The sequence below is a fragment of the Talpa europaea genome, assembly GCF_964194135.1.
Source record: "Talpa europaea genome assembly, chromosome: 5".
In the NCBI taxonomy this organism is placed as follows: domain Eukaryota; kingdom Metazoa; phylum Chordata; class Mammalia; order Eulipotyphla; family Talpidae; genus Talpa; species Talpa europaea.
This window is the reverse complement of record NC_140071.1, coordinates 143,668,889-143,931,388: the sequence shown is the minus strand read 5'-3', so window position 1 is coordinate 143,931,388 and position 262,500 is coordinate 143,668,889. Positions and strand designations below refer to the sequence as shown.

General features: G+C 65.3%; 17 protein-coding genes across 20 annotated transcripts in view; 6 read left to right on the top strand and 11 right to left on the bottom strand.

Annotated features, from left to right (window-relative positions):
- Window positions 1-31,978: 31,978 nt before the first annotated feature.
- Window positions 31,979-47,948, top strand: PIGG (phosphatidylinositol glycan anchor biosynthesis class G (EMM blood group); the record flags this gene model as incomplete). Its single annotated transcript, XM_084233058.1, has 13 exons — window positions 31,979-32,250; window positions 32,961-33,166; window positions 36,356-36,565; window positions 37,696-37,884; window positions 38,443-38,584; window positions 40,922-41,134; window positions 41,941-42,158; window positions 42,315-42,596; window positions 43,533-43,945; window positions 44,469-44,660; window positions 45,806-46,094; window positions 46,176-46,339; window positions 47,708-47,948. Exons 1-13 carry the CDS (start codon window positions 32,097-32,099, stop codon window positions 47,946-47,948), a joined length of 2,913 nt encoding a protein of 970 aa, XP_084089184.1. The 5' UTR covers window positions 31,979-32,096.
- Window positions 47,949-57,014: 9,066 nt separating this feature from the next.
- Window positions 57,015-58,121, bottom strand: TMEM271 (transmembrane protein 271; the record flags this gene model as incomplete). The annotated part of the gene is made up of 1 exon (XM_084233057.1): window positions 57,015-58,121. One exon carries the CDS (start codon window positions 58,119-58,121, stop codon window positions 57,015-57,017), a length of 1,107 nt encoding a protein of 368 aa, XP_084089183.1.
- Window positions 58,122-71,752: 13,631 nt separating this feature from the next.
- ATP5ME (ATP synthase membrane subunit e) lies at window positions 71,753-72,830 on the bottom strand. The gene is made up of 4 exons (XM_084234056.1): window positions 72,764-72,830; window positions 72,413-72,467; window positions 72,027-72,125; window positions 71,753-71,828 (listed from the first exon to the last, which is right to left on the bottom strand). Exons 1-4 carry the CDS (start codon window positions 72,797-72,799, stop codon window positions 71,803-71,805), a joined length of 216 nt encoding a protein of 71 aa, XP_084090182.1. The 5' UTR covers window positions 72,800-72,830; the 3' UTR covers window positions 71,753-71,802.
- Window positions 72,831-76,755: 3,925 nt separating this feature from the next.
- On the bottom strand, window positions 76,756-81,982 carry SLC49A3 (solute carrier family 49 member 3; the record flags this gene model as incomplete). The annotated part of the gene is made up of 10 exons (XM_084233056.1): window positions 76,756-76,925; window positions 77,269-77,378; window positions 77,452-77,609; window positions 77,765-77,917; window positions 78,254-78,370; window positions 78,450-78,587; window positions 79,011-79,087; window positions 79,166-79,379; window positions 79,542-79,700; window positions 81,860-81,982. 10 exons carry the CDS (start codon window positions 81,980-81,982, stop codon window positions 76,756-76,758), a joined length of 1,419 nt encoding a protein of 472 aa, XP_084089182.1.
- Window positions 81,983-90,799: 8,817 nt separating this feature from the next.
- On the top strand, window positions 90,800-101,885 carry PCGF3 (polycomb group ring finger 3; the record flags this gene model as incomplete). The annotated part of the gene is made up of 8 exons (XM_084232906.1): window positions 90,800-90,908; window positions 91,583-91,679; window positions 92,112-92,167; window positions 95,231-95,341; window positions 95,848-95,936; window positions 97,999-98,136; window positions 101,629-101,709; window positions 101,838-101,885. The coding sequence occupies 8 exons, from the start codon at window positions 90,800-90,802 to the stop codon at window positions 101,883-101,885; spliced, it is 729 nt and encodes a 242-aa protein (XP_084089032.1).
- A 5,491-nt stretch (window positions 101,886-107,376) lies between these two features.
- CPLX1 (complexin 1) lies at window positions 107,377-114,723 on the bottom strand. The gene is made up of 3 exons (XM_084233658.1): window positions 114,636-114,723; window positions 109,735-109,910; window positions 107,377-108,784 (listed from the first exon to the last, which is right to left on the bottom strand). Exons 1-3 carry the CDS (start codon window positions 114,664-114,666, stop codon window positions 108,587-108,589), a joined length of 405 nt encoding a protein of 134 aa, XP_084089784.1. The 5' UTR covers window positions 114,667-114,723; the 3' UTR covers window positions 107,377-108,586.
- Window positions 114,724-119,658: 4,935 nt separating this feature from the next.
- On the bottom strand, window positions 119,659-139,959 carry GAK (cyclin G associated kinase; the record flags this gene model as incomplete). 2 transcript variants are annotated; one of them, XM_084233390.1, is made up of 28 exons in its annotated part: window positions 119,659-119,966; window positions 120,064-120,240; window positions 120,617-120,765; window positions 120,939-121,166; window positions 123,077-123,223; window positions 123,742-123,834; window positions 123,983-124,153; window positions 124,369-124,857; window positions 125,029-125,175; window positions 125,430-125,623; window positions 126,518-126,597; window positions 126,672-126,789; window positions 126,943-127,137; window positions 127,476-127,609; window positions 128,139-128,261; window positions 128,419-128,567; window positions 128,842-128,891; window positions 129,416-129,539; window positions 130,067-130,133; window positions 130,530-130,642; window positions 130,775-130,910; window positions 131,680-131,769; window positions 132,428-132,553; window positions 133,030-133,172; window positions 133,865-133,979; window positions 134,639-134,698; window positions 135,084-135,145; window positions 139,815-139,959. In XM_084233390.1, the coding sequence occupies 28 exons, from the start codon at window positions 139,957-139,959 to the stop codon at window positions 119,865-119,867; spliced, it is 3,927 nt and encodes a 1,308-aa protein (XP_084089516.1). In that variant the 3' UTR covers window positions 119,659-119,864. The 2 variants fall into 2 exon arrangements, with proteins under 2 accessions (XP_084089516.1, XP_084089517.1); XM_084233391.1 differs by having other exon boundaries at window positions 123,077-123,193.
- Window positions 139,960-149,567: 9,608 nt separating this feature from the next.
- Window positions 149,568-155,056, top strand: TMEM175 (transmembrane protein 175; the record flags this gene model as incomplete). Its single annotated transcript, XM_084234120.1, has 8 exons — window positions 149,568-149,626; window positions 150,611-150,662; window positions 150,812-150,847; window positions 151,198-151,281; window positions 151,448-151,612; window positions 153,478-153,556; window positions 153,643-153,778; window positions 154,399-155,056. Exons 1-8 carry the CDS (start codon window positions 149,583-149,585, stop codon window positions 155,054-155,056), a joined length of 1,254 nt encoding a protein of 417 aa, XP_084090246.1. The 5' UTR covers window positions 149,568-149,582.
- Window positions 155,057-155,824: 768 nt separating this feature from the next.
- Window positions 155,825-163,434, bottom strand: DGKQ (diacylglycerol kinase theta; the record flags this gene model as incomplete). Its single annotated transcript, XM_084233055.1, has 23 exons — window positions 155,825-155,926; window positions 156,066-156,218; window positions 156,287-156,398; window positions 156,470-156,616; window positions 156,756-156,856; window positions 157,213-157,391; window positions 157,473-157,621; window positions 157,707-157,858; window positions 158,130-158,245; window positions 158,606-158,644; window positions 158,845-158,995; window positions 159,217-159,278; window positions 159,359-159,413; window positions 159,498-159,588; window positions 159,657-159,880; window positions 159,956-160,056; window positions 160,141-160,206; window positions 160,601-160,751; window positions 160,881-161,015; window positions 161,117-161,202; window positions 161,483-161,582; window positions 161,726-161,805; window positions 163,152-163,434. 23 exons carry the CDS (start codon window positions 163,432-163,434, stop codon window positions 155,825-155,827), a joined length of 2,835 nt encoding a protein of 944 aa, XP_084089181.1.
- A 3,475-nt stretch (window positions 163,435-166,909) lies between these two features.
- Window positions 166,910-177,922, top strand: IDUA (alpha-L-iduronidase; the record flags this gene model as incomplete). The annotated part of the gene is made up of 13 exons (XM_084233512.1): window positions 166,910-167,064; window positions 167,477-167,617; window positions 174,323-174,408; window positions 174,713-174,820; window positions 175,066-175,161; window positions 175,244-175,446; window positions 175,520-175,699; window positions 175,782-175,998; window positions 176,249-176,461; window positions 176,837-176,958; window positions 177,051-177,340; window positions 177,535-177,635; window positions 177,725-177,922. 13 exons carry the CDS (start codon window positions 166,910-166,912, stop codon window positions 177,835-177,837), a joined length of 2,025 nt encoding a protein of 674 aa, XP_084089638.1. The 3' UTR covers window positions 177,838-177,922.
- Window positions 167,961-170,503, bottom strand: SLC26A1 (solute carrier family 26 member 1; the record flags this gene model as incomplete). The annotated part of the gene is made up of 3 exons (XM_084233873.1): window positions 167,961-167,973; window positions 168,028-169,514; window positions 169,913-170,503. The coding sequence occupies 3 exons, from the start codon at window positions 170,501-170,503 to the stop codon at window positions 167,961-167,963; spliced, it is 2,091 nt and encodes a 696-aa protein (XP_084089999.1).
- A 3,806-nt stretch (window positions 177,923-181,728) lies between the features above and the next one.
- On the top strand, window positions 181,729-190,309 carry FGFRL1 (fibroblast growth factor receptor like 1; the record flags this gene model as incomplete). Of its 2 annotated transcripts, XM_084233388.1 has the most annotated exons (6): window positions 181,729-181,807; window positions 187,163-187,435; window positions 188,496-188,576; window positions 188,658-188,939; window positions 189,414-189,767; window positions 189,855-190,309. In XM_084233388.1, the coding sequence occupies 6 exons, from the start codon at window positions 181,729-181,731 to the stop codon at window positions 190,307-190,309; spliced, it is 1,524 nt and encodes a 507-aa protein (XP_084089514.1). The 2 variants fall into 2 exon arrangements, with proteins under 2 accessions (XP_084089514.1, XP_084089515.1); XM_084233389.1 differs by lacking the exon at window positions 187,163-187,435.
- A 13,400-nt stretch (window positions 190,310-203,709) lies between these two features.
- On the bottom strand, window positions 203,710-209,485 carry RNF212 (ring finger protein 212; the record flags this gene model as incomplete). The annotated part of the gene is made up of 10 exons (XM_084233053.1): window positions 203,710-203,971; window positions 204,157-204,220; window positions 204,773-204,818; window positions 205,032-205,092; window positions 205,161-205,213; window positions 205,492-205,550; window positions 205,677-205,733; window positions 207,209-207,283; window positions 207,682-207,743; window positions 209,377-209,485. The coding sequence occupies 10 exons, from the start codon at window positions 209,483-209,485 to the stop codon at window positions 203,820-203,822; spliced, it is 738 nt and encodes a 245-aa protein (XP_084089179.1). The 3' UTR covers window positions 203,710-203,819.
- A 628-nt stretch (window positions 209,486-210,113) lies between these two features.
- Window positions 210,114-217,612, bottom strand: LOC311171046 (transmembrane emp24 domain-containing protein 11-like; the record flags this gene model as incomplete). Its single annotated transcript, XM_084233601.1, has 5 exons — window positions 210,114-210,281; window positions 210,442-210,588; window positions 211,154-211,279; window positions 213,649-213,749; window positions 217,492-217,612. The coding sequence occupies 5 exons, from the start codon at window positions 217,610-217,612 to the stop codon at window positions 210,132-210,134; spliced, it is 645 nt and encodes a 214-aa protein (XP_084089727.1). The 3' UTR covers window positions 210,114-210,131.
- Window positions 217,613-224,756: 7,144 nt separating this feature from the next.
- SPON2 (spondin 2) lies at window positions 224,757-226,671 on the bottom strand (the record flags this gene model as incomplete). The annotated part of the gene is made up of 5 exons (XM_084233052.1): window positions 224,757-224,994; window positions 225,224-225,401; window positions 225,630-225,821; window positions 225,896-226,119; window positions 226,473-226,671. The coding sequence occupies 5 exons, from the start codon at window positions 226,669-226,671 to the stop codon at window positions 224,810-224,812; spliced, it is 978 nt and encodes a 325-aa protein (XP_084089178.1). The 3' UTR covers window positions 224,757-224,809.
- A 10,478-nt stretch (window positions 226,672-237,149) lies between these two features.
- CTBP1 (C-terminal binding protein 1) lies at window positions 237,150-250,680 on the bottom strand (the record flags this gene model as incomplete). 2 transcript variants are annotated; one of them, XM_084234054.1, is made up of 9 exons in its annotated part: window positions 237,150-237,336; window positions 237,428-237,545; window positions 237,912-238,039; window positions 238,270-238,400; window positions 239,025-239,239; window positions 239,811-240,017; window positions 240,555-240,699; window positions 245,686-245,840; window positions 250,641-250,680. In XM_084234054.1, the coding sequence occupies 9 exons, from the start codon at window positions 250,678-250,680 to the stop codon at window positions 237,150-237,152; spliced, it is 1,326 nt and encodes a 441-aa protein (XP_084090180.1). The 2 variants fall into 2 exon arrangements, with proteins under 2 accessions (XP_084090180.1, XP_084090181.1); XM_084234055.1 differs by having other exon boundaries at window positions 237,150-237,333.
- A 5,706-nt stretch (window positions 250,681-256,386) lies between these two features.
- Window positions 256,387-262,500, top strand: part of UVSSA (UV stimulated scaffold protein A) — a gene marked incomplete at both ends in the record, with an annotated part of 17,216 nt that continues 11,102 nt past the window's right edge. The window contains 3 exons of the mRNA XM_084233051.1: window positions 256,387-256,504; window positions 256,749-256,857; window positions 261,846-262,394. Coding sequence (XP_084089177.1) covers window positions 256,387-256,504; window positions 256,749-256,857; window positions 261,846-262,394 — 776 coding nt within the window. The remainder of the gene's footprint in view (window positions 256,505-256,748; window positions 256,858-261,845; window positions 262,395-262,500) is intronic.

Here is a 262,500-nt window from a genome sequence, read left to right as displayed (position 1 = left end):
CAATCAGTTTGTACCCTATTCCAGTTGCTACTGACACCACCGAGAATGTCTTGATGATAGAATATGCAGGATTGGAGGAAGGTACTTCTGTATCCTTGTAGCATCCCAAGCAAGTGAGGAAGGAGAAGACACATGGGGCCTAATTTCTGGAGACCCGCTCCTGCTGAATGTCGTGTCAGGAGTCCCTGAAAGGAGAGGCTGGCGTCGATGAAAACTTGGGGGGCTGAGGGGAAGTGGAGTGAGGTAGACACAGACACTCTCTCTGGTGCAAGTATCTCCTGCTGAGGGTCTCAGCGGGTCTTTATTTATACAGTCAGGCAAGCGGTGAGATTACATCAACATAAGCATCGAAGCAGAACAAAGACAATCATTACATACTTTCTCATGAATGTACAGAGACTCCCTTGGTCTCACACCAAAAGGGCATTTCTTTGGTTACCTTAAAAAACATGAGGGACAATTAGTTTTCTTAGTACAGCTCATTTTCTAACATGATCAATTATTTCAGACAGCACAACATTTGGTGACAATCATTCTATTAAACTTTCCTAGTTTCAGAGTGGGCATGAAAGCCCTAGTCTATATTCTATTACTGAAATCAACCTATCTCCTTAGCACTCGATTAACTTGGATAATTTATCAATTACTTCAAAGTGGCCTAAAGAAACTCATCAAATCTATGTTAGTTCTACTGAAGTCTAACTCTTAACTATAAATACCTAACCTCCACACAGCCTGCGAACTACTGACCCTTTGCATACACCAGGAAATGTACTGCTGCCGCAAACACATACCCCCTGGGTTAGGCTACGGTTTCCAAGCACAGCTGGTTCAGGGCAGCTTGTTCTCCATAATTCTCGGTGCCAAAACATTTCTTTCCTGACTATACCTTTAGCATTTTTTACTTTCTTTATTAATGATTCAAGCGGAAGAACAATAAACCAATTAGCGTCTAGGTCCGAATTAGGTTTTTACTTCTGCATTAACCAAGAACAAACAGGAGAGCATTAGCAGGTGTTGCATTGGAGACTGCCTAGTTCAGATCTTCTGGGAAGTGCAGGAACTCCTCTCTTCTCGGGAGTCTCCCCCAATGCCCAGACCTTGTCAAAGGACAGCATGGGTAGCGCAGCCTGCCGCGCCTAATGAAAAAAAAAATTGTGTTTAGTCAGCATAATCTGGAGACAGCCTGCGCAAACAGCAGGAAGAGCAACTGGCAGGACTAGGAAGTGTCATGGAAGTGGCCACCTCAGGGGAGAGGCATCAGCACTGCCCACCTGATCTATTGAGTAGATGGAGAATCAAGGTACACGCTCACCTTCACATCATAGTAAAGAGTTTCTGCATGGTAGGCAAGTACACTTCAAAAAGATTTCATTGAGAGAGTAAATAATATGATTATGAGATGCTATTTTGATAGGAAAAGGGCTAGGCAGCTACAGCTCCAAAGCTGCCTCATGCTTACAGCTCTGTGATTCCAAGGTGTAAGAGGAACACAGCTGAAGGGCTGTTCCTTGGCAACCTGACCTGGTCTGCTGCTCACCAAACATCAACTCAGACACTCACCTCAGTTTTCTTTGGGGTTCTGAGTTCTACACAGGAAGGCATATAAGACAAGACACTGGCTTCTCAGTGCCCTTTTGTTCATGAGCACATTGGCTGCAGCAGTTTTGGCAGCATGGGGTGTAAGCCACAACCTTCTTCATCCCTAACGAGTGATACAAAATCGCAAGGTTTCATTCATAGATATTTAAGTGAACTGTACACGATGGCCACTCGTTTTAACCCTTGATTATCTCCCTGTAATCTTAACTAAGGTACCTTCTACATATTCATTAATATCTGTGGTTCACATAAGATCACATAAGACTTATTCATTTCAGCAGAAACACCCACATACCCTGCTAAAAGAAAAGACTGTCTTCCCGGAACATGAGCATAGCATTGGTATGTTAGGGATACTCAGACCTCAGCCTGCTTCGTTCATATAAAAATTCTTGATACAAAAACTATCTTTAAATCGTAAAGATTCTTCTTTTTTAAAAAAAAGATTTATTTAGGGAACTCTCCTGGTGGTGCAGGCAGTTGAGTGCCACGCTGTGAAGCTGTCCGTGGCCTCTGCAGCTCCGGTTCTATCCCGGCCGGCCAGCAAGGGTCCCACATGGTGCTACAGACCTCGCCTGTCACACCCGCTGCTCCCTTCAGCAGTGTATTTCCTCAGTCTGCCTGTTCTGTTCCCTGCTCTGTCTCTGGTGAATCCTCTCACCCTCCCACGCATCTGGCCTGTACCCCGGATCTTGTATAAATAAATAAATAAATAAATAAATCTTTTAAAAAATATTTATTTATACAAGAACTGGGGTACAGTCAGAGGCACGGGAGGATGAGAGAATTCACCAGAGACAGAGCGGGAGGCAGAACAGGCAGATGAATCAAAGACACTGCTGAGGGGAGCAGCAGACTATGAGGCTCTCCGCAGCCACTGCAGCACGAGTTCGATTCCCCCTGCCTGCCAGGGAGTGGCCCATATGAGGCTGCAACTTCTCCTGCCTCGCCCGCTGCTCCCCTCAGCAGTGTCTTTCAGTTGGTGTGCCTGTTCTGTTCCCTGCTCTGTCTCAGGTGGGTCCTCTCACCCCCCGCACATCTGGACTGTGCCCAAGTTCTTGTATGCATAAATGAGTAAGGACTTTAAAAAATACACACCCTCCCATGCTGACATAACTGCTGAAAAAATAGTTATGTACAGACATCATCATTAAATTGAAGTCCACTTATCCAGATGTGTATACTTTATTAAAACCCAAAGGATCATTCCCAGAAGTGTCTATAAAGGCACACCCCATCCTGCTTGCTTTGCTTTATCAGATACTGCTTTTCACAGATTGAAGGTATGTGGCAACCTGGACTGGGGCAAGTCCAGCAGCGCTATTTTCCCAAAAGTATATGCTCACCTCATGTCTCGGTGATATCTAATTAGGGTATTTTCTCATTAGACAAAATACTATTGCACACTTAATAGACTACACTATAGAGCAAACAATATTTATTCACACCAGGAAACCAACAAAAAAGTAGTGACTTGATTTATGTAATATTAGGTTTGTTGTGGTATTCGGGATTTGAACCAACAATATCTTCAAGGTGTGCCTTACCACCTTTTATTTGGTGCAGTGTAAGTACACCTATTAAAGCAAAGAAATTTATTTTGCTAAGGCTGCTGTTTGCAGCTGGCCCTATGCCCACTATGGCAAACCTACTAAAGATGGGAGGCGATCACAGCCTGTGCTTGGATAGAGAAACGCTTGTCACAAAATGCTTAAGAACATGTATCACTATGAAATAGACCTATTTTCAACTCCACGGAATTTTTTTGTATTTAGTTTATATCCAAAGGACAATTTAAAATTGAAGGTAAGGGCCTCCCCGGTGGCGCAGCGGTTGAGCGCTGGGCTGCGAAGCTGCCCGAAGCCTCTGCAGCACCGGTTCGATCCACGGCCACCGGCAAGGGTCCCACATGGCACGCAGACCTCTCCTGCCGCGCCCACTGCTCCCCTCAGCAGTGTACTTCGTCAGTCTGCCTGTTCTGTTCCCCGCTCTGGCTCTGGGGAATTCTCTCACCCTCCGGCATTTCTGACTGTACCCAGTGCTTGTATAAATAAATAAATAAATCTTTAAAAAAATAATAAAAATAAAAGTGAAAGTAAGTAAAGGACAGTGCACAGACAGCAGCTGGCAGAAAGAGCTGCAAACACAAAATGTTTGTGAAAAGAAACACCTGCACAGTCACAGGCAGGCAGGAGAGCTGCCTCGATCTCCAGGGCATTTTTTAAGTAGGACATACATCTTTACACTCAACTTTACATTCGGTCCATTGTAATGACAAAAATAATCAAAATCATTTCAGAGAATGGATGTGTGCTCTTCAATACTGAAAGAGAATTACTAAGAGCGATATGCAAGAATCTAAACTTTAGAACTATGTAAATAACCTTTTTTAAATCTAATCACAAAATGACACAAGTTCACTGAGAAAATTGTCAACAGAAAAAACCTGAATAACAAAACAATCACCACGGATACCAACATCCTGAGGACAGTAGTCACTGCTTCTAGTACATTTCCCACTTATATAGATGAGATAGATCTAAACATTAACAATTAAAGGGGGGTCTTATCCTGAATAATACCGCAGGCACTGCTGAGGCATCACTTTCTTATCAATTGTTCTAGATGTGCAGGAATTCCCTCTGGTAGGTACAGCATAGCAGCTAAGCCTGCTGTATGGGAATAATTACAGAAAAGTCTATTTTGAAATGCAGTGTCTTATAAGCAGCAATCACTTTTGGGATTAGAGCTAGTTCTAAAACTATTAAGTAAATTATGTGCAACATTAAAGACAGCATCTGCATGTAACACAATGACACATTAAACTTTTGTTTTAACCTGAGGCTCCTTCCTTATGAAGGAGGAAACCCAACATCCATGGAGCTGCTCTGAGGATGGACAGGGTCACCCACACTCCTCCCCTCCCCCTGGCCTTGAGGGGTTTACAGTTTAGCCTCATTTGACAATCTCCGACTCGGACAAAAATATGGAGTCCAAAATCCCTGATCTTTCTCCATATTTGTATGATCTTAACACCAGTTCCTTGTCTCTTTTGGACCTTAGGATTTTCAACTACAGAGTAGGAATAATTTCTCTATAGTGTCATCAATGAGTTCACATAACTTAACTAATGAACTTGTTGCACAGGGTCAGGTAATGTCCAGCAGGTTCTCAACAAACATCAATTTCTTTCTCCTACCCTGAAGAGTTCAAAGCAAGCATAAAAGGTTTTACAATGGAGGAGCTAATATCAGTTCAACAGATTCAAAATATTAAAAAGTAAGTAGATTATCCACAAAATGTCCACTTCCCAGGTGAATGAGTGATGGTGGCTTATTCACTCTCTAAAATAGGAGGGATCCTCTTAGTGCCAGGTATCAGTAGAGAAAAGATCTCAAGAGCTTAGGAAAGGGCCCTTCAGTGTCTCAGATGATTCCCCATAGAGAAACTTTCTGACCCCATTGGTGATAGCACCCAGTTGACCCTGCTGTGGGAATCTCGGGTGTGTCCTTTAGTGATACAGAGATGGTCACAGGTTTCAATACACTGAATTGGTGAATACAAACCCATTTTTGAAAACCAAACATTGTAGCCAGAGTGTGGCAGCCATGTGGCTCTTGGTCATTCAAGGCTCAGGAAAGTCTGGATTCTATTCAAGGAACCTAAAGTTGCCTTCTGAGGCAGTTTCCAGGTGTCAAAGTTCCCTCTTCCAGGCTCTAAATGGACACATCGGCTGCACAACAGTAAGTGATGCCTCAGCCCTCAGATGTGGGCCCAGGACCAACATGGGCAGCCTCTCAGACCCCATGAGATATGCAGAGCCCCAGGCACCATGCAGCCCACTGGATCAGAAACTGCATCCCGGGGAGACTGGGACACGACACTGCCCTCATGCCTGCTATATCTGGGGAAGGGAAGGGGATGTCAGCCCCAGAAAAGTTTACAATACGTTCCCCAAATTATAAGTCTACAGAAATAAAACACACATCAATGGAACACAGTGGAGAACCCAGAAAACCCACCCAAGGGGTTGATCAGTGTAGCAGGGAGGAGCCAGGAGCAAACACGGGGGACACACTTTCATTCAGGGGTGCTGGGCACTCACGGGGTCACACTCAGGAATGACCTGACACCCATGTTCCTCCAAGACACAAAATGACCCAAGTAGAGCTCTCCACATCCAGCCTGCCCAGCCCTGGGTCCCCTGATTCACCGCTCTGCAGTCAGCCACGGGCAGGGAGCTGTCCTCACCTTCCCCTCGCTTTGGGGAGGTTCCTGAAGAAACCAGGTTCCCCTAGGCAAGAACTTCACCCTGAGTCCCAGGAAGCAAGTGCCAAGGCGAGCCCGGCCGCTGAAGAGGCAGGAGCGACGCATAGGCGAGGGGCTGCAGGGGCGGGGAGCAGCAGCAGGTGCGTGGGGTGGGGCTGCAGGTGGTTGCAGCAGGGCTGCAGGGGCGGGGAGCAGGGCTGCAGGTGCAGGGGTGGGGAGCGGCAGCGGGCGCGTGGGGTGGGGCTGCAGGTGGTTGCAGGAGGGCTGCAGGAAGGGTGAGCAGATCTGTGGGTGCGGGTGCACAGGGTGGGGATGTGGGGCAGAGGCCAGCGGAAAAGCCCCGGGGTGCTCACGGGCCGCGCCCGCCCGTCCTGCTGCGGCTGAAGTTTAGAAAATCAAACCGAAATGCAGGCGAATATCCCACATCTCTGAAAATACTAACCCAAAATTTCCACAAGTCATTAAAACAGCAAATCGTGTCCATGTGCTTTAAAGACATGGTCAGGAACACTGACCCGCAACCACAGAGGGCCCCCCAAACCGGCTGCGCACCCCACAGTGAGAGAGGGGCCGCCCGCCCCGGCGCCGCCCACCCCAGCGCCTCCTCAGGATTCCCCGCGAGGCCGCACTTCCCCGCCTCGCCACCAGGCGGCGCGCGCTCCCCTCACGCCTGCGCGCTGCCCCCGGGGCTTCTCCTTCCTCGGCCCGCGGACCCGCTCCGCCGGGACAGGCGTTCCTGGCTTCCCTCTCTGCCACTTCCGCCCCCACCTCCGATCCGCGTCACTGCGTAGGGGCGTGACGTCAACACGCAGGGGGCGGGGCAAGGCCGAGGAAGGAGAGGTTCGCGGGGGAAACTAGGGGCAGAGCAGCGGCGTGCTCCGCCTGGTGGCGCGGAGGGGCGGTGCAGCCGAGGCGGGGTAATGGCGGGCGGAGGCTCCAGGGCCAGAGGGAGGTGCAGGCGGGGCCAGAGCCGAGGCCAAGGGGCGGGTCTGCCAGGCGAGGGGGAGATGCTGCTGCGGAGAGTGGGGGGGGCGCGCAGAGGGGGAGCAAGAAGCGGGAGTGTGTTCCGGTGTGACGTCAGATGGGAGACACAATGACTTGGAGGCAAGAACCCACTGAAATCGGGATTCTCGCTCTTTCAGAGAAGAGAACAAATTGGCATCACCCTTCTGCTGGGGGAACTTTGAATTTAGATACCAGAATTTGGAATATTATCTATATGTGTATGTATTAAAAGAAATCGTCATTCAATAGTAATTCCCAATAGTAATTGGGAAATGACCTAAGGGAATGATTTTGTCAGGGGGAAAGGATGTTCTGAGCTAATCCCATACAGGCTTTGTGGACTCCACCCCACTCCAGACCAAAGCCATCAAGACATTGGGAAAGAGAAATCCCGTCACCACCAAAGGGAAGGTGGCTGGGATCTGAGGGTGGAGTTAAGTAGCCAGGTTTGGTATAAAAACCAAACACGTGGGCCTTGGGGGGGGGCTCGCTCTCTTGCTCGCCTGCTGGCTTCATGGCTCCTGGCTTGTGGCCAGCTCTCAGAGTGCCATTTGGGATTCCAGATCCGCGGACCGGGTAGGATGCATTTAAACTTTGTCTCCTGGGCCTCCCCAGTGGTGCAGCGGTTGAGCGCTGGGTTGCGAAGCTGCCCGCGACCTCTGCGGCGCCGGTTCGATCCCCGGCTGCTCCCCGGCCACCGGAGGAGGGTCCCGCATGGCACACAGACCTCTCCTGCCGCCCGCTGCTCCCCTCAGCAGTGTACTTCGGTCCTTCTGCCTGCTCTGCTCCCCGCTCTGGCCCTGGTGAATTCTCTCACCCTCCCGCACTTTTGACTGTACCCAGTGCATGTATAAACAAAAAACAAACAAACAAATAAATAAAACATGCCTCTATAAAAATAAATAAATAAAAATTTAAAAAAACAACTTTGTCTCCCACTTTTCTCTCTGACTGTACATTTCCTCATTTGCCCTTCCCTTGTAAATAAACCTTTTATTAACCTTTCATATGTGCCTGCAGTAGAGTATCGGTAAGTCCTTTTAAGCGTGTGGGTGAGGACCCACAGTCAGGCAACCCGTTTTGTATCCGGGCTGCCCTGTAACAGTTTGAACACAAATAAAAATCTTTGTTTGTAAAATGCTAACCAGCATTTTCTTATACTAACAAATACTTGGGAACACTCTAAATCAAAACTCCAGGAATCACTAAAATATATTACACTATATACATAAAGCAAATGTAGAAATTAGGTACAATAATTCTGAATAGTTTTCAGTAACTTGAAATATATGTATGTTATAATGTTAAATAAGGGAAGAAAAATATAAAATTGTAGGCATAGTGTTGTTTCATATATAAAATAAACATGATTTATTCAAATCTTAAATACCAGACAAAATTAAAATAGTGTGTTAAGTATGCATTTATTGATATACACTTAGGTGATGCATTGTCATGAAGGGCAAGGAAAATAATCATAATGACAGAAACACATTCGTGCTTAATTAGTGAGGAAGATTATGATATAGTGTGGTTGTACATTTCCTCACTCAGCTAATGCGAGTTCATTTTGTAATTCTACAATTTCACGTTTATAGTCTCTGCCCATACACATGGGTCCTATAGTTCACAGTTCAAAATACTGAAAATTATGAGGAAAAAAGTAAGCTAACTCACAAAATTATCTCTTTTAAAAAGATTTATTTATTAATGCATACAAATGCTGGGGTGTAGGCCAAAGGAACATTGTGTGAGAGGACTCACCAGACACAGAGTGGGGAGTACAACAGGTATATCCACTGAAATCCACTGCTGAGGGGAGCAGCAGGAAGACAGAAGAGGTCTGCTCTGCCTTGGGAGTCAACTCCCTGGCTGGGGATCAAACTCAGGTCACAGTGTTTGGCAATAGCTTGACAGCGCTGAGACTTTAACCCCTGTACCACCAGGGAAGCACTAAAAGTATTTCTCTTTTTTTTTTTTATAGAGGCATGTTTTTATTTATTTATTTGTTTGTTTGTTTGTTTGTTTGTTTGTTTGTTTGTTTTGTTTATACATGCACTGGGTACAGTCAGAAGTGCAGGAGGGTGAGAGAATTCACCAGAGCCAGAGCGGGGAACAGAACAGGCAGAAGGACCGAAGTACACTGCTGAGGGGAGCAGTGGGCAGCAGGAGAGGTCTGTGCACCATGCGGGACCCTCCTCCGGTGGCCGGGGAGCAGCCAGGGATCGAACCGGCGCCGCAGAGGCCGCGGGCAGCTTCGCAACCCAACGCTCAACCGCTGCGCCACTGGGGAGGCCCAGGATTTCTCTTTTGATGAAAAATCACAATTCACTGTTCCTCATTGTATTTTATTCTAATGTTCAGATTTTCCACAATGTACACAACTCCTTTTCAGTTTCAGAACCAGCCAACCAAAGCTAATAAAAAAATTAGTGCAATCAGTGGTTCAATTAGCCCCCTGTTTCTTGGCAGGTGAAAAGTAACCATAGAATATTTTTTAAAACCAGTCTTAAGAATTCTGTTGTGGTGGGCCTCCCTGGTGGTGCAAGGGGTTAGGACGCAGCCTGTGGAGCTGTCTACAGCCACTGCAGCACAAGTTCAATCCCCATCCAGGGAGCTACCCACGTGGCACAGCAGACCTCTCCTGGTTCCCCACTGCTCCCCGCAGCAGTGTATTTCAGTCAATCTGCCTGTTCTGTTCCCCACTCTGTCTCTGGTGAATCCTCTCACCCCCCACACACACACACACTACTGGCCTGTACCCCAGTTCTTGTATGCATAAATAAATAAAGCTTTAAAAAAAGCATTCTGTTGTGGTTATGTAGCAGGGTGGTACCCAGGAAAGGGGGAGTTACAGGTCTTGCCTCACCCAAGGGAGGGTGGAGCTGAGCAGGGAGGACAAAACCTGGACAGGAGACTGGAGAAGGAAGGAAGCAGTGTGGAGAGCAAGATGGAGACCTGGAGGAGACACATGGAGCAAGGAGACATGTGAAGAAACTGTGCTTGCCTTTTTGTCGTTGACTGGGTGAAACAGATGTGGGTGAGAGACCCGTGGGGAGGTGACAATGGCGGTTTTTGTCTTGATTTTGATTTTGTTCTTTTCCTCCCAGACTTGTCTGGCTATCTGACCCTTTCCTATGGGTCCCCCTGGAAGGTGCTTTGTGGCAGCTTTTGGGCCTTGCTCTGGGCCAATCCCATTTGGCTGGACTTTTGCCCAGAGGGGATGGGTAACTTTGGGTGATTAATTTAGAAATTATATTCTTTGTCTTTTCTGTATTGTTTACTAATTGTATTAAAGTTCCTTTCCATTAAAAGTGTTATGTTTTGTCTTGATGTGGCAGATGGCAGAACCTATTTAGAGCAGGCAGATTTGGGGGTTCTGGGGTGCCCCTCTCCCTGCCCTGTAACAGTTATAAAAAATTTAAGGGTGAAAATATGGCATTCCTGATAGTAAAGCAGGGGTGGACAGAGCAGCTGCATGTCAGTTAATGTCAAGCTCACCTCGTTTTTGTTTGTGTTTTGTTTTCTGTTTTATTACTGAGGGGTGATGGATTATTGGAATAGAAAAATTTAGAAAGGAAGATACTGTAAGGACAATTTATAAATCTTTATTAACCCAACTATGGAAGGTTCCAGCAATCTAATGTGGGGTCAGAAAAGATGATCAGCCAGAGGTGGGAGCAGAGAGGATTATCAAACTTAGAAGACCAATCCATTCTGACACCAAGGCAATAATTTCCACAATAATTCCATCAAGGGACCTTATGAAAGAACGCCCCTTACCCTGGCAAAATGCAGCTTTTTTTCTTTCAGAAGCCTGTGTCTATGCAGACGTCTCTCTTTGCTGTTCTCTTTTCCTCAATAAACTTGATGCGTGCTAATGAAAAGGAACATTACTCAATTATTTGTCAGAGGGATCCAAGAAGCACCCCTATATGAGCCCTATCACCTGAATTCCACCAAGGGGTTTTCAATTTTTAGTTTGAACTGAGGCTCCTACTCATTTGTTGGTCCAAATGAACACATTTTACCCTTTTTCAATTTTTAAAATATTTATTGTGCTTAGTCAATAAGCTTCATATAGTTATAGGTAAAAATAAAAAAACGGTGAAAATAATAAGGCACTAATTCAAAGTTCAGACCCTTCCAGCTTTCGATACAAGATGTCTGGGGCCTCTCTCATGGCGCAAGGGGGTAAGTCTCAGCACTATCAAGCTACTGGCAGCCACTGTGGCATGAGTTCCATGCCCAGCCTGGGAGCTGGCCCACATGGTGCAGTAGACCTCTCCATTCTTGCCCACTGCTAACCTCAGCAGAGTATCTCTGCATCTCTGGCCTACAACCCCATCTTGTATGCATAAATAAATAAAAATTTTACAAAATAAACAAGTACAAGAGGCCTGAGACTTGTACAAAATTATGGGAAGAAAAAGACAAAATTTTGAATGGAGCAATGACATTTCATAAAACAAAATTTGAAATAACTAATAAAACCTTCCTGTGACTAGTTCATTGCCTTTAGAAAAAGAAATATAGAACATAATAGAATGAAATTCCTGTGTTTCAAGTCAACTTGTCACAGATCAATATAAATCTAGTGTCCTACTGTAACAGGGTGGTCCCCAGGAAAGGGGGAATTTCCAGGTTTCCTGTCCTACCCAAAGGAGGGTGGAGCTGAGCAGGGAGTAAAGAAGCTGCACAGGAGACTGAGGAAAGAAGGAAGCAGGATGGAGCCAGAAGACCTGGAGGAGGCACAGGGAGCTGAGAGACACATGAAGAAACTGTGTTTGCCTTTTGGTGGTGGACTGATTGACACATAAGTGGGTGAGACCCATGGGGTGGTGACAATGGCAGTTTTTGTCTTAATTTTGATTTTGCTCTTTTCCTCCCAGATGTGTCTGGTTGTTTCTGATACTTTTCTGTGGGTCCCCACTGGAAGATGCTTTAGACTTGTGGCAGCTTTAGGGCCATGCTCTAGGCCAATCCTGCTTGGACCCACAAGGGAATGGGTAACTTTGGGTGCTTGATTTAGAAACTATAATCTTTGTCTCTCCTGTATTGTTTACTAATTGTATTAAAGTTCCTTTTCATTAAAGTCTCATATGTTTTGTGTTGATGTGGTGGATGGCAGAACATATTTAGAGCAAGCAGGTTTGCAGGGTCTGGGGTGCCCCTCTCCCTGGAAGGTAACACTACCAAACAGAACACTTTCATTTTCTGTCTCATCCTAGAACTGAAAACCTGATTATTTCAGTGGAGGTTCCATAATAGACAAGAAATACGGTGATATCAAAATTTATATTGATTCATCTGTGGTAGTTCAACAGTGAGCCTACTTCTGGGTAAGCTTGCAAACTATACAAGGTCAGAAGCATCATAAATGAAGAGGGTGCAAAGGCTCAAGGAAAAGAAAGAAAAAACACTGGGGGGCCTCCCCAGTGGCTCAGCGGTTGAGCGCTGGGCTGCGAACCTGCCTGCAGCCTCTGCAGCACCGGTTCGATCCCCGGCCACCGGCGAGGGTCCCACATGGCGCGCAGACCTCTCCTGCCATGCCCGCTGCTCCCCTGAGCAGGGTATTTTGTCCGTCTGCCCGTTCTGTTCCCTGCTCTGGCTCTGGTGAATCCTCTCACCCTCCCGCGCTTCTGACTGTACTCAGTGCTTGCACAAATAAATAAATAAATCTTTAAAAAAAAAAAAAACACTGGGAATAGCAAGAGTCATATGAGGAACCAAAGAATTCCAACAATATTTAAATCCCATTTCTTAAAAAGGGAATTTTATTTTTTGCTAAAAAGCTACCCTATCAATGAATTTTGTCAACTGTCAATGACAGTAAGTCACTAACACATAGCAGACGACTATTGGAATCTCTATCCGTGACTTTTATTGTTTTTGACAGGGTGACTTTCAAAGTGGCAATGATAGCAACAAATGTTGTAGTCTCAACCCATTTGAGCAATGTTGAAATGGAATTGTGTACCGACCCACAAAATAGACATCCTCATCAACATTTCCACCCAAGACGTAAAGACACTCGAGTCTTCCCCATTTATCTTAGAATTTTTAGATTGTCACCATCTTTGGAGGAAAAATGGGCTATTTACCTGTATCTCACTTTGAATTTCCACACCATTATGATGCAGCAAGATCATCGGGTGGGTGTCGCCACCATGAGTCCTGTCCTCCTTTGTTAGGGCTCTCCTAAGACTCGGAGTGAAGTCCCGACCTGGGCCATGGGCGTGTGAAGGTCTGATCGCTGTTGTGCTTTGAGCGCTCTGAGCAGAGGACTCAATGGAACAAGGTAAAAATGCACCACGGTCCACCCAGGAGCTCGCCCTGCAGCCATGTCCACCACACCATGGGTCCCGCTGGAGCTGGTCGCTGCCTGTGACGGAAGCTGCACAGACTCTCTGGGCACCTTCATCCTCCCCATAGCCAAAAGCTCCACCCTGGGGGTGCAATAACCACACCATCTCCTCATTGGCCACAAGGGATTAGCGCCTGCCTGGCCATGTCATTCCAGGCATCGAGGCCCCTGACAGTTGAGAGAGAGGTGGGTAGGGCTGCTCCAGCACTTCCCCCCACCCCAGAAGATGCCAGGTCTGTGCTTCCACCTACACTGAGTAAGAAGAGAGAGGAGCTGACTGGCAGGGGCACCAAGACTACCCCCTCTGCTGAAATGGAAGGTTCTAGGCTCAGGCAGGTCCAGGGGGTGTAGGTTTTTCTTTTTGTGGCTCCAATACCTAAGCCACAGTTTTCTCATCTGTACAAAGGAAAGTATCTCCTCAACTCTAGAGGTGAACACGACCCCTTCACCTGTTGTTGCCAAGTGCCCACTGTCTGCTAGATGCCTAGGACACGAGCTGAGCTGAGCCCACAGCTCAGGACACCCACGAGCAACCGAGGACACAGGGAACTTCAACAGACACAGAAGAATTCTGAACGGAAGTTTGAGATGCCACAATCTTCCCTGGAAGGGGCACCTGACACACTCCTGGCCAAAGGGGCATCATGCAGGGCTCCTACAGAATGACCCTTGAAGTGGAATCGGTCAGGTGAATGGGGTGGGGAAGAGAGAAGGAGGTTGTTAGAGAGGGGCCACCGGCCTGAGACAACAGGAGCAGATGGCAAGACTCTCGTAAGCTTGTCTGGAGGCTTGGACTTCAGCCTGAGTGAGGACATGGGAGTCACTGACGAGCTCTTTTTTTTTTTTTAAGATTTTATTTATTTATTTATACCAGCACTGGGTACAGTCAGAAGTGCAGGAGGGCGAGAGAATTCACCAGAGCCAGAGCCGGGAGCAGAGCAGGCAGAAGGACGGAAATACACTGCTGAGGGGAGCAGCGGGCGGCAGGAGAGGTCTGTCGCCATGTGGGACCCTCCTCCGGTGGCCGGGGAGCAGCTGGGGATCAAACTGGTGCTGCAGAGGCTGCGGGCAGCTTCACAACCCAGCACTCAACCGCTGTGCCACCAGGGAGTCCCACTGAAAAGCTCTTTGAGGCTGTAAATAAATGACGTGACCGACAGGTTTTCTTGTGAGGGCAGCGAGGACCGAGGGAAGGACTGCAGACATCCCTTGGGAAACATTCTGTTCCTCCCTTTCCTTTCCCCAGCCAGGTAAAGATAGGGGGACGTGAACCATCCCGCCCAGGACAGCAGCGACGTGCCCTTGCTCTCCAGGTAAATTCAGACCCCAGGCCCAGCTTCAGAAAGGACCATCCAAGGATGAGTGGGTCTGGCCCTGCCTTGTCCAGCAGCAGGTGATCAGCCCACAATCAAGGATTGTGGATTTTACGGACACATGTGACCAGAGACGTGGTTCTGTCTTTATTATCAACTTCATGTTTTCCAGTTTCACGTTTTGAATTTCCTGACTTAATTCCTGTCCTTGTTTCCTTTATAAAGCACACTGGCGCTATCCTGCAATTAAGTCACTTGAGTGCAACGTTTTCTCAGGTGGCACCATGAAGTAGATGACAAAAGGACGATCTTACTTAGCATTCTCACTCAGCAGAGAGGCGGAAGAATATCCTAATATTACACTATCAATAACTTGTCATCTATTATATGATAAAACACCTTTGCCTTTCAATCTGAAATATTCCTTCTTCATCTCTAGAGAACAGACCTACTTTTTCTTTTTAGAAATTATAAAAAAATAGGAACTCTTCTGCACTGTTGGTGGGAGTGCAAACTGGTCCAACCACTGTGGAAAGCTGTGTGGAGATTTCTGGACCTACTAAACATAGAGCTTCCATATGACCCAGCAATTCCACTCCTAGGTATTTACCCAAAGGACACAGAAACATCAATTCCAAAGAACACCTGCACCCCTATGTTTATAGCAGCACTGTTTACAATAGCTAAGCTTTGGAAACAACCCAAATGCCCAAAAATAGATGACTGGATCAAGAAGATGTGGTACATATATACCATGGAATATTACTCAGCATTCAAAAAAGATAAACACATGCAATTTGCTGCAACATGGATGGCGCTGGAAGGGATCATGCTCAGCGAAATAAGCCAAAAAGAAAAAGAAAAATACCGGATGGTCTCACTCATAGCAGGAATCTAGAAAACTTAAATAAGGGACCAGGAAAATGAATAACTATAAGAAAGTGAAAATCAAAATCAACAAAAAACTATGAACCAGAGACACTTTTAGGGGGGCGGGGGCGGGAGGGGAGGGATTGGGGTCAGAATGGGGGGCTGCAATTGTATGGGGAATATAACAATAAAATTTATAAAAAAAAAAAAATAAAATCAGATACCACTCTCATCTGAAAAAAAAAAAAAAAAAAAAAAAATAGGGCCTCCTCTGGTGGCGCAGTGGTTGAGCGCCAGGCTACAAAGCTACCCGCAGCCTCTGCAGCACTGGTTTGATCCCCAGCCACTGGCGAGGGTCCCACATGGCACGACAGACCTCTCCTGTCTTGCCCGCTGCTCCCCTCAGCAGTGTATTTTCGTCAGTCTGCCTGTTCTGTTCCCCACTCTGGCTCTGGTGAATTCTCTCACCCTCCTGGGCTTCTGACTGTACCCAGTGCTTGTATAAATAAATAAATAAATCTTTTTTTTAAAAATAAAGAAAAGAAATTATAGAAAATAACACCTACATTTTTTATTAAAACTCTGTTTTATGAATGTTCCATAATTGGAACATTCCACCTAGGTGGGACTTCCTATTTTTTATGCAATTGGCAGATTCAATGCAATTCCAATAATAATTACAATGGTGTTCTTCAATGAAATGGAGCCAATACTGTTCAAATTCATATGGGATCACAAAACCTCTAGTAGTGAACATTCTTCTGACTAAAAGGGGGGAAGAATGGAGGTATTACACTCACATACATCAAACAATACTGTTAGGGGGAGAGGATGTCCTGAGAAAACTCCATACAGGTTTTGTGGACTCCACCCCCACTCCAGACCAAAGCCATCAAGATACTGGGAATGACAAATCCCACCATCACCAGAGGGAGGATTCCTGGGACCTGAGGGTGGAGTTAAGCAGCCAGGTTTGGTATAAAGCCAGACATGTGGGCCTTGGCTCTCTCTCTCTTAGCCTCCAGCTCTTGGCTTTTCACCAGCTCTCAGCGTGCCATTGGGATTCCAGGTCAATGGAACTGGTAGGACACATTCACGAATTTTCTCCCTCTTTTTGTAAATAAACCTTTTATTAACCTTGTGTGTGTGCCTGCAGTTGAGTATTAATAAGTCCATTTTAAGCATGCAGGTGAGGAACCACAGGCGACCCATTTCATGTTAGGGTTGCCCTGTAACAATACTACAAAGCTATTATAATAAAAACACTATTGGAACAAAAACAGACACAGAGACCAATGGAATCTAATTTAAAGCCCAGAAATAAAACCACACTTCTATGACACAGGAGCAAGGAATATACGTTGGAACAAGAATAGCCTCTTCAATAAATGCTGCAGGAAAACTGGATTGCAACATGCAAAATAATAAAACTAGACCACTATCTCACACCATGCACAAACCAACTCAAGTGGATGAAAGACTTGAATGTGAAACCTGGCATCATTGACTATATAGAAGGCAACATAGGCAAATACTCAATGACACAATCCTCAGAAACATCTTTGAGGATTCTTCTCCAGAAGCAAGGAAAACAAAGGAGAATGTAAACAGTTGGGGACACATAAACCTAAAAATTTTCAGAACAGCAAGAGACAGTGATCAAAACAAAGAGACACCCTGCTGAACGGGAGAAAATATTTGCAAATCATATGACATATAAGGGACTGATATGAAAGATTTACAAAGAGCTTACACAACTCAAAATAAACAAACAACCCAGTCCAAAAAAAGGGGCAGAAGTCAAAAGACACTTCTCCAAAGAAGAAATGCAAATGACCAACAGGCACAGAAAAAAGGTTCAGAATCACTAGTATCAAGGAAATGCAAATCAAAACCATATAGATGCCACCTCACTCCAGCAAGAATGCTCTACATTAAAAAAAAAAAGCAGGAAACAACAAATGCTGAAGAAGCTGTGGAGAAAAAGGAGACTCCTACACTGCTGGTGGGAAGGCAAACTGGTCCAGCCACTATGGGCAGCTGTGTGGAGCTTCCTCAGAACACTGAAAACGGATCTACATATGATCCAGCAATTCCACTCCTAGGAATCTACAAAAAAAAAAAAAAAAAAAAAAAAAAAAAAACAGGAGACCTGAAGTCCTATGTTTATTGCAGCACGATATGGAACAATGCAACAATGCAACAAAACAGATGAATGGATCAAAATGTTGTGGTATAAATACACAATGGAATATTACTCAGCAGTCAAAAAAGACAAACCCATGCCACTTGTGGCAATATGGATGAAGCTGGAAGGAATTATGCTAGCCACAATAAGGCAGGAGAAAGAAATATCAGATGGTTTCACTTATATGCATAATATAGAGAAACTGAACAAAATGTAAATAAAAAGACAACCCTCGCAGGCTGACCAAGAGCTGAGGCATCCAGCGGGGGGTGGGGAGGGGGATCAACATGGGGAGGGAAGAGAACAAGGGATATGGTGACGGGTCATGGCTGCTATGGTGTGGGAGCACTATGGGGACCACCCCTGAGGGGAGAAACCAATAACTAAACAAAAATGAACAAGGATGTAAGAAAAGAAGGGAAAAAAAGAGATGGGCTTTAAGGACAGGGAAGACCCTAAAACAATATAAATAAATAAATGCACCTAAAGGGGGGTCTCATCCTGAACAATACTGCAGCCACTGCTGGGACATCCCTTCTTCACCAATTGTTCTAGATATCCAGGAATTTTTTCCTGATAGGTGCAGTAATTAAGGCTGCTGTATGGGAATAATTCCCAATGCGTCATTTCTCCTCAGATACTTCTCCTCAACACTCCTTAGTACAGTATTTCTTCTCAGATTTTTCTCCTCAGAGACCTGTATTCTCCTCAGAATCTGTTTCCTGGGATGTCAATTCTCCTCAGATATTTCTCCACAACACACCTCACTACAGTATTTCTCCTCAGATTTTTCTCCCCAGAAGCCTGTCTTCTCCTCAGAATCTGCTTGCCAAGGTGTCATTTCTCGTCAGATATTCCTCCTCAACACCCCTTACTGCAGTATTTCTCCTCAGATTTTCTCCTCAGAGGCCTGTCAGAATCTGTTTCCCAACATGTCATATCTCCTCAGATAATTCTCCTCAACACTCCTTTGTACAGTATTTCTCCTCAGTTTTTTCTCCTCAGAGGCCTGTCTTCTCCTCAGAATCTATATCCCAGGGTGTCATTTCTCATCAGATATTCCTAGTTCATTGCCTTTGCAAAAAGAAATATAGAACACAATAGAATGAAAATCCTGTATTCCAAGTCAACTGTCACAGATCAATATAAATCTAGTGTCCTGCCAAACAGAACACATTCGTTTTCTGTCTCATCCTAGAAATGAAAACCTGATTATTTCAGCAGAGGTTCCATCATTGACAGGAAAGATGGTGGTGTCAAAATTTATATAGATTCTTTTGTGGTAGTTCAACAGTGGTTTTATTTCTGCATAAACTTGTAAACCGTACAAGGTCAGAAGTTTCATAAATCAAAAGGGTGCTAAGCCTCAAGGAAAAGGAAGAAAAAAAATAATAGGGCCTCCCCGGTGGCACAGCGGTTGAGCGCTGGGTTGTGAAGCTGCCCGCAGCCTCTGCAGCACTGGTTCGATCCCCGGCCGCTCCCCGGCCACCGGAGGAGGGTCCCACATGGCGCGCAGACCTCTCCTGCCACCCGCTGCTCCCCTCAGCAGTGTACTTCGGTCCTTCTGCCTGCTCTGCTCCCCGCTCTGGCTCTTGTGAATTCTCTCACCCTCCCGCGCTTCTGACTGGACCCAGTGCATGTATAAACAAAACAAACAAACAAATAATAAATAAATAAATAAAACATGCCTCTATAAAAAAAAAGGCAGATCCTTTATTGCAAAAAAAATAATAAGAATAAGAATAGCAAGAGGCATTCCAGGAACGAAAGAATGCCAACAATATTTAACTCCCATTTTTAAAAAAGGGGATTTTATTTTTGACTAAAAAGGTACCCTTGAAATGAATTTGTCCACTGTCAATGAAAGGAAGCGACTGACACAGAGCAGACAGGTATTGCCATGTCTATCCGTGACCTTTATTGTTTCTGACACAGTGACTTTCAAGGCAGCAACAATGGCAACAGATGTTCTAGTCTCAACCCATTTGAGCAATGTTGAAATGGAATTGCACACAGGCCCCACAAAATGGACATCCTCACCCACATTTCCACCCCAGACGTGAGGACACTCGAGCCTTCCCCATTCATCTTACAATTTTTACATTGTCACCATCTTCGGAGGAAACGTGGGCTATTTACCTGTAGCTCACTTTGAATTTCCACACCGTCGTGATGCAGTGGGACCATCGGGTGGGTGTCGCCACTGTGAGTCCCGTCCTCTCCCATCCAGGCTCCCGTAAGACTTGGAGTGAAGTCCTGGCCTGGGCCTGCGGGATGGGGGGTGGACAGTTAAGGGGGAGTGGGGCCAGCAGGGTTGGGGGCAGGAACCTGGTCCTGCAGGACCCAGCAGGGAAGCACCCTCTGTGCTTCCATCTGGGCAGAAGGGGAGCCCAGAGGGAGGGGAGAGTGAGCAGCATCTCCTGTGGGCGGCTGATGGCAGAGTGGGGGGCACCGGCTGGGAGGACCCCGGGGAGGGAGGGCTGGATGTGGAAAACCGCCAGGCGCTGGCAGGTTGCGTTGTGGGCACGGAGGAGCACAGAGGTCCGGGTTCACTCCTGAGCAGCCCACTGGGTCAGAACCGCACTGTGGAGGGGGCCAGGAGACCCACCGGCGCGTGAAGCTGTGCTCTGAGCGCTCTGAGCGGAGGACCCAATGGAACAAGGTAACAATGCACCGCGCTCCACCCCGGAGCTCGCCCTGCAGCTGTGGCCACCACACCCGGGTCCCGCTGGAGCTGGTCGCCACCTGGGACAGAAGCTGCACAGACTCTCTGAGTCCCTGCACCCTCCCTGTGGCCGGAAGCCCCGCCCTGGGGGTGCGACAACCGCACCCTCTCCTCACTGCCCACGAGGGATGAGCGCCCGCCTGGCAGCGTCATTCCAGGAGGCCCCTGACTGCTGAGAGAGAGGCAGGTGGGGCTGCCCCAGCACCTCCCCCCAGCAGGCGCCAGGGCCACGCCTCTGCCTGCACCAAGTAGGGGAGAGAGAGGAGCAGACAGGCCAGAGCCCAGAGACCACCCGCTCTGACAAAATGGAAGGTTCTATGCTCATCAGGCAGGCCCGGGGGCAGGGAAGATAGTTTTTTCCTCTAATACCTGAGCCTCCGTTTCCTTATCTGTACAAAGGAAAGTATCCCCTCGACTAGCGAGGCAGACACCACCCCTTCACCTGTTGTTGCTGAGCGCCCACTGTCTGCTGGATGAGGACACGGGCTGAGCCGAGCCCACAGCTCAGAGCACCCTCAGGAGCAATCGGGGACACAGAGAACCTCAACAGACCCACAAGAATTGAGACAGGGAACTTGAGACACCACAGCCTTCCTGGAAGGGACACCTGACACGATCCTGGCCGAGGGGGCGACCAGCAGGGCTGCTGCGGAATGACCCTTGACACGGACTCGGTCAGGTGAATGGGGAAGCTGGAGAGAAGGAGGTTGTCAGAGAGGGGCCGCGGGCCTGAGACAGCAGGAGCAGATGGCAAGACTCTCATAAGCTTGTCTGGAGGCTTGGACTTTAGCCTGAGCGCAGACAGTGGGAGCCACTGAAGAGATTTTTGAGGCTGTAAATAAATGACGTGACAAACAGGTTGTCTCTGAGGGCAGCAAGGACCGAGGGAAAGTCGGGAAACATCTGGTTCCTCCCTTTCCTCTCCCCAGGGAGGCAAAGATAGGAGGACGTGACCCAACCCGCCCAAGACAACAGCGACGTGCCCTTGTTCGCCAGGTACAAAGTCAGACCCCAGGCCCAGCTTCAGAAAGGACCATCCATGGATCAGTGGGTCTGGCCCTGCCTTGTCCAGTGGCGGGTGACCAGCCCGCAATTGAGGATTGTGGATTTTACAGACACACGTGACCAGAGACATGGTTCTAACTTCATTATCCACTTCATGTTTTCCAGTTTCACGTTTTGAATTTCCTGACTTAATTCCTCTCCTTGATTCCTTTATAAAGCGTGCAAGTAAGTCACTTGAGTGCAACATTTTCTCTGGTGGCACCATAAAGCAGATGACAAAGGGATGATCTTACTGAGCGTTCCATCAGCAGAAAGGTGGAAGAATATCCTAATATTATACGATCAATAAATGGTCATCTATTCTATGATAAAATGCCATTGCCTTTCAATCTGAAATATTCCTTCTTCATCTGGAGAACAGACATACTTTGTCTTTTTAGAATTTATAGAAAATAACACCTACGTTTGTTATTAACACTCTGTTTGATGAATGTTCCATAATTGGGAAAAAGTAACATACCTAGATGGGACTCCCTATTTGTATACAATTTACAGATTCAGTGCCATTTCAATGAAACTTTAAATGGTGATCTTCAACAAAGTGGAACCAATACTGTCCAAATTCATATGGAATCACAAAACCTCAAGTAGCGAAAGTTCTCCTGACTAAAAGAGAGGAATCATGGAGGCCTGACACTCCCAGACAGCTGACAACACGACAAAGCTATTCTCATAAAAACTGTGTTGGGACAAAACCAGACACAGAGACCAATGGAATCAAATTTAAGCCCAGAAATAAAACCACCCATATATGGTGAACTAACCTATGACAGAGGAGCAAAGAATATACATTGGAAAAAGTAGCCTCTTCCATAAACGATGCTGGGGAAACTGGATTGCAACATGCAAAAGAATGGAACTAGAGCACGACCTCACACCACACACAAACCAACTCCAGTGGATGAAAGACTTACATGTGAAACCTGGCACCATAGAATACACAGAACAGAACATAGGCCAACACTCAATGACACGATCCTCAGAAATGTCTTTGAGGAGTCATCTCCAGAAGCAAGGAAACCGGGGAGAATGTAGATAGATGGGGCTACAGCAAGCAACAGTCATCAACACAGAGACACCCACTGCATGAGGGAAAATATCGGCACACCACACCACATAACAGCTGAGGGACTGATATCAAAGATCTACAAAGAGCTTACATGACTCAACAAAAACAAACAACCCAGTCAAAAAAAATGCCAGAAGTAAAAAGACACTTTACCAAAGAAGAAATGCAAATGGCCGGCAGGCACAGAAAAGATGTTCAGCATCACTGATATCAGGGAAATGCAAATCAAAACCACAATGAGCTGCCACCTCACTCCACTGAGAAGGCTCCACATTTAAAAAGAGAAACTGGAAACAACAAATGCTGGAGAAGTGGCGGAGAAAAAGGAGCCTCTGGCACCGCTGGTGGGCGCGCAAACTGGTCCAGCCACTATGGGCAGCTGTGTGGAGGGTCCTCAGAACACTGAAAATGGGTCTACACAGGATCCGGCGTTCCACTCCTAGGAATCCACCAAAGGAACAAAAAAAAAAAAAAAAAAAAAAAAACAGGAAACCCGAACTGCTGTGTTCATTGCAGCCCTATTTATAACAGCCGTGACATGGAAACAACTCATGCCAGAAAACAGATGAATGGATCAAAACGTTGTGGTACAGTTACACCCTGGAATATTGCTCAGCAATCAAAAAAGACATTCATGCCACTGGTGGCGATAGAGATGGAGCTGCAAGGGATGATGCTAGCCACAATAAGGCAGGAGAAAGATAAATATCACGTGGTTTCACTTACATGCGGAAAATAGAGAAACTGAACAAAAGGTAGAGAAAAAGACAACCCTAGCAGGCTGACCAAGACCTGAGGCACCCAGCGGGGAGGGGGAGGGAGGGGGGTGAACAGAGGGGAGGGAAGAGCTCAAGGGATTATGGTGATGGGGCACGGGGGCTATTTTGGTGGGAGCACTATGGGGACCACCCCTGAGGGGAGAAACAAATAACTAAAAAAATGAACAACGATGCAAGAAAAGAAAAAAAGAGAGAGATGGTCTTTAAGGACAGGGAAGACCCTAAGACAATATAAATAAATAAATGCTCTAAAGGGGGTCTCACCTGAGCACTGCTGGAGGCATTGCTGAGGCATCCCCTCATCCTTTGTTCTAGATCTCAAGGAATTGTCTCTGGCCTGTGCAGCAAGCCTGCTGTGTGTGAATAATTAGAAAAATGCTATTTTATTTTTAAAGATTTATTTATTTATACAAGAACCGGGGTACAGGCCAGAGGTGCGGGGGTAAGAGGAGTCACCAGAGACAGAGTGGGGAGCAGAACTGGCGGATGGATTGAAATCCAGGGCTGAGGGGGGCAGTGGGGAGACGGGAGGTCTGCTGCCCCCTGAGGGCTGCTCCTGACCCGCGGGGGTGGACCCGTCCTGCAGGGGCTGGCCAGAGCTGGGGATCTCCATCTGTACCCCCCTGCCCCCCAGGAAGCCCATGAATATGACCTGAAATGGTCCCCAGTTCTCACCCGGAAGCTGAGCACGATCTGAGCTATAGGAGAGATGGTGCCGCCATGGGGATCACGATGGCGAGACCTCGCTCAGGGCCGCGACCTCCTGCCCCAGGACGGTGCGGGGTCTCCTGACCCCAGCTCCCCCTGCCCAGGCAGCAGCTGCCGGCCCCGTCCCGGTGCTGCCCCCGGCCAGAGCCTCTCCACCCGCCGGCCCTAAGCAGAGGCAGCACCGCTCAAGGCCCCACCCCGCCTGGAACCCTGAATATCCAGTTGCTGCATTCCCAGGACTACCCAACCCTCTGAGCACGCCCTGGACCTGGCCACACTCGCTGGGGGCTAGAGGGTCACCTGCACCCTCTGCTGGCACTAACAACCCCAGAAGTAGCCTGGGCGGAGGGGCGAGGTCACTTGTCAGGGAGGCTACCCCAATCTAGCCACAGGCAGACAGTGACGGCGCCCACAGCCAGGAAATGCAAATAGGCACCCCCCCCACCCCGGTCACCTCAACGCGCGCAAGCCCTGGACAACCCACATCCCTGCCCCAGCCTACCTGAGAAACCCCAGGCTCAGCTCCCAGGTGAGCCAGGCCCCACTGTGAGGGTGCAAAAGTGACAATTTCAGAACCGTGGGTGGGGGCCGCCAGAAACCCCCTACACCCTCTACTCCCTGTTTTCTCAGTATGTGCTTCACAACGAGTGCAAGCCCTGGACAACCCGCATCCCTGATGGGGAAAAGCCCGCAACACTCCTTACTGCAGTATTTCTCGTCAGATTTTTCTCCACAGAGGCCTGTCTTCTCGCCAGAATCTGCTTCCAAGGGTGTCACTTCTCAGATATTTCTCCTCAACACTCCTTACTACAGTATTTGCCCTCAGATTTTCTCTTCAGAGGCCTGTCTTCTCAGAACCTGCTTCCCAACGGGTAATTTCTCCTCAGATATTTCTCCTCAACACTCCTTACTGCAGTATTTCTCCTCAGATTTTCTCCTCAGAGGCCTGTCTTCTCCTCAGAATCTGCTTCCCAAAGTGTCATTTATTGTCAGATACCTCCTCTACACTCCTAACTACAGTATTTCTCCTCAGAGGTTTGTCTTCTCAGTATTTGCTTCACAACGTGTCATTACTCCTTAGACACTTCTCCTCAGTAATCCTTACTGCAGTATTTCTCCTCAGATTTTTCTCCACTAGGCCTGTCCTCTCCTCAGAATCTGCTTCCAAGGGTGTCATTTCTCCTCAGATATTTCTCCTCAACACTCCTTACTACAGTATTTCTCTTCAGATTTTTTCTGCAGAGGCCTGTCTTCTCCTCAGAATCTGCTTCCCAATGTGTCATTTCTCCTCAGATATTTCTCCTCAACACTCCTTACTGCAGTATTTCTCCTCAGATTTTTCTCCTCAGTGGCCTGTCTTCTCCTCAGAATCTGCTTCCCAGGGGGTCATTTCTCCTCAGATATTCCTCCTCAACACTCCTTACTGCAGTATTTCTCCTCATTATTTTCTCCTCAGAGGCCTGTCCTCTCCTCAGAATCTGCTTCCAAGGGGGTCATTTCTCCTCAGATATTTCTCCTCAACACTCCTTACTACAGTATTTCTCTTCAGATTTTCTACTCAGAGGCCTGTCTTCTCCTCAGAATCTGCTTCCCAGGGGGTCATTTCTCCTCAGATATTCCTCCTCAACACTCCTTACTGCAGTATTTCTCCTCATTATTTTCTCCTCAGAGGCCTGTCTTCTCCTCAGTTTGTGCTTCCCAATGTGTCATTTCTCCTCAGATATTTCTCCTCAACAGTCCCTACTGCAGTATTTCTCCTCAGATTTTCTCGACAGAGGCCTGTCTTCTCCTCAGAATGTGCATCCCAACGTGTCATTTCTCCTCAGATATTCCTCCTCTACAAGAATTATGACACTATTTCTCTTCACTTTTTTCTCCTCGGAGGCCTATCTTCTCCTCAGAATCTGCTTCACAGGGGGTCATTTCTCCTCAGATATTTCTCCTCAACAGTCCTTACTGCAGTATTTCTCCTCACTTTTTTCTCCTCAGAGGCCTGTCTTCTCCTCAGAATCTGCATCCCAGGGGGTCATTTCTCCTCAGATATTTCTCAACAGTCCTTACTGCAGTATTTCTCCTCACTTTTTTCTCCTCAGAGGCCTGTCTTCTCCTCAGAATCTGCATCCCAGGGGGTCATTTCTCCTCAGATATTTATCCTCAACACTCCTTACTGCAGTATTTCTCCTCACTTTTTTCTCCTCAGAGGCCTGTCTTCTCCTCAGAATCTGCTTCCCAACGTGTCATTTCTCCTCAGATATTCCTCCTCAACACTCCTTACTGCAGTATTTCTCCTCAGATTTTCTCCTCAGAGGCCTGCCTTCTCTTCAGAATCTGCTTTCCAACATGTCATTTATTGGTTCGATTCCTGGCTAGCCAGGGAGGAACCCACATGGCGTGCAGACCTCACCTGCCATGCCCACTGCTCCCCTCAGCAGTGCTTTCACCAGTCTGCTTGTTCTGCTCCCCGTTTTGTTTCTGGTGAATTCTCTCACCCTCCCACACCTCTGACTGTACCCCAGTTCTTGTATAAATAAATAAATCTTTTAAAATAAAAAGATTTACCCCTTATGGGCCTTCCTAGTGGTGTAAGAGTTTAAGATGCAACCTATAAAGCTATCCACAACCACTTCAGCACAAGTTCCATCCCTGGCCAGGGAGCTAACCACATGCCACAGCAGATCCCTCCTGTCTCCCCGCCGCTCCCCTGAGCAGTGTATTTCACTCTGCCTGCTCTGTTCCCCACTCTGTCTCCCGTGAATCCTCACCCCCCCACACCTCTGGCCTGTACCCCAGTTCTTGTATGCGTAAGTAAATAAATATTTTAAAAAATAAAAGAATTACCCCATATGCCAGTTTGTGGATCAGGAAACGACAGGGAACTAAACAGTAGTACGGACTCACTCAAACAGGACCGACAGGAACCAGCTCATCTAGGCACGATTATTCTTCCCCAGATAAGGCAACATGCAGCTCTAGCATCATGTCCTTTATTGCCTGGATACATTTCCTGCCCATCATCTCTTTGCTCTCTTCCTAAGAGAGAGGGGTTTTATTTCTGCCACTGCTCTGTTACCTCATTTTCCAGATCTGTCTGTTCCCTCTTATCTATACTTTGTCTTTCTCTTTCACTAGGTTATAGACACCCCCCCTCTTTTTCTCTAAGCCTTTTTTTTTTTTTACCATAACCTATCCCTTTGGCCCTTCATCCCTCCCTGCTCCCTCTTAACCTCAAAAACCTGCTTTGGGTTATCAATGTTCACAGCTTTTTAATTATTTCACTTCATCAGTATATCCACTTTGATTCCCTATTTTACACATATAAGTAACATTGCCCAATATTTGTCTTTATATTTCTGACTTGCTCTATTTCACCTAATTCTCTCAAGCTCCTTCCATTTTACCATAAAGGACACTCCTCTCGGGCCTCCCCGCTGGCGCAGCGGTTGAGCGCTGGGTTGTGAAGCTGCCCGCAGCCTCTACGGCACCGGTTCGATCCCCGGCTGCTCCCCGGCCACCGGAGGAGGGTCCCACATGGCGCGCAGACCTCTCCTGCCGCCCGCTGCTCCCCTCAGCAGTGTCCTTCGGTCCTTCTGCCTGCTCTGCTCCCCGCTCTGGCTCTGGTGAATCCTCTCACCCTCCCACGCTTCTGACTGTACCCAGTGCTTGTATAAATAAATAAATAAATAAAAATTAATCTTAAAAAAAAAATCCATTTAAAAAAAAAAGGACACTCCTCTCTCCTCACACCTGAGGAGTGTTCTGTGTGCTCTCTTTTTTTTTTTTAAAGATTGATTGATTGATTGATTGATTGATTGATTGATTGATACAAGAACTGGGGAACAGGCCAAATGCAAAGGAGGATGAGAGGATTCACCAGAGACAGAGCGGAGAACAGAACAGGCAGACTGACAAAATACACTAGGGCTGAGGGGAGCAGCAGGCACGACAGGAGAGGTCTGCCGCACCACGTGGGACCCTCGCTTACCGGCCAGGATTGAACCGGCGCCGCAGAGGCTGTGAACAGCTTCACAGCACGGCCCTCAACTGCCTGTGCCACCAGGGGAGGCCCCATGTGCTCTTTAAGGCTTTACCCTCCTTCACAGACCTTGTTGATTGTCCAGGTAGTCTGCCCATGTACTCTCCTTTCCTCCACTTTCATGGAGAAATCTGAGAGAAAGTGGAAGGCAAAGAGACTTAAGACATGGGGTTCGGCCCTGGATTCATTACCCACATAAGCCCTTTCTTTTACCTTTAGAATTCAGACGCCTTCATTATTTACAAGGGTTGTTGAGGTGTTGACTAAAGTCATCCATGTGAGAACACATCACGAGCCCTGGATGACTAACGAAATGCACCTTGTCTTTTCATGTGACTCTCGCATTGCAGGGAATGTCCAGAGCTGCAGTAAGTAGTGAATCTAGTTTGAAGGAAATGTCAGGAACAGCCGCTTTGCTGAACACCAGTGGCTCAGAGCAGGCCCAGAGACCAGAGAACCTTCCTAAAGAGGCAAGTACTTCTGGACAGCACTCTAGACAAAAATGGGGTAAGAGAAAAGAATTGGGGTTTCATCCTCTGAGTCCTGTAGGAAGGTTAAGAATGAACTAGCTGTGTGGAGTGGACTTTGGATGTGCCCGGGCACATTCCCCCACAGCGGGAATGACAAACTCGAAAGTCAAAAGGTCAAAGAAAGGCCCAAACCTTTGCTTACAAGGATAAGGCAGAAGAACATTTCAAAGGCCTTTTCCAACTTGCCAACAGGCCAAAAGTGGAGCTCTAAGGAGCATGAGAGAGTGACGGAGAGAGAGCCAAGCCCAGGCCAGAGAGAGAATCCAAAGGACACAGGCAAATTATTCACTGGGGTAGGATTGTCAATAACTACAACAGGCGAGTATGGAGGGAGTGGGCATCCATGAGCAGTCACACCTCAGCACACACCAGAAGATACACACAGGGGAGAAGCCCTGTGTCTGCAGGGAGTGTGGGCGAGGTTTCGGCCGTAAGTCATACCTAATCACACACCAGAGGACACACAGGGGAGAGGCCCTGTGTCTACCAGGGTGAGTCGGTCATTTCCTGTGAATCACTTCTCAGCAGCCACAGAGGACAAAAGTAGCCGCCACTCATTCTGCACTTCCCCTGGGGTTGGGGATGGGGGGCTTCAAAGGAAATCTACTGACCGGAACACTCTCAAGAGCCTATTGGGTTCAGAAACCATCTGAACCACCCTCCACTCTCAAGACAAGAGATGAGGACAAACAGGTACCTGAGTGGCCTGGCGGTCAGCGCCTTCCATGGTTGTGTCTGATTTGTCTTGTTGCCTTTGCTCGAGTAAATTCTGTCTCCATACAAAGCTGACCCAGGTCACTTACCTCATTGGTCCTTGAAGGCAGAGGGGATTGGGCAGGCCACGCAGAACTCACTCTCACCCAGGCTCCACACAAGCGCAACCTCTGCAAGGTGTCTATCTGGAATCAGACTAAGCAGGTAACTGGAGAATCGGCTGCTGGGCCCAGGGAGAGCAATCCAGGGCTGAGGCTCCCGGGGAGGGAAGTCCCTGTCCAGAGGGAAGTGGGGCCTTTTCTCTTGAAAGAGCCCTTGCCTCTGCGGACACCCTGCTCCCTCCCTCTGGAGCTCAGGGCCTCTCCAGCTCCTGCCTCTGCAGCCTGGGGTGAAGCCCTGGTGTGTGGTGTGCTGTGCCTCCCTCCTGCCCCTCAGGGTCCGCATTGTGGGGCTCCGCACATGGACTCTGGACCCAGGCCAGAGGGGGTGCAAGGACTCACCAGAGACTGACGGGGTGGGGACATGGGTGGCGCCGGCCGGGAGGGACCCGGGAGATGGAGCCCACGCCCTGGGGAGCCCCTGGAAAGGCCCGGGTAGGCGATGAGTGTGCAACAGGGAAAAGGGGAGACCAGTGTTCCCCAGCCCAGCCCCGAGGTCCCCGGCCCCTCGGGGTGGCGCCCAGGCTAGGCCGTCAGCCAGGCAGCATCTGTGCAGCCGGAGCACGGCCTCCTGCTGGGCACGAAGCCCAGCAGAGGCCCTGCCACATGCCCCGCGCCCCGGCCTCCTGCCTCACAGCCAGCCTGACAGTCATGCTGCAAGACACTGGAAGGGCTGGGGGCGAGCGTCTCCAGGGCGACGAAACTTCCACAAAGACGTCCTGGCCTTTCCTTTCAGGAGAGACACGTTGGCTCCCGGGTGCCTCACAGTAAGGAACCAAAGGAGACCTGACCGTTCGGTGCGTGTGCAGAGATGACCTTGTGTATTTTTAAAGACTTATTTATTTATGCATCCAAGAACCGGGGTGCAGGCCAGAGGTGCGGGGTGAGGGGAATCACCACAGACAGAGCGGGGAGCAGAACTGGTGGATGGACTGAAATCCAGGGCTGAGAGGGCAGCGGGGCGACGGGGAGGTCTGCTGCGCCCTGAGGGCTGCTCCTGGCCCTGCAGGGGCTGGCCAGAGCTGGGGGTCGCCATGTGTACCCCCCTGCCCTCCAGGAAGCCCATGAACATGACCTGAAATGGTCCTCAGTTCTCATGGGAAGCTGAGCACGACCTGAGCTGCAGGAGAGACGGCGCGGCCATTCCGGTCACGATGGAGAGACGGAGCTCAGGGCAGCGTCCTCCTGCCCCCGGGACGGTGCGGGGGCTCCTGACCCCCAGCTCCCCCCCCAGCTCCCCCCCCTTCCCCCCGCGCCGCCCCGCCAGGGCTCGGCAGAGGCGCCGCTCAAGGCCCCGCCCGGCGCGACCCTGAGACGCCAGGGGGCCCCAAGCGGAGCGGGGCGCGCGCACCCCGCCCGGACCCCGGATCTCCAGCTGCTGCATCCCCAGGACTCCCGACCCCCCCTCACCCCTGGCCCTGGCCACACTCGCCCGCCCTCGCCCGAGAGCAGGAAGGCGTGTGCGGACTCGAGGCCCCCACCCACCCCCGTGCGCCCGCAGCCCAGCCGTGTCCCTGCGGGGGCTGGGGGAGGGCGCGGCCGGACCGCGGAGCCCACGCGCCGGGACCCCGTGTCCCCAGAGGACGCCGGCGGGGGAGCCGAGTCCGGCGCGGCGCCTCCACGCCCCGCGCCTCGCCCCGCGCAGCGCGAGCCCCAGGGGCCCGGGGACAGCGCCGGGCGGAGCCGGGAAGCGCCGCGGCCCGGGGGCGGCAACGCACACGGACGGGCCAGGAGCGCCGCGGGGGGCCAGGTCCCGCAGGGCGAACCCCACTGCTGACCCCGGCCGAAATCCCAAGCCCCGAACCCCAGGGGTGCTCCTGACGCCCCTTATGTTTCTCGTCAGAGTCTCCCCCACCGACACTTGCGCGTGCTTTCCCCGGGGCGCTCCATCCTCAGCAGCGCCCTCTCCAGGGGCGCCTGGGGCGTCGTCGGCTTCAGCGGGTCCCAGAGACGCGCGGGGCTCCAGGGGCCCCTGCTGGTGGGCGGGCCGCGGGCTCTGATTGACGGGGCCGGTGGGCGGGCCGCGGGCTCTGATTGACGGGGCCGGTGGGCGGGCCGCGGACTCTGATTGACGGGGCCGGTGGGCGGGCCGCGGGCTCTGATTGACGGGGCCGGTGGGCGGGCCGCGGGCTCTGATTGACGGGGCCGGTGGGCGGGCCGCGGACTCTGATTGACGGGGCTGGTGGGCGGGCCGCGGGGCTCTGATTGACGGGGCCGGTGGGCGGGCCGTGGGTCTCTGATTGACGGAGCCGGTGGGCGGGCCGCGGGCTCTGATTGACGGGGCTGGTGGGCGGGCCGCGGGGCTCTGATTGATGGGGCTGGTGGGTGGGCCGCGGAGCTATGATTGACGGGGCTCGGGGGCGGGCCACGGGGCTGATTGACGGAGCTCGCGGGGCGGGCCACGGTGCTAATTGACGGGCCGCGCGGAGGCGGGCCGCTCGGGGCGCGCTGGTTGAGGCGTGGCCTCGCGCGTGGGGTCGGGCCCTCAGAGGGGCGCGCAGGAAGTTGCGTCACTGCAGCACCAGGCCCGCCCCGCAGTGCCCGCCCTCGCGCCCGCGCTTCCGGCGCGCGGCGGAAGTGGCGACGCGGGGCCCGGGGCTCCCGCACCTTTCCGCGCCGGAGGCGGCTCTGCGCGCAGCTCCGCAGCCGGAAAGGCTCGGGTCGGGGCCGGGGTTCGGACCCGACCTGGCGGGCGAGCGCGATGCGGCTGGGCTCCGGGACCTTCGCCGCCGGCCTCGTGGTGATCGAGGTGCTCGGGGTCGCGCTGTTCCTTCGGGGCTTCTTCCCGGCCCCCGTTCGTTCCGCGCCCAGGACCGAGCAGCAAGCGGCGCCCCCGGTGCCCGAGCCCGCGGCCGGTACGGACCCTCCCCCGGGGCCTCTTCTTCCGCCCTGGTGTTGCCCTCTTCTTCCCTCGCGGCCTTTTTCCGTGTCTCCTGCAACCCTGTGGTAACTGCCGCCACCTGCCCCGCTTCCTCCCGGCCCGGCCTGCTTCTGCTGCCGCAGCGCCTCACCCCGCCGCACCCTGCCTTTCCTGACCAGACCTCGCTTCCCTCTGTTCGGGCACCTGTTTTGCTCAGTATCGCACTTCAGATGAGATTTCTGACCCCTCCTGGCTTTTCCTTTCCCTGCTACTAAGGCTTCCCTGCATAGAACCCTTGGTTCCCTGCATAGAACCCGTTCTGGATCTCAACCGGGCAGTACCAGCGTGTAAGCAAGTCATCCGTGCTGGTCTGTCTCCTCCTTGCAACACTGGGCTTTAGGTCAGGTTCCTGACCTAAAGGGGGGTCCTGCCAGGACCCTCAGTAGGGACTGCCCTGTCCAATACTCCCCACCATGCTAAGGGCAAGTCACTACTTAGCCCTGGGCTCCCAGAGTTCACCCACAGCTCCCCCTTCCCACATCCAGCATTGCTTATCTAGACCAAGCCTTTTTCATTGCATTCAGATATGAACATATGGAAGGTACTGAAGAAAGTAACAGAAACTAGATAGTAAGGTGCTAGATAAAGAATAAAGTTTCAAAATAAGTTGAATGTTCTATTTACTTTTTCTTTTCAAACGCTTAGGAGCAACTTCCAACTGGACCAAGCTCCCACCACCTCTCTTCAGTAAAGTTGTTATTATGCTGATAGATGCCTTGAGGGATGACTTTGTGTTTGGTTCGAAGGGCATGAAATATATGCCCTACACAACTTATGTCATGGAGAAAAGGGAGTCTTACAGTTTTGTGGCTGAAGCAAAACCACCTACAGTTACTATGCCTCGAATCAAGGTAAACAGTTTGACTTGATATTTTATAAATGTTCTGGCCCATTTGAAGATTTAGAGGGGCTCTCTAGTCTTTTACTCGGGGTATCAGTTTTAACAAAGTGGAAATTGGTTTGGTGCCGTCAACGTGGCTGGGCAAATAGAGTGCAAAAGAGGCCCCACAGATAGTGCAGAGCTGAGACGCATGGTTTATGCCCCCCATCAGATAGCCACAGCTCATTCTCTGTGGGAAACATAAAGGATTTAGAGCTGAATCACCCAGGAGATACCATCCTCCTTGCTAATGTGCTGTCTTCTTTAATCATTATGGGTCATTCACAATCCTGGAAGGATGATCTGGTTCAATCTTTTGACTTTATAGATGAGAAAAACTCAGATAAGCTTAACATTTTGTCCAGCATTATGGTATACATATCACCAAACCAGTACAATCTATCCTTGACAGTTGCCTCTACTTCTTCTAAAGGCTCTCGCATGTCCAGCATCATAAGAGTGACTGAAGTGCACCGTACTTTATCCAAGAACTGTAGTAAAGAAAAAAATTAAAGCTTTATTGATTGGGTCAACAACAGTTTATTGAGCAACTACTCTATGCTGACACTGATATTACACAGTTGGAGAATGTGTGTTGCCCCCGTGAACATACACATGAGCATGCAGTGACAGTGTTCTTGAGAAAGAATCAGAGACAACACTCAGTGCTAGCTGGGCAGACAGTTCAGACCAGGAATCGCAGAAGCCTGTCCAAGGGCCACCCATCTCTAGCCCATTTGTTTCATTTCATAAAACCAGTGTTTTTCATTTTCTTTTCAATCTTTGATAGGGTCTTGCTCCTCATTCCCCAACAGGGAGGAACTGGAACAGGAAAGCCGTGGCTGGAGTTGGGCCTACACAGCTCTGAATGGCTGGATTGGGTAGAGTTGGCTGCGTGTGCCTCAGGCCCTGTTTCCTGTCAGAGGAGGGCCTTAGTTAGGCTTCAGGTATTGAGAGGATTATCACAAAGTGCTGATCTTAATATTTCAAGAGTAATGTTCCTAGAAATATTTTTTGTATTGTTAAGATCCTCAAATAGCTTGTTTCTAAAATTACGTCACTGATTCTTGAGTTCCTCTCCTTCCCATGGGAAAGTCACGGTCTTGATGACTTGATGAGGGAGTACGTGTTAGCGTACGCACTTTCACACAGGCTTGCGAGCTGGGCCCCCCTCTCTTCTGCACATCCCAGATGGAGAAGCGGTGGCAGCCATAGAGCATCAGAAGCTGAATGTGACCCTGTGGGCTAGTGTTGTGCATGATCCTGCAGAATGGGGTGAGCAGGTCACATCTGCTTTCCATCATCTATGCACAGCCCTCCTTTGTGCCTAGAAGGCAAAACTCTGTTCCTCCCAAGGCCTCAGCAGCTACAGGAATGCCTCCAAGGAGGAGATGGACTTGAGACCTCACTTAGGACTCCAGGACTCCCAGCAGCTGCCTCTCCCTAGGATGGAGAGGTCACCGAGTCCCTGCTGTGGAAACTGTTAGTGGGAACCCTAGATGGGGAGGGGAGGATGAAAAGATATGACTGCACAGAAACAAAGCTCTTACCAACAGCTGGATTACAGATGGCAAGCTCAAGAGGCCATATGTGCGTACGAGGTATGCAGCTGTGCCAGTGAAGAGACCCACTCCAGAGCAGACACTCCACAGCAACTAGGCGAGAGCCCTGCAAAGAGAAGCTGAGATGGCCAGTAAACATGAGAAGATTCTTTACTCATAGCCAGAGCAAGGGAAACACAGAATCTGAGAGTCAGTTTTGTCCATAACACTGTGCACGCTTAGAGGTTAGTGATTACCTGCCCGCCACGAGAAACAAGGTGTGATGACGGGGCTGGGCTGGCCTCCACACAGCCCAGTGCAGTGTCTGCAACCTCTGCTGGCCTCCAGCCTGTCCTCACTGACTTCTAGCCCAGACCCCCGTCCAAACAAAGGAGGCCATGCCGCTCCTCCACGTGGCTCCCTTTGGACCCACACTCTGCCTCGAGGCTGAGGCTGCCCCAATATCCCTGCCCCTCACCCACTCACCTCCCCTCACCCTGTGTCACCCACACAGGCCACAGCACAGCTTCCCCACTCCTCTGGCTCGCTGGCTTCCCCACAGCTCGCTCACCCACCTGGATGGTGCATTAATTTTCAGGCCTCAGCTCAAGTGGATTGTCATAGAAAGCCTTTTATTTATTTATTTATTTTTTTGTAGAGGCATGTTTTATTTATTTTGTTTTGTTCGTTTGTTTGTTTTGTTTATACAAGCACTGGGTACAGTCAGAAGCGCGGGAGGGCAAGAGAATTCACCAGAGCCAGAGCGGGGAGCAGAGCAGGCAGAAGGACCGAAGTACACTGCTGAGGGGAGCAGCGGGCGGCAGGAGAGGTCTGTTGCCATGTGGGACCCCCCTCCGGTGGCCGGGGAGCAGCCGGGGATCGAACCAGTGCCGCAGAGGCCGCGGGCAGCTTCGCAACCCAACGCTCAACCGCTGCGCCACCGGGGAGGCCCAGAAAGCCTTTTAAAACAAATGGTCTTGCTTAGAAACACTACATCAGACACTGGAGTGCTTCGTAGCTGCTGAAGGTGCAAAACGTGAAGTAGCGCTGTGGTTTCTAGAGAAAAAGTTTGATGTTATTCATTGAAAACAAGAATACTGCTGCACTATGAGTGTTGTCACTTGGTAAAGACGCGCATCTTTGCCTGTTCGTGCTGGTCGGCATGCAGAGAGCAACTTGCAGGTGTTCACAGAAGCCCTCCTTTAGGGAGCGGAACTTGGGGCCAGAGGCGCCACACAAGCAAGCTGACTCCCCAGGGACACCCCTAAGCACAGCGCCAGCTCTGCCATCTGTAGTGTATGCTGAGCTATGTTGTCCATACCCAGCTGTGTGGTGCCTGAGGGCTCCACTGCGTGGTGTTACTTTCAGGCTGGTCTTCCTAGGGCCCTGGTCAGCCCAGCTCAGGGGCAGCGTGTTGGTCACACGAATATTGTGAGGTGCCTGCCCCAGCAGGGGCCCTGTGTGGCCTGGCCAAACCCTTTGCCTGCAGGGAAGTCTGCCTTCTGCCCTCCCCGCCTCCATTTGAGCAGGGCCTCCAGGCGTGCTGGAGGAGCAGGCTGTGGCACCCGCTGTAAGCGGCCCTGTCCTGGGCTGGCGTCTGACCTGAGCTCCTCCTGCAGGCCCTGATGACCGGGAGCCTTCCTGGCTTCATCGACATTGTCAGGAATCTCAATTCCCCTGCGCTACTGGAAGACAGCGTCATCGGACAGGCGGCAGCAGCTGGGAAAAGAATCATCTTCTACGGAGATGAAACGTGGGTGAAGCTATTTCCAAAGCATTTTGTGGAATACGACGGAACAACTTCATTTTTTGTGTCGGATTACACAGAGGTCAGCTTTTGAAATCTGCGGTGCCAGATAACAGCCTGGCCTCCCCCAGCCCCCTCCCCCAAAGTGGGACGTGTCATCTTGTGTGTGGCTTGTACTGATGTCTTGGGAGTAGCGTAGCGAGGAGGTGAAACCACTCGCCTCATGGCCATTACAGCCAGAGATGCAGCCCTGACGCAGGGGTGAAGCCTGGGTCGGCAGGGCGCCTGGGAGCAGGTCTAGAAAGGTTCCCTGGGGGGCGTTGAAGCTGAGTTTGGGTGGCAAATGGCATGTCCCGAGTTGGCAGGAAGGGCAGGCCAGCAGCAACTGCAGGAGGCAGAGCCCCAGGCCTGGCCCTGGTAGGGTGGCCGGGGGTGGGGGGCAAGGCCCCAGACCTGGCCTGGGTAGGGCGGCTGGGGGACAGCCTGTGAGCTGGGCAACCTGGCCCCGGGCCCCTTGTCGCATGCTGGGGTGCCGTTTCCAACCAGGAATGGCGCACATCACCCTCCCCAGTTAGGATGTCGACCCTGGGGTAGAGGCACGCGGGACCTGAGCTTGGCGTCAGGAGGGACACTCGCCCCACTCACCTTCTGTCATGCCATATCGGGACCCTTGCAGGAGTCGTCTGGTCGCCACTCAGCAGTGACTGACCTCCCCCTCTGGGCACTCAAGGCAGTTCTCTGTGTAGAGATTACTGGGAGGGAGGTGGCCCCTACCGGGTCAGGGCTGACGAGGCCACTGGATTTCAGGGGCTGCTTGACACTAGTGACTGAGGCCTGTGGGAGGCGTGGCATCTGGAGCCTCACTACCCTGCTGGTGACTGGCACGCAAGACTGCCCAGCCCTCATGGCCGGGACCACTGGGCGTGTTTCACCCAGCCACCCCGAGCTCAACAGGCCCAGCAGTGGTCCACAGACCACGTCGGGCCCCCAGCTCACTGGGCCCTCTGGGCCACGTGCTCTGCCGTGACCCACACAAGATGCTGTGTTAGCGGGTGCCATCGAATGCTGACATTTAACTTCTTTTCAAACTTGGAAGAGTTGCATTACTTGAAATAAACCCCCCAGTTTTTAAACAACACCATCTCTTTTTCTTGGGGGCTGAAAATGAAGGGAAGTAGGGGAAGCTCTTCACACGTACCTCCCCCCTGAAAGGTGGATGACAACGTGACACGGCACCTTGACGGCGTGCTGGGGAGGCGGGACTGGGACGTGCTGATCCTGCACTACCTCGGGCTGGACCACATTGGCCATGTGTTTGGGCCCAGCAGCCCCCTGGTCGGGCGCAAGCTCCGAGAGATGGACAGCGTCCTGATGAAGGTCCACACCGCATTGCTGTCGGAGGTGAGGCCAAGGCACTGGAGGGCCAGGTGCCGGCGTGGACTCCTGGGGTGAGCTCGGGTGGCCTAGGTGCCTACACGTCGCCCCACCACCCGCCACCCTTGCTGCAGGAGGCCGGCCGTTTGCCAGGGCAGTCGCCGTGGGCACTGGTGCAACGCGGTCTTCCAGCAGCCCCCAGCGTGGCCTCCCCGTCCACCCTGCTGGCTCCCAAGTGCTGGCTCCCAAGTGGCCTGGCTCCCCAGGCCCAGTGCTCAGCACTTCTGGTGGGCTCCGGGTGGCAAGGATGTGCGCGTACGTCTGTGTCACTGTTCCCACCGGCATGTGGCACTTACCCTCTGGTGGGGCTCCAGAGCCCGAGTGCACACCTGGCACCGAAGGGCGCAGGGGGCCAGGAGTCGGGCCGCATGCCTTGGGGCCGAGCGTGGTCCTGGGCGTGGGGCGGGGCAGGGGCAGCGGGTGCTGTGCTAGAAACAGGATTCATTTAAAAAGAGCTGCTGTTTATAAAGCAAGGCTGGAGTCTAGTCGTTTCCTTAGCAGGACCGTGTGTTCTCGGTCTGACAGGAGAAGGAGACCCTTTCACCCACCTTGCTGGTCTTGTGTGGTGATCACGGCATGTCAGAGACGGGCAGCCACGGGGCCTCCTCCCGGGAAGAAGTGAACACCCCGCTGGTCCTGGTCAGCTCCTCGTTTGCGAGGAAACCCGGTGAGCATGTGGGCCCCTGTAACCTTTCAAACCCGTGTCTGTCTTGTAGTCCAATGATCATTTTTAAAAGCCCTTTTTTGGAAGGCCTGTAAATTGAAATATTCTGAGCAACATGAGAATGAGACTCAGTGGGGCAAGAGGCAAGTGGGATTGGAAACTTACATTTCTCACCCTGAGTGTCAGAACATTCTGTGCGAGTGTCACTGCCTGGATGCCTGGCGCTCAGGCCGCGTGACCCGCCAGAAGTGAACGCTCACGTTTTAGAAACTAAAGGGCAGCATCCACGGGCCCAGGCCTGTTGGCACGTCCTGTGGTCCCTGTCAGCCTCAGGCCTGTCGTGGGCCGAGGCGCTGCGGGACGGGTGAGTCTTCTGCAGAGCTGAGGGCTGGTCGGGGAAGAATCTCCACCTCTTCCCTGCTGGCCCTTACAGCCCGTCCTCTGGCGCGTCCCACTTCCTACGGCTGACATTGTGTAAGCGACTGTGACCTTCTGGGCTCCGTCCTGGGTGCCTACCCTCCCGCCACCCTGTGCAAACCAGTGTTTGCCGTGGCTTTGCCCGAGGAAGCCACGTGCTAGCCCCGCCAGTCCCTCCATTCCCCCATGCGTCCTCTTCTCCCACCCTTCCGTTCACCTGGCCCATCCGTGCTCACTTGTGCCCACCCATCCATCCACCCCTATCTTTCATTCCTCCAGCTAATGGAGAGGTGTGTGGGCATTCGTGACCATCCAGGCACCCCTTGGCACACGGACAGCTCTCGCCTCCGAGCGACCACTAAGCCAGGGCTGTATTAGGGCACCAGGGCCGCCGTCACACTGAGGAGGGACTAGCCGCCTCCTCCCTCAGGCTCTGACTACGCCTCAAGACCAGAAGGGTCAGGGCAGCTCAGATGCCTGCCCCCAGCACGCGCTCCTGCCCCAGGCCTGCCGCTGCAAGCCGCTCTGCTCTGCGTCCGTGCCAGGCCCTGGGTCCTGCCTCACGCCCCCTCTCATCACCTCACGCAGCCCCGCGCTCATCAGCAGTTGACCCGCTCGCCTGCCTTGGCGCCTGGGGCCCCTCGAGGCGTGGCACATGAGCTGACCTCTGGCCATCACCACGGTGCCTTGGTGGCACGAGCATCTGTGCCTGCCCCTGGGGCCTGTGCCCACCAGCTGGCGGGGTCTCACATCTGGACATGTGTGGCGAGTGCACTGGGCACAGCCCGTGCTGACCCATACCTGGCTCTGTGTCGCTGCTTTCCTGACCAGTTAAGAGAAGGGACATTTCGGTGCTGCCTTTTGAAAGAACGTAAATACTCCTGAGGACGCTCTGCTTTTGCTGAAGGATCCGAACAACCCCGAAGTCGGCCTGGGCACCCTGCTGCCCCCCGTGGCCCTGGCAGGCAGGTACCCACAGAGCTTCATCTGTGCTCAAACCTAGGCCATATGCGCTCTGCCTCACAGGGGAGGTCACCTGGCCACGCACTGTCAGGCAGCTGCTTCCTCCACGGGCCCTCCAAGCCCGTGACTCGCCCGCCTTCGGCCCCCGTGGCTCCTGGTGCGAGCACAGCTGTGTCTCGGGCTGGGCTGCCTGCACCCTGTGCATCTGCTCAGGGCCAGCACGGGATACCTGCTGTGCTCAGACCTCAGAGACCCCGCGGGTCCGCTGGCCCTACTGCTCAGGCCTGACCCTGTGCCCAGGGCCTTCTGCAGCCGAGCGGCCCCACTGGCTTCTTTCCACCCTTCTTCTTGTCCCACCCCCGACAAGTGTCTTGTTTTCTGAGATCGTCATCAGGCATCGACATCAGGCCTTTCGCAAGAAGCTGACATTTATTACGCTTCAGTCACACTTTCTGTGCAGGTTGCTCATAGTTTGTGGTGGAAACTGGACACCTCAGAGGACACATCGTGGCAACTCCGCACACAGCCCCCTCCAGATCTGTCTGCCGCGCACTTGTTTGTGGCATGACTCGGCTGCTGGTCTCTGGGATCTGGCCCCACGACGGGAAGTCCCTGCCGTCACACGCTGGGCACAGCCACCCTGTGGCCTGTCCCTTCCCAGGCCACCCACTGACCGGGGCTGCTTCATGAGCCAGCTGCGAAGCGCCACAGTAGCCGCCCTTCCCACAGGCTTGAGGGGAGGTGCCTCTCGGTCTGGCCTCGTCATGTTTGGGGCCTCCGCAGGGTGTTTAGAAGCTGGTTGAAGGCCCCTCAAATCCGCACCATCGAGGGAGGCATATGCTCCACAGACAGGCCCACGCTGGTGGCGTGGAGTGGCCTGGGGCGCACGTGGTATTGAAGGGCAGGCCGGGGGCAGCTCGGACCTTTCTCCGGGCCAGGGCTGACTGTTTCCCCTCCTAGGAGATGTCAGGCGACCAGAGCACGCTCAGCAGACGGACCTGGCCGCAACACTGGCTGTGGGGCTAGGAGTGCCGATCCCGGAGAGCAGCGTGGGCCGCCTGCTGCTCCCCGTGGTAGAGGGGAGGCCCCTGCGGGAGCAGCTGAGGCTCCTGCACCTGAACGCAGCGCAGCTCAGCAGGCTGCTGCGGGAGAACGTGCCCTCCCACCAGAAAGGTAGGTGCCTCAGCCTGGTCCGCACTCCGGGTGAAGCTGGGTGAGAGCAGGCCCAACTGCACCCGGCGAGCCTCACCCACGGAGCATGGCACTGTGGGCCGGCTGCTGCCCTCGCACGGGTGCTGTGGATCGGTACGGTCACAGTCGCGCAGTCGCTAGATAAATGCTGTGGCAGGAATGTTAAGGCATAGCGCCCGCCCTCGGGAAGCCCCAGGGGGTCAGGTGGCCTTGGGCCCACGGGGCTGGGTGCAGGTGGGGCCAGGGGCACGGCAGCAGGACAGGGTGGGCAGCAGCGCAGGGGCGTGGTGGGCGGTGGGTGGAGGCTGAGGGCCTCTGGGTGGGGCCCTCCTCCCGGCCAAGCTCCACGGGGCTGACAAACGCCGGTTCTGAGCCAGGGCTTTTTGACCTGCACCATCAAGGCTCGGCCACCCATGGGTGGGGCTGCCCTGCACTGAGGTGCAGCTGCCTCACTCAGGGCTGGCCAGACCCAGCGGTGCAGCCCATGGATGGTTCTGGGTGCCTTTGAAGGGGGTGCCCGCAGGATTTGCTGCTATCGGTGTTGGAGGGATGAGCTAGGGTGTCCCGGGTTCACGCCTCAGAAAGAATGAAGAGCCCCTGGGGAAGGTGGCCGGAGCAGCAGGCCTGCAGGGAGGTGCTCATGGGGCAGCGCTGGTGAGGGGGCTCTGGACCCGCAGCGTAGGGGTGCAGCTGTGACCGTGACCAAGGGTCTCCTCTGAGGACAGCCCAGTGCATGCCCGAACTCCAGGGCTCTGGGCCCCAAGCATGTCCCCTCTGCTCCCCCGCAGAGCCTGGGTTTGAACAGTTTAAGATGTCGGAAAGGCTGCACGGGAGCTGGGTCCAGCTGTACCTGGAGGGCGGCAGCACAGAAGTCCTCCTCGGCCTGGGAGCCAAGGTCCGCCGGCAGTACCTGGGTGCCCTGAAGACCATGAGCATGTCCCTGAGCAGACAGGTGGCCCAGTACGATGTCTATTCCATGGCAGTGGGCACAGTCGTGGTCCTAGAGGTACGGGTGCGCGTCAGAGCTCCTGCCCCACCCTCTGGGGGCTGAGGCCACATGGCCTCGGCAGCAGTGCTGGGCACGTGCCCTGCTGCCCCGGTCTCCACCCTCCGGCTAGCGGGGGTGGGCAGCCCACGGTCCGACGCACTGCTGGTCCTGCAGGTGCTGGCGCTGCTGCTACTCAGCACGCCCTGGGCGCTGGGCCGTGAGGCTGAGCTGGAAGTGCCCCTGTCATCCCCGGCCTTCTCGCTGCTCTTCTATCTGGTGTTCCTGGTCCTCCTGGCCATCCACGTTGTCGTGTGCACCTCTGCTGAGGGCACCTGCTACCTCTGCAGCCTCCCGTGGCTGGCAGCGGGAGGCGTAATGCTGCTGGCCTCAGCCCTGTTCTGTGCAGCAGCGTCCGCCCTCGCCAAGGCCTTGGCATCTGTGCAGCGTCCGGCTCAGGTGAGTCCATCATCGTCTCTTCCACTGAGCTGCCATGCATCCAACGGCGGCCCGACTGGGCGTCCCCGTGCCAGCGTGCACTGGGTCCTGGCTACAGCCAGGCAGGGCTGTCTGCCCTGGCCCCCGCGCTCCTGAGTGCCCATGACATGGGGCAGGACAGCTGCTGGCCGAGGGCAGGCCGGCTCTAGAGGGGCAGGCACGTGGGAGCAGCCCCCCTTGGGAGAGGTACTTGAGCTGCTGCCCGGGGAAGAGCCACTCCTTACGGACCCCAGGACCGTCCTCGGATTCTCAGGGGGTGCGCAGCACCAGTGGCCTCCACTGTCTTTCATCAGCTGGTGGGTGGCAAGGTCACACCCCCAGGGCCGCAGTGCATCCTCCCAACTCCCGGGCCGAGCGGCTGGCCTGCCTGGTGACACTTCCCTCGGGCTCTGGGGCCTCGCCGGCTTACCACCTCTAGCTGTGCTGGCTGCCCGCGGCAAGGCCCACACCGTCGCCAGGTAACAGCCGTTGAGTCCCCATTGAGGGTTTATCCAGGTCAGTGTTTTAGGGACGGTACTATGGTACCACCTTGGTCGTTTCTATGGAAGTGTCCGTTTTGGTGGAAACTTCCTGGACTTCTGGAAAGTTCAAAGTCAGGTACCTGAAGTGCTTTGCTTTCAGCCACAGGAGGGGTTGTGCCAGCCAATGGCCCTGCTCCCTGAGGGCAGCTGCCAGAGCACAGGCGGGTCCCCATCCTGGCTCTGTCACTCAGCTCGGGATGTGGGATGGGCCGCTCACTATCTTCAAGCCCCAGGGCCCCCACAGAGGCATGGGTGCTGGTGAGGGGCAGGGTTCGGTCACAGTCCCCAATGTTCTATGAGCAGAACTTGATGTCCGTGCAGGAAACTACCTGCGGCATCTGGGCCATGCCCTCGCTAACGTGCTTCCCTCTCACAGAACAACCCAGCTCGCTGGGCCTCCAGCTGGTCGGAGGTGGACCTGCTGATCCTGCTGGGCACTGCGGGCCACGCCCTGAGCCTGGGCGCCAGCAGCTTTGTTGAGGAGGAGCACCAGACCTGGTACTTCCTGGTCAGCACTCTATGCCTGGCACTGTGTCACGAAGTCTGCAGGAACTGCTTCCTGGGCAACCCCCAGGAGCCGCAGGAGGAGCCAGCAGGCAGGGGCCCGGGGCCGCTGGACCAGGCACCAAGAAGCCCCTCCCCCACCTCAGCATTGCTCAAGAGCCGTGCACAGTGGCGGGTGCTGGCGGGCCCCTGGGCTGTCCTGGCCTGCTGCCGGCTGCTGCGGGCCCTCAACCGGACGGGTGTGCAGTGGGCCCACCGGCCCGGCCTGGGGCACTGGCTCGCCAGGTAAGACCGCGTGCAAGCAGGGCAGCAGCCTCACGCCAGACAACATGAGAGGGCGTTGAGAGGTGGGCTGGCCGAGCGACTCTGTGCTGTTGCCAGGTCACGTGATTGTACCCACGAGCCTGAAGTGACACTGGCAGGAGGCCTGGCCGGCAGAGAGGGGCCCATGACGTGCCACTTGGGCAGCACTCAGCCTCCCTGGGCCTCCCGCGAGATCATCCCAAGTCAGGGCGAAGGCAGCTCCGTGAGGGGTGCTGGGTGTGCCCCATGCCCGGCTCGCCTGGGGCTGGGAGAGGGAGCTGCGCAGCGGTGAGGATGGCAACTCGTGTGCTGCCGCCCTGGCACAGGCCAGTGCCGGCCGCCTGTGGAAGGACGAGCAATGGGCCGACAGCCGTGCATCATGCCTCGTTTTTCTTTGCTGGAATGCAGAAAAACAAATTTTTCTTCTGTTTTCGCTGGCAGGAACATCGGCTGCTCTTAGCGCAGTCCTCAGCGGCCACCTGTCCTAACACCTTTCTCGTTGCAGCTCCGAGCACAAAGCCGCACTCTCTGCCCTGTGCGCCCTCTCCCTGGCCGGGATCTTCGCCCTGGCTCACCAGAGGTGCTCCCGGGTCTCGAGGGTGGCCTTGGCCCTCGGCCTGCTGGGTGTCTACTGCTACAGGGCAGCCGTCGGGAGCGTCCTGTTCCCATGGCAAACAGGCAACAGAGCCATTTCCAAGTAAGTGGATGCAGCCACGAGAACAGGCCTTGACGGCCGCCTTCACACCTTGGGGTGCGACAGGAGTGTGGTTTGTGGGCGGTGGCAGCGCGGGCAGTTCTGGGAGTTGGGGTGCCCATGCACCAGCACCAGCGCCGCTGCCTTCTCTGGTGGAAGACAAGTAGCTTGGGGGCGAGGTTGTTGAGCTCAGTTTTAAGAACAGTGAGTGCTGGTTTTGCCAAGAGGTCACGGGCGAGGACAGGTGGGGATGGTGCTTCTGGGGTAGAGGCCACAGGCCAAGAAGCCCATCTCCAGCATGGCCTGGGAGAGGGGCTGGGCCAGGCCAGGCTGCAGAGTTCGGGTTCTGTGCTCGTTCACGCCGAATGAAAGACAGAAACGTGTGGACACAGGGTAGGGGGGTGTTCTCAGCCGCTCACACGGGTTGTAGTCCCTGTGCCCCTCTAATGCGGGAGCACAGCCAGTGACATCCTTCCCGACTTACCCTGTGGGTGCAGACCTGGGGGTGGGGGTGACCAGGGTTTCAGGGAAGCAGAGTCTGGAGCAGGCCTGGGGGGCCTCGGGGGAGCAGGGCCTTTGGCCAGCCTTAGGGGAGCAGGCGCTCCTCCTCAACAAAGCAGGCCTGGGGGTCCTCAAGGGAACAGGGCCTCAGGCTGGCCTCTGGGGAGCCTCAGGGAGCAGGGCCTGGGGGGAGGGCAGGGCCTAGGGCGGGCAGGGTCTCAGGGCTGGCTTCTGGAAGCAGGGCCTCTGGGGGGCAGGGTTTCTGGGGGGGGCAGGACTTCTGGGGGGGCAAGACTTCTGGGGGGGCAGGGCCTCTGGGGGCAGGGCCTCGGGGAGCAGGGCCTGGGGGGTGCAGGGCCTCGGGGGAGCAGGCCCGCGGGGGGGGGGCGGGGGGGGGGCGTCCCACACACGTTGTCCTTGGCATCGCTCTGCGCTCAGCTCTCCGGGGCCGCGGAGTGTCCGTCTGCGGAGCTCGCGGGAGCGTCCCCGCGGGCCGTGCTGCGTCAGCGGGGCGCGGGAGGAGCCGCCCCCGTCTCGTCTCGGCGCTTCCCGGAGAGTGGGGCGAGGCGAGGGAGGCTCCAGGGGCCGAGCCCGCCCGCGAGCCCGCGGTTGGCCGCTGCGCCGCCTCAGCCCTGCCTTGCTCCTAGGGGCGTCGCGGAGGCGCGCGCCGTGTTCGTGGCGGTCCTCGGCCTCCTGGCGGCCGGCGCCAGGGACGTGCTCGGGGCCCGCGGGCCGGCGGCCGGGCTGCGCGAGCTGCACGGCGGGCTGGTGCTCCTGGCCGCGCTGCTCCTGCGGCCGCACAACCTCCCGGTGCTGCTGGGCTGCCTCCTGGTGCAGAGGCTCATGGCCGCCTGCGTGTGGAGGCCCCTGCGGCCCGGCGCCGCCGCGGTCGCGGCCATGCACCACTGGTTCGGCCAGGCCTTCTTCTTCTTCCAGGTGGGTGCGCGCGGCGGGCGGGCGGGCGGGGGCGGGCCGGGGCCGCGGCCGCCTGCCCTGGGTCAGCGCGCTCTGTTCCAGGGCAACTCCAACAGCGTCGCCTCCGTGGACGTCTCCGCGGGCTGCGTGGGCCTGGACGGCTACGCGCAGGTCCCGGCCGCGCTCCTGACGGCCTTCGCCACCTACGCGGGCCCGGTGCTGTGGGCCAGCCACCTGGCGAGCTTCCTGGCGTCGGAAGCCAGCAGGTGAGGCCCCGCCGTCCGCCCGCGCGAAGGCTCGCGCCGCGGAGTGGCGCCTCCCCAGACCCGGTGTGGGCCCGGGAGCCCCGTCCAGCCCCGCGCGGGGCAGCGGTCTCTGCGGGCCTCCCTGCTCGGGCAGCGGCCTCGGGGTGCCCGGAGCACCGGAAGGCAAACCCCCTTGGCCCTCCCCTCGAAGCGGGTGGGGCTTCTTTCTCTGGGCCATCTCGGGAGGCCGGCTCTCGGCTCTAGGGTCCCGGCCGGAGGGTGGGGTGCTCGGACAGCCCCCCCAGCCCACCTGCCCTTGTGTGGGGCCCACCCCTCCTATTTGGTGCTTCTCCACTATTTGCACGCCAGCTCCCAGCATGTGATTTTCAAATAAAAACGATCAAAAATTTTGGGGTGTATTTTTCAAGGCCATTTTAGATTGGGGGGGGCATTGCAGAGCAGCAGAGTGAGGGGCACATGCCCTAAAGCTGTGTCTCCAGCCCTCCATGCCTGTTAGACATGGAGACCCCTGCCCCCCACAATTGACCAGATCCAGACTCCCTGGCGAGACTGCGGTCACCAGGGATGTCTCTGGGGAACACCCAGAGGCTGTTCACTCACTTCCTGTTGTTTCTTTTTTTTTTTTTTTTTTTTTTTTAAGATTTATTTATTGGGCCTTCCTGGTGGTGCAAGGGGTTAAGCACCACACTATGAAGCAAACCGCAGCCTCTGCAGCACGAGTTCGATTCCCGGCCAGCCGCGGAGAAACCCACATGGCACAGCAGACCTCTTCTGTCTGGCGAGCTGCTCCCCTTAGCAGTGTACTTTGGTCAATCTGCCTGTTCTGTTCCCCACTCTATCTCTGGTGAATCTTCTCTCACCCCTCACCTCTCTGGCCTGTGCCCCAGCTCTTGTATGCATAAATAAATAAATCTTTAAAAAATAAATAAATATAAAGATTTATGTATTTGTACAAGAGCTGGCGTACAGGCCAGAGGCACGGGAGGGTGAGAGAATCCACCAGAGACAGAGCAGGGAGCAGAACAGGCAGACGGACTGAAATACACTGCTGAGGGGAGCAGCAGGCGACAGGGGAGGTCTGCCATACCATGTGGGAATCTCCCTGACTGGCCGGAAATCGAGCTGGCGACTCGGAGGCTGCGGACAGCCTTGCAGTGCTGCAGTTAACTCGCTGCGCCACCGGGGAGGCCCCCTGGTCTGTTTCTTTTTCTGCCTCTGCCCCTGGCTCCATCTGGAGAAGGGCCCTCAGGCCAATAACTGAAAATGAGTGTGCGGAAGAGGGGGACCCTTGCTCCCGCAGCAGCTGCGGGGCCACCTCGAGCAGATGGGGGTCGCACGAGACTTAACATGTCCCCTTTCTCTTGACAGCAGCTCGGCCCTGAGCCATGCCTGCTTCTGCTATGCACTGGTCTGCTCCCTCCCGGTTTCCGCGTACATCGTCCTGGTGACGTCACTGCGCTACCACCTGTTTATATGGAGTGTGTTTTCTCCGAAACTTCTCTACGAGGGGACACGCCTTCTCGTCACCGCCGCGGTCTGCGTGCTCTTCACAGTTGTGCACCGGAACCACCCAGGTCCCAGACAGAGCTGCTCCAGTCAGGGAAAGTAGATCTCCAGGGCCCACTGTCATTCTGTAGACTTGGCTACCAGATGCTCTTTAAGTGCAAGATCATCTGTAAAATGCGAATCTTACAAAGTTGGTGAAGAACCTCAATTTCTGTGACTGCTGTCCTTGAATCTAAATAGCAAGTGGTTTAATGAAAGAACAGTTTAAGATACTTCGTTTCAATTTGAATTATAGTGCCCTGTTGACAATCAGTCCAGGAACTTCTGAGCTTCTAGTTTCTGGAGAAGTCCGGTGTTTAAATGGGTGAATGAGGGCTCCAGGCCCTGTCCTGTTGTGGGATCCCTGTGGGGGCCTTACCTGCACAGGGAAGGCTCAATGCATTTGGAATCCAGGAGAGCCCAGAAACCACCCGGCCCTGCGGAGCTGCCATCTGTGCGAGCTACACCTGTCGGCACTTTTCAGTGTTAGAAACTGAAACTGAGACATCCCAAACAATGTGTTCGAGATATGCAAACACATTGCATGTTTATAAATCTTATTTTAGAAAAATTGCGGTATTTTCCAAATACAGGAGAGTGGCATTGCTTTTATAAGTTTCCTTAATTCCAACTTAACTGAGGATAGTTGGGTTCTGCATCCAGCTTGTGTGTGGTTGAAGTAGAGGCAAGTAGTTGGAAAGGGAGGGGTATTTTAATGTTCTTTTTCTGATCATTGTGGATGTTCTTTCTAGACGCTGTACTAACATTCGACAAATGACGGTTTCTTAAAGGTCAGTTGGAGAAGTGCGTCAGTGTCAAAAGTGGTGTACCTGAGTGGGAGCGTGGGGCCCGGGGCCTTCCTAGCTTCACAGTGTGCGGGTTGGTGAGGGGATAGCCTTGGGGAAGCTGGGTGAACAGTACATGACTCTTTGTACTGCTTTTATAGCTTCTTGTGAGATTTAAACTTTTTAAAATAAAATTTATTTTAAACAATAGAAGCTTAGTTGCAGTATGGAATGTGGAACTGAATTGATCAACTTTTTTTTAAACATCTATTTATGCATACAAGAACTGGGGTGCAGGCCAGAGGTGTGGGGGGAAGGATTCCCCAGAGACAAAGATTCCCCTGGCCGGGGATCGAACTCGTGCCACAGTGGCTGGTGATCACTTCATAGTGCTGCATTTTAACCCCTTGTGTCATCAAGGAGGCCCACCTGTGTGGACCTTTTACCCGGGTGTGATTTGTGACATCTACATTGTTGTTTGGAGATGACTGTTTGTTGAGTTATGTGGAGCTTCCACATGCGGGCACAGCTTATTTGATACCAAGAGTCAGTTGTTGTATTGCCAAATGTCTTATTAGAATACTCTTCAAATACTGGACATTCACAGTGGCAGGTGCAAGTTTTCCCAAATTCTTCAACTTTACATGTTGAAAACTGAAATTTTGTGATTGACAGAAAAATTCTGAGTATTCTTTCTTTAAACAGTCTCATTTTGTTCATTTGCAAGGAAATACCTGCCACACGCCCAAATCTGAGAGGCCTGTCTGTAATTCCTTCAGCTGAAAATGGCTCCATGACACGGGGCTGCTTAGGCCCTGCGGTGTGTCCTGGACACAGCCTTAGGGCCATGTGCACCCACAGCACACTGGGTATTGCAGGTGGAAGTTTCATGGAATCGATCATCGTCCTTGCCTTTCCAAGGATGCCTCTCCCTTGGCAGGTGTGCAGGCACACTCAGGCATAGAACATCTGGAAACCCCACCTGAGAACACACAGCTGGTCAGCATCCTGGGCCATCTGCTCAGGCAGGACCAGGCTCTGCTATAACACCATCTGCCATGGCAACGGGTGTGGGATGGACTCATGTGCTACAGAGATGGTGCAGGCATCAGGTGGAAGCAGAGTTATGTCCCCAGCCCCAGCAGAATATAAGCTGAGCCCAATGGGGGAGAAGGGGCTGTGCGCAAGTGATACTGTGGCAGGTGGGAAAACTCAGGGACACCTCAGATCTGCTGAGAGGCTTCAGGCATTCCTCCTTAGCCACACCCCACTGTCCTGCACGTGAGTATGGAAGGCCACCCTTTGTCTCTGGTAATACTTGTCTTAAAGTCTATTTAGCCTGATACTAATACTGCCTCCCCAACAGCCTTAGGATTATTGTTTCCATATATCTTTTTCCAGCCTTTCAGCTTCAACTTACCATGTCTGTATATAAAGTATGACTCTTATAAATTCACAATTTGAATTTTATCCTTGACAATCCCTGTCTTTTAATTGGAACATTTAGCCAGTTTGCATTTATTGTAATTATTGATAGTGTTCGTTTCAGAGGGGCCATTCTTCTGTTTGCATCATTTTTATTTTTAATCATTGTTCTGGTTTTCCTTGTCTTTTTTGGATTAATATAATAGTTTCTGTATTCCATTTTATCTTCACTGGCGTTTTTTAATTAACCAGCATCTTTTAGTAGTTTTGGATGAACAGAAATTCAGTGCAAGATTACAGAGTTCTCACGTACACTCACACTCACAGGCTCCTCTGTCAACTTTGGGTTGGTGTGGTACGCTTGTTTTAATTGATGACTGTGTATTGTTACACTATTGCTAGCTGAAGTCCATAGTCTATATTAGGGTTCACACTTTGAATAACTGAATATTCTCTTGGTTGTAGAAATGTATAATGTCATGTACCTACCATAGTGGTATAATTTTACTGTCCGAAATTTTCCCTTTGCTCTGAACATTCATCCCTTCCTTACTGAACCCCAACCACTGACCTTTATAGTCTTTATAATTTTGCCTTTTCCAGAAAAGCTGGAATCAGTCACAAAACAGCCACAAAAGCCCTTTCAGGCTAGCTTCTCGCACTTAGTCACATGCATTTAAGGGTCCTCCACATGTTTCACGGCCTGCGAGCCCCTTTCTTTTCAGTGCTGGGTCGCTACTCACCTGCTGACAGACATCTTGGTTTCCTCCAATATGTACACATGAAATTGCTACAAACACCATTGGCCAGTGTTGCCTAGCGTCATTTCAGCCTCTGCTCGCCCAGCAGGCCCTGGACACGGTGCAGAAAACAGAGCTTGAGAGGAGCAAAGGGAGTCCTGGGTGCTGGCTGTGCAGAGGCCCACAGAGCCCTATCGGGGGCATAAGGGCTCAGGATGCAAAAAATCCTGGGTCACTTGGCACATCTGTCAAAAACTGGGGTGACTGGGCCACCAATGCGTGAAAAGGAGCCAGTTGTTAGTCTTAAGGAAAATGAGAGAGAAAATGAAGTTCTGGAAGAGTCTGATGCTTGTGATCATAATAGACTAGAATATAGGACAGGCAGATCAGCTGCAGACTTTACTAGGGAGGTGATGAGAAGAGGTGGATGTAGGATTGAGGGTGCAGGAAAACCAGGCCCAACCTCAAAGGTGAGAAATCAGAAACCAAATCCAAAAAGAAAGGCCTTGATGGCAGTGTCAGTCCCCACACATGGAGAAAAGCCAGAGAAGACCGTGTCTCGTGGCTGGCAGTGCAGAGCAGGAGGGTAGAGCTAGCGCAACAGCAGGCCCGGTTTTGGAGCCAGGTACATTACTAGCATGATTAACAATCGGTCATGATAGTGGATAAGCAGGAGGACATTGATATAATTTACCACTTAGGTCGTGCCTAAAAATAAGCCCTCAGCCAAATCAGAGTAATGGAACCTTCCTTGATGTAATTGAATGGTCCCTAAAGAGACCCTCACAGCCAGCCACACGCGGTGGCTTAAGCCAGGGGTCAGGTGAGGCCTGCCTCCCACTTTCCCCAAGCGTGTACATGACCCGTGACCCAGCAGTGAGACGCCCGAGGCCAAGACCACGCAGAGAGGTCTTGAGGAAAAAAGAAAGCAGCTCATTAGTCATAGATGATACTAGAAATACACAAGTTATTGACCGAAGAGAAGTGTTTGCAATGTTTCTGGGTTATACACTCCACATACCAGGTCGGTAAGAGTCTTCAACCCAGTAGAAAGCAAACAGGAAATGCAGTTAACAGGCACAAAAACTAAAAGCAAATCGGAAAATCCAGCAAAATCGCACACAGCTTTGACAGAGAAAAGTATTAACCTTTATTGAAAAAGCAGGAAAGACCTAAATAAGCGAGAGATGGGCCTGTGCAGGGCCCTGGATCCCTGCAGCCCGCGGGGCCCCAAGCACTGCCCAGCCTGGCCTCGTCCACAGTGTGCATGGACACTGCTCATGTGGCATCTCGGAGAAGAACAATGGCAAGGTGTGGATCAGCAGAAGGAAATGGTGTAACTCTGCAATGCCAGCAGATGCGGGAGGTGATGTCAAACAGTTAAAAGACTTGAGGGCCTCCCCAGTGGCGCAGCAGGTTGAGCGCAGTGCTGTGAAGCTGTCCGCAGCCTCTGCAGCACGGGTTCGATTCTCAGCCGACCAGGGAGGTTCCCACATGGCGCGGCACACCTCTCCTGTCTCCCCGCTGCTCCCCTCAAACAGTGCATTTCAGTCGGTCTGCCTGTTCTGCTCCCCGCGCTGTCTCTGGTGATTTCTCTCGCCCTCCCGCGCCTCTGGCCTGTACCCCAGCTCTTGTATAAAAATAAATAAATCTTTAAAAAAATTAAAAAAAAATAGACTTGATAAAGGCACTGACGTAATTAGCTGACATGCTGACAAGACAAATGAGCTGCCCATAAAAACGGGGCAGAGTGAGGAGGGGCTGGTGGGAGCTGACAGCAGGGGTACAGGGCCTAAAGCCCCAGTGCAAGAGAAACTGGGAAACATCTCAAAACATATGGATAGGGAGGATTTGTTTACAAGAAACAGAAAATAAGCCCTAAAAGAACAGCCTAATAGTTGTGATCCACCTTCTAGCAGACCCAGGTGGCCATGCAGTCCCGGGTGCTGCGGGCATAGGCGTGTTCAGTGGGCAGCAGGGACAGCGGATGCTCTAGGCTGGAGATTCCAGCACAGGAGACACAGACACCGGTGTAAAGGCCTCGTCATGTGGACAGGACGAGCAGGAGGTACCCATCAGCCCGGGAGGAGGGCGGGTGTTGGGGACCGTGGGGGGCAGGGCTCGGCAAGTAGCCCTGGCAGAGCTGAAATGTGCCGATGACCCCTGGCCTGCGTGAGGGCCTAGGGGGGACAGGTGCTACCTGCAGCACTGATTCCGAGGGGGAGGGGAGATGAACGGGGGTACTCAGCAGGGGGGCGGGGGCCGGGGCCAGGTGGCCAGGGCGAAGCCACGGAATCGGTCAGCAGATGAGTCAGATTTGTGGAGGCCCCACGAGGAGGGCCCAGGCTGAGTGTGAGAGCGGCGTGTTGCACAAGGTTAAATGTACGTGATGCCACTCACAGCTTTAAAAGGTGCCAGTGGGCAGGCCAGAAGCTCATGCTCGAGGTGCACACACAGGCGCCAGCCAGGCCCAGCCCTCCCAGAGCAGCCTGAGGCCAAGCTCACAGACCTGGCGGAGAGGAGGGACTCGGTGCCAGTCAGGCTCGCCATGCAGCTCGGCGGGAGGCTGGCCAAGTGCTCACAAGTAGCTGCTGCTGCGGCTCTGGATTCCAGGATCCTGCATTAAAGCTTCCGCTTTCTCTGGGCCTCCACCTGCCGGCTCTGTTCAGGCCCGGAGCACCGAGGCCCAGAGGGCTCGCCCGGCTCCGCTCTGCCTGGTTGGCCCGGGACCCCCATGCTGCTCTGCGCTGGGCCCCCGTGTCCCTGAGTGTGCTCAGGAGCCACCCTGAGTTAGGTGGGATCTAAACCCAGTGAGAGGGCCCTTGCCAGGGACAGGGAGGCCATGCAGAGGCAGGCACAGGGGCACACAGCAGAGGGCCTGGCCAAGTAGGTTGGCCGGGGGCCACAACAGGGCCAGAGGGGCAGCAGTGGCCTGCTGCAGCTTCCACAGGAACTAGCCCGACCAGCATGTGGGTCCAGAGCAGGCCAGTTTCGGTGCTTCGTTATAGCCACTACAGGGAACTAACATAAGTTCCTAAAGCTTCCAGGCCCCTGAGGTGGTCCAGGCATGGGAGGTAGTCCAGGTGCCGGAGAGGGTCCAGGCCCCTGAGATGTGTGGGTCAAGGACAAAGGAGGGGCTGGGCCTCCAGGTGTGCCCAGCTGGGCCAGAGCCAGCCTGTCCACCGGCCTCCTGGGGTGCCCTGCTGGGGACGTCCTCCACACCCACCCGCCTGGGGAGGGAGGAGGCCACGGGGCTCCAGGAAGGGCCACCTCCAGGGTCTCGTGCTTTAGCAGCAGTCACAGCCGCGCAGCAGGCTCCCGTGGGTGCTGGGCGAGGCAGCAAAAGCCAGGCTGGGTGGGGCCCACACGGAGCAGCCCCTCTGGACCCGTGTTAACAAGGGGTGGGCGCTGGGAGCTCCTGCAGGCGGTGGCATAGGGCACCTCCCCCACCCCGTCCCCAGTGGTTTTCTTTTCCCTTCTGTGGGGTCTTGCTCTGTGGACACTTGTGTCCAGAGGAGTTTCGCTCAGCCACAGTCGCGGAGCTGGTGGGCCCAGAACCCCAGGCCGAGCTGCCGCCCCGCATGAGCACCTCGCGCCTTCACACCCGCGCTCTAAGGCTCTGCCGCTTGCTGATTTTCTTTCATGACTTGGTGGCACGGCAGTTCTCAAAGCGTGGCCTCGGGGCGGGGGGGGGTGGTGGCTGCGGTGCCCACACTGGCCTTGCTCAGGCTGGGCAGGACAGAGGGGCCGGAGAGTGGCGCCGGCTGAGCCGTGGGGTGCAACCCTGGGGGTGCAGCCGGAAGCCCCAGAGGCCGTGCGCACAGGTGACCTGCAAGCGGCGGGTCGGTCCTGTGTGCGGTGTGCACACATACCCTTGTGGGGGGCGGGGTGGGGGGGCAGGTGCACGCAGTGCATAGGGGCCGGGCTGCGGCCAGAGCTGTCCCCACAGGAGCCAGCTTCGCACAGCACGGCCGGGCCTTTAGTTACGTGGCCATTTGACTGTGTTTCAATCAGAAAGTCAGCGGTGAGGCTTAGGTTTGGGTTGCAGGGGAAGAGTTCCCAGCATGAAAAGGCAGGTGAACCTAGATGAGACCCCGGAAGCACCCGCGACCTGACCCGGAGGAAGGGGCTCTTCCTCTGCTCACTCCTGAGAAGGGAACATTTATGTCCAAAATAAAGAACATTGATGTCCAAGTCATGGGAATGCGGATGCGGGTTGGTGTGACCTCGGCCTCCACTCATGGGAACAACCCTTGGCCCAGCCTGTCACACCAAGAGTGGGTTTTGCTTCTGAGAATCAGAATTTTCCAAGAACCGGAAGGAAATTTCCAAGAGCCGGCATTAGTTTCCAAACAACAAGCACTAACTTTGTGTTTCCAGAGAGTAGGATAAAGACAAGCGGGGCCAGCCCCAGGGGGCACCGGTGACCGCTGCTGCACCAGCCTGATCCTGGGGGTCCAGTGTGGGGGTGCTGGGACTGTGCTTCCTGCAGTAAATTTCACAAAAAGAAGCCTTGGCACCTCGGGCCACATCACCCTCCACACCCTCCCGGCAGGGGCGCCGGGTCCCCACTCTGCCGCTATCCCCACGCCCCGCCCCGCCCTGCGCCCCCTGCGCCAGCCTGAGGCTGAGAGGACTCTGGCTTCACTCGCACTGTGAGACTCCAGGTGTCCAGCATCATGGCCGCACAAGCCCCACAAAAGCCTTCCAGAGCCCTCGGGCCTCCCCTACTGCCCGGCGGGGCCTCCCCTCCGAGGGGGGACACAGGGAGCCCCAGGAGCCTGGTGGCGCCCTGGTGGTTTGACTTAGGGAGACGAGGAAGATCCTTAAAGGTCGTTTCTGCCGCCACTTGTATTTTCTGCTCAGGGCGCCCATGACCTGGAGTGGAGGCAGAGGCGGCAGGTCAGGCCGGCTGAGGCCTCGATTTGGCTGACTCAGAGGCACACACTGGGCCATCCTGAGGAGGCTCCTGCAGAGCCAGTGGCGCCCTCAGGAGGACTCGCGGCTGCCGCGGAAGAGGGTGCCGCCACTTGGATCCCACCCTGGTTTCATCAGTGTTGTCCAAGCATCGTGGGAGGCTGGCCACCTCCGCGGGTGGCCAGGGGTGGACCAGGGCTGCCTCCCTCTGGCCTCTGCAGCCGGGCGGGGCCCAGTCGCCGGGCTGGCATCTCGGGGGATGCCGCCTCTGGTCAAGGGCACCTGGGGCCTGCTCCTCCGCCCACCCCCCTGCCGGCAAAGCGGGCAGTCCTGGGGGAGCCCTGGGCAGGCCGCCTCCTGGGCAGGGCAGGGCAGCGGGCGCCAGCAGGCCAGGGCTCACGCACTCATGAGACAGCCCCCCCCACCAGACACCGCCTGCCAGGCCCGCCAGGCCCCCCAGCCCCGCAGACTGAACGGAGCCCCTGCTGTGCATGCGCCTCCACACGCGTGTCCTGGCCCCCAGCACGGGCTGCCGGCGATGCAGGCTGAGGGGCATATTTTAAGCCAAATGCTAGTGTGGAAAATTACCAGATTAATGAGTTGATCAGCGGGAGAGATCTCCGCCACAGTTTCGATTTTTCAAAACAGGACTGGACTGTTCAGAGGCAGTAACAAGGGAGGAGAGCTCGCCGGGCCCAGCCGCCCTGGACACGCCGGCCTGGTCAGCAGGCACGCCGCCCGCCCTGCGCCGCCTGCCGCGGGACGAACGTCTCCAACAACACAGCAACTGATTTAATAAAGGAGCGCGCTGATGTTAAATCGCAATAAATTTACCAAACATGTTCACTGCTTAGCGAGAGCTTCACAGTAAGAAAGGACGACAGAGCAGGCACGTCCGTGTACAAAGGGTCGCTCTTCCCCGACGGGCGGCGGCTGCGTCCTCTGTCCGCTCTGCGGGCCCTGGGCCGGCTCCCCCGGGGACCTGCCGGCACCCCGGGACCGGGCTCGCCAAGGAGGCCTGCGGTGCGGGCCAGCCAGCCCCCAACATTTATTGTAAACTTGAAAACGGAATCCGGATGCGGACAGACACGGGCGACACGCGCGACCGCCCAGACACACGGGCGCGGCCGCCGCGGGGGGGCCGGTCTGCGGCGGGGTGTCCTGCGGGGCGGGGCCCCCGCGCGGCCCGCGGGGCCCGCATCCCGCCTTGCAGCGGCGCCGGGCGCGGGCGCGGGCGCGGGGCGCGGGGCGGCGGCGGCCGGCTCAGCGGGCCCGGCCCAGCTCCCAGGGGCGCGCCGCGTCGCAGGGCGGCCGGCAGCAGTAGGGGTAGGAGGCGTCGAGGTCGGGGTCCGAGGGCGCGTACCCCGGCAGCTCCACCGACGGGTGCCCGCCGCAGCACACCTCCACGCCCGCCTCGTCGCGCGCGCGGGAGACGCCCACGCTGATGTAGGAGACGGCGTGGCGCGCCGCGAAGCCCGCGCAGTCCCCGGGGGCGGCGAAGTCCGACTCCTCCGGCGACAGGATGGAAGCCTCGCTCGGCCGCGGCTGCAGCCGCCGGCCCCGCCGGCCGCGCCGGCCCCGCCGCGCCCTGGAGCCCGGCGGCTGCGCGCGGAGCCCCGCGCCGCCGCGGGGCCGCGCCAGGCTCCGGTCCCCGCGCCGCCGGCCGCGCCGCCCGCGCCGGCCCTGCGACGCCCGGTAGTTCTTGACGAGCAGCAGGCTGAGCAGGCCCAGCAGGCACTCGAGCGAGTTGAAGACGGTGGAGAGCACCAGGCCGCGCTGGTAGTCCTTCAGCTGCCGGCACTTGGCGGCCGTGGCGCTGTCCAGGGCGCTGCGCGCGCGCGGCGCGCCGGGGGCCGCGCCGGGGCCCGCGGGGCCGGGGCCCGCGGCGGGCGCGCGCGGGGGCAGGCAGTAGTGGGAGTACTTGCGCTCCACGAGGGACACGGTGTCGCCGTCGATCACGGCGCCCGCGAAGGCGCTGAGGACGCCGAGCATGAAGACCAGCACGCCGAGCAGGAGCAGGTTCTGGCTGCCGGCCGGCCCCGGGGGCCCGGCCGCGGCCCCCGGCTCGCCCGGCGCGGCCTCCGGAGCTCCCGCCGGCGCCGCGGGCGCCCCGAGCCCCGGGCCCGGCCCCGCGAGGGGCGCGTCCCGGGGCCCGCAGCAGAGCAGGGCGGCGCCGAGCAGCGAGAGGCCGGCGGCCAGCAGCAGCCCCGAGTAGAAGGCGCCCGCGGCCGCCCCGAGCCGGAACGGCTCCCCGCGCAGCTCCGAGCCCAGCGAGAAGCACTTGAGGCCGACGGCGGCGGCGCTGAGCGCGCAGGCGAGCAGGAGGCAGGAGGAGAGCGCGGCGCAGGCCCCGCGGACGCTCCACTTCATCCTCCGCGCCCGAGCCGGCCCGCGCCCCGCGCGCCCGCCGCCGCCCGCCGCCGCCCCCTCGCCCGCGCCTCCTCCCGGCGCCGCGCGGCCGGCCCGCCGGCCTCCTCCTCATCCTCCCGCGTCCTCCCGGACCCGCGCCGCGGCCGCCGGGGCCCGCATCCTCCGCCGCCCGCGCCGCGGCCCGCGCCGGGACCGCTGCGGCGCCGAGGACCGCAGGGCGCGCGCCCCCTCCCCAGCGCCGGCGCCCCTCCCCGGACGCCGCGCGCCCCCACCCGCGCGCCCGGCCTGGCGCCGCCCCCTCCCGCCCCCGCGGCCGCCGGACGCCCCTCGGCCGCGCGTCGCCCGGTCCCCGGAGGGCGGCCTGGCCGCCGCCGGACGCTCGGGCCCGACCCCCAGCCCCACCCCGCACCGCCCGCCTCCGGCGCCCCGACTCTGCGCTCCCGCGCCGCGGCGCCGGGCCCTCCCGCCCCGCCCCGCCCGCCCGCGGCGGCCGGGAAGTTAACTCGGGGTGCGGGGCGGGCGGGGGCCGGGGCCGGGCGGGGGCGCGGGCGGGGGCGGTGTGAGAGCGCCGGAAGGGAGAGGGGGTCTGGGGGAGGCGGGCGCGTGCGGGGCGCGGGGCGCGGGGCGCGGGGCGGGCGGGCGGCCGAGCTGGAGGCGCAGCCCCGGGCGGAGGGGACCTCGCAGGGGTCTCCTGCGGCCTCCGCCCGAGGGCCCTTCTGGGGGCGCGGGCGTTCCCGGCGCCCAGGGAGTTAACGCGTCACGAGGCGGCTCGCGGCCGGCGCGGCGGGGGCGGGGCGGGGCGGGGGCGCAGGCTGCTCCCCGGCGGCGGGCCCCGGAGGGGTGAGAGGGAGGCGCGGGGGCGGCGGCAGCCCCCCCCCCCGGCCTCCCCGGCGCCCCCGAGGGCCGCCGCCCCGCAGCACGTCTCCCGCGCGCGGCCCCGGCGGCAGCGGCGGGCGGAGCGCGCGGGTCTCGGCGGCCGGTCGCCGCGTTAAGTAACTTCGCCGCGCGGGGCCCGGGGCGCGCGGGGGAGGGCGAGAGCGCGAGCCCCGCCCGGAGCCCAGCCTCGACCCCTGAAGGGCGCGGACCCCGCGAGCGCCCGCACCGCACGCCGGGCGCGGGGCCCGCCCCCCCTGCGCGCCGCCGCCCGCGGTGCCGCCCGCGCGGGAGCGCCGGGGGCGCGGGCGCACGGCGAGCGCGTGGCTGTATTTTTAGCAGGGGCGCAGATTTTAGAACAGCAGCTGCGCCTCCCGCCGACCGCTCCGGCGCGGCGACGTGCCCGGAAAGCGGGGCCGGGGCCTCTCGCGCCCGGCGCAGGTGCCCGAGCGGCGCGGACCAGGCGTGTGAGCGCCCACGCGCGAGCGGCGCGGCTCCGGCGATCTCCCGTTGCCAGGGCGACGAGGTTCGCAGCGCCTCCTGGAGAAGGACGGGGCGCGTCTGCGCTCCCCATTGACTCGGCTTTCGGGAGGAGGGGACTGCCCTGGGCCCGCTCCCCTTGGGGCCGGAGGGGTCCACGCCCTCGGGGGCCGAGGCGGCGGCTGGGCGGGCGCGCTGGGCAGATGCGGGGCGCCGGCCCCCCTCTCCTGGCTCCTCGCCCCCCACCAGACGCCCACGCCCACCTCCCTGCGCCTTGCACCCGCCTCTCCCTGTTGCAGGGAGAGTGCCCGCGCCTGTGCGCCCCGCACTGCTCCCTCACCTGGTGTGAGCTGCACCAGGGAGATGGGCTGTGGGAGGTGGGGTGCGGGGTGTTAGTGGGGTAGGAGGTGCGGTGCAGGGAGGCAGGGAGTTCAGGAATCTGGGTCTGGGTATATGGGGGTTCAGGAAGGGGGAACAGGGAAGCAGAGAGGTGCAGGGAGGGGTGCAGAAAACTGGCGTGCAAAGATGGGGGTGCAGGGTGGTGTGGGCACAAGCCTGAGTGTGGATCTCGTGCAGCCAGGATCCTGACTGTCCCTGAAAGCTCCTGTGAGGGCAGGGGCTCCTGTCCTCGGGTATGCAGGGGCTGAAAAGGGGCACTGCCAGCGGAAGGGGTTGCTGAGGGCTTGGCGGTCAGAAGCCAGAGGCTGCTGGGTGAGGGCACTGCACAGGGAGGCCTGCAGCAGAAAAGGGGTCCGTGTGAGTGGGGTAAGGAGGGTGGGGGACAGAGGACGTGAGTTCTGCTCTACTCTGTGCACCCCACTGCCTTCCTGCTCCCCACTAACTCCCTGCCCCCAATCCTGGCAGAGGGACCCGTAATAGGCAAGATCTCCCTGTGGTCCAAAAGCCCCCCATGGGGAGTCCAGGGCCTTGTCCAACCTACCTTCCCCCCAGACAGCTGCAGGGACCCCATGGGTGTGCGTGAGCCAGCAGAAGCCGCCCTGGGCCCGCTGCCCCATGGCAGCATCTAAGTCAGCCCGTTTCAGCCCCCTGGAAGGTCAGAACCAGAACTGGACCAGTTGGCACAGGCCAGGCTGGCGGAAAGGCACCTCCTGGCAGGTGGGGAGGGCTCCCAGGAGGAGCAGGGGGAGGGGGGACCTTAGCAGAGGAGGGAACATGGAGGGCCCAGCAGGATCTAAGCTGGGATGAAGAGTGACTGGCAGGGCCTTCCCAGAGGGCCCTGAGCTGGAGCCTGGAGCCTGGAGGCCCACGCGAGAAGTCGCAGAAGGGCAGGTTTTAGGGGGAGCACTGCCTCGTGCAACTGCGTTGTAGCCTCCGCAGAAATGAGGGGCCCAGCCCCTAACCCCACCCCACCCCACCCCACCCCCAGCACTGCCTGGGGCCCTGCAGAGTCAGCTGGTCCCTGAGTGAGGCCACAGCCTGCGGGAGTGGCCCCTGCATGCCAGGGTGGGACTCGGGCAGCGCACACACTTCCAAGGCGACTGAGGCGATCTAGCAGAACCCTCCCCAACCTGCCTACCCGCCAGGCTCCAGGGGCAGCCCGGGCAGCTGGGGCAGCACTTCCCCACCACCTCTCCTGGTTCCTTGGCCTGGCCAGAGGGAGCTCCCCCCAACAAGCAAATTGCTATCTAGAGTGGCTGCAACCTTCTGCATCCCCAAGACAGGTTACTCCCCCTAAAACCCGCCCCTCTGCGACTTCCCGTGTGGGCCTCCAGGTTCCAGGCTCCAGGCTCCAGCTCAGGGCCCTCTGGGAAGGCCCTGCCAGTCACTCTTCACTCCAGCTTAGAAAATTTGAGTTCTCTTTGTGTAACTGAGTTGTAAGCATTTTTATACATTCTATTTTTTTTTAAGATTTATTTATTTATTTATACAAGCACTGGGTACAGTCAGAAGCACAGGAGGGTGAGAGGATTCACCAGAGCCAGAGCGGGGAGCAGAGCAGGCAGAAGGACCGAAGGACACTGCTGAGGGGAGCAGCGGCCGGCAGGAGAGGTCTGCGCGCCATGCGGGACCCTCCTCCGCTGGCCGGGGAGCAGCCGGGGATCGAACCGGCACTGCAGAGGCTGCGGGCAGCTTTGCAGCCCAGCGCTCAACCGCTGCGCCACCGGGGAGGCCCTATACATTCTATTTTTTTTTAAGATTTATTTATTTATACAAGAACTTGGGTACAGGCCAGAGATGCGGGAGGGTGAGAGAATTCACCAGAGACAGAGTGGGGGACAGAACAGACAGAAGGACTGAGGGGAGCAGCGGGCGAGTCAGGAGGGGTCTGCTGCATCATGCGGAATCTTCCTGGCCGGCTGGGAATTGAACCCACACTGCAGAGGCTGCGGACAGCTTCACAGCGCTGCGCTCAACCCGCTGCTCCACGAGGGAGGCCTTTTATACATTCTAGATAGAGGTTCTCTATCAGATAGAAGTTTTGAAAATACATTTCCCCGTCTTTAAGTGTAGTTTTCATTTTCTTACCAGTATCTTTTAAAAAGAACTTTTTAACTTTGATGGAATCCAGTTTATTATTCTTTTCTTTTATGGCTTTTGTGTCCTATCTCAGAAACAATGCCCTACACCAAGGTCAATAATACTTTCTTCTGTATTTTTACAGTTTTATAGTTTTTGTCCTTATACAAGCATGTGTAATACACCTGGAATCACTCCTGTGGCTTTTATTTCTGAGTGTGATGCCCGACTGTTCCAGCACCATTTGCTGACAATACCAGTGTGTCCCATGAACATCTTTGGCACTTTCATTGAAAATCAGCTTTCTATAGAAACATCTATGGCTTAGAGAACTATCACTTTCTACCCAGATGGCTCATCAAGATTTCGATTGGGACCGTGCTGAGCCTACACAGTGATGTGGGCGTAGTGGGCATTTCACCATGCTGGGTCTTCTGACCCAGGAACATCTGACTCTACACACATTGAGGTCTTCGTTCATTCTTTTTTAAGATTTATTTATTTATTTATACAAGCACTGGGTACAGTCAGAAGCGCGGGAGGGTGAGAGAATTCACCAGAGCCAGAGCGGGGAGCAGAGCAGGCAGAAGGACCGAAGGACACTGCTGAGGGGAGCAGCGGGCGGCAGGAGAGGTCTGCGCGCCATGCGGGACCCTCCTCCGCTGGCCGGGGAGCAGCCGGGGATCGAACCGGCACTGCAGAGGCTGCGGGCAGCTTTGCAGCCCAGCGCTCTACTGCTGCGCCACCGGGGAGGCCCTCTTCTTTCATTCTTATCGCTATTTTACAATTTTTAGTAGATAGGTCGTACAGAAACTATTAAATTCACCTATCAGTATTTGGTACGTTTAATGCCGTCGTATTACTTTAATACTTCATTGTCCAGTGGTTTGTTATGAGCACACACGACACCAGTGATTCTTGAAGTCCTCTATCCAGCGACCTTGCTTGCTCCACCCAACGGTCATAGCAGCTGATTCCGTGGATTCCGTGTGAGGTTATGCGCAGACGGCCCATTGCAGGCAAACAGAGCAGTTTTGTTGCTTCCTTTCCCCCCGGCTCAGGCCGGACTGAGCCTATGCTGAGATCTGTCTGTGCCTGAGCGTGCACCCCTGCACTCACATGCGAGTTCGCGGACACATGCCAGTGGGCTGTACACGCATGTGCACGCATACAGAGCTGCTACACACACGCCTGCATGCACGCACGCCTCCCCACACGCACACAGCTGTAATCCAGGCTTCCTAACACAGCAGACGCCCTAACAAGCTGCCCCGCGTGGCCTGGGCACAGGCCCTCAGCGCATGGCCCCTGCCGCCATCCAGACACGTGCTATGTGGATGGGACCTAAAGAGTGAGGCCCATAGACCCCTGCCCTGCCTCTCATCTGAGCACCAAAGAGAGGGTCCAGCAGCAGGACAGGGGCGCCTGTGGGCAGGAGTGGGCTCAGGCTCGGGCACCAAGCTCAGGGACTGATTCTCAGGGCCAAGCCCGTCCCCGACAGGTGGGACCCCCAGCGCTTCTCCCAGCGAGCAGCAGGGTCCGAGCAGAAGCTGCCATCAGCCTCTCCACACCTGGGTGGGTGTAGGGAGCATGTAAATTGTAAACATCACCTATTGGATACCAGCTTTTCGCAGACGCAGACGGCGCGTAGCCGACGCTGGTAGATTATGATGTAATGGAAACAGATATTCTTATTGGACACCAGCTGTCCGAGGACATTGGGCACCAGCTGTCCGAGGATGAGTGAAAGTGAATATTTTTTGTTTTGATAAGTTGGAGTAAAGAAAATATTTTGGTGAAAGTAAAATACAAATATCTATGTATATATTATTGGATGCAAATATGTTATTGAAATAATGTTGAGAAAAATAAATGATGTAACCTAGCTCAGGGAAAGTATCTAAACCGAGCGATTGCAAAACACTTCGGCTCAGGGTGAGCTCAAGGTCAGCCCATTACTGCGCGACTGAGAGGTGCCTTGCCCCTTCAAGATCCACTGGAGAAAACCCAGAACGTTGTTCAGGGGCTGCGGCCGCCGGGCGTCCCTGCGGAGCCGAGACCAGATTCCACCCATCGAGTTCAACCACGGACGACTGCCGAACCACGGACGACGCTTCCCCGGCGGCTAAGAGTGACGTTGCGGTAAGCGATCGCTCGAGGGACACAGCGATAGGGTAGTGCTGGACATGGTGTGTACGACTTGTGTGAATAAAGCATATTGAAAGGCACCATCTATGGTCAGAGTATTATTGGCAGCGCCTACCCTGAGGGAGCCCACCAAGGTGGTCTGCTTCCCTGCGAGCGACAGTGGCACCACCTTCCTCCTACACCCACCTGGGGAAGGGGCCACAGGGCGCACCATGGGGCCCCTCCTTGGGGCTGGGCTTCTCCCCAGTCCTCCCAACGCACCCGAACCCGGGTCTGGGTGCCCCGTCGTCCACTCTGTGTCCTCAGGCGGCCCACACGGGCCGTGGGACGGGACGGGCCATGGCGTCTATGTCCCCTCTGGGCTCAGGTGTGCAGGCGCCCCAGCGAGAGCCATGCGGCACCAGACCCCCGGCCCTGCCCCGGGCAGCCCCCACGACCCGGTCCTTCCTGGGCTGATTCTCCCAGGGAGACAGGAGCCAGCTACAAGGCAAGGGGCAGGCCAGGCAGGGCAGCTGGGACCTCTGGGCCTCGTAATCCTGCTAAGAGGGGCTTTGCTGAGGCCAGTGCAAGTGAGGCCCAAGCACGGCTCCCGGAGGTGCCATGAGCTTCGATGAGGAGGAGGTACAGGCGTTCCTGGACCAGACCCCTGCTTTGCCAACCAGTACTTTGGGAAGCGGTGGGACCCCGGGAGTCTGGCGGGCGCCTGCGAGGCGGAGGCCCTGCGGGACTGCGCCAGCTTCCGGGAGCTGTGCCAGATGAAGGAGGGCGCGGAGCTGCTGGTGCTGGTGCGGGAGCTGCATGGAGAGAGTGGCCTGGGGGCTCCTGCGGCGGCGCCTGGGCTCCCTCCTGCGGGCTGACTGCTGAAGCCTCTTCCTGCTGTGCCAGCGCAACGGGGTGGCCAAGCTGGCCACCCCAGCCCTCCACCCCCGCTCCTCGGTGTGCAGCCTGGCAGCGCCCTAGAGGACTGCCTGGTGCCCCTTGACGCTGAGATCGTCTTCCCGCTGGACATCGGGGTCGTGGGCCACGTGGCTCAGACCAAGAAAATGGCAAACATCCAGGACATGGCTGAGGGTGGGTTCTGGGGCTCCCCTGCGCGGGTTGGCCGCAGCAGGTGTGGGGGGCTCAGGGCACAGCCCTGCTGGAGAGGGGGCTGGAGGGTGCCTGGGACAGACTCTACTGTGCCCTGGCCCCCACACCTGGAGGACGGCCCAGAGCAGGGCCCAGGGGCCCCAGAGCCCCAAGCCTGAAACTCCACGAGACCCTGCTGGCCACTCCATGGATGGATTTGGGGGTTCAGGGGATGCAACAGGGGGCCTGGGGCTGGTCCGGCAGGACATTGGCGAGGAGCAGCACATGGAGTGGGACGATTCGGGAGTCCTAGAAGAACAGGGGGTGCCCACGACACTGCTGCTGTGGGGAGGGGCTCAGGATAGGTGGGTGGGGGAGTTTGAGGTGCCTGCTGCCCGGTGTGAGAGATGGGCCAGGTGGGCGTGGGGGCCTCGAGAAGGAGCAGGGAGAGGAGGCCCCGTTGGGAGGTGGCTGCTGCCTCCCTCCCCCTGCTCCCCCGCAGCCCTCCCACCCCCCCACACACACACCAGGGTCCAGAAGAGGGGCTGGCCTGGGAGTGGCCTGCGGGGCTAGTCTGGATGGATCTGCCTCTTCCACTCCCATGAAGGAGCCCAGAGGGCGAGCAGCTCAGCCCCGTGGCCCTGCCTGGGACCAGCAATCCTCTTAAACTAATCTGCTCCCAACGCGGCTGTGGGCGACCTGAATGCGGTCACCTGCAGGGTTAATGCCACACTCCCTCCGTTTTAAGTGGGTCGTCCGCTCCACCATGCAGCCGGCAGCGGGCTCCGCTCATGGGCCATGTGAGGGCGGAGCACGGAGCCCGGGGCGCACCATGTGTGGGTTTGTGGTCAGGCCCTCCCATGCGGCAGAGGGCCCAGACTGCAGGTGCTCCCCAACCACTGCTGCCCTAAGAGCCCCCAATCCTAGGGCGAGGAGCTGGGGAGGGTCAGGGGTGGGGGTAGAACCACCCCATCCGCCCAAAGGCCGTAGGCCCCAAGTGCCGGCCACAAGGCTCCTGTGACCCTGGGGGTTCTAGACGTGGTGGAGGCAGCTGGGTATGAGCCAGAGGACACAGGGCAGGCAGGAGGAGGCTCCAGGGCCAGAGGGGTGGGAGGCAGCCAGGTCTGGGCGGTCACAGGGTCTGGAGGCTGGGTAGCTCTGAGGGCCGCAGGCGACTGGGCCAGAGGGAAAACCCAGTCCCACAGGGCGCAGCCTGGGGTCAGGCCTGGCAGGTCCACCCTTCCCACTGCAGAGAGGCTGGACTTGGCTCTGGGAGGTGGTAAGGAAGAGACTGCTGGGCAGACAGAGCCCGCCCTCCCACCCCTCCTGCCCCGCCGACTCTGGCCGGTTCAGCTCCAGGCAGAGGCTGCCCTTGACCTTTCCCAGCTTCTCCACCTTGTGCCAGGCTATGCTGGGGTGGCTGGTGGGGAGGGCCAGGTGTGCCTCACCGTGGTCACAGGTGGGGGCCCACAAGCCCCAGGCACCGGCCGACAGCGCGTCCTGGTGAGCTGCCAGCTCCCACGCCCAGGCCAGGCCCTGGGCTCAGCACTGGCCGGCAGCGACCCCCACCCCGCCCCACTGGCCCTGCACTGCCCTCACTTCAGTCACTTCGTAGACGAGCTGACCCGGTTTATGACGAGGAGCATCCTGGCCTCATCCATCATGAATGGCAAAGACGTCACAGCTGTGGTCATGGCCAGGAACAAGATGGACGGCTGTCCACGGCGCCACGGGTGGGGGGTGAGGCCCGTGGGGTGGAGAGATGGGCCTGTGTGCGCAGACCGGCGGGCTGAATAGCTGCTACACTGACCTGGAGGCCACGGCCATGATGACGGCCGGCCTGGCCACGACCTGGACTGCCGCGGCGCCAGCAGCCCGGACCCGAAGAAGGAGGTGCCAGGCTCAAGGAAACCGCCCAGATTGCAGAGCCCCTTAGCCAAGCGCTGCGGTGCCTCCATTCTGGAGCAACACCACCTGGAGCTCGGGAAGCTCCTGCTCTCCAGAAGGTGTGTGCCGGCTCCTTGGCGCGGGCCTCCCCGCCCACTGGCCCTAGCCTGCCTGCATGCTCATGCTGGAGGCGGACACCGGCCGACCGGGCGTTCTGACCTGCAGGTTCCCACAGGACGGGAGGCAAGGGAGGGGAGTGGGGTAGGGCTGCTGCCTATCCCCTTCAAGCCAGTGCCTGAGGCTCCCCGCCCCGCCTCGCCTGGTAGGGGAGAGGGCTGGGGCCGAGGGGCAGGGCGGTCCAGGGCAGAGCTGCAGAGGGACCAGGGTGGACCCTAGGGTGGGGAGGGGCGAGGGCTTGGGGGGCGCCGGTGACCTGAGACCCTCCGGCAGAGCCTGAACATCTACCAGTACCTGAGCCGGCAGCAGCACGAGCACGTGACTCACCTCATGGGCGTCGCCATCCTCGCCACCCACCTGGCGCTGAACTTCAAGTGGGCACCAGCCGAGGGACCGAGGCCCCGTGGGGTCCGGCCGGGGCAGGGTCCAGGGCTGGGGGGCAGAGCACGTCCCTCAGCGCCCCGCAGGCCAGGGTCTCGGGAGGGGCGGGTGGGCTTGGGGACGAGGAGGACTCAGGGGCACGGCCCTGCGTGCAGCGGGGGTCCACCGCTCCCCTTGTCTTGGGGCTCAGGAAAAGGACTCTGTTCCAGAAGATCGTGGACGAGTCCAAGAGCTACCAGGACAGGAAGAGCTGGGTGGAGCACCTATCCCTGGACACCACGTGCAAGGAGACAGTTCACGTGAGCGCGGGTGCCAACCTCGTGCAGGGGGCGCCCAGAGGCCCCACAAGAGATGGAGGCCCCGGATGCTCAGGAACAGCCGGGCGCGTGGCCTATGGCTTCCTGGGTGCCTGTTTTCGGGCAGATGGCGTGGGTCGGGATCCTCAGCCTGCCGCCTGGCCAGCGTTTCACTCACTTTCTCCACCGTGATGTTCAGGCCCACCCATCCCCCAGGCACTGCCGATCCGGCGGGAAACACGTATAAATCAGGGCACTGCTAGCCCCCCAAACCCTGTTAGCCCTTAGTCTGTGGCTGGGGGCAGGACAGAAGGGCGAGGGGATGGCTGAGCTCCAACTGCCCGCAGGGCCATGATGATGGCTGCCTGTGACCTCTCCGCCATCATCAAGCCCTGGGAGGTCCAGAGCAAGGTGAGGCGCGCCCAGGCCTGCCGTGCGGAGAGCCGAGATGGGGCCAGACCCACTGGCGGCAGGCGGCACCTCAGCCACTGCCCTGCACTGGCCCAGCCAGGGCACCCGTGGGTGGTGCCCGTGGTCCCAGGAGGGAGGACCCAGACAGTTTGGGGTGGAAAAGGTCAGGGGCAGGGCCTCCCCACAGCAGGACAGCCCTGGATGGGCACCGACAGCCTCTCGCTGCCTGCAGATTGCTCTGCTGGTGGCAGCCGAGTTCTGGGAACAGGGTGACCTGGAGAGGACCGTGCTGGACCAGCAGCCCCATTGTGAGTGCAGCCCAGACGCACACCTGCAGACCTCCGAGGCCTCCATCCTGGCTTGGTGCGAGGGGGTAGACCCTGGCCCTAAGTCTCCATGGGTGTGGGCCTAGCCAGCAGGGGTCAGGAGCCAGCAGTGCCGGCCGCCACCTGGCCCCAGCCTATGGTGCTGCGTCAGGGCCTGCGGCCATCGGGGTACCATGGGATGGCGCGAGCCCTGGTTCTCTGCTCCCCACAGCCAATGATGGACCGGAACAAGGCGGCTGAGCTCCCCAGGCTGCAGGTCAGCTTCATCGACTTCTTGTGCACATTTGTGTACAAGGCGACTGCTGATGGGGCCGCTGTGAGGTCAGTGAGCGCCCAACCCTGCCCTGGCCTTGTCCTCACATTTGTACTTAAACCCGGAACCCGCGGTCCATCCGGGGCAGTCTCCATCCACTCGATGACCACGCGTCCTCGTGACCTCCTCCCCGATTGTCCTCCCACTGGCCTCAAGTTCCCACTCAAACGTGCCCCTCCCTGTGCCATTTCCTTGGCCCCTCCCTGAGCCAGCAGGGCCCCCCCAAACTCCACCCGGGGCGGGGGGGAGAAGGGGTGCACACCACAGCCTGGCAAGAAGCAGGTGGTGGGAGTGGGAAGCTGTCCCAGCAGCCAGAGGCAGCAGGAGGCGTGGCGCCCAACCTCCCGCTCCCTTTCAGTTTTCCTGCTTCCACGAGGAGCTCCAGCCCTTGTTCGACCGGCTGCAGAACAGGATAGAGTGGAAAGCCCTGGCTGACCAGCACGAGAGAGCAAAGGCCTTGGAGGAAGAGAGGGCAGCGGCCAAGAAAAGTCCGGGCCCCACTCTAGCATCACCACAACTCTGGAGTGGGGGTGGCACTTGGCCAACCCCCAAGTCAGCGTGTGTGAAGGGACAGAGTTAAATGTGGAGATAGAGCAGGTTTCCAGCAGTCGCCAGACTGGAGCTGGCCCTCATTGGCGGGGGCTGCCCAATGCCTGCTGTCCTGCCTGCCCAACCCCTGCCCTTCCCCAAGAACAGACCAGTCAAGTGCCGGTGGTCTCTTGGCAAAGTCCAGCTTAAGTGTCGCGACCAGCTCTTCTGCTCCAGTCAAGCAGCAGCCCCCTACCTCAGCCCCCCTCCATATGCCCACACCTCCTAAGACAGACCAGGAACACAGGATAACTGGGGACGGGCAAAGGGTCCAGGACAGGCGTTCCTTCTCCAGTCCAACCAATGTGGGGAGGTGGATCCTCCAGGAGGCTAGAGCACCCCAATTCAGAATTCCGGGCAGTGTTTTCTGTGCCAGCACCTCTGTGGTGGGGTGTCACTCAGTGCCCCGCACAGGGAAGGGCCAGGTGTGTCCAGGAGGCTGCTGGGAAAGGCGCCAGCGGGCTGGCAGTGACACCCCAGCACGGGGTAGCTGGGCTGCTCTCAGCCTCATCTCCTCTTGCAGCAGACGCAGAAATCTGCAAAGGCGGCCTCGCACCCATGTCTCCAACCTGCTACGTCCTGTGAGCTGGCACTGGCTGGGGCTACCCAGCCCTCACTCCCAGGCCTCTCACCTTTTGGCCCAGGAGCTAAGACTCCTGAGAAATGGACAGGAGGGGGCCTCCCTAGTGGCACAAAGGTTGGGACGCAACCTGTGAAGCTGTCCGCAGCCCACATGGCGTGGCAGACCTCGCCTGTTTCACCCGCTGCTCCCCTCAGCAGTGTATTTCAGTCCGTCTGCCTGTTCTGTTCCCCGCTCTGGCTCTGGGGAGTCCTCTCACCGCCCTGCCTCCGCATCTCTGGTCTGTACCCCAGCTCTTTTATAAATGGATCTTTGAAAAAAAAAGGATTAGGGTCAAAATAAGGGGGGGGGGGTGCAATTGTATAGGGAATATAACCAAAATGAAAATACATACGTTGTGCATAAATAAAAAATGATGTAAGAATTATACAAAATAAAATACTAAAAAAAAAAAAAAAAACGATGCGAGAGGATCTTAAGTATCCTAAAATTTTTTTTAAAAAAAGATTTATTTATTTACTTATACAATAACCAAGGTACAGGCAGGATGCATGGGAGGGTGAGAGGATTCACCAGAGACAGCGTGGGGAACAGAACAGGCAAACTGACGAAGTACACTGCTAAGGGGAGCAGTGGGTGGCAGGAGAGGTCTGCGCGCCATGTGGGACCCTCACCTGCCGGGGATCGAAGCGGCACTGCTGAGGCTGCAAGCAGCTTCGCAACCCAGCGCTCAACCGCTGTGCCACCAGGGAGGCCTGCCCCTGAAATCTTTTATAAGGGTTGCTTCTATAAACTAAAGCTGCTGACCACAACGAAAGTGCTAGCTGGACTCCTCCGGGTCCTTGCAAAGGGCCTGAGAACCACCTTGGCCGGACACGGGTACAGAACATCAGGTGGGCGCTGGCCCGCACCATGAAGACAAGCTGCTTATCTTATGGGGTGGGAATTCTAGTGGGGCAGCTTCAGTGACCCATTAAGAAGCTGCCAGAGGCCCCAGCCCTGCAAAGAGCATCGGCAAGGCTGGCGTGACCCGTCCGTAGTCGCCGTGCATGCCCCCACAGCTGTCTCCCTGCAGCAGCCACAGGCTACTAGACAGGGCTTCCAGGTCAGAGACCCAGTGCGCCCCGGGATCCCCAGACTGGGGGATCCACTAGTCCCCATGTCAGTCCCCTGGAGAATACGTGGCCGAGGTTTCTCCAGGTCACCAGAGGGACTTAGCACCAGCTGTCCACTCCAGTCTGGACCCCACCAACCTCGAGCGGAACTGAGGGGCAAGGCCACTGAGGGACCCCAGGGATGAACCTATGTTGTTCCAGCACAAGCTCCCCAGCAGCTTTTCCTTTCCCCGACACTGGGGACAAACTCACTTTACAAGTGATATCGGGAAGGTGTAGCACAGCCCCCAGCACCCCCATACGGCACCTCTGCCTGGCCCTCAAAGGGCTGCAACCCTCCCAGGGGCTGGCCAGACCACAGCCTCTGCAGCACCCTATGGGACACCCCGAAGGACAGGGGTAGGGTTTTTGGGCTTGGGGGCTGCATCCTGGTTCTGGGATGGGACTGCCCTGAAGCCCCCCCCCACCCCCCACCCAGCTGAAGCACCAGAATCTAGAAGCAACAGCAGAGCAGAGTCACCACACAGAACTTTATTCAGTCCCGGCTGGCGCAGGCAGGCTCACTTCAGGATGCTGTCATCTCGGGCTGCAGGTCAGGAGGAAACACCGTCACCCACGCCAGGCCCTCAGAAAGCCCACTGTGGTTTCCAGACCCCAAGTGGCCCCTGCATCCACTGCGCACCCAGGCAGCGGCCTCGCCAGGCACTGCGGTCACCAGGTGGCTGCCTGCCCGACCCACCGGGGGACCTCTCAGCTGCCCCCGCCTCCAGGATGCCGCACCCACCTTCCGCCAGCTCCCTCTCGATGCGCTTCAGCTCATCCTGCTTCTTTTTCTCCTCAGCCGCCACCCTCCTCTCCTCCTCTGCCCGGGGTTTCAGATAACCTGTGGAGGAAGCAGGGTGCGCACTGGGGAGGGCCCTCACCCCCCTCGCAAGGTGGGGCGGCAGCCACGGGGCTTGTCTGCAGGCAGGTTTGTCTCAGCGGCCGGGCCTGACCTCCCCGTCCAGAGCCTCCCGAGGACGGCCACAGGCTTCCTGGCTCAGACCTCGGTGGTCCCCGCCCGCCTGGAGCCCCCCGCCCGCTTCCTGCTCCTGCGCCGGACTCGGGGCGCAGCGAGGCTGCCCGGACCCTAACGCGCGGGACAAGGGCGCGCCCGGCGCCGTCACTTACTGTAGCGCTTGGCTCCGTAGGCCACGCCGAGGAACAGGGCGGAGTAGCGGCCGAGCTGCGGGGAAAGGCGGTCAGAGGGCGGGAGGGCGCGGGGCTGCTCGAGGGGCCCGCCGGCTCGGGGCGCATGGGGGTCGGGGCATGCGAGGCGAGGGTCCGCGGGGTCCGGGCTGGTCGGGGCCCCGCGGGGTCGGGAATGGTCGGGGTCGGGGCATGCGGGGCGGGGGTCCGCCGGGTCCGGGCTGGTCGGGGCCCGAGGGGTCGGGAATGGTCGGGGGCGGGGGTCCGCGGGGTCAGGGGTCCGCGACATCGGGGTTCCGCGGGGCCTGCCAGCGGCCGCGAAGCCAGGTTCACCTTGATAAGCGGAGAGACCTGCACCGGCGGCACCATCTTGTCCGTGACCTTCGCACCGGAAGCACAACCCCGGGCGCCGGGGCCGCGCAGGAGCCGAAATCCCTGGAGACGCCCTGGCGTGCGCGGCGTGCGCATGCGCGCTCGAAGGAGCGGGCGCGGCGGGGCGCCCCCTGGCGGCTTCCGGGGGCGCGCTCCCGCTCGGGTGACGTCACTAGGCGGGCGCGCACCGGAGCGCCTCGCAACAGACTGCGCCTGCGCGCGGCCGGGGGACGCGGAGGCGGGCGGCGGGCGCGGGCGACCCTCGAGGTTTTCCGGCCGGGCCGGGCCGGGCCGGGCCCAAATCCAGGCTACGCGTCACGTGCGTCCACCCACTGCGGTGCCAGCGGGCGGGCGGGGCGCAGAGCCGGGCCATCTGGACCCGAGGGGGCGCTTCCCGCGGCCCGGTCCTAGGCAACCTCCAGGAAACGCCCGCGCGTTGCTTCAACCAGGTCTTGCTCGGTTGGGGAAGGCACCAGCACCCACGCCCTGCCGGGGCCAGCTGCCCACCCGCCGGTCAGCCCGGGAGCGCCCTGCGTGGGGCGCAGGCCTTGGGGAGAGAATTCGGGTCTGGGTAATAAGTATGGGCTGAGGCAGGTCCCCGCGAACCCAGGCCCCTCCAGTGGCGAGGTGACCGTCGCCAGTCCCTCTGGACTGAGGCCAGCATGGTGGCCTCTGCACCCGCTTCCTATGGGCGCTGACTTGGGTGTACCCCCCAGGCCCAGCGCCCAGCAGAGCTAAACCTCCCTTATTCCAAGAGCCCCTTTGGAGGAGGGGCCGGGGTCTCTGGGAAGACGCTGCAGGAGAGCTGACCCATTGACCCCTGGCTCCTGCCTCAGGACCCTGCAGTACAGAGGCCCACCTCCCAGCCCCTGGGACCACTGCACCCAGACCATGCCCTGCTCCACACTCTGCTGCCCTAGCCCCCTTCGGAGCTTCAGTTCCCCCAGGCCAGTCCATGCCAGCCCTGTGTGCCCGTGGCTGGGCTGGTGGCCAGACAGCTGACACAGCTGCTGTGGCATCCTGGGGGAGGGAGAAGGCCTGGCGGGAAGCCACCAGGGAAAGCTCCCTGAGTTCAAAAGCTTGGGTCCCACTAGGGTCCCCACTGGCTGTGGGGCCCACCTGTCCTTACCCTCCACCTGCTTCCAAAGAAAGCTGAGCTAGAATCTGCAGACCAGAGTGCAGCTGCTCCCCGCTGGGTAATTGCCCAGGGAACCCAGGGGTGGGGAGCCCCTCTTGCTCCCAGAGGCAGCTGCAAGTACACTCAAAAAGCCCCCCCACCGCACCTCACAGGCCAGGGGACAGCCTCCGGTGATTTTAGGATAAAATCCAGCCCCTGGATTTTAGGATAAACCAGACTCCTCAGCAACTCTTATTTGCAGAGGCAAAAATCAGTGTCTCTAGGGGGCCTCCCCTGGGGCACAGGGGTTAAGTCTCAGCACTATCAAGCTACAGCCAGCCACTACAGGAGGAGTTAGATCCCTGGCCAGGGAGCTGACTCACAGGGTACAGCAGACTTTTCCTGTCTCCCCACTGCTCCCCTCAGCAGTGTGTTTCAGTGGCTCTGCCTGTTCTGTTCCCAACTCTGTCTCTGGCGAATCCTTTCACCCCCCACACCTCTGGCCTGCACCCCAGCTCTTGTATGCATAAATAAATAAATTTGAAAAATGGATAAATAAATATCCTCAGGGCCCGAGATGGAGCCCAAGTGGTGGCAGGAGGGGCTGCCATCTCCCATCAGGGTGGGGGCAGACACCCAAGGAGGCATACCCCACCATCACCCTGAAGACCCCTGAAGTCGGTGGAAACCCACCTTGGCCTGGGGCCCTTCCTGGGTGCTGGGAGGGTTCTTGCCTGGCTCAGGAGTGCTGCACCTGTGGGCCGTGCTGTCAGCCCTGGCGCACAGCGACCCCTCCCAGGGGCCCTCCTGCCCTGCCTGCACCGGCACCTTCGTGCACAGGTCCCACCTGCCTGGTCTTGAGGGCCGTGCTCCCCACTCCTGCCGCCCGGTGGGAGCTCCAGGTGTCACGCCCAGTCACCCAGCTGGGCGCCCATCGGGAAGCCTGCATCCCCCAGCAGCACCCCCAGGCTGCCCAGACGTTTGATGGCCACACTCGCTGGCTGCCAGCTGATGGTGAGCTGGCCCGGGATCTCCGGCAGCACCCGTCACTCCCCAACCAGGGTGCACGCCTGGGGGCAGGGCACCTAAGCTCCCACCTGTAGCCGATGGGGGGGACAAATGTGCCAACAGGGGAAGCTCCAGATCGCGGCCACACGTACAGCCCCCCAAGTGTTGCCACCCACCCCGATGTAGACCCTGGGGGCACCAAGGGTCATAGGGTGACACGCCCAGCCCCGGCTGTGTCTGGCCCCCACAGGCTGCCTGGATCACCCTCCGGTCAGACATGTTGCTCCCCTGCCCCATGTGCCCAGCCTTGCGGATGGGCAGGGTGGCCAGGGCCAAAGGTGGGGGTCCAGCCACATAGGGCGGTCCAGGAACTCAGGTAGTCCCCTGGACCACCCGCCTCCGTCCTGGCAGATCTGGGGAGGCCCCTCACTCGGGCCCCCAAAGCCCCAGCCCTGGCACAGAGAGCCGTCCCGGACGCATGGAGGGGCAGGGATCCAGTTGGGGCAGCCAGGTGTGCCTGTGAGGCGGGGCCCTGCTGGCAGGAGAAGGGGGCCTTGAGAGTCCCACCAGCGGCCAGGGCGGTCTGCAGTCGTCTGGTCCCCAGGGGCCGGAGCCCATCCTTACAGGGAGTGGCCGCCAGTGTCTAAGCTGCCCTAAGGGCAGGCAGGAGCTTCAGACAGGAGACCTGACAGGGAAGGGCAGAGCCCACCTCATCGGCTCACCCGGGCATGCTGAGCGCAGGCAGTAGACATGCGTGTGGTGTGTGTGCACGGCGCGTGGTGCATGTGCATGTCCCGAGGGTGTCTGTCACACAAGCAGAGTTTGTGTCCACAAGTACGTGTGTGCTGGGGAGTGGGTGATGTGCCCACCCAGCTGCCCTGTGCCAGGCCGGGGTCCTGGCTTCCCTGGTGCGCTTGCAGGGACAGCTGCCACACTGCACTGCCCGGGTGTGTCTCATCTCAGGCCAGGAGAAGACCAAGGACAGGCCGGCCAGCTTCCCAGGACTCGCCCCGAGCCAGGCTTCGCCTGTGCGGTAAGTGGGTAGGACGGGCCCAGGGGCACCTCCTGACTGGCCCCTCTTCACCTCAGCATCAAGCAGCCGCTCGTGCCAGGCCTACAAGAGGGTGGCGGCCCCAGGATGAGGGTGTGCTGCCCTGCAGGCTGCAGGACCCCCGGGGTGGTTGGGGTGTCTGAGCTCACCTGGCTCGCTGGCTGCCCCTCCCCCAACATAGAAACAAGACCAGGCCTGACACGGTGAAATCCAGACATCTGGCATAAAAACGTAGTTTTTCAAGCGTCACTTCCTAAAACGCCCTTGGGGCCCCTTCCCACACACCAGGGCCTGACCCCCTGACGGACTCGCAGGCTGACCGAACGTCGATGCTGCTGCCACCTGGGCTGCGGGGCCTGAGCTACGCGGCACCCACGGGGGGTGGGGTAAGGCACCTGCCAGGAGCAGGGGCGTCCCCCGCCAGCTGTCAGGGCAGAGAGTGGCCTACACCTGCGTGTGGTGTCTGGTGGGACCGAAGGTCTTCAGTGGGGCTCTCCCTCCGCTTTCCCTGCAGCCCAGCTGGCCCATGCTCCCCACCCGCCCAGCACCCAGGCCAGGGTGTGGCCTCTGGTCAGCAGAGGCTCGGAGAAGCTCCAGGAAGGGCCCCTTCAAGCAGGCAGCCCCACCCACTCCTGGCTCAGGACTCCACGTCCAGGACCCAGCTCCCTCGGCCATGCCCCTCAGCCAGGCCGGCAGCCCCACCGCCCAACACCAGAGGCTGGGGAGGGAGGGAGGAAAGAGAAGCTGCTGCAGGAGAGGGCAGCGTCCACGCAGGGCTCAGGGGGTGGTGTCCAGGCCGGCCGTGTGGTCTGTGGGCGCTGGGCACTCCTCCTGGACGGAGGAGCCGGCGCTGGCCTCAGCCTGCAGGCGCCGGTAGGGCGTGTGAAAGAAGAGCACCAAGAGGCAGGTGAAGAGGGTACAGAGGCCGGCCAGCAGCAGCATGGATGCTGGGGAGACAGGGCAGCACTGGCCCCGGCTTCCCCTCTCAGGCCCAGTGGCCACGGAACCCAAGAACCCAGCTGACTCCACCCACCATCACCGCAGTGACCCCAGAAACAGGCCCTGCTCCAGCTCCGGGAACCACGAGCCCTGGCCGCCAGCCCCTCGCCAGGCACAGAAGGCTCACCCCGCCACTGACCTCAGGAGGGGAGCCCAGTGTGCTGGCTGGGGCCGGCCGGCTGCCCGCGCCCTGCTCTGGCTCTACCCGGGTGTCCCGGCCGCCCACCCAGGACAGTGAAGGGGCAGGACAGGGCCTGTGGGGGAGGCCCGGCCAGCATCCAGGGCACTCACTGCTCCAGTCCAGCGGGTCCTGGCCGCCCTGACAGGTGGAGAAGGACGGCTCCTCGCGACGCACAGCCAGAGTGGACAGCAGGACCATGATGAGCACGCCCTCGGCCTGCCTGGACAGCCATGGACCCTCAGCCCCACCGGCCCAGGGCAGGGCGGTGGGGAGAGCCGGGGCCACACACTCACCCCAGAACGAAGATCAGGCCGGCGGCTGCACCCTCCCCCACCGGGAAGGAGCACTCCACGGCCAGCTCCATGGCCACCGGGAACACGGAGAAGCCGAAGCAGCCCAGCAGCGAGCAGATGGCCGCCAGTGCCAGGGTCTGCCCCTGCAGCTGGGACACCTGCAGAGCCATGCACCGGCCAGCGTCAGGGGGTGCGCCAGACCCCAGCCTGCAGGGCCTTGCCCTGGGGCAGGCCGGGAACAGGGCCGGGAGCCCCAGGGGCCTCCCCAGAGGACAGTCTCAACCTGCAGGGAGGTCCCAGTGCTGGGGCTCACCAGAGCAAAGGCCACACAGACCAGAGATGTCAGACAGAGGCCGATCTTGACAGCTCCCGTGAAATGCTTGGTCCGGTCCACGTACAGGCTGAGAGTCAGAGCCCCCAGCACCCCAAATGCAATGAAGAGCGCCCCACAGAGTCCTGAGAACTCCTGGAAGAGGGCCAGCGGTGCCTGTCACGGCCGGCAGCGCCTCCTGAGGACGCCGGCAGGACACCACGGGACTCTGCACTGGCGGGTCCGCCCCTGCCCCGGTGTGTGCACACCCCGCAAAGGTGAGCCAAACGCTGGGCGCAGCTGGGCTCCTGCCGGAGGGCAGAGGGCTCTGGAGGCCACGGGGGCTCCCCTCTGACCCAGGAGACTGCCAGTTGGCCGGCCTGAGGGGGTGCGGGGAGCATGGGCAGGAGCCCCTCCCACCCCCTGTGCCTGGCGCTGCGCCGCGCCCACCCGTCCAGTCCTGTCCACAGCGCTGGGTGGGGCCGCACTCACGTTGGAGTAGCCGCTGGCGCACAGCACCTGCTCCAGCAGGGCCGAGAAGGTGGAGAAGATGCCGATGCCGCCCCCGAAGCACACGGCCAGGAGCACATAGGCCTTGTTCCTGGCGAGCTGGGTGGAAGACGCACTGGACAGGCCGCTCCCACAGCCCCCGCCCCCACCCCCTCACCCACCGGCCCCACGCACCCACCAGCTTCAGCCCACCGAGGACGTCTCTGGAGGCGGAGCTGCCAGCACCGGCTGAGGGCGGGCTGGGGGGTGCACTCTCCCGGAGGCACAGGGTGGCCAGTAGGCAGGCCAGGCCGGCAGGGCCCACGTAGACACCCAGCTGAGGGCGAGAGCACAGCTGGGCGGGCCACACGGGCCTGCCTCCTGCTGTGCCCCAGAGTCCCTCCCGCCAGCCCCTGGGGGGATCACCCTCAGGCAACCCAGCAGAGGAGCCAGAGCTGGGCCCTCCAGCGCGGGACTCACCGAGCAGCGACCTGCCACCGGCAACCTGCCAACCCCCAGAACTGCCCACCCCCGCAGTGCCCACCCCCCCACCAGGGCCGTCCCCAGGCCAAGCTGGATGCTGGGAGGGGATGCTGGGAGGGGCCGCTCACATCCCAGAAGCCTGGGTGGCCCCACATAGCTGGTGGGCTGAGCCCATGCAGCCCACCACACAGACCACAACAAGCCCCCCCCCCACAGGCCCCCCCCACACATGTGTACGCCACACACATCTCCCGTGCACACCTCAGCAGCCTCTCACCATTAGGGGGACGTCCCCCTCCTTCTTGACCAAGGCAGGAGACAGCAGGTTGGCCACCAGGATGCCCAGGGGATTTGCTGGGTGGACAGACAAAGGCCGGCATCAGGAAGCACAGCCAGACCTGCCCCCAGAGCCTGCCCGCCCCCTGCACTCACCCATGGAGGCGGCCCCGTTGGCAGAGGCCCGTTGGTGCTCCGGGAACCACACGGCAGCCAGCTTGGCTGGAGTGAAGACGACCAGGGTCTGGGCCAGGGCGCAGAGGCCCTGCCCACCCACGAGGAAGGCGAATGCATTCTGGGTCCGGGAGAGCAAGCAGGGCAGGGCGCGCAGCAGGCTCCCCACGAGGTTCAGCCAGGCGCCCAGGGTGGTCTGCGGGGGCAGAGTGAGCAGGAGCACCAGCCCCCCCAAACACCCTGTCCCTGTCCCTGCCCCCGGCCAGCAGTGGGGCCCTAGTCTGGGAGGATGCCAGGCTCCCACCCTCGGTGGGGACCCTGCCCATCCCAGAGGGGCCTGGGTTAGGGTCTGACTCACCGCGCAGCGGAGCCCGACGGTGTCCACCACCCAGATGGCCGCCACGCCGGCGGGGATGGACACCACGAGGTAGACCAGCGAGAGCCAGTTGACCTGCTCAGCAGAGAGGCGGAAGTGCAGGGCGACGGCGTCGGCCACAGGGGCGAAGCTGAGCCACAGCTGTGGACACAGGCCTGGTCAGCCCTGGGACAGTGCTGCGGACACAGCGCCTGCCACCTGGCTTGGGCCAGCCCCGTGAGAGTGTCCAGCAGCCCCTGGGGCTGGGCCCGCGAGGGTGCAGCGCAGTCCAGGCTGCATGCCAGCCGGTGTCCCTGAGGTGGACAGAGGCCAGGGCCTGGCCGGGGCCTGCAGGACCATGAGCCTGCAGGCCGGGCCTCCGCGGAGTGGGCCCAAGGGCTGTCCACAGGAGTGCAGGGGGCTGTGTGGGCAGGCCTGAAGGACGAGCCCTGCACTGGACAGGTCAGTGCTGGGGCAGGGCAGCAGGGGCGGGAGGGGCCCGCAGTTCCCGGTGTGGGCAGGGCACTGAGGGTCTGAGGGCAGCTGCCCGCACACTGGCCCCAGCCAGGCCACTGGCTGCCTCCTTGGCCCCAGGGCTACCTCCCTCCAACACAGCGCAGGCCGCCTCTCGAAAAGGCGCATGAGAGCACATGGGCTGGGCCGGGGCAGCGGAGGCCAGTGCTCACTCTGCGGCCCGCAGGTCAGATGCCCCCAGAGGCTGGCGTTTGCTCTGTCAGCCCTTGTGGATGGAGCAGAGTCAGCTGGATGTGGCTTCTCGAGGGTGTCCACCAAACCCACCCATTCTCAAACTGCTGGAAGCAGATCAGGGCGGGTGAGACCCCTCCCTGCACCCTCAGGCAGCCGCAGCCAAACCCAGTCCACTTCCCAGGGGCCAAACAGGGCCCTGGGCCAACCACAGCACCGAGGAAGTCCCTGTGCAGCCCAGGGCAGGGCGTGAAGGAGGGATGGCTCCCAGGATGGCCTGGCATCGGGGGTGGCTCCTGACCGCTGGGGCCTTGTCTGCCTCAACGGTCCACACCTGCCTGACCCAACCCTGCTTGCAAGCCAGCTTCCTGCTGTCCCTGTCCCTGGTATCACCTGAGCATATGCCACGGATGGCTCTCTGGCTGCCCAGGCACGGGGGCAGTGGCAGTGCCAGGGCGGTAAGAAGCAGGACCAGGGCCAGGAGCCTGCCCCTTGCGCAAGTGGCACTCCCGGGCAGGTGTGGGAAGTCACCCCACGCCCTGCCCCGTGCCGTGCAAGGATGGGGGTGGCCCGCCCAGGGCTGGGGGCAGGTTCACTGCTGAGACCTGCTTGAGGGCCAGGGAAAGAGCCCACGCCTCTGGGCAGAGCCACGGAAATTGGGGATGAGATCGGGGGACACTCCAGTTGGGGGGCTGAGACCCATTCTCACTGGCGGCTGCCCTGGTCTTGGGGCCCAGCTGCATACCTGTCCGGGGCTGCGAGGTGAGCACAGCTGAGTCCTGCTGGCAGCCCAGACAGCCAGGCAACCAAGGGGTCACTGTGCACCCCAACTGAGCATCATGGGGGGATGGGGTAGAGGTGCTGGTGAGGGAGGCCTCCTGTTGAACCTCGCAAGGGAATCAGAAAGCCGGGGGAGCTGCTCTGGGGGTGCAGGGGTTAAGTCTTAACACTATCAAGCTATTGCCACCTTGGCCTGAGTCCTAGCCCCACCAGGGAGCTGCCCATGTGGTACAGCCGACCTCTCCTGTCTCCCCGCAGCTCCCCTCAGCAGTGGGTTTCAGTGCATCCACCTGTTCTGCTCCCCGCTCTGTCTCTGGTGAATCCTCTCACCCCTACACCTCTGGCCTGTACCCCAGTTCTTGTATGCACAAATGAATCAATCTTTAAATAAATAAATAAAATTAAAATAATGAAAGCCAGAACACAGGCAGCCAGGGCTGCAGGGGGAAGTTGGGGGAAGAGGGCAGGAGCCAGATCCCCAAGGCCAGGCCCCAGGGGGGTCCCCTAGGGAGCAGACCTCTCAGTGACCGTCACTGAGGCCGCCTAGGCTGGCTGTTGCAGGGGGTCCTTTCCAAGCCTCTGCAAGTCACTGGAAGGGGGTCTCCCTCCCCAGGCCTCTGCACCTGTGCGGTCTTAGAGCCTGGGTCACCACGCCCCCCCAGAAGCCCCACTGTCCTCCCAAGGTCCACAGGGGCCAGAGCCCAAGCACCTCCTGGATACTGGAAGCTCCTGAGACACAGACCCTACAGGGAGGGCGGGTCAGGAGCTGCAGCACAGGCTTGACGGCGCCCCTTTCCCCCACCCCCACCCCGCGCCCCCGCCCCCGCGGGCCGCACCATGGCGTTGGAGCAGCTGAGCAGGCTGACCACCAGCAGGAGGACCCAGCGGCGCGCGTAGACGCGGTGGCCGGGCGGCGCTCCCGGGACGGGGGGCGCCCGCGGGTCCCCGGGCAGCGCCATCGCCGGCCGCGCGAACGGCAGGGGCTGCACTGCCCGCGGGGCGCAGGGGCCGCCCCCTCCGAGGGCGCGGACGCGGGGTGAAGGGAGCCTCCTGGGCGGCCCTCGGACCGACCAGGACTGGCGGGTCGGCCCGGCGCCCGCCGGAAGCCGCCCCGGGGGAGGTCCCGTCCCTGAAAGGGGTGTGGAAAGGCCCCCGCCGCCCTGGCACCCAATCCCGACGTCCCGGCGAGGCCAGCCTGGAAGACCCGCGGCGCCGCCCGCCCGCCTGGAAGGGGAGGGGCCGGCCGCGCGCCCCGCCCCTCCCGCGGCTTCCAGGGCAGGCTTCGCGCTGGGCGCCTGGCTAAGTTCCTGCCGGCCCGGGTTTGGAGCCAGCAGGCGGCTGCGGAGGGCCGGGGGCCCGGCCGCCACCATGGCCGTCTGCGGCCACACGCCTGCGGACCGCAGCAGACACAGCAGCATGGCCAGGGGTTCAGGGGAATTTAAGTGCTTGGCGACAGCTTAGCCAAGCACAGCTTGTGTGGGCAGAAACTGCTCGACGGGACTGAAAGGCCCAGCAGAGACCAAACCGGTGGACACTCCATGTCCATGGCCAGACGCTTCCTCATAGCAAAGACGGCTACCTGCAGACTGGCCGCCGTCACCGGAGTCCCGGCCAGGGCTTGTGTGGACACGGGCTGGATGTTCTGCAAAACGCCACCCAACAAAGGGCCAGCGTCCACGCCAGCAAGGGGCCTGGACGCCAGAGCGGGTGGCAGAAGGGCACGGCCCATCAGAAAATGGTCAGAGAGCACAAGGCGGCCATCCCGTACAGAGCCACACAATGGCGAGTCATGTTGGACGGCTTCTTCCACCCCAGGCCAGCTGTGACCTCACGGGCGTGTACCTCCAGCCAGCCATGACTTTGTAGGCTAGCAGCCCAGCCGGGGGCCAGCCCAGGGCTGGGCAGGGCATTAGGGCCTCAGTGCCGGGAGGGTGCACAGGCCAAGGCCACTTCACACCACAGCCTGGCATAGTCTCAGAGCCCACAGGTGATGCCCATAACAGCCGCTGCCCCACTGCATCCATCCCAAAGGAAGGGAACACACTCAAGCTAAAGTCTGTACCCCATGTGCACACAGACCAGGCGTGATGCCCAAGCGGCCACCCAGCACCCATGTGGAGGGGGGCCTCCGGGTCAGGACAGGAGCGCAGAGAGCTCAGTTCCAGGAACGCATTCTCTCTGGTCCCGTGCAAACATCATTTCGAAAAGATGAAGGCTTTGGAATGGAGAATAGGTCTGCCATTGGTAATTGGGGCGCGGGGGAGCAGAGGGAGGTGGCTGCGTGTGGGTGGCAGGCAGGTCTTGCAGGGGTGGCCCCTGTGTCTGACTGTGGTCATGGATATGCAGGGCCACACCTGACACTGGGTGACATGTGTGCCTGTGCAGAGATGCACGCGCACACACAGATGCACATGCACAAACAGATGCACGCACACACAGAGATGCATGCGCGCGTACACACTGCCTGTGGGGCGGCCCAGAGGTGGGGCTGGGCCCAGCCAGCACTGCACCCTGACAGTGTGTGTGGTTTGGTGAGATGCTGTCTTTGGAGAAATGGGCCAATTGTTCAAGACCATCTGTATTGACTCCTACGGGTGCATGTGAATCTGTAATTCAGATAAATTCATGCTTTAAAAACCACATAGCATGGGCCTCCCTGGTGGTGCAGCGGTTGAGCGCTGGGCTGCAAAGCAGCCCGCAGCCTCTGTAGCGCCAGTTCAATCCTCAGCCACCGGCAGGGGTCCTGTGTGGCAGGCAGACCTCTCCTGCCGTGCCCGCTGCTCCCCTCAGCAGTGTATTTCATTAGTCTGCCTGTTCTGTTCCCCGCTCTGGCTCTGTTGAATTCTCTCAACCTCCCGTGCTTCTGACTGTACCCAGTGTTTGTATAAATAAATAAATAAATCTTAGAAAAAACAAAAACAAAAACAAAAAACCCGCAAAGCATGGAAAGCACCTTCATTGGGAAAAAGCTCCCACGTGCAGTGAGAGGTTCATTTAAGGCTTGGACAAGCACCTTCAGGACAAGCACCTGAGCCGCTGAGCTCCGAGGTCAGTGGGGAGGCCTTGGGCACCAAGCCCAGGCCCAGGACGTCCTTATTGGCCACACGCGGAGCTGCCCGGCATCTCACTTGTGCGAATCGCCTTCAAGGCTGTCAGCAACACAGCACACACAATTCTGGCTATGTCTGGCACTCCACTTCCTCACCGCCTCCCGAGGGGTCTCCCCTAAACAGCCGTCCTCCAGATCAGACACCCACTTTGTGGGGGCTGCAGCAAGGCAATGCTGCCTGAGCCAGCCTGACCAGTCCCCCAGGGAGGAGACCGGCACAGTTGCCCTCACCTGGCCTGGTGGCTGTTGGGTGGCCCACGTCCCCCAAGCACACCTGGGCAGGTGCCCTCAGGACCTGCCTGCTTGCAGAGGGGCTCCTTCCCTCAGGTGTCCGCCCTGCCCACCAGCACCATGCTGGCCAGTGCTGCAGAGCAGAAGGGGCGCGGCACCCCACCAGGCCCGGCAGGCTGGGCCCAGGGCTTAGGACATGCTCCCTACAGGAGGGGAGCTGCGTCTGTCTACAGCACAGGTGGAGGCGACAAGCATCTGGTGCGACTGGTCCTCCCGGAGCACTCCGGCCCCTCCGGGTGCTGGGGCTCAGTCAGCAGGTTCAGCAGGTGGGTGGAGCAGCCGCAGGCGCCGGCCACAGGTGTGCAGGTGCCCTGGCGGGCACGGGGGCAGGGTCCTGCCCGCGGTGTGGGACAGTGTCCAGTGTCTGTGTATGCGGTGTGGGACGAGTCTGTCCTCGCGGACACGGAGGCGAACGGCTTCCTGATTTTCCTGTTTGTATGGTATTTATCTCAAACAAAAGCGACCAGCTTTCCAACAGCGAAACAGGTCTGTTAGGAAATAAACAGGAGCGACAGGTGGAGGGCGCCCGGTGCCCGGCGGAGAGCACGTCCCAGGAGCCCCGCCGGCCCCACAACCCGCCCGCGCCGGCCTGGCCGCCCGGCTCCCGCCGGCCCCCTTCCCGCCCAGCCCTGCCTGCTGGACACCTGCAGCCGCGGCTGCCCCAGCGCGGCCACCTGGCCTCCCCGGGTCCCTGCGCTCTTGGACGGTCCCCGCGGGGGTGCCAGGCTCGCCACCCCGCCCACCTCCCCGGTTCCTGGAGGCCGCGCCTCTGGAGGCCCGGCCGCCCAGGCCTCAGGCAGGCCGCGGGGGGCTCCGCCCGCGCCGGAGGAGGTCGCGGCTTCAGGAGGCCAGCGGCGCGCGGGGAGCCCCGGCTCCCGCAGACCCGGGGTCCAGGCTCCCGCGGGCCCCGCCTTCCCGGCCTTCCCGGCCTTCAGGGGGCCTCGCGCGCCGCTGGGCCCCTCGGCAGAGCCCGGCCCGGCGCCCACAGCGCCCAGGCCCCCTGCTGGGCCCGCCCCTCACCCCGCCGGCGCCCGCGCCGCTCCCGCCCCCGCCCCTGCGCGCTCTGACCACGCCCCGGCCCGCCCGCCCCGCCCCCGGCCCGCCCGCCCCGCCCCCGGCCCCGGCCCCGCCCCCGGCCCGCCCGCCCCTGGCCTTCCCCCTGCCCCGCCCCCGGCCGCCCGCCCCGCCCCCGGCCGCCCGCCCCGCCCCGCCCCGCCCCGCCCCGCCCCGCCCCGGCCGCCCGCCCCGCCCCGCCCCGGCCGCCCGCCCCGCCCCCGCCCCGGCGGCGAGGTGGGAGCGGGTCGCGCAGCGCGCATGCTCCTAGCGCGGCGCCCCCGACTCGCCGCTCGGCTGCGCTCGGGCATTTCCGCCTCTTTGTTTTAAACTCCGGACGGGTTTTTTTCTCCGGCTCGTGGGGGGGACCCGGCGGAGCGGCGCCCCCTCCCCCTCCCGGCGCGGCCCCCGCGTGCGCCCCGCTCGCCGCAGCCCACACGGCAGGTCAGTGCGTCCGCGCCCGCCGCGGCCCGCCGCGCCCGCTCCCGGCCGGGCCTCGGCCCCGCGCCCGCCGGCGCCCGCACCCCCGCGCCGGGCCGGCCGGCCGACCGACCGACCGACCGACCGACCGACCGACCGACCGACCGACCGACCGGGGCCGCGGAGCCCGGGCCGCCACCGGGACAGCCGGCGCCCGGCAGTCGGGACCTGGGCCGGGCCGGGAGTCGGGACCCGCGGAGGCCGGGCCGGGAGCTGGGCCGAGGGAGGCCGGGCCGGGGAGTCGGGACCCGCGGAGGCCGGGCCGGGAGCTGGGCCGAGGGAGGCCGGGCCGGGAGTCGGGACCCGCGGAGGCCGGGCCGGGAGCTGGGCCGAGGGACACTGGGAGGGGAGGGTCGGGCCCTGGGCCGGGCCCTGGGGAGGATGGGAGGCGGGAGTCGGGACCTGGGCAGGGTGGGGAGGCCGCGTCGGTGAGTCAGGACCCGGGGAGTCCGGGAGGGGGAGTCTGGGCCAAGGGGGGCCAGGACGGGAGGGTCGGGACCTGGGCCAGGACCTGGGGAGGCCGGGATGGGGGCGCCGGCCCTGGGGAGGTCGGGACCCTGGCTGGGACCAGGGAGTCTGGGCAAAGGGAGATCGGACCCGGGGTCAGGGCTGGGGAGGCTGGGACCCTGGGCCCTTGGCAGCCTGGGGAGTCAGGCCGGGGAGGCTGGGGCCCTCCACTGGCAGCGGGGGAGGCTGCGTCCCTCAGCCAGGACTGGGGAGTCAGGACCCAGGTTGCCAGGACTCTTGGGGAGGCTGGGACCCTCTGTGACAGGACCTGGGGACTCTGGGCAGGTAGGACCAGGGCAGCTGGACACAGAGTGGGCCCTGAGGTGCGCCAGGCCCCAGGACCCAACTCAGGATTAGCCCAGTAAGGAGACCTGGGACCCCAGAGTGGCCCCAGAGCAGCGGGTTCTGGAGCAGCCTTGGGAGCACTCCTGGGCCCCCAGACAGCGCCCACCTCAGGACCCCGGAACTGCTAGAGGAAGTCTCATGGGGCCAGGGCAACCAGGACCCCGGACTAGAGCTGGGGGTCAGGCTGCTATGGCTGGACTAGGGAAGCTAGACTCAAGGGGAGACTGGCACTCCCCAGAAGCCACTGGGGTCACCTGGACCCAGCAAGTGGCCTGCCAGGGGTGCTGGGGCCCAAGGTAGGCCCCCAGGGGTTGGGCCCTGCGGCAGGACCCCGAGGTGCCCTGAATCCGCCCAGTTGCTCAGCTGGGTCTCGCTGGAATGTGTGGCCCACGTGTCCCGGGTGGGCCCACAGGTAGCAGCCCCCACCCCCTGCGGCTCTGTCCTCAGGCATCAGGCCAGCGCCACCAGCCCCTTGAGCAGGTGCTGCGGACTGGCGCCCTGGCTGCCAGGCTGACTGCCCATCACGTGGTGTCCAGCCCCAGGCCCGGCCTGCGCCTCGGCCACTGTCACCGCCTCCTTCCGTGGCGTGGGCACAGGCCGCCTCATCCCGAGCTCGAGGTGTTGCGGCAGCCAGGAGGCTGGGGCGGCCCAGTGCTGGGAGCGGGAGCAGGCAGGAGCACTCTGGGGTGCGTGTGGGGTCCTGCCCCGGGCCAGGAGAGTGTGGCAGGATCTGGGGGTGCTTCCACTGGGGCCCTGGGGTGTGCTTCTCCCTGGAGGACAGGCAGGTGGCCTTGGAGCCCTGTTGACTCTCAGATATCAGCTGGTGGCACAAGCTGGCTGTGGAGGAGGCCACTGGGGCTCCCTGCTGGGCTGCGGTCACTCCTGGATGCTTAGGAGAAAGCCTTCCCCCCACCCCCTCCCTATCCCCACCCCCCTCCCCCGGCCGGGCCTGGGTGCAGGGCTGAGTCCCGCCTTTGAGAGGCTCTTGCTGTCATGCATCGCCCAGGACCTCCCTGCCTCACAGCCACCGTTTCCCACGTGCTTCTCAGCCTGCGCCTCGCTCCTTAAGGAGCTTAACCTGCCCCGTGGCGGCGCGGAAGATGCCCGTGCCTTGCCTCCAGGCTGTGGGGTCTGGGCCAGTGCCGGCTCTCAGAGGCTAGGGTGCCAGTGCCCGTGCGTGGAGTCTGGGCAGTGCTGGGGCCTCTGCCCCATGGCCCAGGGGCGAGAGGGGACGGGGGCGCACGGGGAGCAGGCAGTGGCCCCCCACCCCTACTGAGTGACACTCCTCGCCCCCACCAGTTTTGCTGCAGCCGTTGTGAATGGTCCGGGATGTCCCGGGTCCTGGCTCATTTCTGTTTGATTTCATTAGTTTTGTTTTTAAAAAAGCGCTCGCTGTGCGGTTCCCAGTCGCCTCATCCTGGCCCTGGTGGAGCCCGGCACCTGCGTCTGCCTGAGCTGGAGGGGCCGTGCGGGCGCCTGCACCAGCACTGGCTGTGGCCGGCCTCTTCTCTTTGGCCCGGGTCGTGCATCCGAGGTGGCCTGCGTGGGTGTCTGCCCAGGGCCTCGCCATGTGGACACTGGGCCCAGCCATGCGTGTGCGAGCGTGGCTGCCTCTGGGACGACCGGCGCGCCCGGCTAGGTGGGTCAGGCAGAGGTCCCGTTGGGCCAAGGGTGACCCTGCTGCCTGTGTGCTGGGTTCAGTCCCGAGCAGTGGCGGCCTCGCTTTCCCTTGGTGCTGCGGGGCTGTCCAGGGGCATCCTTGGTCCCTTCTGGGCCTGGGCTGCTGGCTGCAGTGGCTCTCGGCAGAGCTCAGCTCCCGCTCCTCTTTCTGCCGTCCCTGTCCTGGGGCTTCTCTTCCTGGAGACGCGTCTGTCTTGCGTGAGTATCTAGCCTTGCGGCCAGCGCCTCGGTCTCAGGTCACCAGTCGTCCTCTCAGAGCCACAGCCTGGCCCCCGTTGCCCGGAGGGGCTGTGGGAGCCTGTCCTTGGCCCGGTGGTCACGGCCCCACAGCTGAGCCCCGTGCACTGCCTGCTGTAGGGGCCAGGGCACCTGCCTGCCTCTCCCTGTATGGGGCGCAAACCCCTGGAACCCCCCCCGGGGCCCACCCTGTTTTCTTCCCTCCCTCTGTTTTTTGGAAAAGGCAGGTTGAGAGTCAAGTCCTAGAACTGTAGGACGGGGAAAGGGTGGGCGGCCAGGCTGCCCTCAGACTGGGATCGGGCCATGTCTGGCTGTCTCAGGGTCTCCCTCCTGAAGCTCCCAGTCGCCCACAGTGGAAACCCCAGAGCCTCTGGGCCTTCCCCCCTTACCGCTGCCTCTTGTGTGCTGGGCCTGCCTGCCACTGCCCTCACCTGAGCTGACTCACCTGAGCACCCTCATCTGAGGTGTTTTCCTGGGCAGAGCCTGGAGGGCTCTCCTGGCCCCGGCAGGTGCCTGCGTGGTGGTGCCCACCCTGCTGGACGCCGCCCCACCCTGCTGCGAGCACTCCCCTCTGGGACGGGCATCCGCATGGGTCACAGAAAGCGAGTGATTCTGTCCAGCTTAACCTCCAGTTCGCTGCTCGCTGTTACCTCCAGTTCGCTGCTCGCTGTTCTATGACGCCCCATCCTCTCACATGTCACCTTAGAGCCCCCCTCCTTGGGGGCCGGCACAGACCTGCCTTTGGGGCCCAGAGCCTGCCGCGCCCGCGTCCTGAGGCTGGCCCAGGGGACACGGGTGACACTCCTTCCTTGTCTCCACAGAGTCCAAGATGTAGCCGCGTGGCCGCTGCCCTATCCAGGAAACGCGGAGGCCGCCCGGCTCCTGGCTCCGCGGGCCGGCGCTGCACCCGCTCCTGTACCACACCCGCTCCCACTGCTCCCGCCGCTGCTGCTCCCACACCCGGCCTGCGGGGTCACCGTGCGCGCATTTCTGTGCTGGAGGATGGCCGTGGGGCCCGGGCCAGAGAGGTGCTCGCCCGCGGAGCCCACGCGCCTGAGCGAGCCCGCCCGCAGCAGCCGCCCTGGGACTGGGGCCTGAGGTCCATGCCGGCGCCGACGCGGGGTCAGCAGACGTCTGGAGGAGGTGAGGCACAGGGCCCCGCTTGGTCCCCGTGTGGCAGCTGAGCCTCACTGCTCTCCTGTGCTCGTGAGACGGTGCAGGCACGGCTGGGCGACTGTCGCCCCGACGCCTCCGCTGGGTGGTCAGCAGCCGAGGGCCTTCCCTGGCCGGGCTGCCACAGTGACCTGTTGGGGTCTCCTGCAGCATGGTTTCGGGGTGCTCTGGCCACACTGTCTTTCGAGCTGCATCTTTGTTGCCAGGGGCTTGTCACCGCCGAGTTCCCACTCTGCCGCCCTTGGTCCCCAGCCCGGGGGGCTCCGGCTGCCTGGGCCCTGCGCCCTGCTGCCCGGCCTTGGCGGGCGCCCTCTGGGTTCTGCATTTAAGTGCTGGTGACCCTATCTGTTCTCTTTGCAGCTTTTTAATTTTTAAAGATTGATTTACTTAAGAGCTGGGGTACAGGGCAGAGGCATGGGAGGGTGAGAGGATTCACCAGAAACAGCGGGGAACAGAACAGGCAGATGGACCAAAAGCACTGCTGAGGGGAGCAGCGGGGAGACAGGAGAGGTCTGTTGCGCCATGTGGGCATCTCCCTGGCCGGCCGGGAATTGACTCGCACTGCAGAGGCTGCAGGCAGCTTCACAGCCCTGCGATCAACCGCCTACGCCACCAGGAAGGCCGTGACCCTGTCTTTGAGCCTGTCTGGCATCAGGCTGGTCTCTGGACACCAGGTTGCGGTGCCCGGGCCTGCGGCCACGTGTCCAGCGTCCTTCTGCCCCCAGAGCAACTGAGCTGTGTACGGCGCAGCACCCAACCTTCCAGCCTCGCGCCCCTGACCACACCAGCTGCCCACCCCGTCCCAGGCAGGAGAGGGCGGGTGCCTCCTGGGGCTGCCGCGGGTCACCTGGGGCGTTGCAGGTCTTGATCCTCATGTGTTTTGTTCTTACAGAAGCCAAAGATGTTGACCAGAAAGATTAAACTCTGGGACATAAACGCCCATATCACCTGCCGCCTCTGCAGCGGGTACCTCATTGACGCCACCACGGTGACCGAGTGTCTGCACACGTGTGCGTGCCGGGGCCAGGGCGGGTGGGTGGGGCGGGGGCCGGGGTGTCCATCTGGGGCACCCGTGTCCCCTACATAGTCTGAAACATGCCTTTGACCGTTCCTAGCCCTGTGCTCTCATTCTGAGGCTTTTTTCTTCGCCCCCCCAAAAAACTCTTAATTCTGGCAGGAAGCAGACGTAGGAACTGGGCTAAAGATTGTGGGATAAGCTGGAAGTTATGTCAAATGAGAAGTGCCAGGGGTGGCTCCAGCAGAGAGGAGGCATCACTTAAGGGGGCTGGGCTTGGGGAACCCCACGGCCAGGGGGAGCCCCAGCAGGAGCCCTATGGCCGGGCCCTGTTGCTGGGGCAGGGTGCAGCCCCAGGTGAGCCCCGTGCTTGCGGTTTGGCTCCAGCAACCACGGCGTCTCTGGGGCACAGCCTGGCCCTGGTGAGGGGTCGGGTGTCTGCCCTGCGGGAGGTTCTTGACTCGCGTCTTTCATTTTAGAGATAAGGTATCGGCTAGAGTTGATAGACTTCGTGTAAAGTAACGGCTGTGCGTGCCGTGGTCTCGGTGGGCGTAGTTCTGTGTCTTTTTTGTTGTATTCCATCCAACTTGGTAGCACAGAGAAAGCCTTGATCTGGGTGGCCGGAGGGGCGCCGCGCCCAGGCTGGCCCTCTGCCTCTCTCCCACACAGTCTGCCGCAGCTGCCTGGTCAAGTACCTGGAGGAGAACAACACCTGCCCCACCTGCAGGATCGTCATCCACCAGAGCCACCCACTGCAGTACATCGGGTGAGCCCCCGCCCCGGCCTCCTGTCCCCGCCTGCCCCCCACGGGTGTGGCTCTAGGGTCAGCGCTGCATGCGGCGTTCAGATGCCACCGACTTGGGCCATGTGGCCTTGACATCTTCACAGATGGCGCTTGAGAAATAAAATTGACTTAAAAGTTAAGAAAGCTTAAAAAATTCTTATTCTCGAAGGAAATGTATCTTAAACATACTCGTAATTTATCATTTGAAAAGTCGAACCTGAAGTCTCTGGGCCCCGGGCTTTGGGACCTTTCAGAAGCCGCCCCCAGACCTGGGAGGGCCTGGCTGCAGGGCCTTGCTCTGCCTCCCTGAGAGGGGGAGCACAGCGGGGGCTCCCGGCACCAGCTCCTGCCACATCCCTCACGGGGCGAGGAGATCAGCCCAGCAGCCTCTCCTGACCCCCATCCTTCTCACAGCCATGACAGGACCATGCAGGACATTGTTTACAAGCTGGTTCCAGGCCTCCAGGAAGGTGAGTGTCCCCCACGGCTGGGGCTGCCCAGGCGGGGTGTCTGCAGACCTGATGCCCACTGAGAGTGGGGCATGGGTGCCAACAGGCTGCCCCTAGGCCCAGAGACGGCCGCTGCCTGTGCATGGCGCTGGGAACAGGCGCGAGGGCTCCGCCTGTTAGCCCCTAGCGAGGACTTGGGCCGCTCAAGCCCTGTCACTGCCCAGAGTTGCTGCACCTCCCCAGAGTGACGGCGGTTCGGGCCCCGTCTGCGTCCACAGGGACAGACCAAGAACGGACATGCTATGCACGTTCCCCGTCAGACGCGCTGCGGGGGCCTCAGACATGCCAGAGCAGCAGGTCGGGCCCTGGACTGCGCGGTGCCTCCTCTGTCACCGGGGCTGCTCAGGTGCTGCGCTGGCCCGAGCCCTGGGGGCGAAGCTGGCTAGGGCCTCAGGGCCCCACAGCCACTGGCCGACAGCCCTCCAGCCCGTGAGGAGGGGCTTCCTGGGGGAGCCGGCTCTGGTCTGTGTTGGGTCCCTTCTCGTTACTGCCGAGGCCTGTCTCCTCCGTCCTCGCCCTCCCCAGTGCCCCCCACATGATGCCCCCCCTTTGCGCAATATTCCTCGGCCCAGACACCCCGTCTTCTGTAGAAGGGGCGCAGCCCACCCCGTCGCCAGTGGCCTCTAGTGGCTGTCCTTGCTGCGCAGACTCGCCACACCGCTGAGGGAGGGGCTGCGCTGCAGCCGTGGAGCGTGGGACCAGTGGACGCCATGGCCTGCCCCTTGGTCAGCCGGCAGTTCTGGGTCTTGTTGGGGCTGGAGGCTTCTGCTCGCTCTGGGCCATGCCCGTGCAGCAGTCAGCCCTGGGCGTCCTGCATGGGTTGCGTCGTTGCTCCGGCTTTGGACTAGGGCAAGGTCATGGTGCTTCTGCATGAGGAGAAGCACCTTTAGCCCCTGTCGAGCCCTGAGAGGCTTTGGCATTGACTTTGTCCGGGAGCAGAAGACGCGTCCGCTGTGCCCCGCCGGCGCCCAGCACACACTGCCGGCACCTGCCCAGGCCCTTGCCTGGGTCCTTGGGTGGCTCCGCCCGGGGGGGTGCGTGAGGGAGAGCTCCTGTATGTCAAGGAGTGCACCCCTCGGCTTTTGGGCAGGGGTGCCTCTCCCTGCCCAGGCCGAGGCCTGCCAGAGCACTGTTCCCTGGGGATGGACGCCTGTAGCCCGCCTCCATGCAGACGCCTGTGGGCTACGACCCTTTTCCCTGACTCAGTGTCCACACACCAAGAAACAACCACAGGGTTCCCAGAGGCAGGACACAGCTGCGAGACCTTGAGGCCCGAACCGGCCCAGGCTCCCCCAGCCGTGGTGCCCAGGTGGGGCTGGGAAGGCCCAGAAAGAGCAGGAGGTAATGGCAGGAGTGGCTCCGGGTGGCTGGCAGGCGGGGGGGGGCGGGTGGGGGGTGTGGGGGTGTGGGGAGGAGAGGGTAGAAGGGCAGACCTCTGCCCAGAGCAGAACATCCAGTATTGGGGACCCCAATGCATGTGCCCTACAGGCAGCAGCCCAGGGAGGAGAGAGCAGGGAGGGGGAGCTGGAGGCACAGTGACTGAGTGCAGCCCCCGCAGAGCCTTCCCGGGCTGGGTGCACTCAGGCTGAGCAGTCGGGCGGCCGAGGGCGATGCTGGGGAAGCCAGAGAGGGGCCCACCCGGCTGAGCACTGAAGGCTCCCGTGCCAGGGCCTCTTCCTGCTCCTGTGGGGGACACGTGGACAGGCAGGGGGAGGGGGTTGCCAGAGGCCCAGCCTGGGGGACCACACCGAGGGCGGGTGCTGGGCAGGAAGGAGGGGGGCACTGTGGGGGGAGCACAGGGCCAGACTATCTCCCTGCCCACCTGCTCCTTCCCCTGGACCAGCTTGTTCAGAACAGCAGTGGGATCTGTTGTCTGCAGGGTCCCTGGGTGTTGCCCCTGAAAGCCCCTGGAAGTGGTTTCTCCTGTCTTGCAAAGGCTGTGGACTCTCCCCTGTGTCACTTGACTCCACACCCTGGGGTCACTGCCTGCCCCACCCCGGCTCTGCTGTGCCCTGCCTTTGGGCAGGGCCCCCTGCTCTCCCTGGTTCGGGGCAGGGCGCCCATGTGGGCAACCCTGCCCTCTGACTTCTCCACTTGTCAGTGTGGAGAAGGTCGTGGGGGTCACTGTGCAGGGGCTTTTGTAAGCCTCTCCCACTGCCCTGGCCACCCTGGCCCCGTTGGTGCTGCTCCTGGGGGATCGTATCCCGGCCCTAAAGCTGCACAGTGTCTCGGTGCTGTGGCCTGCACCCTCAGCCTGGGCAAGACTGCCCTGTGGGTACCTGGTTTCTGCTGCCGCGGGGCCTGGTCCCAGGTCCTGTCCACTCCCTGCGGACCCCCAGGGCCACTGCCCCGTCTCGGGTGCACCCGGCCCTGAGCATGCTGGCCTGGCCCTGGCATCCATGTGCTGCTGCCGCCGTTTCCATGGCTATTTGGGGGGCAACTCAGCGGGGTGCTGGAGATGCAAGGGCAGAGGCCTGCAGGGAGCTGGGTCCCAGAGCCACTGCTGGCACTTTGGGGGCGTCCCTGTGCCCTCAACGCGCCTTTCCTTGCAAATCCACAGCCTCCGGACCCCTGGTCTGGTGGGTGCTCTGCCACCCTGGGCCTCACGTTCTCTCTTCTGGCTGCCCACGCACCCTCCAGGCTGAGCCCGAGCGGCTGTTCTACCGGCCGAGCTCCCATGTGTCACTTGCCTGTGCGCCCCCGCCCCCATGCGCCCCTTACCTTATGTACCCCTCCCGCCCTCACCCCGTGCGGGTCCCCCTGGGCCCCTGAGATTCGGCAAGCTGTGGTGACACGGGCACCGGGCGCTCTGCCCACCCAGGCCCAGCTCTGAGCGGCAGTTATGGGGGCTGCACTTGGTGGCAGGCCAGTGGGTGTCGTCCCTGCACGTGGGGGTGGCGGCCAGCTGCCCGGCTCTTGTGGCCCTGGGGGGTGAAGGGCAGGCCAGGGTGGGGGCACCACGCTGGGTGGAGGGCGCGGGGTTGGCGGGCGGGGCTGCAGAGTCAGGCCGCGTTGCTCTCGCAGCGGAGATGAGGAAGCAGCGGGAATTCTACCACCAGCTGGGCCTGGAGGTGCCTGGGGACGTCAAAGGGGACATCGGCTCTGCCAAACAGCACCTTGACTCCCACCGGAACGGTGAGTGGCGGGCTTGGGCCCACAGGGCCCCGGGGGGCAAGGGCGGGCGCAGGCCCCAGGACACACCTTGGGGCCCCTTCCCTCCGTCCTGCGGCTTCGCTGCAGAAGGGCAGACGGCCACAGCTCTGGGGGGACTCGTGCTGTTTCCAAGTCTGCATTTCCCAGGACTCACGCCGCTCATTCGCACGTGCTGCCCTGGGGGAGGCGAAACGTGAGAGACGTCCCCGCCACGCGCGGCCTCGTGGCCTCCACTACTGGGGGCTTGACTGCTCGGCAGCCTGGCCGAGGGGGCACAGGGGCCAGGCCAGTGCCCAGTGTGGGGGAGTGGGGGCGTTGGGTGCTGGCCAGTGCTTGGCAGGGGTGCTGCTGCCTAGGCAGCTGTCTGGCTCTTAGGTCTCCACGGCACATGCGCACCCGGGGAGCACCTTTAGCATTCCAAGTGTCACGCAGGGTGTAGAGAATGATGTCAGGCCCTTGACTTGGTGACGTGGCGCTTCTGCCTGCAGGTGAAACCAAAGCAGATGACAGCGCGAACAAGGAGGCGGCAGAGGAGAAGCAGGAGGAGGACAACGATTACCACCGCAGCGACGAGCAGGTGGGCTGGCAGTGCTCGGTCCTGTCCTCCACTCACCGCCCCAGCACCCCCACCTCACGTTCCCAAACTGCTGCCGTGGCCCGTGGCCCCGAGGTGCACCTTCCCCACCCGTCCCCCCAAGCCAGGCAGCGGTGGCGTCTGGACAGGGCCCGGCTGTAGGCAGCCATGTAGTGGTGACCAGCCGCGTGGCATTGGCTGTGTCGTCAGAAGTGGAAGCGAGCGGAGCCCTTCGGCCCTGGCCAGAGCCCCTTCACCTGAATCCCAGAACACAACAGTCTCCAGGGGTGGTGGACAGACGGCCGGCTTCAGCTTCAGAAACAAGAAAATGCCCAGATGCCTCTTGGAACATTCTGAAACAGGCAGTCAGTAGGGCAGGAGGCCAGATGGGGGGATAGAACGGCTGCCTACCTGCCTGGGCCCTGGGACGAGAGCCGCCAGAAAGCCCCAAAGGCCAAAAATGCAAGGCAAGGGCTGTAGCAATACAACACAGCACCCGTAGGGGCCTGTGGCTGCAGCCAGGCAAGGGATAGGCCCCAGCAGGGGACAGGGCAGTATGTAGGTCTCACCCGCTAGCAACGGCAAGAGGCCTTGGGCTCCAGGAACAACCACTGCGGGGTTTATACCTCACCTGGATGGTGTCAGGGAGGGTCGCCACCAGCCACCAGGAGTCTGGGGAGCAGTGGCCAGTGCGATGGGCACCACTGGCCCCCAGAGGCAGGTCAGAGACCCAGGGTCACAGCTCCTGGGAATTGTCGGGTGACTCCGGCAACAACAGCCCTTAAAGATGCCGGGCTGGGACCTTGTCAGGATGGAGAGGCAGGATGGAGGCCCGTCCCCACAAGGGTCTTAGGTCCTCTCCCTCCGGGGGGTTGGCGACTGCATGGGTCTTTCTTCTTTGGAGAGGGGAACAGAGTTCCGCCCTCTTCCTTTCTTTGGAGACGGGAACTCTGCTCCCTCTGGCCCTGGCTTCTAGCCTTCAGGGAGCCCCACCCACAAGTCTGATTGGACCATTTTCCAATTCTGTGGCTGCTTGGACCATTTAGCACCAATGAGCTCACAGTTCGCACCTGACTGGTCCATTCCATGATCCAGGCAGCCCACAGTTGCATAAAAGGGCTCAGAGGAGCACCTGCCTCAACAGATTTGTGGAGTGGGGAGACACCAGCACCGGTGGTGCTGCTGCCGCCGGTTCCAAAAGTGGTTCCGCAGCTCCGAGGCCCGGCTCCTGAGTCTCTGCAGGCAGAGTCCTGGCGTGGGCGGGCGTTCCCCATTGCTTTTGAACTTCCGACCTGGGGGCTCATTTTTGCCTTTTCTTTTTATCCAAACGTGCTTAAGGTGCATCGGTCAGGGCCAGCCAACGGCTTCCACCAGTCAGTGCCCGAACTCTGCCCGTGGCCCCCAGGGCCCTGTGGCCAGAGCCTTTGCTCCCCCTTTGGCACTTCGCCAGCATCGCTGTCTCTTGCGCATGCAGGAGCTGCTTTTGGGGGTTGGAGCACATGTGGGTCTGTGCTGGGGCTGGCCCGCGGGCCCCGCGTCTGACCCCAGGTGTGGTGTGGTGTGGTGTGCGGTTGGCTCGGCCTCTGCTCGCTGGGGCGGTGGGTATCCCAGCCCTTGGGCCTCGTGGCTCCAGAACCCGGGCCTGTGCCTGCCGCTCCTCAGGCAGGTGGCTGGGGGCCTTCGCCTCCGCAGGGTCCTGCGCCCCGCCCTTGCTCGCGGCTCCCCCAGCGCCACCCTCTTCCAGAGCCGGTGTCTTGCTGTGTCCTGTGGGAGGCGTGGCCCACAGGGCGGGTGTCTGCTACCATGGTGCCCCGGGGCCCGACCCGGCCGCACACAGTGGGCACGGGAGAGGAGCCGCCAGAGCCACTCGGGTCAGTCACATGCCCCTTCAAAGAAACAAACACGTTTTAAAATAACGTGTGTAAAATTGGCTCAAAAAATTGTTTCCCATGTTGAGGTCAAAGCAGGTTTCTCACCCCAAAAGCGCCAAGGCGCTCAGACTCGCGGGCCGGCAGGTCTCCGGGCGCCTGAGGCCGCGCCGCCCGCTGACGCGCGCCGCCCCCAGGTGAGCATCTGCCTGGAGTGCAACAGCAGCAAGCTGCGGGGGCTCAAGCGCAAGTGGATCCGCTGCTCCGCCCAGGCCACCGTTTTGCACCTCAAGAAGTTCATCGCCAAGAAGCTGAACCTGGCCTCCTTCAACGAGGTGAGCTGGCTGCGGTCCTTCCCGCCATGGGGGCGCTTGGGAAGTTCTTGGGGGTGTTGTGTTTTTTTTGTTTGTTTGTTTTTGGTTTTTTTGGGTTTTTTTTTGACAACTCTGGTCAGAAATTCTTTTTTTTTTTTTTTTTTAAAGATTATTTATTTATACGAGCACTGGGTACAGTCAGAAGCGCGGGAGGGTGAGAGTATCCACCAGAGCCAGAGCCGGGAGCAGAACAGACAGACTGACGAAATACACTGCTGAGGGGAGCAGCGGGCGGCAGGAGGGGTCTTTCGCACCATGTGGGACCCTTACCCTGTGGCCGGGGATTGAACTGGTGCTGCAGAGGCTGCAGGCAGCTTCGCAGCCCAGTGCTCAACCACTGCGCCACCAGGGGAGGCCCTGGTTGGAAATTCTTTATCAGAAAAATCTCGGTTTGTTTTGACTCTCCAAATATCGCGCCAGGAGGTGACAGTGCGGCTGACGGAAGCCCCCGCCCTTGCACTGTGGCCCCCCCACCTCCCCCGCAGCAGTGGACTAAGGGAGAGGTATGGAGGCCACGGGGCAGGCCATCGCGGAGGCTCTCTGGGAGACAGGCAGGGGGTGGAGGGGCCGAGACAGGCGTGCAAGCTGCAGGTACGTCAGGGCAGCAGTCTCCCCAGGCACCTGGCACACGCCAGCCCCGGCCCTGGAGAGAGAATCTCTGGACTCCTCATGGGGCACAGGCGGTGGGACCTGAGACCCCCGGAGGGCAGAGGCAGAGGCTGCAGCACGGGGCAAGGACTGCCTGGACACAGGACAGATGGCCCTGGACACAGGATGGACGGATGAGCTTGAACATCTAACCCGGGTGGTATCTTGCACCCTCAGTATTGGAGCCCTGAGCTGCTGCTCGCAGCAGGATATGCGAGGGCAGCCTTGTTGCTGCTCGCTCGGGCGTGGGACAGCTTAGATGTCCCTCGACGACGGCTAGGCCCAGAGGTGTGGTCCCCACATACACCCCAGGGAACTACGTTGCTCTAGGGAAGGGTGAAATGCAGCTGTAGTCAGCAGATGGGGGGATTTGAGAGAATTATGTGCAGCAGAGTCAGTCAGAATGATAAAAACATGCTGGACTATAACACGGGCATTTTGATGACGTAAAACACTCATAAAATGAAGCCAGTGGACATCAGTAAACACCCTGAGGGCACTGATATGCTGGGGATGTAGAGATGAAAATTAACATACCCCTCAAACCCAAAATAACCCTCAAGAAAGTGAAAGAATTTGATTGGCAGCAAAAAGCAAGAGAAAAACAAGCTGTGAGAGGGGGCTCAGGAAGGAACTGCTGGGCGGGGGGCTGGTGCTTGCTCTGCAGGACCTGCGGGAATAGCTGACCAGTATGGGGCCAGGGCATGGCCAGGCTTCTCGTCCAGCGGGCACCCAGAGCATGGGCAGCGCAGCTAGACAGCAAGGGCCAGTCAGCCAGGGGCTCAGGACCCCGCAGCCGTGGGCAGACCCACAGCAGAATAAAGGAGGAGCAGCAGCCTCCCGTGGCACGCCAAGTCAGGGCCCACCATTCAGGAAGCCTCTGCCAGACGCTGCCGAATTTACCTTTTTCTCAAGAGCACACGGAACAGTCTCAAAGACAGATCATATGTTGGGACAAATCAAGTGTCAGTAAATTTATGAATATTAAAATGCCAAGTATTTTTATCTGATTGAAATGCTATTACCCTAGAAATGAACCACAAAAAGAAAACTGGACAAACCTCAGACACATGGAGATTAAAATGCTTGCTTCTCAGAAATCTCTGGTCAACAAGGGAAATAAAGCAAACGCAATACTAGGTCATGAAGGGAAAGGGAAACGCAAGTTTTCAGACGCGTGTGAGGGAGCAGGAGCGGCACAGGACAGCCGAGAACGACCCCCAGTACCTTGGAAAAGGACAAAGCCAAGGTCAATAGAAGGAAACGGAAAATCAGTGAGACCAGAAAGCGGGAAGACAATGTAGAGGATGGAGGACACCAAGAGTTGTGTTTCTAAAAACACAAATTGAGAAAACTTCAGGCTCACAAAGGAGAGAATGAGTAGGATCAGGATCAGAAGACGGGGACATCAGTGGGTCCCACAGAACCCCAGAGGACATCCCAGACCACGGGTGAGCCCTGCCCACCTGGCTGGCCAGGGACATCAATCAAATAAACCCTGACCAGCCCAGGACCAGATGGCTTCCAGGTGGGCCCTGCCAAGCCTTCGGCGGGGTGCCTAGGCCTGCGGGGCTCCCTGGGTGGCGCTTTCGGGAAAGCGGGGGCTGCCGGCCTCACCCAGGAGGGGACGTCACGGAACAGGCTGCAGCCAAACGCTGGTGAGCACAGGCACAGGACTCCACAACAGAACACCACACAGCAGCCCGCGGCCTGCGCAGAAGAGCAAGGGAGGTTCGGCATCCGGCTGGGTTGGAAGCACCGAGGCGCGGGAGCACAGAAACCCCGTTGGGAGGTGCTGCTTTATTGAGGGAGACTCAGCCGTGGGCACGGCCTCGGCCTGGCAGCAGGGGCCGAAAGCCTTCTAGGCTCAGGGACTGGGCAGGGCCCTTGGGCCCACAGCTGTGAGACTCGGGGCCGGATGTCCCAGCCATGGCAGTCGGGCAGTAGTGAGAGCCAGGAAGGGTCTAACGGAAGGAGACTGCGTCGGCCGCGCAGGTGTCTGGTTGCGGTGTGGCGCACCACGTGCGTGCTGCAGGACGCAGACTCCCTAAGGTCTCGGGACAGATGCAGAAACCTCGTGGACTCTGCCAGAAATCTATTGCAAAGAAAGAATTTGAGCAGTGAGGTGGCAGCTGCAAAATTCTGTCTGTTCCTGTGACACGTGACCCCACGAGGAGAGGCAGGGAAGCGATTCCGTTCACAGCAGGGTGGTTCGGGCCCAGGGACAAAGCCCAAGGAGGTGGGCGTCTGGACAGCGAGGGCTGTCCCAGCGCAGTGCAGGGGGTGGAGGCGCAGCGCCGGCCAGGAGAGGTCACCTGGACTGGAGCTGCGAGGACTGGCCACGGGGAGGACTGACCGGCCGCGCGCTGCAGACCCTGGAGCACTGGAGAGGCCGGCGGCACAGCGAGGAGGCCGCAGGTGTGAAGCACCAAGGTGTTGAGACGCGGGAGTGAGGCGCCGAAGTGGAGTGCAGGCGGGGGTTGCCGTCCCGGAGTGCAGGAACCCGGTGCAGCGGGGCGGGCGGTTGAGGCCCTCGAGGGATGCGCCGGGGGCGCCTCAGCGCTGCAGGCCCGAGGGTGGGAGCCGACCGGGCGCAGCGGAGGGGGCGGCGGCTTGGGCCGGCCCGGCGGGGCCGTTGGGGGGTGCATCCGAGCAGGCCTGGCCGGCTGGGCCCCAAGCTCAGCATGGGGCTGGACACTGCGCTAGACGGGGCTCCCGGCGGCCTCGCGTGCGCGCGCGGGCGGGAAGGGGCCGCGGGAGCCCGGGCCGGGCACGCCGGGCCTGACCGAAGCCCCTGTCCGCCAGCTGGACATCCTGTGCAACGAGGAGATCCTGGGCAAGGACCACACGCTCAAGTTCGTGGTGGTCACGAGGTGGAGGTTCAAGGTGAGGTGCGGCGGCTCCGGGATCCGCGGTACCCGCTCTTGGCGGGTGGAGGGGCAGGGAGGGGGCCGGAGTGGGGGGGAGGGGGCATCTGGCCACCCGTGCACCTGCTGAGCCGCGCGCGCCTGCAGAAGGCGCCGCTACTGCTGCACTACAGGCCCAAGATGGACTTGCTGTGAGCACGTCGGCTGGCCCCGGCCTCGGCCTGCGAGGACCGCGTGTCTGAGGAGAACATTCGCGATTCACCCGCGGCGCCCACGCGGACTCGGCGCCAGCGCTGGAGACAGGAGCCGCCGCGGACGCCCCGCTGTGCCTGGGCCCTGGGGCCGTGCTGCCGGGGAAGCAGGGCCTGGGCGCCCGGGACGCTTGCACGCCCGTTGAGTCCTTCTAAGTTACTGAGAACAGCCCGCGGCGGTGAGTGTTGCCTTTAGACCCCGCAGACCGGGCAGGAGCCGGGCCTGGCACAGCCTGCGGGCTCAGCTGCACGCCAGCCGGGCCTGGTCTCCACGCTGGGAGCGCGCGAGACAACAGGCCCGGCCAGCAGGGTGGCCCCGGCCCAGGGCAGAGGGCCCTGTGCACTGCAGGTGCAGAACCCTGCACCCCCGTGTCTGACGTCTCCCTCCACCCTCGCTTTGCTCAGAAGCGAGAGGGTGGCGGCCACGTTGGGCCTTTCCCGTGAAGGTGCCCTCGGATGGGGCTGAGCCACGGTGTGGACCAGGCAGGCCCCAAGTGCCCGGAGTCACCCAGGGATGGAGGCCCGGTCCCAGGCCATGGCTGATGGGCGGGACAGCATGCCGCTCACCCGCCTCCAGGCTGCCCCCTCCTCCCAAATGCTCACATTTTGGTGGAATCAGAGGGAAAACCAGCCCCACCCAGGTCTGTGCTCCGTCAGAACAAGCCCGGCAGGTATGGCACTGGCAGGAGGGCCTGGCTCAGGCCGCCTGTCTGCCGTCCCTCCGAGTGAGGCGCGGAGCTGGCCGGCATGTGCAGCAGCCAGGGGCGCCGGCCGCAGGGGTCCATGCAGCAGGGCAGGCCTTTGGGGTGTAACAAGGCTTTGCTAGAAACGGGTCTGAACCGTTCCTGCTCAAAGCCCGCGGACTCCCGGTGCCGCCCAAGCCTGCTGTACGCCTGCGGGGCCACGGGCAGACACGGGAGCAAACATTACCTGTCTACCTCAAACGCACGGGCCACCACAGGCCCTCTCTGCGGCCCGAGTCTGTCGGCGCGTCGGTGCCTGTGGGGGGGATAGGGTGCAGCCGGCGGGCGTCCGGACCAGGCGCGGCGTCGCGGTCACTTGGACCGCGTGGTGCTAAGCCGACATGGGCCAGGGCCTGGCTGCCGTGGGCGGAGCTCAGCGCAGAAGTTCCTATTTTTCTAAGACTCCGTCGTCAGACGGGCGCCCGCCCGGCCCGACCAGCCTTACGGCCAGCAGCTACGCGTCCAGCCTGCCCAGCCCGGCCAGCCTTCACTTACCATCGAGGGGCTGACGTGTGTTTTCCTGGCGTGGGAGCAGGGCCAGGCCTGACCAGCCTGCAGAGTCTGGGCCTGTGTCTCCAGCACGGACCCGCTGCCCCGTGGTCTCTCTGGGCACCGTTTTCATGAAAATGGAAATTCAGATAGAATATATAATATTGAATTTAAGATTTGGGGGGGTTAAAAAACTTTATAAGATTATTTATTCTATTTTAAGCTTCTACCATGTTCCCGGCCGGTGGCTGGGCTGGCACCATCACAGGCGAGAGGGGCCGTGGGGCCCGCAGGCGTCTCCGCTTGCCCGGCCAAGTCTGCAGGGGCCCGTGGTCAGGCTGGGCTACGGCCTTCGCCCGCTGCCGGAGCAACGGGGCGCACCTGCAGCTTCTGGTTTTGCTTTCCTGGGCAGTTGTGAGGCGGTGGCTGCCGGGCTGTGGATGCGCCTGCGGCAGCACCTGAACACACGTGCTGGCAGGGCGGGCGGGTGCCCCCGGCGCGGAGTCGTGCGTCAAGCCCCGGAGTGAGCGTCCGGGCAAGGGGCTGGTGTCTGCGTTGTACGTTGATGTCTGATGTGCGCTCAAAACGCAAAATAAACCCAGTGCAGGTGGCTACATCCCAGACGCCGGTTTGTCTATTTCCTCAGGAAGCACGCGCCCCCGGCACGTGTGCCCTTAGCGTGGTAAGCCCGTGTGTCTGCCTGGAACGTGTAGGTCAGAGCCCAGCACCCAAAGCACACCTGCCCCGCGGCGCTGGTCCCCCGCTCCCTGCCCTGCACGGCAGGCCCCTGGCGAGCGGCCGTGGCTGTGCCGGGCGTTTACACTTCGTGCTTTGTGTTGGTGTGTACTTTTGTACCATTGGTGGCTGGTTTTTGTCTAAACTATTTTTTTGAAAATTGCTTAAATGTTTTGATTTCATAATGGTGGAGCTTGTACTCGGTGTTTTGCCAATTATATGCTTGTAAGAAAAGCAAAAGACAGACGTCGCTGGAATTCTTCCAGGTGCTGCCACAGCTGCCCGGGTCTCACTACCCGCGAGAGCCTCAGCCTGACCTGCTGCCCCGGGTGGACAGCACCGCCAGCAGTGGTGTGGCTGCTGCACACATTCCCACACATGAGCTCCCACCTGCACACTCCCACATGCTTGCACACACGCCCCCACATGCATATTCACACACACACACACACAGACAGAGGCGCCACCCACTGTGCCGTTCCTCAGAGGCTCCTGCCACGGAGGGCTCGTTCCCCGGGGAGCCAGGACACCGCCCCCCAGAGCACCCAGAGGGGCTGCCCTGGTTGCCCCCGCCCTGTACCAGCCACCCACCCCCCCAGGACCAGCAGTGCGTGGCACACAGACCCCAACTGCAATTCTCGGGGCTGCACCCGAACAGACTTGTTCTGCTGGGAGATGGGCGGCTCCATCTGAGCCCTGGGTCAGCTCAGGTGAGAGAGGCCACCGGCCCCGCCCACCCGGCCCTCGCGAGTCCTGACCTGCCTGGACACTGGAGGTCAGGCCGGGCATGGCAGCCTGGTCTCCGTGGGAGTGAACAGGTCACTGCAAGGACTGGACCGGGCTCTTGCAGGGACAGCCGTGTCAGCCTAAAGCCCCTGCACACAGCCTGCCCAGCCAAGCTTGCCCCCCAGCACTGTGGGCAGCTGAGCCCACACACGTCCTCCCATGTTACAGTTGCTGGCCGGCATCCCGGGCCGGCATCACCGGGGGTTAAAATCTCCCCTTTGCGAAGTAAGATTCTCGGATCAGCCACGCCCTGAGCTCTGCCCACTAGACCCACCTCGCTGTCCCTGGACTGCGGCCGACAGGGAAGATCTGGGAGCTTTCTGAAAGGACTGGCCCCTCCCAGTCCCCATGGCCAGGAGGGACCCGCGGGGCCGGTTCCCTGCCCGCCACCAGACTGCAAAGGGCCCTGAGAGCCTGCCCCAGCCCAGGCCCCTCACCTCTGTCACCAGACCCTGGCCCGAGGAGCCCTCAGCCCCCACCCCTGCTCGCTCCCGCATGCCCAGCATTCTCCAGGGAGCCTGCGTGGGCCCCGCTTCCCTGCCCGCCCCGGACGCCCCGGGCAGACCCGCAGTTGGTAGGAACCGCCACCACGAGGGTGATGGACGCCGCCGCCACCAAGAAGACCGAGGCCCAGGCCCCTCAGCCCTCCCCCTTGGGGCACAGCAGGGCGAGGCTGCCTCCTCGAAACTGCTGCCTCGCCTGTTTGGAAAAGCGCCTCCTGTGGGGCTCTGTTTCCTCTGGGCGCGCTTGCCCGGCGAGCCCAGGCCCGGGGCCACGGGTCTTCTCGGAGGAGGCTCTGGGCCCTGCAGACAGTGGCCGCCCCCCAGCCTGAGTGCCTGCGGCCCTGCTCCGATGCTGGGCACCCCTCTGCACCTCGTCTGCACGGTGACCCCCTGGGCTGAGAAGCCCGCCCACGAGGTGGAGCCCCCCTTGTGCAGAGCCCGGAGCGTCTTACTCGGGGCAGAAACGAGTCACTGTCTTTAATGGACAGTTAAATGAAGCCTCCAGCTGCGTTTCCAGTTTTCAGGCCCCGTTGGCTCCCGGAACCCTGGGGCGAGGGCTGGGCTGCTGTGGCCCTGCAGCAGCCGGCGCCCCTGTCAGGAGCCCGCAGTGGGCGCAGCACCTCTGCACGTGGGCAGGCCCCTGGCCGCTGCCCCTGGGACCCCTGCCGCCCCCAGCCAGGCCGTGCGCGCCTCCGCGGCCAGTGCCCCATGACATGCCAGGGCCCGCTCCTCCCTGAGCAGCACAAGGGCCTGCGTGGAGCATCCCTGGTCTCAGGGCGGCGTCCCAGCCTGCCTCAGCTGTCTACCTGCCCAGACCACGGGACTGTGGGGAGAGGCTGGTCCATGCGCAGTCGTTCAGGGCGAGCAGAGCGGCGGAAACAAACCTGAGACAACACGCGCCGCTATCCTGCTCAGACGGCCGAGGGCCGGCAGCCCAGAGCCCTGGCAGGACCCCCTCAGGCAGCCGGGGTCAAGACAACTGACCACCACCAGAGGCGGCGGGAGGGCAAGGCTGGGGGCTGATGCTGCCTGCCTGACCTCAGGGCTAAAGCCGGCGCCAGGTGGGGCCGCAGAGGCAGCTGGGAAAGACGGGCTGGGGCGCCGGAGCAGCGGGTGAGAGACCTGGCTCGGACACAGTCCCCTCGAACGGGGTCAGAGGCCCACGCATGAAAAGCAGAGTTTCTAGAAGGTAACAGCAGCCTGCCTGGTGAGGGGTGGCGGCTCAGACACACCCGGGAAGGTGACTGGGGTTTATTACTGGGGGAGACCTGGGGATGCAGCGGCCCCACCTGGGCTTGTCCTGTGGTGACCTGGGCGGGGGGCAGGGAGCGCACCATGGGGGGAATGGGCCTGGGGGCTGAGGAGGGGCACAGGCCCTGGGGCACAGCCTCAAACGTGGCGATTGGCTCAGCGGTAGGGCCTTGAAGGACATCCCGCCCGGCCCATCCTGGGCCCCCCAGTCCATCCCCGCTGCAGCACCGCCCCGAGTCCAGCCAGCTTCTGCTGCCCCCCACCCAAACCTCCTCCAGCCCAGTCGGACCCCCCCACCCTGTGCCCAACCACCTTCATGGCTGCGAGAGGCCTGCCCCCAAGCCCTCCTCCCGGCCTCCCCAGACTGAATGGCTGTGGGATGGGCCTGAACTCTGCGCCTTTGCCCATTTGTCCTGGCAGCGTGAGCCGTGCAGGCACTGGGGGCGGCCAGCAGCCGGGCAGGCCCGCCAGGGCGCGGAGGACGTGCAGGACTGCCCTGCGGGAGTGTGCTCTGCTTTCAGAAGCCACAGTGGTGCCAATACTGGTGGGGGCAAGCGCCGTGGACGGCCGATTGCCCCAGGTGCTTGGCACCAGGCCCCTTCGGCCAAGCTAGTGGGACCCTGCCAGGCCGCAGCCAGGTCCGCGGGGCAGAGGCCTCTGTAGGGCTCCGAGGAGAGCCGCCCCATGGGCCCCAAGGGCTGCCCCCGGAGTGGCCCGCCTGGCGTGCGCAGGTTTGGGCCAGGCGCAGGGGCAGCGGGTCTGGCCTGGCCGGCGGCCTTGGGAAAACAGGGCAGGGGCTGAATGTGGGTCAGGACGGAGTTGGGGCGGGCAGCTGCCCCAGCGGGGGCGGGGCAAGTGAGGGGCCCTCCCTCCAGCCCTGCGCCCCCAGCGGGCCCCGCAGTGAAGACACCGGGTGAAACCACTGGTTTTATTGGCTGTGATTCCAGGGGGAGACGCACGCGGTGGCCCCCGACATGCAGGGGGGGCATGGGCCAAGGACAGACGGACAGAGACAGCCACAGCGACGCTGAGCTGGGCGGCAGGCGCCCGAGGCGGGTGGGGGGCAGCCGGAGCTGCGGGCGCGCGGGGCGCGGGCAGGCATGCTCCGCGCGGGGACGGCGTATTGCAGGCTAATCGTATGGCTTCTCTGCAGAGCAGGGGCCGCGCCCTGGCCCGCGACACATGGGTACAATGAGGGGTGGACAGGGGCTTTCTGTCCAGCTAAAACCCGAGAATACAGAAGACCTCATTTACCTGAGATTCAACATATCAGGACACAAATGAGCCAGATGGAGGAAGCAGGGGTGCAGAGGCCCAGGGGCGTCCCTCAAGCTGGCCTGGGCTCCCCCACGACACCAACCCTGCCTCCAGGGCCCCTGTGGGCCTCTGGCTCCCTGCACTGGAGCCGGGTCTCTGGCGGCTCAGGCCTCCCCAGCTCTTGTGAAAGGTGTGGGTGTTTAGGGGTGAGGGTAGGCACCCCCAGAGCAGCCTCAGGTGGGGGAGGACAGGAGGTGCCGACCAGGGGGAGCGGGCTGGGCCCACACTCAGGAGCAGGGCTGGGTGGGGCTGTGACAGGGTGTCTCAGACGCCCAGCCTATTGCTTGTGTCCCCGGCATCCCCCCCACCTGAGCCCCCAGGGAGTAGTGCTGCGGGAAGACCTGGCAGGGCCGGGGGAGGGGCAGCCGGCGCCCTGGAAGCCTTGATGGCCACGGAGGAGCTTGGGGGTCCAGGCTGGCCCGGAGGGGGCGCCAGGCACCAGCTGCTGCCACTCCCAGCCCCCATCCCAGCCCCCCACTATGGCTGTGCTCCTGGGCTCGGCGGCGCAGCGCCCACCGCGCAGGGCCGCACCAGGGGTGGTCGAGGGGCTGGCCCTTGGGTGGCCCTGGCCTCAGACGCTGCTGGGTGGGCGGTGAGCGCGGGAGCAGTAAGGGGCGTCCCGGGCTGTGGGGGGGGTCCGGTTAAAGCAGCAGGTGGGGGGTCCCCGCCTCCAGCAGGAGCACAGCGCGACAGCGGGGGAGGGGAGGGGCTCCCGAGACTGGGGGGGGGCACCTAGGGCTATGGCTTATATTAGGGTGACCCTGCGCTGACATCCCTTGGGGCCTGGGGTGCGGGGAGGGCGAGGGGGGCCCGCACGGGCGTTACTTCTTGAACATGTCCTGCAGCGGCCCGGGCAGGAACTTGATGACCGTGTCCAGGATGCTCTCGTCCTCCTCCTCCGGCTCGTCCCCGCAGCCCGGCGGGATGGCCTTCTTGGGCCGGGTCAGGCTGCCCTCTGAGTCGGCCTCCATGGCGGCCTGGGCCTCCGCCTCGCGCTCCTCCTTCTTCTTGATGCCGTACTGAGGGGCGGGGCGGGGCGGGTCAGGGCAGCGCCCCCCAGGCCCCTTGAGGCAGCCCCGCCCGCGCAGGGGGGACCCTGAGAGCTGGGGCACGAGTGGGCCTGGCATGACTTTAGGAATGGGGGGAGCAGGGGGCGCGGAGCACGGCCAGGCCTGCGCGCAGGGGGGCAGGCCCAGGTCACCCCTGTTGCGCGCAGGAGCAAACCCCGCACTGCAGCAGCGGATCCCCTGGTGGCCCTTGCTGCTGCCCCCCACGCACCCCCTGCCACATCCTAGAGCCCCCCCCGGCCGAGCACTGCTCCCGAACCTCGGGGGTGTGGTCGGAGAAGGGGCGCCGCCTGCGCAACAGGAGGCGGTTGCCTGGGCATGTCCCGCTGGAAGAGACGGCAGGAACGTGGGTGTCCTGCGGACCTCGCGGGGTGCACCACCCGAGGAGGGGGCGCAGCGGGGCAGGTGCCGGGCACTGCGCTCCCCGCGCCCGGCCACCAGGGGGCGCGCCGCGCCCGCCCACAGCGCGGCCGGCACCCCACAACCCTGGGCCCCGGGGTCGCTCCTCCCCTTGCGTGCTCGGCGCCGGGGCCCGGGCAGCCCGGCACCGTCTGCTGGGCCGGGAGGTCCTCAGAGGGGGCAGGACGAAATAATGGCGGCCGCAGTGACCCCCCGCGCGGCCCCGTCCTGCAGGGCAGCTGTGGGGACACCACGACCCCGCCCTGCCTGCACCCCTACTGACCCGCCCGGCGGACTCGGGGACCCCGGGGCGCGGGCCGGCTGCGCCGCCCGCCGGCCTCGAGGGCTGGGCTCGCGGGCCCACAGCCTCGGCGTCCCCGGGGGGTGCGGGAGGGACCCCTGTGCGCCCCCACCCAAGGCTCCGCCGGAAGCCTGCGCCGGGGGCCGCGCCTCGCCGAGGAGCCCGGGGCGGGCCTCCCGCCGGCCCCGCGCCGCCCGCGCACCTTGTCGCGGATGCCCTGGCGCATGGCCTCGCGCTCCGCCTCCATCTTGGCGTACTTGGCCTTGCGCTCCTCCTCCTCCTGCCGCAGGGCCTCCTGGCGCTCCTCCTCCTTCTTGGCGGCGTCGGGGTCCTTCTCCTCGTCGCCCCCCAGCATCTTGCCCATGTCCTTGGTGGCCCCTGCGCGCCACAGGGGCGGGTCAGCGCGCGCCCGGCCCGGCTGCGCCTTCGCCCGTCGGGGCGCCCCGGCGCCGCGCGGGTTGGGGGCCGCGTCCGGGGCAGAGGCCGCGCCCCGCCCGCCGCCGGCCGCTGGGGGGCTCGGCGGCGCCCGCGGCCACCCGCAAGGGCCCCGGGGCGCGGCGCGCAGGCCAGACTCGACCCCGCGCTGCCGGCTCCGCGAAGGCTGCGCCCTGGCTCGGCGGACGCGCCCCGCGGCCCGGCGCCCCGGCGGGCGGGCGGCCGGTGGAGAGAGGCCGGTGCCGGGGGCGCCCCCGACAGTCCGCGACGGCCCCCGCGGGCAGGTGCTGGTGCGGCCGCCGGGCGGGCGCTCCGCGGGGTCCCGGTGCGTCTTCCCAGGGGCCTCCGGGCCTGGCGCCCCCCGGACCCCCCCCCGCCCCCCCGGGCCCCGCCGGCCCAAGGCCCGCGCTGAAGCCTCGCCTGGGGCGTCTGCGAAGCGTCTGTCAACCGCGGAAAATGCGCTTACCCCGCACCCCTGGGTGCCCGCCCCGCCCCTTGGGTGCCCGCTCCGCCCCCTGGGTGCCCGCCCCGCACCCCTAGGTGCCCGCCCCGCCCCTGGGTGCCCGCCCCGCCCCTGGGTGCCCGCCCCGCCCCCTGGATGCCCGCCCCGCCCCTTGGGTGCCCCGCCCCGCCCCTGGGTGCCCGCCCCGCCCCCTGGGTGCCCCGCCCCGCCCCTGGGTGCCCCGCCCCCTGGGTGCCCGCCCCCTGGGTGCCCCGCCCCATCGCTCCCGGGGCGCCCCGCCCCCGCCCCGCCTGACCCCCGCCGGGTCAGCCCTGTGAGCTCCTCTTGAGCTGATAGTTTCTCGGACTTTCCTTGATTTTGATGATCTTGAAAGTCTTGGTACTTTTTAGGAATTTTGCGTGTCTCTCAGTTAGGATCGTCCGGTGTTTTTCTCCTTAGACTGAGGTGGTGGGTTTTGGGGAGGAAGGCCAGAGGCCGCTGACGGACACTGGGGTGCTGACCTTGGCCACCGGCCAGCCCAGCCGCCCAGTCTCATTGGGGTTGCGGGCCACTGGCCACGCGCCTTCTCAGGGTCCAGCCCCGGCCACACCCGGGGAAGAGACGCTCCCCCGGGGCGCCCCGTCTCAAGCAAGTAGGAGCCAGAGGCCCTGGCCCATGGGGCACCCAGAGTAGCCGCCAGCCACCCGCAGCCCAGCAGGCCGCACACCTGCCCGCCAGCCCCCAGGACGGCACCTGCGCCTCCCGCCTCACCACGCCGCGCCCGGCGAGCCAGCCCCAGCACCAGGCACAGAGGGTCAGTCTGGGTGGACCACGCGTGCCAGCCGCGGGCGGGAATGGGCCGGCCTCCTTGCCATGCCAGGGACCCCCAGCGTCCCCCAAGCACCCCTGAGCGTCCTGCCACAGGGCTGCCAGGGGCGGGTTCTTGGCACACGCCCAGCCTGGTGCTGACCCGCCAGCCGGCCTGGGTCCCAGCACAGGGCCGGGGACACAGCACAGAGACGGAGTGGCCCAAAGCCGTCCCGGAGAAAGCGTGGCCGCGCAGGCCGCAGCTGTCCCACTCCTGTTAGGGATAAACATGGCAGACGCCACAGGCGGTCCATGCACCAGGCCGGGCCAGGCCGCGGGCAGGCACTCAGAGGCTACGCCCAGACGGGCGCTGCCCCTGTGCGCTCCGGCCGCCAGGAAGGCAAGGCCAGCGGCTCCCGGCCCGCGGCCACAGCCTGTGGACCAGGGCGCGTGCGGCAGGGCCAGCTTTCCAGAGAGAAGGTCGTTCCTCTGAACCGGGCCCCGGGCCCCCAGGACACGTGGGGCGGCGTCTCCGCCGAGCCCAACGCGGTGAGTGCACGCGCCGTCCAGCTCCACTCACTGAGGCCCCTGGGCAAAGCGGGCCGCAGCCTGGGGAGGCTGAGCCGTGGGGGTACCTTGCCCTTGGGGCTTAGGTCAGGGCCTCGAGCACCTGAGAGTCAAGACCCTGTGGGGTGAGCCAGGCACATCCCGCAGGCCCTGGGGCGTGTGCCCGCTGACCGCACACCTGCCTGCAACACCTGCGAGGGCAGCTCCGCGAGACCAGGTGTGTCTCCCGCACAGCAGAGGCTGGTTCTCAGCTCCGCCCCCATGCCGGCCCACTGGCCGTGAGGACAGGCTGAGCGCAGGGCGCAGAGGACGGCAGCGCCCAGGACGGGCTGCCTCCAGCCCCGCCTGGAGCCCTTGTCAAAGGCTCCTTCCCCAGCGCCACCCGGATCCGCCTCCCCGAAGCCTAGCTCAGTCCTCGCCGTCAGAGAAGCTGCCGTGCATGTCGGCATCCCAGAGGGCAGGGCTGGTGGCACCTGCACGCCTGGAGCCCCCAGCACCGGGGAGAGAGCCAGCTGGCCCCAAGAAGACCGGGCAGGATGCCCTCAGGCCCAGCTGGCGAGGACAGGGTGCCTGGCCTCACCCCGGGGGCACTACTGTGGGAGGGCATGGGGCTGGAGCAGACCATCAGGCCGCTGCCCTGGCCGAGGCCCGCGGAGGAGAGGAGCAAAGGAGGGCTGGGCAGAGGCCGACACGCCTGGGCCAGGAGGACACAGGAGCCGTGGGTGGCCTGGGGCTCCCTGACAGCCGGGGCACCCGCCTGGCGGGAGACAGCCCAGCCTTGCCACCGTCCTGCAGAGCTCTGTTGGGGACGCTGCCCCTTCTCCAGGACGACTCACACCTGGGCAGGACCCAACCCGCTGACCCTCAGGGGCCCATCGGCCCTGGAGTCCCACACCCCGGCTGTCCCCCAGACCTGCGGGCCTCGGGGCAGTGGCTGTGCAGCCCAGGTCTCGCCGTGCCCAGGGACAGCACAGCCGCCTGGGGATGGCCTCCCAGCCCCCGGCCCAGGATGAGGTCGCTGCCCACTTGGATCTCAGACCCCAGGATCCCTCAGGGTGAGACTGGGCCTGGGAGAGGCCCCTGGGGAGGCCAGTTCTCCCTGGACTCTTGGCTGCTTCCGAGCCTGCCCGCCCCTGCTGCCCTGGGCTTTTGCAGGGGCCTGTCCATTTGCGCCTGTGACCCACCCCCCAGCACCGCCTGCAGGGCCGCATCTGTGCAGGGACCTGCCCCCCGAGGTGTGGAGGGCCGGCCGTGAACCCAGCTGTTGAGGCGAAATGGCCACGGTGTCCTGATCGGCCTCTGAGCGTCCACACCCAGCTGGTGACCCGCAGGCCAGACGCTGGCGCTGTGCAGACACAGCCCTGCCACCCACATTTCCTGCCTTGGGAGACAGGTTTTCAGATTATGCCCTTGAGGCCGAGCCGCAGGCCTGAGCCAGCGCCCGGCCCAGCAGCTCAAGGCCGCTCTGCAGCAGCCGCGCCGGCCAGGTCACTCCAGGCAGGGGGCGCTGGCGGAACAGTCGGGGGTCCATGCCTGTCGAGGCCTTGGGGACGCTGGGCTGTGAGAAGCAGCCGACACGTTCCGCCTGCCCCTTCCTCTGTGGTCCAAGAAACCGCCGGGGCCAGGGCCCGCGCAGGGGGCAGGGTGGGGGGCGGGGGCAGCGAGGAGCCGTCAGGCCCAGACCAGCACAGGGGCCCGGCCCTGGCCACACTCTCCGGAGCCCACAGTGGACAGGGCCCGGCGGGGGTCCAGGGACCCGCTGCCTGCCTGCCTGCCTGCCTGCCTGCCTGTGAGGCTCGGGACTCCTGGGTCTGGAAGCGCTGCCCCAGCAAGGTCTGCCTGAGAAGCGAGCGCCAGCCGCCAGGATCAAACGGGGCGCAAGGCTCAGGTGGCCGGCGGGAGGGAAGGGGCCCAGGCCCTGCTGTCCGGCGGGTGCGCGTGTGGGACGCGGCTCCGGGCTCCTGGCCGTGAGCGCTTCGGCCGTTTGTTGCTGCGGTTTCTCTGTCCTCGTCTCCGCCTCCGCGCCTGCCCCCAGCGCCCTCACTGGCTCCCCCTCCCCTGCCCCTCGGGTCCCTTGGCCCCCGGTCACCCGTGCTCCCTGCAGTGCTTCTGCTCTGGGCGTCTCCCGCCTCCTGGCTGGGCCTGCCCCCACCTCGCTCTGGGCTAGCCCCAGCTGCGCCCCAGCCCCCGGCCCCTCCCTGGGCTCTGGGGTGTCTCAGGTTTCCCCCGGGGCGTCCTCTGTCACCACCCTGTCCACCCCCGCACGGGCCCGGGGGCGCTGTGGCGCTGCAGGAGAAACTCCGGGTGACGGGGAACAAAGGAAGCCAGACTGGCAATTACCCAGCTAATTTCAGCCGTGTAGACAGCCAAATCCGCGCTGCGCTCTGTTGAGAGCTGCTCCGCGGCTGGAATTAGCGCGGGACTGACGACTGCAGAGGCTGGCTGGGCGCAGGCCAGGGTGCAGCCTGAGGAGCTCCCGGGACGGAGCCCTAAGCCCTGCTGGGCGGGACGGTCTGTGCCGGGCCACCCCTCAGCCTGGCCCGGCGGGCAGGAGTGCGGCAGGCTGGGTCCCAGCGCCCACACACACGTGCACTGGCACGCCCTGGCCCGGCCTCTGTGGGGCCTCTGGCTGCTCGTCCCGCCCCGCCCGCCAGCCCCCGTCAGCTCTGTCCCCTGCCCGCTCCCCTGGGGTGGCCTCGGCAGCCCACAGCTCTGCCCTTGGGGAGCCGCCGGCCAGGATGGGCCGGGGTGCCTGGGGCGCCCCTCAGGCCAAGTGGGGGTGTGACTGCCCGGCCTGGACCCCACCTCAGAGTCGCGGCTGGTCCGTCACCCTCGGGCCCGGCCCCGCCTACCTCCCAGGGCCTGCTTCATCACGAACTCCATGGCGAAGGCCTCGGCTCCTCAGCGGCGGTGGCTCCACGTGCGGCGTGTGGCTCCCTGCTGGGGACAGAGAGGTGGCCTCAGGCCGGGCCCGCCTCCCCCCACCCCCGCGCGGGCCGGGGGCAGCCACTGGCACACACCGGAGGCAGGACGGGACTCTGCAAGGGGGCGCCCCTCCCTGGCCAGGACGAGCCGACCCCACTGGCGCAGAGGGAGCCGCAGCGAGGCCTCCTGTCCCCGGCTCCGGGGCACGTCCAGGCTGCGTCCCGGCTGCGTCCAGGCTGCGTCTGCGGGGCCTCGCCTCTGGGGGGTGCGGCCCGGAGGAGCGGCCCTGGGGAGCGGGGCAGGCTCAGGGGCATTTGAAGGTGACTCCCTCTCCTTGCCTCCCTGGTGGGAGGCAGGGGCTGGGCCCACCTGAGGGGTGGGCGGGCCTGAGTGGGTCCCCCTCAGGGGAGATGACTTTGGCTGCTGGTGGAGGAGCCTGGAGACCACCCAGGGGAACCCCAGCCCCCCCGGCCCGCCCCCCCCACCATTGGCACGGAAGAGAAGACGCGGGATCACAGCACTTGGGAAACAAGCAGAAGTGGGGTGCAAAGCGCCCCCCTGGCATCTGCATGGGGCTCGGGGTCCGGGCTGCTGGGCCTGGGCGCAAAGCACCCCCCTCCCTGGGCATGGGGCTCGCGGTCCAGGCGGCGGGGCTCCGGCGGGCGCCCTTGCTGGAGTCGCACTGCAGCGGCCCCCCCTCCCCGCACCCCCCCCCCCGCCCGCGGGTCCCTCGCGGCAGGGCAGCGGCCGGGCCGGCTCCGGGGTTCCCCGCAGAGCCCTGGGGGGCGCCCCCGCCGCACAGCCGGGTCTCCTCCGAACTTCTCCCCGGCTCGGCGGGCCGCGGCGCCGGCTCTGGGCTGGGGGCAGCGGGCGGCCGGCGGTGGCCTCGGCGGGCGGGGCCGGGGCGGGCCGGGCCGGGCCGGGCCGGGCGGCACCGCGCCGTGGACAGCGCCCGGGTTACCTGCGGCGGGGGCGGCTCAGCGGCGGGGCGCGCGCGGGCCGGCCGGGTCCATGTGCGGCTGCGGCGGCTGAAGGGCGGCGAGGAGGGCGCGTCACGCGAGGCTCCCGCCCCCCGCGTCCCGGCGTGACGAGCGGCCGGGGGAGGGGCGCGCCGGGGCGGGGCCGCGCGGGGCGGGCGCGGGGCGGGCGCGGGGCGGGCGCGGGGGGGCGGGACCCCGCGGCCCCGGGCCCCCGCCCGCCGGCGCCCCCGCGCCCCTCGGCGCCGCGCGCGCCTCCCGGGGCAGCGCAGCGCGGTCGCCGCGGTGGGGGCGCCCCTCGAGGGCGGGCGCGAAGGTCGCTGCGGCGGAGCCGGCCCGCCCGCCGCCGGCCTCCGGGGCTCCCCGCCTGCGGAGGAAGCCGCTCTGCGGGGAGAGCGGGGCGCCCGGGGTCCGCAGCGCACGCTGGGGGGGCCTGGCAGGGGCTGGGCTCGCGGGGGCAGGGGGGGCCTCGCCGGCGGGCGCGCGCATCCCTGGGGCCAGCGCGGAGACTTGGCACGCGCCCCCCTGCTGACCGTCAGGGTCGAGGGCCAAGCGGAGGGGGCCCGAGCTGGAGCTGCCTCTGCCCCGGCTCCTGCTGCTCCTGCCTGGCCTGGCCAGCACCCCACCCGGTACTCGGCCGACTCGGGACTGAGCCCTGGCCACTCCCCCCACCTCCGTGGCGCCTCCCCCCAGCTCCCACTCGGTGCCCATCTCTGGTGAGCTGTGCAGGGACCCCCGAGAGGAGTGAGGGGAGGATGAGGGCAGCGGAGGGGCAGGAGCAGGGCATCCCCAGGGAGGCCCGCAGCCGTGGACGCATGTCCCAGGATGCACGGGCCCTCCTGGGATGCCGGGGCTTGGGGGCTGGCCCCAGCACCGTCCACTCCTGCTGACTGCTCCTGCCACCTGAACGGTGGCCAGTCCGAGGGACAGCAGGGCCACCCTTGTCTGTAGGCCTCTGGCAGGTGTGCAGGCAGATGAGGATCGTCACCTGTTTCCAGGTGTCTGAGGCTCCAGTCTGGCCTGCTCACCCCGGTGTGGAGGGGAGAGGCCTGGGCCTGGAGAGAGGTCACTCCCAGGGGGCAGCTCACAGCTGGTCTCCTGCCAGCAATCCCACAAGGCAGCAGAGGTGACCCCAGCCAAGCCCAGAGCAGGCTTCACAACCACGGCCAAAGCTGCCCTCACAGGGACCTGCAATGAGACGCTGTGACCCCTGGGCCAGGTGGATGCCACTCACGGGGAGCCGGGCTGGTCAGGCAAGGGCAGGCCCGCATGGAGGGCCAGCCTGGGCACTGAGCAGTTCCTGGCTCGCCGGACATTGTGTCCTCGTCTTAGTCCTCCCTGCCTGTGGGTCACCGCCTCTCTCTGCCTCCCCGCCCTTGCAGCGGCCCCTCAGCCCCAGGTCAGAGTGGCCCGAGCCACGGCCGGGAAGGTGGGCAGCTGGCGCTGAGGCCTGTGCCCAGACTGCAGCTGGTCCTGGCAAGCAGCCTCCAGAGGCACCTCGGTAGGATGCAGCCGGCAGGGCGGAGGGCTGGTGGCCACAAAGACCCAGGAAGCCTCGGGGAGGGCGGGCTTGTCTCCGGGGCGGGTGCTGGAGGAGCGTGTGTTTAGCCGGGATGAGCCCTGCAGTGGGACCTGGACAGCGGGCAGGACGGGGGGGGGGGGCTGGGGAGCAGGCGTGGGTGGTAGAGCCCTGCCCAGGGGTCACCTGGATAGAGGGGGCTCTGGGCACACCGGGTCAGCCCCAGCTTCAGAGGCCCCATAGGAACCGGACACGCGGCATGACCCAGCCCGGGCGCCGCCGCTGTGCAGCTCCTTGTGACTTGAAAGGTGCTAACACAGGGGCGGCCAAGTGAGGTGGGAAATCTGCGAGGCCAGAGCGGGCAGGAGCCGTTGGGCGAGCACCTCGCTGAGGCCGTGGCAAGGAAGTCCGGGCCTGGCCAGTGACGGGAGGCGGGCCTGGGACTCATCCCGGGGCAGGAACAAGGATGCTGCCCGCGGGGGTCTGCTTGCCCCTCAGAGCCCCGCCCAGTCCCAGGGCACACGGGCCCTGCCCAGTCACCCCCCAGCCACTGCCCACCCTGGCACTCCTCACCCGGGCCAGCCCCTCCTGCGGTCTCCTGCTTCACCTCGCTCACACAGGGGCCCGGCGGGGCTGGGGACTGAGCCCCGAGGGCGGCCCCTTTCCCGCTTGCTGGGGTCTGGTGCGCAGGGTCGGGGCAGTGTGAGGGCCGAGGGAGCACCCCTAGGCACTGGGGCAGAAATAGCGGCCACCCTGAAAAGAGCCCCCTCCTCCTGGCTGGGGCAGCGGCCGCGAGGCTGGGGCTCTCCCTGTGGCCCTGGGTCACGGGCAGGGTGAGCCCCGAAAACGACGGCTGGCCAGGGCAGGGGCGCTGGGGGCCCCGGTCTGGGGACCAGGGCCCGGGCCTCTGCTGGGGTCTGGTGCTCACACACCGGGGCCCATGGGGGCTCTGGGTCCTGACTCCATGTAGGACCCCCGGGCCCCTGCACTCCCCTCCTCGGGTCGCGGCCCCCAGAGATCTGCCCACCTGCCAGGAAGCCCCACGGCCCCCAGTGGCCCTTCAGAGGGCACCGCTCAACCAGAACCGCAAGGAGGCCGCTTCGCAGCCAACCCCGGCGAGCTGCAGAGACCGGGCGGGGGCGGGGCGGGCACACACCCAAAGCTCCTTGCTGTGGCGGGGGAGGGGGGCAGGGAGGGGGGCGCGCCAGGACTCGGGCCGGGAGGGCCACACTCAGCTGCTGAGCAGACTCTGGCCCCGCCCACAGGCTGACAGGGGCATCCTGACAAAACCACATTCGGAGTCCAAAGGAGCCTTGACCCCCCCCCGAGGCCCCCTCCCCTCCCTGGTGGGGTCCTGCTGAGGACTGCCCCGTGGGTGGGGCCTGCAGCCAGGAGGGGCTGCTGGGGGTCTCACCCCAGCCCCCCCAGCTCTTGTGTCCGAGGCTTCAGGAAGAGGGCCCAGATCAGCGGCCTCACCCCACAGAGGCACTGCCCGGCGGCACGAGCAGTCCAGCCCCAAGAGGCGGTCCACAGCAGGCGAGGAAGGATGGGAGGCTCCGCGGTGCTGGGGCTGCCCTGGGCGGTGGGGCAGAGCCCCAGACGGGGTCCCGAGGGCTGGGGGCCAGGGCAGAGGCTGTGCCCGGCTGGCTGCCCACCCTGGCTGGGCCAGATCCAGACCCACGTTGACAAGACAATCTCTGTACCTATTTAGGTCGCTCATTATTTTTTAAAAGCTCTAAAAGCTAAAAATAGTGGCCATGCTGACAAGCTGGTCTCACCTCCGGAGGGCAGCTCGGGGCGTGGGGCCCAGGGCTGTGTCTGCTACTGCCCGGGAGGGTGGGCTGGGCAGGGCCGAGGACGCAGCAGTGCTGGGCGACAGGCTCCGTGGGCCGCAGGGGCACTCCCTCGGGTCCAGGCGGCTGGCACCCGCTCCCCCCAACTCCCCTTGCTTCCTGCACAAGCAGAAGGGGTCTTTGCCGGGGAGCTGGGCTGCCTGCACAGCGGCTCACAGGCAGCGTGGCCCCGCGCTCACCCTGGGCTCAGCACCCACTACCGGGGGGTGCCAGCTCTGGCCCGCGGTGGGGCGGGGTCAGGCCAAGGGCCTCAGGTCTGCACGCGCGCCGGGCGTGCAGGGAAGCCAGGGTCACCGCCGCCGCACCGCCTCGCGCCTGAGGGCTCGTTCAGAGCACGGGCTGCGGGCACCTGGGCCGGGCTGCGGACAAGGGCTGCCTTTTGGACGGAGTGGCCGGCGCCCAGGGGTCAAGGCGCTGCCCTCCCACGAGAAGGGGCGGGGCCCTGGAGGACGGTGTGCGGGGAGACGGCGTCATCAGAAAATAGTTTAATTCTGTACAGGCGTCACCAGGCTGATTAACACGGGGGACAGACGGTCGCGACGGGGCTGGAGAAGGGACGGGGGCAGCGCGCTCGACCTGAGGCCACGCCCCGGGCGGAGGGAGCCGCGCTGCCCACCAGGGGCGCGAACAACACTTTTCCTTTGGAACCAAGAAAGACAAACGCGGAGGCTTTGGAATGCTTTCTCTGCTCGCGCCTGGAATGGCGTTTGCTCCAGACCCACCCCGCGGGTGGGGGGGTGGGGGCGGGGGTCGCCTGCCAGGCGGCCACCTGCGGCCGGCCAGCCGGCCAGCTCTACCCCACGGCGCTCAGAAGAGGGGCCGGGAGCCCTGGCTCTCGAACTCCGCCCAGGCCTCGCTGAGCTCCATGAAGATCATCCTGGCCTGCTGCTCGTAGGGCTGCCCGGCGGCCTGCGGGGGTGGGGGGAGGGCGGGCGTTGGGGCTGCTCTCCTGGCCCCGCCTGTGGCCCCGCCTCCGCCCCAGCCCCGGCCCCGGCCTGCGCCCCACCTTGTCGGGGTGCACCACCAGCACGGCGCGGCGGTACTGCTTCTTCACCTGCGCGGGCGTCACCAGGTCGGCCATGCCCACGGGCGTCCAGCGGCTCTCGCCGTCCCACAGCACGGTGTGCAGCGTGGACAGCAGGGCGCGCAGGTTCCTCTCCTTGCCCTCGGTCCAGTCCAGGAGCTGAGGGCACAAGGGCACTGAGAGCCAACCCCGCAGCCCTCACCGCTCCCTGGGTGCCGCCAGGAGAGACCAGGGGGCTGGCGCCACAGCCCGGGTCTGGCAGGACAGGCAGCGGGTGCCCCAGCCACCCCGCACACCGCGTCTCGCGACGGCTGGACGGCAGCCGGCTGCCGCCCTGCTCTCTGGACGGACGCGGAGGGCCCAAGGGCCGGGCCGGCTCTCAGGCGGGTGGCCAGGCCAGCATGGGTGACCAGCCAGGCCGTCAAGCTGTCCCGTGGGCTCCATCCAGGGAGACCGCAGGTAACTGGCCCGAGGGGAACCAAGCCCCCCCCAGGGCAGGCCCAGGCACTGGCTGAGCCCCCACGCGCCCACCCACCTTCAGCTTGAGCGGGTCCGTGTCCCTCGCCTGGCCCTGCCTCCGCATCTCAGCCATGGTCCTCGGGCCCCTCTTGTCAGACTTGGAGGAGAAGCCCTGGTCGGACAGCAGGTCCTCGAAGTCGCTCTCGGACACTCTGGGCTTCTGGGCTGGGAGAGAGCAGGGCTGTGGGCGCGGGAGCTGCCCTGGGGCGGGGCGCGGGAGCTGTGCGCTGAGGGGCCAGGCCCAGGGACGGGGACGCAGCCGTTCACTGAGGGGCTCCCGTCCGGGCCCAGTGAGCACGTGTGGAGCCCCTCACCCCCGAGAAAGGCGGAGGACTCACCGAAGCTGGGGGCGCGGACCCCCCTCTCCTCTCGGCCCCCGATCACACTGAAGGTAGCAGCGTAGTTAGGCCGTGGCTGTGCGCAGGCTTTGGGGGGTGGCTTGGGCTGGGGGGGCCGCAGGGGGCCCTGGCCTGGGGGTTGACCCATCTGCCAGGAGCCACCACCCTTGGCGGGGGGTGTTGCCTTGGGAACGAAGCCCCCAGGAGCAAATCGAGCAGCCGGTGAGCCTGGGGAGGGCGGAGGGCAGCAGTGTTGGTGCCAGCGAGGCCACTAAGTCCTTCTGCAGACCGGACACCGGGCCCGGGAGCCTGGGTTCGGCCCCCACCCCAAGCAGGGCTGCTTCTGGGGCGCAGAGGCCAAGCCTGGCCTCCTCGGGACCCCGGGGCCTGGCGAGTCTCCACAGGGCACAGGCATGGCATGGCGGCGCCTCTCGCCAAAGGGACACCGGCTCGCCTGCCTGCTTTCTACTGTGCTGACTCGTTTCCGAACATTCTGGGAACGGACTGACTGGGGGGGTGGCCTCCGGGGCGCTCTGTGCCAGGACTCAGGGCGCCACCGGGGGCACCAGCTCCCCGCCAAGCCCATGCTTCCGAGACGCCCTCTCTCGGCAGGACCGTCTCCGCGCTGACAGCACTGCTACCGGCAGCCCTGACGCAGCTCCTGTCCCCGCCCTGGACCCGGGGCCCTCTGGCTGCCCATGCCCTGGCCCCGCCAGCACCTCACCAGCAGCTACCCCAGCCCTGGACCTCGGCCTGCATCCCCCAGTGTGGCCAGTCCTGCCACTGGCTCTGCAGGTCTTCGTGGACTCCTGCGGCAACTTGATCGCTTCTGTCCTGCTCCTGCTGGTCCCCTGCCTTCACGGGGGCCGCTCTCCCGCACCTGGAGGTCGGCTGGGGGGCTCCAGGTGCCTGGTAAGGAGCTAACGGCTAGCGTGCACCACAACGGGCATCCATGCTGGCCACACACTGCGTCCCCCTCCCCGCCACTCTGGCCCAGGGGCCTGTGTGCGTCCATGAAGCGCCGCCTCGGCCAGCTCCAACGTCTGCTGTGGTGGGAGGTGGGCCTCACGGGTCAGAACTGCGGTGGCCGCGGCTTCTGTTCTGGTCGGAGGCGGCGTGGCGCTGCCTGAATGCACTCACGAGCCGGGAAAGTGCTCCAAGGAAACCCGGGGACCTGCAGTCCCTCCGGGCACCTCATGATGGGCTCAGGGGTCGCAGCCCTGGGGCGTCCAGCCACCCTAGCTGCCGGCCTCTTGCTCGCGTCTGCAGCAGAGACTTGTCCTTTCCCCTTCCCTGAAAACCGAGCTTCTCCTTGATGCTTCTGTTGTGCTGACCTGAGGCTGTTTCCTGTGGTTCTGTGGTTATTCTGCTTTCCTGGCCCTTCGTCCCCCCATGCCCCGGCTGCCGAGCCGTGCAGAGAGTGGGCCGTCCCCGTCCCCGGAGGCTGGTCAGCCCCGACCTCACACCGCAGCTGCCGCATACACGCCGCTGTGACTTCTCTCCACGTCCAGCAGCCTCGGTCTCGGGTCCTACCGGGGCGTGCAGAGCAGTGGGCCCTGTTTGGGCCCGGAAGGTGCGGATGCCACCGCCGTCTGAGAGCAGAAAGGACCGGCAAGCCAGTCCTGGGCCTCCATACCACGAGGGAGTGCAGCGGGAGCACCGGGGCCAGGCACTGTCCTGACCACGACAGGCCATGCGAAGCAGAGCCCAGATGAGGGAGGCCACAGCCCTGCGTTGCAGGAAAGCCCCAGTGCCACCCCCAGCCAGGCAGTGCCAGACCTGGCCTCCAGCCCGGGACCCAGGCCCTCCACCGGAGACCGCCGCTGAGCCAAGCACAGCAGGGAAAGGCCGGCCTGGGCAGGGTGGTAGATGGAGAGCTGGGGAGGCCAGTTGCAGCCACGTGCCCGCTGCCAACCCAGCCCCACATGAAGCCCTTGGGCCCCCAACCCTGTTCCAGGCGGCCCAGCTGCAGCTCTGCCCACGGGCCCCAGCCTGCTGCCAGGTGCGGCGGTGAGGACAGAGGGGCACTTCCTGACAGCTGGGTAGGGAGGCGAAGCCAGCCTCGGGTTCAGGGAGTAGCCACTTCCCTCCCAACTAGCCGACCTGGCTCTGCGCACCCCAAGTGGCCCACATGATACCTGGGAGGCCGGAGCTGAGGTCCCCGAGGTCCGAGAATGGGTCCAGGCTCTGGGACTTGGTCCGGCCAGCCGGGGGGGCGGGAGGGCCCGGCTGGCCTCCAGGAGTGGATGAGGGGCCTGGACAGGGCGGAGGCGTGAGCACGAGGTCTCAGCATGACCCCACAGTGCCCTCCTCGCTCTGCGGACCAGGCTCGGGGTCACCCAGCATGAGCCAGGCCCTGCAGCAGGTGGCACAGGGCCCGTGGGCACTGAGCAGCCATCACCATGACAGGCACTCGTGATGCTTCCTGGCGGGGAAGATGGCCGGGCGGAGAGCAGTGATCCAGAAAGCCTCGGCCACCAGAGACAACGTCTGAAGTCACGCTTGTGCATAACGAGACTGTACAAGTCAGAGCAGCCAATGGCTGTCACCCCACAAAAGTCCGAGTTTTCCCCCCAACCCTGGGACTTGGCTCATGCAGGTGCTGACGCCGGCAGCTGAGCTCTAGGGCCGGGCGGGCGAGAGCCTCTTGGGGCCAGCACAGGCCCTGGAGACAGGATGGACCGGGAGGCTCCCCCAGATGGTGCCTGGGTGGGCCTGGCTGCGACCCTGCTGGGGCAGGAAGCACCCGCCAGAGCCTGGGGGCTCAGAATGGGGGGACAGGGGCTCCGGCTGCGAGGTGTACCTGTGGGGGTGGGGGCCCAGCCGTCCCAGCCGCCCAGCAGGTCTGGGTGGCTGGTGGAGGCTGTCATCCTGCTGGGCTCTGCCGGCAGATCCCCTGCGAGAAGGTGGGAAGAAGGCGCTGCTGGGGTGTCCCTGTGGGCTGGGCATGGCCCCACCTGCGGGGCTCCCTGCTCGCTGTGCCTGGCGGGGAGCCCACCAGGGCAAGGACCCATCTGCAGTCAGGCGCCCCCAGCACCCCTTACCCAGGTGCAGGAGGGCGCTGCTGGCAGGGGGCGGGGCGCTGTGCGTGGCGGGGAAGGCCGACGGTGGGGCGGCCGCAGAGTCCGGGTTCAGAAACTCGCCGAAGAGGTCGGGCTTGGAGCCAGGCTGGGGGTCTGGGTCAGACGACAGCAGGAGAGCGTCGAAGGGCTCGGCTGGGGAGATGCAGGGCGGCTTCGTGGGCTGCTTCCCGGGGCCCTCGTGACCCCAAAGGAGGCGCCAGGTGAGACAGTGCCCATTGGGTGAAGCCACAGGGACCTTCCCCAGAGCCTGCGGCCTTCTGAGCTGGGGAGGGGGCACATGAGGCCGGGATGGGCATTGGCCACTCCCCCACCCCCCGAAGCCCTCAGGACCAGCCTTCATCACTCACCCATGGGCAGGGAGGGGCCGCTGGCTGCGGCAGGCCCTTCCTGGAGGGTGCTCCTGGCACCCAGGGGTGGGGCTGAGCTTGTGAAGAGCAGGGGTGCCTCCCCGCCCAGCAGGTCGCAGGGGGAGCTCTCTGGGGCCACCGTCGGGGCCTCCAGGAGGCAGCTGAGCAGGTCGGCGTTGCTGGTGGGTGCGCCATGTGCCTGCGTTAGGGGTGCCGGCTGGGCCTCCGAGTGCAACCCCAGCAGGTCCACGCCCTCCTCCTGCAGGGGGCACTCCCGTGGGGCAGCTGGCGTGTCCACGTCCAGGATGGTGCCCCTCTCTGGGGCCCAGGCCCCAGGGCCCGGCGTGTCCTCATCCGCTGCAGCGTCCCTGCTGCTGCCCGAAGTGGCTGCATCCTCGTCCGAGGGCTCGGCCTCGGCTCCGCACTCAGCTGCAGTGGGCGGGCCCCCTGCGTGGACGGGGCCATTGGGGCCCACCGCGGGCGCCTCCTCTGGAAGAGCAGAGGCCGGGAGATTCTGAGCGTGGGCTGGGCTCCCCCCGCCAGGTGGACAGGAGTAGGGGCCGGCGCTGGGACGGGCCCCAGAGGAGGCACCCGGCTGGGCCTCAGGGACCGCAAACGGAGGGCAGAGCAGCGAGGGCCCGGCGCAGGGCAGACCCCTACCATGCCAGTCCAGGGAGCGAAGGAAGTGGCCGGAGTCCGGGCCACTGCTCGACGGCGAGTCTGACTCTGTGGCCTCAGCATCCGGAGACCCCGCCGCAGCGTCGTACTGGGCGCTGGAGCCCGGCTGCCGGGGCAGCTCCGGCTTCCCTGAGGGAGCGGAGAACTCAGCCACGGTGGACACTGTGACAATGCCGAGAGGCACCAGGCTGTGGTGCGACCCGACCCAACACAACACCCAGGGACAAGGCCTGGGCAGAGCTCGGTGGCTGTGCAGCCTCACCCCCCACCCCGCCCCCCCCCCAGCACAGGAGCGCTCGGGGCGCCCTGGGGGTGTGCCCAGGGGTGGGGGCGGAGGGCGCTGGCCTGGGCCGCGCAGCTGCATCCAGACACAAGGCTCTCACCGAATTTGGCCAGGACATCCTGCTGCTCCTCCCGGCTGGAGAACAGGATCTTGGGGTTGAGGCCCCGCATGCTCGCGCGTTCCCAAGGCGGGGGCTCCCGGCCGGGCCGGTCCCTGGGCCCCACCTCTACCTCCAGGTTCACCTGGAACAGGTCCGGGTACTTTTCCTGGATGTCGCAGGCGTCCAGGTCGTACCTGCAGGGCAGGCGCAGTCAGGAGGCACCAGGCTGCCGGCCTGCAGACCGCCACGGGCACCGGCCGCGACAAGGGCATGTGGCCCAGGACCGCAAGACCACCCGAGCCACGGGCCGGACTGAGGGCAGAGGCGCTGCTGTCCACCTGCCATCCACACGCCTGCGCAGACCACAGCCATGAACGAGGGCTGGGGAGGGCCACGAAGACGCGGCCGTCGGCGGTCACTGCCGCTTTGGAGGTCTGCTCTGGGCTAGGGACCGTGGGTGCCGGCAGGGGTGGGAGCAGGGCCAGGCGCGCAGGCCAGCTGGGGGCGCCACCACTCTCGCCGGGGGCAGTAGAGGGCAGCCTGAGGAACCTGGCTCCGCCAGGGGGCCACGGTGCTTCTGGTGCTGCGGGCGCCCAGAGGTGGCGGCGGCTGAGCCTACTCGGCCTGGGAGGAGCAGCCAGCGCAGATGGCCGGGGCCTCCAGAAGGCAGGAGCAGGGGCTCCAGGGGGCAACCATGCGCAGACGAACCTGCAGGCTGGGCTTGGGCAGCAGCAGCAGGGCCTCCCACCCGCCTCGTGGGCCTCCAGGGCCAGCCTGGCCCCACTGGTGAGGGCACAATGAGGGTCTGTGAGTGGGCGGCCCTGCAGCCTGCCTGCAGGAGGGAGGGTCCAGCCAGCAGGGCTCCAGACAGGCCTCGGGTCACGCCAGTCCTGCCCACAGACATGGGGCATCCCCTGGCACGGGGGCCTCTGGGCCTTTTGGTCAATGCCCCGCCTTGCAGGGTGTCCTGAATGCCTGGGGTGGCCGCTAGTCCCCAGAGGGAGGAGGTGCCTCGCCCCCGGCCTGAGACGTGTCTGGCGCGGCACCTGCTCCAGGCAGGGGCCGGACCGGCAGCACCGCCCACGTACTTGGCAAAGCGCACAGTGGTGGCATTGCGGGGCACGAAGCCCGTGTGGAACTGGATCTGGAACATCTTCATGGAGGCCACCTACAGGGAGAGGTGTGCTGAGGCACTGGGCCTCTGGAAGCCCAGTCCCGCCGCCCAGGGCCTGGGGCACCCACCTTGGCCTGCAGCCGCCCTCCCAGCGTGGAGCGGGCGTGGTAGATGACCAGCAGCACGTCCCCCTGCACCGTGACGCCCAGGGGGATGACGGCCTTGCCGTCCTCGACTTTAAAGTCCCTGAACAGAAGGAAGAGGAACTGTCAGCTCAGCCAAAGCCATGGTCGCACAGCACCCCAGTCCGTGCCCACGGCCTGGCCACCCACCGTCCAGCAGCACGGCGCAGCCAAAAGGGCAGCGCTGCAGCCCAGGGCCAGCCAGCCAGCCGCTTACCGCATCTTGTCGTACTCCTGGGACGTGGTGGCCACGCGCTCGTCCCCCACGTAGACTTCGCAGAAGGGCCGGCAGCCGCCCCGCTGCTTGCTGAATAGCGGCACGGGGGCCAGCACCACAGCCCGCACCAACAGGGGCTTGCAGTGGGGCGTGATGGGCTCCTCGGCCACCATGTCGCACACGTACTCGATGTACCTGCGGGACGGCGTGGCCCATCAGGTGGGAGGGCTTTGGCTCCAGGCGACCTCCTCAGTCGGCAACCCAAAGCCCACCTCAGGCCCCAGCTCGGGGGCCGTGCAGAGGCAGGTCCCACAGCAACAGTCAGCACCTGCCCTCTAGGTGCCTGGTGGGGACACTGCTGCTCACCACAGGCGCCCCAGCCCTGCCTCCCTCCAGGCATCAGCGCCGGCTGGTCCCAGACACGCCCACCCAGGACCCCCGCCGAGCCCACTGAGAGGCTTCCAGCAGCTCCCGCCACTCTGGAAGGGCAGACGCAGGGCAAGGGCCTGCCCAGGGATGCCCCGTCCCCGTACCTCTTGTGGGACGGCCAGATGCCCGGTGGGCAGCGCTTCATGCTGAACATGTACACGGCGGCCTCGGCGGTGCTGAAGAGCCGGCAGAAGCACAGGAAGGCACACACGGCCACGGCGGAGGCCGCTCGCCCGTCCTACGGCAGGCACAAGCACTCAGCTCGCGCCGCCGCTCCAGGGCAGACCCACCCAGCACCCAGGGTTGGCCCCGGGGACCCTGGCTGTGGGCAGCGGGGAGGGGTCTGGGCCAGCTGCGTGGAGGAAGGCTGAGAGGCCTCAAACGGGGCTGGCAGGATGGGCCTGGTTGCAGCCTTGGGGAGCAGACAGCTGCCACATGGGGCCCCATGGGCCCAGAGAGGCCAGAGCCCCATGCAGAGCAGGGCACGGGCAGCAGTGCCCAGGGGCTTGGGAGCAGCCACCTGACAGGGTCCAAGGCCCTGCCCACGTCCGAGGCCCCGCAGCGCTCACGTCAGCATCAACCCTCCAGCCCGCCTGCACCTGGGCCCGTAGCCCTGCCCACCGTCCTGAGCAGCCTGGGCGTCCGGCGGGGATTGGTTGGGGGGAGGGGGCGTTTGCTCACCATTCCTGCCCAGCTTGCCCATGGGGGAGGCCTCACTTAACACACAGCACACCCCCAGACCACACCCCCAGCTGCGCGCCCCTCACCGTGCAGTGCACCACACAGATGTTCCTGGGGTCCTGCCGCAGCCACGCGTGCATGCTCCTGCAGACGCCGTATAGGCTGTGGAGGTGGGGGGCCCGCCTGGCCGCCCAGCCGCACTCGGACACCTGTGGGCACATGCTCAGCTGGGCCTGGGCAGCGGGAGGCCCTGACAGGCCCCTGGTTACAGCCTCCCATGGTAGCGGCCGGTCCTGCCCAGCCGGGTGGCAGCCCTGAGCTGGGGGTGGACCCATCCCTGCACCTGTGAGCCCTGCGGTTGCTCACCCGACTGTGGAACCTGGAGGCCCGGTAGGTGCGGGGGCATAGGTTGTAGACAGCGTAGTGGCCGGCATGCCTGGCGTCCAGGAAGAGGCGCACGTCCTCAATGTTGTTCCTGATAGCCGACTCCACACCCTCCGCAGGGAAGGACATCACTGTGGAGAGCGCCGCTCAGCCGCCGAGTGGGACTGGGCCCGCCCCTGGCATGTCCTGGGGTGTGGTGCCTGAGCACGCGGATGTGGCCCAGGGCTCTGCTGGAAGGCCTAAGGCGCCCTCTCCCGGCCCAGAGCTCAGGAAAGGCGCAGACCAGAGAAGACCAGGTGGAGGACAATGGCACTGCCAACGGGGGTCTACAGGGGCGCCGGACAAGGGTCTGACCCCAGAGAGGCGGGGCCGAGGGGCACAGCCGAGAGACGGGGGTCGACATACCTGCAATCCTGGACGTGATGTAGGAGATGTCCAGGTCCCCCTTGGCATAGCTGGAACAAGGGTTGTGGGGTCACGCGGGAGCAGCTGGGTCGGCAGCGGGGAGCAAGGCCATACCTCCACAGGAGCGCAGAGGACGCACCACACGCTGGGGGACATGGCCCACACGCCCCACCCCTGCTCGGCCCCCTTCCAGAAGCGTCACGGCCGCTTTGCCGGGAGAAGGGACAGAACAAGCCCTTCCACTCGAAGCACCAGCGACCAGGCGACCCCCCATGTCCCCCAGAGGGTGCAGGCCAATGCCCGCAGAGTGCGCAGAGCTGGTACGAGGGCCTTCACTGGGCCAGGCGCGCTCAGGCTGAGCAGTCAGGCGGTCGAGGACCACCCTGGGGGAGACAGACAGGAGCCCACCCAGCCAGGGCCTCTTCCTGCACAGGCCGTGCTGGCCGTGGGAGGCCACAGAGAACCCTGGACACACGGCAGGGCCCGGGAGCTCCCCGGCTGTGGGGGCAGCACCTGGGAAGAGCCCAGGACATTTGTGCTCCGCCGAGGACACCTGCCCGCACCCTGGACTCACTTGGCCACGGACTGGATGACCTTGGAGGAGGTGTCCTTGAGGTTGGTAAAGAGGCGCTCGGTGCCCCCCCGCAGAATGTCCAGCAGCCCGCTGTACGGCTGGTCGTACTCGGCGACCACTAGGCCTGCAAGCAGACAAGGCCTCAGTGCAGTGACCTCAGGGTCAGGCCCAAGCGGGCTGCGGTGAGCACCTGCCTGCCTAGCCCTGGGGCGCAGGGGCACCCTGAGGTCCTGGCCAGCATAGACCTGACCTTGCCGGCCTGGACCATCCCTCAAGGCAGGGTCTGGCACCCTCAACGAGCCCTGCCCCCGCCCGTCCCACCCAGTCAGAGGCGTGTGGGGAGCCGGTAGAGGCAGAGGAACATGTGGCAGCGAGGGGCGGACACAAGGTGGGCGGCTGCTGCGCAGAGCTGGGGGAGGTGTGGTGAGGTCCCCAGCAGAAGTGCAGAGCGAGGCAGGCTCAGCACAGACACGCCCTAACACACTGGCGCACCGGCCCCTGGGCACCTTGGCTGCTGGCCACAGCCTCCTGGCACCCCCCCACTTCCCCGAGACCCCGCCCAGCTGCTGCCCTCTACGTCATGCCCCGCTGCCACACGGGTGCCTGAGAGGCTGGGTTGGGCCAGCAGATGGGGGCTCCCCACGGTCTCACCTCCACTGTAGCCGCTGCTGGCCGGGCCCCCGGGAGTGTTTCCGTAGCCGCCGTTCTGCTCCAGGAGCTGGAAGGGTTCAGAGCAGGGTCCAAGGTGAGCCCCTGGGCCCCCACCCCCGCCACTCTGTGCACACACGTCCCACGTCCGGCCCTGCCCTACCTCCCAGGCTCTGCCCTTTTCTGTTGCCGAGGTATCGTCAGATGCTGACCGAGGCTGCAGCACCCAGGAGCCACTTGACTCAGAAAGGTGCGAGCCACAGGGGGCTTTGGTATACGGCCGGCCAGAACGCTGGCTCCCCACGAGCCCCCTGCCCCCGGGGGCATGCTCCTTGGCTCCCGGCCCCCACCTCCCTCGGGGGGCCCTCCCAGCTAGGCGCTGGGGTGGGGGCAATGACCCACCCGGGCCTTCCCACCGTGGCGAGTGCATCTCTTGCCGGGGCCGCGTGGGCAGCCGGGGACCCACCTCGGTGATGGGCGCCCGAGGGTTGACATCGCGGGCTGCAGCGATCTCCTGCAGCTGACTGACCATCTCCGAGATGGACAGCCGCTCCTCGGGGTTGACCTTCAGGGTGGCGCCTGTGGTGGGGAGCAGCAGAGTGACTTGCAGGCAGGGCAGGGTGCGGCAGGGGCGTGGCGTGGTATGGTGTGGGCTGGCCGGGGTCAGGATCCAGGTGGGGCAGGGTTGGGGTCTGCGCCGGGCAGACTCACGGATGAGGCCGTGGAAGACGGTGTAGCGCGTGTCATCGGCGGGGATGGCGTACTTCCCGTTGACGATGCGCAGCCGCGCGCCGTCCCCGAAGGGGTGCTGCCGGAAGCACAGCAGGTAGAGGATGCAGCCCAGGGCCTGTGGGACAGTGTGGGTGAGGCACGCTCTGCGGCAAAGCCGCATGGGTGGGAGGGGCCGGCACAGGGCTACGGCGTAGCTCGGGACAGACACGGCGGTGTCAAGTCAAGGCCTGGCCCAGGAAGGGGACTCACGAGGGGAGCCAGGGGCCAGCCAGAGTTGCTCTCGGTCACCGCCTCAGGGGCGCCTGACTGCCCGCTTGCGGGCCCTAGAGGCCGCCCTGGCCTCGCCAGCGCCAGACAGGGGAACACACCGCTTGTCCAGGGCCTGGGCTTGGTGCCTAGGGCATGGGGTAGCCGGTGCATGTGGCACCCCCGTCCTGAGGGACACTCCGGGGCTTCAGCTGTACTGCCCTCGCCTGTCACCCCTGCTAAACAAGGGGTGCGGCCAGGCCCAGCCCCATGCAGGATGCCTTCCTCTGAGGGACGCAGCCTGGACGGAAGGAGGGTCAGCAGGTCAGGCCCAGGCTCTGGCCCCCAGGTTGGCATGACACCACGGCCCGAGAGGCCGTGTCTGCTACAGGGTCCTGGCTCCGGAGGCCAGGCCTCCTGAGGAGACTGAGTGGCGACCTGCCACCCTGACCACCTGCAGTGCCTCTGCCGACTAGTCCCGACCCAGCCTCAGTGCCTGTCCCCAAGCAACCCCACGTGGCAGCAGAGAAATGGAGGACAAACAGGACAGGAAGCCGCCACCACGGGCCCACAACTCCCAGCTGCACACGGCCGCCTGGCCAGTGCCCCCCAGTGTGGGCCAGGGAGACAGGGCTCACCCAGATGTCCTGCTTCTCCCCGATGGGGAGGTTGGAGTACAAATCCACGATCTCGGGCGTCCTGTACATGGGCGTGGTGTTGCGGGTGATCTGAAAGAAGCAGCCGCTGTGGGGGGCTGGCTCCTGCCGGCGCTGCCGCCTTCGAGTCACAGTTTAGAGCATCTCAGCTCTCCTTCCTGAAGGGCCGTCGGTGTCCACCCGTGTCTACCCTGTCCCCAGTCGCCTGTGGCCTCTGAAATGCCCGCCGCCTCCGGGTGCCTGTCTCAGCGTGAGGCGGCGGCCTCCCCGGAAGAGGCAGGGGCTGCTTGTGCTAAGTAGGCCTGGTAGGGGCGGTGCTGCTCCAGAGGCCCCTGTGTGTGCAGAGGCCTCCAAGCGCTCTCTCAGGCTGGAGAAACACCCAAGCCCACTCGCCCAGGGCGGGGTCCACTTTCAGGTGAAAGCACCCGGAGACCCGGGTACAGGGAGGCCTGGGGGTGCAGCCAGGGCTGGTCAGCCGCCAGCCAGGAGGCGGCAGGGTGGGACCTGACCTCCCAGCACCGGGAAGGGCAGACGCCCCAGGGCGATGGGCTCTGGGCCGAGCGCGGCACCTGGAAAGCACTGGGCCACGGTGGGGGGTGACCTCAGGCTTCTGCCGGCAGCAGCCTCTTCAGGGAAGGGCCCTCGAGGAGAACAGGCCAGGGCCAGACCGCCTCAGCACAGACCAGGGAGGATGCGCAGGGAGCAGGCCCTGGGTCGCTGCAGGCCTCACCTCCTCCTCCACCAGCGCGCGCTTCTGGGCGCTCCAGCTGTAGTCGGGGTAGTGCGAGATGGTGGTGGCGCTGCCAAAGTCACACAGCTTGATGGTCCCCTGCTTACTGAGCAGCAGGTTCTCAACCTGCGGGAAATCAGGACCTGTCCTGGGGGGCAGGGGAGGGCCCCAGGGGCCCTGGCTCAGGCCCTCCTCAGACCAAGAAGCCACAGTAGTGCAGGTTCCTGGCCCACACCGTCAGAATGGGAGCCTCAGGAGAGGCACGCCCACGGTCAGTCACACCCGGTGAGCAGGACCCACGTGCCCTTTAAATCTCTGGTCAGCCGAGCAAGCACCCAGGAGAAATCCACTGAGACACAAAGGGCTGCTCAAGAGGACCTGCAGGCAACCCAGGCCGCGCTTTAGGGCCCACACGAGGGCACAGCTACAGCCTCGCTGCCCCTGTGGAGCCTGGGGTCTGGCCTAGCAGTAGTAGGCAAGCGTCGGGGTTGATGCGGCCTGGCCAGGTGTGGGCGGGGCCGGGGCTGTGGCCGTCGGCCCGGCAAGGGGGAGGGGCATGTGAGGGGGGCTGGGCAGTTGTGGGCGGCACCCAGCGGGCACACCTTGAGGTCGCGGTGGATGATGGGCGGCTTCTGCTTGTGCATGTGCTGCACGGCCCTGCAGGTCTGGTAGAAGATCTTCAGGATCGCGTCGCACGAGAGCGGGCCTTTGGATTCGTTTTTCTTTAAAAATTCCACCAGCTGCCCTAAAAGAGACAATCAAATTCCTACTACACGGTGCTAGAGAAGGAGCAGATAAAGCGCAAGCAGGAACCCAGGACGGGGCGGTACCAGGGAGGGGTGGGGTCCCAAGGGCCCCTCCAGAGGGCCTCCTTTTGGCAGCCCGCAGACCGGGTGCCTCTGTCCTCCCTACTCTAGGGCCCTGCGTCATCCATGCTGTGCCAGTCCAGCAACTGGCCCGCTGCTTGGAGGCCACCCCCAAGGTCACGCAGACCTTGGAACCAACCCCACAGACTCTGAAACCACCTTCCCAGAGGCAGAGATGCGCCTGGGGCGCCCTCAGCAACAGAGCGCAAGTCCCACTGCCCGGAGGCCGGGACTGGAGGCCGCCACAGCCCACAGGCATGTCAGAGATCCCTGTCGGGGGCTGTGACCAAGCTGCTCAATGGCTCTTGGAAAGAGCCGCGTGGCCAGGAGAGGGGCTGGCCCGGCAGGTGCCCGCGAGCCCCGGCCACACAGCAGCAGGGCTCCGACAACGGTGCAGCCCTGAGTGTTGGTACTCACTTGGCCAGGCCCAGAAGGGCGGCACAGACACCCCAGGCCACATCTCTCAGGCAAGCCCACCTCTGTGGCCTCGCCGACCCTCCAGTGCTCATGGGAGGGCCCCCCTGGGGCTCACATCTGGGCGGGGTGGGAGTGGGGCCCGGTGCGGGGCTACCTCTGCAGAGCTCCGTGAGCAGCAGGAACTCAGCCTGTCCCGTATCCGATTCCTCCTTTCCTATCGACGCTGCAGAGCAAAACTGGACAATGTTGGGATGGCCAGAAAGTTTTTTCTGCAGGGCCTCGTTAAAGGAGAATTCATGGCGCTGCATGTCCAGAGCCAGACGCCTGTGTGACATGGTCACGGCGCCAAGGTGCCGGCTGCGTCGAGCTGCCCACAACCAGAGCCGGGCAGACAGGAGAGGGGGAGTAGTTGAGGGCAAGGACCACCACCCCGCTGGCCACAGTGGAGCAGGAGGCGGGCTGCGGGTGGCCCAGAGGGACCATGAGGAGGGAGAGTGCCCGGGCCGGGTGAACAGCAGACGTGCAGCCGGGCCTCCTGCGCGGTAAAGCCGCCTGACAGCAGCGGGCATGTGGAACGAGCAGGGAAGCCCCGGGCCCCATCTAGGCGTGCACGCACACATGCCGCAGAGAGCTGCCGGTCGCAGGTGTGGCCCTGAGGTACCTGCTGGGCTGGTCGCGACAGCCAACCCTGCTCCCGGCCACCAGGCACTGCGGGCCGGGCCGAAGGTCACAGGGGGGCTGGCGGGGCACGAGACTGGTGGGGAAGATCGAAGCCTGCGCTCGAGCGGAAGCAGCCATGCCAGCAGCATGGGGCAGACGGGGAAGGGAGCCCCGCAGCCCAGGGCAGCGACCGCAGCCCACTTGCATTACGGGCCTGGTGGCGGCTGCAGCCCTGGCAGATGGTGCAGGCCAGCCTAGAAAAGGATACCATGAAGCAGACCTCCTGGATGATGGCCCTATTCTGCTCCTCTTCGTTGGACAGCAGTCTCTGCAGCGGGAAGTGACACACACCAGAGTGAGCCCCATCTGCTCCCTGCCTTGCACCCGGGGGCCTAGGGCACACCAGCCGCCTGCTCGCGTCCGCTGGGCCGTGGGCCACAGACGTGGAAAGCGGTCTGTGGAACGCAGAGTGGCTAAAACAAAATGGCCGCCACTCTCCAGCAGGAAGGTGTAAAGTGCAACAGACTTAAAGCTGAGAGCGGGCGCGAGCCAGGGGCATGGAGCAGCGAGGAATACCCGCCAGCCAGCAGGCCCCCCTCACAGATGTCACCCTGGGGCTCCTGGAGGCACTGTTGGGCTGGCCAGCACCAGCCCCAACAGGGCAGAGGGCAGCTCAGCTCAGTGCCTCCTGGGCCCGGCAGCCGCCGTGTTACCTTCAGTGCGTACTCTCGGCCGCTGCCCAGGTCTTGCGCCTCGTAGACAAAGGCAAACCCACCTGAAACAAGAACACACACGTCATATCGGTGCCAGTGTCCAGCACGTTGGGCTTTAAAACATCTTTACTAAATACAAATTGGGTCGTGGCTCCCAGTTTGTTCCCCACAAAATTAACAACCCCAACTTATCCCACAATGCCTTCCAAAGACCCTGCTCCAAAGGCGAAAAGAGAGAAACATGAGAGCAGAGATAACTGTCAAAGTAGAAGAAAGAAAACCAAGGTCAGTTCGCTGGAAAGGGACGAAACGGACAGTTGCAGCGCAGTGGACAGAGGCCGGCCCAGCCAGGGGCTCCCATCGGGACGAACCAGGCTGCTCCAATACCAGAAAGCCACGTGACTGAGGGTCTGCGTGGTGAGCGCCTTTTAGCTTTTTGAGCGGAAAACTGCGTCACGCCAAGAAAAGCAAACGACTCAGCGACTTCCCTGCGGGTGGCGTCTGTGCCGCCCAGAGGTGGGCTGGGGCCAGGCGTGTTCCCGGCCCAGCAGCCCAGTCAAGCCAGAGCGCTGCGAATGCCGCCTGGATCATGAGGGGCAGTGCTTTCCCCTGCAGAGGGCATGGCTTCCAGTGTGGGGACCCCAGGACCTCACCCCGAGGCACAGAACTGGACAGCAACGCTGTGCTTTGCACCCCAGGCTGCGATGGAGACAGGCATGGGAGCGTTGGCTTCGGGGCTCGCGGTCCACGCTGAGGGCAAGTTGATGGCCAGCGCCAAGGGCTGCACCCCCGACCAGGGGCTCCTGCCCAGAGGCTAAGGGAGCCTGAGGGCCAGGAGCAGGCTACGGGGGCCACGCCTGAGGACACGCCCAAAGCAGAGCCGAGCAGGCACCCGGGAAGCACTCGGTGCCATCCTGCTGCCGCCACACCTGGTCCCGCAAGACCCATGGCCCCTGTGCTGGCCGATGCTTGTGACCGGGAGGAGGGGCCGGCACTCTGGGTGTTTGGTGACCACGAGACGTCACGGCTGCCCGGCAAGGACTGCAGCGCTGCCACGCGCACCCCAGAGGAGCAAAGGCCCCGCCCATGCTCGCCACTGCTGCGCCCACACGCCGCGGACGGGCACGTCGCTCAGCGGCCTCGGCAGAGGGCAGGCACGTGTCCTCCCTGGACCCCGGGGACCAAGGAGACGGCCCACGTGCTCCAGTCCTGGAGGCCCGCTGATGGGGCGCCTGGGCTCGCTCTGACGGTCGGTGTATTTTGAATGATTTTAACAGTCTGGGGTGAAACAAGATGTTTAAAAAAGTGATGTTCATTTATCTGGGAGCAGTGAGCACGCAGCACGTGTCCTGCGCGCCTTCTACTCTCCTGCAGTTTTGAAACTGCCCACAACCAAGAGAGAAGACGGACCTCCAAGCTCGTCCCCGGGGCAGCGACCGCGGCGCTGAGGTCCTGGCCGGGGGGGGGGGGGGGGGGGGGGGGGGGGGGGGTGCGCGCGCCCTCGCACGGGGTGGGGGGCAGGGACACCCCTCCACGGCGACAGAGCTGGGTGGGGGCGGCCGCTCGGAGGGAAGGCGCTGTTGGCCAGCATGGGAGGGGCCCGACGCCCACGGGCAAGGGGCCGCGCCAGACGCTGGAAGCCGCAGCACGCGCCGAGCTGGGCGTAGAGCCGCTTCGGGGCCCGCGCACTGGACCAATGGGGGCTACCGGCTGGCCGGTGAACGGGCCAATCCGCCCCAGGATTGAAAATGGCCCAATCCGACTTGTGGGCGGGGTGCCCCACAGAGGACACAAGCCAGGGTCTGCGGCGGGGGATAGACAGGGCCAGCCTGGAAGGGAGGACGGGCCGGCCGCAAGGACGAAGGGGAGACTCCTGGGAGACTCCGCCCCGGCTCTTGGCAGGGGCGGCCTCGCACTCTGACGTCGCCTGAAGGGAGCCCAGGTCCCAGTGTCGCCGGACAACTCCCAGGAGCTGTGACCCTGGGTCTCTGACCCGCCTCTGGGGCTAGTGGTGCCCATCACACTGGCCAGTGCTGCCCAGACTCCTGGTGGCCGGTGGCGACCCTCCCTGACGCGCTCTGGGAGAGGCGGCCCCGCTGTGGCCGCGTGAGCTCTTGTCTCCCTGTGTGACGAGCTACCGGTGGCTGGACCCGCGGCCCGAGAGCTCCGGCCCAGGGTTGTGTGCGTGGTGAGACCCTCGAGAGTGGCCCGTCCTCTGCGGCAGTGTCCTTTGGCAGGCTATAGCCCTTGGTTTGGTTTTTGATTTCTGGGGTTTTCTGGCGGCTCTCTGGTCTCAACCTGGGCAGGGGTGGCCGTTCCGTCCTTCCGTCCAGCCTCCTGCCTTGTTACCCTGTGCCCCCCCTTGCACAGGGACGTGAGAAGTACACAGATGGAGAGTCACGCAACGTCTGGCAAACCTGGGAGACAAATTCTCCCGGTCCAGAGGCAGGCAGGGTTCTTGGACTTGACAGCAAAAACATGAATCGCATGAGGAAAAACAGACGAAGCCGTGAAAACTGAAAATACTGACTCTTCAAAGGACAGCTGCCGCCTGAGCGCGCCCCCAGCCCACACCCTGCAAGGACACGCCACGGCAGGCTGGCTGAGCAGGTACCGGCGGCAGGTGCGCAATTCATCAGGCTTCGGTGGAACACGAGTTAGGCAGCACCCAGAGGAGGGGGCCAGACACGCTCCGCGGCACACGCCTGGTGGCCCCTGAGCCCTGCAGACAGGAGCCTGCAGTTCTGCCACCTCCCACAAGTCCAGCCCGAGGCCCGCGCCCCGCCCAACACGGCACCAGCCAGGGGGTGGCAGTGGGTGGGGCCGTGCCCTCACAGTGCCTTGCACCAGCACAAACCTCAGAAAGCACAGGAATTCTCAGCAGGAAGTCCGCCAGGTCTCGATAGCATGCTCGGGGCAAAGAGCCGCTAACCAAAGCTATACCCGACACCTAGCCAGGTACACAGCAGCCACCGGACAGACTCACTCCCTCCCTTGAAGTGCTCCCCAGGTACCGCCCTGAGTGACCAGCCCGGAGAGGTGGACCCGAGCACAGGGAGGAAAGGACGCAGCAGCCGACCACCTGGGCGCCCCACCCGAAGGCAGGCCACGGCATGGCAGCAGGCGAAACCAGGGGCATCTGTGCCGACACCGGGACCTGCTTTAGAACAACTCAGAACAGACTTTGAAAAGGCCAGAGGGGCGCCTGCTCCCTACTCCTGCCCACAGCCCATCTGATGTTACAGGCCCAAGTAGCCCAGGAGACCAAAGTCTTTTCCCTAAATCATTTAACAGCAAGAACGTATCAACTGTGACCTCACCGCAGCACCAGCTAACAAAGCTAACGTGGCTACTTAGGGCTGAACATCCCCCATGGTGCTAACACCCTTCCACTCACTCACAGGACGAGCACTTACTGCGAGCATTTCCCAAGCCCTCTCAGCACCCCACGGCATGCGGGCCAGGACCCACTGCCCTAAAACCTGAAGAACCCTGATGCGGTGCAGGGCCCTGGCGAGGTCGCTATCTTGTGTGAGATACTTCAGGCAGGTCTCTTCCCTATTCTGCTGCATAAAGAGGCCTCCCGACCTGGCCCCAAGGGAGGATCATCCCACCATCCCAGCGGTGGTCAAGTGTCGGGGTTGCCCATCATGGGCATGAAGGTGCAGGCCTCGGGCCCCACCTCCCTCCTGCACCTGCAGCTGACTGGGGCGCACTCTTGCCCCCCTCCAACAGCGTGGTTCCCTGGGGCCCTCTAACTACCCCTCCTGCCCCACAATCTCCCCACCCTGCAGGGTGCCACAGCCATCAGAGGCTGAGTCTTTTTTCAAGTTCCACAAGACAAAAAACCACACGCTGCCCCAAATTCCTTTAATGACAAGGACACGAGGAAGGTCAGCCGGTTTCCTGCCTCAGATTGAACACCAGCAGTGGCAGGGTGGCCTTTGAGCTGCCATGGCCTGCTGAGGGCCTGGCCTCCCGCCCTCTGGCCAGCGCTGGTGCAAGGGAAAATGGTTCTGTTCAGGCACCAATGCCGACGACAGTTAGCTGTAAGTGTCACTGCCAACACAGCCTGACAGCCCCGCGGGGACACAGGACAAAGTGCAAAGGAAACACAGAAGAGAATGGAGATGGGCTGCTCTGAGGCAGAGGCAGCCTCTGCCGGAAGAGAGAGGGCATCAAGGAAGCTGGAACTGGCAGCAGAACAAGCTGGCACCACTTCTGGAACCGGTCAAACTGCAATGGTCCCGCGGGTCCCAGCTGTGGGCTCTGCTTGGCGCGACTTCCGCGGAATGGCCGAAGAGGCGGCGCGCCGGGCCAGGCCGGTGGACAGCAGGAAGCAGGGCCCGGGAATCGCCGTGCGCCCCCGAGCCCAGGTGGGCAGGGCCCGGCCGCCCAGGGCGGCACTGTGCCCGCTCCCTGCTCCCCGGAACGCGGGGACCGGAGGGGCAGCCGCGTCCCGCCCACAACACACCTGCAGGACGCGACTTCCCCGCGGCCGCACCAGCTGCCGCGACGACCCGCCCCGGCCGCGGTCGGCCAGGAAGTGCCGGCCCGGGCGCCGGCCTCGCCCTCCGCGGTCACCGGGCCGGCCCCCGCCGCCCCGCGCCCGCCACCCCCGCCGCCCGGCCCCGCGCCGCCCCCGCGGCCGGCGCCCCGCGCAGCTCCCGCCCCCGCGGCCCCCCGCGGCCCCCCGCGCCCCCCCGCGCCCCGCGCGGACCCAGGCCTCACCCTCGGCCAGGACCCGCCGCACCCGCAGCCGCAGCTCGCCCAGCTCCACCGTCTGCCCCACGAAGTCGGTCTGGTCGCGGCCGGCAGCGCCGCCCAGGGAGCCCGGGCCCGCCAGGAAGTCGAGCGCCGACTGCAGCAGCGACATGGCGGCGGCGGGCGCGGGGCGGCCGGCCCGGGTCCAGCTGCGTCCGGGTCCGCTCAGCAACCGCCGGCCCCGAGCCGCCCCATCTTCCGCCCCGGCGCGTGACGTCCGCGGGGCGCGCCGCGACCCGGAAGAGTCGCGCGCTTCACTTCCGCCGCGCCGGGCGCCCGGGCCGGCGCGGGACTGCGCGTGCGCGGCGCCCCTTCCGCTCGCGGGGCCCGAGACGCCGGCGGCGCGGAGGTGGGGGCGTGGCTTCCTCGCGGCTTCCGTAGGCAGCGGGCCCGGCCGCGCGCACCGGAGCCGCGGCGCCGCCTCAGGTAAGACGCCGCCCGCCGCCGCCCCGCGGTCGCCTCGGGGAGGAGGCGGGGCACGGCTGCGTCCGCGCGGCCCCGCCGGCCGCCCTCGGGCCCCGGCTGCGCGGAGGGCGGCCGCCCCGCGGGGCCCGCCGGGCAAGCGCGGTGAAGGCGCCCGGGGGCCGTCGGGGCCGGGCCGCCGGCGGCGGGAGGGCGGCGGGAGGCGCCCGGAGGCCGGAGCTGCTCGGCGCCCGAGGGCAGGAGCCCGGGGGCCGCCGGGGCTCGGCCGCCCCTGCGGGGGCCCGCGGCCTGGGGCGCCGGCGGCCGCTGGACCGGGGGCGCTCCCGCCCGGGCGGCCCGCGAGAGGGCGGCGCCGCGGTGGGCGCTGCGGGGACGCCGTCCTCGCCACCCCGGTCTCCCCACACCACACAGCGGTCCTGGGTTCTCGTGCGCGTTTCTCTGTCTGAGACGGGAGTTGTCCCAGGTCTGCTCCCCTCACGCAGACTTCTTTGCGAAGAGTGTCGCCAGAGACGGGGCTCCCGTGGCGCGGGGGTCAGCGCGGGCGGGCCAGCGGCGGCCCCTAGGCCCGGGAGTGGCCCACCGGGCGGGCGCGGCGACTCTCCTGTCTCCCCGCCGCCCTCCGTCTGCCTGTTCTGCTCCCCGCTTCGTCCCCGGGGAGACCTCTCACCCCCACATAAGCTCTTGTGTGCATACGTAAATAAATCTTTTTTTGAAAAAAGAACATTACCTGAAACGAAGGGGATCATTTCATAGCGATGATGGGATCGCGTCATCCAGAGACTTGACTGCCCTAAACAGTTCTGCGCCTCTAGTAAAGCTGTACAACACGTGAAACAAAAACTAATAGAAGTGCAAGGGGAGACAGACAAGTCCACAGTCGCAGTCGGGGATGTCAGTACTCCTTTCCCAACAAGGGACAAGAAAGTACACAAAATCACCAAAGATAAGTAACGTGTGAAAACCACTATCAGCCCACTGGACCTAAGGCATGTTTACAGAGCACGCAGCACAGTAACAACAGAACACACATCTTCAAGTATTTAAAGAACATTTATCAAGATAGAGCATATTCTGGATTCTGAGCCAAGTATGTTCTCTGACCACGATGAGATGAAGTTAGAAGTTAATAAAAGATAACCTAGAAAGTCAATTATTAAGAAAGCAAATGACTCACTTTCAGTTACCCATGGGTCAAAGGGAAATCAAGTTTAAAGTGAAGGAAAATGGAAATGCAGTATTTCAAAAATTGTGGAACATGACTAAGCACTCCTAGAAGTCTCAAATCAATCACCTTAGCTTTCATCTTAAGAACTTAGAAAAATAAGATTAGGTGAAATGCTAAGTAGGTGTAAAAAGGAAATAAGAAGGGCTTCCCCAGTGGCGCAGCGGTTGAGTGCTGGGTTGCGAAGCTGCCCGCGGCCTCTGCGGCGCTGGTTCGATCCCCGGCTGCTCCCCGGCCACCGGAGGAGGGTCCCACATGGCGCGCAGACCTCTCCTGCCGCCCGCTGCTCCCCTCAGCAGTGTCCTTCGGTCCTTCTGCCTGCTCTGCCTCCCGCTCTGGCTCTGGTGAATCCTCTCACCCTCCCGCGCTTCTGACTGTACCCAGTGCATGTATAAACAAACAAAACAAACAAACAAATAAATAAATAAAAACATGCCTCTATTAAAAAAAAAAAAAGAAATAAGAAATATCAGAATGGTAGTCAATAAAATAGGTAACAAGGGCCTCCCCGGTGGCGCAGCGGTTGAGCGCTGGGTTGCGAAGCTGCCCGCGGCCTCTGCGGCGCCGGTTCGATCCCCGGCTGCTCCCGGGCCACCGGAGGAGGGTCCCGCATGGCGCGCAGACCTCTCCTGCCGCCCGCTGCTCCCCTCAGCAGTGTACTTCGGTCCTTCTGCCTGCTCTGCTCTCCGCTCTGGCTCTGGTGAATTCTCTCACCCTCCCGCGCTTCTGACTGTACCCAGTGCTTGTATAAGTAAATAAATAAATCTTTAAAAAATAATAATAATAAAATAAAATAGGTAACAAAAGTAGAATCATTAAAACCAAAAGCTGATTCTTTGATTTCAATAATAGAATCTTGGCCAGATTGAACAACAACCAAAAAAAGTATTCACAGTATCACAGATGAGAGCAATGGCATCACTGTTAAAAAAAGAAAAAAGGTGAATATGATCAACTTTGTGCCAGTAAATTCAACAACTTAGACTAAACAGATTTCTCAAGAGATACTATACAGCTCACTAAAGAAGACATAGACAACCTGAACTTCCCTGTGTTTTATAAAGCAGTGGGTTTGTAGTTATCAGCTTTCCCCCAAAGAAAACTTCGGGTTTGGGGCCTCCCTGGTGGCGCAGATGATTGAGTGCAGTGCTGTGAAGCTGTCTGCAGCCTCTGCAGTGCCATTCGATCTCTGCGGGCCTTGGAGCAACTCTCCTGGCCAGCAGACCTCTCCTGTCTCACCTGCTGCTCCCCTCAGCAGTGTCTTCAGTCTGTCTGCTTGTTCTGCTGCCGTTCTGTCTCTGGTGAATCTTCTCACCCTTCCGCACGTGTGGCCTGTACCCCAGCTCTTGTATAAATAAATCTTTTTTTAAAGATTTATTATTTATACAAGCACTGGGCACAGTCAGAAGCGCGGGAGGGTGAGAGGATTCACCAGAGCCAGAGGGGAGAGCAGAACAGGCAGAAGGACGAAATACACTGCTGAGGGGAGCAGCGGGCGGCAGGAGAGGTCTGCGCGCCATGTGGGACCCTCGCCAGCGGCCGTGCATCAAACCGGCGCTGCAGAGGCTGTGGGCAGCTTTGCAACCCAGTGCTCAACTGCTGTGCCACCGGGGAGACCCTAAATAAATAAATCTTAAAAAAAAATTTTTTTTTAAAGCATATAGATCGAGAAGTAGTAAGTAAAATTATTTGAAAATGACATCATCTGTATTAGAGTACCCAACGTTGGCTTTGTTGACTTTATAAGTCAGATACTCCTTTTTAGGCTGGAAAGGTGCTGCATGATAGGATGAGCAGCACCCCTACTTCTACCCCCTGGATACCTACAATACACTCCAGTTGTCACAACTAAAAATGTCTTTAGATATTGCCAAATATCTGCCGAGGGACAAAAATCTTTCTCATCTGAGAGCCTCCATTCTTTGTGGGAAACCAAATGGAGTTTCCAAAAACTAGCTACCAAAACTAGTTGTAGAAAATACGATTATGTGCCCAAAAAAGTGTTTATATGTAACAACAAATATCAAAAGCAAAATGACAAAAAAAATTTTTTTCAGGAACAAATAGTAAAATGGGGATAAATTATAAAAAGCTCCTTTTAACAAAGATGGCATTGAAAGTAAAGAAGGAAGCCCCTGAGGACTTTGGCTTCAGCATTGGAAGCACCTCCCAACACGAGCCAAAGCAAAATCTTTGAAGGCTAAGAAAGCTGCTGGAAGGCATCCACAGCCACCAGAAAAAAATACATCCACACTTCACCCACCTTTCGGAGGCCTAAGTTACTGTGACTCCAAAGGCAACCCAGATATCCTAGGAAGAGTGCTCCTAGGAGAAGCAAGGTTGGCCACTGTACCATCACCACGTTCTCCCCATCACTGAGTCAGCCGTGAAGAAGACAGAAGACAACAACGCGCTTGTGTTCGCTGTGAATGTCAAGGCAACAAGCACCAGATCACACAGGCTGTGAAGAAGCTCTGACATCAACATAGACAAGGTCATTGGTCTGATCACGTTTGATGGAGAGAAGGCATATGTGCCCCTGACTGGTGCTTTGGATGCTGCCAACATTCCAATTATAATTTAGAATATATGTGTACAGGTATACATATATGCATGTATAGATTATATAAAATAGGCAGACTATGCGTATATATAAAGCGTGCTCTGAGTATGATTTTTTTTTTTTTTACCACAAAAGAGAATGCACAAGGGCCTCCATGGTGGCGCAGGCAGTTGAGCACTACACTGTGAAGCTGGCCACGGCCTCTGCAGTGCGGGTTCGATCGCGGCCTGCCAGCGAGGGTCCCACATGGCGCAGCAGACCTCTCCTGTCTGGCCCGCTGCTCCCCTCACAGTGTATTTCAGTCAGTCTCCCTGTTCTGTTCCCTGCTCTGTCTCTGGTGAATCCTCTCACCCTCCTGCGCCTCTGGCCTGTACCCCGGTTCTTGTATAAATAAATAAATCTTTAAAAAAAAAAAGGGGGGGCGTGCACAAAACTTATACACTGAAAAAATTTTAAGGCGTTATTTAGAGAAATTAAAGTCCTTAATAAATGCAGATATATTCCACATTCATAAATTGGGGGATTTAGTATTGGTAACATAGTAATTCTATAGGGCCTCCCCCGTTGAGCGCAGTGCTGTGAAGCTGTCCACAGCCTCTGCAGCACAAGTTCGATTCCTGGCCGCCCAGGGAGATTCCCACATGGCGCGGCAGACCTCTCCTGCCTTGCCTGCTGCTCCCCTCAGCAGTGTATTTCAGTCAGTCTGCCTGTTCTGCTCCCCGCTCTGTCTTTGGTGAATTCTCTCACCCTCCCATGCCTCTGGCCTATACCCAGTTTCAATTCTCTAACTTCACCTGTAGATACAGTGCAGTTCTGATAAAAATCCCAACAGACTTTTTTGTAAAAATTTACAGCTCTGATTCTGAAATTCATTTGGAATCACAAAACCGTACAGCCAAGAGAAAAATCTATGAGTTGTTTTTCACATAATAACAAAGCATAATTCATAAAAGTCTAGATAAACTGGACTTCACCAAAACCAAGAACTTCAAAATACATTGTTGAAGATGTCCTTCATTAGGTGAATGAGTAACTAGTACCTCCATAAAAAGGAGTATCATTCAGTGATAAAAAGAAATGTGCTATCTAGCCCCAGAAAGGGGCTTTCTAGCCCCAGAAAGGCATGGAGGACCCTCAAAAATACATATCTAAATGAGATAGACCAGTCTAAAAGGCTAAATACTGTATGATTCCGACTTTGACTTTCTGGAAAAGGGAAATTATGGTGACCAATTCTGGGTGAGGGAAGGAAGGATGAATAAGGGGGAACACAGGAGATATTTAGGCCTGTGAAGGTAACCCTCTATGATATAGTAATGGTGAAAACCAGTCATCACACGTTTGTCAAAACCTGTAGAAGCATTCAGCACAGAGAAGGGCCCAAAGTAAACTCTAAGCTGGAGTTGGTGATGTGTCAATATGGGCCCATCTCAAATGTGCCACTAATGCAAGATTTTTTTTTTTTATTTAAAGCAGGGTTGTTTTTCTCTTTTTTATTTATACAAGAACTGGGGTACAGGCCAGATGCGTGGGAGGGTGAGAGGATTCACCAGAGCCAGAGCGGGGAACAGAACAGGCAGACTGACGAAATACACTGCTGAGGGGAGCAGTGGGCCAGACAGGCAAGATCTGCTCGCCATGTGGGTTGCTCCGAGGCCGGTGGGAATCGAACCGTTACTGCAGGGGCTGCGGACAGCTTCACAGCGCTGCGCTCAATCGCCTGCGCCACCAGGGAGGCCGTAATGCAAGATGTTAATAAAAGAAAACAAGGGTGGGGGGGAAATGGTAAAGGAATTCCTGGGAACTTTACTTACCACTCAGTTTTCCTATAAAACTAAAGGTGCTCAAAAAAAAAAAAAATCTACTAATTAAAAGAATGTGTGTGTGTATAATCTCTGTGTGTGTATTTACATACACATGCATACTGTTGAGAGGCTGAAAACTCAGACCTGGAAGGGTGATGTGCAAGTCACGTTTCTGATAGTGAGTTGTTCTGAGAGTGTATAAATAAGTATGTAAGTTATATATTTAACTAATTAGACTTTTTTAAAATATTTGCATTAATTAACACTTTAGTAGGCGGGTATATATAAACAAAAGTACTTGTGGGCTCTGCATAATCTTTGGAGTGATGTCCAAACTTGCCTAGCACATGCAGGGCTCTTTGAGATTTAGGCCTAGCCTTGTCAGGTGCGTTCAGTTTATCAAACCTCGTGTACTTGGTTGCACACCACGCTTTGCTTATTGTGTACCTGCAGCCAGTTCCTTTTTGTCTTTCAATAATCACATCATTGTTTAAGGATGAAGAGAGGTGCTCCATATAAACTTCCTGAAACAATGCTTGGTACTTGTAAATTCTTGATAAATGTCGTGTGTTTTTTCTTTTATCATAAATATTTCCGGACTGGTCCCTGGCATCTCACACTCTGATATTTCCCTGACCCAACTCAGGCCAGGTAAACACCGTTCCCACTACATGTAGGGCAGTACTCACGGCACTGCCGAGTGATTGTCCTGGCACAGTGTAGCCACCACAGGCCGCGCAAGCCTTCAGTTATCTACTCTGCTGGGAGTTTCAGCCCCTTGTCTTTGGCCTCCCTCAACTCTGTGCTCTTCAACTTTCAGTCCCGCATTTTATTTTCCATTGCCACGAGCCTTAAAAACTTGCGTATAAAGAGCAAGCGCAATCCTGAGGAAAAGAGGCGTCCTCTTCCCTGACTGTAAGCAGCAGCAGTGGGCCTCCCTGGTGGCGCCGGGGTTGAAGACTGCTGTGGAGCTATCGCCGTGGTGGCACCAGTTGGCAGCAGATCTGTGGAGACTCGAGACGTTTGCCCCAAGGCTGGCAAGATCGTGAAAGACAGGGTGCGGGGAACTCTGCAAGTCACAGCTCTGACAGACGTGTAGCTGGCCCGTCAGTTCCAGAAACTCTGCGAGGACACGGCAACCCACAAGCAGCGCCGAGGATCCCAAGGACATTTCGCCACCAAAGATATTCAGGTAAAAAAGAGGCTCAATCAGCCAAAAGGAGATGCGAGCTCAACCATGCTGGGGTGCCCGCGATCGGGGCGGCACAGCAGAGCTCGTCATTCTGGTCATAGGGTTTCATGACCGGCCCTGCTGGGCCCGTGGGCGTGGGGTCCTCTGTCTGCGGTAGTGTCTGTGCCCCAGAGTCCCCATGGAAAGGCTGGGCAGACCTGGTGTCCCCGAGCTGCCTAGGGCCGCTCCACGCTTACTCCGTTGGCCTGGCCCGCCCGCCCGGGGGTGCGCACAGAGCACTGCATGGAGCCCCTGTGCCCCAGCAGCTGGGCTGAGGGTGCCAGTGGCAGGGCGGGCGGGGCCTCTGGAAAAGGCGGAAAGCCGGGCAGACACGTACTGGGGGGCGAAGCCTGGGCTGAGGGCTCTGACGGGACAGTCAGCCGCCCGCAGGGCTGGCAGGGGCGCAGGGCTGGCGGGGGTGCAGGGCTGGGGGGGCGCGGGCCTGTGCAGGTTTCAGTGGTCTGTTTTGGCCTGGGCGTTGGCCATGGCGCATGGCTCCTTTCCGTCTATTTTCTCTCATCGCAGACAGATGGGGGTGCACTTAAGCGGCAGGAGTCTGGAGACTTGGGGTTCCCGGTGGAAGTGGCAGTGTTTGGGGGGGCCTATGAGGTCATCTGCCTCAGTCTCTGTGGAGAGCTGAGGGGCCCTTTCCTGTCTTAGCGGGACCCCTAAGCCCGCCTTGGCACCAGCCCACCTGACCTGCTCCACTCCGCAGGGAGGCACCGCGGTGGGCTTGGGGTTCCAGACATCCCTCCCCCACACCCCAACTTTTCAGCACCACCTTCCTGCCTTTCCAGTCCCTGGGAATGTCTCAGCTCTTCTGCTGAGACGAGGCGCTTCCAGTTTCAGCAGCAAACTCCTCTCCCGCCAGTCCCCTGCTGCCCAGGCCCACCCAGATGACTTCCCCTCAGCCCCTAGACCCGCAGGCGTCCTGGGCAGCCCTGCCATCCCGCGCCCCGCCTGTCTCCAGCCGAGGGGCTGGCCTGTGCCCACGGCCCGCCACCCTGTCAAGGCTCCAGGCCACGCGGGCTCCGCCTGGACTCGGTGTCCTCAGGCTGCCAGTCACCCAGCAGCCCGCCCCGGCAGCTGGAGCCTCGTGCCCCATGTCCCGCTGGTGCCAGGGTCTCCGGCCCAGAGGCCTATCTGCTGGCTCTGGCGTTCTGGCCAGACCACCGCGGTGGGCTGTCGGGGCCACACTGGGGACACTTGCTTCCGGGGCCGGCCCCCGGGACCCCCTCGCCAGCAAGAGGCGGCACCCCTCTTTGGTGCCTGCAGAGGTGCAGCCAGGGCCAGGCTGACCTGAAGGCAGGGCCTTGATTGGCCCAGAGGTCACAGACCCTGCGCCCCTTAAGAGAAGCACCCACCAGAGTCGCGTGCGGGGGGGGGGGGGCGGGCCGCCCAGGTTGCAGCGCAGCTTCATTTAGTGGCCAGCAGCATCCGGGGCTTAGGCCCTCCCTGGCGTGCCCACCACAAGTGCCGGGTGCCACCTCCTGCCACTGCCTTTCCTCCTGGGGAGGTTGAGGCGCAGACGCCAGGCTCTGCAGCAGCAGGACAGGCGGAGTAGGGTGCTGGCACTGCGCCTGGAGAAGAGCTGTGGGGAGCCTGGGAGAGGATGGCGGGGCCCTTCCTGTCACCCCGAGCCCCCGGCAGCCGCAGCCCACCTGCTAGACCCACCCTTCCTCCCAGGCCTCACCATGTCTGGGCCGCCGACCCCAGAGCCAGCCCTCGACAGGCAGGAGGACCCTGCCAGCGGGATCCAGCACTCGCACCGCATGCTCAGCTTCAGTGACGCCCTGCTGTCCATCATCGCCACCGTGATGGTCTGTGCGCCCGCCCCCAAGCCTCCCTCAGGCCACACGCCCTCCAGAGACAGCCTTCTCTGGCGCCCGCCCAGCGGGGCACTGGCCAGACAGCTTCGGGCAGCAGCTAGGCTCCCCCTGGGGGTGGGCCCCGAGTGGGCCAGGTGGGAGGGGGCGCGGGCGCCTGGGCACAGGCCAGGGCACCACCTAAGAGCAGCCTCGTGTCTGCTCTGCAGATCCTGCCTGTGACGCACACGGAGCTCTCCCCGGAGCAGGTACCTGGAGCCCGCGCTGCGGGGGGGCGGGGGACTGCTGGCCAGGTGGCAAGGCCAGTACAGCTGACCCTGGCCTGGAGGTGGGCGCCGGGGCTGTCTGGAGGTGCAGGACCTGAGCGGAAGCGGTCCCCAAAGCACCCCCAATCACCGACTTGGAGCGCCTGCTGCAGGGCGGGAGGCCGCCCCCGGCGTGGGCGTCACTTCAGAGACTGGGAGCCCGGGCGGTGGGCGGGTGCACGCGGACCTTGCCTCACACGGCACCTGCGGCGCTGGCCAGCGGCCGAGGCCCAGGTGGAGGCTGCAGCAGGGGTGTCCGTGTGTGGGCCGAGCGGGACGGCCTCTGACTGCTCTCTCGTTTCCCAGCAGTTTGACAAAAGCATACAGAAGCTTCTGGCAACCAGGATCGCCGTTTACCTGATGACGTTTCTCATCGTGACGGTGGCCTGGGCCGCACACACGAGGTAAGCCATTCCCTCCCCCGACTCACCCCAGCGGCCCGCTCCCTGTCTGCCCAGGCCTCGCTTCCAGGGGTGCTGCTGTCCTGGCTCCCGAGGCCAGGGCAGGCAGCTGTGCCACCTCACCGCTCCCAGAACTGGGAGGGGCTGCCCTGCGGACAGGGTCGGGTCCAGAGCTCCTCTAGTGTCCCGGGGAGACGCCAGGCCCAGGGTCTTGCAGCCGCCCCCCCGCAGGAGCCCCATGGGGGCAGTGGGGTGGGCGGGAGGAGGCGCCCTCGGGGTCTGCAGCACGAGGCCCTTCAGCACGGCACTTGCGTTGGCAGTGTCTCTTCCAGCCAAGTGGCTGACTCGAGGCGCAGGTGGCCACCGGGGGGGCCCCACGAGGACTCTCCTGCGCCTCCCTGACAGGGCAAGGGCCGTAGCTGGCAGCAGCTCACTGACTGAGACGTCCCCTGCCCAGCCCTGCGGTAGCCCTGCTGGCTGGACACCCTGCCAGATGCGCAGCGAGGCCAGGGCCACAGGCCCTCAGACCGCCAGGCTGGGCGCTCGCAGCACTCTGCCCTGGTCAGGAGGGCGCCCAGCGGGTTCCGGAGGGTTGTCTGTAAGCGTCGGCTTTGGACCCCAGGCCGAGGCGGGCCCACTGGAGGTCAGAGCGCGGCGGCTTCCACACTCTCCTGGGCGTCGGGCCACCTCTGGGGCATTTGGGCACCAGCAGCCCCCAGGGCCCGCCCATACCCAGGTGGGGTGCGGCACGGAGTGCCCCAGGACCCTCGTGCCCACAGCCAGGACCTTCCCCAGGAAGCAGGCCCCTCGAGGACTGGGAAGGGGGGCAGCCGGAGGGTGGGGGACAGGTGCCTGCGGGGGCTGCACGCCTCTCTGCACGTCCGCTGCCCTCCAAGCCGCGCTCTGGGTGGATTTTCAGTCTGGCCTCGAGCGGTGTCCTTAGCTCTGACCGGGACTGCGCTGAGGGTGTCCGCTGCTCTCCCGCAGGCTGTTCCAGGTGGTGGGACGGATCGATGACACCCTGGCCCTGCTCAACCTGGTGAGTCGGCGCCTCTGGGCACTGTCTGGGCCCTGCAGTGGGGCCCCTCCAGGGGATGCCCTGAGATCTGGGGCCCTGAGGGGGACACAGCACCTCTCTGGGCGGCCCCACCCACCCTCCTGCTTCTTGCCTGACCTGTCCACCCCTAGGCCTGCATGATGACCATCACTTTCCTGCCGTTCACGGTGAGTGACCGCGGCTCCCTGCCTCCCCCCAGCCCTCAGTGCTACTGGGGTCCGCTCTGAGGCACCTCCTACGGGGCAGGCCAGCCGGGTGGGCTGGGGAAGGAGAGCCTGGGGTCTGCAGGCTTGTCGGGGAGAGGGCCTTCCAGGGGTCCCAGGCAGGACGGCGAGGGCAGAGCCCCCCAGCTGGGGAGCCACAGGCCCACGGAGGGGCATCCCCCGGCTCACCGAGGCTCCGCCCCGCCACCCCCACACCCCCAGCCCGAGCCTAGTTTGGGTCAAAGGCCGGAAGCAGCGGCTGGTGTTGCTGGGGCGGGCGCCCTGGGGAACCTGGTTTTGTTCTGTGGCTGCAGTTCTCCTTGATGGTGACCTTCCCCGAGGCACCCCTGGGCATCTTCTTGTTCTGCGTGTGTGTGATCGCCATCGGGGCGGTGCAGGTAGGTGGGGACAGCCTGCGCCCACGGCCCCAGGCCCCTCTCCACCAGCTCTGAGCGCAGCCCTGTCTCTGGGGGACCCACGCCCCAGGACCCGGCAGGGCAGGGGGCTGGCTCGGGTGGGGTGCCTGGCCGGAGCCCCGGAGGCCTGCAGCCCCCTCTCGCACAGGCGCTGATCGTGCTCTATGCCTTCCGCTTCCCCCACCTCCTGAGCCCAGCGCTGGCCTGCTCCGCTCACCGGGCCCTGTGCCGGCGCCACGTCCTGGGTGTGGTGCTGCGGGGCCCCGCCCTATGCTTCGCTGCTGCCGGCTGCTCCCTGTTCTTCTACCCTGCGGTGAGTCTGAGTCTCTGAGTCGGCCCGCAGGGGCCGATGGGGACGGGGCGGGGCCTGCAGGGCCTGGGAGCCAAGGGCTAGGCTGAAGTGTAGGCCCTGACTGGCTGGGGTGAGAGGCACACCCGCTTGGTGGTGGAAGAGGAGGTGCCTCGCACCCCGTGGGGCCCAGCCCCATCTCACTGGGTGTGGGGACAGCCTGGGGCCGCGTTCCTTGGACCGTCCACCTGTGGGGTCAGCGTGCGCTCGGATGCAGGCATCACGCTGGGAGGTGGTGAGCCCCAAGAGAGCGAGCAGGGAGTTCGAGAAGCCAGAGACGAAACTGCAGGGCAGGATGGCGGTGTGGTGGTCAGAGGAAGGGCCCAGGGGAGCGACCCCCGTGGAAACCTGCCCTGGCCTGGGAGCGTGAGGGGCACATCGACAGCTGGCTCTGAACGGGATGGGTGACCCAAAAGGCTCGGTCAGCTCGGCGGGACCTGTTTTCGGGGACAGTCTCCTCGGGTGCCCACTCTTCAGGACCGAGGCGAGCCCCTCCTTGGAGCCGCCTGTGGCCTAAACCATGGAGTGAGTTCACACTGTGCCCTGATGGTCGTGAGAACTGAGAAGGCGTCGGGTCAGCACTTCGGGGGTTCCTTCCCTGTGCGACATGGCGAGCAAGAGCACTGGACAGAAGTGGCCACAGCCGCAGGGTGAGGGCCACCGAGGGGCCTCCCAAGGGCGCAGGTCAGGTGCAGGTCGGGCTGTGCCCTGTGTGGACGAGGAGAAACCAGCGAGGGCCTCGAGAGGCGAGGACAGGCCAGGTCTGCGCCAGGCGCCCAGGCTGTGTGCCCAGGGCGAGGGTCGGTATTTGGGGCGGGTGGGGCCTAAGCCAGGAGGGCCGCAGAGCTGCCAGGGCCTTGGCCAGTGGGCATCGTGCTGGGTCCATGTGGGCAATGAGCAGGCCCTGGTGGAGTGATGGCCGCAGGGTGGGTGCCTTGGGCCAGCAGGGTGAGGACTGGGCAGGGCTGCCAGGCCTAGTGCTGCATCCACCATGTTCCTTTGTCTCTCCCCTATGGTGTGGTTGGCCCTCGACCCGTCTGCCCCTGCCCACCCCACCCTTCAGGCTGAGACCTCCCTGCTCCCTGGCCCACCTCTGCGCAAGGCCACGCCCCTCCCTCAGCCTCCCCTGGCCTGCTGGGCCCAGCACCAGGCCCACCCTCCCGCCGGCCCAGCCCCCACAGGCAGCACCAGCAGTACCCCCCCATGCAGTGACTGCCCCACCCCAGATGGCCCCTGGTTGGGCACTGTGGTGTGTCCCCTCCCCATGTGGTGACCTGGGAGCCCGGCCCTGAGGGCCAGGCATGGCACAGAGGGGGGCGGCTGGCCGCTGGCAGCCCCTGTGGGACGCCCTGCCTCCCTGAATGCTTCGGCCCATACGTGCCCGCGGCTGACCGTCTCTGAGGCTGCAGCTGGCTGCCCCGCCTGTCCGCAGCACCTGCCCCCACCCCAAACACCCTCCAGCAGTGGACGCCCCCTTTCCCAGCCCCCACCCCTCACCCACCTCCTGACGCTTTTGCTCCATCCCAGGCACTTTGTGAGATCGGAGGCTTTTGTGACGGGCCCTCGCCCTGAGCACAGGCCCGGCGTGGTGGACGCCCTCCCCCACGGGGGCAGGGTGGCCAGGTCCCACCACTCTTCAGAGGGCCCTCCGGGCGTTTCCGCAGCGTTGGGCCCACCGGCCCCCTGCTGCCGGGCGCCTGGGTCTCTGCCACTAGGGCATGTGTTCTAGGCGCTGAGCCTGGGCTGGCCTGCGCCAGCCTCTGCTGACGCCGCCGCCCTGGGCGCAGACCACAGCTGCTGCCCGCCCCTGACGGGCATGTCTCACACAGTCCTACCTGCTGATGGCGATGGTCGTCTTCCTCCCCTACGTCAGCAAGGCCGCCGGCTGGTGCAGGAGCAGGCTTGTGGGTAGGCAAGGGCGCTGGGCAGGGCACGGCTGCCTCCAGGGCCCAGGCCAGGCCCCCCACAGACCACGTGCTCCCCTCCCTTCCCAGGCCCCCCGGAGCCCCCCACCGAGGTCGTGGACTTCTTCACCTTCGACCTGCAGGAGCCGCTCAGCAAGGAGCGGGTGGAAGCCTTCAGCGATGGGGTGTACGCCATCGTGGCCACGCTGCTCATCCTGGACATCTGGTGAGGGCCCAGCCAGCGGCACCCCTGCTCGGCCCTTCCCCCCCCACCCCCGCGCCGGTGCCCGCCCGTCCAGAGTCTGATCACAGCGCTCAGCCTTAATTCCTGTCTCGCCTGCGTCTCCCAGCCCCAGGCACACTCCCGGCCCTACTCCCTGCCGAGCCGCGGCTCGTCCTCTCGGGCTGAAATTCTCAGCTCTCATATCCTGGTTCTGCGAGTGTAAAGCCGATTCTGCAGATTCTCTCAGCAGCTCTTTCCCAGGGACAGCATGAGTTTTTTCAAACGTGGAGCAAATGTTCTTCGGCACTGAGCTGGGGGGCCTGGCAGGGGCCTGAGCTCTTTCTGCACCCCAGCCCTGGGCCGGCTGTCTCCTGCCCCCCACCACTGCCAGGAGGGGAAGGGGTCAGCTGCCTGGGGCCATCGGTGGCTGAGAGGTGGGGCCAGTGGCTCCCTGCAGGGGCCTGCAAGAGCCACAGGGCAATGGTCCTGAGTGCAGGCTTTGCCCTTCCTGAGGCAGCTCAGGGCTTAGCGCCTGCCCTGGGGCTGGAGGGGCCACGGTGGGGCAGGGCCTGGGGGCGCCTGGACTCAGCCCCCTGAAGCCACAACGCTCTTCCTGCTCACAGCGAGGACAACGTGCCGGACCCCAAGGATGTGCAGGAGGAGTTCCAGGGCAGCCTGGTGGCGGCGCTGCGGGCATCGGGGCCGCGTTTCCTGGCCTACTTTGGCTCCTTCGCCACGGTGGGCCTGCTGTGGTTCGCCCACCACTCGCTCTTCCTGCACGTGCGCAAGGCCACACAGGCCATGGGGCTGCTGAACACGCTCTCGCTGGCCTTCGTGGGCGGCTTGCCACTGGCCTACCAGCAGACCTCGGCCTTCGCGCGGCAGCCAAGGGATGAGCTGGAGCGGGTGCGCGTCAGCTGCGCCATCATCTTCTTCGCCAGCATCTTCCAGTTCGCCATCTGGACCACGGCCCTGCTGCGCCAGCGAGAGACGCTGCGGCCAGCTGTGTGGTTTGGGGGCCAGGAGCATGCTTTCATGTTTGCCAAGCTCGCGCTCTACCCCTGCGCCAGCCTGCTGGCCTTCGCCGCCACCTGCTTCCTGAGCCGGGTCAGCACGGCCATCTTCCACCTCACGCAGATCGCCGTGCCGTTCGCCTTCCTGCTGCTGCGGCTCCTGGTCCGCGCGGGCCTGGCCGCCCTGACCGCCCTGCGCGCCCTGCGCCGGCCCGACCATGGCAGTGCGGATGAGGCGCGGGCTCCGCTGCTCCCTGCCCACTGCTAGGCCGCCCCCCCCCCCCCCCGAGCAGGGAGGACCTTGGCCATGCTGGCCTCCATGGGGCGACCCCCACTGACCCCCTCCCCCAGGACCCTGGCGCAGAGAGCAGAGGTGCAGCTCGGCGACACTGGTGTATTCCCGCAGACTGGCTCGCGCCCGGGCAGTGGCAGGTTACAGACTCGCGGGGGGCGGGGGGGGATGGACGCCCCAGTCCACGCAAATAAACACAGGGCCGTGAAACCAAGGGTGTCACTGTCAGGGAGGCGGGTGTGGGGCCGTGTCTGTCCAGGGGAGGCGACTCCCGCAGCCAGCAGAGGTACAGGCTGGGCCCCTGGGCTTGTGGGAGGGGGCCTTGCCAGCAGGGGCACTGGGAGACCCCGTGCAGGGTGGAGTTTGATGCCAGCCTCAGGGTCCGCTCCTGGCATGGCTGGGTCATTCTGGAGCCACCAGGGGGCCCACAGTCAGCCAGTGGCCTGAGAGTGTATCCACAGTGAGGAGGCCAAGGGAGAGTAGGGGCTGCCCCCAGACAGCAGCAGGTGCCCCAGCCCCGCACACGCTCTAGCTGCTGCTCAAGCGTCTTAGAGTCACAAGGGGGGCACCACCCAGCTCGAGCAGCTAAGGGTGGGGGACACAGCAGGGCCTGCCCTCCAGGACAAGGGCCAGGCCCCAGAGGCAGAGAAATGGTCAGTAGGAGCTCTGCGCCCCCGTCGTGGGCGTGGTGGCGGGAGGTCCTGTGGGCAGGGGTGAAGGGGCGCTGCCCCGCCAGGCAGGTGTCTACTCAGGGCCTCCCTCGGGGGCGGGCATTCCTTCCATTCGGGCGTCCCTGGGGGTTCCGGCCTTCCTGGGCTTCAGTTTGGCCTTCCTCAGCATGTGGACCTGTCCCAGGGTGGGCAGGTCAGGGGGCCGGCTGGGCCACCCATCTGACGGGAGCCGCTGTGAGTCACGGGCCCTTCCTCCCAGCACCAGGGACGTGTTTCCTCCCAGAGGTGGGTGCCGGGCTCTGCCCTTGAAGTACCTTTGGGCCTGCGGCAGAGATGATCATGTGCCCGGGGGCCTGGACCCAGGGCTCGCCGTCCACCTGCACCGGGGTGGCCTTGAGGAGGGTGACTCGGAAGTAGGAGCCCTGGGCGATGCGGATGCCGGAGCGCAGCCCGCCCTGCACCTGGCCCTGGTGGAAGGGGGAGGTCAGGGGGTGCAGGGTCCCAGGAGCACCCTGCGCCCACAGCCCCCACTCACCATGTGCATGATGCCCGTCACCCCCACCACCTCCAGCAGCCCGTCATCCATGCGCGGCTTCTCAAAGCGTGTGTCGCTGTCAGAGCCCCACAGGTCGGCCCCTGAGCCCCAGCTGTGGGAGGGGGTGCAGGTCAGTGCTGGCAGGACGCGGCCCATGTCCCCCTAGGCCCCGCCTAGCAGCACCTGGGGATGTTGATGAAGATGAGGCCCTCGAGGCTGGGCAGCTCCACCTCCTGCTGCTCCACCTGCAGCCTCAGCTCCCGGTGCAGGCTGCGCGAGTGGCTCATCTTCTGCAGCCCCGCCCGCACGTACACACCCTTGTTGTGGAGCCTGTGGGACAGGCCTCTGCCATCATGGGCCCACCCCCACAGGCAGCCTGCTAACGCCAGCCCCTCGCATCATAGCCTCCTGGAGAAGTACGCCGTCACCAGGTGGGGGGCCCTGCCTGCTACGTCCTTGTTCCCGATACCTGCTCGTGAACTTGCCGGGCTCCTCCTCCCGTGCCTGGTGGAAGTCCAGGCTGAGCTCCGCGTCGATGCCAATCCCACAGTAGTTGCTCATCTGCACAATCTGGGGATAAGACATGTCCTCCCGTGGGCCTGCTTAGCCCACCCAGTTCCCCCACCTCCCGAGGTGACCCGGCCTCCTCGTATCCAGCCCAGCTGTGTCGCTGTCGCCAGCGTGCCATCTGCCCAGGAGCTGCCTCGCACAGTGGCCACAGCATCGGAGGCAGCAGGTCATGTGGCTGGGCTCTGTGCCACCCAGCAGGCCGCTGCTCTGTGCCTCAGCTGCCCATTTGCGCAGGGGACAGCACCGGCCTACGCCGGGGCACTGCCAGAGTGAGGACAAATACCTGCGTAGATGTGGTCAAGAGCGGCCTGTTGGGGGGGGCGCCTCTCCACACCCCCCCCAGGGCGCATGGGTACCTTGGGGGGCTCCACGTCTGCCATGCCATCCTCCCCGCCGCTGGGGTCTTGCGCAGCCAGCAGGATGGTCCAGCGGTCCACAAGCACGGCGTCTGCCTCGTCCACCGACAGCAGCACGGAAAGCGGGTCCTCCCCACTGTAGCCAGCCCCCCAGCGCAGCACGCGGCCGAGATCGTTGCCTGGACGCAGGTGGGTAAGGACTCAGCCCCGGCCTCCACAGAGCGGGCGGCTGGGGTGGTGGTCCAGGCACCCGGCCCCACCTGTGCCCAGGGGCAGGATGGCCACGGAAGGGTCAGGGCAGGCCAGCTGGTGCCGCATCTCCTCCAGGCCGGCGAGCACCCAGCCCACGGTGCCGTCCCCGCCGCACACCAGCACACGGAAGCGGGGCACTCGGGAGAAGAGGTGGAGCCTGGCGGGCGGGGCCACAGCGGCTCAGCCTGGGGCCCACAGCTCCTGCCCACGGGCCCCTCCCGCTGGCTTGGCCCCAGGCTCACCCCGGAAGGGGCCCCCCGTGGGTCAGCTCGAAGACCTGGTGAGGGTTTAGCAGCTTCCGGAAGCTGCTGAGCAGGTCACGGCCCTTGAGGCCTCCACTCTTGGGGTTCACAAACACGAGGAGAGGGCGGCAATCTGGGGGCAGCTCCGTGTGCTGATGGAGGGGCTGGGTGAGGACAGGCTCCCCAAAAGGCAGAGCCTGGGGCCCTGTTGTGGTGCCCCCCCAGCCAGGGGCCCCGCACCCCCCTGTCCTCCTGGGTGTGGGCCCTGGGCTGCAGAGCGGGAGCAGGGGCCACCAAAGGCAGACAGCAGGGCCTCTGGGGCGGCGGCCAGGGCCCAGCATCCACCCCCGAAGAGTCACCAGCATGCCAGCCCTCTGGCCTCAGCCCAGAACACCACGGGGCTGCGGCCCGGGCCCCGCTCACCAGCACATCCGGGAGCACCAGGGCGCTCAGGGGCCGGCCCTGCACGGCCGTGTCCCTGACCAGCATGTACAGCCGCTCGGCCTCGGCGAAGCAGGCCACCTCCAGCACCAGCGCACCTGCATCAGGGGTGGGAGCTCAGGGCCAGTCCAGCCCAGGCGGCTGCGGTCCCCGTCAAGGGACCACCAGAGGAGGACCCCAGCCCAGGCCGTGGCCCTCAGGGTGGCCGGGCTCAGGTGAGAGGTGCTAGCCACCAGGAGGCGGTGGAGGGCTGGGGACTGAGGGGGGCAGGCTCAGACAGGGCCACGCTGGGCCCGGGGAGGCCGCATGCCTCCCACCTCTGAGCCCAGGCTGAGGCGTCCTGGCCGAACTGGACATAGGAGGACGTGCACGCCCCCCCACCCTCGAGAGGCTCTGCGGGCGGCAGGAGGGAAGGAGCCTCGGACACCGCCCAGGACACCGCGGCGGGGAACACTCACCTTGTGCGGGGTACACGTGGCTCAGGGACACCAGGCCAGCTGCAAAAGCGAGCACCATCAGGGCGGGGGCCACACCCACCCTCCAGGCTCACCCCAGCCCCTGCGCTCTGGCCAGCGTCACCACTTCCCAACACAGCTCGCCCAGAGAATGACCTCCCCAGGCGCAGGGCCCCAGCCCCCAAGATCTGAAAAGCAAAGAGAAGAGGGACCCCGGACAAGACGCCCACCAACGGCCACACCTTTGGTAGCCAAGGCCTCATCCAGCAGGCTGCAGTACTCTGGGGTGGACAGACCAAGTGGCAGGCCGCCCACAAACAGGGAGACGCAGGGGGCCACAGCCCTGCTCTCGGCCACGTAGAAACGTGCCTGGTTCATCTGCCGCAGCGAGGTCTGTGGGCGAGGAGCGTGCCGGAAGGATGTGCTGGGCACCCAACCTGCGACGGGGACCTGGGAGCCCAGCACCAAGCACAGGGGAGGCCCTCCCCCCACGCCCCTCTGGCCCAGGCAGTGGCTGGCCACCGGACCGTCAGCACCCTCCGCACTGGGGGGCAGGGGGCCAGGGCTGGTGGCCAGGACCAGCAGCTCTGGGGGGCCAGTGCCCACCCACTGACCTGCCTGATCTCTCGGAGCCGGTCTAGTAAGGGCTCTGTGTCCGCCAACAGCGTCCGCTGGACTGCACGAGCAAGAGACCCAGCGTGAGGATGGTGTGGTCACCCGTGGGCAGCTGTGGCTCCGCAGTGGACAGACACCCACCTTGCTTGCTACCCATGATCACCTCCACCAGCTGGAATCTCTCGGAACCCTCGGCCTGCAGGACAGAGCGTGGGGCATCAGGCCTAAGGCCACCCCACCCCGGACACCTTCACTGGCAGTGAGCAGCCCAGGGACTCACCTGGCGGCCGAGAAGCGGGAGGACCTCCTGCACCACGGTCCCAGCAGTGCTCTGTGGGGTCACGAGGATGGACACGTAGGCCACACCCACCCTGCAAGGAACAAGCTCAGGAGCTGGGCCCCCAGCCCCTCCCCCGCCGGGGCGCCGGGCAGGCCTCACCTGAGCCAGGCAGGGTAGACGCGCAGGACCTCCTGGGAGCGGGGCAGCGCGCGGAGCACCCAGGCCTCGGGCATGGCCTCGCGGGCGGCAGGGCCGTGGCCACCCTCCTCCACGGGACCCCCGCTTGGGGCCTTCCCCGGGGCCCCGGCCAGGCCGGCGGGCAGGGCCTGCAGCTGGAAGTCCCCGGGCTCGTCCGGGATGTAGTAGGCCCGCAGCGCCGACTCCTGCGGGGCGGGTCTGGCGTGGGCGGCGGGCGGCGGGCGGGGCGGCCAGCAGCCCGCCGCGGAGGGGCCTCTTACCAGCACCTCCTCGCTGCGGGCCGGGCGCGGCACGGTGACCACGAGGAAGCGGTTGCGCTGCACCGCGTCGTCGCCGTCGAAGACCCTCAGGGCCTGCTTGTCTGGCGAGGGGGCGGAAGGGGGCGCGGTGGAGGCGCGGCCAGGGCCCGGGGACAAGGGCGGCACGCATGGGGGCGGGCGCTTACTGGACTCCGGCACCGCTTCCCGGCCGGCTCCGGCGGGGCCTCCGTCCAGGCCGTCCTCCGGGTCTCCTGCGGGCAGCCCGCGGGTGCTCACGCGCTGCGGCCCCGCCCCCGCCGGCCCCGCCCCCGCCGGCCCCGCCCCCGCCCCCCGCCGGCCCCGCCCCCGCCCTCCCGCCGGCCCCGCCCTCCCGCCGGCCCCGCCCTCCCGCCGGCCCCGCCCTCCCGCCGGCCCCGCCCCGCCCTCCCGCCGGCCCCGCCCCGCCCTCCCGCCGGCCCCGCCCCCGCCCCCGCCCCCCGCCGGCCCCGCCCCCGCCCTCCCGCCGGCCCCGCCCTCCCGCCGGCCCCGCCCTCCCGCCGGCCCCGCCCCGCCCTCCCGCCGGCCCCGCCCCGCCCTCCCGCCGGCCCCGCCCCGCCCTCCCGCCGGCCCCGCCCCCACCTGCGGCCCGGCCCCGCCCCCGCCCACCTGGCGCGGCCGCGCGCTCGGGGATGCGGAAGCAGTGCATCTTGCTGAAGTTGCGCGACAGCAGGCGAACGCAGGTGGGGGGCAGGATCAGGCTGCGCAGGACCCCGAACGTGCACTCCGGGGCGAGCGCCGCGTAGCACACCGAGTGGGCCTGGGGGGACACGGCGTCACCCCAGGACCTCGGGCCGGGCGGGGGTTCCGGGCCACGATCCCTCCGCCGGGACGCACGCTGACCGCCCCCCCCCGAGGCGCCCCCCACCCGCGCGGGCCCGCCGCGCACCTGCACGCCGCACCACTCGCAGCGCACGCCGGCCAGCACGTCGGACGAGCCGCACGTCTTCCTGCAGACCTCGCAGCGCGCGCCCGCGGGCAGGTTCCCCTCGCGCCAGTGGTGCTGCCGCGCGCCCCGCGGGTCCTGCGGAGGGCGGTCGGCGGGCGGTCGGCGGCTGGCTGGGCCCGGCCAGGCCCGGCCCGGCCTCCCCGCGCCTCCCCCCGCGGCCCCGGCCCCGCACTCACGTGCTCCCGGTGCCCGTCGCGGTGGCACTGGCGGCAGTCGCTGCAGGCGAAGGGCACACAGTCGGGGTGAACGTGCAGCTCACACACTGGGGGGCAGGCAGGGTTAGGGCCCTCTCGCCACTGGACCCTCGCCCCCAGGCCTGGGCGTGGCCCTGGCGGTCCTCCAGCCCTTCGCCCTTCCCTGGCTCGAGTTCAGGGCCACCTGTGGGCCGGGTGGGGACCAGCCGGAGCCTCAGCCTCCCGGCCCTGTCCGGCCTGGCCACCCAGCCCGCACCCTGCGGGGCACCTGCTGGGACGGCGCGCCCACCCTGCTGCCCACCACACCTGGCACCCAGGTGGGACGAGGGGGAGCCTGCAGGCCCATACCTTCGCAGCGGAGCGCGGGGGCCTCCAGGGCCTTGCGGCACACGTTGCAGAACTTCCGCTTGTAGAGCCCGCGGGGACCGAAGCAGTGGGCCACGGGGACCTGCGGGGACGAGCCTCAGCTGGGCGCCAGCCCCACTGCCCTGCAGGCCCAACTAGCGGGCTGGCCCCACACCTGCCTGCCCAGCCCTCTGGCAACCTGGCGTGCCCACCCTGTGGCCCCCCAGGCACCCACACCCCACGCACCCGGACCAGGCTGGGCGCCACGCGGGCGCAGGGTGGCAGCACCAGCTTCAGGCACTTCTCGTGGGACATGAAGTTGCAGGCTGGGGAGGAGACGCACGTGAGCCACTGTTCCACAGGGGTGGCCGTGCCCCAGCACAGCAGCAGGGCTGCCCAGGGCCTCGGGGTGCCCCACATTAGGCCGCTCTGCCTACCGTGAGCGACCGGGAGAATGGCCCAGCACCCCAGCCATTTCAGGGGCCCAGGGAGGCGCAGCGACCTCTGCCAGCTGTAGCGCCCCCTGGATGGCTGTCCCAGCTGCCCCAGCAGCCAACCAGCTTTGCCACCCACGCTGTCCACACTCCACTGCACATGCCCCACACGCAGTGCCAGATCAGTCTGTGGCGGGCGGAACCGAAGCAGGCAGGGTCCCTCTCCTGACCAGGACAGGCAGCCCCAGAGCCCGCACAGTGAGGAGAATGGACACTCGCCAGGCTCACAAGGCCAGGGGGCAACAGAGGCACCCAGGGAGGGGGCTGGGGAGACCAGAGTTCAGCAGGGACACGGGCCCAAAGCTGGACAGGAAGAGAGGAGGCCGTGAGAGAGCGCAGGCTGGACCGGGGTACGCAGGCGGGAGCTGCCCATCGAGGGTAGGGGCTTGGCTTGGGCCACAGGCAGGACGGGATGGACAGGGCTGCAGAGCTAAGAGTGAAGTGTCAAATGGACAGTGTCCACACAGCAGGGCGAACTGTGCCTCGGGCCGCCCGGCCGTGCCTCATTCCTGTGGAGAACACCCAGAGGCAGGCGGGGGTGGGGGGGTGTGTGGGGGGACCCTAGCTGACCTACAAGGCAGCGCGGCACAGGCACCTCCCGGCTCCCCTTGTGCCCCACTGGGTGCTCCCGGGAGGGCAGGGGAGCCTCCTGCAACACCCCGGGCAGGCCCCTCGCTCCCCACAAGTGAAGGTCAGGACACTGCCCAGCACGGGCCTCCCCCACCTCTGGCTCCGTCCCGAGCTGCTTCCCGCTGGGGCCCTTGAGGGCCTGGCACCTGCCCTAGGGAGGAGCCCCACGGCGGGAGGAGCCCCACCTGCCGAGGTCGCGCCCAGGAAGAGGCCTGGATCTATCGCGGGCCGAGCCGCCTTCAGCGCCTCTCACCCCTGCGGGGGGCGCCTCAGCCGGCACATCCCCGCCTGTGAGCCCCGGCACCCCAGGAGTGGCGCCCCGTGCCCGGCCGCCCCTGTGCAGCCCTGGGCCCGGCCAGCCCTGCCCTTCCCCCGGCAGGCGGCGCGGGAGGCCGGCTGCTCCGCAGGTCGGGTCTGCGGCTTCCTCAGGCCCGAGCTCAGGGCCGTGTCCCCGGGCCGGCAGAGGCTCCGGCGGGTCCCCCCGCCGCGGCGACGCTGACGCCGGCCCGGCCGGCCCCCGGCCCGGCGCAGCGGCGGGCGGGGCTCACCGTCGCACAGAAAGCCGGCCAGCCCCCAGATGAAGTCGGAGCAGAGGTGGCAGAAGGTGGGCCTGGTGAGCGTCACCTTCCGGAAGCAGTGGCCCGGCCCCCGCCCCGGCCCCCGCCCCGGCCCCCGCCCCGGCCCCGGCCCCCGCCCCGGCCCCGGCCCCGGCCCCCGCCCCGGCCGCGCGCGGCCGCCGCCGCCCAGCTCGGGGCTGGAGGCCGGGCCGCCCGGGCGCGGGGAGCCGCCGCCGAGCCGGGCGCGGGCCCCGGGCTCGGCCGCCGCCGCCATCCCCGGCCCGGGCGGCCCGAGCCCCGCGAGCCGGCAGGCGGGTCCGCGCTGGGCTGGAGGCCGAGCGCCCGCGCCGTCCGTCCCCGCTGGTCCGCGCCGCGGGCTTCCGACTGCGCCCGCCGCCACTGCGCAGGCGCGCGCCGGGGCGGGGCGGGGCAGGCGCGCCGGGGGCGGGGCGCGGGGGGCGGGGCGAGTCGGGGGCGGGGCTGGGGGCGGGGCGCTGGGGGCGGGGCGGGGCGGGGCGGGCAGGCGCTGGGGGGCGGGGCGCTGGGGGGCGGGGCGGGGCGGGGCGCGCCGGGGGCGGCCGGGGCCGCTGGACCCCCGGTGACCGACGCCGGACGCCAGACACCTTTGGGCCTGTGGCGCCCAAGCCGCGCCTGCGCAGACGGGCGGCTCCCAGGCGGCGCCAGCCCGGGCTTGGCGGCCATGGAGGGCGCCCGGCGCTGCCCGCGCCTCGGGACCGCAGTCCGCGTCGAAGGAGCGGGGAAGGGACGCAGGGGCCGGAGGTGAGGCCCGAGGAGGGCCCCGGCGCCCCGGGTGGGTGGAGCAGGGGCCAGCAGAGGTGCCCTCGCCTGCCGCAGGCTGCCCATCGGACACCCGCAGCCGCCGCCCCGTCCTCACGGCGGAAGGGCACCCGGTCGGCCAGCGCTGCGCCCTGCCCGCCGGGCGGGCCCTGGTGGAGAGCCCAGGGCGCCCCCGGGCTGCGGCCTGAGCCTCAAAGCGGCAGGGCCCGGCATGCACAGCCTCCTGGTTCAGGCCCCTGGAGACGTGTCCTGGGGCGCACCCCGCCAGCGGTCAGCTCCCAGCGCCCAGCGCCCACCGCCGACGGCACCGCGGTGGCGGAGCTGGTGTCCGTCGTGGGCTGCCCTGGCCCCAGCCCAGCAGGGCCTGGCGCCCGGGAGGCCTGCGAGGAGGTGAGGGAAGGAGAGGGCTCCTGCCATCCCACAGAAAGCGTCGCCGCGGGGCAGGATGATGCCCCTGGGAGAAAGCCCAGGCCGAGGAGCTGGGCAGGGCCTTGCAGGAGTGGATGGCCGGAAGGAGGTGCCCACTGACCCAGGCTGGAGAGCGCCCCGGGGGCAGGGAGACTCAGCCACACCCCAGGGCTCCCTCGTTTGTCCAGGCACTTCTCTGGGCATTTGCACTGCCCTAGACTTGGGTGGGCACCGATCCCCTCCTGGAATGAGTGTGGGGCCCATAGCCACCAGCCCCACTGAGAGTGACCTGTGTGTGTGTGGTGTGGGGGGCACAGCGTGTCACACACCACCCACTCGGCAGAGCAGTCTATCCCTGGCGGGGGTGTCTGGCCAGAGGCCGGACCCGGGCCAGCATGGTCCAACCCCAGTGATCCCCTGAGTGCCATCCCTGCCAGTGAAGGCTCCGCCTCATCTGAGGGGGTGGGTGGCCACTGCTCTGAGGCTGCCCCTCAGGGGAAAGCTGGACTCTGCTCCCAGGGCCCCGAAACCCCAGCCTCATGCACTCCCCTCAACCCAGACACATGGCAGCTGCGCCAGGCACCCTACACGGCCAGCCCCCCAGACTCCAGGTCCCCTTTTCAGGCACCCCAAGGGCCATCCTGTCCCTGAGCTCCCAGAGCCGCACTGGCCTTCCTAGGTCCCTCCTTCCGGTTGTGGCCCAGCAAATGGGCCCAGAGTGAGTCCTGCCTTGGGCTCCTCCATCTGTGGGCGCTTTGGGGGAACAGGGGTGCTGGGGCACTGGGGGGTGACCTGGGTGGGGGTGGGTCCCACCATCTTCCAGGGCCTGGATCCCCCAGTAGAGCTTGGTCTGCTACTAGATCAGCCGATCCATCAAGTCTTACCTGTTTTATTAACATGACATTAACTATTAAGCGGTCCAATTAAAAATGTAGAATTCAATAAATCTTGACCAGTTTTCTCGAGGTCTTCTGTTTTTTTCAGTATCTTCATTTCGAAAAGTTTCATGCTCAGCAACGTCCTGCAAGCACCCCACACCTCCACCAGGCTTCCTGCTCGCCCCTTGCTCTCCAGGCCCCCCAGAGCACCCTCGCCCTTGGGGACTGGGTGGTGTGGGCGAGCCGCGGGCAGGGCTGCAGCAGAGGCCCAGCAGAGTGGCCGCTGTTTCCTGGGACCCCCGGCCTCGCACCCGAGTGTGTGGAACGCTCTGTCCAGGGGCCGCGTCCTTTTCTCCTGGTTTGGCATTTACAATCTTTCTTTTTTAAAATGCCTAACCTTGAAGTTTTACTTTGCAGTGCCAACATGTGGAGACTGTTGTTACACAAAGTCTCTCTCAAAGTGGAAGGCCCGGGCCCCGCGCTGCGGCCCTCCCACTGGAGGCCAGTGCCCCACGCATGGCCTCTGGCTTGGGTCCCACGCCCGCCACGCCGTCTCCATAACGACTTCTTCCTGGACGCTGTGCTTCAGAGACACCCCAGCTCGGGGGACGTCTGTTCCCATCCCCCGCACCCACGCTGGCCTTGGGACAGGATTGGGGGACTCGTCATGGGCTCCTCCCTGCCCTCCCCCTGGTCCTGCACCCCCCAGGGTGGGCGTGCTCCCCCGACCTTGCCCCTCTGCTATGGGGCCTATGGGGCCCTCGCCCATGGCCACGGCCTTGGGAACTTCTTCCCCAGGGTCGCTGGAGGGCGCTGCCTCATCTCCCACTCTAGTCTGGAGACCCGAAACGCCCCCACACTGCCTCCCACCTCGCCAGGCTTGTCTTGGGCTGGGTGGCCCTGTCTGTCCGGCCCGAAGCCTTTTATTCGCCAGATGTCTTCCTCTGACTCACCTGCCCCGGTGCTGGAGCAGGCAGCCGCGAGGCGGTGCCCCTGACCACACCCGCCCCTTTCACCAGCCCTCCCAGAGAACGGGCTCCAGCCAGAACCTCACAGGTCACCTTGGCGCACCCCTGCCCACCCTGCCTGCTTCCAACCCATCAGCACCCTCCAAACGGACCCTGCCCGGGCCGTTATGTCCACTCCCCAGGGGCCAGCGCTGGGGCCGCCAGGTGGTGCCGAGCCTGGGGTCAGTCTCAGGCCTCCCGCAGCCCGGCGCGCGGCACTGTGCACCCCGGCCAGGCCCGAGCTCTGCGGACCGCGTGACCCCAAGAGGCCGGGCCCCCGCCCCCAGACTCTCGGCCAGACCCCGCCCGGCGCGGCCCCACCCCGTCTAGACCCCGGCCCGGCCAGACCCCGTCGGATTCGAGCCGCCCGAGCCCTGGCTCGCCGTCTGGGTTCGGAAGCCCAAGGCCACCCCGCCCCGCCGGCCCCTCCCCCCCGAGGCCCCGCCCCGCCGCCGGGCCCGCCCACCGAGGCCCCGCCCCGAGGCCCGGCCCCGCCCACAGAGGCCCCGCCCGCCCCGCCCGCCGAGGCCCCCCGCCGCCGCCGCGGCGGTCACGTGGCGCGCGACCCGGAGGCGGAACGGCGGCCCGGCGGGGCGGGGCGGGGCGCGGCGGGGCGGGGCGCGGCGGGGCCCTGCAGGCGGCGACCCCGAGGCCCGCCATGCACCGCCCGCGCCCGCGCGCCGCGCCGCTCGCGCTGCTGGCCGCGCTGCTGGCCGCCCCCGCGGCCCTGGCCGAGGCCCCGCACCTGGTGCGCGTGGACGCGGCCCGCGCGCTGCGGCCCCTGCGGCCCTTCTGGAGAAGCACCGGCTTCTGGTGAGGCCCGGCGGGTCGCTCGTCCGGTCGGCCCCGCCCGCCCGCGGCTGCCCTCCCCGCCCCAGGCCGGGCTCGCCCGCGCCGCTCCTCCCCGCTGTCCCCCTGCGCCGGGGGTTCGGGCCTCGAGGGCTCCCTGCCCGGGGCGCCGGTGAGGCGCCTGGCCACGGGGACCTGGGCCCCTGCCCGCGTGTCCGCCTCTGCCGGCAGGCTGGCCGGAGACCCCGGGCGGGGCGGCGCGGGGCGGCGGGGGCCCCCGCCGTGGGCGCCCCGGCCCCGCAACAGGAGCCTCCCTGCCGGCCCCGGCGCTCGGGGCCTTTCGCTCGGGCAGAGCCGGGAAGTGTGGGTCAGCCCCTGAGCGGCCACGACCGGGGCCAGCCCCGCGGAGGCCTCACATCCCGCGCCCCGCCCCCAGCCCGCCGCTGCCGCACGGCCAGGCAGACCGGTTCGACCTCAGCTGGGACCAGCAGCTCAACCTGGCCTACGTGGGCGCCGTCCCTCACGGCGGCATCCAGCAGGTGCGGACGCACTGGCTGCTGGACCTCATCGCGGCCAGGTGGGCGTGCTGGCGGGCGCCGCGGCCCCTGCTCCGGCGGGGCAGTGCGCGCGGGGGCGGGCGGGGCGGGCGGGGCTGCGGCCTCCCCGCGCGGTGCCCTGGAGGCCCCGGCCGGCTGGTCGGCGGGGCCCCGGCGGGGCCCGGGAGGGCAGGGCGCGGGCGCGGGGCGCACTGGGGCGCAGCCCCTCCTCCCCGGCCGGCCCTCGGTGCGCAGGGCAGCTCGGGCCGCGGCGGGCCCTGCTGGAGCCCGCGAGAAGGCGCCGCGGCCCCCGAGCCCTCGGTCCACACGGGCGGCGACGGGCGGCCGGCCCGCGGGTGTCCGCGGCCCCGGGCGCCGGCCGGGCTAGGGGGCGGGGCTCGGGGGCGGGGCCGCGGGGGTCCGGCCCGGCCGGCCGGCCTGGGCGGCGCGCACGGCGCTGTGCACGCTGGGGAACAGCGGCCCCTCGTCCGCGCCGCCCGCGCCCGCGCCCGCGCCCGCGCCGGGCCCCAGCAGGCCGCCCCTGCGCAGGGCGCCGCGCACCTGGGCGCCGCAGCCGGCCAGCAGCAGCGAGATGCCCAGCGCGCCGTAGTCCCGGCGCAGGGCGCGCAGCGTGGCCACGCCCGCCGCGTCCAGGAACAGCAGCGCGCCGCAGTCGAGGACCACCGCGTGGAAGCCGCCGGCCGCGGGCAGCAGCGCGGCCGCGCCCGCCTCCGGGGCGCCGTCCTTGCCCGCGCCCGGGGCGCCCCCGCCGACGCCGGCCCCCGCAGCCCGCTCCCTGCGGCGGGCCGCCCGGCCCGCGTCCAGCCCGGTGAGGCGGTAGAGCGAGCGCAGGAAGAAGCGCTGGTTGGCGTAGCAGAGGGGCCCCGCGAAGCGGAACACCCGCACCCCCGGCTCGGGCACCAGCCCCTCGAACTCCGCGGCGTCCTCGAAGAAGGCCGAGTCCCCGACCCGGGCCAGCAGGGCGGCGTGCGGGCGCTGCGTGCGGCCGGCCAGGCTGAGCAGCGAGAGCAGCACGCCGCCCACCAGCCCGGCCTCGGTGCTGACCAGCACGCAGGTGGCCGCCGTGGCCACCCACACCAGCGCGTCGGCAGGGCTGAGCCGCCACAGCCGCGGGACGTCCCTGGCCTTGTGCAGGGCCCCGCGCAGGCTGACCACCACCATGCAGGCCAGCACGCTGCGCGGCAGGGCCCGGAACAGCGGCGCCAGGGCCAGCAGCACCAGCAGCACCACGGCCGCGCTGACCATGTCAGACAGCTGCGTGCGGCCGCCGGCTGCCGTCTTTACCAGGCTCTTGCCCAGTGCTGCGCTGGTGGCGAAGCCACGGAAGAGGGCGGGCAGGATGTTGCTGCAGCCCACGGCCACCAGCTCCTGGTTGGGGCGCACGGAGTAGCCGTGGCTGCGGGCGAACAGCTCGGCCAGCGAGAGGGAGAAGGCGGCGCTCACAAGGGCCAGGGGCACAGCGTCCAGTGCCACACGCCACATCAGCCCGGGCGCTGGCACCTCCGGGGCCGGGAAGCCGGTGGGGATGTCGCCAGCCACGCTGGAGCCAAAACGCTCGTGCAGCTGCCCGAAGTGGGACACCAGGGTGGCCACCACGATGACCAGCAACTCCGCGGGCAGCGGCACTTTCAGGCGATGCCGGCAGCGGTCTGAGAGCCCCTTCATAGCCAGCAGCAAGGGCAGGCTCACGGCGCTGGTCAGCACGTCGCAGGGGTTGGCCTGCCCAGCCCTGCGCAGCAGACTCAGCCACGTGCTGACCACCATGCCCGGGCCCTGGTGTCGCGGGACCCACACGCCCAGCATGTGTTGCAGCTGGGAGGTCAGGATGGTTACGGAGGCCCCCATGGCGAAGCCATCCAGCAGCGGCTGCGAGAGGTATGTGGACACGAAGCCCAGATGGAGGACGCCCATGAGGACCTGTGGACAGAGGTGGTCAGGCCTGGCGCCCTGCCACCGAGGCCCCTCCTCCTAGTGGACTCACGGCAGAGCCGTGTGTGGGCTCTGAGTCCCCTCCCCACACCACCCCTCCTCCTGGAGACCCAGAGCCACCAGAAGACCCAGGGTGGCCCCTGAAGGGGTGCCGCTGGGTGGGCAGGCCAGCTGTGGGGCAGCAGGCAGTCAGGCCATTGCTGGGTCCTGCCACAAGGCGGAGGTGGGGGGTGGGTGGGCGTGCCCGGGCCAAGGCCACGCGCCGGCACCACCCTGCCCGGCAGGTCCACTGCTACTCTCACAGGCTTCCCTGAGCCTGGCCCGTGCTCCCTCCCGTGGACCCCTGCAGGCGGCCAGCACCCAGGGGCACCCTGGCATTTCCTCACCTGGTAGATCCCGGCCACCAGCGTGAGGGCGCTGGCCACACGGATGGCGTAGCAGTCCCGCCCGCAGCCCAGGGGCCCGGGGGCCAACGTGGCGGCTGAGGTGTTGAGGGCGCTGCCGTTGCCCGCCTGCCCCGGGCCGTCCTGTGCGGGGTCGAAGCCGGCCAGCAGCAGCTCCCGGTCCACCACCTGCCCCACCATGAGGCACAGCAGGCTGAAGACACCCACGGAGACGTGGCGCGAGGTGCCCATGAGGAAGTAGATGAGGCTGGCGAAGAAGGACGTGTAGAGGCTGTGCACGGGCTGCAGGCTGGCCAGCAGCGAGTACGCGATGGCCTGCGGCACCAGGACGATGCCAATGACCAGCCCGGACATGACGTCGCCCGCCAGGTCCTCCCGTGGGCGGTACCGGGGTAGCCAGCGCATGGCGGGCAGCAGGCCCTGCACCAGCGCCCAGGCACCCCGCGGGCTGCAGTCCCAGCGCTGCCGCAGCCTGGCCCTGAGCGCCTGCCGCAGGCCCCGGGGTGCGGGGGGCCGCCGGCGTACCAGCACTGGCCCCCCGGCCGGCAGAGGGCCCTCAGGGGACACGTCCATCCTGGGTGGCGGGAGGTCCTGCAACAGAGAGGCGGGTGTTGCCGCTGGGCCAGGGGCATCCCAGAGACCCAGACTGGCCTGCCCAGCTCCAGTCCTGCCACACTGCACCAGTGCCATGTGCGCTGCCCAGTGCGTGGCCTCTGGCCACTCCTCTGCACTGGGGCAGGGATTCCCCAGAAGAGGGTGCCCGGGCCCTCGGTGGGGCGCTGCTGGGGGGCAGCCTGGCACTCAGTCTGGGGGTGCCAGCAGGCCACCCTGCTGGGGCTGGAGGGGCCTGGGTGTGCAGGACGCAGCAGCCGGGCCAGCGGCCAGCGGGCAGTGGGCGGCTCGACCACATCTCCGGGGCCTCCGGAGCGGGGCCTGCCCTGGAGGGTATGTTTCTCAGAAGGCCGAAGCACGGGGGCCCCTGACCCCTGAGGCCCTCCCACCCAGCCCCAACTGCGCCTGTTCAGATGCCGCCCGGGGTCACCCTGGAAGTGCGTGCGCCCCTCCAGGTGACGCAGGACTGGGGACTCACTGCAGGCGGCCCCAATCTGGGTGGACCCAGGAGCCCCGCCCCGCTGCGGGGAGGGTGGGCAGCAGGGAGGGCCGTCCGGCGGGCGCAGGGCCCGTGCTGCTGGCAGTCCGCTGTCCGCCTGCGGTGCTGAGTCATGGCTTTACCTGCCCGGAGGCCACCTATGGCTGGTGGGGAGCCACTGTAATCAGACACTGCAGGTCCCCGGCTGCCTGTGGGGTGGACCGAGCTCTCCATCCGGGCGTCAAGAACGGGTGGAGCTGGGCAGTGGGATTGCCCGAGGGTGGGAGTCGGCCCCACACCTGCGGCGGTCAGGACCCGTGCCCAGGCCAGCCTAGGCCGCCCTGTCTGCGGACAGAGCCGCTGGCCGGGTCCAGGGCTGGAGCAGGGGGCAGAGAGGGCGCCGAGCTGCCGAGGCTCATAAACTGCCACTATCTCCAGGCCCGGCTACCGCAGAGCAGAGCATGCACCAGCCGGGCACTCCCCGGGTCTGCAGCCTCAGGCCCCGCAGTGCACGGCCCAGGTCCTGCCACCCCACCCCCGCCAGGCAGGGTGTCTGCGCCAGGCACGCCACAGGGCTCTGTCTGCCCCTTGAAATTGTGGCACCCCTGGATGCCTCTCCCACTGTCCCTCTGCCTGTTTTGGGGTCCCTGTGTTGAGGCCAGGATCATAGGGCCTGGCCTGAAGATGCCCAGGTGGGATCTCCCCGTCCCCTGGACGCCTGACCTGCAGACTCCTCCCGGAGGGGGGGGCCTGGGCCCAGGCAGGCTGGAAGGGCCTGAGGGGTTCCCAGCACTTCAACCTACTGGCCTCATGCTGGGTCTCCTGCCCCCTGGGTGCCTCCGAATTTGCCTTTCAGCCGCCCTCGCACCTGCTGAGCACACTTACTGGTAGAGGGAACGCTGAACCCCCCACAGGCAGAGGGGGCGGGGGTCTGGGCCCGGGGGTCTTGGGGGCCAAGGGTCTGGGGACCCGGGGGTGCCGGGCCCCGGGGTCTCGAGGCTGTGGACCGGCCGGAATTTCTCAGGCGTCCTGCAAGTGAGTACACGCTCCCGTGGCTGCTGGGGACGCTCCGCCCGCCAGGCCCTGCGCATCCCGGGGGTCTCCGGGTGGGGCTGTGGGCACCCTTACTCCCCGCGGCCGGGCCCGGTGCCCGCACCATCCTCTGCCTGGACCCCGCCCCGGGAGCGTACCCAGAGCACTCACCGTCCGGGCGCCGCTGGATGCTGCGCCGCGTGCTCAGGCCGGGTGGGGCCCGCGGGGCTGACCCGCCACAACACGCGCTCGATGAGGTCGCTGTGGGGTCGCCGTGGCCTCGACCCACGTGCAGGGCCTGGAGTGGGAGGCGACCCCGGCGGAGCAGCCGCCAGGCGCTGGGGGAGAGGCCCAGGGGAGCTCGCTCTGCAGCCGCCTCCCTGGCTTAGGGCGCCCAGTCCCCTGCTGCGGGGTGCGTCCAGAGAGGACCCAAGCCAGCAGGGCCCAGGGCTGGCGCCAGGGTTTCCTGGGCCCAGGGCCCCCGCGCTCGGCTCCGAGTCTGGGGCTCGAGTACTGGCTCCCCAGACACCCCTGCTGCGAGGAGGCCAGGCCAGCAGGCCAGGGTGTGGACACCTGGCTGCAGACGCTGAGCGGGGGCTCGTGCGCCCGCCCGCAGTGGAGACCGGTGGCCTCCAGAGCCCGCAGAGAAAGCTGGGTCTTCACTTTCCGCCAGGTCAGCCAGCGCCCTGCTGATGCCCCCCTTGAACTTTGGATCCGGTCTGCTGTGCACATTTAATCTTTACCCAAGTGCTTGCTAAGTTTGTTTCTTTGCTACTGGTTGTGACCTTTGGACGGGAGATCTGGGGAGGGTGGCAAGGGGTGCCCCCTCGGCCCTGGGTGGGACGCAGCCCTATGTGGTGGGCAGGGAGGAAAGGGGTGTCCCCAGCGGGGCTGGAGCTGAGCGCAGCCCTGTCCGCCGTGAAGGGCCCTGCGCGTGGAGACAGGAGTGGGACCACTACAGAGGGTGGAGGACGGGTCCTCCTGGAGTCGGGAGGGCACCCTGGGTGGCCTGGCCTGGCCAACCAGTGGGCCCAGACTGGTCCCTCAGCAGTCACCAGGGGCATCCTGCACACCCTGTCCCCCCACCCCCGCCACCCCGCAGCTGGCTCAGGGCGGCCAGGGCACCCTCAGAGCGCTGGGCCCTGCTGTATTCCCTGTGGCAGCACCCAGCGGGGTTCACCCTGTTCCTGCGCCCTGCAGTCGGCTCGGTGCTGGCTGACGTGCCCACGCCCCTCCTCGCCTCCCCCTGAGGGTCAGCGTCCTCACCAGCCACCAAGGCCAGGCCCCCTCCATGTCCACGTCCACCGGGGGAAGCTGCCCGGCCTGTGGGAGGGAGGCCCACCTCCTTGCTTTTACTGCCCCACCCTGTTCCATGGACACCCCGGAGGGTCCTTCAAAACATCACGGCCAAACTGGACCGTGAGGGCCAGGGCCGGAGCAGGGTGGCCAGGCAGGCACGGGGCTTTGGGGCAGCGGGACTCCTCTTGGGGACACACATCACTGGTCATGCACCCAGGCCCCGAGGGCACAAAGGCCCGGAGGAGCCTCTTGGCTGTGGGGGGGCCGTGACGGGCAGCGTCTGCGGTCGGGGAGGGGCTGTGCCCGGCGCAGGGGCCTCCAGCTTCCTCTACCATCGCTGTCACCGTGTAACTGAGACAGCGGTGGCACTGGTTGGCTGCGCCCCACTCTGCCTGAGTCGGGACCCCCTGCCTGGGCCTGGGGGTGTCATCTCACAGCTCACGCATCCCAAGCCTGCCAGCCACCTTTCTGCGTGATTGTGCGAGCTCACACCTGCCTCAGGCCTTTGCACGCGCGGCCCAGGCCTCCAGGCCTGCCTGGCCCGCGGCCCCGGCCACTACAGCACCCTGCTGTTCCACTCCAGCTCCTCCTTGGAATGAGCCCGTGGAGGTGCGGCCTGCGGAGGCCCCGCTCTGCCCGTTCCTGTGGCCTGGCGGTGGGGGGAGGGCAGAGGCACTGTTGGGTCAAGATGGGGCGCAGAAGAAGCACAGAGAAGCAGGGTGTGGTGCCCCATGTCCTGCCAGCTCCAGCGCTCCCCTGCCCCTCACTCCACCCTGCAGTTTCCCAAAGGCCTGCCTACCCCGCACTCTCGTCCCTGAGCCCCTGGAGCAGGGGCTGGGTCCCAGGGGCCACACACTAGTTTCTACTAGGCTGTGAGTGACTGCTAGACTTCCCGGGCGTTCCCGAGGGAGGGCTGTGCGGCCCAGCTCCAGCCTCTTCCCCACCCCTTCCTACTGCATGTCCTTCTACAGGGGATCAGTGGGGCAGGGCCTGAGCTACAACTTTACCCACCTGGACCGGTACCTGGACCTTCTCCAGGAGAATCAGCTCCTCCCAGGTAAGCGGCTGCCCTGCCCCCATTCCCAATCTGGGCCTTTCCAGTTCTCATTGGTTTCTCAGGACTGGCCCTGGGCTGTGGGGTACAGGTAGTATTGGGGCATAGGTGTGGCATGGCCTTGGGGTGTGGGTGGGGCAGGTGGGCAGGGACAGGGTGGGGCCTTGGGGCAGGTGGGCAGGGGTGGCTGGGGCCTTGGGGCAGGGGTGGGGCTGGGCCTTGGGGCAGGTGGGCAGGGCCAGGTGTTTTGGAGGTGGCCAGCGGGAGGCGCAGGCAGAGCTGCTAGAACCACCTTCTGGTACTGCAGGCTTTGAGCTGATGGGCAGCCCGTCCGGCCACTTCACCGACTTTGAGGACAAGCAGCAGGTGTTTGAGTGGAAGGACCTGGTCTCCGTCCTGGCCCGGAGATACATTGGTGGGCGTGGCGCTCGCCCTGGGGGTGGGGGGCGCTTCAGGGTGAACTGCCCTGGGCCCTGACAAGCCGGGGAGCCAAGGCCTGCTGATCAGGGGGGGAGCCCAGGCAGGTGGGGCGGGCTCCTGTAGGATCAACACCCCCCACGTCCGTGGTCCTACCCGCGGGTGCCCATCCTGAGGGTCTGGAGGGCCTGGCGTGTGCTGGCGGAGGCTGGACGCGTGCGCCACCTGAGGGTCGCTCTGCAGGGAGGTACGGGCTCGCGCATGTGTCCAAGTGGAACTTTGAGACCTGGAACGAGCCGGACCACCATGACTTTGACAACGTCACCATGTCCTTGCAAGGTGGGTGTCTTCCCCGCAGCGATGGGGCGGCAGAGGGGCACCCCTGGCCATCACCAAAGTGCCCACCGCGGCCCCTGTCCAGGCTTCCTGAACTACTACGACGCCTGCTCCGAGGGTCTGCGCGCCGCCAGCCCCGCGCTGCGGCTGGGCGGCCCCGGGGACTCCTTCCACCCGCCGCCGCGCTCCCCGCTGAGCTGGGGGCTCCTGGAGCACTGTCTCCGCGGCACCAACTTCTTCACCGGGGAGGTGGGCGTGCGGCTGGACTACATCGCCCTCCACAAGAAGGTAGGAAGGGCCGGCGCCGCCAGCCCACGCGCCGCGGCGGGCGCACGGCCCCCGCTCAGGCTCGGGTCCGCAGGGCGCGGGCAGCTCCATCTGGATCCTGGAGCAGGAGCGCGAGGCCGTGCAGCTGATCCGGCGGCTCTTCCCCGAGCTGGCCGACACCCCGGTCTACAACGACGAGGCGGACCCGCTGGTGGGCTGGGCCCTGCCGCGGCCGTGGAGAGCCGACGTGACCTACGCGGCCATGGTGGTGAAGGTGCGGCCCGGGGCCCGGGGCCGGGCGGGGCCGGGCGGGGGCGGGCGGGCGGGCGCGCACGGTGCCAGCCTCCCGCCCGCAGGTCATCGCGCAGCACCAGAACCAGCCGGGGGCCAACGCCAGCGCCGCCGCGCGCCTCGCGCTCCTGAGCAACGACAACGCCTTCCTCAGCTACCACCCGCACCCCTTCGCGCAGCGCACGCTCACCGCGCGCTTCCAGGTCAACAACACGGCCCCGCCGCACGTGCAGCTGCTGCGCAAGCCGGTGCTCGCCGCCATGGCGCTGCTGGCGCTGCTGGGTGAGCCGGCCCGGCCCCCCCCCCCACCCCGCGCCCGCCACCCCGGGAGTGCCGGGCGCCCGGCCCCGGGAGGGGAGCGCGGGCTGGGCGAGGCCCCCCGGCGAGGCTGCGGGGTCGCGGGAGGGCGCCGCCCTGCCCCTCTGGCGGGGGGGGGGGGGGGGGCCGGGCCCCCTGCGCGCGGGGGGCGCGGGGTCCAGGCCTGGGAGGCCGAGGGGCGCCGCCCCGCCTGGCCACCTCCCTCCGCCCGCAGACGGCGAGCAGCTCTGGGCCGAGGTGTCGCGGGCCGGGGTGGTGCTGGACAGCAACCACACGGTGGGCGTCCTGGCCAGCGCGCACCGCCCGCGGGGCCCCGCCGACGCCTGGCGCGCCGCGGTGCTGCTCTACGCCAGCGACGACACCCGCGCGCACCCCAACCGCAGCGCCGCGGTGACCCTGCGCCTGAGCGGCGTGCCGCCCGGCCCGGGTGAGCGCGCGGGGGGCCGGCCGGGTGGGCAAGCGGGGGGCCGGCCGGGAGGGCGCAGGTGGGGGCCGGCCGGGTGGGCGCGCGGGGGGCCGGCCGGGTGGGCAAGCGGGGGGCCGGCCGGGAGGGCGCAGGTGGGGGCCGGCCGGGAGGGCACGCGGGGGGCCGGCCGGGAGGGCGCAGGTGGGGGCTGGCCAGGTGGGCGCGCGGGGGGCCGGCCGGGAGGGCGCAGGTGGGGGCTGGCCAGGTGGGCGCGCGGGGGGCCGGCCAGGTGGGCGCGCGGGGGGCCGGCCGGGAGGGCGCAGGTGGGGGCTGGCCAGGTGGGCGCGCGGGGGGCTCCGGCCCGCGAGGCGCGGTCCCAGCGTGCGCCGCCGGCAGGGCTGGTGTACGTGACGCTGCACCTGGACAACCGGCTCTGCAGCCCCCACGCCGAGTGGCAGCGCCTCGGGCGGCCCGTCTTCCCCTCCGCCGAGCAGTTCCGGCGCATGCGCGCGGCCGAGGTGCGCCCGCGGGGTGGGGTGGGGTGGGGGGGGCGGCGGGCCGGGGGCGCGTCCTCGAGGGCCCCGCTCCTCACGGCCCGGCCTGTCCCCAGGACCCCGTGGCCGCCGCTCCGCGCCCCTTCCCCGCGGGCGGCCGCCTGACCCTGCGGCCCCGCCTGCCGCTGCCCTCGCTGCTGCTGCTGCACGTGTGCGCGCGGCCCGCGCGGCCGCCCGGCCAGGCAAGTGGGCGCCCCCGCCCCCCGCCCCCCGCCCCCCGCCCCCCAGCCCGGGCCCCCCCTCAGCCCTGCCGCGCCCTCTCTCGCCAGGTGACGCGGCTCCGCGCTCTGCCCCTGACCCGCGGGCAGCTGCTGCTGGTCTGGTCGGATGACCTCGTGGGCTCCAAGTGCGTGAACGCCCCCCCCCCCCGCCCCAGCCCCCCGCCCTCACATCGGCCCCTGCCCGACCCCCCACTGCCCAGCACCTCCCCCGCCCTGGGGTGCGCGGGCGTGGCTCGTGCCGGGGACCCTCGGCTGCTGCTGGCCCCGGGGGCGGGGCTGGAGGGCAGGGCCGTCCTCTGCCCAGCGCTCTCGGCCCCAGGTGCCTGTGGACCTACGAGATCCAGTTCGCCCCGGACGGAGCCGCCTACAGGCCCCTCAGCAGGAAGCCCTCGACCTTCAACCTCTTCGTGGTCAGCCCAGGTGAGCGCCGGCGCCTGGGCCCTGCCCGGCCTGGGAGGGCGCCTGGGGTGGAGCCGGGAGCCCTGGACAGCCGCCGCCCTCTGTTCCAGACTCCGGGGTCGTCTCCGGCTGCTACCGCGTCCGCGCCGTGGACTACTGGGCCCGGCCAGGCCCCTTCTCCCGCCCCGTGGGGGCCCCAGGGCACGCGCCCCGGCACTGCTGATGGAGCCCGGGACCCGCTGTGTCCCCCGCCCCTTGAAGGGCCTTTGCACACGTGGGCCTGGGCCGCAGGGCTGGCTGGGGCAGGCCTCTGAGAGGCCGCGGGGAGCTGGGCCAGGGCCGCGTGGGGCTGCCCTTCCTCCCCGCAGCAGGGGAGGCCCTGCATGGGCTGGGGGAGCTGCAGCAGCCTGTTTGCGGGGTTCCTCTCCCCGCACCCTGGGCGCCCTGACGTGTTTTGGGCAGAGCCATGGTGGGAAGAGCCTCCCCGGAGCCCCAGGGCCAGGCCGCAGCGAGCTCTCCAGTGGAGGGAGAGCAGCCCGGCGCGGAGTGGCGGCGCCTCGCCCGCCCGTCTTCCCCTCTCCCGGGCAGCTCAGGAGCATGCACACGGCCGAGGTGCACCCGCGTGGGGCCCTGACGGTGGCGGAACCTGCCCAGCGCCCCCAGCTGAGCCGACCCCGGTGCCCTGGAGGGGCCGGCAGCCGGAGGCGCTGAGCTGGGCCTTAGTCGGGAGGGGGAGGCCTGGCTGCACCCTCTGGCCTGTGGATTGGACCCTGCCTCCTCCAGTTGGCGTGGGCGAGGCGGTGGGGCCTCCCAGATGCTGCCCCACGCTGCACCCGGGCACTCCGCCCTGCTGGACACGTGGCCCCCTCTGTACACAACAATTAACTAAAAAGTGAAGACTCTCTTGCCTCTGTGTTCAAGGTGGTCTGCTCTGCGGGCGGGGCCCGGTCCCGGCCCTGGACTCCCGGGTGTGTGGGAAAGGCTGGTGCAGCAGGCGGACAGCAGGCAGTGGGCGGGTGCACGTGTTCCACTGTCCACCTCGGAGGACTGGTCACTGGGCACCTCCTCCGTGCTGGATTTGGGGTGGATACAGGCAGGCAGGAGAGGCCTTGCCAGGGAGGGGGGTGCAGGGGTGGCATGGACGGTGACCGCTGCGCGTGGGCTGACGGTCTGCCCACTGCAGTGCCAGCGGGGAGAAGGGAGATTCCTGCAGGAGACAGCCAGTGGGGAGACATCTGGCCCCTGTGACCTCTCCCTTCACCCAGTGTCACGACCCCACCCCGTCCCCAGCAAACTCTGGCTCCGAGAAGGGCTCATCTGCGTCCCTCCCCCTCAAAGCACCCCCATAGGAGCAGCACAGCCGGGGCCCCGCATGTGTCCCTGTCTTTTGAGGACCCCTTCATGGCGGGGGCCCAGTCTTGCTGAATCTGTGTCCGCCTCTGCTGTCTTCGCTGTTGCAGGGAGAGCCAGCCCCGTCCATTAGTTCTTCAGGAGCAGAGGATGCCGGGGGGCCGGGCATGCTCCCTGCACGGAGCCCCAGCCCACCCCCACGGGGCAGGTCCGGCCACTCGGAGCGGCCAGCACGCCCTGGGGCCTGCCCGCGCCAGCAGGCAGACATGGACTCACGCAGCCCAATACGGGTGTGCGGGGCTGAGTTGGGGTGCTGAGACCCAGAGGCCTGCTAGTTGCCTCAGGCCCCGTGTCACAGGGGCATTGAGCCCATTCAGAACTCCAGCGGACTGTCCTGAGCAACAGGGAGCCCGCAGGCTGGAGGGCTTCCTGGAGGAAGCAGGCGTGGGGAGCGGTCATGCCCAGTGCCGCCACCAGGGGGCAGAGCTGCCCACCGAGGGGGCCCCCAGGACCTGCCCTTTCCTGACAGCGCCCCCTGCCTTGGCCTGCACTGCCACCGGGCGGGCGGCCTCCAAGACCCTCCCCAGGCCTCCGCACTCCTCACTCCTCTGCTGCCCACTTCTGGTTCTTGCTCTCACCCTTGCAGCCTCCACACACCTGCCCTGGCGGCCTGCACACCTGTCGGCTCTTCACGCTTCGGTGGTGACTCCTCGCGGGCCTGTCCGCGGGGGCTGGGGGCCTCCGCCCGCGGGACAGTCCGCCCACCTGCCCAGGGCACCTGACTGCCCAGCCCCAGCCCCAGGTCCTCAGGGGCCCGAGCCCCGCTGCCGGCCGCATCCCCGCCTGCCGGCCTGGCCGCCCAGTACAAGGGATGCGCAGGTCTTGGCTGGCTCCTGCAGCCTCTGTGGGGGACAGGCGGGTGCCCCCTCCAGGCGCCCACGCAGGCCTGGGAGCCCTGCCTCAGCTGGCTTGGGGAGGGCCGCAGGGCCTGGGGGCTCCACATGCGGCTGGCTGGCACCCCTCACTCAGCTGTCCTCGGCCCTGAGGACCCTGCCTGCTGCCTCTCCCGGGTCAGTCTTCCCCGAGGCTGCCGGGAAGAGGCCCTGGAGCAGAGGCGGTCCAGGCAGGGTTCTCGGGGGACCAGCTCGGCAAAGGGTCAGTAGGGATGGAGGGCGCTGGGCAGCGGCGGGAATCGGCTAGAGTTGAGGGGCAGGGCCTCCGGGGCCGAGGAGTACGTGTTGGGGGCACTGGGGAGCCACAGCAGCATCAGGATTCTTTGGGGAGCCGGATCCGGTCACTGGGGGCGAAGAGAGGACGGCCAGGGAGACCCTGATGGGCCCTGATGGTGTGGGGGCGGGGCGGGGCGTGCCAGGTGGGGTGCTGGTCGCAGGCGGCAGGAGGCAGGAGGGCTGCGCTGGACAGGCCCCCTCCTGGCCATGCCGGGTGCTGGCGGCGATCCTGCGCGCCGGGCCTGTGTCCTCTGGGCGCGGCTTCAGCGCCCGGCTGCGGGACACCTGCCCGCCGTGAGGCTCGGGGCGCGGCTCTCCGCCGCGGGGCGGGCGGGGGGCGGGGGTGCGGAGCCCCGGGGGCGGCGGGCTAGTGTCCTCCGCCAAGGGCGAGCGCGGGCGCCAGCGGGGCTCCGGCTGCGCTCACGGCGGGGCCGCGGGGGGCTGGGGCGCGGCGGGGCTGACCCCTGCGCGGCGGGAGCCCCGCGGCCGTCGGGCGGCCCCGCGCGCGGCGAGGGCCGGCTTCGGGGAGCGGGGGTGCCTGCGGCCGGGGCCTCCGGCGCGGGCTGGGGTGCAGGTGGGGGGCGCCGCGTTACCTGGCGGCGCGGGGCGCGCGGCGGGGCGGGCGCGGGGCGGGGCGGGGCGGGGGCGGGGCGCGCCCCGGGGCTCCCGGCCCCGCCCGCGGGCCGCCCGCTCGGCGAGGGTTAAGGCCCGGAGCGCGGCGGGCGGGGCGGGCGCCGGGTTGGAGGAAAGTTCGGGCCGGGGCGGGCCGGGGCGCGCCGATTGGCGGGAAGTTGCGCCGGGGCGGGGCGCGCGGCGGGCTCGGCGCTCGCTCCGGGAGTTGACAAAGCCCCGCAGGGAAGGACGCCTCGCGGCGCGGCGCCCCGGGCCCCTCGCCCCGCCGCCCCGGGACCCCGGCCCGGCCCGCCGCCCCGCGCCGCCGCGCGCCCCGCCCCGGCCCCGGCGCCGGCCCGAGCCGCCCGCGCCAGGCAGCGCCGCCCGTCCCCGTCCCCGTCCCCGTCCCCGTCCCCGTCCCGAGGCCGGGCCCGGGGGCGCGGGGCGGCGGGGCGGCGCCCGGGGCGCGATGACCGCGGGGCGCCCCCCGCGGGCCCGGCCCTGAGCCGTCGCCCCCAGCTCCGCGAGGTGAGACCGGGGGCCGGGGCGCGCCGGGGGCGCGCCGGGGGCGCGGGGGGCCGGGCCGGCCCGGGGGGCGCCGCGCCCCGGCACGCGCCGCCGCCGCCCCGGCCCGCGCCCCGCCCGCCCGCCCCACGTGGCCGGCGCAAATTTGTCCGCTGATGGCGCAGGCGATTATCCGGGGGCCCCGGGCCGGGCGCCCCGCGGGCAGGGCCCGAGCCCCGCGCCGGGAGCCCAGACGGCGCGCGGGGCGGGGGCCGGCCGTCAGGGTGAGCTCTTTGTCTGCTTTGATGCCCAGGCTGCGCCCCGCGCCGCCGCCTCCGCCCCGAGCGCGCGCGGGGGGCCGGCTGGGGGCCCGCGGCCCGCGCCCCGCCCGCCCGCGCCGCGCCAGGCCCGCCGGCGAGATGACGCCGCGCCCCGCGCTGCTGCTGCTGCTGCCGCCGCTGCTCCTGGGGGCGCTCCCGCCGGCCGCCGCCGCCCGAGGTGAGTCCTGGCGCCCGCCCGCGCCCGCCGCGCCGGCGCCGCCCCTTCCCGCGGCCCTGAACCCTGCCCCGGCGCCCGCGCCCGGCCGGCGCCCCGCCAGCCCCCCCGCCGCGCTCCCCGCGGGACCCGCCGGGCGTTGCAGCTCACCAGGAGCCGCCCCCGCTGGCCGGCGCCGCGGGCACAGGCCCTGCCCCTGCCCCTGCCCACACGCCCGCTGGCACCTCGCTGGCCCGCGGTGCGGGCAGCTGGGCCCCTGCGGGCTCCTGGGAGTGGGCCGTCGGCCCGGTTGGCCCAGTTAGACCCCTGGGAGCCCACAGAGACCCCAGGCATAGCCAGGATGGGGTGTGGGGCCGGGGGCTCTTTGGGCGCCCGCTGCTGTGCCCAGCCCTGGACCCTGGGCCTTCCCACCCCCAGAGGGGACGGGCTGGGTCCCCAGCGCATGGCACCACCTGGGAGATGCGGGTCTCCTTCAGGGCAGCCCCGAGGACCACCCTCTTCAGGACTGGCCACAGCAGGCCTGGGTGCGCCCACCACCCCATCCAGGTGGGCAGGTCTGGGGCCTCCTGTGGGCTGGGCAGCCCAGCCCAGGGAGCGGCGGCGGCAGAGGCTGGCGGAGGCGGGTGATGCGAGCCCCGTCCGTCCCCTGCCCGCGTGCCCCGTCTGGCCTCCTCAGCGAGGCGGCCCGTGGCCAGGCCAGCCCTTTGGGTGTGTCCGTCACCCTGTCCACCAGTCCTCGGAGGCTTCGCCCTCCCCCGCCCGCGGCGGGCGCACGAGTCCATCCTGGCCTTATATGGCCACATTCGGGTGTTGGTGGCGGGCGGTGGCCCAGGTGGGCCTCGTGCCCGGCACCCCCTCTGCCCCGCCAGGACTGGCCGCCCGGCCCAAGGCTGGGGGCTGCCCGGTGTGGCCCGGCCGGGTGCGTCTGGCGCTGCGGGCGCTTGTGCCAGCCCCGTAAGCCCCAGGGCTTTGATCCCCCTTTTATCTGCTCGGACCACCCCCCCCATCCTGCTGCACCTGCCGGCCCGCCCTGGTGGGAGAGGCTTGGAGGTGGCCTCTGGCCTGATGAGGCGGGAGCTGTGGCCGAGGGGAGGTTGGCGCCGGGCTGTGGACGGTGGCGGTGCGCTGGCCGGCCTGGCACTGGGGGCCCCGCATTTCCCTGGCATGCCTGGGCCCTGCCTGGTGTCCGGCAGGGCCTGGCAGCAGGAGAGAGCCGGCACCACTGCCCGGGGCAAGGTTCTCCATGGCCTTCCCAGCCTGGACTTGGAAGTTGCCTGGATGCTTCTTGCCCGGGGTGGACGGAAGCGGGCCTGGCTGGCCGGGGCTGCTCTCAGTGTGACCGGTGCAAGCCCCCGTCTCACCCCCACACTCATGACACCAGCTTCCCCCTAGTTCCCCACTTGCGCTTGGTCCTTGCTGTGGATGCCGGGGTGGGGGGCGGGCCCTTCGCAAACCAGCTCGCAGGGCGGTTCTGAGGAGGCCGCGCTTGCAGGCTCCGGGGTGGTGGTGGCCGGGCTCTCGGAGCCAGCCCGAGGTCACCCTGTCCGTGTGCTGGGCTGCGGTGTGTCCGGTGGAGCTGAGCGAGCACTGCCCAGGGCTAGGCGCCAGGGCCGGTGCTCAGGCTGTGCGGGGAGGGCTGTGCGAGCCGGTGGGGGTGGGGTGGGTGGGTGGCCCTGGCCCAGCGTGCGCCGTCCACTGGGCCGCAGGCCACCCCAGGGCCCTCTGGGCAGTGGCTGGCCAGTGCTCGGCCTGCTAGCTGGCGGGCGCTGGAGGTGGGGATGCGGGCCAGCGCCCCATTGATGTCTGGGGCTGCTCCTGGAAGCGAAAATAAATCACTGTCCGGGGGGAGGGGACTGCGAACAAAGTCGCCTTTGGCTGGGCCTGGAAACCCACGGGCTCCGCGGCCATTGTGCCCCATCAATGGGCCTCTCAGAGCCGCCTTCCAGCCCCGCCAGCCGCTGCGCTCCCCACCCTCCAAGGGGAAATGTTGGTTTTTCCCCAGCAGCGCCTCCGGCTCACCGGGCCCTGCCTCCGCCAGCCTCCCGTGCTGGGGCCACCCCTCTGGAGGCGCCCCTGCTCGTGCTGGCCCTCCTGACTGTCCTGCGCCCCACACTCCACCACCAGGGCGGCCCCGGGCACAGGGCCCCAGCCAGACCACCGCCCCGCCCGGCCCGTCCAGCCCGCCCTCCCGGTGCTGCGCCTGCAGCCGCACAACTCTGCCCAGGGTCACGGCGTTCCTGGCGAGGCGGGGCCGGCCGGCTGTGCTCAGGCCCCAGGAGGGCCGGGCCGTGTCCTGGCCACTTCCCTGGGGCAGCGGCCGGGAGTCCACAGTGCCAGAGCCAGGGAGGTGGAGTGGGGTCACCATGGGGCTCACGGGGCTGGGCTGGGGCTGAGCCTGAGTTGGGGCAGGCCGGCCAGGAAGCTGCTCGGGCTGGGGGGAGGGGGAAAGGGGGGGAGCCCCCTGGGGTCCTGGGGCCTCGGCCAGCCCCTGCCCCCACTGAATGGCTGCGGGAAGGGGTCCTGCACCCCTCACGCCACACGCTCGCCTCCGGGCCCCAGCGTGGGCGTGGCTTCCCGCTGTGGCCCCGCCCCAGGGGCGTGGCTAGGTGGTGGCCGGCCGGGACATGGACACCTGGCCTGGGTGTCTGCCTGTCCTGACATCTGGCCTCCTGCCCATTGTTCCCACCCCAATGCGTCCTGACCACATGCCCTCGGTGGTGCCCAGAGCGGGGCCAAGGAGCCAGGCTCTCGGTGGTCAGGGCCCAGTGCTGGCGGGCAGCAGGGCCACGGTGGACACAACCCTCTCAGCTGGGGTGGGTGGGCTGGACCCCCTGGGGAGGCCATTCAGAGGACCCAGGCTTTGGCGGGTGGGGTGGGGGTGGGGCGGGGGTGGGCAATTGGGGGACTGGTCAGGTTGGAACCCAGGGGTGTGGCGGGATCCAAGGCCCTGGTGTGTCCATGTGGCGGGCCTGGCGCTGCCTGATGCCCATGTGTCTGGGCCAGGCCAGGAGGGACTGGACCGGTCTGCGAGGCCCCCTGCTGAAGGCTCCACTGGTGAGGGGGCAGCAGCTGCTGGGCAGGAGGTGGGTTGGACGCTGGGGCCGGCTTGTGTGGTGGGTCAGCCTGTCTCTTTGCTGTGCCCAGAGTGGCCTGGTTTCTGGGGCAACCACTCGCCCTGCGGGTCCTACCAGTTCCTCCAGGATCCACGGGGCCACCCGGCCAGCTGGTGACCAGGAGCCAGCACCAGGCACATGTGTGAGGGGCCACCCACAGCAGGCTGAGGGGTACCCTGTGCCCCCCAGGAGCCTCTCCTCTTCCCCAGCCTCTGTCCCCTCTGGTCTTCCTGGCACAACCCCTGCTGGGGCCCAGGGGACACACAGGCTCCCTCCCCAGGTGTGCCAGCTGGCCCCTCCGCCACCCTCTGGCAGGCCCCAGCCGCCCGGTGTGGTCTGCCGCCTGCTCAAGGACCCCTCTGGGCTGGTGGGGCCGGCCGGGGCTGGGTGGGCCCTCCAGGTGGAGGTGGGAGTGTGGCCTCAGGCAGCCCCCTGGGGCCTCCCGGCCACCCTCTTGCAGGGGGTGGGGAGAAGGGGGTGATTCCCCTGGCCCACCCCCGGGCGCCCAGCACCCCAGGCCCATGCCCCATGCCCTTCACCACAGCGTCCTTGCGGTCAAGCACTCCTGGCTGTGACGGGAGTGTGGGGCCTGGGGGGGACTGGGGTGGGCCAGGCGCTGTGCAGTCAGCCCTCCCTCTGTCACCCTGGCCCGCGCCTGCCTCGGGTTCCGGGCTGAGTGGGAGCACTCCTGTCCAGGGTGGACGTGGGGCTGGGTTCCCCAGGCCGAGCGCAAAGCGTGACTGTCTCCCCAGCCGCCAAAGCCTCCAGGTCCGGGGCCCGGGTCTCCTGCTGGTGGCCTGCTGGGTCTCTGCAGAGGGCAGGGACCTGCCGGGTCACCGTTGGGTCCGTAGAGCCAGGTGGGGGCAGGGCCGGCCGCTGGGGGCGGGGGCTGTTTGCTTTTGGATAAGGCTGGCTCCAGTCGGCCCAGCCGCCTGCCTGGCCCCCACGCTGCTCACAGGCGACCCTTGGCCAGGCTTCCGGACATCTGGCAGTCTCTAGGCCCTGTTCCTCCTCTGCAGGGACCGAGGTGGGCGTCCCGCCCCAGGGTCTGCATCCAGCCCCTGGTGGCCACTCTCCCTAGCGCTCTGCCTGGGTGGGGACAGGGCCCGTTGTGGCCTGGGGGCCTGTCCAGGCAGCTCCGGGAGGCCGGGGAGCTTGCTCCTGCCCTGCTGCAGACGTCCGCGTGTACACTTGTGCATCGGGAGCGGGTGCATGTGCGGGAGGCGTGGGTCAGCTGGGCATGGTCTTGCCTACTGGGGCAGTGGGTCCAGGCCTGGGGGCCCTCCCTGAGCAGTGCTCAGCAGCCCGGTCACCGTGCAGCTGGGCACCCTCAGGGCCCTGCTGATGGCGAAGTGACCGGGGGAGGTGGGCCGTCCTCAGCTGCTGCCCTCCAGGAAGGGGACAGCTACGGGCAGATGACCCAGAGGCGGGGGCTGTCAGGGCAGAAAACAGGAGGGGCCCTGACAGCCTGGGGTGGGCTCACACCCAGGGGCTTGGAGAGGGCAGGCCCCTCCCCCCGCCCAGTGTCTCAGCTGGTGTCCAGAGCAGGCCAGGGCTCCAGGAGCAGCGCGGGGTGTGTCCTCCGGTGCCCACGCAGCGGGTGGGAGGGAGGCTGCAGCTCAAGAGCGAGGAGCTGGCCAGGTGAATGCTACGCTGGCCAGCGGGTAGGTGTAGGCTGGCCCCGGGGCCATGTGGGCAGTGCCTCCCGGCACCTGCCGGCCTGGTGGCGCCCGCAACCAGCCGCGGGGCCCTGGGAGCTGGGTCTGCCCAGCCCCCGGCCTTGCCCCACATCCCTGCCGGTCACCGTGCGGCCCTGACGGGCCACCACCCGGGCTCCAGCCACAGCAGGGCGGGGCCGAGGTCCTGAGGCCGCTCCCCTCTGACGCCTGTGGGCCCTTCCCTGCTGCCTTTCACTCCCCACCCTGGTGCCCCCAGGCCTGGTCGTGCCTCACCCCCGCATGCGCCCCCAGACTTGGGCCTGGGCAGTGGGCAGCAGGCCTCTGGCTGGACAGGAGCCCTGTGCCGGGACCTGCCGGGCTCAGCTACCTCTGACGGCAGTGCCTCAGGGTTGTGGCCTTCCGCTTCGGACGCCTGGGGCTGCATGGCGGGACACAGGCCCTCCCCAGCCCTCTGCGCCGGCCAGCACTGCTCAGGGCACGGGGCCTCTGCTGGCCAGGGCTCGCGTCTGCTCCTGCGTGGGCCCAGCGGGTGTCCGGCCGCTGCCCTGATGCGGCGTCTCCCCCAGGTCCCCCACGGATGGCAGACAAGGTGAGCCCACGGCAGGTGGCCCGGCTGGGCCGCACCGTGCGGCTGCAGTGCCCAGTGGAGGGGGACCCGCCGCCGCTGACCATGTGGACCAAGGACGGCCGCACCATCCACGGCGGCTGGAGCCGCTTCCGTGTGCAGCCGCAGGGGCTGAAGGTGAAGGAGGTGGAGCGGGAGGACGCGGGCGCCTACGTGTGCAAGGCCACCAACGGCTTCGGCAGCCTCAGCGTAAACTACACCCTGGTCGTCATGGGTCAGTGAGGCCGCGGGCACGGGGGGCCGGACCCTGGCGGGCGGGCGGGAGGGCCTCCCTGCACAGCCCCGCCCCCGCCTGCGCCCGGTGGCCGCCCCTGCCCGCAGGCCCTGCTCCTGCGGCTCTGTGATGGGGCCAGGACTGGCGGGGGCGGGTGGGGATGCGGGCAGGGGCTCGCTGAAGGGCAAGGGCGGGCGGCCGGGCTAGGTGTCGCCCTGACTTTGAGGCTCAGGTTTCAGAGTCCAGAGGGACCGGGAGCGAGGGGCCTTCTGTTCTCTTCTGCTTCTGAGGCCCCAGCTTGGGCAGCAGCGGGGTTCCCAGTGACACCCCTCCTCTTGGCCCCAGGCAGTGGCGCCCCACACCCAGTGGCTCGGGGGCCCAGGGTGGGGCACTGGTGTCGCACTCAGATGTGGGTCCCTCGGGGCTGGGGAGGGTGGTCTCTGAGACGGGCGGCGCTGGTGGGGGCTGAGCAGCGGCCATGGATTGGGGGCCCAGCTGGGGGCCTGCGGTCAGGCTGGCCCACCTCTTGAGGCGGGAGTCTGGAGGCCCCTCTCCGGGTCGGCAGTCCTGGGCTGGGGGCGGGGCCGTGGCGGGCAGGGCCATTTCGTGCCCCACCCCGGGACTACCCGCTCAGCCCCAGGCCTTTGGGGTGGGGATGGGAGGCCAGTGGGGTCCCCACGTCCTTCAGGGCGGACGAGCACGGAATGTGAGCCAGGCGTCCTCGCCAGGCCCTCGGCCCCTTGATGCGGGTTAGGGTTACCGCAGCTGCCGGCCGGCCCCCCTCCCGGGCCGCAGACCCCTGGAGCCAGGTGGGGCCAGCCCCGCGGTCCCTCACAGGCCTGCCCGGTCACCTGCGCCCAGGGCGAGGGCCGGCGGGCAGCCCCAGCTGTCTCTGGGGTCTGAGGCGGTGCTGCCCCCCACCCCCCCACCCCCCGCCTGTATGTTCTAGAGTTTTCTCAGCTGGGCCTGGGAACCAGCTGGGCTGGGTGGGGCCGGGGCAGGGGCCGGGCTGGGCCTGGAGAGGGCTGCAAGCCCATCTCAAGTGCCCCCCCTTCCGCAGACGACATCAATCCTGGAAGGGAGAGCCCGGGGCAGGACGGCTCCTCCGGGGGCCCTGAGGATCCAGCCAGCGAGCAGTGGGGTGAGCATGGGGCTGGGTCTCCCCCGCGGTCAGGTGGGGGCAGCCCTCCCGAGCCCCACTGACCCTGCCTCCCCGCCGCAGCACGGCCCCGCTTCACGCAACCCTCCAAGATGAGGCGCCGGGTGATCGCGCGGCCGGTGGGCAGTTCTGTGAGACTCAAGTGCGTGGCCAGCGGGCACCCTCGGCCGGACATCATGTGGATGAAGGATGACCAGGCCTTGACACGTCCGGAAGCTGGTGAGCACAGGAAGAAGTGGACGCTGAGCCTGAAGAACCTGCGCCCGGAGGACAGTGGCAAGTACACCTGTCGCGTGTCGAACCGGGCAGGTGCCATCAACGCCACCTACAAGGTGGACGTGATCCGTGAGTGCTGGACAAGGGCCTGGGGCAGGTGGGGGCGGGGCTGGCGGGGTGGGGTGGGGCCAGTGCGCATGGGGTGGGGCTGGTGGGGCGGGGCCAGTGCACACGGGGCGGGGCTGGTGGGGTGGGGCGGGGCCAGTGCACATGGGGTGGGGCTGGTGGGGCGGGGCCAGCACACACAGGGGCGGGGCTGGTGGGGCGGGGCCAGTGCGCATGGGGTGGGGCTGGTGGGGCGGGGCCAGCGCACGCGGGGCGGGGCTGGTGGGGCGGGGCCAGTGCACACGGGGCGGGGCTGGTGGGGTGGGGCGGGGCCAGTGCACATGGGGTGGGGCTGGTGGGGCGGGGCCAGCGCACACAGGGGTGGGGCTGGTGGGGCGGGCCCAGTGCGCATGGGGTGGGGCTGGGGGGGCGGGGCCAGCGCACGCGGGGCGGGGCGGGGCCGGCAGCTGGCCCCGCCCACACGCCGCGTCCCTGCAGAGCGGACACGCTCCAAGCCGGTGCTCACCGGCACGCACCCCGTGAACACCACCGTGGACTTTGGCGGCACCACGTCCTTCCAGTGCAAGGTGCGCAGCGACGTGAAGCCGGTGATCCAGTGGCTGAAGCGGGTGGAGTACGGGGCCGAGGGCCGCTACAACTCCACCATCGACGTGGGCGGCCAGAAGTTCGTGGTGCTGCCCACCGGGGACGTGTGGTCACGGCCGGACGGCTCCTACCTCAACAAGCTGCTGATCGCGCGAGCCCGCCAGGACGACGCGGGCATGTACATCTGCCTGGGGGCCAACACCATGGGCTACAGCTTCCGCAGCGCCTTCCTCACAGTGCTGCCAGGTGTGTGGCCGGCGACGCTGGAGGCGGCCCTGGCTGGCCACCGCAGGTCACGCCCTGGGCCCACCCCTTCTCTGGTCTCTCCTGCAGATCCAAAGCCGCCAGGGCCACCCCTGGCCCCCTCATCGTCCGCCCCCAGCCTGCCGTGGCCCGTGGTCATCGGCATCCCGGCCGGCGCGGTCTTCATCCTGGGCACCGTGCTGCTGTGGCTCTGCCAGGCCAAGAAGAAGCCGTGTGCACCTGCGCCTGCCACCCCTGGGCCCGCCCACCGCCCGCCCGGGCCCGCCCCAGCCCGCGGCGCCGACAAGGACCCACTGGCGCTGCCAGCCCCGGGCGCTGCCTCTGGCACGGGGCTGTGTGAGGAGCTGCTGGCCCCGGCAGCCCCCTTGCACCTGCTGGGCCCCTGCCCGGCGGCTGGCCCCAAGCTGTACCCCAAACTATACACGGACGTGCACACGCACACGCATACGCACTCACACACGCACACGCACGCGCACGTGGAGGGCAAGGCCCACGCGCAGCAGCACATCCACTTCCAGTGCTAGGGGCCGCGCACAGCGGCCACACACGGGGCAGCGGGCAGCAGGCACAGGCCAGAGGTGCGGCAGTGCCCCATGCCTTGTGTGAAGCACACACACAGGCCTGGACACACCCCCAGACTCAGGTGTGGGTGTGTTATGGATGCGTGTGCACAGCCGTACACCATGTGCACAGCCCCCGCGGTGGACACACAGATGCAGCCACACCAGACACGGCCACACACAGACGCGGCCACACACAGACATGGACACACACAGATGTGGACACACAGACATGGACACATAGACGTGGCCACACATAGATGCGGCCACATACAGACGCAGACACACAGACATGGACACACAGATGCGGCCACACACAGACACGGCCACACACAGACATGGACACACACGGACACAGACACAGTCACACACCAGCTCAGGCAGACACGTGGGCATGCACATAGCACAGACGGACGCACAGCAGGGACACAGACGCGAGTGCTGTGGCTGACCCTTCCTGCCAGGACATATGGTGGATGCGTGTGGAAGGACCGGGCTGGTGACTCTGCAGTTGGCATGTCATGGTGGCTGCTTTGTGACCGGTCTGGTGGCCCCAGAGAAGGATTTCGAGGGGCTGCTGTCTCCCCCACTGCCCGGTAGGAGCCTAGGGGGGGCGTCTGGCTCGGCAAACCAACACCCCCTGCCCGCGCATGTGTGCTGTCCAAGCCTTGCAGGCCGGTGGCTATTCTTGCCCACCAGGCCCGGGGTCAGGTGGCAGCTCCAGGCCCTGGCCTGCATCTAGGGCCCAGCCCCGGCCTCTGCTGCCAGAGAGGAGGGTCGTTGGTATTTATATTTAAGAAATTAAGATAATAATATTAATAATGATGAGAGGGGGGCTGGGCCATAGAGCCCTGGCTGAGCCCGGAGCCCGGGACATGCCTGGCCTGGTGGCCACACTGAATGTCCACCTTAGGGCCACTGACCCAGGGCCCAGATCTCTGTATTTTATATAGAGTTTGAGCTGAAGCTTCGTATATTTAATTTATTTTGTTAAACAAGAAAATGTGCATCTTTTTCCTCTAAGCCAGTGTTTCTGTGTGTGTCTTTGCAGCTGTGTGCGTGGCTGTGTGTGTGCACTATGTATGCAGCTGTGTGTGAACGCACCTGCTGCCAGGGCTGGGGTCCAGATTAGGGTGCAGAGCAGGCTCATTAGCGCCCTGGACGGAGCAGGGTGCCCAAGTTGGGAGCTGCCTTACCTGCGGGGGCCTCCTGGCTATCCCACACCAGCATGCCCTGCCCAGTGCCCCTGGGCAAGGTCCCCTGAGAAGGGCCATGTGCTTCCCCTGCCCACCTCCCAGTGTGGTCTCGGTGGGCAGTGCTGACCTGGGGGCCAGGGCTCCCTGCTGCCTCCACCTGGGTATTGCCGATCCCCATCCCTCTGGGCTGCCTGCCCTCCCAAGGCTCTGGAGCCATCGCTGGAGGGCTCTGCAGTGTCTTGGAGGGTTTCAGCAAAGCGACTGGCATCTGGGCTCTGTGTTCCCAGAGCCCGGGGAGACTTGCTGGGGTCCAGGGCCCTACCCGTCACTGCTGGTGCCCAGCTTGTCCCTGGAAGTCGTTCTGTCGTCCCAGTCACAGCTGACCTGTGGCCTCTAGGGCCATCTTGCCAGGAGCTCGGCTGTCTATATTTCTGAAAAAACATAAGCAGCCAAATCCCCACCACCAGCTGTTAGGCCCTTGCCCGCGCCTCTGCCCTCTTGGTCTGCGCAGCCCATCTGTAGTCACTGTCTCCCTTAATTTCCATGCTTTGTCCGTAGACCTGCTTGGTCTCCTGACATCCCAAGCTGCGTAGGCTCCCAGGGCGGGCCCGTCTTCCTGGCTGGCTGCGTGCGGCCTGCCTTGCTGCCTGGCGCGGGGTGACGCTCTCTGGCCGGACGCATGCGTTCCCAGTAAGTCAGGTCTGTCTCCGGAGTGGCTGCCTGCAGGGCGCCGCTTCCTCTGCACCCTCCGGCGGCCTCAGCGCACTCTGCCCACGAGGCCCGGGGCCCGCGTGCCTGTGGCGGCAGCGGCACCCAGATTGCACGTCTCCATCGGCCGCCTTGGGTGCGCCCTTTACGCCAGCCCAGCACCCACCAGGCATACCAGCCACGCCGGCCCGCAGGTCCACTCGCCCAGCGCAGCCTTTGCCTTGAGGGCGAGGCCCCAGCTCCTTCGGGCCATCCCCAGGGCCTCCCCTGGCACCGCCTGGCCCTGGGCCTGCCACTTGGGCCCTGACCCTCGGGCCTTGGTCTCCTTGAGCCACCTGAAGGGAGCGCCCCAGCCCACACGCGCCCCCGGCACACAGCCCTTGCTGGAAGGCGCGCCCCCCGGCAGCCTGGCCCGGCTGCTGCTGGGTCGGCCATGCTGAGAGCGCTTATCTCCGGCTCCCAGGTCTGCGCCTCCGACCCCGCGGGTGTCCCCGCAGTCGCGCTGCTTGGCCGGAGCTGCCCGCGCCCCCGCTCCAGCCTCCTTTCAGAGCTGCCCAGCGTTTTCGGGCCTCTCGTGGCTCTGCATACATTTTGGTATTTTTTGTTGTATTTCCTTGGAAAATACACTGGACTGGACAGGCTGCCCCGACTGGGCTGCTCCAGGCAGGAGGGTCCCCAGCCAAGGCCAGGCCGCCGGCCAGCAAGCAGTGTCTGCCCGTGTCCGGGGGTCTACGTGGCCCGACGGGCCGGTCTCCGGTGTGCACGTCTTCCACCTCTTGGCTCAGGTAATGCCCAGCCAGTTCTGCTCCCTGCCCTCTCCCGGGGCGGGGACCCTAGCCCCCCCCCCCCCCCGTGTGCCCTGCTGGTTTTGTGTCCGTCTGCCCCAAGAACATCTGAGAACTAAAGACTTGCTTGCCTTGAGGCCACCCTCTCGTGGCCAGACAGACCCGGCAGGCAGGGTGAGGGACCACCTCCAGGGAGACCACAGGGCCGGTCACTCTGTGGACATGCTGGGTGCTGGGCTGAGCAGGGAAGGGACCGTGGAGACCAGTCAGAGTCGCCAGTCCTCCTGGGCCACCCGCGCCTTCAGGCCATGCTCCACGCCCACGCCATGGCCAGGAGCAGCGCCCACGGCCAAGCCCATCTTCATTGCCCTGCTCGGGGAGGTCAGCATGGGGTGTCGGCTCCGCCCGGAGGGGTCCTCTGCCTTTGAGCCCTGTAGCTCACGGACCCCTTCCCTGGGCCCCGGTCCACAGCTGCCCCCTCTGCTGTCCCTAGACAGTCTGCAGTGGCCCCTGAGAGATTTCGGGCTGGGCGCCCCTTCACTGCGACTCTGTCCCCCCAGGCCGCTGCACGCCCTCACTGACGGCCCCCCGGGAGGGATGGACCTCTTGCCCAGCACTGCCAGGGTGGAATCTTCTTTTCCTGCACCTCACACACAGGGGTCAGCAGAGAGCTCAGTGGTGGGGACACTGCTGGGCAGTGGCGGGGTGTCTGACCGCCACACCTGCACCCCCACCTGACCCTGTACCAGTTGCCGCAGGAGCCTCGTAACCCTAACTCTAACCCTAAGCCTAACCCTAACCTCGGGGACTCCCGCAACCAGGACCGGGAGCAGTGGGGGGGGGCCGAGGCCGGGCGTGGACGGGCCGCAGGGAGCACACGGGCACCGGGATGAGGGGGCGGGGGGGGGGCGGGGAGGAGCCGCACCGGGGTAGGGGGCTCGTGCCACAGGGCAGGGGCAACCGGTCTTGGCGGGGCAGTGTCCGGGCTCCCCCGCGCCCCAGCCTGGGCGCCCCTTCCCATCGGGAAGCCCCAGCCCCGGGGGCCCAGCCAGTGCCGGGGACCACCAGCAGGAACACAAATGCCCCTTGTCCGCGGCGCTGGCGGGTCTCTGGGCGACGGAGTGGGGCCCGGCGCTGCCCTGGGGGTCCAGCCTGGGGCGAGCAGAGAGGTCCCTAGGTGTGTCCTGAGTCACCCCTGGCCAGGCCGGGCTGGCCCGACTCCTGATGGCTCGTCTCTGCAGGACACGGCCCTGTCTTTGGGGGTGGAGGCAGGGAGGGGTCGGGGTGCTGAGCCAGGCTGCCGTCGTCCCTGACCCGGTCCTGGGTGCTGATAAGCCGGTCCCTTGAAGCTCGGCAACTTGAAAGGGCAGCCCAGGCTCTGACACCCTGGGGTGTGACTCCACCCCTCCCCCAGCCCTCCTGGCTTCAAAGGGGTGTCCGCCAGCCGTCCAGCAGCTGTCTCAGGAGGGGGGCCTGAGCTGATGCCCAGGGACAGGGCGGTTCAACAAGAGGCCGAGGGTGAGGGGGGCGTGGGGCCATGGGTTGGGCGAGCCTGGCAGGAGATCAGAGCCTTGTCCCGAGACCAGGACAGGGACAGGCCAGTTCCAGGGCCTTGGGACAGGAATGCGGGCTGTGGGACACAGGACAGGGGACAGGACATGGACAGGAGGGCAGGACACAGAGTGGGGACGCCCACATGGCGCAGACGCGGCTGGGGTGTGGGGCAGGGGCTGCCTGGCTTCCCTGGGCCACTGGGCGGCCGGGTGGGTGGGCAGGGGAAAGTGAGCCCCTCACTGACCTTGCCCAGGCCCAGGGCTCTCTGGACTCCACGCAGCGAGGCCGGTGACCTGGAGAGTGCGGGCCAGGGGCCGGAGACGGGGCTCCCACAGCCAGGCCTGTGTGGGGTGGGCTGGGCTGGGAGCGGACCCCTCACCCCCACCCCTGCCCCAGCATCTGGTGTGAGAAGCTCCTGGGCATGCAGGGTCCCGGGTGCTCCACGGAGCTCTGTGGAGCCTCACATGCTGGTAGGTGGGGTGCTCAGGCCCCCCCCAGAGCCAGCAGGCCCACGTGGCGGGCCCTGGGTCAGGGCACCCTCTGCGCCCCGAGCTGACCTCCTCGCCAGGCGCCCTCCGGGGGGGGGAGGGCTGCCCTGGCCCCGTGCTCCTGGGTGACCAGGTGCGTCTTGGGGGCTGACAGGATAGTCTGAGGAAAGGGACTCTGATGAGGGTGCCGGCCTGCCTGGTGGCTGGGCCCTGGTGGGGGCTGCTGGCCATCCTGCACTGGCCAAGGGGGTACTCCTGTCCCCAGAGGACCCACAGCAGAGCGGCCAAGGTGGCCAGCCTGGCATCCATGGGGTCCAGATGGGTGTCGGGGGCTGGTCTGCAGAAGCTCACAGAGGCCTGCAGAGGCCAGGGATAGCCAGCCCTTCCCTGCCCGTTCTGCCCAGGACCACGAGTGACTGTGGGTCCCTGCCTGCCTCTGTGGCATGAGGGAGGCAGGGCCTCTCCGGGTTCAAGGCCCGCAGGAGGCTCCTGGGCCCAGGGACCAGCAGCTGGTGCCATCTTGGCGAAGGGCCCCTCACCCCCGACAGATGAGGGCCGAGGCTGGGATCACAGGCCACGGTCTTGAGAGGCCCGGGCCTGGGCACCGGGGGCAGGGGCATCCCCCGTGGAGATCCCAAGTTCCTGCTGGGTCCAGAAGCCCCCATGGTACCGAGAAGGGAAGCCTGGCTGGCCCTGCAGCCTCTCCGGCCACGCCGGTGGCAGTGTCACGGGCAGCAGGCTGGGCCGGCCGAGGGCAGAGGCTTCCCAGACGCTGCAGTGAAGGCATCACCAATTGAGGGTGCCCGAGCGCCACCTCAGCCTGGCCAGCGCGGTGCCACCTGCATCCTGGGGAGCCAGCCCGAGCCTCGAGGCGCCACCATGCCAGACCAGTCTCCTGAGGAGGGAGCAACACCAGGTCAGACTGGGGCCAAGAGTCCATCCCTCGTGGCCCCGGGCAGAAGCGAGACAGTCCTGTCTTGGGGCAGGTGGGGGCACGCAGGGTCGGCTGCACCCCTTTATGGGCTGTGAGGCCCAGGCCCCACGTCTGCAGCAGCTGCAGGCCACCCCGCTCCCTGTGACAGCCGCCGGGCATCTGGCCCTGGGCCGGCAGGTGGTGACAGCTGCCAACAGCTGGCCGGAGGGGCGGGCGCCGGCCTTAGCCTGAGTCCTGGGGGGCCGGGGCTGTGCTGGGCCCTCAAGGCAGTCGGAGGGGGATGTGGGGAGTCCGGAGGCTGTGCTCTCCTGCCCTGAGACACCCGGCCCTAGAGAGACGCGGCAGGGGGAGGGGCAGTCTGGGTTGTCTCGGCCTGGTCGGGTGGACCCCAGAAGCCCCCCCAGCAGGGAGGGCAGGACGGCAGGGCGGCTGAGCCAGGATGGTGGGCAGTGGGCCGGGGCCTTTGCTATCCTGATGGGAGGGTTGAGTGGGGGGTGACCCTCGACTGACCCTGATGTGGGGTTCACCATCTCACACTCCTGGACCTGGCCCAGGCGCAGGGAGCCAGGACAACAGCCACCCTCGTGGCCGACGAACAGGCCGAGTCCTCGGGCCTCGGAGCCCCTCCCGTGAGAGACCCCAGGCCGCGGGGGCACCCGCCGGCCCTCAGCCACTGCTCGGCTGCGTGGGGAGGCGGCCTGGCCGGGGCGGGCGGGGCGGGCTGGCAGAGGGCACTGGCCCCACAGAGGCAAACCCCTTCCCCGTGCACCACCCTCCTGTTTCCACCTTCTCCCGGAAGCTGTCCTGCTCCTGGATTCCCCCCAAGTCTCCTGCACCGCGTGGCCCTCCAGGGCCAAGGCCCTTTGACATTCCCAGGTCTGCAGCCTGGGCCTGCGGGCGTTTGCGGCTCAGGGGGCATCACAGCTCACAGTGGACTTGTGGGGCACCCCCACCTGGCTGAAGGAGGCCTGTCAGCCCCAATCCAACACGGAGCACAGGCCTCCAAATACCAGGGCGGGTCCTGGCCAGGGACAGCCGCCGGGCACCCACTGGGTGGCACAGGGCGTACTGTGGTGTCCCCAGGGCCACGGTTGGCTGGGCAGGTGGGGAGGGGGCGGCTCTGCCCCTGGCCCCATGGGGTCATGGGGGCTGGGGCAGCCCAGCCCTCACAGGTTGGGGGCCTGCTGGCTGCAAGCATCACGGCGCCCTCGGGGCCCAGCAGGGGCAGCGGCCAGGCCAGGGAGCTGGCCCAGGACAGGCACAATCCAGCCTTTGTTCTCGTGGCCGCCAGAGCCTGTGGGCCAAGAGGAAACGCGGGGAAGCCAGCCAGCAGCCCCCCTGCTGCCAGCCCCACCAGGGCCGCAGACGCCACGGTGCCGGCAGGAGAACTGGGGCGCCGCAGGGAGGGGCGCTGGCCCGTGTCCTGGCTGCGTCCAGGACAGGCCACCTCCCCCCACCTTTGGGGCACAGCAGGGGCCCGCTGGGCAGGCCCTGCCCACACGCCGGGGCCTGTGCCTCCTCTGGCCCTGGGGCCGGGGGCCAAAGGGGGCCCCCAGCGACCCCCGTGACCAACACGACATGTCCCAGCCACAGCCGGCCTGGCCCTCACCATACGTGGCAGACGCCGATCCCCGTGCCACGGCCCCTCTAGGGGCCCCTGTGCCAGGTCATGGCAGTGGGCTTGGGGTGTAGGTGCAGGTGGGGGATCGGAGCCCGGCGCCCCTGGTGCCCACGGCCCAGACCTGGCCTGCCAGAGCCCTGAGGCTGCCAGTTGGTCCCGAGGGGTCCCCCACACCGCTCCCCTTCAGTGAGGGGTGCCTGGAAGGGCCAAAGCCCCTATGTCTGCATCCCTACCTGAGGCCACTGCTCTGCGCACTGTGAGCTGGACGAGGCCCCGCCGCAGGTCCACTGGACTCCCCAGCAGCCTCCCCGTGGCCGAGGGAGCCCCAGGGTGGGCCCAGAGGTGCCCCCACCTAGGCAGGGTCTCCATGCACGTCCCCCACCCCAGCGGGGCCTCCTGGGGTGGCAGCGCCCCAAATCCCCAAGGCAGGCCTCTGCCCCAGTGTGGACCCCGGCCCCTAAGTGAAGCTGGCAGCGACCCGGGCGCTGCCCCAGGAAACTTCCAGAGTTTGCTGGAGCAGCTGCAGCTCCAAGGCCCTGCTGGGCCTTGAGTGCCTCCCACACCCTGCTGGGCACTCAGAGCTGCGTCCGGGCGGGCGGGCAGGCGGGCAGCGTGGACACACAGCCCAGGAGCCACCCTGGGGGAGAGGCGTCGCAGCCGCTGCACCCGAGAGTGGCTGGCTGCCCACCGCCTACCGGTGCATGCCTTGGGCCTGGGGGGTGAGCCGCGTCAGGCAGCCCTGCGACCCAGCTGGCCGCAGACGCAGAGGGACCAGCGGTCTGGTGGGGGCTGGCCACATGGGGTACGCGCGGCTGCAGCGTGGGGGAGGCAGCTGCGGCAGGACCAGCTGTGGGCGGCAGGGGCTGGCCTGGCGCGCCCAGCCGAGGGGCGCTGGGCGTCTCCGTGCGGGAACCCTCTGGGCTCACGTTACAGTCTCCACTAGAAAAACAGCCCATTCGAAAGCCGGCTCTGAGGTTTCAAGAAACTGCAAACGGATCCACTTCCTGGCGAGGCCTCCCCAGTTGGGACCGGCTGTCCTACCCAGCAGAGGCAGGGCTGACCGCGGTTCTGAGCCCTCCGTTGGCCTGACCCGGGAGCGGGGATGAGGCTGGGTGGCCGGGCTTCAGGCCCTCTGTGCTGAGGGTGGCCCCACGGGGGAGGCCGTGCTCCCTAGCCCCCACTCCCGGAGCCAGGGGGCCATCTCCAGAGCCGGCGGGGGGCAGATCCCGGGCCGGGCTGCGGGCGGGCAGGGTGGGGGCAGGTGGACAGGCAGGGAATTCCCCCCACTGCAGGGAGGCACCAGCCTCCAGAGAGTCATGCAGAGTCTGGGAGGGTCTGTGTCCCTGGGGGGCAGAGGCGGGGTGTCTGCTACCCTGTCCCTGCGCAGCCCCTGCCCACGGAGGGCCTGCAGGCCGGTGACAGGTGTCCACCCGAGAGCCCAGCAGCCTCCCCTGTGCAGAAGGCGCTTTCTGGGACATCTGGAAATGCTCCGGGCTCCCGGCTTGCTGCCCAGCCTGGGGTGCGGCCCCCAGTGGCGCCACTGAGGCAGGAGCTGGGGGAGGCTCCGAAGGCCGCGCTGGCCACAGAGGGTGGGTTCTGCCCCCTCAGCCCCGGGGCAGAGACCAGGGTTTCTTCCTTTGGACGTGCTCACTGGCCATCTCCAGAGGGTGGCTGGGCCGGGGGCCAGGCTGGACACCCGCGCGGGAGGTGTCAGCACGCTGGCCCTGCTCACCGGACGCCCAGCCACTGCCTTGACGTGCAGCCACGCGGGGACCGTGGAATTCCAGGCTGGCTGCAGAGGCCTTGCGCAGCCTCTCCTCCCAGGCGGCCACCCGCCAGCTGCCAGGGTCTTGGCTCGGAAAAGGCCTGAGGCAAACCACTTTTCTGCCAAATTTCAGTCTAAGATGTAAAAACGCAGAAACCAGAAGCAGTAAAAGTGAGAACAAAGTGAAAGCAGCAGGCCGTGTGCAGGAAGGCGGCGGGGGGGTGGGGGGGAGGAGGGCCCTCCTGGGGGGCGGCTCCCTGCGCCCCACACCCGCTGCCTGCCTGTCAGGACCCCGGCCTCGGGGCCCACCCAGGCTGGGTCAGGCAGGCCCCGCTGGCCCCTCACCCACGCACAGGCAATGTGCACCCCCCCATCCCAGACCTTGGCCCTCCTGGGCCCGCGACCTGTGCACTGTCTGCCAGCTGGCGGCACAGCCTCCACGGCCGGGACTGGGGAGCCACTCCCAGGGCTGCTCCCCTGCGGCCTGCGGTACCCCTGTGCCAGCCCCTTGCCATCTGGGGGCCCCGCACGGACCTGAGGCACTGGCGGTGCCCGCACATTTCCCTCAGGGTGGGGTACCCTGAAGGGGGCTCCTGCGGTTTAGACCTGGGCCCAGTCCTCTCCTCCCGGGCCTCAGCTGCCAGCCTCCCTCCCGTACACCCTCAGAGGTCACTGTGGGCCCTGCCCGGTGCCCAGCACTGGACGCTGCCCTGCAGCCCTAGACGGGAGACCCAGGCAGGAGACCACAGTCTCCACAGGGGACTCCCGGGGCCAGGTGATCCTAGGGAGTGACCCCAGTGAGGGTGCCCAAGGGTGTGGTCACCCTGGCCACTTCCCGTGGGTGTCTGGACCCTGCAGTCAGCGCTGGACCCAGCAGCCCTGCACTCTGCAGCGCCGGGTCCTCTAAGCCCGCGCCCTGCTCAGGTGAGCGCCGCCCCCTGTAGCCACTTGCACCTGGGGTTGGGGTCTGGAGGCCCCCAGACCTAAAGCTCCAATGGCTTCAGGGCGTCTGCAAAGCAGCCCAGGAGGGACTCCCCATCCCACCTCCCATGGTCCCGCCCCACACGGGCCCGCCCCCGCCTCTCCGTGGGAAGGGGTGGGGTTCCATGCCTGCAGGCTGGGTGCCGCCTGCGTGGGTCCCCACACGCGGAGCTGGAGGGAGGCGCCGGCTGTGTCTCCGGGCAGGGGCGCAAGGGCGCAGCCGCCTCTGGGCCGCCGGCCTGGCCGGGCAGCCGCCCACCCCTGCCGCGGGAGCCTGGACCTGGCCTCGGCCCTCTCGCCCCGCCCGCCGGAGCCAGGCAGGGAGACCCCAGCACTCGTGGCGTGGGGTGCATACGGGCAGGGGTGTGCAGCACCCGGGCGCGGAGGGCTCGCTAGGAAAGCAGGCGGCCAGGGAAAGGAGAGCCCTGGGGCCCGCAGTGGCTTTTTCAGGCTTTTATTGATCCTTCTGCGCCATCCACGGGGCGGCGACCGCGCGCAGGCCGGCAGGGCGAGGTAGGAGGCTCCCGGCCCCACTCTCCGCGCCCCCCGGGGTCCACTGCACACCACCGCCCTGGTGCTCAGTGTGCCCACCTGCACGCCTGCACCGTGCCCAGGGGTCTGTGGAGACCACAGGTGTCCGTCAGATCCTACCGGCAGGAAGCCCTGATGACTTCCATGCCCTACAGCGTGGGTCTGTGGGCGCCTTCTCTCATCTGGGAGCGGCCGCGACCCCAAATGGACGCGCAGGGATGGGGCTGCAGGCCACGCAGGGGGGCCTGAGCCAGGCGGGGTAGCATCCAGGTGGCCTTGGCCCTCGCGCCTCTCAGATCTGCCATGGGGCCTGGGCACCGCTGGAGCCTGAGGGAGGCATTCGCCAGCCAGACGGGGTCCGGGCACGGGCCGCAGCACAAGCCCCGGCGCAGCGTGGGACCTACCCCAGAGCCCCAGGAATTTCCTTCTCTGGAAGGAAAATGCTTTGGACCTCCTCGTCCACAGCTGCTGCTCTGTGGGGACCCCTGACGGAGGGGTGGGGCACCCGGGGCTGGCGTGGGTCGGGGGTTCCCCAGCAGCCCACCTGCCAGGATGTGCACTGGCACTTCCTCCCGGAGGCTGCGGGTGGTGCCCACCCCTTGCCAGTGCCCCTACCGGCTCAGTGGGGGTTAAGCCATGGCATGGTTAGCCCTCTGTGGACAGTGGGGGCCGCTGCTGCTTGGGGAGTGGCTGGAGAGACACCCCACTATGGAAAACGCATCCAAGACTGCCGAGATGGCTGTCCCCCTGCTCCCCACCCAGGACACCGCCCTCCCCGCGGCCCACGCCCAGGACGCCCCCCACTCCCCCGCGGCCCTCGCCCAGGACAGCCCCCCTGCGTCCACGCACACTTCATGGCAGTCCATCCAATCCATCCTGTCTGAAAAGCAGCCGAAGCTCTGGCTCCTGTGCGAGGCCAGCGCAGGACACCATGCCCGGTGCTGGCTTCCTCCGTGCAGCCCGCCAGGCCTCAGTAAGGGGCAGCGGCGGACAGGCAGACAGAGAGCTGCTGCCCACTGGGCAGGGCCCTCGTGGGGACCCACCCTGGACGCAGAGAGAGAACAAGTCGCGGGCAGGTCTCTAGAAGGGCAGGGCAAGATGGGGGCAGGCAGAGCGTGCCTGGGCCCCCACATGCGCGTTGGAACTGTAACCAGAGCCCTAAACACAAGGTGTCCCCCGTGCATAGGCGCCCACAGTGCCTGGCGGCCCCTTGGCAGGGATGCCCAGTTGGGTGAGGGCCCACGACGGCCTGTGGGGTGGGCATGCTCCTCTCCTGACAGGGGGATGGGCCGTCTGCTGGCTGCACACACCCTCCTCCACCCCTCGTGGGCAGGCCAGCCCCGCTGGGCACATGGCATGGAAGCTGCGCTGCCCGCCAGGCCTGCCTTGGGAGTCCGTGCCGGCTAACAGGCCCCCGCACTGTGGCCTGCGGCCCGCTGTGTCACCCCCCACTCTGAGCGCCTGGCCGCAGGGGCCAGCCCACCCCAGGGCCCCATAATAGCAGGCCCCTCGAGGGGCGGCTGGCTGCTCAGGAGAACTGGACTATTTCTGGGAGGACGCCAGTCACTTCGGCCTCCGGCCCGGACTGGACACGCCAGCTCCCGCAGGCTGGAGTCCGCAGGCTCGTGGGCCCATCCCCCCGTCAGCCACTTGGCCACGCGGGCTGAAGTCTGAGGCTCCGGTGCTGGTTCCACCAGCATGGGGGCGCCGAGTCCATGGGGTCCAGCCGTGAGGCGGGGGCCCCAGAGGGGCCACGTGACCAGCCCACCGCTGCCCTAGACCCCACACCAGAGACACCGGGCATCAGGCCCCGCCTGCAGAGGATGCCGAACAGCCCAGGGGCCCCACAGGCCGCAGACCCCACAGGCCTCCCGCTGGGCAGCCAAGGCACTCCATGGCGGGCAGGGGTGGGGCATCGTGGGCGCGCTGAGCTCAAGGTCCCACAGCCCTGACCAGACGCCCCAGATTTACCTGGCCAGACAGAAGGCAGCTGTGAGCAAACAGCAAGGCCAAAGCCGGGAATCAAGGGTCGTGTCCCGTCAGGCAAAGGCTGGGCGAGCAGCCAATCCCCGTCGCAGGCCCACGCTCCTCCAGCGTGCGCGTTCCCCACCGCCCCGCGGGCAGCTCCCCACGAGCATCCTCGCAGCCAGGCCCACGGGCGAGGGCGGCCAGGGCCAGGGAGGGGCGGGGCACGGCCCTGTGGTCAGTGCCGACACCTCTTCTCCCACCCTGCTGGTGGGGGCAAGTGCGGAGAGGGCGCTCGGGGGCGGCATCTCTGCACCAGAGGGTGCCCCAAGCACCCGGGCCCACACAGGGCAGCGTGGGCGCCCCTGCATCTGCAGCCAGGCCTCACGCCGCCCGTCGGAAGGCACGGAGGCCCCACAGAGTTGGGAAAGGACTTTATTCAACGGCGTGGTGACCGGCCCTGGTGGGGCGTGGTGGCTGGTCAGGGGCACAGCTGGTCCGAGGGCGCGGAGTGCGGGCGGCTCACCTCCCCAACGCAGGCCCTGCAGGAGCGTGGGGTCAGGCGGGGGCGGGGTCTCCCCAGCCTCCCCGTGTGTCCCCCATGCACTTGCCTCCGCGCTGCCGCAGCCCCGAGATGCTAATGGGGGGCCTGGGTGAGGGGTCTGCTCCCGCGAGGCTGGGCGGCGGGGTGGGCATGTGGGCCGGCGGCACCCCCCTGTGAAGGACCATGGCCGTCAGGGGAGCCCACACTGCAGCCAGGGCCTCCCCGGCCCTGGGGGTCTGAAGATCATGTACGGGTGCTCGCTGGCCCCGACAGCCCAGGGTGGACGGCCAGGGCTGGGGCCAGGGAGGGGGAACCCAGCTAGCTCTGTCCCCCCTCCTCCGCAGGAGCACCCGGCCGGGCTGAGGCCCCACCCGGGCGCGGGGCACATCTCCCACGAAGCAGTCACCGGCACCAGCAGCCTCCGCAAGCAGAGGGCCTGGGCAGGGCAGGGCAGGGCGGTGGGGGGACGCTCACCCACCTCAGGGCTGTGGCAGCAGCCATACGCGTGGGCGTCGGGCCAGGGAGTGGGGTGCTGCCCGGGCGGCAGACGCTGCCTATGGGGACAGGAGGACCTGAGCAGTGCCCGCCCCGCCCACCTCGGGTTGGTGAGCTCCGGGAGGGGCGCAGCTGGAGGCAGGCCGGCCTGCAGGGCGCACAGCACAGGGCGCAGCCCTTCAGCAGCCCCAGCTTCTCTCCCGCAGGAAGCCACCACATCCGCCTCGCAGCAGCCCCCACTTACCCATGCGCCCGTCTTGCGGGGGGCTGATGAGGGAGATCCTCGTGGGGCCAGCTGCGCCCTCGGGCTGCGGGGAAGGACAGGTGGGTGCCGCCCACAGTAGACAATGCTTGTGCCCCACACACAGCCACCAAGCTCCTGACCAGACGCCCAGGGGGCCAGGGGGGTTGCACCGAGATGTCCCCCACCGCCTGGCGGATGGGCGGGCCTCAGGGGGCCCTTCCACACTGGCCGGGCCCTGAACATGGTCCCGGTGGCCCTCCTGGGTCCATGGCCCAGCCCCTGGCCTGCACCCTGACCAGCCGCCCAGGGCCTGCTCCACCCACAGACCCACAGGGCCTCCCAGGGCAGGACTGAGCCCCTAGGACGGCGCTGCGACGAGGCCCCTCGGGAGCGCTGCCCTGCCCCTGCCCTCCTGCAGCCTGTCCACTTGTGAGTTTGGCCTCTCCGCCTGGGCAACGCCACTCCTGGTAGGCTAGCGGGGCCAGCACACCTCTCCTGCTGTCCTTCCTCGTACTGTACCCACGGCCCAGTTCTCCCGGCGTCTCCTGGTTTATGACCGGGCCGGTCCAGCACTCAGGCCAGAGGCCTGCGGGGCCACGCCGCACGGAGCACTTACCCTCCTCTTCGGAGTCGGCTCCGAGTCCACGTCCATGGGCTCTGCTCTGAGAAAGGCAGTGGGAGGCTCCCGCTGTCCAGGCGCAGCACTGGCCCCAGGCGCCCGCGCCTGCCTCTGCCTCCTGCGGGCTCCCTGCTCAGGGCTCCAGCCATCCCTGTCCTCGCCCCTCCCATGGCCCAGCAGGCAATGGCCGCCCCGGGTCAGGCGATTCCGGCACTGCCCACGCGGCTGACCCCTGCAGGGCCCGCAGCCCACTCACCTCACGGGGGCCGGCGCATCCAGGAGCGGCAGCGGGTAGCCGTGTGGCCTTGCGGACGGAGCTGCGGGGATGCGTGTGAGGCTCAGGGGCCCCCGCCATTCTCCCGCCCCTCCCGGCAGCTGCACTTACTCGAGACCGAGGTCCGAACTGTGCCCGAGGCCACCTGCGGTGCCGCCCTGGCACTGGGCGGGGAGATGGTATCACACCCGTGTCCCGCGACCAGGCCTGCACCAGGGCCCCCGGGCCTGCCCTGGGGTGGAGCCCGAGGCCTCAGGGAGCGTCCACTGAGGGCCTCCAGTTACCAGCCCTGCGGGGCCCTCACAGGAGCAGCCCAGGTCAGCCCCTGCCCCCAGCTCCAGGACTGCCCCCCTCTCCTCCTCCCTCCCTGCCCTTGGGCGTTCCCACTGCAGGTCACCCAGGCAGGCCTCCCCGCCCTGCCCAGGGGGTGCAGCCCACACACCTCTGCAGCTGCTGCACCTGCAGCGCCGACATTCTGAGGGCGTCCTCTAGCCTCCAGACCTGGGCAAGGGAGACAGCGGCCAGGGCGCGGGCACTCAGGCAGGGCCCCATGCCGCAGGGAGTGGAGCCACGCTCGCTGCCGGGGACACCCCAGCGCTAGGCGCTCGGGGACGCAGCGGGACCCACCTTCTCTCTGTAGAAAGCCAAGAGTCTCCTCCTGTGCTTTTCTTGAAACTCTGAAATCTGAGAAGCGTGCCCAGCTGACAGGCCGGCCTGGCCAGGACCCAGCTGCAGCGGCCCCGCGGGGTGGACACTCGGGGGAGCCAGCAAGCATGAGGCGGACGAGTACCTGGGAAGACCACGTGGAGTCCCGGGCCGCTGGCCCCAGGCCTGGCTCACAGGTGTCCCGTGGGCGGGGACCCTGCAGAGGGGGCTGGGCAGAGGCTGGCGACCAAGACCCCAGGGCCTCTACTGCCACGCCTGAAGCCAGCAGCCCGGCCTCCCGCGCCCCTGAGTCGGGCCATGTGCGGGGGGCTCGGGGCCAAGCCCTGCTCGAGACTGACCCCGGCCCTGCACAGAGGGGGCAGCAGCCGCCCGCTCCACGGGGAGCTGGGCCTGACGTGTGAAAAGGGACCTCCTGCCTGGCGGGACCAGGGAGCAGGAGCTCACCCCCTGCACCTGCGCTTTTTGGGGGATGGCTGAGAGTGGCCATGCGGGTCCATGTGACAGACCTGGGCTCTCCTGGGTGCACACAGAGTGTCAGTGCCCTCCTGCTGCGCCAAGGTGGCCCCACCCCACCTGCAGCTTCACCCGAGTTGCCCAGTGGCTTCCGCCCCCTCCCCTGCTGCTGGGCTTTGCAGGCAGCCTCCCCACCGCTGCGGGCAGCTGCCCCCTTCACTGGCGCAGCCAGCGGGAGCTGCCTTTTCTTCTTGCTCCGCCGCAGCCAGAGGGTGCCGGGCCATGTCCTGTGACAATCAAAGAGCCCCAGCCGGGAGAGGGCGTGGGGTGGGGGCAGACAGGATCAGGGCCCGCGCTGGGGGGGCGTGGCTCTGCCCACCCCACCCGCCCAGGCCCGTGCTTCCTGGGGTAGGGGGCCCACTCCCGGGCCCAGCCCTGCCGGGTGCATCCACCAGCACCTAGCCCGCCAGAGACGTGGCGTCCAGCTCACGGGAGCTGCCCAAGCCCTGTGTGCGGCCCCATGAAACCAGCCCCCGGCCACTGCCACCCATCCCCCAAGCCGCTGAGGCTGGTCCTTGCAGGGCTCCCCCAAGCTGTGCCCCGGGTCCTGAGAGTCACCAGGGGCACTTTCCCAGGTCACCAACGGCAGTGCCCAGCTGGAAAGTCTAGCATGAAGGGGCCTCCGGCTGCAAATGGGGCCACAGCTGCCGTCCTCGGCGCCCAGCACAGCCCAGCAGTTGCCACACCCAGGGTGGGCGTGCAGGAGCCTGGCGACAGGGTCACTGAGCAGGTGGTCTGGAGAGGCCGTGGCACCCGGAAGTGGGAGGACAGTCACCCCAGAGGGACAGCGGTGGGAAGTGGCCCTCCTTGTCCCCCTCGGGGCAGGCAGCGTCCCAAAGCTGCGAGTCCAGGCAGCCCAGCTGGGCGCTACACCCAGATGCAAGATGGGGTGTGTGCGGGGGCGGGGGTGCTGGATGAGGGGCGCAGCTGTTCTGGCTTTGTGGTAGGCGACCCCGCGGGCGCCTCGTGCGCCTGCTCACCTGTGCGGTGTCCCTAGAGTACCTGGCACACAGGCTGTCCACGCGCAAGAAGAGCGCCTGGATGTCCCAGTCGGTCTGCAAGAGACATGCTTGTGTGCAGAGCCCACTCCCGGGGGCTGGGCACCCGCTGGACCCAGCACCAAGACCTGTCCCAGGCCCCGGGGGCCCGCCTTGCCCAGCAGCCTCCAGAGCCACTCCCAGGACCCGAGATGGGCAACGGGAAATAGCCCACCCGCACTGGACAGCCTCGGCATCCCCAAGAAGCAAGGCCAGCCCCGTGGGGTGGACGCAGGCCCTGGCGGGGCGACCAGGGATGGAAATCCAGACGGAGCGCGAGGCGGGCGCCCCCAGACGTTAGAGGTCACTTTATCTCTGGCCACTCGGTGTGGGGAGACCTGGCCACCACAGATGCCTCCGTGCCGAAGGGTGTCAAAGGAAGGCGCGTCCGGCTCAGAGAGGAGGTTCCAACTTACGTGCTTGGAGAGCGGGACCGTGCGGCAGGGAGCGCGGCAGATGGCACACTTGTCCTTCCCGCCTGGAGGAAGAGCACCAGGGCCCAGTGGCTGGCCCCCGCCAGCCCGACAGGCGGCAGCGACACTGCCCTCCGCCCAGCGGCGACGCGTGCCCCACAGCCTGAGGCCCCATCACCGCTCCTTCCCTCCTTCGGAGCTTACGGCGCTGGGAAAATGCCCAGGTCGCAAAATCGGCCTCCAGGGAGGCCACGAGGGCGGCTCCGAGCTTGCTCTCCTGCCCCCGACACGCCGCTGCGGGTCTCCCGGCTCGCTGGACGCCGCGGTCCTCACCCGGAGACCTGGGCCCTGCTCGGGCCCTGCCGTGGCCGTCCCTCCCCATGCCCCCTCCTGTCTAAGGCAGCCAAGAGCCAGAGCCAGGGTCCCCCGCGGGGGTCAGTGCCGGGACCTGCAGTGCCAGCAACCCCGGCCGGGGCGACCCACAGGGGCCGCCGGAGGACCACGTCCTTGGGCCTGCGCTCGGCGTCCCTACCCTCGTCCGACCCCACGCAGTAGGCGGCGGCTGACCAGGGCCCCCTGAGGGCCTCCGAGCACGTGGTGAGGTCGCCCCCTCGTGGAAGCATCACCCCAAGTCAGGGCTGCCCTCTGCGGGGCCCCGCCCCCACAGCCCGCCGGCACCGCTGGCTCCCACCGCACCTGAGAGCGGACACAGGCGGGGTGGCTGGGGCGGCCCGCCCGGGTGGGGGCGGCGGGGGCCGCGGCGAGGGCAGCTCTCCCGGCCCAGCGGCTCGGCCCTGCGGGGCGGCACCGGACCCGGAAAGGCCCCCGCGCCTGGGCTGGGCCGCCCCCCCACCCCCGGCCGCTCCGAGCCCCCGCGCCGCCCTCCCCCGGCCCCTTCGGGCTCCGGCCTCACCCCCGCCGGACGCTGGGGGCCGCCACCCGGGCTCGCACTGGGCAGAGGCCAGTTCGGTACCCGCCGGGCCATGCCCCGGAGGCCCCGCCCCTCCCGGGCCCCGCCCCCGGAGGCCCGTCCCTCCCAGAGGCCCCGCCCCCGGAGGCCCATCCCTCCCGGAGGCCCCGCCCCCCCGGGCCCCGCCCCGGAGTCCCGTCCCTCCCAGAGGCCCCGCCCCCGGAGGCCCGTCCCTCCCAGAGGCCCCACCCCCGGAGGCCCATCCCTCCCGGAGGCCCGTCCCTCCCAGAGGCCCCGCCCCCAGAGGCCCATCCCTCCCGGGCCCCGCCCCCGGAGGCCCGTCCCTCCCAGAGGCCCCACCCCCGGAGGCCCCGCCCACCCATAGGCCCCGCCCCGGAGGCCCGCCCCTCCCAGAGGCCCCGCCCTGGAGGCCCGTCCCTCCCAGAGGCCCCGCCCCCGGAGGCCCGTCCCTCCCAGAGGCCCCGCCCCCAGAGGCCCGTCCCTCCCAGAGGCCCCGCCCCCAGAGGCCCATCCCTCCCGGGCCCCGCCCCCGGAGGCCCGTCCCTCCCACAGGCCCCGTCCCTGGAGCCCCCGCCCACCCAGAGGCCCCGCCCCCGGAGGCCCATCCCTCCCGGAGGCCCCGCCCCCCGGGCCCCGCCCCGGAGGCCCGTCCCTCCCAGAGGCCCCTCCCTCCTGGGCCCCGCCCTGGAGCCCCGCCCCAGAGGCCCAGCCCTCCAGGAGGCCCCGCCCCTCGGCGCCGTCTCAGGTGGCGGCCCTGTCCGCCTGACCTTTGCCCAGGCAGACGTGGCAGTACACGTGGCCACAGCTGGTCAGGCTGAAGCACGACGTCCGGTGCGGCGGCTGGAAGCAGCGATTGCAGAACACCCAGCTGGCCATGCCGGCCGGCGCCGCCCGGAGGCCAGGAGTCCCGGGGCGCGGGAGTCAGGCCGCGGGACCACGGGGCGGGCACGCGGCAGCGGTCGCTCCGCGCCTGCGCACAGAGGCCCGCTGCGCGCCTGCGCACGCCGAGCTGCCCCACGTCTGCGCACGCAGCCCCGGCTCCGCGCCTGCGCACAGAGCGCGGCCGAGGCGGGAAGGCGGCGAGGCCGAGGCCCGCCACGACGCGAGCACGCGGGGGATGGCGCGGGGTTGGCGTGGGGGGGCGGGGATGTCGGCGGGAGGGCGGTGTCAGGGGCGAGCGTGAGGCGGGCGGCGGGGGGGCGGGCGGTGTGTGGGGAGCGGGCGGTGGGGGGGTGGGGGGGCGGTGGGGGGTGGGGGAAGGTGGGGGAAGGTGGGGGGCGGTAGGGGTGTGGGGGGGCGGTGGGGGTGGGGGGCGGTGGGGGGGCGGGGCTGGCGGGGGGGTGGGGGTGGGGTGGGGGTGGGATGGGCGGTGGGGGCGGTGGGGGCGGCGGGGGGCGGGGGGGCGGGGCTGGCGGCGGGGTTCGGGCAGGGGCACGCGGCTGCTCTGCTCTGCTCCGCCGGCCCTGGCCCGGGCGCTGCTTTATTCACACCCCCCCCCCCCCCCCGCGGGCGCGTCTCGGGGCTACACGAGCTTCTTGGCGACGAAGAAGGCGCGCAGGTGCCGCATCTGCAGGAGCCCGACGGCCAGCAGCAGCAGCGTCTGCGCGAGCGCCCAGCGCAGGACGCCGCGGTGGGTGCCCTCGCTGGTGGCGCGGAAGCGCTCCTCGCGGCCCTGCGGGGACGGGGAGGGCGGCGCTGGAGCTCCCCAGCCCGCGCCCCTCTCTGGCGCCGCGCCCCCACCCCGGGGCGGCCCGTCCAGCGCCCAGGACACAGGAGCCGCCCCCCGCGGCCCTCGGGCCTCGCCTGGTGCGGGGAGCCGCGGGCAGACCGACCCTCTGGTAGTCCTGCTCTCTGAGTATCTGCTCAATTTGCTCAGTGAGATGCTCGAGCTTGAAGCTGACTTCGTTGACTTTGTCCTTTGCCTGAGCGATGGCCACGTCCAGGTCGTGTTCTCCGACTCGGATATCTAAGTGGACTCGCTGTGAGAACAGTAAAAAGGAAGAAATATGTTTTCAAACCAGCGCCCCGTCCCTCTCTGTGTCTGCCGGGTCCTCTCCTGGCCCCCCTCCCCTCCGTGTTTCTGCAGCAGCAAGCCCGGGGCGGCCCCCCTGGGCACCCACACCTGCCACTGCCTCTGCTGCCAAGAGGAGTCATCGCGCAGGGAGATTTCTTCACCCAAAACTCGATCTTGATGCTGAAGTGCAAGTTCTCTTTGTTCTCAGCACGTGTAGACCGAGCCACCCTACTGGGCAGGAGTCAGGGACTAGGACACCATTACTCTTGGGCCCCCGGCCTTTGCTTGTTTTCCAGCCTGAATAGCCACAGCTCTCTCCACCTCCCCACAGCTCGTATTACTCCAGCCCTTTCGCCCACTTCACGGCTCGCCTTTGAACCCCTTCCAAGCCCTCCAGCTCTGTCATTGGTTGCTGTGCTGGTCTAGGTGAGAATTTTCATGGGCTTCCAGTCTGAGTGGATTCTGTGTGTCCACATCATGGTCAGTAATGCCAGCCCTGCTCTCCCAGAGGACTGGAGGCTGACACTCACCAGCTTACTCCCTCCAAATGACACCAGCCTCGTGGAATTAGATTCCAAGCAGATGATGTGCTCTCCAGGTGAATGGGATGTGAAATAGAATGTTCCTTGTGAGCCGTGTAACTTCGACAACAATACCTAGGATTGAGGATTTCCATAGCTTTACTGTTTATTTTTCATTCTTTTTTTTTTCCAAAGGTTTACTTTTACTTTTTTATGCATACAAGAACTGGGGTGCAGGCCAGAGGTGTGGGGGGGGGTGAGAGGATACACCAGAGACAGAGTGGGGAACAGAACAGGCAGATCCACTGAAATCCACTGCTGAGGGGGCGCAGCAGGGAGACAGGAGAGGTCTGCTGCGCCCTGTGGGTAGCTCCCTGGCCGGGGATCGGACTCCTGCCGCAGTGGCTGCCGACAGCTTGATAGCACTGAGACTTAACCCTTGAGCCCCCAGGGGGGCTCCCTATTTCCATTCTTAAGAACAAGCACCCCCCCCATATAATCTAGTAAAATCCTATAAATAAGAGACTAAATTGCCCATAAGTGTGGGAAATATTCACTCTTTTGTGGCTTCAGTACAAACCATAAGTATGTACCCTTTGTTTGTTACCAGAGTGGCAAAGTTTTGGAAATACCTGCTTTTCAAACATCATTTGGGAGTGTAAGTAGAAACACCGTTTCGGAGGTAGTTTGGCATTAAAACGCACGTCGCCATCGCCCAGCACATCTGCCCCTGGAAATGTGTCCCATGAGCACATGCAAGTAGATAGTCACATGCGAAAGGATGTTTTGTGTGGTGTTTTGTAACAGCAAAACTGCTTTCCTGAAATAACTTTAATACCTGGTTTAAACTCAGCAAAGCCAAATAAAGGAGCATTCTGTGACCATAAGAGAATGTCACACCCGTGTCTGCGCCACCGGTGCCCTGTGTCTTGTGGGGCGCCATCGCACAGGATGGGATTTCATAAAAATACCATTTGTAGACCCCCACACAGACTTGTGCATTTCTGTGGCCTAGATGAGGATTCTGAAGATCATATGTCAAGCTGTGAGATGCTTATATTTGTATAGGGAACCTTGATTATCTGTTTTGTTTATGTGTCATCAGTGTTTCAGCAACAGATTTCCAGCTTGGTGGAGGAGCATGGGGTCACTCTGTCTTGACAACAAGTAAAAAGCTGAACGAGAGAGAGGTCAGTTCTTATTTCTATCAGACAACTGAGGTCTTAGGGCAAACTGCTGCTCCTCAAATTGGAGAGACAAATAAGCCAGTAACAAAGAATCACATCTTAAAAGAGCAGAAGCCGGTGGGAACCGGTGCTGGGTTCTTCTGGAAACACCCTGTCTGGATTTCAACCACGAACGACCAGTCATACTAAAAGGCACAAATACAGTTTGAGGGGACAGAACAGGCGTCAGGATCAGATCCGGATACAGCAGGGACGCTGGGACTGTCGGGAACTCAGAGTGACGCGACAGCGGCCCTCGGGGACGGGGCGGGTGTGTGGAGGGGAACAAGCAAGCAGGCAGCAGAGCGCGGGGGGCTCAGAGGCCGGGAATGCGGGTGAGGTGCTGCAGCCGACCTGAGGGTCTGCCCCCAGACACTTCCTCACCCGGGAAACCGGGGCAGGCTGGGAAGAAGTGGAACAGAAGGTCCCAGAACTTGGGGGCAGCTTGTGAAGGCCGAGTGCAAAGGCAAGGCCAGGTGGGCGAGGGCGAAAGTAACGGAAGGAGCTTCCCCAGCTCAGTGTTGGCTGCCCAGCTGCAGAGCCCGCGGCGTGGCCTGGACGCCAGGCAGCATGAACACACACGAGTCCACAGCTGCGCCGTCACACCATATTAACCTACAGGAAGTCAAAGATGAATCACGACAGCGCCAGAGTCACAAAAGCCGCAGCTACAGACACAGGCGGAGCGTTGGTCGGGGCCGCATGGAGCCCTCAGAAGCCGAGCCGGCTCCGCGGCGTGGAGAGCAGGGCCCAGCCCCCGGGGTTGTTTGGAAGAAAAGGAGAAATGGGCGTTTCCAAGGCAGAGGTTGAAGCAACTTGTCGCTGACCAGGTCAGAAGGGTCCACGTGAAGCACGGGCGCGCCAGAGGAGACGCCGCGCCACGAGCCCTGTTCCTGCGGGCTCTGACGTGTGCCCGTCTCCCCCGAGGGACAGCCGCGCGCGCTGAAGGCCCGCGCTTCATGGGTCAGGAAATGGGTGCCGTCGTGCTGCAGGGGGCAGGTGCGCCCTGCTGGCCTGGAGGCCCCGCGCGACCAGGCAGCCTTGGCGGGCAGTGAGTGGGTGGCAGCAGCTGACGTGCGCAGTGCCCGGGTGCTCTGCAGCATCTGGCCTCAGCTGACGCAGCTCTCGAGGCCGCTGGCCGGGCTGGGCCCAGGACCCCGAGGGGAGTGGGGGTGCGGCCGGCGCGCCTGCTGGAGGGAGTGGACACTCGAGGGGAGGCGGGGGAGGGATTTCTGGCAAGTGGGAAGTTGAGGCGGCAGAGCTCAGCGAGCCTCTCACCTCATCGTCGTAGGTCTTGACGGTCACAAGCACGCCCAGGCCGGGAGCAGACTCGAGGAAGTCATGCCGGGACACATCCCACTGCTGAATCCTGAAGGTCCCTGTGCGGAAACAGGTGCTGCCAGGCCGCGTGCATGGCGCGGCGGGGCCTCTGGCCTGTCCCAGACTCCAGGGCAGGGCACTCTTGTTTACAGATCCCTCTGCCCGCACCTCAGGTCTCAGGGCTGCCGGCGGGCGTGATGGCGGTAAAGGTCAGGCTCCTCCTAGAATGTCGACCCGGCCCCGGGGCAAGTTGGGGGGCTTCCCACACCCCGTGAGCCTATGGCCCCCAGGCCTCCATCTGCTCTCCAGCTAACCCCGCCCCAGGGCCTCCACCTGCCGAAGGGCTTCCTGGCCAGAGGGCGCTCGGCCCCACCTGGGGATGGGCGGAGGAGGGCACCTGCCAGTCCAGCGGTTTGACCCGGGGGCGGGGGGGTGGGGTGGGGAGCGCCTCCCGCAGCCTGGCCCAAGGCAGAGGGCCCTACAGGCAGCGGCCAGCTCCCTGCAGCGGGGTGGGCCCTGCCTCAGCCACGTCCAGTGCTGGCTTTGCGGCGCTCCCAGGAGACCTCCGACCGGGCGCGGGCACAGGCCCGCCTGTCTGTGTTTGAACGTGGCCCACACAGAGGGTCCTCCCAAGGTGCTCGCACCCGTGGCCTGAACTTGGGTGACAGCTGCCGGGGGGGGGGGCGGGTGCTCTCCTGCCGATGATCTTACTCTGATGAGCCCAAAGCACAGGACAAGCAGCCCGTGCACCTGCTGAGCAGCCACTCCGCTGCCAGCATGTGATGCCGCCGCCACACCAAGGGCGCTGTCGGCGGGACGATGCGGGGGGCAGGAGAGCGGGCGGGAGGGAGGCTGGCCAGCCAGACGGTGGAGGCCCCCGGTCCATAGTAAGGGGCTGGTGGGGGGGACTGCTGTGGAGACGGGTGCGGCCGGGCCAGCGCGGTGGGCCGTGCAGAGGCGTGGGCCTGCGTCCGTGTCCGCTCAGCGCGCAGGACAGTCGTCTCGCGGGGCCGTGGAGGCGGTTGGGACCCGTTCCCCAGCCCTCGACACAGCCGCCTCCCTGGGAGCCAGAGGGCCAGCCTGGCTGCCTGAGGGGACCTTGCCTGGCCGGGAGCGCTGCGGGTGCTGGAGGGGGCGTCGGGGGGCGTCGGGAGGCGGCGCCCCGTGCCTTGGAGCACCAAGTGTTAGCGAGTCTCTCGGTGGAGAGGCCCCCTTGGGGAGCGGCGTCTCAGTTGCTCCCGGGCCTCAGAGAGAACCTGCCTGGACCCCCCAACATGGAGCAGGAGCCGCTGGGCGGTGGACACAGCGCGTCGGAGCCGGAGCGAGAGGCACCCGCTTCCCGCCCACCGGGAGCACGTCTGCGACGCCCGGCAGGGAGGGAGCACCGGGAAGCAGCACCGCCAGAGGCCGGCGCTCGGGCGCTGAGCAGCGCAGCGCGGGTGGGCGCTGGCAGACCCCGGCTGGGAGGAGACTGAGGTGCCTGACAAGCTTTTTGAAGCAGCCGTCTTGAAAACGTGTCAACAGCGTGGACGCGCTTGAATGAGAACGTGTTGGGGGGCAGGAGAGCGAGCAACTGGTCGCCTCCTCCGGTGCTGGACACCGAGGTCTCGCTGACTGGGCTAAAGATGGCGGGGAGACCGTCAGAGGAGGCTGGGCGGGTGCTGCGGCCTCCCCACGCCCACTGGCCGTTCCTGGACGCAGCAGGATCTGATGCCCCTGTCTGGAGACGGCGCCAGTCTCCACGGGGGGGGCCGTCCCCACACCGCCCTCCACTTGGCCTGGGCGGCCCGCCCGGCTCCCTGGCTGCTGACCAGCCTGGCCCTGGCGGGAGGCCCCCCCCCCCAGTGTCGGGGACGGGTCTCCAGCCTGGTCCAGCCCCGCAGGTGTTTTCTGCCACTTTGGAAATGCCCAGGGGCGCCGCGGTCATCTGAACGACCAAAGCTTTTCTAGTAAACCCAAGCGTCGCACAGGAGCTGGCCAGGGGGCTTGAACCTGATCTGGACAAGGGAGGGAGCCGCGGGAAGTGCTGCCAGAACCCACCGGGCCTGGCGGGGAGGTGAGGCCCCGAGGGGCCCCGCGAGTCCATCGCGCACACGTGGTCGCGGGGGCCCGCGGGCCTCACGAGACGTGGTGCCCCGAGCCTTGCAGGAAGAGACGGCGCGGGGTCCCGGCCCCAAACTGGCCCGCGGGGGTGGAGGCCGGACATCCTGAGGGCCACGAAAACAGTCTCCGAGGCGCGCCCTTCGGGGAGCTGCTGCGGTGCGCGGACGGAGACTGGCCGCGGGGACCCCGCGCCGCGGGGCTTCTCTGTGAGGCCGCGGGGAGCGGAGCAGAGCGCGGCCCCGCGCGCCCGGCACCCGCCAGCCTTGGGCGAGGGCGCCCCGACCCCGGGCGGCCGGCACAGGCGATGGAGGAGGCGACCCCCGGGAGCGCGGCCGCGGGAGGAGAGGCGGGGCGCGGAGGTGGGTCGAGCGCGCCCGGGGCCTGCGCGCGGCCGCCTGGGGGCGCCGGCGGACCCCGCCGCGCCGCGCCCCAGCCGGGGTGAAGGCCCGTCCGCGCCGCCCGCTCCGCTCCGAGGCCAGGGGCGCGGCTGGCGGGGGCGCGCGAGCGCGCGGGGCGCGGTGCCCGCAGAGGGCGGAGGCGGCGCGGGGTGCCCGGGGAGGCCCGGCGGGGCGTGGGGCTGCGCGCGGGCCAGAGTGCGCGGCCGGGCTGAGCCACGGGGAGCCTCGGCCGACCCGCCCGCGTCGCTGCCTGTGGGCCTCTGGCAGCGGCTCCTTTCCGCAGCGTCTGCTGGGGTCGCCGCCAGGTCCCAGCCGGTGCCGCCGGCCAGCCTGGGACTTGCTCCCCAGCTTGTCTTTGAAGGGGAAAGGGAGGCCTGACCCCTGGGGCCCCACGCGGCCCTGGAGTGGGGGTGGACCTTAGGGCCCAGACCGCGAGACCTCGTGCTTGCTGGGGAGAGGCCCGAAGAGGCTGCGTGGGGGGCTGGGTGGGGAGGCCGGGCGGGAGCGGGGTGTCTGGAGGGGGTGCTGTGTGCCCAGCCTCTGTTCCTGCTTCTGCCACCCTGGGCCAGGGCCCGGGGCCCACTGCCGAGAATTGTGGGATGAGTCCGGCCAGCTAGTGGTGGCTGCTGCCCGCCCCCCGCCCCAGCTGTGGGGCCAGGGCTGAGGCTGTGCTGGCAGGTGCCACGAGCTCACCTGGTTTTTGGACGCCCAAAGCCCTCGACACGATGGCACCAGCATACTAGCCAAGACGGGCCGACCCTTGCCAGGCCCGCGGCTGTGGGGCAGAGCGGGGCCGTGGTCTGGTGGCCCGGCCACCTCCCCAGCCCAAGCGGGTGCTCCCGCCACCCTGCTGGTGCAAACCTCTGCCCCCCGCTGCCTCCCGTCGGGGGCTGCCTGGTCTGTGGAGACGCCTAGCATGCAGGGCGGGGGTGCGCGGGGGTGCCCAGGGGGTCCTGCGCGTTTGTTTGTGCTCACGTCAGGGAGGAGGCACAGGGACCACCGTGCTCGTTGGGACGCAGACGACCCGGCCCCTCCAGTTCCAAGAGCCCTGTCCTGCCCGGGAAGGCGGGGGGCTGGGCCGTGTGGATGGCGGGCCCCGTGGGAAGCCCACCTGTGGGAGCTTTGAGCCCGCCCTGCGCCCCCTCCTGCTGCGTGTCCTTGAGCCGGACTAGGCCAGAGACCTCGCCTCCTGTTGGCCTGGGCCAGCTTGGGACTCGGGCTCCGCGCTCCTCTGCTCGGATTGACCCGAGCGCGCCAGTCGGCCTCTCGGAGCCACGTGCAGGCCCTGTGGGGCTCCTACCTGTGATCAGCGTGTCGCTGGGGATGTCCTCTATGATGCATTTCTCCTCCCGCTCCCCAGCGTGGAAATAAAACGCTGCTGAGAGTGAAAAGCAGCAGCTCAGAAGGGCTAAGGTGTGCATGTCGCCGTGGCCACGCGCACGTCTCCGAGACCAGCAGGGTGTGCGCAGCCCGGCTTGTCTGCTGCTCCCTGGGGGTGGCGATCGATTTCCGTGAGAAGCGGCACCTGGGCCCACGTGGACAGATCCCTGGAGGGAGGAGGGACCTTTCTGAGCCTGGAAGCGCCTCCTGCCGGCCCCGTGGGGGAGGGCCCAGGGCCAAGGCCAGGGCCACGTGAGCCCAGTGGGCTCCATGCCCCGCCTAGGGGGTGAGCGAGGATGGCGCTGGGCTGAGAGGGGCGCACAGGAGGGAGGCAGTGGGGAGAGGAGGAGGTGGCTTTGGGGGTGCCCTGTGAGGAGGGGCGGGGCAAGGCCGCGAGTGTGGACTTGGGGAGGAGACAAGTCCGGACTGAGGTGAGGGGAGCGCTGGGAGCACCGAGGCCCCCCGGGAAACTTGTCTCCCACGGAAAAGGAGGCACCTTCGCCCCTTGAGCCCCAGGCCCTTCAGCCTGGCACCCCAGCTTCCCTCTGAATCTGTCATTTTTCTCAGAGACAAGAACGGAACAAACCCCAGTGGCAGCCTCCCCCTGGGGGTCACGCTCCCCCGCCACGAGGCTGTGCCCAGGCACCTCGGCGAGGCTTTTCCTCCCTGGAGCTGGGCCCCATACTGGCTTGCCCCCCGGCCACTGGGCCAAAACCCCACAGGCGCCCGGGCTTCGCATTGGGCCGGGCGGGTCAGGGCACTACCCGACGGAGGGCTGCTCCCTGGTCGCTTCCCCAGGCCCCAACCCCCGTGGGCTTCGAGGGGTGTTCGCGCTGCAGCGGCTCCTGGTGCCCCCCTTTTGGAGAAGTGATCGGCCAGGTCTGCACCTTGCTTCCCGCGTGACCAGGCGGTCCCCGCCCTGCCTGTGCATGCCCGTCCCGCGGGGTGCGGGGTGAGATGCCGCGTGCGCACGGGAAGCGCCGGAGGCCCTGTCAGGGACGCTGCAGGCCTGCAGACATCGCCTGTGCAGAAGGCTGGTCTCTTTGAGGAGCCCTCGTGGCCATATCCGCACCCCACAAGACTCCACGTGCACTCAGGGCAGGTGTGTCTATGTGAATAATGTAACTGGATTTGGAGAGGGAGACCTCCAGGCGCGGAGGTCACTGACAGGAGCGTTGACATCTTGATGCCACGCCACCATCCCAGGAATGGGGAGTGTGCCGTCGTTCCGAGTTTGTCTCGGCAGCGTTTGTGGTTTTCATTGTCCACGTCTTTAAACTCCCTGGTTGTTAATTCCTGAGTGTTTTATTTTCTGACATTAGTAATTTTTCAAAGATTTAGTTATTTATGCATAGAAGAGCTTGAATATAGGCCAGAGGTGCGGGGGGTGAGAGGATTCACCAGAGAGAGCAGAGGGGAACAGGACAGGCAGACTGACTAAAACACACTGCTGAGGGGAGCAGCGGGCGAGACCGGAGAGGTCTGCTGCAACATGTGGAATCTCCCTGGCCGGCCGGGATCGAACCTGCGTGGCAGAGGCTGCAGACAGCTTCACAGTGCGGTGCTCAACCCACTGCGCCACCCGGGGAGGCCCTTTTAGATTTTTTTTTTTTAAGATTGATTGATTTATTTATACAAGAACCGGGGTACAGGCCAGAGGCGTGGGAGGGTGAGAGGGCTCACCAGAGACGGAGCGGGGAACAGAACAAGCAGACTGAGGAAATACGCTGCTGAGGGGAACAGCGGGGAGACAGGAGGGGTCTGCGGCGCCCTGTGGGGACCCTTGCTGGCCGGCCGGGATCGAACCGGCGCTGCAGAAGCTGCGGGCGGACAGCTTCACAGCGCAGCGCTCAACCGCCTGCCCCACCAGGGGAGGCGCCTTTTAAATGTTTTTAATCGTGAAATTAGGTCAAGTTCTTTTTCTGCTTCAATTTGAATTTTGACACAGGCTTTCCCTGCACTGACCGAGAAGACAGCGTCTTTCCCCGTCGTCTGTTCATGTGACGACTGATTTTCCCGCGTCGAGCCAGCCGAGTCGAGCCGAGCCGTGCTTGCGTTCCACTTGGTCATGGCACATCATCCTTCCGAAATGTGGCTGAGTGCTGTTGCCTATATTTTGTGAGGACTTTTGTATGAATGGTCCTAGGAAGTATTGTTCTGTCGTCCTCTTTTGCTCTGATGTCTTTATCTTTGGTACCAGGTAACGCTGGCCTCATAGAATGAGTTAGAAAGTGTTCCCTCTTCAATTTTTGGAAAAAGTTGGAGCAGCGTGGGTACTCGCTCTTTGTTAAATGTCTGATGCAGTTCACCAGTGGAGCCATCAGGGCCAGGCTGCTGCTTGCTGAGAATGTTTTGATTACTCATTCAGTTGCCTTACTAGCTGTTGACCTATTCAGATTTTTTATTTCCTCAGTGTTTCATCTTCCATGTAGGTTTTGTGTTCTTGGGGATTTCCCTGTTTTATCTAGGTTGTCCAGTTTTTTTTTTGGGTGTACGGTTTTTCTTTTTTAAAAAAGATTTTATTTTATTTATGTATGCATACAAGAGTTGGGGCACAGGCCAGAGGTGCAGGGGGTGAGAGGATTCACCAGAGACAGAGTGGGGGACAGAACGGGTGGATCCACTGAAACACACTGCCGAGGGGAGCAGCGGGGAGACAGGAGAGGTCTGCTGCGCCATGTGGGTAGCTCCCTGGCCGGGGATTGAACTCGTGCTCCGGTGGCTGCCTATAGCTTCTTAGTGCTGAGACTTAACCCCCTGTGCCACCAGGGAGGCGCAGTGTATAGTGTTCCATAGCATGCTCTTATGATTCTTTCTATTTTTGTAAAATGGTCTGAATGTCCCTTTTTCACTTACGATTTTAATAATTTGAGTCTTTGTAGATCAGGCCTTCAAGCTGAAGGTTTATCAATTTTGTTAATCTGTTCAAAGAACCAACTTTTGGTTCAAACTAGTTTTTCATTTCTTTGTTGTTTTTTCTGTACTCTTTCATTTATCTTGAATGTTAATAGTTCCTTCCTTCTGCTAGTTTTAAGTATAGTTTCTTTTTATTTTTTCTAGTTCCTTAAGTTGTGAAGTTAGGTGGTTTATTTGCCACTTTTTTTATTTTTCAATGTGTTTAGTTATAAATTCCATCTGCCCCTCCCTACATGGCTTTTGCTGCATATCATAAATTTTTGTGTATTGTATATTTTCACTTTCTTTCATCTCTGAGTATCTTCTGATTCCTCTTTTGACTTATTCTTAGATCTATTATCCTTTAGAAACTTTAATTTCTACAATTTTGTAAATTTTCCAGTGTTATGGTTTCTAACTTTGTCTCATTGTGATTAAAGGTATTTTGTATATCTATCTTTTAAAGTCTGTTGAGACTTAGCGCATGTTCTAACATACGGTCTACCCTGAAAAATGTCTCCGGTACACTTGAAAGTGAATGGTAATGTTGGATAGATGTGACACATTGACTGTTAGAGCGAGCTGACATGTTATTTAAGTTGTCTCTTTCCTTAATCACGTTGTCTGGTTGTTGTACTCATTACTGTGAGTGGGGTATTGAAGTCTCCAACTCCTATTGTTGAGTGTATTTTCCCCTTTAAGTCCACCAGTTTGGGGTACATCTATTTTATTTGTTATATCTTCTTGTTGTATTAGTCCTTTTATCAACATATAATGCCCTTCTTTGTCTCTTGTACATTTTTTTTTTATTTAGTTTGTCTTAAGTTAGGAAAGCCACACCTGCTTATTTTTGGTTACTGTCTGGAATATCCTCTTCGAAGCTTTCACGTTTAATTTGTGTCTTTGGGTTTCATGTGGGTCTTTTGTAGTTAGGCATCAGGAGCTACCCACAGGGCGCAGCAGACCTCTCCTGTCTCCCTGCTGCTCCACTCAGCAGTGGATTTCAGTAGAGCCACCTGTTCTGCTCCCTGCTCTGTCTCTGGGGAGTCCCCTCACACTCCTGTGCCTCTGGCCTGTACCCCAGCTCTTGTATAAATAAATCAATCTTTAAAAAAAAAATAGAAAACATGAATCTAGTCAAAAACTGTGTTTGATGTAAAAACCACTCTCACAAAGAAAAGTCGTTCCAGTGGCCTCCCTAGTGAATTCTCTAAGACTTGGAGAAGTTCATACCAGTCTTCCGCAAAGCCTTCTGGGGAGGGGAGGCCTGGACTCTCTCACTAGCGAGCACCAGAATCAGAGGCTTTTGTAGAATCCAGTGGTGAAGGTCGGGATCAGAATGGCCAATTCCCTGGGCTTTTTAAAGAATCTTGGATAAAAACTTGCCTGGTCTTTGAGTCTCCCCTCTCCTGGCTTACCCTTTGTTCCTCTCAAGCCTGTTAGCCCATCGTCACTTGACCACTCGTTCTCAGATTCCTAAATTTTACTGTCATCCTCACTCTGCCTTTAGGGAGTTGATGCTTTTGTATGTCTGAAAGACTTGGTTATTATTGCTACTCCTTGCCTCTCAGACCATCCGCCTGGGACACTTTTCCCGAATCCTAAACTACACACGCCCTTTAGCGCTTCCTTGGGCGCAGTTATGGTACATTTCTTTTTGAGCTGAATGTCTTTGTTTTGCTCATGATCTTGACAGGTGCTGTGGCGTTACTGCCCTGGATTACGTTGTTTGAGCGCCTTCCTGTGCCCTCTGCCGCGCCGTCCCCATGAGCGCCCCTGCACAGGCTGCCTCTCCCGGGGTGCTCTGCGGGTCTCTCTCACCTTTGTGTTCACCACGCTCGACTTAACTGCACCTGTGCTGCTGTCCCCTGCCTGGGGTGGGGTATATCTGTAGACACCGTTTTAGTCCAACTAGCTCTGTAAGTTTCTCAGTTTTCTGTCCTATGTGCTTCCTTCTCCATTTCCCTATTATATTCGCTGATTATTGACTTGAAATGCTTAAGAACGTCTCGTTTTGTCTTCCTTTTTTTTTTTTAAGATTTATTTATGTATTTATACAAGCACTGAGTACAGTCAGGAGCAGAGCAGGCGGAAGGACCGAGGTGCACTGCCGAGGGGAGCAGCGGGCGGCAGGAGAGGTCTGCGCGCCATGCGGGACCCTCCTCCGGGGGCCGGGGAGCAGCCGGGGGATCGAGCCGGCACCGCAGAGGCCGCGGGCAGCTCCGCAACCCCGCGCTCAGCCGCTGCGCCACCGGGGAGGCCCACTTCCACATCTTTTTGAAGTTTTCCGTCTCTGCTCTGCCTTCTGGCTGGTGTCTCAGTCCTGTCTTCCGGCTCACTGCTGCTTTCTCCAGTGAAAGAGCGGAGAGTGGCTCTAACCCACTGGCCAGGCGTTGTCATGCCAGTGTTTCCTTTCTAAACGTGTCCGTCTCCAGCCTTCCCTCGTCAACGGGACATTTCTCGTTCTACCTGTTCTATCCTGTCCTTATTCTAGTGCCTGTAATTTTGAGATCTGTGCTATTGGGTGTCTGAATCTTTTGGGGCTTTTTCCTGTTGGCTTTCACCCAATTCACCCAACAATGCTAACTTAAGTGGTGGTTTGTGCCGCTCTCGTTGCTTGACTTGGGTTGGTGGGAGGCTGAGACCCACTTCTGGGAGTTGGGAAAAGCTCCTGCGGAGAGAACGGTCAGTCCTCTGTGACGTGAGGGGAGATGCCGACCGCGGGGCCTTGCTCCTTGTGGGGCCCCAGACTGCCCTCCAGGTCACCCTGGGCAGGCCCAGCGCAGCCCCGGGCGCGGTCCCTGCGGCCACAGCACACTCTGGCCCGCCTCGCTCCTTTCTCCTCCAACCCTGGCTCAATTGTTTTTTCTTATTTTTGGAAATGGGAGGAGAATGTACCAGTTCTTCATGCCTGTTACAGGAGGGGCGGTGTCTCGGCTGGGGGTCTAGTTGTGGAGCGTGGGGCGCGCGCTCAGGGTGCCCGGGCAGACCAAAGGCCCCAGACAGGCACCAAGGGGCGTGCACCTGCACATCCTTTCCCAGTTTCAGCGGCGTCTGGGCAGGCGTGGCGTCATGTCCCTTCTCAGTGCCCGCCCCCTCCTGCCTTCTCCCCAGTGCCGCTGGCTGCCCAGTCACCAGCTGTGGGGCTGAGCACGGGGGGCCGGGCACTGCCCTCTGCGGCCCACACGGCGGCTGTCACACTCGCTTCTTGCCGTGTGGCCCAGCCAGGAGCAGCTTCGACACCAGCGTCCACACTCTGTGCCGGCAGGGGCCCTGCAGCCCCCCTGTTTGGCCTGGGGCCCCTCATCTAGTCAGCAGATGATGGGACCACAGGGGCCTTGGGGGTGATGGCCCTGGACACGGCCCTCCCTGAGCCGCCTGCCCTCAGCCTCCTGCTGCGAGCGCCCGGCAGGGCCCCCGGGCCGGCAGTGGGAAGCCAGACTTTCACCACATCTCGCCTTTCCTGCGGGTGTCTCTGTGGCAAACCCTCCTCGTCCAGCCGTGGCAGTAGCCTCTGACTGCCCACGCCCTGCCCTCGGTGACCGCAGGGAGCCTGCGCGCGCCGGGGCTGGGCTGTCACTCCACACCAGGCCACAGCGCCAGCACACACACCTCGGAGGCTCCCGACCCGCCTGGCCTGGTGTCCTCCTGCCGGGCAGCCACCTTGCCCGGCCGCCAACACGGCAGCCTGCATCTCTAGCCACGGGCGTCCTGGCCACATCTCTGTGCCCCCAGCTCTGTTCAGGGTGTGCCTGCCAGTGGGGCCCTCTCCACGCGCCCCCGGGCTGTCCTGCAGCTCCCCAGCCACTGCTCCACCCGCCCAGGAGGGGCCTGCTGGGGGCCGCAGGGGGCTGGTCGTGGGGCCAGGCCTTCCCCTCAGCAGCAGCCATGGGGCCGCAGGTGCAGGCCACACCTCCTTGTGCTCACACCTGCCACAGGGGTCTGGGGGGCCCTCTGTGGGGGGCTCTGCCCCCCCTGGAGTGCAAGAGGAGGCGCTGGCACCACAGAACAGCCTTTATTCAGCTCAGAGCCCCAGGCAGTGCCCGACCCGCCCCTTCCGCGGCCTGGCAGGCCACCGGCTTGGACGCTGAGGGCAGCGCGCTTTCCCGGAGGGCAGGGCCCGTGGGCGGGTCACAGCCCCAGGGCAGGGCGCGCGCGCGGGTAATAAATACAGAGGCGCGCAGAGCAGAGAGGGGCCCGGACCCTCCGGGAAGCCGCCCGCGCTGCGGGGCGAAGCTGGGGGCGGAGTGGCCGGCGCGGGGGCGCGGGGGGGGCCGCGCGGGGGGAGGGGAGGCCGCGGGGGCCGGGCCTGGCGGGGGCCGCCGGGCGCGCCGCGGGGTCCGTCAGACGCAGTTGTCGGGGACGCACTCGGCCGCCTCCTGGAGCGCGGGGCAGGGCGCGCCGCGGTTGGCCGGCTGCACGCGCACGAAGCGCGTCCTGCTCTTGGCGCCCGGCTTCCCGCAGGGGCCCGCGCACAGCCCCCAGGACGACCACAGGGACACCTCGCAGTCCAGCGGCGTCTCCGGAGCTGGGGCGGCACGCGAGGCGGTGAGGGCGGGCGCGGCGGGCAGCGCCCTCGTCCGCCTGCCCTGGGGGCCCGGGAAGCGGGCGGCCCGCGCGGGGCCGCGTCTCCGGCTTTGGGGGGCCGCCGGCCAGCGCCGCCCCCCGCACCGACCAGGGCCCCGCGGGGGCATCGTCGCGCCCCTCGGCCCGCGTGAAGCCCCGCGGAGAGGCGGGGTGTGGCCGGCGGGGCTCACCTGAGGGGCCGTCCAGGATCTCGTTGCCGCGGCCCCCCCCGAGGTCGGGCGCCGCCGGGACGAAGGCGCGGGGACCCGGCCCCACGCGCACCAGGGTGACTCTGGCGATGGGGGGCAGGGACTTGAGCCGCGGGTAGAAGAAGGAGCTGGCGGGGTGGCTGGGCGAGGAGGAGGTGATCTGCGGAGAGGACGGGGCGGCGCTGCCGAGGCGGCCGCGGGGCGCGGGGCGGGGCCGGGCCCAGCCGCGCCCGCCCCGCGCCCCGCCCCGCCCCGCCCCGCCCCGCCCCGCCGCAGGGACGGGGCCGGGGTGCGCCGCGCGCGCCCGCCCGAGAGGCCGAGGGGCGCCCCGGGCCCCGCCGCCGCGCGCCGGGCGGGAAGCGAGCCCCGGGCCGGCGCGCGCGGTCACCTCGGCCACCGGGTCCTGCGGGACGGTCGCGAAGTTGGGGGAGGAGAAGGTGAAGCCGCTGTCGGTGCCGGCGTCCTGCGGGAACAGGTCCAGCGCCACGCGCTCCTTCCAGCGGTCCCCCTCGCACAGGGCCAGGCTGTCCACGCCCACGAACCAGTCGGGGCTGGGCACGATGCGCACCACGAAGGACACCTGGGGGCGCGGCGCTCAGCGAAGGGCCGCCCGGCCCGCCCGCCCGCCCGCCCGCCCGCGCGCCCGCCCCTCACCAGCGAGTGCCGCGCGTGGGCCTCCAGCAGCGCCGCCGTCTGCCCCGAGCCGCTGGGCACGGCGGGCGCCGCGAACACCCCGCGCACGCTCTGCAGCTTCTCCTCGGCCGCCTCCATCTCCCTCATGAGCGCCCAGGCCTCGCCGCGCTCCGCGAACTCCCGCAGCCCGTTGCTGGCGAACTCGCCCTCGCGCCACAGGCGGTAGTCGGAGCTGTGCGCCGCCCCTGCGCCCGCCGCGCGTGAGCCGCGCGCCCCCGCGCCCCCCGCGCCCCGCGGCCCCCCGCGCCCCCCCCGCCCCGCCCCGCCCCGCGCCCCGCGCCCCCCGCCCCGCGCGCCCGCCCCGCGCCCCCCCGCCCCCCGCGCCCGCGGCCCCGCCCCACGCCCCCCGCGGCCCCCGCGCCCCCGCGGCCCCCCCCGCCCCGCCCCGCGCCCCCCGCGCCCCGCGCCCGCCCCGCGCGCCCCGCGCCCGCCCCGCGGACCCCCGCGCCCCCCCCCGCCCGGGCTGCCCCCCGCGCCCCCCCCCCGCCCGGGCTGCCCCCCGCGCCCCCCCCCGCCCGGGCTGCCCCCCCGCACCTACCCAGCAGGGAGGACCACTGGGCCGGCGGGCGGAACAGCGGGTACTGCTTGGGGAAGGCCGCCTGGCTCCACTGGCCGGTGAAGGTGAGGCGGTACCTGGCCAGGGTCCTCGCGGTGCAGGCCGGCTGCCCCCCCAGCGGCTGCCCGGCCGCGGAGCCCAGCGCGGCCAGCAGCAGCGCCCAGAGCGCCCGGCGGTCCATGCCCGGGGCGGCGAGAGCGAGAGCGGCCGCGCTCGGACGCCGGCCCCGCCCGCCCCGGAGCCCCCCGCGGGCGCGGCCGTGGGGAGCAGCGCCCTTCGCGCGCCTCGCGCCTCGCGCCGCGTTGGCGGGGCCGGCGAGCCGGGCACCTTCCCGGGCGCGCGGAGCCAGGGTCGGCGGAGCGCGCGGCCGGCGGTCAGGGCCAGGGGCTGGGGCGGAGCCGCGCCCGCCGCCGCCCCAGCAGATGCCTCCCCGGCTGAGGTCACCTCCTCCCGGGCGGGCGGGCCCCGCCGCACCCCTTTCTTTGTCTCCCTCTGCCGGCCTCCTCCCCTCGCGGCCCGCACCCTCCGGCGCCCCCGCCCCGCCCCGCCGGGCTCCTCCGCGGGCGCTGGGGCGGCCAGGGGCGGCCAGGACCCCGGCCCAGGGCTGGCCCGAGGGCAGGGGCCCGGGGGGAAGGGGCCACCCCAGTTTGCTGCCCCCGAGGACGCTTCTAGGCCAGAGCGGCGGGTCTGGGCGTCTGGGCGGCGCCCCCAGGCCCAGGCGCCGCGGAGCAGCTGGGCTCCCCGGGAGGGGGTCGCCGGGGCCCTCCCTCGGCCTCTGCCCTCGGGCTCCGGGAGGCGGTGGGCCTGCGAGGCGGCCAGCGGCCTGACCCTCCCTCCAGCGGACGCACCGTTCTTCAGAACTGCCGCCCAGGCGAGAGCCCCGCTGCAGGGTCGCCCGTGCGGTCAGCGGCTCACCCACTGGCCCCCAAGCCCGCCGCCCCGCGGGGTGTGGAGGGAGCCCCCTTCCTGCTCACAGGCACTGGCCAGTAGGGCTCCCCTGCCTCCAGGGTCAAGCACAGCAGCGTCTGGAAAGCAGGTGTGAGGGACCCCACAAATGTGAGGGTACCCCTCTGTGCAGGCGGCACCCCCACCGGGTGAATACCCCCCTCTGGCAAGGGTGGACCCCGCTGGCCTCAGTGCTGGGACAGAGGAGACGCCGTGACCACGCGGACCCAGGCCTCCCGCCCGCCGCCCTCCGATGGCCCGGAAGGGGTCCCGGGAGCACCGGGCAGTCCCCGTGCCCCCGCTGGGCCCCTCTGCCTGCCCTGCTCAGACAGCCCCGGTGGAACTTCCTACCTCTGTGTAGAGGGGAGCACACTAAAATGGGGTGTGCTAAGCAGAGGCCTCACCCCACCTGGTAGCAGCCCAACCCAGCCCCTGACTAACTCCACTCTTCGCAGGAGGTCCCAGGGGACCTCGCGCCCCTGTCAGCACCCCAGCGCCAGCAGGAGTGTGGGCAGGCGGGGGGCTGCGTGCTGCCGCTGGTGGGAATGGGGGCTTGCTCCCCACGGTGCAGCCCCCGTGTTCAGCATTTGCCGCGATGTCGTGCACCCCAGTCGAGATGCCGAGGCTTGTGCAAAAGTGGCCGCTCAGGCTCCGAGCACGCCCTGCACACTAGAGCCCCGCGGGAAGGGGCGGCGGCCGTCCACGGGCCCTCAGCCGGGAGCAGCGCTGCGCTGGCCGTGGGGGCCGCCGGGCCTGGAGACCCAGCGCCCAGCCCTTGGGGGCCAGGCCCAGCTCTGTGCCCAAGGCCATTCCCTGTTTGCTGTGTCCAGGCCCCTCCGTCCTGTCTCCCCGGTGGCCACCCCGTTTCACGCGCCCACCAGCAGCGCTCGGCCCACGCTCACAGACGCGAGGCGCGTGGTGGCCTTGGGCGTGGACAGCCCCGTTGACGGCAGCGGCCTGCCGCTGTGCAGGGAGGGGACAGGGCGGCGCCCTCAGCAGCGCCGTGGGGGTGGGTGTCCTTCGGCCTGCTGGTGACTCCCGGATGCCGGCCTAGAGCTCAGGTCACACAAAGCCTCTCCTAAGGACACCGGGGCCTCGCGGCCCTGGGTGGCAGCTGGCAGTTGGGCAAGCAAGAGGCCAGCCGTGGCGCTTGGCAGGAAAAGCAGAGAGGCGGGGTGTCTAGAGCAGCTTTGGGGACTCCGGGGGAACCCAGAGGCCAGCAGACGGCCAGGCCACGTGCCCAGCGGTTCTGTGGCCGGCCTGAGGTCGGCCGGCAGAGTGCGGAGCCCTGGCCGGTGCCCACGGAGGTGCCAGCACACCCAGTACCCACAGATGCCAGCGCAGACACGCCGGTCCCGGGCGTGTAAGGGACTCTCCATCTAGTCATTAGCTGACTGTTGAGCCACCCAAGCCGAGAATTAGCGGCCACGCGCGGCAGGGAGCGCAGATCTTGGCGCGTCTCAGAGCGGCCGGCAAACCGCGGGCGGAGGCACTGGCAGGGAGCTCGCCGGGGTAGAGCCCGGTCCCCAGCGCCTCCTGAGACGCGCGTCCTCACGGACCGGCACCTGCAGGAAGCGCGGCTCCCGGGCACCCCGACTGTCCAGAGCAGCCGCCCGCGCCCCCTCGGCGGGGCGCCCCTGGCCGCTCCCCATGGGGCGTCACGTCCCAGGACCGCTCACTGCTCAGGGCCTTGCCCGGCTTGACCGGGTTGCCCTTAGGCTGTCCGCACCCATCACCTGGACACTGGACTGCGGTCAGACCCTCGCCCTCCCGGGCCTCGGCTCCTCAGTGGCGCCTCTGGCTCCCGCGGGCGCCTCTGGGGGTCTGTGGTTCCAGCCGCCCCCTCCAGGCCTTTGGTCCATTCTGCGTCCACGGGCAGAGTCAGCTGGTGCCCGGACTCCATCCTCGAAGCCCGGACCCGGCTCTGGGAGCCCTGTGGGGTTGGGCCCCGCTTCCTGGCCGCGGGGGCTCCCCCACCCTGGCCCTGCCCGCTCGCTGGCGCTGCTGCACAGAGTAGGTCTTCATGTGTCGGAGTCACTGTTTTTCTCTGATGGGGACATTTTCCGAAGTTCATGGAAGGGCTCCCCGCGGCGCGTGGCCGGCTGGAGGGAAGCTTCTCCCGGACAGCGGCCTGTGGGCACCGTCTCCCTTTCTCCTGCAGGGACAGTCCTGCCACCGCGCCTGCGCCACCCCGGGGCCTGGGGCCGAGGCCACTGCCCGTCACGCCAGGGGCAGCCCCGGGCCAGCCGCACCTGCTGCCTGGCTCTGTCAGCCTCTCCGTGGGGAGCCGCGGGCCCGGCAGCCCCTCCCGGCTCGGGGCTGTTCCCGCTGAGCCTCGTCCCGGCCCTCATCTTCAGCGCCCCGGGCTGCAGGCTCCGCCGCCCCAGGGTTTGGAAACCGCCACATCCCCGGTCGTCCCCCCGCGAGTCTGGCCGGTTGTCTCTCGGCAGGGGCGGCTCCGGCAGTCGCGTGGAGGCCATGACAGAGGGAGTCCCTGCCCAGAAGCTTTGTCTCCCCGTGTGCGAGGCACCCCGTGGGCCGCGCGGAGCAGGTGCGGTGGCTGCAGGACGCGGGCTCCGGACGCCCTTGGCCGCGCCGAGCCCGCCTGGGGCTTCTGGCCATGCGCAGCGCCCCGGCGGGCAGCGGGCAGGCGCCGTCCTGCGGCAGCCACATGGCCTCGGGGTCGTGACCCCCACAAGGGGCGCCCCCGCGGCTGCCCGCTTCTGGGGAGGCCGGGCGGATAGGGCCTCCGCAGCCCGGGCGCCACAGTCCCCCAGACCTCGCTGGCCGGGACACAGACGTGAGCCCAGGTGTGGCTCTGAGCCGCCAGCTCAGGGGACTGGGCCCCGCGCTGGCTGCCCGCAGCAGGGAGGCCGGAGAGGGCCCAGCTGGTCCTGGGCGCGTGATGGGGAGCAGGCGCCCGTGGGGGCTGCGAGGTTGCCCGCAGCCGCCGGCCCACCCCCCTTCCCCCGCAGGCCCCGTCCCGGGGCTCGGTGGAGGAGCCGGCATCTGTGGCTTCCTTGCCCACCCTCCTGCAGCCCCGGGGCCGAGAGCAGAAGGCTCCAAGGGGTCCCTGCAGCCCCTCCAGGCAGAATGGCGGGGCACCCTAAAGGGCGCTGCTGGAGAGACAGCGGCCGGGGAGGCTGACAGGCCGCAGTGGGGGCCCCGAAGGCGGCGCAGGCTCTGTGCAGGGCCCTCCACATCAGCCCTGACCGGCCTCCGTGGGCGCGGCTCCTCCGCTGCTGCCGGGGGGCCCCCGCAGACCACCGTGTCCACTTTGTCCCTGGGGGCCACTAGGAGGTGGCGGTCAGAGGCCTGGGTGCGGCCCTGCCGTGCTGCGGGGCTAGGGCCGCCTGCAGCCAGGGGGTCCCCCCAGTGGGGCGGGGTGCCGCGGGCTGTCCCTCTCTCCCCCTCCTGGCGGGGTCAAGGGAGGCCCACTGGCCCGCCGGGCAGGTTCTTGACCCGCGGATAGGCCCGGGCTGGGCTCCCCCAGGGTGGAGCTGGCTGGGGAGGGGCCTGAGTGAGGCCGCAGGCCCCCCGCCCTGCCCCCAACCCCCAGACCATCCTCAGCCCTGGCTGGCCCCTCCTCTCGCTGGCCTCGGCCTGTGGGTCCCAGAAGGGGCCTTAGATCTCAGGGGTCACGCTTTGCTGTCCGCAGTCTCTCCTTCCCTCACCCCTGCGATGCCGCTCAGGTGTGGGGGCGTCTGTCTCCCGGCGGCGGAGCCCGGCGGCTTCAGGTCAGTGGGCGGGCAGCAGGGGCTCCTGGGGCGGAGGTCCCTGGGCGTGCAGGTTCCCCACAGAGGCAGCCCCAGCCCCCCACTGCGGCGGTCCGGCCACCCCCCACCTCAGGACCCTCCACGCGGTGGCCCTGGTGACGGCACGGCTGCCCTGCCCCCCTCACTGACAGGTGGAGCCTTCACGCTCTGCAGAGACCCCACTCATACCCCACTCGGCTCACCCCGCTCTGGGCCAGGCCCGTGGGGAGACTCCTGAGACTGTCTGGCTGGGGCAAAGGCCACCCTGGCCCCATCTGGGGAGGGACTCGGAAACCCTGGTGCCCGGGGTGCAAGGCGGGGCCCTCCACGGCTCTGAGCATGGTGGCATGGACCCCCGGGGCAGCAGCCGGCTGTGCACTGGGGGACGCGGCCCAGCTTTGTGTGGGAGCCTGGGAGGGGTGGCCCCCAGCCCTGGCCTGGCTCACCCTCCTCGAACCCAACAGCAAAATCTCCCTTTTGGGTCCACGCTGACCCTGGAGCACAACCCTGCCAGACGCCTCCTGGCACGGCCCTGCCGCCCGGCCAGCCAGGCCGGCACCCCAGCCCAGGGGAGCCTGCCCCCTCCCCCCCAGGCCGGCTTCCCTGCCCGGAAAGTCTGAGCAGGCTCCGGGCCGTCCGCCCTGGCTCCGCCCGCCTGTGGCCTGCTTTTCCCGGGGCAGTGGGAATGTGGGTCAGCCCGAGCCTGCCAGGGCCAGAGAGGGTGGAGGGGGACACTCCGGCGCAGGCAGGGCCCAGCCCCCTGACCGTGGCCTCTAGGTGCCCGGCCAGTGCCTGAGCACGTGGCCTGCAGGGTCCCCAGGCTCGGTCCCCCTAGAGACTCCGTCTGGCTAACCCACTGCCTTGTGAGGCCCCCCAGGCAGCTGGAGGTGCCAGCCTGCCCCAGCCGCGCCCCCCTCTCCCGGTGCCGGCTCCCAGGCCCTCGGCCCCCCAGAGCAGCGGTCCCGGCCACTGGGAGGGGCCTGAGTCCACAGGCCAGCAGGAGGCCGGGCCCCACTGGGGTCCAAGCCCCACCCCACTCTCGAGTGCTGTATAAGCACAGGAAGTAAGTCTTGTCCTCGGTGGTGTCAGGAGCCACCTGGAGGTGGGCGAGAGGCTGCGGGGAACACCTGGGCGTGGGCGTGGGCCTGGGCGCGGGGCCCCTCCCTCCTCCCCACCCAGACACCCAAACCACTCTTGGTTTCCCCGACTTCAGGGACACAGACACGCTGTGGAGCGCTGCACCCTCAACAGGAGGGGGTCAGCCCTGATCTTGGGGTGGCCGTTGATCGCGCCCCTCCCGACCTCCCCGCCAGGCCCAGGGTGTGGGGCCACCGTGGGCCGCGCCCCAGACCCTGTTGGCCTTGGAAGGGCTGGCTGGCGCGCCTGCTGGGCTGAGGTTCCGGGCCTACAGGGACACGCCGGCTGGGAGGAGCCTGAGGGCCCCGCCGGTGGCCGGGAAGCTTCCGCTCGGACGCCGGGCCTGGCGGGGCCAGCGCCCTTCTTAAAGGCCAGAATGAGAGAAATTAAACACATTTTATTTTTTTTCAAATCTTATCTTTTTAAAAAAAATACTTATTTCTGCATACAAGAGCTGGGGTGCAGGCAGAGGACTCCCCAGAGACAGAGCGGGGAGCAGAGCAGACAGATCCACTGAAATCCACTACTGCGGGGAGCAGCGGGGAGCCAGGAGAGGCCAGGAGAGGCCCTGTGGGCAGCTCCCTGGCCGGGGATGGACTCGTGCTGCCGAGGCTGCGGGCCGCCTCACGGTGCAGCGCTCGCCCCGCGGCGCCACCGGGGAGGCCCCAACACATTTTAGAAAAGAGGAAACTGTGAAGACAGAACCAGAAGTTCGTTAAGCAGAAAGCGAGCGGCAGGTTCACGGTCGTCTGGGGAGCATCGAGGAGAAAGCGCCATCAGGGCGGCCCGGAGGGGCCACACGTATTTCGGCCATGGCCACGATGGACGCCAGGAGGGGCTGGGCTGGCTGCCGCCCGCTGGACCCCGCCGAGGGAGGAGCCGCCCCACTGGGCTCGTGAGGCCTGCGGCCAGACGGCGGGTGGTGGGCAGCGGGCGTGGGCAGTCTGACAGGGCCAGGGCGCCCCATCCGACTTGGGGTCAGCGAGAAGGCGCAGGGCCGGCGGCCCCGGGGCGTCTCCACGCTCGTGCTGGTGATGCAGCCTCCGGCTCCCGCAGGAGCACACGGGCCGGGCAGGAGGGCCGCGGAGCGTCCATGGCGCCTGCCCTGTCCAAGCGGCAGGCCCGGGCTGGAGCAGTGAGAGGCAAGGGTGCCGCGCATTGCGCCCACAGGGCAGAGACCACAGCCCGACCGACCGCGAGAGAAAGGGTGGCCGGTGGCGTGGCATGGCCTGGGGTCAGGGTCGGCCCGGCTCGCAGCTGCGGGGGCGGCCCTCAGCCAGAGGCTAGGCTCCCAGGGGCCGGGGTGAGAGTGAGGGAGGCCCTGGGGGTGCGGCCGCCCCGAGGCGGAGGAGGAGGACCCGCGACCCAGCGGGGACGTCGCTGGCCTGTGTAAACACGAGCTGACCGCAGGCAGCTGTCCCCTCCAGTGAGGACCCCTGATTCTGGGAAGCGCGGCCGGCTGGCGCTCTCGGGGAGGGGGCGGGGAGGGAGCCGGCCACCTCTGTGGGCCCAGGAGAGAGCCCAGTGCTCGCAGACCTGGGGGGACGGGGGCCCTCCAGTGTCGGCCGCTGCCCCGGGGCGCAGGTGCCCAGAGGCCTCACAAGGAGGTGTTTGTTGGGAGGGAGGGCAGAGCGTCACCCCCGCAGTCCCTCTTGGACCCAGCCCAAGCGGCCACCCCAGCAGTGGCTAAGTGGCCGCATGCAGTCAAGGGGCAGACTGGCCCCACTGACCCCTGACCCTTTGCTGCCCCCCCCAGGGAGGAGCTGGGCACTGGCGGGGGGGACCTTCCTGCTGACCGGCGCCTGGGCGAAGGCCAGACCCAGCATATGGTTCTCATTCCGGGTGTGACGGGCCCTTCCCCTCCCCCTCCCCTGGGCTAGGAGCCAGGGGTGACCCTGCCCCGCCCGGGCTGGCACAGGGCCTCGGGGCGGGAGGTCACCCCCTCCCACATCCTGTTGGGCCAGCCAGCGGACAGTGCTGGCCTCGCCCACCTCTGAGAGTGCCGGCTGGCCCCAGCCGCTGGTCACGTCCCCGATGCTGAGCACCCAGCAGGCCCGGGCCTGCCCCTGCTCATCTGTCTGTTCACTGAGAGGGACAGCGGCCGCGGCCATGGGACAGCACCCTCAGGGGGGCCACGCCCAGGGCAGGTGGGGACGGGGGGGCGGGTGAGGGGGCAGGTGGGGGAAGCTCTGGGGGAGGGGAGCACGGCAGGAGGCGAGCATGGCTCCGGGAGGGGAGCACAGCTTGGGGAGGGGAGCACAGCGGGGAGGGGCCCAGCAGGAGGGGAGCACGGTGCGAGGGGTGCAGTTCCAATGGGGGCTGGCAGTGAGGCTGGGCACCTGGAGCAGGGCAGCAGCAGACCAGCCCCACCCTGCTGGGCGGGGCCCAGGAGCCCTCCCCGCCTCTGTCCAGGTCCAGCTGCGGCCTCCCTGGCCGGCCTGAGGTCAAGACTTTCCTGTGGCTGCTCCAGGATCTGCTTTTGCTGAAAGGCTCTGGGCTTTACTGGGAGCGAGCTGCAGCCCAAGGGCCGGCCGGACCGGTGTCCAGGCCCGGGGCAGGGGGCGGGAGGACGGCCAGCCACACCCACAGTTGGCTGGGCCCGCTGCAGCCCGCGGCCGTCCCTCCACATGGGCTGGGGGGGGTCTTGGGTGGTCGTGTGTATCTGTGGGTTTCGGGAGGGGGACACCCTCAGCAGCAGGTAGGGGGTCCTGGCTGGGCTGCTGTGGGGGTGGGGCAGTTCTCACTGGGGGCCCCTCCGGTGCCTCTGCCCCCTTGAGGACAGCACCCCAGGGGGTTCTAGCCGGCCAGTCCACAGGCCTGGAGGCCAGTGCCACAGAGGGTGCTCCCCACCTGCACGCTGGCTGGCTACACAGTGGGGGCCAAGCCCCTGGGTTCCACACACTGGTCTTGGCTTAGCAGCCCCACGCCTGCTGCCCACCAGGACAGCCCTGACAAGCACAGCAAAGATGAGGGGCTGCATCCCACCCAGAACCCCACGGGGCCCGGTGCCCACTGCCAGGCAGACCCCTGCCCCGAGCTGCAGCCTCCGTGGAGGGGAGGGGGAAGGGGGAGGAGGAGAGGGCAGGCCGCAGGGAAGTGGGGGAGGAGCAGGAGAACAGGGAGGAGCAGAAGGAGGGGGAGATGCGCGGCGTGGAGGAGGGAGGGGCCGGGCAGGCTGGGGCTGCAGCCCCCCAGCACCTTCCCGGGACTCATCCTGTGGCCACGCAGCCCCAACCCGGGAGGCCCATCTGCTGTGCCCAAGGGCGGGCGGGGGGCCGCAGGAGCTGGCAGTAGAGGCGTGTGGCCAGAGGCTCGGGCCAGCCTGGGGCCAGGAGCTGGGGGACGGGCGACTTGCACTTGGGTCTCTGCTCCAGGCCTGAGACTGGGGCCACGGCTGGGGACTGGCCGGGTCCACACTTCCTGGCCAGGGCCACGGGCCGGGCGGCCGGGCTTGGGCCCAAGACCTGGGCTGGCCCCAAAGCCTGGTGCCCAGGAGAGACCTGAGGGACAGCCCTGGGTCACTGCTGTCCAGGGCCCGAGGTTCTCCCCAGGGCCGGTCCAGCACCAGGTCTGTTGCCAGGCGTCCGACCCTTCCTTGTGACGTGTTTGCTGGGGTGTTGGCGCCCCCGAGCCCAAAGGCAGGTGGCAGGGGTCAGCCTGGCAGGGCCCAGGGCCCCCTCCCTGCCCTGTCCCTGCTCAGATGCCCCAGGAGGCACTGACCAGCTGGTGGCCGTGACGGCGGGGCAGTGCAACTGGGGAGAGGCGGGGCTTCCCCCGGCCCCGGCTGGCCAGGTGAGCTGCGGGCTGGTCCAGCGCAGGCGCAGCAGGACCCGAGGTGGGCTTTGAGCCGAGGGCCGATGCGGCCAGGTGCCCAGACGAGGCGGGACACCACAGCCAAAGTGACTGGGGGGTGGGGGGAGGGCAGGGCCCTCGCAGTCGGGGTCACCCTGCCCATCTGTGGCCGCTGTGGAGGGAGGCCTGGGAGAGGGCCTGTGGGCGCCTCGGGACTGCGAGGGCTTCCCCATGAGCCTGGGCCAGCCGGCGCCCGGCACTTTCGGGTGGAACATCCATGGCCCTGCGTGGGGTCCGTGGGGGCCAGGGGCTCCCGCAGGCAACTGCAGCAGGGGCCGGAGGGGCAGCAAGAGAGCCTGGGGCGGCCCAGGCCGCAGCAGGGAGCCCCGTGGTCTGTCCCTGCCCTCCCCACCGAGGACACCGGGGCGCCCAGCAGGCAGGCGCTCCCGGGACCCGGCTTCCAGCACAGGCGACCTGGCTGGGCTCGGGAGGAACACCCCTTCCCTTCAGCTTCCGCTGGGGACGCGGACACAGGCCTACCCGCTCTTTCTGGGGTTTTTATTTCTTTAAAATAATTCATACAAATGGTTACAGTCACAAACATGATTTTAACCAAAATATTGCTAGCTACCACGTCAGCAGGACGGCCCGCAGGCCCGGCCCGGAGCGCCCCCGCCAGCCGCGGCCGCCGTGCTGGGAACGGGGCGCATGCCGAGTTGGGGAGAACAGCCTTGGTTTTGTTTCCTAAATTACTCTAAAAATAAGACAAGCAGGTAGAAAAACAATGCACTGTGTGGCCTGGAAAGAAAGACGGGTGGTTGTCCTGAGAAGTGGGCCCGCCTGCCCGCGGCCGCCCAGGCGGGCGCTCTCCGTGCTGACAGCTAAGCAAACAAACCCTGGTGATGTTCTAACTGTACACAGACGAGGACATTCATGACAGCGCAACTACGACTTCTGCTCGACGAGGATCGCGACGGCCGGGCCGGCCTCCCGGCCAGTCTCTGGTGGCCTCGGCGCGGCGCCCCGCCCGCTACAACTGGTCGCTGGCGTGGTCTCGGTCCGCCTCGGGCTTGACGGTCTGGCCGGGGGAGGGCGCGTGGGGCGGGTGGGCCACGGGGGGCAGCCCGTGCGACAGGGGCATGGCGCTGGGGACGATGCCCTCCACCGCGGCCGGGATGCCGGCAGGAGCCACGCCCACCACGCCAGGGGGGTACCTGCTGGGAGCGGGGCGGTGAGGCCTCACAGGAGGCTGGGGGGGAGGCTGGCCCCACCCTTCCCCCACCCGGCCCCACCCTGGCCCCTGCTCACCTGTAGGCGGCCCCGTTGAGCTCAGGGTGCACCACAGCGGGGTCCATGCCGGCCCAGTGGGTGGCGGCTGTCAGGTGGTCCTTGTTGACACAGTTCTTCAGGCTGTCGGGGATCCGGCCTGCGGGGTGGCCAGAGTCACGGCACCGCCCCAGCTGCTGGCTGCTCCTGCGGCACCGCGGGGACCGTCACCCCGGGACACCGCCCAGCAGATGCCCCGTCCCAAGCTGACAGGCCAGCCGGGAGGGCACATCAGGGCCCCCACCCGCCGGTGAGGCCGTGCCACAGGCGCCCGGCGGGTTTGCACCAGGCGGAGCCCAGGGAGGCCCTGCCCCACCTCCCCATGCCGGCGGAGCCCAGAGGACCCCGGCAGGTGCCAGTGCTCCACGCCTGCTGTGAGACGCGCCTGTGGGAGCTTGGCAGCTGCTCGCCTCCAGAGAGACTCCCTCGGCCCCGCCCGGACGGGCCCCGCCTGTGCCGGCCCCACCTGTGATGGCTCTCCGGATCTCCCGGGCTGCCTCCTCGCGCATCTCAATGGACGCCTGCTCGCTGTACCAGGCCGCGTGGGGGGTGCAGATCAGGTTGGGAGCGTCCTTCAGGGGGCCCTGGCTGAAGCTGGGGAGCACACGGCACTCAGGACGCTGCCCGAAGCCCCACTCTGAGGCTGCCGGGGCCTGGGCCCTCCCCCCTGCGTCTGCTTTGGGGCCAGTCAGCAGCGGGGCCCAGCGGGGGCCCAGCAGGGCGTGCCCTGGCCACGCCCCCAGCAGGGAGGGAGATGGGGGGAGCTGGAGGGCAACACGTGCGGGGCCTGGGGCTGACGAGACCCTGCGGACAGGCGGCAGCACCTGAAGGGCTCAGACTCGTGCACGTCCAAGGCGGCGCCGCGGATCCGGCCCTCCTTCAAGGCCTGGGCCAGTGCCTTCTCGTCCACCAGGCCGCCCCGGGCCGTGTTCACCAGGAAGGCGCCTTGTCTCATCTGGGAAGATAGCGGTGCCGTCAGCTCGGCGCCCACTTGCAGCTGGCCCCGCGCGGGCAGGAGTGGGCACAGCTGTGCCTCCTCCCATCAGGCCCCAGGGGCCTCAGGGCCCCCAAATGCCCAGGGTGGTGGTGGGGCACTGGGCACCCCGAAGGGCTGCCCCAGCCACGGAGCCCAGCATGATCTCGGCACCGCGTCCTCATCTTACTCCCGGCCTCCGTGACCGTAATGGCGGCCTCTACTGTGAGGTGAGCGATCCCAAGGTCCCATTTCACCCCAGGTGAGCCCACCTGGCCGTGTTGGGCATTGTCCGCATTGTCTACATGCTCTGCCCATGTAGGCCTGTGGCCCCAAGGGACGCCCAGGCCCAAAGCTGCTGGCTCCTGGGAGAGAGAAAGGGGCCGGTGCTTCCCCCGCCCCCGCCCCCGCCGCACGCCCCACAACCCCACCCCCACCCGCCCACGGGACATCAGGCCCCACAGACACCCCCCAATCAGAAGGTGCCTGTGGCCGCCTGGACAGAGGCCCCAGCAGAAGCGGCTGTGGCCCTGTGGACGCCTGGTGCAGGCTGGAGCCTGCCTGCTGCGGGCTCCCCCCGAGTCCCGGCCCCGCCCCCACCCACACCTGCTTGACGGTGAAGTCGTTGACCAGGTGGTGGTTGTGCTCGTTGAGGCCGCAGTGCAGGCTGACGCAGTCGCTGTGGAAGAGCAGGTCCTGCAGGGTGCTGACCCGCTGCAGCCCCAGCGCGCGCTCCGTGCCGTCCGGCAGGTACGGGTCGTAGAAGAGGACGTTGAAGCCAAAGGCCTTGGCCCGCAGTGCCACCGCCTGCCCCACGCGACCTGCAGGCAGCGCGCGTCACACCGGCGCCCGCACCCGCCCGGCCCAACCCCACTCGGACTCCGCGTCCAGCTGCCTGCGGCCCAGGAAGGCGCTTGTGACCCGCACCCTAGGCCTGAGGCCCTGGGGGATTCCAGGGAGGGCGAGAACTTGTGGGGTTCAGGACAGACGTCCTGGGCGCACCCTCGGTCAGTCCCTCCCAAGCCCAGGCAGCAGGGCAGAGGGCCCAGCGTGGGGCTGGGGTCCCTGGGGAGAGGCTGAGGCGCACAGGGCGCGGCGGGGGTGGGTGGGCAGCGCGCAGGAGCCGCGGCCAGCGAGAGGGGACAGGCAGTCGGGACAGGCGGTCGGGGGCGGCGCAGGCCGCAGCCCTGCCCCTGCAGCTGACCCCACCCCCACACAGGGGCTTGGGCCTGGGGGCGCAGCTCCCGAGCAGAAGGGTGACTCGAGGCTGGGGCAGGCCCAGCCCAGGCCGGGAGGCGGCGGCACCAGATCAAGGGCCGTGAGCGGCAGAGCCTGCAGGGGTGGCCACGGTGTGGGAGTCGGTGGGCGGGCAGCGTGAGGGGCACCACTCACCCAGCCCGATGAGGCCCAGGGTCTCCCCGCGGATCCTGGCGGCCCCGGACGCCACCTCGCGGATCTGCTCGACGCTCTGCACGCGCGTGCCCTCCCGCAGCGCCTGGTGCAGCCAGGTGGCCCTGCGGTACAGGTTGAGGATGTGGCACAGGGTGGAGTCGGCCGTCTCCTCCACCGACGCGGCCGGCACGTTGCAGACGGCGATGCCTGGGGACGAGATGGGGGTGAGCGGCGCCCTGCACCGTGCAGAGCACCACCGGGGTCCAGCAGGGGAGGCTGCCCAGGCAGTGCCCGCCCCGTCCTCTCCACCGGCACCACCTCCCTCCACCTTCGCAGCAGGGCGCCCCGGCCAGTGGCCCGGGCTGAGTGGGGTGACCGCACCGGCCCCTGCATCCCCAGTACCCTCCTGCCCTGCCTTGGCAACCAGCCCCACCCACCAGCCCTGCTGGCCCACAGCACCGTCCAGTGTCACGGAGTGGCCGCCCAGCCAGGTGAGCACCCACGATCCTCACACGGCCTCAGGCGGCCGCTCCGGGTAGCAGCCCACAAGGGCGGGCAGCAAAGGCCCAGGGCGGACCAGCTGCCTGCAGCCCCACCCAGTGCCTGAGAGGCAAAACGCAGCCATGGCCGTGAGCACCCCCTCGCCCAGGGCACCCTCCCTGGCGTGCCAAGGGGAGCCGGGGCCTCTGGATGGGGGTCAAGCCGGGCCAGCCGAGGCGAGGCGCCCACGGGGGTGTGTCCTACCTAGGTCCCCGGCCGACTTAATGTCGATGTTGTCAAAGCCGCTGCCGATGCGCACGATGATGCGGAGGGCCTTGAACTTCTCCAGGTCCTCCCTGGTGAGGGTGATGGTGTGGTACATCAGCGCACCCACTGCCTCATTCAGCACCTGGGGGGGGTCTCAGCGTGACCACCGTGCCCGCCCTGCCGCACACCCCAGTCCGCACTCCTGGCTGGCCCATGCGCCAGGACTGAGCTCCCTAGAGAGCAGGAGGGGCACAAAGGCCCCAGTGCCTCTGGCCAGGAGCCCGGGCACCTCATGCAGGACACCAGGCACACCTGCGGCCGTCCCGCCAGAGCCCAGCCACAGACCAATAGCACAGCCCTTGCGGAACCGGGGTGGCAGGCCGGCCCACCCAGGCCCCTGGCGCGCATGACTGGGCCCCGTGGCTGGCGAGGCCGCAGAGGGTGGGGCTGGACCTGGCTGTGGTCAGTGCCTGGACAGTCCAGGGACACCTGCAGCTGTGACGTCCTGGGCATGTCTCAGATGAGGGGCATGTGGGGCGGGAACCTGCTGCAGCCTCGGCGCAGACCCTCCCCTCGCCCGGCCCTGTTCCCCTGGGGGAGAGCCAACCCCCCGTGGCTGCCTGGCTCGCTGTGGGGACACCAGTGCGGGGCCACCTGGCACGGTGGGCGCGGGGGACGTGAGGCCAGGGCAGCTGGCGAGGGGTGCTGGGCACCCTCCCAGCTGAGCGGGGGAGGAGGGCGGGGCTCGGGGCGCAGGCAGTGGCTGGCGAGCCCTGGGCCTGATGCTCCGGCCAGGAGTCAGCGCCTCCGGGCAGCACAGCCGCCCCTGCGAGGCCTCGGCCGGGAGTGCGGTCGGCGGGGCCGGCGTTGCCCGCCCTCTGCAGTGGTCAGTGCGCAGGCCCCACACGGAGGGCCGGAGGGGAGCAAGAACCCCTCCCTCCACCGGTGTGTGCAGGCCAGAGGCGGCAGCGGCCACTGGGGGCCCAGGCCCGCTGAGAGCATGTGGGGCCACTGGCCAGGGGAGCGTGGTGGCTCACCAGGGCCCAGGGCCCCTTCTCCAGCCTGCAGAGGCCTGCAGGGCATGGCCAGGCTTGGGGACCACTACTGGGCATGGTGCTGACAGGGCTGCGTGCTCGGGGCCTCTGTGACCCACAGCTGCGTGGGGATGCTGGCTGGGGACACTGGCCAGCGGCTGGCTCAGCTCCCAGGACCCCTGCCTCCCCCGTCTCTCCCTACCGACGGAGGGATCTGGTCGCTGCCCTGCTCCTCCGCCTGGGCACGCTGGGCTCCCCACAGGCGCTGGGCTTCCTGCCCTGTGACCCATCTGCTCTCTGCAGACCCTGTCTCCTGTCCCGTCCTCCCCTCTCAGGGCCGCGAGCCCCCCGGCCGGGCACCCAGAACATGAGCGCATCCCAGGCCTCTCTGGCCCAGCCTCCGTCCTGCACTCTGCGCCAGCCCAGCCCTGCTCTCTTGGCCTGTGCTGCCCACACCCCAGCATGGGGGCGTCCCTCCCAGCAGCCAAGCCGGCTCCCCTGAATCCCCGCCCACCCTGTTCTCACACCCTGCCCTTCCCCAGGCCGCCCAGCTCTGCTCCGGGTCCAGCCACTGTTGTTTCTGGGGAACATGTCTTTAGGGGCCTCCTGCGGAGTGGGGGGGTGGCCCAGGCATCCTGGTGCAGCTGCCCCCTCATGTGGGTCACATCCATGGGCGCCTCCTGGCTCTGCTGGGGGAGCTGCCATCTCTGCTCGGGGAGGGGGTTTCCTGCTCGCACGGTGATGGCATCACAGCACCCAGCCCCCCAGTGATGGCGGGAGCGGGACGGCCAGCCCCACAGCCCACAGGCCCAGCCACCCTGCTGCCCGCCCTCCGAACAGCCGGGCCCCGCCAGCCGCAGCCGTCGCATCGGCTCCTGGTCCCAGGTGGGAACCCACTTACCTCTTCTGCAGGCGCCGGGCCACGCGGGCAGCCAATGTGGGGACGCCGCAGCCATACAAGGCTGCGTCCCCGAAGGGCGTCCCCAGACTGTCCCCCAAGCTCCCCGTGGACGTTTATGAGGCTCTTCCTGGCCGGACGCTCTCCTGGGGTGGCTCACGCCACAGCGAGGAGGCAGCTAGAGAGCAGCTGCTGGAGACGAGCTCTCCCGGCGCCTGCGCTGGTGAGCTGGCCCCTCACAGCAGGCGGGCTGGGCTTTGAGACCCCCCAGCCCCCAGCTTTTAACCTGCACGGTCACCAGACACCCGAAATGACCAAGACGTGCCTGCCGGCGGCGTGCCGTGTGCATGCTCCGCCTTCCCCAGCGCAGGCGTCACCCTGCGCTGTGTTTGGGCTCGGAGCCTCCTGGAGCCTCCCTGTTACTGCCACCGTCCGGGGGCCCCGCTGGGTCAGTTGTGCTGGCCCCGGTGCCCTGGGCGGTGTGGCCGCCGCCCCGTGGAATGAGCTCCGTGCCTCTGTGTGGCTCTGCTGCTCCACGACGACCCCCCGGCGCTCCCGCCACGCGCCTGGTTCTCTCCCTTTTGCTTTCCTGTCTCGGACGTTACTCCCGCAGAGGAAGGGCCTCAGGCGGAGACTCCGCGAGAGCTGCCGGTGCCTCCTGCCGCTTCCTTCTAGCCTGCAGGTGCCAGGGAGGGTCTGCAGACGGTCCTCGACGCCCCGCGCCGCTCACGCTTCTCCCCGATGCCGGCAGGCTCGGTGTGCGGCCACCGCCATCTGCTCGGGGCTCCGCGCCTCCCGGGTCAGGACGTCTGGTTTGCTTCACCCGCCGAGACGGGGCTCGGCAAACGCTGCTTTGAAGAATTCTCCCGCGCCCTCTCCAGTCGCGGCCCCCGCGACACGCCGCGGTGGCTTCTCCGGGGACCGTCCGCAGGCCCGCCGCCGTTTCCGTTTTTAAAATTCCGTCTCCCGCGTCCGACACGCCGCTCCCCGGAGCCTCCGTTCTCTCCGCCGCTGGCATCTGTCCGCTCCTGACGCCCTCGGCTGGTGTTTTAATTTCGTTGTGATACTTTCCAGAGCCGGTAACTCTGCTCGCAGCAGCCTCATCCTCTTGCTCTTGCCTTCGTTCCTGCTCTGCGTCACCCGCTGGTTTTCTAAACTCCGCGAGCACCCCACCGCCACCTCCCCTCCCCCGGCCCCCCCACGGCCCTGCTGCCCTGGGGCCTGGCCTCCTGCGCGGCGCTGTGGCGGCCCCCTCTCCTCTCTGGGGGCTGCGATGAGCTCTCCCTCTCCCCTCAGCGGGCTGGCCTGCACCCCTGCTGCCAGAGGCTGGCTACACGCCCCATGTTTCTGGCCCTGGGGCTCTGGGTGTCCACCGTGTCACACCCCGAGCCTGTCCAGGTGGCCGGAGAACCGGCACCAGCAGAGGGCGCAGGCCGACCGGACCTGGAGCAGCAGGGCAGTGAGGGGCCACCTCCGCAGGCAGCAGGGACTGCGGCCCAGCAGCGCTGGGGGCGGCCGAGGGCTGAGGTGGATGCCACCATGACCCCCACCTCCAGACCAGCGCCTCAGCCTTGGCCTAAGCCGCCTGTGCGGCCTCGGGCCAGCCTTGGCCTCCCGCAATTGTGCACATTGCAGGTGCAGCCGGATGGCTTCTCTGCTCCTCCAGCCCAGGCCGAGCCCCGGCGCCTGCCCTTGGGCCCACGGTGAGATCCAGGCACTGGCCTGTGGGCGTCTCTGGGTGGCTCCGGCGAGGGGGGCTCGTGGGGTGGGAGGGCGCGGCCCCGGTCTCCTGGGCTCGAGGACACATGGCGTCTGACCGGGCCCTACCGGCAGCTCCTCCTGTGGCTGGGGCAGCTCCCCCTCCTCCGGTGGGCGGCGGGTGTGTCTCGGGCTGAGTCCACAGCCTCTGCCGCCCTGCCGGCCCCCGCCGGACCTGTGCTTCCTGCGCCCTCGCGGGCGGAGCTGGGGCGCAGGCCTGGGGCACCAGCCGTCCCCAGACCCCGTCCCCAGAGCCCGTCCAGCGGGGGCCTCGCCGGCCCCTCCTCCGAGGGTGTGGGGGGGACGGGCGGGGCCGCCACCCGGCTCCTGCCTCCCGAGGGCCTCGGCGCCCTCGCCTGGGCTTCTCCTGGGTTTTCTGAGGTAACTTCCGTAAATTACAATTCCAAACGTGTTTTGTCTCAGTTTTCAAATTTATTGGCAAACTTGTGTTTCGGATCTAAAGGCGCTTCTGCACGTCCCGCTCTCATCCCCCGGGCTGGCTCCTGACAGCGATTTGGTGGGAAGCAGCCCCGCAGGCACGGGTGGCGCGCAGACAGCGAGGGGGCTCCGGCCCCCACTGCCCCCCGGACCCGCCCGTCCCCGCCGGGAACACCCGCGCGCGCCCTCGGCAGACCCATGTGGCAGCTCCGCCTGAACCTGTCGCTTGCCCCCCCCCCCCCCCCCCCCGGGGCCGGCTCCCCTCGGAGCCACACCCCACACGGCCAGGAGAGAAGCGCTGCTCGGCGCCAAGGTCTGTCTCTCTGGGGCAGGCGACAGGCCCTGCCTGCCCGGGGCCGCCCAGCTGGACAGGGACCCACCCGCTCCCGAGAGCGACGCGCCCGCTGCCAGCGTCCCCTCTGCTCTGGTGCCCGGGTCCCCACCTCCGGCTCTGCGCCGGCACCTCGCAAGCACCCAGGCTCTCCCCGCAGGCTGCGCTTCAGACCATCAGCCCCCAAAGGTTTTCGGGCCGGCTTTCCGCTCTGGGCAGGCAGGATGGCCCCACCCACCAGGCACACCTCTGGCCAGGCCGCTGTAGGTGCAGCTCCGGCCCCCCTCCCGTGGGCACAACGAGGGCGCGGCCTCCGGTTCCTGACCCCAGGGTGCCGGCCGGGGCTGGGTCTGCACCAAAGCAGTGCCTGGCTCTTGCCACCCCAGGCCCCTGCTCCCAAGCAGCAACGCTGGCCCACGCGGCGGGCCCGCCTGACGCTGGCCTCTGCCCACGGCGCCCTAAGGCTCAGCTGCCCCAAGGGGCCGCAGCGGGAGCAGCGGGGCGGTGAACGCGCGTCTCCCCGCCAGCATCACTCACACCTCCCACAGCCCGGGTGTCCAGGCCCCGCAGCGACAGTCGCCAAGTCCAACCCGACCGCTCCCGGGAGCCCGGCCGTAGCCAGCGATTCTCAGGCCTCGCCCACCCTGCGGGGCCACACCCGCCCGCTACCTTCTCGTGGATCTCCTGCGTGGACTGGGCGTCACAGAACGCCACAGTGGCCACGTCCTTCAGGATGGGCATCTCCACTGTGCAGTCCCTGCCGTCCAGCAGCGCCACCAGGGGCCGGGGGTGCAGGGGCCCGTTCATGATCGGGGGTCGGACGCCTGCAAGAGAAGACGGGGCTCGCTGAGAGGAGGGCGGGCAACAGGAAGCGCGCTGGCCGGCCCACAGGACGCACAGCACGGCCCTGGGGCGGAAGGGGGGCTCCCCATTGCCCCGTCTCCCGTGGGCACCCAGAGCAGGACGCTGGGCTCGGGGAGCCCCTTCCTTTCTTGGGCTGCTGCTGGCCTCCGGCTGCCGGGCACACCGCTACTGCGCGTCCCCACAGGCGGGCTTGGGGAGCAGCCAGGGCAGGCGGCAGGTGAGGCTCTTGGCGAGGGCGGCTCCGAGTCCCCAAAGCCACGCCAGGCTCCCCGCCGTGCTGCAGGACTTACAGAGCCCTCGGCACACCCGGCTCCCCCCACAGCGCGGCCTTGGCCCATCTCTCCAGGGGCCAGGAGGGGTGCCCCGCGACACCGGCCCAGCCCCCAGGCGCCGCAGGACTGGCCGCCCGCTGCTCCTGGGTGGGGGCGCTGGCCGCCTGACCACAGATGGGCACGCCACGCTCCTCGGACAGGGGCCTGGCCCAGGGGCTGCGGGCAGCCTCAGGATGGCCAGGCGGGGGCCCCACCCCCGCGGGCTCCCCGGCGAAGGGCCGCTGCCGCAGGAGCCCCGACCAACCTGGGGTGGCCCCGCGCTCGGCTCCGTCCCCGCAGAGCCGCCTCCCGTCGCGGGTCCGTCCTGAGGCTCCGAGCGGAGCTCCGGGCTCCTGGTCCGCGGCGACCCCGGGGCCCCACTAGGCTCAAACACAAGAGACGTGAGACCCTGGGCCCCGGCGCCTCACACCCCCACCCTGCAGCTGCCCTACACCACGGGGCAGCACGGTGAGCTCCGGGGGCGGGGCCCAGGACTGGGGGGCACAGCCCATGGCCCCTTGGGGGGGGCTGACTGGCCTGGGCCCTGGCACCGCTGGGGCCGCCCTCCCCAGCCCTGGGCAGCAGAGCCCCAGGGCAGGCCGGAGCACCCGGCACACCTCTGGACCACGGCAGCCTCCAGAGGAAGCCCGTGCCCGCCCACCTTGGCCGCGTCCAGTTGTGCCGCCACCGCCACCACTGGCAGGACCCCACCTGGGGCCAGGCACCTGCTCCCGCCTGCCAGAGGGGCCTGGCCTGTGACCGCAGCCCCCGCTCTCAGCGTCACCACCCCACGCCCTGGCGCAGGCGGCCCTGCCAACTGGGTGCCGAGACCCCTTCAGGCCCCGGGCCCGGCCCTGCGGTGGCAAGTGGCTGGGGGGGGCCTCACGAGGAGCCGTGGGCACCCAGGCGGCCGAGCGAGGCAGGAGGGCGGCCCCAGCGGCAGAGCCCCAGCGAGGGGCCGAGTGGCTCCTTCCTCGAGAGGCGAGACCCGGCTCCCGCCGCTCCGTAGCGCGGGCTCCACACGCCTGCCCGGGCAGTGACAGGACGCTGGTCACAGATGCCAGCGGCGGTACAGATGGGTCCCCTCGGGCCACGATCAGTGACCTGGCTTCGCAGGGGATGCAGGCCCCGAGGCCTCAGTGCCCAGCCTGCACCCACCCTGAGGCCCTGCCAGCCCCAGCCCCTCGGCGCGATCAGCAGCCCAGGGCCCCGCGTGCCCGGCCTCCACCCCGCGTTCCAGGCCTGGCACCCCCAGCTGCACTCCCCCCAGGCCCCTGGTGGGGTGGGGCTGAGCCTCGCCTGGATGCCCACCGGGTGGGGCTCCCCGCTCGCTCCCCACCTACACCGGCTCCCTGGACACTCCCCACAGGGCCGATAGACAAGGGCCCCGCCCTCCAGCAGCTCCACGGAAAATGAGCAGGTGAGGGGCAGGCCTGACCGGGCCACAGAACAGGACCCAGCACCAGATGTGCCCTGGGACCCCCAGGGCCCAACCTGGCCCCCCAAGCTGGAGACGGGGGACGAGACACCCCAACTGCAAGTGGACACACGCCAAGGTCACTGTGTCACGCCCCACCTGCCCGGCCCACGGGGCCCAGGCTCCCGGCGGCCCCACGTCAGACACACGGGCCATGCGAGCAGCCGCCCACAGGGAGGGCAAGGGTGCCCGGCGCCCACGCAGCTGACCCGCCCGCCTGCCAACCCGGGCCTGGCACGGCTTACCGGAGGGCTCAGACAGGAGGGCAGGGGCAGTGAGGGGGGGCGCCGTGGACACTGGGCTCTCCAGCCAGCCCAGAGAGCAGCTGGGGCTCACCTGCCTGGCCACGCCCTCGGGAGACCGGCAGGAGCCAGGCCAGCTCGTCCCCTGGGTGTGGTGCCCCTTCCCTGCCCGACCCACTGCGAAAACATGGCAGTCCAGGGCCTGTCTCGGCCAGGTTGGGGCTTCTCCATGAGGCTGCCCCTCTGGGCAGGCAGAGAGCTCAGCCCGTCCCGGGCAAGGTGCTGGGCTGGGCACCCGGCCAGAGGATGCCCCGGCCTCCCAGCCGTGGCCCAGGTGCGTTGGCCAGGCCTCAGGGAAACGGGTCCTGACGAGGTGGGCTTGGGCTGCAGTGGGGGAGGGCAGGGAGGAAGCTGGGGGACTGGCCCACCCGGGTTGGCTGCCCTCTCCCTGGCTGCACCCCTAACTGTCTTCCCCACCGGGGGCCCAGCCTGAGCTCCCCAACTGACAGGGAACCGCAAAACGTGCAAGATGCAAAACGTGCAAGATGGCGTACCACAGCTAGGTCCAGCCGTGCTGGCTGTGCTGCTGGGCACGGGGCCGGGGCGGCCAGCCACCCACAGCCCCAGCCTCCCGCCACTCCCCCGCCTGGTTCCGCGTTCCCCACCCATGGGGTGCTTCCGGGCGATTCAGAGACTGGGTTATTCAGGAGCCCAGAGTGCGCTGAGGGGCAGCTGACCACTTCCCTTCCCAAGGCCTGTGGCAGCCCCAGCAGCCGCCTGGCACGGGCTGCCTGGGGCAGCCCCGCTTCCTGCGCCCCGTCCAGCAGAGCCCAGTGCGCTGAGGCGCCCGGAGGGTGGGGGCCTGGTCACAAAGGGGCCAGGTCTGGGCACTGCTGGAACAGAGGCCGCTCCTGCCCTTCACTCTGTGGTCCTCAGGAGACAGCTGTGTCCTTCAAGCAAGTTCTCTGCCCTAATCGCGTTCGTGCTACTGCGGGGGGCAGGTGGGAGCACCCAAGACAGGGCAGGCGGGGGCCAGGGGCTGACAACCGAGCTGGGGATGGGAGCTGAAGGCCAGGCTGGGGGGCTTGGGAGCTGGGGGACTGCTGGCCCCGTGCGGCTGGGGGTTGGGGGGCTACTGGCCCCACGGGGCTGGGGTCTGGGAGCTGGGGGGCTGCTGGCCCCACGGGGCTGGGGTCTGGGAGCTGGGGGGCTGCTGGCCCCACGGGGCTGGGGATTGGGGGGCTGCTGGCCCGCGCAGCTGGAGTCTGGGGGGCTGCTGGCCCCGCGGGGCTGGGGTCTGGGGGGCTGCTGGCCCCGCGCCGCTGGGGTCTGGGGGGCTGCTGGCCCCGCGGGGCTGGGGGCTGGAGTCTGGGGGGCTGCTGGCCCCGCGGGGCTGGGGGCTGGAGTCTGGGGGGCTGCTGGCCCCGCGGGGCTGGGGGCTGGGGTCTGGGGGGCTGCTGGCCCTGCGCCGCTGGGGTCTGGGGTCTGCTGGCCCTGCGCCGCTGGGGTCTGGGGGGCTGCTGGCCCCGCGGGGCTGGGGGCTGGAGTCTGGGGGGCTGCTGGCCCCGCGCCGCTGGGGTCCGGGGGGCTGCTGGCCCCGCGGGGCTGGGGGCTGGAGTCTGGGGGGCTGCTGGCCCCGCGCCGCTGGGGTCCGGGGGGCTGCTGGCCCCGCGCCGCTGGGGGCTGGAGTCTGGGGGGCTGCTGGCCCCGCGCCGCTGGGGTCCGGGGGGCTGCTGGCCCCGCGGGGCTGGGGGCTGGGGTCCGGGGGGCTGCTGGCCCCGCGGGGCTGGGGGCTGGGGTCCGGGGGGCTGCTGGCCCCGCGGGGCTGGGGGCTGGGGTCCGGGGGGCTGCTGGCCCCGCGGGGCTGGGGGCTGGGGTCCGGGGGGCTGCTGGCCCCGCGGGGCTGGGGGCTGGAGTCTGGGGGGCTGCTGGCCCCGCGCCGCTGGGGTCTGGGGGGCTGCTGGCCCCGCGGGGCTGGGGGCTGGGGGGCTGCTGGCCCCGCGCCGCTGGGGTCCGGGGGGCTGCTGGCCCCGCGGGGCTGGGGGCTGGAGTCTGGGGGGCTGCTGGCCCCGCGCCGCTGGGGTCTGGGGGGCTGCTGGCCCCGCGGGGCTGGGGGCTGGGGGGCTGCTGGCCCTGCGGGGCTGGGGGCTGGGGTCCGGGGGGCTGCTGGCCCCGCGGGGCTGGGGGCTGGGGTCCGGGGGGCTGCTGGCCCCGCGGGGCTGGGGGCTGGAGTCTGGGGGGCTGCTGGCCCCGCGCCGCTGGGGTCTGGGGGGCTGCTGGCCCGCGCGGCTGGGGCCGACGGCCGACCGGGACCAGGAGTCCCGCGCTGAGGGCCGCGCTGGGGTCTGGCGGCCCCGGGGCTGCAGGAGTCCGGGGCCTCAGGGCCGGGGGCCCGGGCTCTGAGGGGGCCACGGCCCAGGGCCCGGGGTCCGAGGGCCCGAGGTGCGGCGGAGCCGGGGTGCGGGCCCCGCGGCCCAGCCCCGCGCCCCTTTGTGTCACCTGCGGGCCGCGGGCGGGCGGGCGGGCGGGCGCGACGGCGCGGCGGCGCATGCGCCGCGCACACGGCCCGGCGCGCCCGCGCGCGGCGGCCCCCGGCCCCGCCCCCGCGGCGGCGCGCGGCGCGGCGCGCACGCGCACTCGCACACAAAGCGCCCGCGCGCCGCCCCGCCCCCGCGCCGCCCCGCCCCGCCCCGCCCCGCCCGGGCCGGAAATGCGCGCGCGCGGCCTTACCGAGCGGCAGGCCCTTGTTGAGCAAGTGCGAGCTGCCCATTGAAAGGCGCGGGCGGCCGCGGGCCCCGTCGAGTCCGGCGCGCTCCGCCGCGAGCCCGGCGCCTGGGCCGGCCGGGGCGCCGTCCGCTGCTCCGCGCGCTCGCCTGCGCCCGGGCGCCGCCGTGCCGAGCCGCGCCGCGCCGCGCCAGCAGCCGCTCCAGCGGGCGGGGACAGGCGGCGGCGCGCGCGGGCGGGGCTTCCGGCGCTTTGGTCTCCTGTTTCCCGGCGCGGGCGCCGCGCGGACGCACGCGGGCGGCTGCAGGGCGCGCCCGCCCGCCCCGCCCGCCGCCGCCGCGCGCACCGGCCCGCCCGCCCGGCCCGGCCCGCGCACCTGCCCGCGCACCTGCCCGCGCACCTGCCCGCGCACCTGCCCGGCTGCGCGCCCGGCCGCCCTCCCCGCCCCGGGCCCCGGGCCCCGCGCCGCCGCGGCCGCGGGCGGGCGCCTCCCGAGCGGGGCGCGCCGGGTCCCCCCGCCGGGCCGGCCGGGCCCGGGGCAGGCGCCGGGGCCCCGAGCACGGGCTGCGCCTCCGCGTGCACGCGCCGCCCCCGCGGCCGCCGGGAGCAGCCCCGGCCGGCCGCCCGCTTGGGGGGGCCCGCGCGGGCCGAGGACGCGGGGAGGCAGAGGCGGCCCGAGGCCCGCCGGCCTCTCCGCCCCGGGCGGCCCGCACCGTCCCCGGGCGCGGCCCGCCTCGCCGAGGCCCCGGCGCGCTCCCCGGTGCTGGACGCGAGCGAGCCCGAGGTGCGGCCCCCGCCCCCCGTGCGCGCGGGGCGCCGTGCCGGCCCCGGCCGCGGGCACCGCCGGGAAGGAGGTGAGCGCGAGCCGAGCGGCCGGGCCGGCCGGTCCCCGCCGCGCCCCCGGCTGCGGCCGAGCGTCCTCTCTCCAGGCCGGCCTGACCCGACCCGGCCGGGCGTGCCGCTGGGGCCGCCTGGAGGGCGCGCGGGGCGGTGGCCGGGGCTGGGCGGCAGCACCGCCGGCCCCAGCCCCGGGGACAGCACAGGCCCCAGCAGGTCTGTCCGGACGGCCCCAGGCTGCCCTCGGGCGTGGCGTGCGGGGTGGGCGCTGCTCACCACTGGGCCCCGGGGAGGGGAGCAAGGTGGCCTGTCTGCAGGGCCAGGCCTCCGCTGCCGGCTGCTGCGTGTGGGGGGCTGCATGCACTCTGGGGGCCGCCCACCCCTTACTGGGGCGCGCAGCGGCGTGACCTCCAACTGCCAGGGAGCGGCTCCTGCCGCCCGCGGGGCTGGGGCTGGGGCTGGGGCTGACGGTGCTCCCTGGCGGGGGTGGACCCCACACCCCACCTCCCGTGTGTCTGCGCATAGACTTGCCGAGGCCAAGCTCGGATGGGGGCGCCCCAAGGCCCCAACTCAAGGGGAAGCTACTGGAAGAAGTGAGCCCCGGGGCCTGCAGGGGCGTGGGCAGACGGGAGGGCGCCCCAGCAGGCCACGCCCAGCCCAAAGTCGGGTGAGCACTTAGATGCTGAATTGTTGAGCCTGAAGCTGAAAAATAAAATGAAACAAGAATTCGCTCTTCCGTGTGGAGAGCAAGGCCTGGGGCACACACGTGGGGGGGGGGTCAGAACTCAGCCTGGCGCAAGAGTCAGACACTGACCAAGTGGCCTCAGTCTCAAAATGACCAGTAACTTAAGAGTTTATATGTGGCATCATCAGCTATTCTTTTAAGGTTTGTTTCGGGGTGTTTTTTTTGCACACAAGAGCTGGGGTACAGGCCAGAGGTGCAGGGGTGAGCGGACTCCCCAGAGTAGGGAGCAGAACAGGCAGATCCGCTAAAATCCACTGCTGAGGGAGCAGCGGGGAGACAGGAGAGGGCTGCTGCGCCCTGGGTAGCTCTGCTCCACGGGGGAGACCTGCTCAGCTCCTCACAGCGGGGCGGAGGGCTAGGGTCCTCTGGGGCAGTCTCTGGAAGGGGGTGGTGCCGGCGCCGGGGATGCAGCTCCAAGGGATCCCTTTGCTGTGTCCGCGGGCTCAGGGTAGCTGCTGCTCAGGGTGGGTGGTGAGGCCGTTGGCGTCCACCTGCCCTGGCGGCCAAGCTGGTTCCAGAGGGAGGGCCAGGCTCACTGAGCACCCATGCCCTCCCACCAGGCCGGTGCCTTGGGGAGAGGGGACCCCGGTAGAAGCCCTGCCGCCGGGGTGGGGTGGTGAATTGCCCCTGAGGTCCAGCCTGGGTGTGTAGAAGGCCCAAGGCTGTCACTAGCCGAGGAACACCTCCCGGGGCTGGGGGGCGGGGCGGAGGGCCCCCAGTGAGGACTCGGAGGGGACGGTGTTGGAGAGCAGAGACCAACACACCCAGAAGAATCCAGACGTGCCCGGGACAGGTTGGAGAAGCCAGTCTGGAAGCGCTGAGTCAGGGCTCCAGCGGCTGCAGCGGGAGTCAGGCATGGGGGTGCGCCTGTGGGTGCCCAGGCCCCGCTTGGTGCACGAAGGACAGACAGAGCCGCGAGGACAGCGGGTGGACCCACACCCGGGAACTGCCGCAAGGCTGAGGCTCCAGCTCCCGCGAAGGCGGGTGGAGAGTGAAGGAGACGCTGGCAGCCGGCGGGACTCGGCGGGAAGCCCTGCGCTCGCTCCCGGTGAGGCTCCATGGGCGCCCCGTGCTGGGTGCTCAAGCTGAAGGCGCAGAAGCTGAACCCTGGAAGTGCCAGAGACCATGTCGTGCTCTGGGGCCGGCCCAGGCCAAGCACAGTGCCCCTGGCCGACCGGAGGGAGCTGCCTTGGGCTGGAGGCGCCTTCGCTCCCATTAGAGGGCATCGCGCAGGCATGTGCGGGGGCACGGGGAGAGCCGCCCACGGGCTGAGGCCGCTGCTCGGGGTCTGCTCGGCTACCGCCAAGGACACAACAGACAATGTCCGAGCTGAGAAGGGTCCCCAGCGTCGGGGAGCGCTAAGAGCTGTGAGGAGGACCCGGAGCAGACGCAGGGACCCGCAGAGGGGCTCCCTCAGTGGCAGCGCCACGCAAACAGCAGGAGCACCGGAGCCTCCAGGCCCGACCGGCAGGCTGGCCCCAGATGGGCACGAGAGCCGACCCGGGGTGAATGGAGCGCCCATGCCCAGTGACACGCTGCGCAGGCGGGGAACCCCAGAAGCGCCTGGCGGGGAGGGGCTCAGGTGTGGCTTCCCCTGAGGGTGGCAGTGGCTGCAGGTGGCACAGCTGACGGCAGAAAGCACCGGAAGCCCCTGCACTTGCACTTCATTTTTCTTTTTTTCTTTCATTTATGCATTCAAGAAGTGGGGTACAGGCCAGAGATGGGCAGGTGAGAGGATTCACCAGAGACAGAGTGGGGAACAGAACAGGCGGATCCACGGAAACCCACTGCTGAGGGGAGCAGCGGGTGAGCCAGGAGAGGTCTGCTGTGCCCTGTGGGCAGCTCCCTGGCTGGGATTGAACTTGTGCTGCAGAGGCTGCGGACAGTCTCACGGCGCTGTGCCTAATCCCTTGTGCCACAGGGAGGCCCGGCATTTGCACTTTAAGGGCTGAGATGGTGAATTCCGTGGGATCCAATTTTACCTCAATTTAAAAAGTGGTGCGTGTCAGCTCAGGCCCCACACGCCTGCAGCGACGGTGAAGGTGCCCACATGCTGTCCACGGCAGCGTTTGCGAGCCGTCATGACGGTGTCCCTGCGTTCCTGGAATGAGCGTGATTTGGCACAATTATTAACTTCGTGTGTTTTGATGGATTCAGTGTTTCTTTTGTTTCTAAACAGGGTTAGTCTCTGTTTTTCTGGTTTCACTTTATCATCCGGATTTGCTCTCGGGAGCTTCCCACGTGAAATGATCTGAAACTTCTGCACAAATGCGCTGACCTGCTCTCTAGGCAGGTGACAGGTTTTCCTCTAAACCAGCTGCACCTGGTGTTGGGGCGGATGTGGGAACACGCAGGTGCTGGTTGGGCCAGTGCCTGGGCTCTGCGGGGCCATGCACCACTGCCCGCTGCAGGGGACCTCCAGGGGCCTCCTCACCCGCAGCTCCCCACCCCTGCAGGGCGAGTGTGGGTGGGGTGTGTCGTGGGCAGGTGGAGACAGGGCGGGAGCAGCGGGCAGGGACAGGCGTGGTGAGGGCGCGTGGGTGGGGCCAGACCTGCCCCCACCTGTCCACCTCCTTGCTGTGCCAGGATGTTGGAGGTGGGCACCTGGCAGGGTGTGCTGCCAGGCAGAGCTGGGGGGGGTCATTCTTGGGGCCTCCTATGTAGTCCTTTTAAAGAGGCAGTTTGGGGTTTGTTAATCCCGCCTGACATTGGCTTTTCCCCATAATTTCTTTTTTTTTTTTTTTTTAAAGATTTATTTTTATTTATTTATGCAAGCACTGGGTACAGTCAGAAGCGCGGGAGGGTGAGAGAATTCACCAGAGCCAGAGCGGGGAGCAGAGCAGGCAGAAGGACCGAAGGACACTGCTGAGGGGAGCAGCGGGCGGCAGGAGGGGTCTGCGCGCCATGTGGGACCCTCGCTGGTGGCCGGGGAGCAGCCGGGGATCGAACCGGCACTGCAGAGGCTGCGGGCAGCTTCGCAACCCAGCGCTCAACCGCTGCGCCACCGGGGAGGGCCCCCCCTAATTTCTAATCCCACAAGTCATTTTTCAATCTTCAGTGTTTTCTCCCGCCCCTTCCTCCCGGTGTGGCGCTCCTGTGTCTGCTCCTGGCCGGGCCCGCAGCGCTGGGCCCCACCTCGCTGCCCTCCAGCGCGAGCGTCGTCGCGAGGGCCCCTCCAGGCCGCCTTGCTTGGGCTCGCCCTTTGACCCACTGGGCAGAGCGGCCTTTGCTCCGACATGCAGACGCCCGCTCGGGGCGCGGCTGTGCCTTTGTAACTCGCGGTGGTCTGGGCGCCACGCTCGGGCCTCCAACTCTCCAGGCTCGGATCTGCTGGCGCCGGGCAGCCGGGACCTGCGTGAGGTGTCGCCTGCAGCTGCCAACACACATTTTTGTGCCGGACACGTCCCCGAAGTGCTTGACACCTGGTGGCAAAGTGGGCTCCTGCGGAAGGGACCCTTCAGCGGGCCAGGCCGAGGAGGCCCAGGGCGCTCCTGCCCAGCCTCAGCTGGCCCGTGCTTGGCCCGTCCCGTTTCTGTGGATTTCTCCGCCCGTGGGAAGGGTGTCCTGGGCTGTGGCCCCGCCGGCCTTCTGTGCGGTCACAGGTGTCCGCTTCTGCCCGCTGGCGAGGATCCGCCGGCGCGGGCCCCCTCGGAGGCCGGGCTCTTGCTGCTGCTCTGGCTTGAGGCCCCACGCCGTGCTGTGGCCCTTGAGTTCTCCCGCTTGGGGTTCAAGCCTCCCAGAGGGGCACGTGTCATCACACTGAGGGTTTTGACCACAGTTTCTGTCCCATTCCCTGGTCTCGGCCGCTTGGGACATCCATCCGCCTGGCAGGGCTGGGCTTGGCTTCATCTGCTGAGCTCCGCCCCCGCCTGCTTCTTGGGCTGCTCAGCCCACGCTGACCCTCCGGGCGCCACACAGTGCAGCAAGGGCGGGAGTTCTCAGGTGGCCTGTGCCGACTGGCCCTAGCCAACCCCACGAAGGCCAGGTGCCCAGGGCTTCCCGATGGGCTAACTCAGCCCAGGGCATGACACTCTCGTCCCAGCCTCAGGAGCTTGCTGCAAGGGCTTCAGCCTAGAGTGGCTGCAGGCCAGGTGCAGCGTCCAGGAGGCTCATCGCCTGCCTCCCTCCCTCTGCATGGAGGTCGCGTGGGGAGCCCGGCAGGCCAGCGCCATGGCCACAGTTGGCTGCCAGCAGGCAGGGCCCTGCAAGCCGCTGGCAGAGCTATTCCAGGAGGCCTGCAAGGGCAGCAGCTCTGCGCTTGGGCTGATTCTGCAGTTGGCCGGGGAGGGTAGGCCGGGGCCCTCTGAGCTGCCTGCGCCCACACCCACCTAAGGCTCCCACCCACCAACCACCTGGGAGCCCTCGGACCTGGGGGAGGCAGGGAGCTGGCTCCCTGGCAGCGGGGCCAGGGCAGTGCCCAGCTCTCCCAGGAGCCCATGGCCCTTCACTGCCTGTGCACTGTGCGAGGATGCCAGGGCCTGGGCTCCATGGGCAACGGTAAGACAGCACCCGGCCCTCCTGGGTGTCCTCAGGACCCCAGGGTACCAACCGCTTCGAGCCGACCAGCTGCCTCACCCCCCACTCCTCGACCTCTTGGCCGGGACAGAGAGCTGCTGGCTGGGCTCTGGCCAAGGGCCCCAGGTGCCCCTGGGCAGGCTGACCGCGCGGGGTCTTGCAGCTCCCATGAGAATCCTGCACCCCTTAGAGTGGGGCTTCACAGAGGACCCGCCCTGCCGGTGGTCAGGGGCCGCATCAGAGCCCGCTCACAGGCTGATGGACTCAGCTCACCGAGCCCCGCAGCCGAGGGCCCCCCTGGGGCTCAGGCGCTGCACCAAGGGCCCCTGGCCCTACCCAGCCCAGGCCAACAGCTAACCTTCCCACGGCTGACTCCGCTCGGAAAAGTGGGCAGGCACATCCCGTGCAGCTGTGCCCCCCCAGCTCCCCACCTTGGGCCCGCAGCGCTGATCTCACCCCTCGCCCCTTGGGGAGCCTGAGTCCTCGCCTTGCTTTGTTCCCACCCCACGAATGCAGGGACCCCAGCCCACTGCAGGCATCCTGGGCGGACCGTCCCACAACCCCGTGGGCAGCCCTCCCAGGGTGTGAGACCGCATGGGTCCCCAGTCCTCACTGCAGTGGCCCCAGCACCCGCCGGGCCCAGGAGTGTTGGTGAAAGGGGCTGCAGCCTGGCCATGCGGGACCTCCCCGCAGAGCCGCACCTGGCTGGATGGCAGAGCCTGAGTGCAGGCCGCCACGGTCCGGCCACCTGCAGTGGGGGCTGCCCCAGGAGCTCCATCCCCAGAAAGGCAGGCTGGGCCCAGGGGGCCACCTCCACTGGCCTGGAGCCTGCGGGAAAGGGTCAGGACGAGCAACCAGACCAAGGTGGGGCCACCAGTCAGACACCAGCGCCGCCGCCCTGCTGGGGGGGCCCGTCCAGAGAGCAGGACCCGGTGCAGAGGCGCCGACGTGTCCCCTGGAAGCTTCTCCGAGCTGGCTCCAACCTGGCATCCTGGGGCACGGGGCCGGGGAGCCCCTTCCTTCCGGGACACCCCCTTGAGGCAGAGGGAGAATGTCCCATGCCAGGCCAGGGGCAGCAGAGGCTGGAACAGCTGCCGTGGGACGTAGGCAACGCTGAGGGGCCGGAGGGAGACTCAAGGACATGAAAACAGCCACCGCGCGAGCAGGGGCCCCAGCCAGGAGTCTCCCCAAGAACAAGCCTGAGCTAAGGGGGTGCTGGCTGGGCCTCACCTGGCTTGGATCTCAGGACTGTCAGCCTCGAAGTGGCACCACTGTGTGGAGGGAAGGGAAACTATTTTTGGAAACAAAATTTTGAGGATTAGCTGCAAGGGAGCAAGGGAGCATGCAGTGGGGAGGGTCCCGGCCAGCTGCATGGCCCTGAGGCCCCACCCGGCCCCGGATGGGTTGGGCTGTTCTCAGCACAGAAGTCACATCAGGCCAAGAGAGAGGGCACTGGTCCCAGCCCTGAGGACCCCGAGCCGCGGCCACCGCGCCTGTGGCCTTTGGCTGTCTTGGAGCCGCGCGGCCCCAGCGTGCAAACCCTGGCCTTGCGTGTCGACTCCTGTGGTTTGATGATCACAAATGTGGGTTTCCACACGGTCACCCCGTCGTCAGGAAGTGGGTGGGACTCTGCGTGTGGGGCTCACATCATGCAACCTCGCTCACTCCTGGATTTCTCCAGTGTGGCTTGTTTCTCTTTTGTGTCATTTGTGGGTTCCCTGGAACCTTCCGGCAGATGCCCGCCTTCCCCTCGCCCAGCTGGCGAGAGTGGGGGTGCCTTGCCTCAGGCCGGGTCCCTTCACCTCGAGTGTTGGGCGGGCTTGGCAGACGCTCTGGACCAAGCTGGCGACTTCCTTGCTATTTTGATTTTTTTTTTCCAAATCAAAAAAGAGTTGAATTTTGTCAGATGTTCCTTCTGCATCGGCTAATTGCTCATGCACTGTGTTTTAAACCCTGTTTATACAGTGGGTCCTGTCGGCTGATTTTCCACTATCAACCGTCTGGCACCTCTGGACTAAACCTCGCTGAGCAGATCGGGCGAGTCCTCCACATGGGCCGAGGCTGAGTCCATCTCTCGTCATGAAGGGCGTCAGCCTGAGGTTGTTTTTCTTCTGTGCTCTTGGTCAGGTTGAGTATTGGGTTTGGAATAGAAGATGAGAATATATGTGCCATCGGTGCTCTTTAAGTGGCTGGGGGAATTCTCCAGAAACAATCCAGGCAGGAGACATTTCTTTGGGGGAGCTTTAAAGCCATAAATTCAATTTATGGCTTTAGCTCGCCTGGTCCGGAGGGCTCGAGTGCCCGGCTCCTCAGGACCCGGAGGCTGAGTCTCACGCCTCCTGCACCTGGCTGCCGGCCCCGCCCATGCTGGTCATTTGTCTCTTTTTTATCAATTGTTAGAGGTTTGTGAATTTAACCGGTCACTGCTTTGCTTTTCTCAATTTCACTGATTTGTCTTAATTTTACCATTTGCTTTGGTTTATTTCGTTCTGCCTTTATTGCGTTTCCTAAGCTCTGCCGCAGCAGGCTCATTTCCAAGTGTCTCGGAATTTCCATCTTCCTGCTTAGTGTCGTCCGTTGTGGCCCGAGGACACACCCGGTGCGGTGTCCACGCCTCTGCGTTTGTTGGTTTGTGGATGGCCTGGGGGAGGACCCCTCCTTCTCCATGTTCTGCAGGCCCCTGGGGACATTCCAGGTTCGCTAGAAAGCCACGTGGGCCTCCAGCCGAGTGAGGTGCCAGGTGGCTGTGTGTCAGCTGCCGACGGCAGAGGTCAGGTCTGCGCCCCGGCTGCAGCTGCTCTCTCCGTCCCCGGTCCCGGCGGCTGAGCGGCATGGCCTGCAGGCTTGGGGCTGCCATGTCTTCCCGGGAGGCCTCTCTCACTGTCCCGCTCTGCTCCAGGCATCTGCTTCGTCCCAGAGGTGTGGTGCCGCCTGCTCTGAGTCAGGTCTCCCTCCTCTCACACCTGCGCTTGTGGGCTTGGCGCCGCCCTCCCGGGCTGTCCTGTCTCCCGGCAGGACGCTGCAGCCAGGGCTGAGGTCTGCCTTCTATTCTCTCTTCTCTGTCTTTTTTGTTTCCTCAGCATTTTCCTGGGGTGATGTGAGCATTTCTCACTCCATTTAATCTCAGTGTTTTTCGGTGTGTTGCTCTGTGAGGACTTCTTCGGTTGGTTCTGTGTGACATCGAGGGCCTCACACGGTGAGGTCACAGTTGACCTCAGTCTGATCTCCCTCCAGCTCCGTTCACTCCCCCCATTTATAACTCTCTCCCACGCTTCCTTTACATGTCTCAAAAATGACGATGAGACAGAACGTCGTCACACAGTTGATTCCAGAGGAACATCTACTGTTCTGAACCACTAACGGTTCAGTGTTATTCCATCATGTTCTGTTTTCCATTGTGATGTTCTGGAATTCCTCGTTCTTCCCTGGCAAGAACTTCAATTTTTTAAAAAAAGATTATGTTTATTCATGTATATAACTGGGGTGCAGGGCAGGGAGGCCCACTGATTTCTTCATTCGTTATTATTTGTTTTATTGGAAAGATTTATCCATCTGGGCCTCCCTGGTGGCGCAGTGGGTTGAGCGCAGCGCTGTGAAGCTGTCCGCAGCCTCTGCAGCGCAGGTTTGATCCCCAGCCGGCCAGGGAGATTCCCACATAGCACAGCAGACCTCTCCTGTCTCCTTGCTGTTTCCCTCAGCAGTGTGTTTCAGTCCGTCTGCCTGTTCTACTTCCTACTCTGTCTCTGGTGAATCCTCTCACCCTCCCACACATCTGGCCTGTTCTCCAGCTCTTGTATAAATAAAAAAATTCTTAAAAAAAAAATTATCCATTTATACACACAAAAACTAGGGTATAGGCCAGAGGTGTGCGGGGGTGGTAGCACTCCCCAGAGACAGAGTGGGGAGCAGAACAGGCGGTTTCACTGAAATCCACTGCTGAGGGGAGCAGTGGGGAGACAGGAGAGGTCTGCTGCGCCATGTGGTTAGCTCCCTGGCTGGGGATTGAACCCGCACTGCAGAGGCTGCAGACAGCTTCATAGTGCCATGTCTTAATCCCCTGCACCACCAGGGAGGCCCCTAATTTCCTCATTCTTTAAAGATCTTCTTATTGGACATGGAATGAATCCCAAACTTGGGTGTTTCTCTTTTACACTTGACAACTCTGGCTTCTGTGGTTTCTAGTGAGAAATGCACTGTTGTTCAAATGGGCTGTTTTCTCTGGAGGGGAGATCTCCTTACTGCCTTCAAGACTTTGTCTTTGCCTTTAGTTCTCAGATGCCTGATACCTCCGCGCTGTGTTTGTGGGCTCGGCCGCTAGAGCCACAGACCTGTGATTTTAACAACGGAAACTTTCTTAGTTGTGGAGGCTGGAGTCAAAGGCCAGGAGCCAGCAGGTCCTGGTGGGAGGGCCTGGCTTGCAGGTGTTCTCACATGGGGGAGACAGAGAATGAGGGGGAGGCGACGGTCACAGACTTGTTTTCTGCACCCACTCGCTAAATCTCAGAAGTTTCTCCAGAGGCTTTAATCATGTGCACCGACCATCCAGGGGACCTCAGCACCCGCTCTTTCTCAGGCTGTGTCCCTGGGCAGCTTCTGGGAGCAGAGAAGGTGAGAGGCACCTTGCTCCCCGGCCTCCCTACAAGAAGCTGGTGGCCGCCTCACTGACACTCCCTGGCTCCCCACGCCCACCTGGCATGCCCCTCGGGGCGTGCCCTTGCCAGAGGCTCTGCAGGCAGTGCTGGCAGAGCCCAGCCTCCTCCAGGCCCTGAGCTCCGGGTCTCTGAGGCACCCGCTTCGCTCAGCTCATATGGTCAGTCTGTCCGCTCAGCGGAGAGCCCCGCACGGCTGCTGAAGGCAGCTGACTTTCCATGGCACCCCCGCTAGACAGAGGCCTCCCCACCTGAATGACAGCCTGGCTGCTGTCACCTCTTCCCCAGGCCGCTGGTCTGACAGGTGCCCAGGTTCACAGGGGTCACTTCTTTGACCTCCACACATGGAAAGGAGTGTGACCTCTGCAGGTGAGAGGCCGTCTGGACCCCTGGGCCTGGTAGGTGCGCCTCAGGCAGGCCACAAAGAGTGGGCAGCCCCCACACCCGGTCCTCATTATGCCTCAGATGCTCCCCTCTGAGCTGTCGGGGCTCCCGGGGCCCAAAGCTCCGGCTCCAAGGGGCCCAGGTGGCAGCCTTGGGGGCAGGGCACACCCAGGCCCGGCCCTCATCCGCCTGCACGCGGGGCAGCCTCTCCGGCCTCCTGTGGCCACCGTTCTGCAAAGCCAGGGTCGCTGGCCAGCAGGGACAGAGGGCGGATGGGCGCAGAGAGGGAGCCGGCCGCGCGGACAGGCCGCTCTGCCGTCTCGCGTTCACGCCACGCCGCTGCCAGGCCGCGGGCGCCCAGGAGGCCACAGGCCGGGCCAGCTCCGGCCCGGCCCAGGGGCCCGAGATCCCCGAGGCCGCGCGTCTGTGCCTGCGGGGCGGCTTCCGGCGCCACCCCGCCCCCGGCGCTCCCCCCGCCGCGTGGCGAGGCCAGCGGCGCCGCCCGGCCCAGCGCCGCTCTCCCCCCGCCGCCACGCCGCCGGGAGGCCGGGCTGGGGGCTCGGCTGCGGGCCCGGGCGCCGCCTCCCCCGGGCGTCGGCCTCCAGGGGCCCCGGCCTCGCGGGAACCCAGGCGCCGCCGCCCCGCCCCGCCCCGCCGCGCCGCCCCACGGCTGGGGGCCGCCGGACCGACGGCGACCGCCCGGGGGAGGCCGACCGCCCCGCCGCGAGTTCAAGGG

Coding starts and splice junctions, on each gene's coding strand:
- ATP5ME (XM_084234056.1), bottom strand. CDS start 72,799: ATGGTGCCGCCGGTGCAGGTCTCTCCGCTTATCAAG. Junction 72,468..72,763: donor AGGTCTCTCCGCTTATCAAG/GTGAACCTGGCT, acceptor CTTTCCCCGCAG/CTCGGCCGCTACTCCGCCCT. Junction 72,126..72,412: donor CTACGGAGCCAAGCGCTACA/GTAAGTGACGGC, acceptor CTTCCTCCACAG/GTTATCTGAAACCCCGGGCA.
- CPLX1 (XM_084233658.1), bottom strand. CDS start 114,666: ATGGAGTTCGTGATGAAGCAGGCCCTGGGAG. Junction 109,911..114,635: donor GATGAAGCAGGCCCTGGGAG/GTAGGCGGGGCC, acceptor TGTGGCGCGCAG/GGGCCACCAAGGACATGGGC. Junction 108,785..109,734: donor GCCAGGGCATCCGCGACAAG/GTGCGCGGGCGG, acceptor CCCGCCCCTCAG/TACGGCATCAAGAAGAAGGA.